Source organism: Leptidea sinapis, chromosome 31 (genome assembly GCF_905404315.1).
Source record: "Leptidea sinapis chromosome 31, ilLepSina1.1, whole genome shotgun sequence".
Classification (NCBI taxonomy): domain Eukaryota; kingdom Metazoa; phylum Arthropoda; class Insecta; order Lepidoptera; family Pieridae; genus Leptidea; species Leptidea sinapis.
Genome location: NC_066295.1, coordinates 7589862 through 7878219, shown reverse-complemented (window position 1 = coordinate 7878219; position 288358 = coordinate 7589862). Strand labels below are relative to the sequence as shown.

At 35.1% G+C, this 288358-nt stretch overlaps 1 protein-coding gene across 1 annotated transcript; it reads left to right on the top strand.

Annotated features, from left to right (window-relative positions):
- Positions 1–51660: 51660 nt before the first annotated feature.
- LOC126974057 (uncharacterized) lies at positions 51661–288022 on the top strand. Its single transcript, XM_050821441.1, has 20 exons — positions 51661–51689; positions 115755–115808; positions 128939–129035; positions 139139–139350; positions 140092–141480; positions 152568–152656; positions 163173–163359; positions 196193–196339; positions 221366–221624; positions 250422–250602; positions 271158–271302; positions 273596–273853; positions 274360–274489; positions 279515–279678; positions 281036–281267; positions 281615–281776; positions 283038–283189; positions 283730–283842; positions 284891–285073; positions 286526–288022. The coding sequence occupies exons 3-20, from the start codon at positions 129001–129003 to the stop codon at positions 287039–287041; spliced, it is 4554 nt and encodes a 1517-aa protein (XP_050677398.1). The 5' UTR covers positions 51661–51689; positions 115755–115808; positions 128939–129000; the 3' UTR covers positions 287042–288022.
- Positions 288023–288358: the final 336 nt, after the last annotated feature.

Genomic DNA, 288358 nt, shown 5'->3' with positions numbered 1-288358 from the left:
TGATAATTGCTTAAAACTAAACCAAATATTTTGAAAATTTAAATTAAAGATGTTCTGTTTTAAACACGTTCATTTGCTCAAGCTTTATAAGCGTAACTTATCTTTTGTAATGAATTTCACGAGAAACTTATTCCCAAAACACAAAATCACAATCAAAGACTACTAGACTACTACTGGCTAGCTTTTTTATTACGGCTACTATAAGATGATTGTGTGCGTCTCATATTGACACTCATTGGCATCTTTAAAATTTTTTAATATAGATGTAATATACTAAATATCTTCTAGTGTCTTTCTTAATTCATGTCTAGTACAATTATTTATACAAAGTTTTTCTATGCAACCCGGCATTTTAGTTTTGATTATTAGCAAAGATTAACAGAACATGTTGCACGTCAACGTCACACATTGTTTGAGACTGGCTCAAGCATGCCCACTTTGCGTAGTATTAGTTGCCGCATTTTACGGCCACGCCTGCGGTATCTAAATGGAGACCAATTCTTAATCTAAGTGATTTTGTTTTGATGTGATCGCTAGAAACTCAAACATCGACCCGTGCCTGAATTACGAATAAAGTTATCATTTTAATTTTGCTATAATTTACGTCCCAGGCACCTTATTTTTAAATGAACGATTATATGGGTTTACATAGAACCGTTCAGTAATTAATTAATTAGCTCCTATCAAACCGAACGGTTCACTGGTTTCCCGATTACTTTTGTAGCGTGAATGACTGACTAATTGCCTAGTAGTGAATCAAATGGAAGTGGAAAATAATCTTTATTGATTTCAGATTTATTCGAAACAAAATTATCATTTGATATTTTATCAATATCTATACATATTATAGTACAATAGTAACATATTGTTGTGTTCTGTAAACGATACCGAATCTAAAAAAGGACTTTATAATATTTTTGTCTGTTTCTTCATTTGTCTGAATGTATGTCCGGGCAAAACGCAAAAGGTACTGAATATATCTATCTATATATAATATATATAATGAAAATGGATCGTACCGATATTAAACTACCACCATTCGATGCGAAATTTATTCTAGAAAGTCTTAATGCCTGCTTTGTTTTTTATCGTATTTGTAATAAGATAAAAAAAAAATTCATTTCCTTTTAAAATTCACCCAGCGAAGCGGGCGGGAAGTGCAAATTTCTTTATAATTTGAATATTAACAAGAGGTTGAGATATTACATAGGGTTATCAAACGTATCCTGTTGGTTAGACATATTATATATTTTTTTGCTTTATAGCCTCCATGTGGAGAAGACGTCGCGGGCATTAGCTGATTATAACATAAAGACTGACAGCACACTACTGCATGTAATAGAACAGTTCTTTAACTTCATACCAGAGTTCCCGAATCGACTCACGCACACATACACACGAGTTACACGACCGCTAAGCAATCTTGGGTAGAAAAATCTATTAGTGCAATGCTGTGCGCCGCCTGGAGTGGTCGATGTCCACGTTAAATTAGCTACGCCGCGCCTTCCGCGTCGTCAATCTTTTTGGATGTACCAACCCTTAGGAGACCGCTAACTTAAGATACTCTTACATTACATGTATTGTGCCGGCAACGCATGTCTTAACCCCTGGGTGTCCTCGCATCAGCATCACGTGAAAGTCTTGCCCGTTTGCCTTCTCTTATATAAAAAAAAATATTATATATTTTAACATAAGTAATACTTACAAAGCAAATTCAAAAATATTAATAGTGAATTAAACTCCAGAAGAATGCAGCACACAACCGGGCTTACTTCTTAGGGCTGAACTTAACGGTGGCGCAACCAGTGGTGTCCGTAAGCTACCTAATTAGACACCATATAGATCAGACCACCATACCAGAGTCATAACGTGTCCGAGCTGGTTGCGCAACCAATTTGGTGGAAAAGGACGGACACAAAGTGAGTATTTTCCCATAGAGCTGTATATATTTTGTTGGTAGCGGTACAGGTTGGGCCACCATGGTGTCCCGGTGAAATGCAGCTCTTCTTGGCACATAATTATTGATTTGAACCTTTGTGGGAAGAAAAATTTGTGGGAGGCTCCTTTGCACAGGATGCCGGCTAGATTATGGGTACAACTGTTTACACATTATTGCTTCTTCACATTCGTAGCTAGTGAAATACTATATACTACTGGGCAAATGAGACGTAACATTGTAGTGCCGCTCAGAATTTTTGGGGTTTTTCAAGAATCCTGAGCGAGACTGCATTGTAAGGGCAGGGCATATTGATTACCATTAGCTGAACGTCCTGCTCGTCTCGTCTCACATTTTATTGAATGGAAAGTACTTCAGGTATGTGTAGAAATAAAAAAAAGTAAGGAAAATACAGTGTAGCTGAACATCACAAACTAATATTTAAATTATATTTAGCTCTTTCAAAGACGAGATACAAACTGGAATGAATTATAAATTATGTCTCAATTTCCGCTTAATAAAGCGAAGGAGAACGAAATATGAGTGTAGCATGTTGTATCGCCGGGTACATAATAAGCTTCATTTGCAACATTTTTGTACAAGTTACGCTGAAACAATTTCATCAAAAATGAACTCGACTTTATTAATCTGAATTTTCAATTTGTCTTCAAATTTCAATGAAGTATATATATATTTATAGACAAGAGTTGTCGCTTTTATATAGATATACTAGCTGACCCAGCAAACGTTGTATTGCCGATATTAAAATCGCGATACAAAAGTAACTGTTGATCGTAGATGGGTGAAAATTTGAAGTTGTATGTATTTTTTAATGCTGACTCATAATCAAACAAACTTAAGAAAAATGTCAAAAAAATTAAAGAAAAAAAACGTGTGGACCACACTTAACATTTAGGGGGGTGAAAAATAGATGTTGTCCGATTCTCAGACCTACCCAATATGCACTCAAAATTTCATGAGAATCGGTCAAGCCGTTTCGGAAGAGTTCAAAGTTTAACACCATGACACGAGAATTTTATATATTAGAGATACTTCTCAATTACTTCAAGTGAAGTTTATTGTAAAGCTTTATAACAATTCAGTGATAATAAATATATTGTACATATTATTGTATCGTCAGAAATCTAGAAATTGTAAAAGTTTTCAGTATGGTTGGAACTACTTAGTTAGTGCAGCACTGGGTCAGTCACAACCACAGCCGAGCTTCCACTCACTCCAACGTGACCACCGCGGAGATACATGCAATAAGACAAAAGTAGCTCCCCAACCTTCGCTTAAAATGTAGACCGCCAGTCTGACAAACAGTCATACATCAGGTTTTTTTTATGATAATAAGGGACGAGACGAGCAGGACGTTCAGCTGATGGTAATTGATACGCCCTGCCCATTACAATGCAATGCCGCTCAGGATTCTTGAAAAACCCATAAATTCTGAACGGCACCACAATTGCGCTCGTCACTTTGGGACATAAGATGTTAAGTCTAATTTGACCGGTAATTTCACTAGCTACGTCGCCCTTCAGACCAAAACACAGTAATGTGGTACCCATAATCTAGCCGGCATCCTGTGCAAAGGAGCCTCCCACTGGTCAATACTGTCATCGTAACTTCTAAAATATGTTTCAAAACTACATGCTATCATCATAAATATATTTTCAATGCTTTACCAACACACAGTAAGACGTACTTATCTCAGGCCACCACACTTATATTGTGAAAACTCAGGGCTTGAGAAGCAGTGCTTTCCTCATCTCTGGGTGAGTATTGTAGCTAGTGAAATACTTGGCAATTGAGACTTATCATCTTATGTCTCAAGGTGACGAGCGCAATTGTAGTGCCACTCAGAATTTTTGGACTTTTCAAGAATCCTGAGCGGCACTGCATTGTAATGGGTATGGCGTATCAATTATCTTCAGCTGAGCGTCCTGCTCGTCTCGTCCCTTATTTTCATAAAAAAAAAGACTTTAAATGCGCAATACGTGCTAATATCACGGCGATGCCGATTGAAGAGAGAGAACGCAGAGAACAATTTGGTACGCGATTTGGCGAATCATTGCGGTACTGACAACATAACAGAGAAAATCAGCAACGCATTTCAATTGTTTTTTTTAGCTAAATATATTCTGGAGTAATACACTGATGAACAAGAAGAAAGAGATGACCTAAGCACGTGAACAGGACGTTTTTAAAGCCACGGCTAAGATGTATTAAAATTTTCCCATTTCCATACATCTGGCGTATAAGTCATGGTTTATTAGGTGAGAAAATTACTTCTGGGTTGATCTATTCGTTCATTTAATAAAATGAGTGCTGTTCTATTAAAACAATCAATGTTATAGCGTCCGCTAGGCAAAGTGCTCAAAATACTTTTACTACTCAGGATTCTTGAAATACTCAAGATTCTGTTAGTCACAGAATTAAAAAAAGATTCATTTACCATCAGTAAATGGTAACAACAAATACATTGAACCTGCCGTTTTATAACATTTTCTATGGAGTCTATCGCTTTACTTCAGGTAGGTTTTGTTATTTTATCAGTAAATAACCTTCGGTGGGTCAAAACTCACTTGTCCGTTTCTTAAATAGCATCGATATTTTAATGAATGTTAAAGTTTCTAATGATTGTTACGATTTCTAAAATTATCTAAGGGTCATAGTTCTAACCAGTCCAACGAAATGTATAATATTGTGTTAAAATGCAACCAAAAATATTCTCTATAAAGAGAATTAAAAGGAATAATATTTCTGGTACTAGTATGAGAAAAATAGACACACTCAGCGACAAAAATCTTATATATTGAAGCACCTTCTAACCTTTATTTGATGCTGACTGTACTATTTTTCGGCCATGTCACGATTCACAAATCCAGATTTTTCCTGAAGTTTCATACTAGTTTGACGGGCATTCATTACTCCTAATAAGGTTAAGTCGCCCTCCTTGAGAAAGTTTTGTTCATTAGTATCGTTTGGGATTGGATTAATTGAACAGATTGGTCTCTTGTTGATTCAGCACTAACTACTACTTATAATTGTACATGTAAGGTAAAAAAGCATTTTATTTTAAGAGTTCAAAAAGCGATTAGATAGATTAAAATAAACTTTTTTTAAATTTGAACAGTAATAAAGTAATTTTCGCATTGCTACCAGACAACTAAAGGTGTTTGGTTCGGTTACAGCACTGACCTGTATAAATACCACTGGACAGGCTGTTCCATATGTTTGACAGCAAATTTTTTGTGTCTATTTGAAGCGCGACTCACGAGCGTCCAGAGAACTAATTTTGACGGTTAATATAAATGGCTGCGAGAGAAGCGTACAATATTATTACATTTTGAATTAATTTCAGTCGTTTTCCGTGTTAAAAAAGGCATAAAAGGCATTTATTTTCTCAAAATTGATTCCTTTAAAATTCTTTTTGATGTCATTTCTAATAACTACTAGATACTACTACCGCTTCGGAAACAAATGGCGCTCTGAGAGAGAAGAAGTGGCGCAAGAAACTCTACCAGCATTGTTTTTTTGCGCTCTTTTCAATAAAAATATACAATATTGTACAGTCATTTCAATCACTATAAAATAATCACAATCTAGTCCCAGGCTGTCCGATCATTTAGATATTCAGCAGTGGAATAATAGGATTTACGACAGAGCCATTATTTTGTAAAACATTTAAATTTGGTAACAGTGGCTGGGACTTTATTATAGAAGTTACCCTTAAAGTTACAAGCAATCCCTTATTTCTAGTGTTATAATAATGGAAATCACTATTAAGAGCAAAGAGCACTGTTATTTATACTTCAGGAATCAACGTAATTAAAAGTACACATTTTTTTTGTAAATAGTTTTCCTATCGATGTTTCTTTAGGTGAGGTTGTCATCACTAATTTCAGCACCGCCGACTCTAGCAACATGGCCAACAGCGCCAAAATGGCGAACATCAAACAGGCACAAAAGCACTTTGAAAGCCGCCAGTCCAGTGCTAAATAGAAGAGGTCAGTCATGGGTTACAGTATCCAATAATGCATAAAATGACGCATTTATTTTTTAAACGTCACTTAATATTTTGTTGAGGTATAGAATCACAAAAAACATTACTATCTCTATTGTTATAAGTTGAAAAGTTTCGGAGTTCAACAGTGAAAGTGGCTCAAAGCCATTTCAGTAATCTTAATGAGCTTTGAGACATGAAGCATCGACGTGGATTTGGGTAGTAGTTAAGTACCTGAATGATTTGTTGCTAGCCCAGTGAAGGAGTCAACGGTTTCATTCAATTTATAAATGGAATGGGCGACTAATTAATAGAATTATTCGAGTTGAAATGAAACAATATGTTCATTGAATTCGATTTATTTATCTTTTAATTTTAATAATTGTATTTGACTGTATGTAATAGTATTGACGATTCTTTGTTCAATTTTGGAGTTCAAAGAATAAAAAGAAAAATTGTATGTTCGAGAATTTTGTTAGCATTTATAAATAAAAAGCTAGAAACCATCCAAATGAGGCAAATATCCACAATAAAATAATAATCTTTTAATTAATATGAATCTTTAAACAAATAGACATTTATCATTATTACATTGGGGTGACATTTTAAAAGGGAGTGGGAATCTGGAAAATCCTTCAAATTACATTGATATTCATAAAGGGTATCGAATGCAATAATGACCACTAACAGTTATACTACAAAAATAATCCATGCTTATATTACTTATTGAATTTTTGAAAATTAAATTTGAGAACAAAATTTATGAACGATGCGGGATTCGAACGCTCGACCTCTCGCGTTACATGCCAGCACTCTCACTCTTGTTCAACTCTCAGGTTGTGGCTTCCTCTACGAGAGTTGAAGAAGACATATTAACATAGTCGCAACTATCGATGCTGATGTTGACATGATACATTCTTGTGATGCGCTTGGAGCCCTTTTTGATTTATCCATGGTCTTACAGTTTTTTTATAATTTTAATAATATATTTACACAGAAATAAAAAAATATATACTAGAACAATGAACCTAAAAGTTAACTTTAAAAAATATAATATAATTACTAAAATATATATTTAAAAGGACTCCCTTACCGGAGGAGGTTCTGAAGATACTGGCAGCGGGCTGAATAGCTAGATTAATTCTTTGTCCGAGGTAGCTGTCAGCCCTTCGGTCTCCTCTATGACCCCATGGGCACGAGCAAGGGTCTTGACAACGAATGGGAAAAATTCATATTTGGAGCCTAGAAATGCAGGGGCATTTCCATGCTTCAGCTTTTACAGCCGCTTCACAAGCCGCACCAGTCCACCATCTGTTGTTGGTTCCATGTAGATAGTAAGGGGCCAGCGTGTCTGAACACGTTGCATCCCATACCAGCACCCGGCCCATCTTCCAATGATAAAAAATATAACATTGGGAAGCGGGGTTCCACAGGGCTTGATTTTAGGACCTTTTCTATTCCTAACTTATGTAAATGATTTACTCACGATCATTAAAACCGAAAAATAACAGGTTCGTGCCATATTAACGAAAAGGACGAACATCGCAAACTTATGATTTTAATTTTGGTTTAATTAACATCCCACTCAGCTTATTTGAAATGAATCATTAATACGGCTTTACGTAGCAGCTATTTAATTAGTTCCCATCAAACTGAATGGTTCAACCTTTCATGAATGAATAGCCAACCTACGTATTAATCAAATGCCAATGGAATATTATCTTCATTGGCTTCAGCTTTATGAAGCTATGATAATATGTGACTTTTATTTTATAAAAATATGTTTTGTGTTTTATTTTAGGTTTTTTTGACAATTAGTGTTTTCTATCTTTACTATAAAGTTCGCGGTCTTAGGTTGAGATCTATAGAACGTAATCAGACTTTTTGTTATGTTTTTTTAAAGTGATAACCGTTATTTCTAGCATTAATACACAAATAAATTTTGAAGACAAAATTTTATGAACGATGCGGGACTCGAACCCACGACCTCTAGCGTTCCGTGCCAGTGTTCTGCTGACTGAACTGAGCTAACCGTTCAAGTGACGTATTGTCATAAAATTTTGTATGCTTTGTTCAACTCTCAGGATGTGGCTTCATCTACACTCTACAGGATCTACTTAACAGTTGATAACCTGCTCAACCCCAATATTTGCATATTAGGAAATTGACTTGAGATGTCGCTCTTGTAAATCTAAACAATTTGTTATGTTTTTTTTAATGTGATAACCCTCATTTCTAGGATTAATACAACGGGATATACTAGGATAAATATAGGCATAATACTAGGATTAATGCATCGTTAAGTATTATCGCATAAAATTTTGTTTTCAAAAATTAGACTTTACTTATGTAAAACTTAGCTGAGTGTGATGAAAGACGAACTTTTCTTTTGCATTGGGCTGTCTTAGCTTAAGCTCAGCATAATTTCAGCTTTCAAATGACGATAAAAACAAAATCTAAGATTATACTAGGCTTAAAAGCTCAGTCTTACGTGAGTAAAGTCTAAGTACGCACTATAGATCATAGATCAGATAAAGATAGATTGATCGACTTTTATGAAATACTATATTATGTATATTTGGTAGGTCCGAGAATCGGTCTTAATTTATTATTTTTAGGAACCCAAAAAATTTATTGCGATTCTAAACATAGATAGATTTACAAGAGCAACATCTCATGTCAATTTCCTAATTTGCAAATATTGGGGTTGAGCAGGTTATCAAATATGAAGTAGATGAAGCTACAACCTGAGACTTGAACAAAGCATATAAGATTTTATGAAGCAGGAAAAATCTATGCATACTCACCAGGATGCTAACTGGGCACTGTAGCCTAAACAAGCACCTCAGTGTGGTAGGAATAAAAAACGAAAGAAATTGCTGATTTTGCCTTGAGGCCGATGAAACGCCTCTTTATCTCCTCTGCAATTGTGGCCCACTAATGCTATGTAACACCATCCTTGGCGACTATACCCTACTCCCAGATGTTTTTTGTAATACTCGCGTCAAGAAGATGCTGCGATTCGTAAAGGCGGCAGGGTCTGACGATGAGCTATAAGTATGAGTGGGGAACACAATAGTTCAATTCTGGACGCGGTGTGACTAGGACGCATCAGTACTAGCCAAATAGCCACTATCTCCAGTGGGAGGCTCCTTTGCACAGGATGCCGGCTAGATTATGGATACCACAACGGCGCCTATTTCTGCCGTGAAGCAGTAATGTGTAAGCATTACTGTGTTTCGGTCTGAAGGGCGCCGAAGCTAGTGAAATTACTGGGCAAATGAGACTTAAGATCTTGTCTCAAGGTGACGAGCGCAGTTGTAGTGCCGCTCAGAATTTTTGGGGGTTTCAAGAATCCTGAGCGGCACTGCATTGTAATGGGCAGGGCGTATCAATTACCATCAGCTGAACGTCCTGCTCGTCTTGTCCCTTATTTTCATAAAAAAAATCTCCAAATAATAATAATAATAACCCTATCCATGATGCTCCTTTCTATGACCAATCAACACATGTCACATGTAATGGCGCCCAAATATCTAAACGTTCACAAAAGACCACAATATCTATGAGAATTTTCACACTTGTATGACAAGGTACATTCTACTATGTAATTACTTTTATAAAATATATCGTTTAATTTTAAGCCTTTGTTTTTTGTTTAATTAAAACCGAAAACACGAGTCTAGCATTTGACGCTCAATAATAACCGTATTTGTGATTGATTGCCCTGTCATTACTTCAATACTGAAGGTTGATAACAACAGTCCATTGTTTTGATGGTTATAGTCCGCATATATTGATGGATTGACACTTATAAATACAGCCTTAAGGCGAAGAGTAAGCAGAAAACACGAAAAATTGTGTTTTTAGACAAGTTTTGTGGTGAAAGTTTGGTACTTCTCTCAGAAAAGTTATTCTTATAGCTTGTACATTTTTGTGTAGGTTCATTTACTCAGATTAGTAGTGAATAACGAGGATTGTAAGTATATAATCTGTTTTCCACGCAAGAATTTTGAAAATATTGGCTTTGTTACAAAGATGGCGGGCCGGCAGCCGTGAACTCATATCGGTCAAGGTCGCTGGCATTTAGTGTCGCCTTAAGTGACTACTAACTGTTACCCCCGACGTTTTCCTTGTTAACATTACATTTAAAAAAGAACATAATATAAAAAAGGTGTAAAGGTATTGAAGGCCTAGGTTATTTTTTATGTTATTTCTTATATACTGGACACTTCTACCGCTTTGGAAACAAATAGGGCTCTGAGAGAGTCTGGAGAGGCTGTCTGATCACTTAGATATTCGGATGTGGAGTAGTAGGACTTACGACAGGGCCATTTAATAAAACATTTAATTTTATTTATAGATAATTCCTGAACTGTGGCTGGGACGTTGTTATAAAAGTGTATACATTTACCTTTAAATTCACTATGTATCTTATGAAGCCTACTAGAATTAGTCACAAGCAATCCCTTATTTTTGTGTTACAATAATGAAAATCACTATTAAGAGGAAAAAGGTGACAATTTTTGTAAACGTTTATTAAATTTTCATAAATGTGCTGACAATGAGCAGTCATAATATTTATTTCTTTAAATTTTTCTTTGAGTAACAGTCTATAACCAAGCTGATATATAGATTATTAGTTTAGCCTTATAATACCTATATCATTAATTCTTATATTACCACCACCCCTGAGACGCAGTCAAGAATATAAAATAATACTCACATAGCCTTCACTTTCTAATACTTAGACCGTCTTTACATTTTTTTTTTATGAAATAGGACAAACGAGCGTATTACCTTATACCACATTCTCTTGCAACACCAGAGGAATCACAAGAGCGTTGCCGGTCTTTAAGGAAGGTGTACGCGCTTTTTTTGAAGGTACCGTGTCGTATCGTCCCAAAAAAACCGCACAAAGAAGCTCATTCCACAGCTTTGTAGTACGAGGAAGAAAGCTCCTTGAAAACTGTGGAGGACCGCCGCACATCCAGATGTTGGGGATGATATCCTTACTTGTGGCGTGTCGTGCGAAGGTGGAATTCGGCGGCAGGAATCAGGTTAAACAGCTCTTCGGAACACTTCCCGTGATAAATGCGGTAGAAGACACACAATGAAGCGACGCACGTCTCTACGCAACGCCAAGTGATCCAGCCGTTCACAGAGCACTGGGTCCCCTACAATTCGAGCTGCTCTGCGTTGCATGCGGTCAAATGGATCGAGCTGATACTGGGGTGCGCAAGACCAGAGATGACAGCAATACTCCATGTATGGCCGGACCTGCGCTTTGTAGAGCGCTAGAATGTGGGCCGGCTTGAAGTATTGCCGTGCTCTTACATTCAGACCAATAGTCATAAAATAGGTGGGGAGGAATTATAATTTCAATACTTACAAAGAGAGCAGAAAACGAATATATGTCAACAGATAGCGCTCTCTTCGCAAGTGACATCCTTCAACAGTATATCACATACCATCAGATGTTTTCCCCTTCTTCAATAAAAATCAACGTAACGGTGCTTTGAGGGTTCTCTTTAGGGTTCCGTACCGGAAGCGTAACCAACAGACGCCCTTTTACTTAGTTTCCGCTTGTGTTACATCCTTCCGTTCGTCCGTTTGTCTGTCCGTAGGCTGTTTCACATAAACATAAATGACTTCTTTTGATTATCATCGAATCATTAAAAATTATATAGTATAATATATATACTATATAATATTAACCCTCTAGAATACTTCCGAGAAATACGTCGGAGAAAAACCGTCAAACACTAAAAATAAATTATATAGCAAAACAACGCGAACGTTTGCCGGATCAGCTAGTTATTAATAATACCAACAGTTATACTATAAAGCAAATGTCAAAATAATCAAAAACTAAATAACAATTTAAATAAACTTATGAAAATCAATGTTTAACAATAACTTAATACACAAACATGAAAAAAGGGTTTTAAATGTGGCCTGTGTATTCGTTAACTATATAATATGCATTTTTGAGTCAAATTGACTTAGCTTGACCTGTGGATCTATAACAGGAATATGCACAAAACAATATACGCGGGCTAAGTACAAAATTTCCTATTAAACCTATTCCTATTAACAAGAAGATTTAATCGTACCATAACCAACCAACATTAGTTGGATTTAATTCCCATTAGGGAAAGGTCATGATCAATTTGGTTACATATTTTGGCAACTTACTTTAACAAGTCGATAATTTAAGCAAAATAATTGTACTAACATAAGTTAGCTAGCTAAGATAATCGATTCGAAGACGTACTTAGATTATCCCTCTACTACCAAGTTAGGTTATTAGAAAATGTCATTTAAGTTATTTAACGATGAAAGTTTTTATGTCGATGCAGAAGGTAATATAGATTGTTCAATAACTTTATGAAACTAACACTTCCCATTAATGAGAGGTTTAAAAGCATATTAAGTTAATTACTTACTCAAATTGTATTACTGAATTATTTCTTTATTTTTGTGTGTGAGTCACCATGGAGCCCCCGTTCCGATATTCGACCGCCACACACCAAAGTGTTTTTTGGTTTTTGAATTCATATGTGCATTTTTTCAAGGCTTTATAAGATCGGAAAAGCTTAAACAGTTAAGTGACCTAGGTATTTTTTATATTATGGTAATTTATCTGCATAAAATTTCCTTTCCAATGATATATAAATTATGTCTATTGGTTCGGGACCAAAATGCCCTCATACTCATTTAGACTGTAAATCACAACGCACGAGCCGAGCATAGCGTGCCGCGGCAGCAGCCGGCGAGTAAGAGAATCGAGTCAGCCTTAGTAAGTCCCAAGAAATTTGTATCAAGTAACATTGTATCTACCGTCATTTGGTCGTAATTGGTTAAATGAATATTTTAGGAATGTTAGTTTAATTAATATATGAATTGTTGCAAGTAAAATATTTGCATAAACTGTATTAAAATTGTCAAATAATTACTTTACAAAGTAATGTGTTTGCAAAATGAGATGTTTGTAAAATGATCAGTGGTCATTATTTTTTTGTAAAACATTCGTAAGCCTAGTAGTTCCAATAATGCCTTATACAAATTCCTAATATATTCTGGATTTTCGTTAAATATTCTATGAACAGGATGTTCATAAAATACACGTTATGGCCAATCATTGATGACAAAATCGTGAAAAGTCCACGATTTAATGATCTGGTTAAAAGTCGCTCATTTCATGAAATGCGACCACTTCATGAAATTCTCGAGAATTTGATGATATGGGCAATTCTGTGGTATGACCACGATATTGATTGTCTCTTACATACTTCAATGTCATTCCATTTATAGGTTTGTTATCAATCCATTTCAATCAGGTTTATTCGAGAACGGTTACAATAAGAAGAATAAATAAATTCAACGCTATATTTATATTACAGTAAATGTTACTTTCATGTTACTCTCGAATTCACAACATTTATATCTATGACGGCGGAGCCTTTGCTATTTACTAAAGAAAAAATATCTGCCTTGCAAGAATACTCTGTTTTCCCTAAAGAGCTTAAACTGCAAATGTTTGTTTTAATTTCGTTTGAGATTCTGTTTAGATGTAATTTTATGTTAAAAGTATTTTTATGCACACCAGATTAGGCTTCTTTTTAAAAAAAATTAAAGTACTAACTGAACCGACAGACGTTGTTCTTATATTGATATATATGAATATTTCATAACACCAAGAATTCTTTCGTAAAATATGCTCCATGTTGTTACTTAAATTGTTTCTTATTCTGTTTAATTCTACTGTCTATCTAGACGTATAAACACTGACCTGTATAAATACCACTGGACAGGCTGTTCTATATGTTTGACATCAAATTTTTGTGCCTATTTGAAGCGCCACTCGCGAGCGTCCAGATAACTAATTTTGACGTATAATGCAAATGGCAGCGAGAGAAGCGAACAATACTCTGAATTATTTCGTTTTCCGTTTTATTTATACTTCAAGAATCAACGTCATTGTGTACTTTACACAATGTATAAATTTTTTGTAAATAGTTTCCCACCATCTATCGATGTTTTGCTGAGGTTGTCATCACTAGTTTTAGTACCGCAGACTCTCGCTATGGCCAACGGCGCCAAAATATATATCAAACAGGCACAAAAGCTTTTTGACAGCTGCCAGTCCAGTGGTATATAGTAGAGGTTAGTGCGTATAAATGATCTAATTTAATGGCTTTTATTTTAAAAACATGAAGCAGAGTTTCTGTTAACAGGATCATACAGCCACCACAAGTAGCGCCCGTTCAAGAGCATACATGACGCATGGAACAGCCATCGCCTAGTTCGAACATATTTTAGGGAACGCAACGACCCGCCCCGTGTCGCAACCACAAGCAAAGTTTAATTTTTGTGATAAACATTTTTAGCAAAATAATAAAACACACAGCTCTCAAGAGACGATGCTAAAAAGTTCGACATTATTAGTTTATCATCCGAAAGCTTATGAGAAAATCTAATAACTTATTTTATGATAAAAGTTATGTATTGGTAAAGAAGGAAATATTAATTTTAATAGCTTCATGACATTAAAACTTCTCAAGAATTTTCGCAATTTAAAAGTGAAGTTCGTTTATACTTTTGCTTAAGAGGATATTAGGATATTAAATTAGTTTAAAAAAAATGTATGTGTATAATTTTTACGCCCGAAAACTCCAATAATGTTGATTACATTATACATTTATTATACATACACGTGATATAGTTGTAAAAAAAATACCGAAAATATGATTTAAAATATGTCTCGCTCGAAAAGTATCGATTATAGAATAAAATAATGTACTTTGACTTCAAACACGTCGAGAAATGTTCTTTTATTTCTAAAATTTAAACAAAATATCGCTAATACGTGTTCAGTATTGTATGTAGGCTGGCGGACGAAGTCGCGGGGTATCAGCTATATATAAGTAATAGACAGTGAAATAAGTTAATATTGCACGATTAATATTAATTTAAACACATTGTTAATCTATGTTTAATTAAGCTTTTCGCAAAATTAGTTTGGATTGTTTACTTTGATGTGGCTTTACGTGGAGTTAATTAGGTAACTGCAAACTCTAGCGAACTGCATAGTTCACCGGTTGGTTATATTGCGACATTTATCAGAATAGATTACTGGAATAAGTGAGTAACGATATTATCTTGATTAACAATTAGAAGACATTATAATATCAGCTAACGTAACCATAAACTATGCGATTATAAGGCCTCATACACACTTGTCGTACACTGTTGTCTAATCCCACAATAAATATACTCCAAGTCATCGTCATATTTTGTCTATGAATGTACAGGTTCTACCAGTGGGAGACTCCTTTGCACTGGATGCCGGCTAGATTATAGGTACCACAACGGCGCCTATTTCTGCCGCGAAGCAGTAATGTGTAAACTTAACTATGTTTCGGTCTGAAGGGAGCCGTAGCTAGTGAAATTACTTGGCAAATGAGACTTAGCATCTTATGTCTCAATGTGACGAGCGCAACTGTAGTGCCACTCAGAATTTTTGGGCTTTTCAAGAATCCTGGGCGGCACTGCATTGTTATGGGCAGGGCGTATCAATTACTAGCATCTGAACGTCCTGCTCGGCTCGACCCGTATTTTCATAAAAAAAATCTTCGTCCTTCGTCCATCCCAGACAATGTAAAAAACAAATGTGATACGGAATTCAAAAGAATTATTAATAAGGGTTTGTGTGTTAAGGTCACTTTAACATAAATTGCTTTCTTAATACCACATATAGGGAATGGAGTGACCGCCCTCAGAGTATTAGATAATAAATTTAAATGTTCCATATTATTAAATTGTAACGATATTTTTATGAAAAAAAGAAAACCCCAATGAGCGCAGTAAACTCCGCCTGATCCTGATAGTTTTAGACGTTTAATAAGTGATTTTAAATATTTTTTGTCAAGCAGCCGCTTAAAGATCTATGTAGGCGAACAATACCAGTGCAAATGAGGCTTACTACTTTTTGGTTATATTGTATATTTCCTCTTAATAAATGTATAGTACATTACGATACAAGTGCGCAAAGTTAGTCGTTCCCGCACCAGCGAAGTGAGTGCAGGATGACCTACGTGCGCACGAGTATCGTATACTATTTTTCCTAGTAAGTTGCGCAAAGTTCGACCACTATAATTATTTACAAACATTCCCGCAGGCTCAGGCACATTCCCGCATGCTCAGCAACATTCCCACACGCTCTTTTCAACGTGAGGGGAAGTAGTACTTTTGCGAACGCAAATGCATGCGCAAAATCGAACTTTGCGCACAATAATAGAAAAAAAAAATGGTAAATCTTGCAGATTTCTTTGAGACAATACAATATATAACTTTAACATTACCAAATAAAAATCAAAAATCGAACTTCACAACATCAAGGAGAACTCTAACATACGTATCAAAGGCATCAAAATAAGTGACGCACAAAAGGGTAAATGCGCGTACCGTAAAAACAAAAGCAATGACAAGAGATACGCCACAAAAGAATTCAATCCCCTTTGTATCATATCTTTGACTAGATACTCCCTTGAGATTATTTGTATGACAACATTCACATGAATTATTTTTTCTAAAAGACTTGTATTCACCGGCTGTTTTATCTACGGTATGACCTTATGCGTAGGTAATTATGGTTGACAACCCTCTATAGCCCAATGGTTAGTGACCCTGCCTACTGCGCTACAGGTCCCGGGTTCGAATCACTGTAGGTAATCATTTATAATTGATGAATATTTTTTAGTTCAGTCATCATCAACTTATGGTGTTTATGAGATAAATATAAAATGTATTTTTTCTGGTAGGTAATTTTGTCATTCTTTACGACTGAGTAAAAAAATTTATTTACTGTTATGGACAGATTAAATTGTTATCATCAAATCAAATCAAAATCATCTACTGAAAGGATGCGACTTGCGAGGTCAGAATAGTTATTAGTTCAGTAAAAGATTTAATACTGTAATATCTGACATTTATTGATTCTATATTCCGAATTGTTTGGAATTGATACATTACAATTTATTAAATTAAACTTAACAAATTATTAGCAAGTTATTAGTTTTATCTTGCTGCATGCCAAAACTAACAACGCTCTTAACGAAGAAACGTTGGAATTCGAAAAATAAGTAGCCATAAACAATCTAGGATAAATTTCGCATCGAATGATGGTAGTTTCGTTTCGATACATCAGTGGTTAAGGCGTGATTGAGCCTCAAACAAAGACCATTTTCATCTATATATATATATATATAATGAAAATGGTCTTACTTTTTTATTGTATCTGTAATAAGATGAATAAAATTTAATTTATTTCCTTTTAAAATTCGCCCAGCGAAGCGGGCAGGAACGGCTAGTTATATTTATATAGGAGATAGATTTAATTAGCATGAATGCCATAAGATAATCTTTTGTCTTTCTTTCTGAAACTCAGCGGTAGCGCAATAGACTAAAATGGTCGAACACCTGCTCTTGACAAACAATTATCTTCTAGTTCAATTGATGCATAGCCATCGTGTCCTTCACATTTAATTCACATTCACTTTAATAATAAAATAGAATATCCTTGATACTTCCTTTAAAACAACTAAGAATTTGAACAATAATATAACTTTTAAGAAAGGATGCATCCATTCTTTAAATTAATGTAAGTTCTATTTGCGGAATACTTAATAATACCGAAATAATTGTTTAAGTTAGAATGATAAAGGGTTATTAATGATACATAGGTAAGAACAATGTGTAATTATGAATGATAAGTATAATTAAATTTTACTTAGCTTGGGCCTTTTAAAGTACTTTATTTATCGTGTGTGTATTTTTCGTGTTCACTTGCCATGTGCCAGTAACTTCAATATCTAGTAACAGCATGCTATTTGTGGGAGTCACACTGCCGTCTTACCTGGCCAAGCGTGGCTATGTTATACATAGGTTAGTGTTGAGAAAAGGTACTCAATACAGGTCCAATATCTACACTATAAAATGACGTGGGGCTCTAAGAGGCTATATCCAATCTACTAGAGTCCTTTGACACTCTTGCCAACTTTTGTGTTACCAGTTGTATTCTGAGGAGAGATCAGTGCTGTTTACACTTCCCTAAAAGGCTGAAAACGGAATCTGATGTTGCAATAGAGTATCAGCCGCGATATAACTGCCTATAACGTGACGCTTACACTCCTTTATTTCGTTTTGTAGGTATCTACTACCTCAGTATACAGAAAAAACCAGAAGGAGTGTTCAGTCAGCAGTGCATTGTGTCCAAAATAACTCTCCGCCCGCACCTAATACCCCGCTCACTGCATCAAGCGCTCCATACATTACCGATTATGTTAAATTATTTTTACAAGTTAAAACAATAACTGCATCTAGTTGTTAGCACGCGGGACGGTTTTTTGTTTATTCTGTATTCTAATAGTCTTTATTTAAGCTGACAAATCATGAAATCCCTCGACGTAATTCAATATATACAAATTTAGTAGCTTGACTTGGCATCGGGTCCTGCTATTGCAGATATATTTAAAAAATATGTAGGTATAAAATGAAAGTTCAAAGTATATAATGAAAATACACATTAAATCAGATCAGATAATGAAATATCGAGAGCAACAAAACACTGCAATGAAACACAATAATGTTTGATTGAACTTTGTACAATAGAGAGTATCCGATATGTTTTGAAAGCACTCAATACTATTGTTTGATGAAATGAAATAAATTCATGAATACACAATCAGGCATTTCAGTACAGACTAATATTGTAAATTAAACATTTGTGTTGCTTTTATCAAAACAACCTATGTTGTTGCATGATTTATTGATGCCGAATAGCCACTACAATTCGGCAAAATTAACAGTTCATTTATCTTTTGTTTCACGGCTAATGTTGTATTGAGTACCTACAATACATTAATACATTTCGATGACAACTTTATAAAATAACACGGACGAGTAAAAAAAGAAGGACTCCGCGCCGTGATATTAGCAAGTGAAGCACCGTTATGCTAGTGCGGTTTTTTTTTTATGGAATAGGAGGACAAACGAGCGTACGGGTCACCTGTTGTTGTTGCGGTTACGGGGGACACTAGTTACACAATTTTTTCTCCCTTGAATAATCATATATGGCCACAAATATTTATAAGGTATCGTTTTTCACCTTTTCATTTTTAAAATATTTTATTGAGACGCAAACTGATTTGTCACAGACGATGACAATTCTCATAATGGCCGCCTATTGGCCTGTAGTAGTGTAAGTGTGTGAGTGGGGCTATGTATTTACACGTTAATCGGCTTATTTTTGGTGCTAAACTGTTATGTAAGGTGACACGGGGTCTTTATTTTTTCACTAATCCGTGTAAATAAATACATTACATAAGTTCTGCCTTATTGGTATTTTAATTCTGATGATTATTGATTACCAATGCTCATAGACTCTTCATCATAACAAAAGAGTAGCTATTTAATGGCTATTTCTTCTTTAAGTCATTAAGATTTTAGCAAAATCACAGTTTGCTCAATTTGTAAATAATACAATCGTTAAAGGAAAAATCTGAATATTTGTATACTGCCCATTCCCGTTTTAAAAACGTTCAGTTATTTTTGCATTGTATTGTCGTGTCAATATACAAATTAAACTATTTTTGTCACATGATATTTTTTCATGGAAGAGGACAAACGAGCGTACGGGTCACCTGATCTTAGGTGATCACCGTCACCCACATTCTCTTGCAATACCAGAGGACTAACAGGAGCGATGTCGGCCTTTTAGATAGGTATACGCGATTTTTTCAAGGTACATGTTTTTATAATTAATTATAATTTGTACTCATTCTTATGAGGCCTAAAATATTTAAGTTATTGTAATTTTATATATTATGTTTATGCACGCTAACCTCAAAAACAGCTAAACCTATTGGAATGTGGTATTCACTGGTGTATTAAAGCAATCTCCACGTAATATTTTGTGTTTGTTTCATTGCAATGGGTTCACGAACAAAAAGTTCAGAAAAGTGAAAAAAAAAAAAAATTTCCAAAACAATAAAATAATTTGCACTAAAAAGTAAATGAATAATTGTATATTCATCTAAAACTTAATTATCAATATATTAATGAAGTTACAATTAATGTTATTTTTGGAATCGGTATCCTCCCACAGCGGTCCCGCTCTCACCTCAAGTCGCACGCGCGACTTGAAAATGCGACTCAATTAAGGCGAAGAGTAAGCAGAAAATACGCAAACATGGTGTTTTTAGACAAGTTTTGTGGTGAAAGTATAGCATTTCGAGCTATGAACACTTCTTAATCCTGTAACACATATTCTTAAGTCTTATTTGTAGGTTGCTAATGCTTACTGTTGGTTATAGTTAACACTGCCGAGCCTTTTTGAACTACCACATTTCTTTGAAGTTAAACAAGTTTTTTGGCATGGCATGATGCATTTTTTTTGGTACTTCTCTCAGAAAAGTTATTCTTATAGCTTGTACTTTTTTGTGTAGGTTCATTTATTCAGATTAGTAGTGAATAACGAGGATTGTAAGCATATAATCTGTTTTCCTCGCAAGAATTTCGAAAATATTGGCTTTGTAACATAGATGGCGGGCCGGCAGCCGCGAACTCATATCGCTCAAGGTCGCTGGCATTTAGTGTCGCCTTAAGTATGTATATAGTTACAAACCTGCCTTGGCTGACATTGACTCTGAAATCTATGCGGACGATGTCGCACCTCGAAAATAAATGATGGGTTTCATTTCGCACAATACTTTATCATTTTATACGCGAAAGGATAAAGAGATATGTAATGCCAAAGTACACGATGAACCTTTCATCATCCTCAAAATTCATTTATCTTCTGTACCTTCCACATAACAGATTTCAAGCACATTTATTCGAATGAGCGTGATTTTATATCAGATATTTTATTTATGACCTACGGTACGGTATTGTACTTTCATGTGGTAATGGGAGCTTTCATATTCTAATGTAAGATTACTTAGAATCCTGATTTTATGTCAACCGTCATGCGATGTTGGATCTGAATTTCAATAATTTAAATGTTTATTTCCAATCCCGTATAGAATAGAATATACTTATCTGTAACATTCATATACTTCACGGTCATATTATCTTTGGACCTCGCAGGAACGTGAAAACCCCTCCCGTTCCCCTTTCTCCTCCTATCGCTCGGCCTGTTGCGTCAGCACAGTTTGCAGTTTAATACCGTTGGGTACATGTCGTGATTTCACTGCTTTGTTTTTTATGTTTTCATTACAACGTTTTGACTTTTATTGTTAATATTTAATAGTCTACTAGTACTACTAGAGGGTAATTCAAATTGAAATTCAAATATTTTTATTCAAAATAGGATTTATAATCACTTATTGAACGTCAAAATCTAACACCCATTCAAAAAAGACTGCCTCAGACCTGAGAAGAATGGGCTAGAAATAATGCCGTTGTTTACTTACTTAATAATAATTATTAAATTTCAACTAACTACCGCTTGAGGGCGCCAGCAGTTTATTTCTATTTAAACTGTAAAGAAAAAAAATAGAAGAAATGAGAGGACTGCTGTTAGAAATACGAGAAGAACAAAAAACACAAAAAATAGCTGTCCAAGAATTAAGCGAAGAAATATTACAGAAAAATAGACTCTACAGTCAATGCAAAGCTTCAGGAAATGTCTGAAAAACAAATAGAATTAGAAGAATAAATACAAAAGCAAGAAAGAACTATAGATAACATGGAAAAAGGCTTAAGATAGAGAAACTTAGTATTTTTCGGAATAGAAGAAGGCGAAAGCTTTGAATTACAGAAAAAAGTACTAGATATTTATTATAAATGATGAATTTCAGGTCAGGTGTGAAGATATGGAGATACAGGATATATACAGAATTGGAAAAAAAAATGAAAACCCACGTCCTGTGGTGGTTACTCTGACTACATTTGGCAAGAAATTAACTATTCTGAGAGAGTCCAGAACTAACAAAACGACACATTATGTTAAAGAACACTAAACTCAAAATATACTTTCGAAAAGAAAAGAACTTCAAAAAATTGCTAATACAGAAAGAGAGAAGGGAAGAAAAGTAGTTATCAGATATGACAAACTGGTATACCTAGACGGGAAAATAGGTGAGATTTCTGTTCCGACACCTGTAAATAATCCAAGTTCATCTAGAAGCCTACAAGATAGTGGGAATACCATAAAACAAAAACGCAACATGTCCACCTCACCTGAATTTTCAAAAAATGATGAGTATGAAACAACCCTCCAGAAATAAACCCTCTAAAATATTTGTTACAACAAACCACACTTCAAATACTAAACAAGAAATTTACATATATACTTACAATGTGAGATCACTTAAAAAAGAAAATAGAATGTTACAGCTATAATATGCCCTTGAAAGGGTCAAATGGGACGTGATTGAACTGTCCGAAGTGCAGAGAAAAGGTTTAAAAATTGAAGAACTAAATTGGTGCATACTTTACCACTATGGAGAGACCGAAGGACACAGAGGTGTGGGCTTCTTAGTAAAAAAAGATCACAAATTAAATATAATTGGTTTCTATGGAATATCGAAAAGAGTCGCAGTTTTGAACATAAAATTTGAAGGTACCCAAATTTCAATCATACAAAGCTATGCCCCGATGGAGAAATCCAGTGAAATAGAGATAGATAAATTTTATGTAGATTTAGGTAGAGCGAAAGAAAAGTCAACGGAAAATATAATTATAATAGGAGATTTCAATGCGAAGATCGGTATTTCACCCGTACAAATAGGTTCAGTAATAGGAAGATACGGTTCAGGCGCCTCTAATGAACGTGGTGTAAAACTAAAACAATTCGCTATAGACCAAGAGTTGACAATACTAAATACAATATACAAAAAGAAAGAAAACCAAAGATGGACCTGGCTTTCGCCAGATGGATACACTAAGAATGAAATTGACTACATCCTGTCAAACAAAAAACACCACTTCACAAATATAGAGGTGCTAAGGAAACTAGCGTTCCCTTCTGACCATAGATTACTAAGAGGAACAATAATAATAAATGAAAGACGAAAAAACAGAAAGAAATATGTACAACTAAGACCAAATTTACAGTCAATAAGAGAGCAAAAAGATATAAGAATATTTTGCAAGAGAAACTTTACAAACATGAATCAACCGACAAAGAAAAAATAACAATACAACAACTCTATGATATCTTAGAAAAATCATTAACAGAAAGCATAATTGAATCACAAGTATCAAAACCGAAAGAAACCTTTACATTATTTGATAACATCAAGTCACTCATATCGAGAAGGCACAATAGAAGAAAAATAGAAGAAAAAATAGAGTTAAAATAATTATATAGAATAATACCAAGAATAATACAGGATGACTATGACAATTACAAGTTAAAACGATATGAGAAATGTATAGAGCAAACTAGCAGAATAAAAAGAATTCATAAAACATTGCATAATAATAAATCATGGATACCGAAATTGAAAACATTACAAGCAACTACAGAAGATAGAAAAGATCTAGTACAAATGGCCACTGATTTCTACAAACACCTATACAGACAAAAACAAGAAACAAACGAAACAATAGTTATCACAGGATATAAAAAACGTCAAACTGAAAACGAGAAACCACAATATTTTACTGGAAAAGAAATACAGTTATCCATTAGAGATCTAAAAAATAACAAAAGCCCCGGACCCGACTTAATTACAAACGAAGCGTTAAAATTAGGAGAAGAACAAATATTAGGACTAATAAATAGATTATTTAATGAAATACTAAGAGAGGAGACGGTTCCAGCTCAATGGAGTGAATCGGAAATAATTCTACTCTACAAGACAGGAGACCCTTCTTGTGTATCAAACTATAGACCAATAAGCTTAATGTCGAATCTCCTGAAAAGGATCGGTCCACAAATTGACATCAAACAACCAATAGAGCAGGCTGGCTTCAGACCAACATTCTCCACCATTGATCACATCCATGTGCTATGCCAGGTAGTAGAGAACTACAAAGAATTCAATATGCCTCTATACCTGTCCTTCATTGATTATAAAAAAGCTTTCGACTCTATCTCCCACAGCGCTATAGTTAAGGCACTTAAGTATCATGAAATCGACGACATATACATTAATATAATAATGAATATTTATAGTAAGTGCCGAAGTAGAATAAGGTTAGACAGAAAGGGACCACCGTACGCAATTCAAAGAGGAACCAGACAAGGAGACCCACTGTCGCCAAAAATATTCATAGCAGTACTTGAGCTTATAATTCACGATATAAACTGGAAAAGGGGAGGCATCTTCAGGCATATCAGAAATAAAAGGCTAACCCATTTAAGATTCGCAGACGACCTGGTTCTTCTAAGTAATACCGCTAGAGACCTACAAGACATGCTGACAGCACTACATTAGCACAGCGAGAAGGTCGGTCTCGAAATAAATTTTGACAAAACAAAAATCAGTACAAACCATACTAAACCTGCTCTCAGCGTCGAAGGCGAAGTAATAGAGGACGTTGAAGAGTACATATATTAAGGCAAACTGGTTTCGTTCAGAGAGATTGACTCGGAGGAAATAGACGAATGGCGCTGGCATGGAAACGATACTGGTCCCTGAAAAATCTTCTTAAATCTAAGCTACCTATTGTTCACAAACGGAGACTCATGGACTCTATCATTCTACCTACACTAACCTATGGTAGCCAGACCTGGTCTTTAACAGAAGCTAACGCAAAAAGACTGTCGGTATGCCAAAGAGCGATTGAGAGAAGTCTCCTAGGGATAAAACTTAAAGACAGGATCAGAAATGAAGAAATTCGGAAACGTACCAAAGTTAGAGATGCTATACAACATATCAGAAGACTAAAATGGAAGTGGGCCGGTCATGTAGCGAGACTTGAGGATGGGCGTTGGACGAAAGTGGTCACAGAGTGGAAGGGACCAGGAAGTGTAAAGCGCAAACTAGGTCGTCCGCTCAAACGCTGGTCAGATGACATACGCGAGACCGCAGGCAAACACTGACTCGGATTGGCACAAGATAGGCATAAATGGCACAACCTGGAGGAGGCCTTCACCCGCACGGGGGTTCCTATGAATGAAATCAAATAAATATTACCTTAACTAATAAATACTAACAAAAATTACTCTATTTAATTATAATTACTAATCCACTAAACAAAATGTTACTAGTTCATAAGAGCAAATAAAAAGGCTCTTTATTTTATTTTATTACTTACTTAAAACAGATTCATTCATTGATTTTTCATGATTATAATAATAGTAATCAGCATTACAATACAATACCTTTACATGAATTTATAGTAAGGAAAAAATAAGTCGTTGTTTATTTATTAATAATAATATCCTAGTGATGCTTGTTTTGCACACCGGAACAATGTGACGTCATCAACGTCAGATCTAGAGATAATATAATCAGGCAGAAATACTTATGTAAAAATACTAATGCGTCATACAATAGATCGGTTTAAAATATCAAATTAAAAAAAAATATTGTCTGCTGGAGTCCCCGATAATCCTCTAGGAACTTCCTGGCGTAGGTGCTAAATTGTGATTCCACTCGCCATTTGGTGAATGAATGCGTTACACTGAGTACTTTGATGCGATGCGAATATGCCGGTGATCACTGATGAATTATTAATGAATATGCGTGTGACTATCCGGTCGTCCAACGTGCCGGTGACAATTATTAATTTATTAAACGGCGCGAGAGTCAATTGACATTAGATTAGCCAATCAGATACTAATGCGTCTGTTGTCCATAGTTATCTCTCTATTCCCTACAGGAAACAATCTGCACTATAGTTTGCCGAAACAAAAATTACAACAATTGCGGCGCAAACAAAACCTTTATAACAAATAATAGAAAATATTTATTGCTACAATTCGTGATATTGGGTTTGCTTCCGGTGTGGGCGGATTCGCGTAATAAAATAAACGAAACACAATAATTTCTGGCCAAAAAATCCCTCGCACTTTACGTCCAGATGTAAAACAATACTTAGTATTCCATTAGGACCACTCTAGAAGGGTTTTATACTTGTGGATAAAAGGGAATGGTTATAGTCATGCAGCATTAGCAAAATTATTATATCAAAGAATGCTTCACGATATAATAATATAATATATTTATGAGAACCTATATTTTAAGCTAGTGACCCGCCTTCGCTTCGATTCGCTTTCTTATAAAATTTAGGGTATTTGAACCAACTTCAATTCAAATTCAAATTCAAGTATTTTTATTCAAAATTGGATTTAAAATCACTTATTGTGTCACTCAAAAACTACCACCCATTCTAAAGAGACCTGAGAAGAATGGGCCAAAGAAACTCAGCGGGCTTTTTTTTAACTATAAAATATGGATAACAATGTGATATCGTACAATAAACATTTATAATTAAAGAGACTGAGGGTGTTCGCTTTATTCCCAGTCCGTGGTGTCATTAAGAAAATCGTTTATGCTATAATAACCTTTCTCACAAAAATGTTTTTAACAATTCTTTTAAATTTCGTAACACATTTGTCTTGTACATTTTCTGGGATCATATTGTAGAAACATATACATCGCCCAACAAAAGACTTACTTACTCGACCCAGCTAATAATAGAGGAGGTTGTTGAATCATGTATATTTTTTGAATATCTGCTACCTTAGAACTTTGTCGTGTGTATACAGAACCGGGATTTTTTAATTTGGCAGATGTAGAACGCTTGTTTGAATTGTACATGTACCTTCAAAAAAATTGCGTATACCTTTCTAAAAGGCCGGCAACGCTCCTATGATTCCTCTGGTGTTGCAAGAGAATGTGGGTGGCGGTGATCAGTTAACACCAGGTGACCCGTACGCTCGTTTCTCCTACTCTTCCATAAAAAAATAGCATACTGATACTACAAGGACCATTAAATGGTTTTATTATTGCTAACGTGTATTGACACGAAACAAATATAACTGAATATTTTTACAACGGGAATGGACAGTTCATACCTAATATATACAGATTTTTCCGTTAACGATTATGTTACTTACCAATTTAGCAAGCTATAATTTTACTTAAGCCTTAATCATTTAAAGAAGTAATAGCCAATAAATACCAGCTACTCTTTTGTTATGATAAATAGTCTATGAGCAGTGGTACTCAATTACCATCAGAATTAAGATAAATACCACAAGGGAAGAACTTATCAAATATATTAGTTTCATAAATTAGTCATCGAAATCTATTGATGTGTTACACATATACAGACGCTCAATACCACATTAGCCGTAAAACAAAAGATAAATGAACTGTTAATTTTGCGAACTAGCCACTACAATTCGGCATCAATAAATCATACAACAACATAGGCTGTTTAGATAAAAGCAACACAGATGATTAATTTACAATATTAGTTTGTACTAAAATGCCTGATTGTGTATTCATGAATTTATTTTATCAAACAATAGTATTGAGTGCTTTCAAAACATATCGGATACTCTCTATTGTACAAAGTTCAATCAAACAATATTGTGTTTCATTGCAATGTTTTGTTGCTCTCGATATTTCATTATCTGATCTGATTTAATGTGTATTTGTTTAATCAATTTATTATTATTTGTTCAATCTGAATGTTCATTATATACCTACATATTTTTTAAATATATCTACAATAGCAGGATACGGTGCAAAGTCAAGCTACTAAATATAAATTTATTGAATTACTTCAAAGGATTTCATGGTTTGTCAGCTTAAATAAAGACTCTTAGAATACAGAACAAAAGAGAAATCGTTCTGGGTGCTTACAACTAGTTGTAGTTGTTGTTTTAAAATGCAAAAATAATTTAACACAATTGGTAATGTATGGAGCGTTTGAAGCAGTGAGCGGGGTATGAGGTGCGGGCGGGGAGTTATTTTAGACACAATACACTACTGGCTAAACACGCCATCTGGTTTGTTATGTATACTGACGTAGTACCTACTAATTAAATACAGGAAAATCGGTAATTTAATGAGAAATGGAGTTCGGTCACCTTATGGAGTGATTGCAACACCAGATTGCGTTTTCAGCCTTTTAGGGAAGTGTCAATAGCACTGATCTATCCCCAGAATACGACTGGTAATACAAGAGTTGGCAAGAGTGTCAGAGGACTCTAGTAGAGTTGGTAAACAAGGGTAAAATCTCTTAGAGGACCACGTCATTTTATGGTGCAGATATTGGACTGTGTTGAGTACCTAATCTCAACACTAACATATGCGTAACATATCTGTGCTTGGCTGTTTCACGCCGGATCTCCGTTTGTGATGTTGACGTAGGAAGGCAGTTTGAGTCTCCCACAAATAGTTTACTGTTACTAGATATTATTTACCAATACATGGCAATGAACACGAAAAATAAGTACGATTAAAGGCCCAATAACTAAGGTAGGTAAAATTTAAATACTAAAACAAATAGTTAATAATATTATTGAAGTAAATGTGAATTCAATATAAAGAACACGATATATGCAGTAATTGAACTAGAAGATAATCATTATTCACTAGGCTTTAAAAAAAAATCCAAAAAAATATGCACTAAAAATTATAAAAATAATTGCGTTCTTTTATACAAACTCATAAATAAATCTAATGCTAGGAATCACGTCGCGTGTGTGACTGAAGCACATCTCACCTATATATGTAGTTACAAACCTACTTTTTACTAGTTTTGGGAGTGTTTTTGAAGTCAGTTTTTTTTTGTTATTTTTAGATTTTTAGTGAATTTGAACTATACTAACTAATAATTTGCCTAAATTTGTGTAGATCTACTTAATTTTGCGATGCAGCAATGAACATAAGCGCATTGCAATATTATTACAGACTGTTTGAAATTCTGCCACAGATCGCACCCTTAATGTATGTGTTTAAGGAGTTCCATCGATCATCATATTTTACTACGACAATTACTTGACCATAACGACGTTACGGTGGGTGACTCAAATATCCGGATAGCATAAAAAAGATTCGGCGATCGTTGAACCTAAGAATTGAAGAGTTCCGTTACTTTTTCATGGATCCCATAAGCAGAACCTAACCAAAATATCATCAAACTACCTTTGAATTAAATCCTTTCCAATAAAAAACAGAATTATCGAAATCGGTTGACGCGATATTGAGTTATTCATAAATTGGTTGCGCACATACTTATAGACAATTTAAGACTTTTATGGTTTTTTCATGGCTGTCACTGTCAGATCTGAACCAAATTGCAATGGGACCACACGGGAAGCACCAGCTTTCAAGTATTTCAATAACTATCAAAATCGGTTCAACCAGTCGAAAGTTATGAGGTAACAAACAAAAACAAACATATCGACGAATTGAGAACCTCCTCCTTTTTTGAAGTCGGTTAAAAAGAGCGACTCTATTGTTTTCTGACTACGTCCTTTCATTTGTCCCATTCTGACAAGCGAGTCTTGTCTGGGGACTTGTCAATAATTGTACCATATTTAATGAAAAAACATTCATTTTTATTAAATTAATTACGCATTTTGCATATCAATCTTATATACCTAAAATAACCTTACCGATGATAAGTCACACCATCTTTTTTGTTGAGTCATTAATGCATTATTTAAGCACTTTTTATAGCACACTTTGACTTTTTGACTGACACACAGTTGACACACGACTAACGAGAAAAGTGTGCTTAGATTGTCTTCAAGCACACTTACCGTTCCGTTACCAGACTGCGAATGGTACTCGTATGTCCATATATATAGAACGTCATTGGATGCTTGGCTTAATACGAGTATCAGTTTAATTTCAGCTGTCAAATGATCAAAAAACGAAATCAAACATTATGCTAAGCTCACAGACGAATAAAAAAAGAAGGACTCCGCGCCATGATATTAAGAAGTGAAGCAACATTACGCTAGTGTGTGTGTAGTTAGGGGGGATACCAGATAACACAATTTCTTTCCCGTTATAAGTCATAGTATTATATAGCCACGTTACTTTTAACTCCGATTTTTTAATATCTGATATTCAGATAACAATCTTAATAAAAATAAAATCGTCATATAGAGTAAATAAATAAATTACATGAACAGTTACACCTGGAAAGTAAGGATTGCGGGTTTGATTCCTGTGCCCGTGTCTTGTTTGCAGTATCCTTGTTTTAACTGATATAAAAATGACGTACTAACGTTTCTTATTTTAGTATGAGTAGATTTTTAGAGAACAAACAACTACCTATGTGTTTTATAGTGATTTGGTTGCTAAGTAATTACACACCATATAGTACCACTTATATAAAGGGTAAAGGGTCTTAAGTTCAGTTCTCGGTACAGCGTCATCTTTCTAGAAAGACAAAATTACAATTCATACTTTTATGTCCGTGACAGATTCGGCCTGCCATCTTTCAGTCACTTTGTGTCTTCTAAGACACCACGTCTCTCCACAACGCCAAGTAATGGAAATTTTCACAGAGTACTGGATCCCCGACAATACGAGCAGCTCTGCTCAAAGATGGGAACAATACTCGTTATGTGGCCGGAACCGCACCTTATAAAGTACACAAATATGGGCCGGTTTGAAGTAGTGTGCCACACTACTCTTAAAAAAAATATTTGTAAAGATTAAAAAATAATTACTGGGCAAATGAGACTTGACATTTTATATTTCAAGAATCCTGAGCAGCACTGCATTTTAATGGGTAGGGCGTATCAATTACCATCAGCTGAACGCCCTGCTCGTCTCGACCCTTATTTTCACTAAAAAAAATGAATTGTCTACTTAGAACACCATTAAAATATGGATTACCCAATTTTTCGGGTAATGTCCCTGTTTATTTTCCGGTCACACTGGATGTTACAATCAAGCGTTTTGGAGGTTTTGTGTTCCAAACATCGAATCAATTTGTATTATGAAAAGAACAAGAAAAGTGTGTTTACTACTATTCTATCTTTGAAATGTAATTCCTTGACAATTTTTATGTTCCGTAGTTTTATGTGCTTTCCACGTTTTCACGACGCGCGACGGCATTTTTAAAATATTTTATTGAGACGCAAACTGATCTGTCACGGACCATGACAATTCTCATAATGGCGGCCTATCGGCTTGTATTAGTGTACGTGTGTGCGTGGGGCTATGTATTTACACGTTAATCGGCTTGTTTTGGTGCTACACTGATATGTAAGGTGACACGGAACCCTTATTTCATTACTAGTCCGTGGCTAAGCTTACACTCAGCGATGTTTAGTATAATCTGAGCAAAGTTTAAGTACGCTGTATATTTTTTTATTTTATTTTATTTATGGAATAGGAGGACAAACGAGCGTACGGGTCACCTGTTGTTAAGTGATCACCGCCACCCACAATCTCTTGCAACACCAGAGGAATCACAGGAGCGCTGCCGGCCTTTATGTAAGGTGTACGCGCTTTTTTTGAAGGTACCCATGTCGTATCGTCCCGGAAACACCGCACAAGGAAGCTCATTCCACAGCTTTGTAGTACGTGGAAGAAAGCTCCTTGAACCGCACTGTGGCGGACCGCCACACATCCAGATAGTGGGGATTATATCCTAACTTATGGCGTGTCGTGCGAAGGTCGATATATATCTCAGCCTTAGCATTATGAATGTTAAGGTAACTCAAAACTACGACAAGCCTATATTGTGTATATAATATACAAACATACATTATTATACAAACATACAAAAGTCACAATAGATATTTTATGGCAAAAACTTATTATAACTTATACGAAGTCGAAACCGAGTAACAATGCTTGTAAATTAATATGGTTCGTACTTCATACTAAGCGAAGAAACATGATAGAATGAGTTACGAGAAATAATAAAGCATAAATGAAGAGGGAGCGATGTATACTTGTGTAAGACATGAGAGTTTTGTAAATGTCGGTGACATTATCTTAATGGTTGTAATAGATTGTAACCAAGCTATTTATATTTACATTGTTCATTATTAATAATGATGTGTGATGTTTCTTGGTAAGGGAGTCTCATAGAATATGATGTGAGTTCAATATAATAAATATAAAATAACAGTGCCTTTATTTGTCTAAAATGGCTTTAAACAAAGTGATAGCCCTCACTTCTCGGATTAATACACAAGTAAAATTAGGTAATTTTCTTGAGATGATATGCAATTATTGGGGTTGAGCAGGCTATCAACTGTAAACTAGATCCTGTAGATGAAGCCACAACCTGACAGTTGAACAGAGCAAACAAGATTTTATAACGATACGTCACTCGAACGGTTAGCTCAGTTGGCAGATCACTAGCACGGAACGCCAGAGATTGTGGGTTCGAGTCCCGCACCGAGTATTGTGTATTCTTAGAATGACAGGCGCGCGGCATATGCAACTCTGTATACTTGTTTAATAAACCGTGTAACAGTCTTATATCTGACGCTCTCATGTAACGGTAAAATCTGACGCTAAGCTCGGATAGAGACCACGAGCTGTCAAAACGTCCTTATAAAATCTTTGCTTTGATAAACGTACGGTATGTGGTATCTACTATCTCTCTCCCTCTGAATTAGAAAGAGATAGGGAGAAGTTGATGTCTATTCGCACAGCGCATATTACTGTTGGACCAGGCGAACATAAGTTACGTAGATACTGATCTCTTTGATAAGTGGCGCATCTTACCAAGTCAATAAATAACTTATCAGCTTGGCTATTGCTAACGATACGTCACGGCAATTCAAAGACTTATAAATTAAATTCCCAAGTGATAAGGTTGACCAGACACCCGTTCACGAGCGTGACGCATGGACTAGCCATCGCTTTATCCGCCCCTTGACGTCGCTACAAGCAACATTTATGTAAGCATGGCAATCCACTGCCACAGCCACTGCAACTCGACCAAATACGACTAAATTGTAATAGGATTTTTCTGTAAAGTTTTATACAAACATTGAACTTGTTGAGTAAGAAATAAGTTTAGTATTTCACGTCCGAATCGATTTATGACTTCAATCGTTCCCATTTATACGAACCATTGTCTAGATTGGGCGGCATTGAAACAGTAAATTGTATTATTGTGATATCTGGAGTGCTTCGTATTGATGATATGATTCAATTTATATAATCTTGTACGCAGTATTATATAGAATATAGAGTATATACTAGTAAACGAGTAGTAATAGAGATTATATACATACTAGTGACCCACCCCGGCTTCGTACGGAGAGTAGAACATCAGCCTGTTGCATAGAGCATGGGAAGAGATTAAATTGAAACTAAAAATTTGATCGCAATATTGTGTTATGTCATTTATAAATATTATAAATAATATTGGACCTAGATGGGACCCCTAGGGATGCCTGATACATTTTTGTAACAATGAGATACGAAACCATTGATTACAACTGTAGAGTGTCTATCTTAAAGATAAGAGCAAAACCATTTCAAAATAAAACCGGAAAGTCCTACTTTCTTCAATTTTTCAATCAGTATTATATGATTAACGCGATCAAATGCTTTGCTGATATCTGTGTAGATCACGTCCACGGGAATCCGAATGTCTAGTGATTCAACCAAAATATTTGAGAAATGATACTAAATTAAAGACAGTGGAACGCGACTTTACAAACCCATGTTGTTCATTAGTTAAGGTTTGTTTTAGATACCATGTTAATTTAGAAGTTATCTTATATGAAGGACCTTACCAAAGTTTACTTTAAAGTACTTTACGTACCTCAGATTCGGTAAACAATAAAGGGCACATCGACATAGCTGGTGACACATTTGTGCTTAAACTAAAAGGGGTAGTAGTGTTTCGGTTTACATAAGTATTATTATTTGTTAATGTGTAAGCCTCCGCGAAGGTCATCAGATCACTCGGAAATTACATTATATTTATTTATTATTAACTTTTGACAGAACAAAGTCTGTCCAGGCAGCTAGTAAAAATAGAAAGTACGAAAATTATGAAGCAAAGGTAAATAGATAATATATTTAAATTGAAATGTATTTGATTTAAAGTGCTCTTTGACGCTCATGAACTTATTAACAAAGTAAATTTAATTAAATGGTTTAGAACAGGGAGTTAAAACAACAAAGGAATTATTTGCAGAAAGAGCGCAATGCAGGAATTTGAAATAGGATTTGATGCTTTGTTTACATTTTTAAACTGATTACTCAAATGCGTTTATTTGAGATTTGAACGTATTTTATTACACTATTTATTCGTTAAATTATTTGTATTTTAATTATATTATAATATATTTCAAGTATTTATTTCAACTTAAACTCGTTGGTTTTAATTTCAAAAAATGTAGTCTTATCCGTTTTTTAATGAGAAACTGCTTATAATAACATTAGAATACAAAAGTAAATTTCGCCATTATATACAAGACTATAATAGCTCAGATGGGACATTGGGTGATCCGGAAAGCAGAAGACTCCGGTTCGAAACCAGATGTCCTATTAGATTTTTTTATGCAATTTTTGTACCTTCATAAAAATCCGAGATAGGCTCGTCGTCCGGATATTATATTATTCAACGTAAAACTTATATGGATATTCCTAATTGTTATATCTAGAACCATATTTAAATTAAAATTTATTTATATTCAAAATATTTTTTTCAATCACTGCATATTGAGAGACAACAGTTGATATTTTAATTTTTCTTAAATTTTTCTCTTAATAAATTACATAGGACGTACACCTTATAAATAGTGCGAGTAACCAATTCTGCAGCACAAATATGGTATTCATATCGGCTATGAAGATAACCAACAAAAACGTGTTAGTTAATACTTGTAATATTTGCCTATCCTTCAATATTATATATATTGTGTAACTGTAATTTAGAATTAAGATTAGTACCATGAAATATAGCAGGTAACCTGGCTCTTCTTCATATTTTTGTTATAAGTGCTAAATCTAGAAAGTGTAAGTCAAATAAAAAGAGAACGGTCCAAGAATACACCCTTGTAAAATGGAAAGAAGTCCCAGACAACCTCCTTCCTACCAATCGACAATCTCAAAAATCGACTTTCTAAATTCGATTATTTCAATCAGAAAATCAAACGTAGTTCTTTTTGATAGTGGTAGTAATATGCCTTCCTGTCCAGAATTGAATTATGGCTTCGAATTTTTTCTTGATTAGCTCAACGCCTTCATCCGTAGTTGAACTTTCCTTCATCATATTATGAATGAATTTCACGAACTTCCTTCTCAGTGAAACTATTCAAATAGTCTGAAATGAGTTGGTCCAAAATGATTTTTTTATTCTAGCATATTGTCAGGCTTTCTCAATTACATATTAACAGAAGTGTTGCTACGCTTTTGCATCAAAATAAATAACTAAGAATTTTTCTACTTTTGTTCCAGTTTTCTGTTGAACTGATCTCAAAATATTTAATTGTTCTCAGAATTATTTTATTACATAGAACTCTTGTTTGAACGAATTACTAGCATGCGGCATTTTACTGACATGAGTATTCGGTAAAACATTGCATATTTCACATTCACAACCGAACCATTAATCAAATTTAACATCGAATGTGCGTTTATTCAATATGAATATTTCAACTATAGTTTATAATGTTGATTAATATTATTGACAAACCAATGCTTCTTTGCTCATAGTTTTTTTTTTATCAAAATACGGGACGAGACGAGCAGGACGTTCAGCTGATGGTAATTCATACACCCTGCCCATTACACTGCAGTGCCGCTCAGGATTCTTGAAAAGCCCAAAAAATCTTAGCGGCACTACAACTGCGCTCGTCACCTTGAGACATAAGATGTCAAAGTCAAAAAATATTTATTTACTGTAAAACTTTATAAGTTATTTAGTGCAAGTCAGGATGAAGTACAAAAGTTACAATAGCATTCAAATGAGTATAACAATATTCATTAACAAAATTTAGAACATTAATTCCAACTATCTTTATCATTCAAATAATCAGAATAATAGGCCTTAGACGTTAATTTATTTTTTACGATACATTAAAAATTTTTAATAGGTAATATTTTAATATCATTTGGGAGTTTATTATAAAATAAAACACAATCCACTTTTAAAGATATAGCAATTTTACGGAGCCTAGAAGAATGAATTGCGAGTCTATGTTTATGAGAGTATAGGAGGTTCTCGTAGATGTTAAGTCTCATTTGCCTAGTAATTTCACTAGCTACGGCGCCCTTCAGACCGAAACACAGTAAAGTTTACACGTTACTGCTTCACGGCAGTGCCGTTGTGGTACCCATAATCTAGCCGGCAACCATCCTGGGCAAAGGATCCTCTCACTTGTAACTCATAGGCTCATAGTTGATGGTCTATGTCCCCGTAGCTTACCAAACACATAGGTACACGCTGCAATATCATCTTAAACTTAGATTTAAATTCTAAGCTCCGATTTCACCATTGAAGCAGAACGCGATTAGATGACTTCAAACTAGGCTTACGCCTGTAAACGAGTTTACAGATTCAATTCCGATTTCACCATCGCAAACTAAGCGCAGTTAAAGCCTAAACGTGTTTAAAATGCTGACCGCCGAATATCGGAAGTTCAACATATTTGGTCGCGTTCAAGAGCTGTCACGGTCTTTATCGTCATAGAAACAAACATAGAAATTAAACAATGTTGATTTTGTTCATACTTAATAATGACAGTTTAGAAAACTATTTGATACATTCTATTGTTGAAATCAGTTTGAAGTGTCATTGGTAAAATCGGGCTTAAGCTGTAAATACATTTTGATTTTGTTCATACATATCTATGATAGTTTTGACAAGTAGTTGATTCATTCTATTGTATATGAAACGTAAGCTCAGTTTACGTTAACACGCTCAAAGGGTTTTGGTGAAATCGCTTTATTTGTTATCGAGATCAAGACTGTCATTTGAATTTGTTTACGTAAAACTGAGTTTTATTGAACTCAGTTTAAGTGGCATTGGTGAAACCGGAGCTTAAGCTATAAATACATGGTTGGATTTGGTACAGCCCAACCATCGGACGTGGTCCAATGCTGACCATTTTTGATGGTATGTCGCATGATCTGTCGCGCAATATTATGGTCCGAGTACGATTGTGGACCAATTGGTGCGAGGCGAGGGACCGTACGATGGTCCGGATCGTGAGTTTATACTGTTAGATTCTAAATCATATTGAGTTGGGTTCAAGGTTGAACATCTGTCTATGACGCGCTGCCCGCAAACAATGATTTACACACTTGTAGTAAAGTTTGTCAAAATAATATCCTCGTCTAACCAGCTGTTGATCTATCGTGTTTGTCTTCCGTATACATTAATAAGTTGTAGAACTAAGCTGTATGTGGCGTAGTAAATTGTTAATGTTAATGTAAATTTAGGGGAGTATTAAGCTACCACACCTGATAACCGAGGGTTCACTAATACTGTTGTGTTACGGCTTGAAGGATCCGAGTGGAGATATCATTCAAATTCAAATATTTTTATTCATAATCACTTATTGAACGTCAAAAACTACCACCCATTAAAAATAGACTGCCTCAGACCTGAAAAGAACAGGCGCAACAAACTCAGCAGTCAGCGGTTTTTTTGTATAAAAATATGGATTACATTACAATATCGTACAATAAACATTTATAATTAAAGAGCCTCAGGGTTCGCTTCATTCGCAGTCTGTGGTATCAGAAAATCGTTTATGTTATAGTAACCTTTCCCACACAAACGTTTTTTTACAATTCTTTTAAATTTGTTTTGTAGATTTTTCTGGGATCATATTGTAAAATCATATACATCGCACAATAAAAGACTTACCAACGCGACTTAACCGAGTAGTAGGTAGAACCGATTTTAGATATTAAAATTTAATTAATCACGTTAATTTTTTTATGAAATTAAGGGACGAGACGAGCTGGACGTTCAGTTGATAAGCCCTGCCCATTACAATGCAGTGCCGCTCAGGATTTTCGAAAAACCCAAAAATTCTGAGCGGCAATACAATAATTGTGCTCGTCACCTTGAGACTTAAGATGTTAAGTCTCATTTGCCCAGTAATTTCACTAGCTACGGCGCCCTTCAGACCGAAACGCAATACTGCTTCACGGCAGAAATAGGCGCCGTTGTGGTACCCATAACCAAGCGGGCATCCTGTGCAAAAGAGCCTCCCACTGGTAAATTGTTGTGCTTCAGTAAATATATGATTTACAAGACACATTAGATAGTTGAAGTATATATAATACAAAAGGTAGTCTTCCATCTCACATCAGTGTAAATTTTGCCAAAAGAAATAAAACCTCAGATAGTTAAGTTGTATCGCTAAAATCTACGAAAGCAAATTCGCGTGCGACAGATCCCATAATCCTAATATTATGTTAACATCTAAATTAACTTAAGATCACGGACTGAGCCTGAGGAGGTACGTTACTTACTCGGCTGATTTATAATGTCTTAAATACTTTTTTACAACTATATTTACAATTCTATGACTAAATAAAATTAAAACTATCATTACAGGGAAGCGTACCAAGAATACTGGCAGCATTTAGGCTGATCCGTTTTCCAGTAGCCTTATTAAGGCGCAAAGATAGTACTTTCTACATTCTCCCTTTTTACTGTTACCCTTAGTGTAGCCTCGTTTGTAGTAATTGTTTTTTATAAAGTTGAGTTTTGGTTAGCTAATATAATTTCATGCTCTTTTCTCTAAATTTCCTAAAGAATAACCATCAGACGTTATTACTCCGTTTCTATAATTATTGCGTAGTTCTAAACAGATTCAAATATCAAATGAGTAGATTTATTTTATGTCCAAATGGTATTATAAGTTTTTCTGAGTGTAATTTTCCGCTAAGATATGTCTGTCAATAAATCGTCACGTGTTTTGGCTCTACACGAGGTATCTTCAGTGTGAAAAGAGACTAAGTCATTGTTAGTACAGAAAGGTCTTATTAAAATCTTTTTATATATCAATGAGGATCGACCAAGCCATCTTAATTTTCAATTATTATAGATTTTTTTTTCTCTGAGTTAAATTATTATTATTATTAATTATTTTATTTTTACTTGTGATTATCTTAAATTTTTGTCTGTAATTTTATCTGTAATTTAATTAAAATGAAATCAAACTTAACTATGTAATGTAATTTAAGTTAATGTTGTTTGTAAATCTACGGGTGAAATGCCTAAGAATAAATGATTTATTATTAATTTTGTTTGAATTGCTGTTTTTTTTTCAAAATTAAACAGCACGCCTTTTACTTATACCACATAGTAGGGATTGATTCTAATGAATAAACTTATAATAGTATTATCCAGTATTCATGAAACTACATTAAGTAAGACAGAGTATTTTGTCGGCAGTGTGTGTTGAGCCTTAACTGCGCATCAGGCGGTCGCTTCGTATCACTAATTTATTGGCTGACCAACATAATCTTTAAGAATGATAATAACTTGTTAATGAAAAGGATACTATGACTTGAACTGTTGTTGTTCAATTGGTGTTTGTTACTCTAGCTAAAAGATTTTAATGTTATTGCCATCTTGGATTTCAAAAATGATACCAAATTCGTTCTCTACACCCTCGAGAACCTCGGATACGATATCCATATTATTGAAATCATAATTTTGTGCGGCGGCCATCTTGGGTTTCAAAACTTGCCCCAAATTCGTTCTCTACACCCTCGAGAACCTCAGATACAATATCCAAATTATTGAAATAATAATGTCGTGCGGCGGCCATTTTGGATTTCAAAAACTATCCCAAATTCGTTCTCTGCACCCTCGAGAACCTTAGATACGATAACCTTAATGTTGAATACATAATTTAGTTAGGCGGCCATCTTGGATTTCAAAAATGAACCTAAATTCGTTGTCTACACCCTCGAGAACCTCGGATACGATATCCATATTATTGAAATCTTAATTTTGTGCGGCGGCCATTTTGGATTTCAAAAGTTATCCCAAATTCGTTCTTTGTATCCTCGAGAACCTCAAATACGATATGCATAATGTTGAATTCATAATTTAGTGAGGCAGCCATCTTGGATTTCAAAAATTATCCCAAATTCGTTCTCTACACCCTCGAGAACCTCGGATAGGTTATCCATATAATTGAAATCATAATTTTTTGCGGCGGCCATCTTGGATTTCAAAAATTATCCCAAATTCGTTCTCTGCATCCTCGAGAACCTCGGATAGGTTATCCATATAGTTGAAATCATAATTTGGCGCGGCGGCCAAAGTAATAGTTTTATAAATAATAGCTGACAACGGCGCGGGCGCCTCTATTATCTCGCTTTTTTGTTTCATCGAGTTTTTGTAACTGGAATTATCATTTCACACACTTAGTAAATAAATTAAGTATACAGTGCATATTCATAATAAGCTATCTTCTAGGTTCTAGATTAAAAAAGATATCTGACAGCAACTGTATATAACTGTTTATATATTATTAATCGTATATTTTAATATTAATTGTTAAGTATTTGAATTTGTTGAAAAGGTTACCTACAAACGATGGCCAAAGAAAGCTAAAGAACGAAACTGAAAGAGTTTAGAATATACTTGCGTATATACTACACGACAGCCCCATAATGCGAGATTAATAATTTTGATTGATCAATATGTGCGTTAGCAAGTCTAATATTCAAAATACAAAGGCTAATTCCAGTCGTGGCTGACTATTTACGACTTCTCAATCAAAATCGGTTACAGTAACAATTATAGATTCGCTTACCTTTTCTATCTATCTGTTACAGATGTTCTTCTCTCTCGCGCGCTTCGTTTGTCTATACGCTAGTAAGTCGTATATTGATTATTGGATATTACAAAGTTAACTAATCAAAAAAAAATCTATTCTTTTTTGTTTTTAAATTTATGAGTTCTCTGGTACGTAGGCACTCTATATCTTTGGCATAAATTACATCTAGTATCTACGCCATGACAGAAATCTACAAAATGTAGATATATTAAATATACTTTAGTTAACACTTACTTACTGATATATTCTTGATAATGTAATGTATGTTCATATGCACATAAGTGAATTTGCCAGAAACTGTCATAACCATAATGTTAACACCAGGAACAGACATAAGCTTATAATGCCTACTACTCGACTAAGTCGAGTTAACAAGTCTTTTGTTTGGCGATGTATATGCTTTTACAACAGGATCCCAGAGAATGTTCAAAACAAAAGTATTACGTTATTCAAAAGAATTGTTAAAAAACGTTTGTGTGGTACAGGTTACTATAACATAAATGACTTTCTTAATGATACCACAGATTGTGAATGGAGTGACCGCCCTCAGGCTATTAAATAATAAGTTTAATTGTACAATGTTACTTTGTAAATGTTACTTTAATTGTAAAACATATTTTTGATGAAAAAAAAAGCCCGCTGAGTTTGTTGCGCCCATCCTTCTCAGGCCTGAGGCATTCATTTTGGAATGGGTGGTAGTTTTTTTTTGACTTTCAATAAGTAATTTCACATCCTATTTTGAATAAAAATATTTTAATTTGAATTTGAATATAATATTATTATATAAGTTTACCATCTTGTGTCTATTAAGTATAACTTATTTAGACAAATTAAATTTGAAAACAAAATTTATGAACGATGCGGGACTAGAATCCGCGACCGCTCGCGTTCCGTGCGAGCGCTTTTCCAACTGAGCCAGTTCTAGTGACGTCACGTTCATGAATCTTATATGTCTTGTTCAACTCTCAGGTTATTGCTTCATCTACAGGATCTACTTTACAGTTGATAACCTGCTCAACCCCAATAATTGCTTATCAGAAAATTTACTTGAGATGTCGCTCTTTGAAATCTAAATAATTTGTTAATTTTTTAAAGTGATAACCCTCACTTCTGGGATTAACTACAAAAATTAAATTTGAAAACAAAATAAGTTAGGTTTTAAGTTCTCATGTAAGCGAATAAAAAAAATGCACTTATGTAATTAGTTAAGAGTGGGGGGGCCAGGAGACTCATAGCACAGGTTTTACCGAGTTTAAACTCTGTCTCCCAACTGTAGTTTAACATTTTAAGAATAATTATTGCTGTACTATTGTAACTATACTAACTACATATTGGGAGAAATAAACTTATATGTGTGTATAATTTTAATTGTAATAATTATTTATGAGAATAAATATCTGGACCTCATATAAGCCTGTGGTCGTACCACAGTACGTAGGCGAGGCGTGCGAAAGAGAAAGGAGACCTTTAGCTAGCTTTCTTTGTCGTTACCCTTTAGCCTCATTTCTACAGTGTAATTGTTGATACGGACTCGCGTTTGTCATGTTCGGATTAAGTCGGCCCGAGTCGTCTAAATACAAATTCAAATATTTTTTTCTAAATAGGATTCAAAATCACTTATGGGACCTCTAGAACTACCACCCATTCGAAAAAGTATGCTTCAAACCTGAGAAGAACGGGCGCAACTCAACTAATGGAGAGTGAAAATTTATTGAAGTAGGCGTTACTTTGCGGAAATCCATAATTATATAAATGATTTAAGTTTTCTTTAGTGTTAATTCCGCCAATATTTGTTTTTAAAACAATTCGACACGTGTTTGGACTCTACAACTGTATAATGGAGTGTGATCAGGTAGACCAAAAGGTCATTGAGCCCGGTTTCTCGAAAGTACCTACGCGTCATTCACTATTGAAATGTGATGTGTTTGTGGCTTAGGAATAACTTTTCACGGAATATATTTATTTTAATCCAAATGTATGTTGGAAAACGTTAAGTGGTTCAACGCAAAACGTATTTTATTACCATGTATTGCCGCAATCAACTTCGCAATTGGTACAGAGTTAAAAGGCCAATTCCAGTCCGCTATGTTTAATGCTTACATTTTTTTTCATTAATAAACTGTTAAAAGAGATAATAATATAGTAAATATAATAACAAGAAATTATGATAATAAGAATAAGACTGGTTCCAGTAAGGCTGAGATCTATAAAGTGTACTTAGACTTTGCTCAGACTTTACTTACAAAAAACTTAACTGTGAGTATGTTCATAGGCACATAAGTGAATTTGCAAGAGACTGTGATAACCATAATGTTAACACCAGGAACAGACATAAACTTATAATGCTTACTACTCGGCTAAGTCGAGTTAGTAAGTCTATTGTGGGGCGATGTATATGCTTTTACAACAAGATCCCAGAAAATGTCCAAAACAAAAGTATTACGTTATTCAAAAGAATTGTTAAAAAACGTTTGCGTGGAAAAAGGTTACTATAACATAAATTACTTTCTCAATGATACCACAGATTGGGAATGGAGTGACCGCCCTTAGGCTATTAAATAATAAGTTTACTTGTACAATATTACTTTGTAAACATATTTTTTTGATGAAAAAAAAATGCCCGCTGATATTGTTGCGTCCATTCTTCTCAGGTCTGAGGCATTCATTGTAATGGGTGGTAGTTTTTGACTTACAATAAGGCATAAAAAGGAATTTATTTTCTCAAAATTGATTCCTTTAGAATTCTTTTTGATGTCATTTCTTATACTACTAGATACTACTACCGCTTCGGAAACAAATGGCGCTCTGAGAGAGAAGAAGCGGCGCAAGAAACTCTCCCAGCATTCTTTTTTTTTGCGCTCTTTTCAATAAAACTATACAATATTGTACAGTCATTTCTGTCGCTATAAAATAATCACAATCTAGTCCCAGGCTGTCCGATCATTTAGATATTCAGCAGTTGAGTAATAGGATTTACGACAGAGCCATTTTTTTATAAAACATTTAAATTTATTTATAGATAATGCCTGAACAGTGGCTGGGACTTTATTGTAGAAGATAGAAGACATTTACCCTTAAAGCTACTATGTATCTTATGAAGTGATGTCACATCCTATTATAATCCTAATAAAAATATTTGAGTTTGAATTTGAACTTCAGTCACATTTTCTCTGGACCTCGCTTGAACTCGAAACCCCTCCCGTTTCCCTTTCACTTCCTGTCTATGGCTGTCAAATGACGATAAAATCGAAATCAAAGATTAGGCTTAGCTTACTTACACTCAGCCAATTTTTTTGTCTAAGTACGCTCTATAGACAAATACAATTTGAAAACAAAATTTTTTGAACGATGCGGGACTAGAACCCACGACCTCTCGCGTTCTGTGCGAGTGCTCTGCCAACATTTTTGTTATTATTTTTTTCTATATTATCTCTTCTAACAATTTATTGTAGGATTATTCAGGTATGGCTCTACGTTGGCTATACCAGCTAACTTGATTATACCTTTGATTAATTACCAGTTTATAATAGATATCTTATATCTTTAAACGAGCAATTCTTGTATATATATATATATAATCTGAATCTCGGAAACGGCTCCAACGATTTTCATAAAATTAAGTATGCAGGGGATTTCGGGGGTGATAAATCGATCTAGCTAGGTTTCAATTTAAAAAAAAATGGTTTAAAAATACAAAGGTAAATTTCGCCACTATATACAAGACTATTATAGCTCAGATGGGACATTGGGTGATCCGGAAAGCAGAAGACCCCGGTTCGAATCCAGAAGTCCTATTAGTTTTTTTTTTTGTGCAAGTTTTGTACATTCTTAAAAATCCGAGCAAGGCTCGGTCGTCCGTATATTTTATTATAAAACGTAACCACTTGAATATATGTCTGTCTGTCAACACGAATCATTTGCCTAGTCCTAAATTTGTGACAGCTTTAGCTGTAACTATTTCTTGCAAGTAAAGAACTTTGACTTTTGACTTTGTAATTTGTTGAATGCATAATTGCCATAAAACAATACCTACTCACAAATGTATAGATTGATCCCACTCTAAATGGAGGCCGAAGTATATACCAGTAAGGTGTTTAGACGCACGACGATTAATATTAATAATGCTAGAATGCTATAAAATGTGAAAATAAAGTGTTTTACTTCTCATTATCGTACATGACTCTGTAAAAATAATGTAGTCAGGTAACCATGTAGTCGTTTGTTAGGAGATTTTTTCTACGCCCTGCCCATTGTAAATTCTGAGCGGCACTACAATTGCGCAAGTCAGGTTGAGGCATAAGATGTTAAGTCTTATTTGCCCAGTAATTTCTCTTCAGGCCAAAATACAATAATGCTTAAACATTTCGGCTTCACGGTAGACATAGTCACCGTTGTAGTACCCTTAATCTAACCGGCATCCTGTGCAAAGGAGCCTCCCACTCGATTACTCATTAACTAGTATTTGTTGTTTGTGCTTGAAATTACGACAGAAACTGCAGGAAAATATGGAAAAGCTTCTAAATAATCCTGTATTTGCCTCTTTAAGATATTGTGCATTTTTGTAAGCATTTATATTTTTAGAAGGGCATGGAATGGATAATACATATATTGGATAATATACAAAAAAATATTTTTCTATATTATAAATTCCTATTTTGCCAAATTTCCCATACTTTTGCGAAATGTAACTCAACTCATCGAACAAAAAAAAATCCATCTTATCTTCAACAAATTCCTACTAGTTTTACGCTATTTCTTCAAAATGCCCATAAATTTATCTTCACCGCAGAAATTTATGCGCAACTATTATTTACTTAGTGTATAATTATATGTATATACAAACGTTATTCACGTCTAAATAAAAAAAGTACAATGTTGTTGTGTTCAGGTTATATTTGTAATATGTGTTCATACACAAATATAAACTTAATATTTTATTCCATAGTTTATTCCAACTTACCAAATAAACTAAGTATGCGATAATCATTTAGTACCTAATTTACAAGAAAATAACTAATTGTTAAGCGCTGATAAATACACATATAAACATAATATACACATACAGATCCATTCTTATATTATTTACACGTTTACCAAATATAAAAAAATACATAAAATAATTACAAATTAATTCAGAATACGAACAAAAAAATTGTAATTTTAATTCGATAATTAAATTAATATTGTATATATTATTTTTTTGTAATATAATATAACAATAATAATATTTACACACTTTTACACAAATTATCATGCCCCAAACTAGGCATAACCCGTGTTATGGTCTGCAACTTGCTAGACGATATATTTACTTAAATCAATACAAATAAACATTCATTATATAAATGTGTGCACCTACCGAGATTCGAACCCGGGACTTCTAGCTTAGTATATAGGGTCACTAACCAGAGTCAACTTTATAATTATTAACATAGATCAAAGAAATACTTGTATTTCGTAATAATAATAATAATAAAAGAATAAAATGCATTATCATAACACAATAAATGCTTTTGTAACTATATGTACATATAATATTATGTTAGGGACATTCATTCACCAAAACTATTGATTATTTAAATAAGTCATAGATTATTTCGGAGTCCTGAGAATCACTTAAGGTTGATGTAGGTGGATCAGCAGAAATTTCTCTATGGTGAGAAATTTTCCGTCGTTTGAATTTAGGGTGCGTCCTTTGAGATCGTTTCTTTACCGCTTGAAGTACTTGAGCATCGGATTCGACTACTTGTCTACTTGGACCCGATCCGTCGTCATTATTAGCGAATTCTATCTGTGTAGCTTGTTCTAGCACCGACATTATTTTTATTTTTGTTGCCATTTTTTGTTTTAATGGTACTCTATTTAATGTGCTGACTAATGAAAGAAGGAAAAACTTGTCTTCATCGAAATCAGTGTTTGCTGGGTTGTCGGTTTGCGTTTGGTTGCTTTTTTTATAATCAAGCGGATCAATTGTAAAGCTCATTGTATCTTCGTCTTCAGAAGAGGTTGCTTTTTCTGGTTTTATTTCCATAAGGCATTTGACCGGTACTTCGGTTTGTGGGTCTTGGTTTTGAATTTCTGGAAGCGGTTGATTTGTTTCTTTTAAAATTACAACATTTCTTAGGAAATTGAGTTGTTGGAAGAAAATATATTCATTTTTGCGTGGTCCTATGTCCGATCCAAGCATCAAATTTTTTTGCCGATTCAACTCCCTCGTATAACAGCCTCGTACGCTTTTCCACTTTCTCTGCAAAGCGTCACCTGAAAATTAGATGTTGTATATACTAAAATATTTTTCTTAATATTTTAATAAATGCCAATCTTATCCTCTTACATTTAACGTGGTGCCCTTGTAATTTTACTTTAAAGCAAGTTTGTAGTAAAATTTTCTTTTCACACTATTTAATTAATTACCTAAATATAAGCATTTGCATAATACATACTTCAACTTGCGCAATTATATGTGTCGAATGCCTGAGGTACAGGGTACATGTACCCTGTACCCCAGGCATCGGTTCGAACCATGGTTCGATTGAGGAGTTCCGATGCCCACCTACAGACTTCACCACCAAATCAGTTCTATAGTACAGTTTATCATAAATTGGTTATAGTCGCTTAACTGTGTGGTCGACAGTTATATATTATTGAAAATTCCACAGGCCATTAATTGTGCTGTACATAATCAGTTCTATTTCACCATACAATACGAATTATAACTTCCTTAGTATTCTTTAATTACCGCAATGTTACACATTTAAATAAAATACATTTAAGAAAATTTATTCAAGTAGGCGTTACTTTGCGGAAATCCATAATTATGCAAATGATTTGAGTTTTCTTTAGTGTTAATTCCGCCAATATTTGTCTTTAAACAATTCAACACGTGTTTAGCCTCTACACGAGGCATCCTTAGGACGTGTTGTCTCGCTAAAATCTGGCACGAGACTCAATGCCAGCCTGAGTCTCGAAAAAAAACTCAAATCATATGTATAAAAATACATTTAATTTGTTCATTAAAAATTGTGTAATTGTAACTGTTTTCTTACATTCAATTTTTGCGTAAAAGTTACAATTTTCATTATTATTTTAATTAACCCGATGTTTCAAGACTTTTCATCAACAATAACATGAGTTTTAATCCTGTAACAGTGTTTCATTTAAATAAAAATTCCTTCCTTTTCTGAAGTCGGTTATACATATATAAATAAATATTAGCATTAATTAGGAGTTAAATTAAATGTTAACTAAGGGTAATACGATTCCTAAAAGGATGTAGTTAACTTGGGACCTGGCTCGAATGACATTTCTAGGAAGTACAGTCTACAAAATAAATCAACAAAAACCGTTCTAAATTAAATGGGCCAGTCAAAATTGAATTTAACCTCGCACTAAATTTTCGATCCAATTTTTTTTTGTTAGGCTTGGGGTCACCTTCTGAACAAAAAAATAAATAATGCTGCCGAATTCAGTAATTATTCGTTTTAGGACAAAAGTTATAATAATTATTATTATAGAAAATAAACATTTCGCATCTTTTAATACCTGTGAAGTTGCTAACGCTACTAACAGGACGACAGCGGGTAGGGAACGCGGAGAGAGAGAATGGTCGCTTCTCGACTCAGGTTAGGTTGAACGGCTTAGTACGAGTAATATAAATCCGGTCAAGCAGTGGGAGGCTCCTTTGCACAGGATGCCGGCTAGATTATAGGTACCACAACGGCGCCTATTTCTGCCGTGAAGCAGTAATGTGTAAAAATTAGTGTGTTTCGGTCTGAAGGGCGCCGTAGCTAGTGAAATTACTGAGTAAACGAGACTTGACATCTTATGTCTCAAGGTGACGAGCGCAGTTGTAGTGCCGCTCAGAATTTTTGGGTTTTTCAATAATCTTGAGCGGCACTGCATTGTAATTGGCAGGACGTATCAATTACCATCAGCTGAACGTCCTATTCGTCTCGTCCCTTATTATCATAAAAAAAAATTATAAGGTATCATTGACTCTTACATGAAGATTTTCCTACTATCGTACATGATACATGTAGCACTTAACACTATGTTATTTTTTAACAAATTTGTTCAAGGAACATTTTTTACGTTTGTCCTATTTGGATTTCGAGTAATATTATAATAATATTGGTATTAAAATAAATAGTACGGCTTCAGTCCAGTTACAAAGTCAATACTAAAGCCCTTACTTAGAAGGTGTAGTATGAATAGGGCTGGCAAATAAACACTAAAATAGGGTATCTACTGTACTCTATTTCATGTAGGTGTTCTTATAATCTAATAGGACACTATTTATTTATATTTTATTTGATTTAAAGAACGCTGGGAGAGTTTCTTGCGCCACTTCTTCTCTCTCAGAGCGCTATTTGTTTCCGAAACGGTAGTAGTGTCTAGTATATTAAAAATTACATCAATAAGAATTCTAAAGGAACCAATTTTAATAAAATAAATGCCTTTTATGCCTTTTTTATGCTTTTTATTTTTGTTATATAGTATATGACTGGAGTCTGGAGATGTATGGATGATACATATACATACAACATAACAAAAAAATGACTTTCTACTCACAAAAACTAATTATTATAGTGGCGTTTCTGCATGCACAATCAGTTACAACAAAATAAATAGTTAATGTTTTAAGAAAAAAAATAATAATTAAAAAAAATTATAACTTAATCTGTACACTGTTAAATAAAATGCGCCCGCTGAATTCAGAAATACTTTACATCTACCCAAAAAGTGACAACCCTAAGCATAAAAGAAATATTACACAAACGGTAATAATAAAAAAACTTACTCAATAGTTTTCGGTCAATATCCGTCATTACGTCTTTTTCTTTGAATATTTCAACAATTTCTTCCCAACATTTGGCTCTCAGGTTTCGATCCGAATAATCTGCGATAGCCGTATTCCACAAAGGCGGTCTGATTTTGATTTCCTCAATAAATCTTTCGGTGTCAAGATTCATGTTAAACTATTTTCAATTACGAAGCATAAATATTGAAAAAAGTTAGCAACGAATGACGCTAGACAACAACAATGTCTGATGGCGTCGCAACCAATGCTTCGTTATTGTGTCATGCGGTTCGTACTGGCAACGCCGCCATAATGTTTTGTTAATGGCGTCCTAACATACCAACGTTGTCAAGCGACGTTGCCAAACCGCAGGTACGTTCTATCGGCCGGCTGACAACAGGATCTGGTATTAATTGTACCGTTAAAAATATTTCTATATATATACTATGCGTTTGCGTATATTATATTGTGTCCCATTATAATTATACCTATGTTAAGTCAAGCCAATTACACGCTGCGAAGGTTCCGTATAAAAATTGATATGTTCAATTCTAATAGAGAATGTTTTAATATTAAACAAACCTTATACATATATTTTATATCTGTTTAATTTAATTGTGATATTCAACCACCTAGTTAGGACTGACCCTTCCAGGAACAGATCCTGTAGGACACTAAACTATGTAATTAGGACAAGTGAAATAATGTAAAAATCTATACTGCATCACAAAATTTACTACATTTAGATAGCGGGTCTGCGAAACGATGTTGTGTCCGGTGCCCTAGCGATGCTTGTTTAACAAATACCAGTTTCCACAGGTAGCCCACTAGATTATGGGTACCACAACGTCGCCTATTTCTACCGTGAAGCAAGTAATGTATAGACGTCGCTTCATTGTGTGTCTTCTACCGCATTTATCACGGGGAGTGGTCCGAAGAGCTGTTTAACCTGATTCCTGCCGCCGAATTCCACCTTCGCACGACGCGGTGATCACTTAACACCAAGTGACTCGTACGCTCGTTTGTCCTCCAATTCCATAAAAAAAACGTAACTGTGTTTCGGTCCGAAGAGCGCCGTAGATAGTTAAATTACTGGGCAAATGAGACTTAACATATTAAGTCTCAAGGTGACGAGCGCATTTGTAGTGCCGCTCAGAATTTTTCGGTTTCTCAAGAATCATGAGCGGCACTGTATTGTAATGGGTAGCGCGTATCAATTACCATCAGCTGAACGTCCTGCTCGTCTCGTCCCTTAATTTCATTAAAAAAAATAACGATAGCACGCAAGACATGCTCTAGGATAGCTGAAGATAGAAAAGAGTAGAAGAAGTTATAAACAATAGAGAAACAGATAGCGATAGATATTTAGTGTAAATATATAATTATGTAATTTCTACTATCTAAATAAAATTGAAATTGTAATGACTTTGTGTTAACTGTAACTGTAACCGTGTTAACTGTATATATATATCTTAATATATATAAATTACGTGACACATTGTTTGTCCGCGATGGACTCCTAAACTAATGAACGGATTTTAATTTTACTTCACGGAGTGCAGTTTGGTCCAACTTGAGAGATAGGATAGGTTTTATTTCGATTTGGGACCCATAATTATTTATATTTTCAATATTTGTTTTGTATGGACATATTTTCTATGAGAGAATTTAGTGACGCACGGTTTGACAGTTCCGCTGTGACACAATTTCATTATAACAACACGAACCATTTTTTACGAAATAATTCTTGAAGTTTTGAAATACTATTGGAAAATTCCTATAAAACAGTATTTCTTTTTATTATCTAAAGAACAATGTCTGTTGGGTCAGCTAGTATATATATATTTATATAAACAATGCAGTGCCACTCAGTATTCTTGAAAAACCCAAAAATTCTGAGCGGTACTACAATTGCCATAAGGTGTAGACACTTGAAATTTGGTAGAAATATTTTTTTCACTGCTTTTTTTTATTTTGAACAGAACAACGACTGTCGGGTCATCTAGTATATAGTATATCGGCTTCAACTAAGTAATCTTTATTAAGTAATTAAATTAAAAATAAAATTTATACCCATAGCAAACCTATAGTCATAAAATTATACAAAATATATTATACCTACTAGGTACTAAAACAGTTAGAGTGTGTTTTAAATTGAAATTATTGTTTCAGATTAAAAGGCTAAGACGACAATGATGTAAAAAACTTGGTAAGTTTTATATTTTCACATAAATCCTTGCAATTACAAAATTAAATGCTTCTCACTTAGAGAATTTATACATCTAGTTTGAGCCTGTATGTGCTAGGCTATGTGCTATGATAATAGGCCTCGATTATTACTTTAGTGTGCATGACAGCTACGTCTTACACTCCTGATACGTCACATTGTTATAGTGTGCGTGCGTTGCTGAAATTAGAAAATTATTATTTACAGTTCCCCGCTATTTTTTTCGACATGTTCACAGCCGTCACAATAATATATCTAGACGTATAAATTATAAATATACAGCGTTTACTCCGAAAGTATCGTAAGACTGCGGTGAGCTATCTAACAGCGTAACATTTACTTATTGATGGCCACTAAATACTGTAATTAATACTGCCTTCGATACAAGACATTAAGCACTCCAAAAACCATTCCAAAAAAACTTCAAAAATCATCATTACTTCGCGGGCGATGGGAACATGCTGCCAAAGTATCCCTATCTAGAATGATATTATAATAATATATAAAAACGAGGGTTCCGTACATATTATTATTAGTTACCTAATAATATGTACGGTACTTTCGGTAGATAAAAAAAGGAAAAGGTTTTTTTTTTAATTTTTGTCAAATATTTAAAACTATAACATCATTTTAATTGTTCTTTAAAATTAATTTAAAATCTGTTTAGGCTTGTGCCAATGAAGCCCTTTCATACGATACCCCATGATACATGACACGGTTAACGTAATTCAAAATTTTACTGCCGTTCCTTGCATAAACACTGTTTTTTTAATGATTTTTATTATATTTAGATATTTTATTTTAATAGCTTCAAGAAACTTTTACTATTACATATTCTTTTTTTTAAATTTATTATAGGCTTTGGACACAAGTCCTTTAAGCCAAATATGAAAAAAAAAATCATTTATTAATATAAAAAATATAATTAAAATACATAAATGAATCCCTATTTCCCTTGGACACGCCATCACGCGTGAACGGCTGGACCGATTAATTTTTTGTTGTGTTGGTTATTATCAGGAAGGTTCTTATGAAAGAAAAAAATTAGAAAACTGGGGGAAAATTCAAGAATAGTTCAACATCATATAAAATTACTTTCTAATCTAACCTTAGCGCTTTGGACAATATAAACTTTTTTAATGTAACCTTATATCGTTTGACATAGAATTGACAGAATGCGTGCTACAAAACATCGTTAAAGAGGGTGAAAAAAATTGTATAGATTTTTGTTATACATTATCGATGTTTGTTGGAGTAGGAAAAAAGTAAGCCGTCTGGGAGCTTTCAATAAAAACGCTGTCTAACCCTTTGAGATAGCCTGTACATCATTTTGTTCTATTGTCAATAGTTTTTGCAGCGCATGCAAAAATAGGTTTTCGATTTTACACCTTGTGTTACAAAATAACAATTTTATTACGGATCCCTAATTTTGAAAAAAAAAACATAGCCTATAGCCTTCCTCGATAAATGGACTACCCAACACTGAAAGAATCATTCAAATCGGACCAGTAGTACCAGAGATTAGCGCGTTCAAACAAACAAACAAACAAACAAACACTGCAGCTTTATAATATTAGTATAGATAGGTCTACAGAATAGCCCGCGATAGCATATGTATATGCATATGTGCATGAAGATATCTTCATGGCATCTTAATAACTTAACAACAGTAGTTGAAGGGTATGATCATTCAGATATACGTTTTTGTTTCATTTTTAACTAAATAAATTAGATTACACATTTTCCATGGCCGTAGACTACATTATTCCCGAATACATAATTTTTTTTTCTATTGACAGAACAGCGTCTGTCGGGTCAGCTAGTTATAAATATTTACAGTTTCTCTACACTGCTACAAATAAAATTATAAATTGGTTTATAAAAACTAGGGTTCTGCCATAAGTCTTTGATGTGGCGGGGTATTTTAATTTTATTCTCATAGTCGTGTCTATTTCACTCACTAAAATTATTCTTGATGCCACATCCTATTAATAATATTGAATAAAAATATTTGAATTTGAATTTGAATTTAAGGCTTATATCAGCTTCTTCATATTCAACATGGTTGCATTTCTTATTAGGACAAATATTTAACTTATTTAAATGTGTGGGTACTAATAGGTACATATTCTTTGGTTTCGATTTGATGAAGAGTTAAGTGGGTTTGTTCCAAAACCGAGATATCGGGATCAGGAATACGATCTACCTAATACATGACCATAACTTATTACTTTGACTACTTATATATTTATAATGTTTTAAATATTGATAACTGATAACTGAGAGAATTGAGAGTCCCTTTGATGATCACTTTGACATTTCACAGTAGCGCAAAGAAGCAATGGGCCGTTCGTCGTGCCATTCAATAGTTGAGATACGTTCAAATAGGATTTAATATATGTGTTTAAGCTGTTTAAATATAGGTAGCGTTATAATCGCTAGCCTTAATAGTTTTTTCTTTAAAGTCAAGCGACCATACTTTTTTATTGACATTTTACATAAAAATACAAATAGGTCTATATACGTGGTGACGTAAATAAATGTAAATGTGGTAACAAACATAACTCCACTCTCTTTTAAAGAAAATAGTTTTCATAACACATTTCAAAGTAATACTTTTTTTACTTCGTATCAAATCTCACTGACTTTATCTATCTTAGTATTCAAAAAAAGCACGAAAGAAAGGAAAACATATATTAATATAGCAGTACTAAGAAATACTTCATTTTGTATATCCATAAAGTAATGAGTACCTTCCTACCTAATATCTTTAATATATATTTTATATACTTATATGTTTATTTTACTCTGGTCAAACCTTCTTTTATGAGATTTGTAGCCTCAAACAGTCATCAAAGCCTTATTTTATTTAGATATAATTTTCAATTGAACCTTTTATTATAATTATATGACGAGGACAGAACCTCTGTATTGTTTTTAAAAGGTGTGACGTCAATACTGTTGACATCACAATTGCTATCTTGCTGAAGATCACTCATTGGTTCTCCCAAAGAAAACTACACGAGTAAGTATTTTATATCTTTCGTTTATTCAACGGGCAGCGTTACGACGTCCCAGAGAGGTCCGTACCGTACGACAGCCCGAGCATGACTAACTCAAGTGTCTTTTTTTTTTTTTTTTGCGCCCAAGCAAGGGAATGGGCTACCCTCCGGGATAACGACGGGAGGGAGGTGGTGAATGCTCATGCATACCAACGCAGCCTAAGTCTGTGTCTGTGTGTGTGTATTTATTATCTATTTATTTATAGGACTCGGTGCACGTGCACGTGTTTTCAATTCGTGTTGTTTTTTACAATAATTTCACGTCACAATGTAATTAGAGGATAAATTATGAACTAATTTTAACTAAAATTAGTTTTTATAATAGGTGTGTTGTAGTATTTGCGCCGATATATATTATTATTATATTATAATTAAGTATATAATTATTATTTTTAATCTATCCATTAAAAAGAAACAATCAAATATTTTCTCCTTCTAAAACAAGTTTAGAAGATAATAAAAGATAAAAGATTGCCTCAAGCAGATCACGATTCGCCAATCGAAATCTTTCCTAAGTTTCTGGCAAGTTTGACAACCTTTCATTAATCTTAACAAGATTTAGTAGCCCTTCTCGGATGATTTTGTTACATTTATCATTTTCGTTACGTTCAGACGAAGCGGACAGATTGATAAGTTTTTCATTATAATTCATTGGTCATTACAAACAGTATAGCAATGGACATACTTATCTTATAATGTATACTTATAGTTTTTTGTATATATATTGTAATACTTAAAAAAATGCTCGCATATATACCATTAGATTAAGAATTGGTCTCCGCTGCGTTCCAACCAAATACCAAGGTTAGGTTCCAACTACCTAAGAACAATTGCTTTTTTATTATGGCAACTATTAGATCCTTGTGTGCGTGGCATCTTGACACTCAATGGCATCTTTCAAATTTTGTAACATACGCTTCGTGTTATTTTACATTGAAATTAATAAAATACAAAATACTTACTGATGGTATGTGATCCCAGTGTCTTTCTTATTTCTTGTAGTATTCAATCACAAATAAAATTTGAAAAACAAAATTTATACAAATAAAATTTGTAAAACAAAATTTTATGAACGATGCGGGACTCGAACCCACGGCCTCCGGCGTTCCGTGGCGATGCTGTATCAAACTGAGCCAACCGTTCGAGTAGCGTATCGTTATAAAATCTTGCTTGCTTTGTTCAACTCTCAGGTTGTGGTTTCTCCTACTCTACTGTACTGTACTGATCTAATACACAAATAACATTTGTGTATTAATCCTAGAAGTGAGGGTTAACACTTTAAAAAAACATAACATATTGTTTAGATTTACAAGAGCGACATCTCAAGTCAATTTCCTAATATGCAAATATTGAACAAAGGAAACAAGATTTTATAGCGATACGCTACTCAAACGGTTGGCTCAGTTTGTTAGAGCACCAGCACGGAACACCGTAGATCGTTGGTTCGCAGTAATGTGTAAAAATTATTGTGTTTCGGTCAGTAGCTAGTGAAATTACTGGGAAAATGAGACTTAACATCTTATGTATCAAGGTGACGAGCGCAATTGTAGTAACACCCAGAATTTTTGTGGTTTTTCAAGAATCCTGAAGCCATAAACTGCACGAACGTACTTTACGGACTTTTCTGTAAACCTATATAAAATGCACAATTCCACCATATATTATTATGTTATATCTGAAAGGGTTTAGACAGGGTTTTCGTTGAATGCTCCCAGACGGCATTTTTTCCGACATCTCCAAAATATGTCGTTATTGTATTCAAAAATATATACAGAGTCTTAAGAAAACATATGCTTAAACCTCCCTCGAGAACTGAAAACTCGAGAAAGAAGAGTGAAGTCATATTAATCATTATAACAGATGGTAAACGTCCATAAGATCTCCATCTTTAGGAGAGACGGTCGGTCCTGCACTGCCCTCGTTGAACCTATTCCGGCGATCTTGACCAGATCATCGGTCCATATTGTGGGGAGGCATTTAAGTATTGATTTATTAATTAATAGAATTTAATTTAATAGTCATCGGCTATCCTGCCTAAAATTGGCAGACCGTATCAGTCGTCAAAGTGAGCTGGTCAAATCCGCAGGGCATTTGACCAGCTTTTTAAGAGCCACATATTACCCGCCGCGATGGCAAGCCTCCTGATGGAATGACTCTAGTGACTTTAAGTTGGTGCTTCGACTGCCAAAGACGACAAACGTCGCGTCGGCACACGTCGTCTAACCTCAATAGGGCTACTTTGAGCCCAAGCGCTGACAACTATTTCGGTCAACGGATCAGCCTAGCTATCCAACGCGGAAATGCTGCCAGTATTCTTGGTACGCTTCCCCGAAATGATAGTTTTAATTTAATGGAATCGTAGTATTAGTGAGAATAGAATTAAATACAAAATATATTTATTAGAATTATTTAGTTTTTTAATAATAGTTATATATTTACTTATTTACTATATAGACCAGGGTCGATAATTTTTGAAACAAAAAAAAATTACAGTAGGATGAAACTCATTGGTAAAGGACGAGAATATAAAAAAAATTAAGGGAAAAATAATTTACGGGCGATCTGTGGTCGGGAAGTGGAAAAGAGGGGGTATTTTAGGGTAAAAAACGGTTTATCTCGATTTCCGGCAAAACTACAAGTCCTATGGCAAAAAGTTAATTGGCAAAGTTGTGGGTAATAAAGAAATCTACAACTTTTGTAATTACACTTTTTTCACATAACTTTTGTTGGACTTAAATTTTCCGAACATTTACAATTGTAATTTATATTTTTTTACACCATCAGAAAGTAGATATTTCAACGAACAAAAAGCTCTCAAATTTTTTTCGAAAAAAGCTGATATTTTGACGTCAGAATTTTCAAAAAATAAATATTTTAAATGAAATAAATTACAGTGTATTTGGGACATAATAAGGTAAGTTTTCGCCAAATTTCGTAGAAAAAAGAAATGTTTTTGAAAAAGATATAAATGAAAAACCAAAAACTTGGTTTTTTGAATTTTTCACCAAAATTTTGAGGTTATGTGAAAAAAGTGTAATTACAAAAGTTGTAGATCTCTTTATTACCTACAACTATGCCAATTAACTTTTTGCCATAGGACTTGTAGTTTTGCCGGAAATCGAGATAAACCGTTTTTTACCCTAAAACACCCCCCTTTTCCACTTCCCGATCTCAGATCGCCCGTAATTTATTTTTCCCTTAATTTTTGTTATATTATCGTCATTTTCCAATGGGTTTCATCCTACTATTATTTTGTTTCACTTTTTATCATTTTCAAAGGCTTCGGCACTGGTCTTATAGGGAGTGACAATAACATAACATATTGCAACAACACTTGGTAAAAGTCATGCATGCTGCATCAGTTCGTAAAGGGGATTTGACATAGTGAGAAGAAATTTTAAGTATAAGTCAACAAATGATTAATTATTTTCAGTTGAGAACGTTACTATTGATACGTAATTGAAAGTATTACGTCATCATGAATATTCTTTCTGCGATCTCATAAAAATCCCAACCTAAATCCGTTTACCAATTCTAATGCAAAGCACTTAACCTTTTATTCTTACATTTCGAAAAAACTTGAACTTGGTCCTTGTTAAATTTGAATAAAACCTTTTATATCAAGATCTCTTCATAATATCGACATGATAGATACAATTTCCATTTCTGTACTTTGATAGCATTAGTACAAAATTTATATGTAAAACCTACGCACATATCACCATTGTTAAAAGTATTTTAAGCGAATTTTCTGTGTGCTTTTTTTAGCTTACGTCGAAGATGTAGAATCATGAAAATAGTGAAGATCTTAACCCTAGAACCCTTATCTATTTTGGACGTACACAAAGCCTTAATATACGTACCTCCTTATACGAAAGAAGCGAGGATAAAATAAGCCAGTAGAATTATTGCTTCAGATGTACTTTTGTTAAGGTTTACTAGTAGAGGCTTTCTTGCAGAGAATGCCTGCTTGGTCGGTATATTTTGGTGGTGGCCTTTTATATCGATAAACAGTAAAGTGGAAGCATTATTTTATTATTATTTTGTCCTATTCTTCCTCAGGTCATAAAACGAGTGAGGAAGTCCCAGGCCCAGGGGCGTCGTAAGAACGACGTTTATCAATAAGTAAAGGCATTTGCCAGTGGGCAGCTCCTTTGCCAGTATGCCGGCTAGATTGTGGTTTGGTGGATGTGGTGCTATAATAGCGTATAATCATGCCTGCATCTAGCCTATATAATAATTATAATAATAAAATATCATTTATTTTCAGGCATTTTACCCATAAATCTACAAAAAATCTTAACTTATATTATATTATACTTTGATTTTAATTAAATTACAGATAAAAAAGAAAAAATTAATATATTATGTCATAATAACAATTAAAAAAGAAAATAATTAAATTATAGAAATAAAAATTATAAAATTAATATAGTCTAATACAATTCAATGATGTTAAATTTAATTTCAGTTCTTACATTATTAAAAAATATATTTTATGTCAAATATATAATATAAATAAGTTGTCACAGGTCACAAATATCATATTTACAACAGACATACACAGAATTAATAGTTAAATTACAGCTTTTTCTAATGTGGGGTCCATAAAGGAAGCGGCTATTTTTCTTCACACGGCATAGAAATCGTCAACCCTATTCTCCACAAACTCTCTAGAAGCGTTATTGTACCTGCACACGTAGCGTATGGTTAGCTCGTTTTGTATAGTTTTTCCACAAGTAACTGGTATAGAACGACTGGCAATAAGCGCAAAATAAGGTTATTTTGACAGGTACGTATAAATTGTTGGAAACTTCACTGGTGAAAGTGTAAATTTTAAGATTTGTTAATATTTAAGTATCATAATACTGTTTGTTTCCTATACATGAACAAATAAATAAATAAAAATAAATAAATCATAATACCTTCATAAATAGTGAGATTATAATATTTACAACGTTTGCATATACTCGAAATATTTGAGCACGCTTTTGAAAACGTAACATTGTTGCGGTAATACGCTGTACTGTACAAAGGGATTGTAAAAAGTCAGATCAAGAGGGCTCTTTTGTTGTCACTGAAAAGATATAAAAATATATTTTGAGCTTAACTTGAATTCCTTTCTGACATTGCGACGTATCGGAACAAATCTATCTATACAAAGTAGAAACTGTTCATTGAATATTTCATTAAATTAATGCTTGCTGTGTATTGAATTACTTCTATATAGATTTAATTCAATTATTATATATTATATACAGTACGTAGAGATTATACTATGATTTAATATTTATTATTATTACAATTATTTATTTATTTTTATTGTATTGCACTATAAATTAAGACTACACCTAGCGAATATGCGGGCTAACATGTTACTTGTGGCGGCAATGGACCTCCTTTGTCTTTCAATGTCATCATCACCCTTCAAGTTATTTCTTATGATGTGCCCCAGGTGTTTAAATTGAGAAACAATTTTGAGCTGAGATCCTGCCAAAGTGATAACTGGGTTTGAAATGTGCGACCCGTCGTGCCTGAATACCATAATTTCCGTCTTATCTACGTTATACTTTAAACCATTAGTTGAGGCGTACTGTTCACAAATATTTATAAGTTTCCGTAAGCCCTTTATAGAGGGACTCATCAGGACCATGTCATCCGCGTAACTCAAGTTATTGACAGATTGATTGCACATATAACAGCCGACTTTGGACTTGCTGAGTTAATCTGTAAATCCATTCATATAAAGATTAAATAGCGTTGGCGATGTGAGACCACCCTGTCTAATGCCATACTCTAGCTTATATTCTTTGGAGATGCTGCTACCCCATTTAACCACATTAGTTTGGACTCCATACCATATATGTTATCCTTGCGCCTTGTTAATATTAATGCTAAACTTGAAATAGAAAATAAATAAAAACACTTTATTAGCAATAAAATAACACTCACACAAAAACACAACAATTTACAATAATAAAAATAACAGTGTGAGCGTGATTCCCTGCTAAAAGGAGCTGACTCAGTATATTGTTGTGTCAGTGCAGAAGACACCAACACAACACTGGTTTTCAGCAGTCCCTCGTGACATTTGGAGTAGACAGTTGCATTAGTCTTCCAATTGTAATGAATTTGTGTAGGTATCAAAGGGAATGAGTAAATATTATATTTTCTTGATTTTGTTGTTTTTCTTAATTTACAGTGTAATAAAATAAAAATAAATAAATAATTGTAATAATAATAAATATTAAATCATAGTATAATCTCTACGTACTGTATATAATATATAATAATTGAATTAAATCTATATAGAAGTAATTCAATACACAGCAAGCATTAATTTAATGAAATATTCAATGAACAGTTTCTACTTTGTATATATAGATTTGTTCCGATATGTCGCAATGTCAGAAAGGAATTCAAGTAAAGCTCAAAATATATTTTTATATCTTTTCAGTGACAACAAAAGAGCCCTCTTGATCTGACTTTTCACAATCCCTTTGTACAGTACAGCGTATTACCGCAACAATGTTATGTTTTCAAAAGCGTGCTCAAATATTTCGAGTATATGCAAACGTTGTAAATATTATAATCTCACTATTTAGGAAGTTATTATGTTATATTTAAATATTATCATCTCACTATTTATGAAGTAGTAATTATGCTAGTTATATTATTCAAACAGCTAGCTGGTGACCGACACGCTTCGTTTCTTCTAAACAAATGCATATATGCGAAACTAGTACGTCCCTCTGCGACAAGTGGCAGTGACGTGGCGTGAGCGTGTCGTTATGCACACACGGCTTCCTGATTGGTTATTAGATCTCGTGTCATGATTAGAGATCAGTTGATTGGCTACTGCGGTAGTAGCAACGACCGTTTTATAATTTATCATAGTTTAGTTTCGTTTGCCATTTGTTGATGTAACAACAATAATGAAACATGTCAAAATTTCATCTGTATATCTATTGTGATTTATGAGTTGTGGCCCGCTGGAAACGGGTGCCATCAAAAATATAACTTTAAAAAAACCAAGTCTGGCAACTCAGTTTTTCTACCATAAAAAGTTGTGAGATCCACAATTAAGTCAATTTATTTAGTCCGTATAGTCTTGAGTTATTACGTAATAAGCTAACCTAGAAACATCTTATAGTGACCATATGATTTTAAAAATCCATTATGTTTTAAATAAATAGATTAACTTGGCCTCCTTAAGAAAGACATAGCAAGATTTATGAACTTTATGTCAATCGAACGGTTGGCTCAGTGGAAGAGCGCGATCGGTTCATAAATTTATTTTTAATTAAACAATAACATTTTGAAACGATAATTTTGCGAACGATTCTTCTCATTATGATATAATATTGAAGGAGCAAATATTCATTAGTAAATGGGCTAATCCTTGAGGCTTGAGCGCAAAACAAAACAACCTGTTAATAAGCTTTACTTTGACGTTAAAAGCATCTATAGATTTTGTACCTGGCTTAAGAAAAGCTCATTTCATAATCACGTATACAGTAGGGGGAAATAATTAACATCAAGAGTGGGTGCTTCTAAATTTGTGACAATACTAATATATTAAAGTGAATATTAAGAAAAATTATCAGAGTATTTTTTTACGTTGCGACACCCAAATAAGACACCCTGACGTGAGATAGTCAACTAGAGTCTAGCCTCTTGTAACTCATATGTCTACTGAACCAATCTTCTTCTTCTTCTTCTTCGCGTGCCTCTCCGACTAGCGAAGGTTGGCGGTCAGCTTTGTAATTTCAATAGTTTGTCCTTCGCTAGGCGAAATAGTTCTGCCGCACTCGCGATGCCAGTCCACTCTCGGATGTTGCGCAGCCAAGACTTTTTTCTGCGACCTACGCCTCTTCTTCCGGCAACTTTTCCCATCATGATGAGTTGTAGGAGTTTGTACCTCTCGTGCCTAAGCACGTGCCCCAAATATGCGACTTTCCTCATCTTGATAGCTTGCATGAGTTCGCGTTTTTGATTGACGCGGCACAGAACTTCCACATTTGTGACCTTGTGGGTCCAACTTATGGCCAACATACGTCTATATGCCCACATTTCAAAAGCTTCTATACGTTTTCTGAGGTCTTCTTTTATAGTTCACGCCTCACATCTGTATAGAAGTATGGGCCAGATGTAACAGTGCAGTAAACGAGTGCGCAAGGAAATCTTAAGACCGCGGTTGCACAGTACTTTTTTAATTTTACTAAAGGTGCTTCGAGCCACTTCAATTCTGGTCTTAATTTCTTGGTCGCTATTCCAGTTGTCATTTAATAACGTACCTAGATATTTGTATTTGCGCACTCTTTCTAGTTTTTGGCCCGCTACTGTAATGTCAAAGTCATCAATTTCTTTATTAGTTATGACCATGAGTTTCGTCTTTGAGGTGTTCATCCTAAGACCAGCTCTTTCTCTTCACTCATTTACTGAACCAATAGGTGACGACAATTAAAATTTCAGCATGTATAATTTGCAAAATAAAAAAAGTACGTTTGTAAAAACCGATTTCAAAAATAAACTGTGCTACTTGTTGAAAGGTTTGAAGTCGGTGCCACACTAATAATAGTATTTTATTAATATTAAAGCCTCTTAATAAGAGGTTTAATAAATCTTTATTAAGTTATCTTATACTTTTAGTATAACGTACAATATTTTTCTTTATACATACTTAAAATAGCATGAGAAAGATTTTTTTTAAGAATTTTTGTTTTGTTACGATGCAAATGGGCAATAGGCTCACCTTATGGAATAAAAAGCCATACATGGACATCCGGAATTCCAGAAATAAAAAGAGATCCGTTGCCTTTGAGATAAGAATATGCTCTTGAAGGACTCTAACTCATATCGGTGTAGGCGAAGAGTTTCTCTAGAAACAGGCGATTGCAAAATGGGGGAAGGGGGTAAAGGGCTCCGTGAATGCAAGACACCGTGCGGTACAATTGTGTGCTATTTCACCTCGGAAGTTCCACCCATGTATCTTACACGGATCGAGCCCCTCTTATTACTTCACTATTACTATCACAGTTTATACTTTAATGCTGTTTTAAATACAAATAATGAATTATAGTAAAAAGGTGCTGTAAAAATAATAAAATAATGCGTAGCTATAGAGTCCTTTCTGTAATGATATAAAGTACACTGGAATTTCTTTAATTTTTGAAGTGAACACTTCTTTAGCGGCGTTGAGCGCTTTTCTTGGGATGCGTATAAAATGTTAAACTCGCGTCAGGACACGTGGCCTGATCGAAAATTTGAAAGACATTCGTTGAAATTATGATGAATTATTATAGTTCGGCTATTTCCGAAGGCACTAAATAAGTGCCGAAACACCGCGAGGTCGAGGTATCAAATCTCAGCCGTGAAATATTTTTACAGCCTATTTTGGATGAAAGTTGATATACTTTTTAATGTAAAATAATTGTAATAGTTCTGAAGTGTTAATTTTTTTATGTAATATGAATTGTCATTTTTATTTACGATAGCGCAATAAATGAATATTGTAAATAACCACATAAATGCTAGTACTCTAATACTGATAAATAAAGCAATTCGTTCGAAATATTCTTAACCATTTCAAAATATTCAAAATTGCACAAAGTTAATGTTCAAGTTTCCACTTCTGCCGACACTCCCGGAGTGAAACCCGTATTTTTTTAAAAGGACTATTCTCAAGTTTCAGCCGAATACAACAATATTATAGTATACTAGCTGACCCAGCAAACGTTGTATTGCCGATATTAAAATCGCGATACAAAAGTAACTGTTGATCGTAGATGGGTGAAAATTTTAAGTTGTATGTATTTTTTAATGCTGATAATCAAACAATTTCAAAAAAAATGCCAAAAAAATAATGACGTGTGGACCACCCTTAATATTTAGGGGGATGAAAAATAGATGTTGTCCGATTCTCAGACCTACCCAATATGCACTTAAAATTTCATGAGAATCAGTCAAGCCGTTTCGGAGGAGTTCAAAGTTTAACACCATGCCACGAGAATTTTATATATTAGACTAGCTGACCCGACAGACGTTGTTCTGTTCATAATAAAAAAAAAATAAATTTCGTAAATTCTTAGCTGACCTGACTCGGTGAAAAGAATATTCCTACCAAATTTCAAGTCTTTAGCTCTAATGGTTCCAGAGATATCGTGATGAGTGACGGTAAATATAATTGGTAAATTTATTAAATATACTACCTGATACCCCCCAACGTCGTTCGCGTACATATTTTTACATCTTGGGTTTCATAACTGGACTTTTAGTAGGGATCCCAATTTTTTTTGAAAATGTATGTACCCTATACCAGCCGGGGATAATGTAGCTTCCCCAACAGTGAAATAATTATTCAAATCGGTTCAGTAGTTGCGGAGCCTATTCAATACAAACAAACAAACAAACAATCAAATCTTTCCTCTTTATAATATTAGTACAAATTATATTCATCATTATTGAAAATCTTTTTCAATATTCTAAAACGATCCATGATATATATTGAGTACCCTCATATGTTTATGTCAATATTGCTGGAACCGCACTTAAACCCCTTGCTTTAGCACAAAGGGTAACTCTGTAAATTTGATTGGAAAACCATGTTTGAGCTTCATGAAAGTAAACTATAATGCTCGTAAATAGTATTTCTACTTAATTTTCCTTTACTTATAAAGTGAAATATGAAATGAAACGTTTGATGCTAAATTTTAGTTTAAAATACTAAATAATACTGGTTTGTTGTACTTAAAAAATATTAGTGAACTTTTTATGTAACAATAAATTAATTAAAAAAAATCTACTTCATAGATAAAGCTTGTTATGTTATTTATTATAATAACCATAAAAAACAGTAAAAGCTACGTCCTACAGTCGCGATTTGTATGACACTTTGTTTTAGTGTGCGTGCATTGCTCAAAATAGAGGCAAGTTCTAAACGCTATTTTTTTAGATGTTATCACAGCTGTCATAGTCTATCTAGACGTATAAATGATCTAAGACTAAGTAATGCATTGTTTTAAGAGGAACATGCTACAGACTAATTGATTTGGTAGCTGCTGCTTTTTAAAGATGTTTAAAAGGAGAACAAATTAAAACCGTAGTCATATTATTGCTACAGTTCGACTCGCTCTTAATACAAAAATCAAAATACAAATACAATAAAAAAAAATCCAATATGATAGATTAGTTTATTCTGTGCTTATTATCTTTTGTTCTGGCATTATTTAATTTAAAAACAAGTTACATATGTTTCAACTAGTAATTAAGTATTTTTTACCCTTCTAGGGAATTTATTCCTATTTAAAATACAAAATTCATTACAATTTTTATTAAAACACGTAAATAGAATTATAATATAACTATGTATTAATAAACAGTTTTAATTGACAGCATGATCAATAATAAAATAGTATCTGTGTCGGAAAATATCCAATCTAATAAGAGAGTAGAACACGAAAAGCCACTTAGAACATTAAATATGCGCGGACACTCAAATATTGCGAAATAATTTTAGAATTCGACAATTTCAGGTAAAGCTGTTTAAGTAACTTTTGTTTATTATTCAAGATTAACCTTAAACGCTCGGTGGCTTTTATCCAATTCGCTAACTTTAAAACTTTAAACGTAAACTCCGTAACTATAAAATAAACCTAGAAAATATCGGAAGGCTGAAGATAAGTTCAATATCAATAAATGGTACATACATAAATATGTAGAAGGTGTGAATTTCATGTACTATAATGGCAATAAAAAAAGAAACATATTAGCTATGTAGATATTTCTTATATTGTTTCGGCAAAACATAAAAAAATAAATTTGTAACCAAAATCTATGGACGATGCTGGAATCCGCGGCTCTCGGGTTACGTCCCAGCGTTCTACCAACTAAGCCAACCGTCCGAATGCCGCATCGTCTGTAAATTTTGGTTTTTGTATAAATTTTTATGTATTTGTTACTTTAGAACTGAAAAGTTGATACAGGTTTTGTAGGGAACAGAACAGCAGAAGTTGTAAAACCTATCACGGAAGCTTGATCTGTGATCATGTCCACTAAACACATAAAATTCTTTGTACATTGAGTCATGTCTGTCCTCACAGACGAACCACTTGACATTCTTTCAAACTCCTCAGAGAAGTTCAGAGTTGTGCAGAAAGTAGATAGATTAGTAGTACATTCTAAGATCAGTGATCAAAAGCACAATGACATCATGGCAATAATGGTGAAACAAAGTGGACGTGGGCAGGAATGGACATGAAACGATTCTTGAGCGTACACCACAAGGCGTGGCTGTCTATCGCAGCACTGGGTGATAACACCTACGGAGCTCGAGACGATAGGCTCAAGATCAGCAGCGGCAAAGAAGCCTCAATCCAATAATTATTATGATCTTCATAATTATTATTATGATGACACACAGTTTTTTTTTTTAAAGACTAAATTATGAATCCTTGATAAGCAGATATAAAAAATTCGACCAACAAATTTTTTAAATGAATAAACATGCATGTTTGTTTTATATACGAAGGGTTTGTTTTATAACACCAGGGGTCCAGAGATGTGTTGCCGGCCATTAGTTCAGGAATATACTATAAGATAAAAAACCCTATGTCGGAAAACCTGCAGCGAGTAATCGATTCCACAAAGTACTCACAGTATGTAATGGGCAAAAAGTTTCTTACAAAATGTAAGACATCAACATTATATGACAGGAATTTCGTATTTTGACGTAATGTCCGGTATTAGAAAGGGACTGGATCAACCCGAACAACTCCTCTAAGCACTCCCGTGATATATGCGGTAGAACATATAGAGATACTCCACATCTTTACGCAAAGCGAAAGAATCAAGCCGATCGCAGATTATTTTCCATGATTCGAGCCGCTCTTCGTTGCATGCGGTCAAATAGAAGAAGCTGGTACTGGTGAGCGCACGCTCAGAAGCGAGAACACCTTCTATAGTTGCAGGTAGTGCCATGAAGTGAAGTACTGTCTCGTCTTACTGTCCTTATACCAAGCATTTAGAGGTGCATTTGGCCGTCTCTTTCGAGTGACCAATTATGAACTGAACGCCGCTCGATATGGCAACGTCACTTGGCATCACAAGCTGTGATAGTTAAAGAAAAAGGGAGAGTTTTTAGCAGAGAACCTACAAACTTGTTTCGCGTTCATAAATACATGAGCAAGTTTGCTAATTATAATAGTCTATACAATTTGTAACAACAATGCAGTAGATATTACTTACACAGCTCACCCTGAGGCACAACTGAATACGAAACAACAGCCGTTAACAATGAAAACGATCTTCAACTTAATTCTTGCTAAATAGATACAACAAAAGCACCTCAATCTCATGTAGTATTCTTTTCTTATTAAGTATTGTAGTAAAATAATACTTTTCTTTGATTTTATTGGTGCCAGCAAGTAAATATACATTGTGTTTATTGAAAAATATAATTGTTACCATATCATGACACATTAAAACTATCTGTACACATTACATCTGAGGCGACCGTGCTGTAGATAGTAAAGTAAAGTTATTTATCATATTGATTCAAAAACTTTTCCAAATTTTACGGATTGTTCCATTTGTAATTAGCAAACTTTGAGGAAATTTTTTGAAATAGACTCACAACCTTTCAGCAAGTTTAGACCAGTGCTCCGAATAGCTCTCAAGTACTAAGCAAATGTGGCGAATGACAAACTTTGACTGTCGAACATTGGCCACTGTAGAAGTAACTTAGTATGAATATATATGAAATAAGTTGAAATTACTTCGTGAATATACGATGCTAATAAACAAATGTATTTAGCAGAGTTCTATGTTTGTGTAAAATTAAATTGATATGAACACAAAAGTTCAGCATCGGGCGTGCTATAGTTAGGACCTCTGACTCTCGAAACGGTATCCCAAGTTCATCACTAGACCATCCCGCGGTATCAGAGCTGCAAGCCTGCAATACAGTACAGACAAAAGTGCTCATCGAGCGGTATATTTGGACGATTTACTTCCAAAAAGAGTAAAAGTTCTGAGAAGGAAATATAACCATGCCTCCAGATTTTTTAAGCACCGAATCGCCCGTCCGAAATTGAAGAACGTCGACAATATCGGCGAGCAGCTTCCTACTCCAGTTACCCGACTGCAACACGCAAGTTCTGGTCGTTGTCAAAAGCTGCTCTTGATAACTTCAACACGCCGTCCCTGCTGCCGTTGCACATGAGGAATGCCACCCTAGCCCACATGGCAAAAGACAAAGCCGATTTTCTGTGCGCTCTTTTTGCCTCCAACTTGACTGTTGACGACAACGGAAAAACACCGCCGACCATCCCACGGTGTCAGACCTCTATGCCTGAAGTACAGTTCAGACAGAAAACTCTTCGGCGAGCTCTATTTTCGTTGGACGTTAGGAAGTCGAGGGGGCCGGATGGCATTTCTCCCATCATGCTTAGAAAGTGTACCCCTCAGTTAACACTGGTACTAACCCGTTTATTCCAGCACTCCTATTCAAAAAGCATAGTCCCGGACTCATGGAAATCAGCCCTTGTCATCCGATACAAAAAAAAGACACAATGAGGAACCAGCTAAATACAAAACTATTACTATAACCTCTTTGCTTTCCAAAATCATAGAATGTTGTTGTTAACCGCCTGCTCTTGGTATACCTAGAGGGTCACCAGTTGATCCACGACCGACAGTATGGCCTTCGCCGTGGTCGGTCGGCAGGCGATCATCTGGTATACCTAACACATAGATGGACGGCGGCTATCGAAAGCAAGGGGGAAGGCCTGGCAGTTAGCCTAGATATAGCGAAGGCCTTTGACCGTCTGGGATACAGTGCTCTATGAATGGGTAGATTGGCGTTGCGTAGAAGACGTGGCTTCATTATGTGTCTTTTACCGCATATATCACGGAGATTGTTACGAAGATCTGTTTCACCTGATTCCTACCTGTTAATTCCTGCTAATTAGAATATCAATTGCTGATTCCTGTTAATTAGAATATCATCCCCTTCATCTGGATGTGTGTCGTTTCTCCACAGTGCAGTTTTCTAGGAACTTTCTTCCACGTACTACCAAGCTGAGGGATGAGCTTCCTTGTGCGGTGTTTCTGGGACGGTACGACATGGGTACCTTCAAAAAGCAAGTACACCTTCTTTTAAGGAAGGTGTACGGCCGGCAACACTCCTGTGATACATGTGGTGTTGCAGGAGAATGTGGGCTTCTGTGATCAAATAACAACAGCCTCCCGTACGTTGGTTTGTCCTCCTCATCGATAATACGAATATAAATTCCAACATTTCCGGACATTTCAACATGTATCACTAAACTTAGGTGCATGTGCAATTTTAATCGAAGTTCTAGAAAAGTGAATCTCCGCAGCCCACTTGTGAAATGAAAAAGGAACCATCTATGAAGAGAGTACTTTGGAACTACTGAATAAAATAAAATTTAATATTATGATCCATATAAAAATTCATAACATAACAGAATTTAGCAAAATTATATACACTGCAACATCGTTTTTATAACAAGGATAGTCAAAATATATATCCGCAAACTTAGATTACAGATTGGTCTCCGCTGCGCTCCAGATAGACTAGATACCGTAGTCGCAAAGTGCGGCAACAAATACTACGTCCAAGTGGGCGTACTCGAGCCAGTCTTGAACAATGTGTGACGTTGACGTGCCACATGTTCTGTTAAACTTTGCTAATAATTGAATCTAAACTGCCGGGTTGGCCGTTGTAAAACCTTGTACAAATTATACTACAAGAAATAAGAAAGACACTGGGATCACATCATCAGTAAATATTTTTGTATTTTACTAATTTCAATGTAAAATAATCACGAAGCGTATGTTACAAAATTTAAAAGATGCTATTGAGTGTCAATTGCCACACACACAAGCATCTAATAGTTGCCGTAATAAAAAAGTTATTGTTCTTAGGTAGTGCGGTATCAGTTGGAGCGCAGCGGAGACCAATCATTAATCTAAGTCTGGAAACGTAAATATAATACTTCTGTTGGAGACTCTATATAATAAATCAATAATCTCTGCAAAACACTCATTAATAATCCAAGCCTCTATTAACGAAATCCGTTTAACGAAGGCCCTTTGTCGTAGTCAGTAAATAAGGTTTATTGGAAAATTTAATTATGACGTATAAATAAATATCTATTCATCACAATATTAATACATTTAATTAAGACACTTTTTAAGGGATTAAAATAGGTGTCATTTTAAATGTATTTTTATATTAGATTTTGCGTAAAAGTAAAATTTTTATTATTATTTTAGTTATCCTGATGTTTATCTTGACGTTAATCTTCAAGTTTTCACTTCTGCCGTCACTCCCGGAGTGCAATCCGTAGAAGAAGAGAATAGCTGAAAAATCGTAGTTTCTTGTAACTTTAATAACTTTATATTAAATGAATATATCACAATATTTTTTCTAGATACGGCAAGGGTCTAAGAAATAATACTAAGAAGACTTAATTGAAATCTATCCTAATCTATCTATATATATAAAAGTAGTATTTCCGTGATACCCGCACAAATTAAAACCTCTATCAATTTATTTATATAGGTACTTTCCGCACCTATGCATAAAAAAATTAAATCATACATTTCTTGTTCTATTTTTAAATTATTGTTATTTCAATGACTATTATAGCCTTTAAGAGGTATGAAGGAAGATAAACATTCGAGAATTAAAACAGAAAGTAAGAAATTCACCGACTCTTAGACTATTATAATATTACGTATAAGAAGTGTTATACGCAGCATAATGGTTCGTCTTTCTCACCACTGTTTGATATTCATAATAATAATAACAATGGGATGTTGTATTGCCTGTATATCAAGCTTGTTTTTATTTCATCCTCACGTCGTGGCAGAGGTCTACCTGTAAATGTTGAAACACAAGTCCATTACGACCGTTTGTCCTAAAATTTTAGATTCATTTTACCGTGGCTAGATTTATATTTTAGTAATAGAATACTCTGTTCCCTTTCCAATTGTTAGCATGGCATATTTAATTAAAATGATTGAAACAGGGAGTTAGAGCAGAAAGGAATTGTTTGCAGAAAGAGCGCAATACAGGCATTTAGTTAATTGAAATTTGAGCTTTGTTTATTCTGTGAGCTATTTATCAAATATTTAATTTCATAAGCAACGCGTTCATTAACATAATTCATTTGAATGATCGCTGTAGTCACTGTATTTCAATTGATTGTTGATACCAATCACATTCTTGTAACTAGAGTTAGTTGGTAGGCTTCATAAGGCACATAATAGCTTTTAGGGTAAATGTATACAGTTTTATAATAAAGTCCCAGCCACTGTTTAGGCATTATCTATAAATAAATTTAAATGTTTTATAAAAAAAATGGCTCTGTCGTAAATCCTATTACTCCTGACAGCCTGGGACTTGATTGTGATTACTTTATAGCAATAGAATTGACTGTACAATGTTGTATATTTTAATTGAAAAGAGAGCAAAAAAAGAATGCTGGGAGAGTTTCTTGCGCCGCTTCTTCTCTCTCAGAGCGCCATTTGTTTCCGAAGCGGTAGTAGTATCTAGTAGTTATTAGAAATGACATCAAAAAGAATTCTAAAGGAATCAATTTTGAGATAATAAATGCCTTTTATGCCTTTTCTACACACAATAAGGACAAATGATTCGCCTTACGCCATACATCCACATAGTGAGCATTATTACATATTTGTGACGTGTGGTGCAAAGGTGGGCTTCAGCGGCAGGAATCAGCCCAAACAGCCCTTTGGAACACTCCCAGTGATAAATCAAGTAGAAGACACAAAACCAAATCAAGCCGTTAACAGAGCACTATTATACCTTACAAAATGATAGAAAATCGAATCATCATCAGCCGGAATACATCCACTGCTGGACAAAGGACTCCACCAAAGATCTCCACGAACGATCGGTCCTGCGCTGCGCTCATCCATTGTATTCCGGCGATCTTAGGTTATAAAGTAAATCACATTTTTGGTGGCACCCTTGGAACTAATCCAAGTCCATTTGCGTTGTTCCGTCTTCATGAAAAAGGAGTTCATCATAAAGAGATCCTCCATCTCCATGAAGTCAACCAGCATCTGGCCTTAAGCGTTCCGATTTCCATAACCAAATTGCCCCACTCCCAACTCATCGCCGCTACGTTTGCCTAGTTTTGCGTTCTCTCTAAGTCTCCCATGAAAACGTCGAAGTGGGTTTTTGGTGTGTGGATGGCTTTTTTAGATGTCCTCGTCCTCATGGCCTCCACATCCTCGTCTGAGTGTGTCAAAGTCGTTATTGCACAGGACGCTGGCTAGATTATGGGTGCCATAACGGGGCCTATTTCTGCTGTGAGGCAGTAATGTGTAAGCAACATTGTATTTTGATCTGAAGAGCGCCGTAGCTAGTGAAATTACTGAGCAAATGAGACTTAACATCTTCATATCTCAAGGTGACGAGCGTTATTGTAGTGCCACTCGAATTTTTTGGTTTTTCCAGAATCCTGAGTGGCACTGCATTGTAATGGGCAGGGCGTATCAATTAGTGAGAGAAACAGAGCGTTTCAAAGGCTACCAGACTTTGACCTTAGATAAGTTATAAATAGCAGAGAGCGTCTTTAATACTTAAGAATTTACGAGTACTTAATCAAGCTATCAAAATCCAATAGGGACCTTTGATCGCTACACATTTCGGATTTTATTTGGCTATCCGTTAAATTAAATGAAATAATTGGACACTTAAAAGAAAAATCTAAATTTAAAACGTTGTTTATATTAAAGATCTTAACTTAAGAGCTGAATGCTTTTAATGTTTTCAATATCCTATAAGCATGTCTGAGAGTTTTAATAAAACAACATGTTTAGACAATTTGTTATGTTTTTAAAGTAATCACCTTCACTTCTAGGATTAAAACGCGTTCTTGAGAGTTGAACAAAGCATACAAGATTTTATGACGATACGTCACTCGAACGGTTTGCTCAGTTGGGAGGGCACTGGCATGGAACGCCAGAGATCATGGGTCCGAGTCCCGCATCGTCATAAAATTTTGTTTTAAAATTTTATTTGTGCAAATTGTTTTGCTTTGACAATAAAATTAAATCTATAAAGATTATATGCTTTCATATCAATTGATATGCTTTTATAATCAATTTCAACCTCTATTTTCTTTATATTGTATTAGAAATATTAGTAGTGGTATAAAAACATGATTATGTTACCCGACATATTTTGTCATGTTTGTTTCGGTTTCTGGTGAATCTTCTTACTAAGTACTCTGCTTTCCTTGGTTTTTATAAGTTTAAGCTTCTGTATAATATTATACTACTGAATAAAAAGCATAAAATAATTGAGTATTTTTATTCAATCTAATCCTAGTAACGATTATTGTAATTTTCCTATCGGTGTCCTCCGCTGCGGCCAATATCTCTCCTCTCGCCTCTTCACGTCCCGCGTGCGACTCAAGCACATCTCACCTATAACTATACAACGTGAAACTAAATGGGTATACTATGCTTTGAACCAGACATTCCTTAAGTCATCTGTAATGACTATGTGAAGTCAGAAATGAATTAGCATTATATTTTAATACAATATTTAAGGTTCTAAGTTTTCGCAAAAACTATGATACCCTCAACCCTAATCAGCTGTTTTTTTGAACTCTCTTTGACCTAAAACAGATGAAAAACGTAGATGTGACATAACTTCAGATAATAGTAAAATGCCTACTATTTATTGCAGCTGTGAAGCAATTTGTGTTCTCATTTTGCCATGAAGATAAATGTTATTTTGTATTTGCATTTGCTTTAGCTGACATTGAAAATACTTCTAAATTTGTATTTACTGTAGTTATGTATTACCCAATAAAGATAGTTAATTCGAATCTAATTATGAAACTATGTTATGTTAGTATTTACTCTGATTTCCGCGAATGTTACACATTTAAATAAAACACTTTTAAAAGATAAAAACTAGTGTTATTGTAACTGTGTTTTTACATTTTGTGTTTATTTAAATATGTTTGGTTGAAAAGATCGGCCTGTCTGCGTTAATACTCTTTGAACTGTGCTTTGAAACACGATATTTACTGCTCTGTGTGTGTGTAAATGTCTATTCTAAAGGCACCCTACACACTGCACCATTTTTAATTCAAGATTTGTTTATTATGTTGGAAATTAAATGAGTTCTTTCTACATTTTTGATATTACGTAAGCACTTCAATGTAGAATTATTTGAAGTTTTCTTCAAGTTACATTGAAAATAATTCCAAATTTGTAATTATAGATTATAGGTACCACAACGGCACCTTTTTCTGCCGTGAAGCAAAAATGTGTAAGCATTATTATGGTTTGGTCTGAATGGCACTGTAGCTGTTGTTATTACTGGGCAAATGAGACTTGACATTTTAATTCAAAAATGTTTTATCCAATAAAGATAATTCTAATAGACTCCTATAAAGAAATTGTTCTTCTCGGATTTTTTTTGTCAAATATGTATATCTTTGACCATCCTCGTATTAATAATAGGTACTCCATTCCCGGACCGGGTTTTCTACCCGGCCTGGGTATGGAATGGGGCAGTTATTGAGTTTTTCATAGGAGATTTCTCACTAGCAGCCCATAGTTCAGAAATGTAGATGCTCGCCCCCTATTACGTGGGAATTAAACATAGTGAAACGTGGGTGGAAAAAATACACCTCTAACCCTTCAGGAATACAGATGTGAAACTGTGTAATGTTATGTAATTTCTTATATTGTTTATTTGTTTCGCAATAACAGGAAGTAAAAAATGAATGAATAAATACATAGACATAAGCCACATTTCATGTAGTGTGCATACTCCTTAATCATAAATTATTGTTTATGACTCAATAGGTAGGTGACCTCATTCTGTTTATAAACAAAGTTAGGGTTGTCTAAGAAAAGAAATTGAAAAATAATATTTTTAGTTTCATAGGGAAGTTTTTTTCTTTTTTTTTTTAATTATTTGTTAAAACTTAAACATCACCATACTCTGACCCAAATAATTGGGTAATAACCCATTGAAGGGATGTTATACCAACCTTGGCTGACACCAACTAAAAAAATAGCAATAATCGTAATGAGGATTAGATTAATTAATTAGATTGTACAAAAATATGCAATTATTTTTATACCTTTTAGTGCATATTAGTGCGCAGAGAGGTGACTCAAATACCCGGATAGCATAAAAAAGTTCGGCCGAGTATCGTTAATTTTCTTCTAAGAATTGAAGAGTTCCGTTACTTTGTCACGGATTCCATACTCAAAACCTAATTAAACTCTTACCAAACTACCTTTGAAGTATATCCTTTCCAATAAAAAAAAGAATCATCGAAATCGGTTGGCGCGATATTGAGTAATTCGTAAACTTATAATCCACTTTGCTATACATATGTATAGCAAATTTAAGACTTTTGTGGTTTTCTCATGGATGCCATTGGTTGATCTGTACCAAATTACAATTGGACTACTCGGGAAGCAACAGCTTTCAATTAAAAAAAAATAGTTATCAAAATCGGTTCACCCAGTCGAAAGTTTTGAGGTAACAAACATAAAAAAAGAAACATTCCGACAAATTGAGAACCTCCTCCTTTTTTGAAGTCGGTTAAAAATAGTGACACTATGATGCTAATTTCCCTGGAGAGATTGTGATTCTAGACACTTTTTACTTATGTCATAAAACTATGTTTTAAAAACATTTGAGACAAGATTAAAGTGTTTTATAAGTATCGAATTAATTAGACGTGAATTTAAAAGAAGTTGAAAATAATGAAACTGCAAATAAATGCAAATTATTTTATACAATAATAAAAATAGGGTTAAAAACTTAATAAACAAGAAAAAAAAATATAAGCAGTCAAAATTATATATATATCAACACATATAGTAATTAGTACAGTTGTTTAAGATATATAGGTAACATATGGATGTAAAGAGCCTTGCTAAAAAAGAAACAACAGAAATAATTTTAGCCTCAAATATCTTCATCTTTTAATGGAACATAACATCTTTAGCTGGGATTAATTACAGAGAGTGTACTACACAAAGATATACAGTGGTGAAATCTAATTACACCTTGCAGTTTCTATCACGAAATTGCTAAGTAAATGAATGATAGGTTTCAGCAATCTGAATTATACAGCTCTTCAAGTAATTATTTCAATTTAAATTTATTGCAATTCCATAAATACATTCCTTCAATATAACATTTGGAGTAAATTATTGTACAAAGTAGTATTATGGATAACCAGTTTGGGTTTCACAATTTAGTCTGAACAACAGACCGTAGTAGGGAGACCCATATTTATATTCGAGTCATTAAGAAAATCATTCACATTACTGATTAACGGCAGATATAGGCGCCGTTGTGGTACCCATAATCTAGCCAGCTTCCTGTGCAAAGGAGCCTCCCACTGGTAACTAAGAAAGTCGTCTTCTAACTTCGTGAAGTCTTCAATTGAAAATCCCGACATTAATAACCTTTATCTGATTAAGCTAAGGCAGTTTGTCTGGCTTTTAATACTATTGAACTAACAAAACTAATATTTAATGGAACAAAAGTAAGATTGAATATCGAAATTGTCAATTCCTCTTTATCCAAATATTTTGAGTTTTCTTTAGTGTTAATTCCGCCAATATTTGTCATTAAACAATTCGACACGTGTTTCGCCTCCGCACGAGGCATGCTCAGGACATGTTGACTCGCCAAAATCCGGCACGGAGGCAAAACACGTGACGAATTGTTTAAAGACAAATATTGGCAGAATTAACACTAAAGAAAACTCAAAACATTTGGATAATTATGGATTTCCGCAAAGTAACGCCTACTCCAATAAATAATCTCTCTTTAGTTTCTATTTCGGAGTGGTTTCTGATTTCAAATAATTATTGTTTCAAGTCCTTAGGTCAGCTTTATTTTACTATTCCAAGTGTCTACCTAACAGCCGTTATTATTTTGACAACTGCCATAATTGACTTGGCAGAGGTTTTTAGAAATTACCTTATGAAATACTGTAGTGTTACATTTTTAGTAGTTGGTATTTGTAAGGTACTGATGACTATAGTAAGTTGACCCTGTACCACAGTTCACTATGACCTCACCTAGGTTCAAGGGGATTCCAGGATGGTTTAGATTCATAATTGAACTAACTCCTTAAATGCTGGACCGATTTTGATGATTTTTTTGTTTGTTTCAGTGAATTTGAGATTGGTTTAGACTCTCAATTCCGTCCATATAATTTAATTCTCCTGCTCATGTGTATGTTTGTGAACTCCTCCTAACGGCTGGACTGATTTTAGACGTGCGTACAGGACAACGCCTGTTGGGTCTACTAGTATTCCCATAAATAATGATGCGGAATTTATACGCCCTAATTCTATTACTAACCAACTCACGGAAATTAAAAAAATAATTGCATAACTTTATAAAGAATCAAATAGTATAATCATTTACCAAATGAATTAAATATAATCTATATTTAATTCATTTGGTAAAAATTACATTCTTTATTCCGACCCTGTGTCGAATTTCAAGGACCTTACAACCTGTTTAAGAAAAACTCTAATAAGCGAATTTTTAATGAAGTAGACGATATTAGGATATTAAGCGGAAATCCGGAGTGTAAATTTCAATCAATTCGACACTTGTTTCATCTCTGTACGAGGCATCCACAGGACATGTTGACTCATCTAGTTCTGGAACGAGACTACTGGTCTAATCGAGTTTAACTATGTGAAAGCATTAAAGCGCCCGCGCTTTGTGGCAGCTTAGCACCTCAGGAGTTAAACAAAAAATGTACTAAATAAATAATTTATTCATTATTTATTGAAAACAGTGATAAAATGTCAAAGTTGAAAGTGAATTTTGTTGTAAAATCACTTTATTATCGCAACCGCTGACAGCATGATATCCCGGTAACGACCTCTACAGCTTACAGCGACTCTGTAAATGACATTTGTGAACAGCGAAGTATGGATGGATTGTTAATTAGTATTGTGTTAGTTTTATGGAAAATGAGCTTTCTATTGAAGAGGAAACTTTTTTGAGTACGCTGAGCGCTTTTTTATCGAAAAAGGAGGACAAACTAGCGTACGGGTCACCTGGTGTAAATAGATCACCGCCGCCCACATTCTCTTGCAACACCAAAGGAACTACAGGAGCGTTGCCGGCCTTTACGCGCGGCCGGGTGTACGCGCCTTTTTTGAAGGTACCCATGTTGTATCGTTCCGGAAACACCGCACAAGGAAGCTCATTCCTCAGCTTTGTTGTACGTGGTTATTCGTGGGTTTTGAATGAGTATGAGCCGGTTCTTATTTTCGTCTCGTTTCGCGTCATGTGGAGGTGAAACACGTGTCTAATTGATTGACTACGACTCTTATCGGAATTTACACTCAGAAGGCTCATAATATTTGAATAATAATGGATTTCCGCTAAGTAACGCCTACTTCAATAGAAATTCGTTTATTAGAGTTTTTCTTAAACAGTTTCAAAGGTCCTAGAAAATCCACATAGAGTCGGTGATACAGTAATTTTTCCAAATAAATTAAATATAAACTCTTATAGTTATACGCTTTGTAATACAACGATAGCACCATTCAATCAGTAGAAGTAGAACATACTAGCGCATAGATGACCTGACAGCCCGATGCGGCACCAATTTTGATTTTTCAGTGTGTGCGGTAGCTAGTTGATTAATATTCAAATTACTAACTAGATAATAACAAGCGCGGCTGACTTTTTACGACTTGTCAATTAAAATTGCTGACAGTAACAAAAGATTCGCTCACCTTTTCTATCTTGCTGTATCTCCGTTAGAGATGTTCTTCTCTCTCGCACGCTTTGTTTGTATATACACTAGTTTATTAAAAATAATAATAATAGTACTTAATATAACATTGACTCACTTTTACACAAATTATCTTGCCCCAAACTAGGCATAGCCTGTACTATGGCTGCTATATTTAATACAATATACGTACTTAAACATACATAAATACATATAAACATCCATGACTCGAAACAATCATTCATATTCATCATATAAATGATTGCACCTACCGGGATTCGAACCCGGCACCTCTAGCTTAGTAGTCAGATTCACTGACCATTCGGCTTTAAATTTAAATTTAAATTCAAATTCAAATATTTTTATTCAAAATAGGATTTAAAATCACTCATTGAACGTCAAAATCTACCACACATTCAAAAGAGACTGCCTCAGACCTGAGAAGAATGGGCGCAAGAAACTCAGCGGGCTTTTTTTTTTTGATATAAAATATGGATTACAATGTAATATCTTACAATAAACATTTATAATTAAAGAGCCTGAGGGTGTTCGTTTTATTCCCAGTCCGTGGTGTCATTAAGAAAATCGTTTATGCTGTAATAACCTTTCCCACACAAAGGTTTTTTAACAATTCTTTTAAATTTCGTAACACATTTGTTTTGTACATTTTCTGGGATCATATTGTAGAAGCATATACATCGCCCAACAAAAGACTTGAATATAATATAAGGTCTTTAATTGTAAATCTTTGGCTTAACCGTATTCTAAGATCTGGAAAGCTTTCAAAATAGGATTTAAAATCACTTATTGAACGTCAAAATCTACCACACATTCAAAAGAGACTGCCTCAGACCTGAGAAGAATGGGCGCAAGAAACTCAGCGGGCTTTTTTTTTTGATATAAAATATGGATTACAATGTAATATCTTACAATAAACATTTATAATTAAAGAGCCTGAGGATGTTCGTTTTATTCCCAGTCCGTGGTATCATTAAGAAAATCGTTTATGCTGTAATAACCTTTCCCACACAAAGGTTTTTTAACAATTCTTTTAAATTTCGTAACACATTTGTTTTGTACATTTTCTGGGATCATATTGTAGAAGCATATACATCGCCCAACAAAAGACTTGAATATAATATAAGGTCTTTAATTGTAAATCTTTGGCTTAACCGTATTCTAAGATCTGGAAAGCTTTTATTTTTAATCTGTTATAATAAAAGAGACCTAACGTTTCATAAAAATATAATATAGAATATATTATATGAGAAACTCAAAGATTATCAAATATGTCTAAGAAGAGATCTACAAAAAATATTTCTTTGAACATTAAATATGCATAGCCTCTCCTATAATCTGAATCCATTTGCGAATTCAGAATTTTCACATTAGGACCTTCATTTTCTTTCATATTCTTAAGTACTCAAAAGAGAATAAGGCTTGGTGTGTAACATACATTGTAACGACTGATAGAGCCTTGCTCTTTATAAAACAAAGGGTTTTTAAGTGGTCTTTTAATATTTTTATTTATTAAACTTTATAGTTGAAAGTTTTTTACATTTAAGACTTCCAATCTAGCTTTATTTGATGATTAAAGTACTTCAAACACCAGCGTTTTCACAAATAAATTTGAAAATTACTATCACTAATATCTAAAAATATTTTTTTTATGATTATTTTACCTTGTATTCAATGAATTTATTGTTTTACTATAGAATAACAATCTCTCGATTTTTTGTTACTTATATTAATGTTTTTTTTTCTTAAAATAAATAATCATCCTTTTTGTAAGTATCGCAATTGTACGTGCTACATATTTACATATTCTTTGGCAATACAGTCACAGATATTTATTATTTACTAGCTGCGCCGACAGACGTTGTTCTGTAGATAATAAATAAAATACTGTTTTATAGGAAATTGCCAATAATATTTCAAAACATCAAGAATTATTTCGTAAAAATTCTCCCTATTGTTATAATGAAATTGTTTCACAGCAGAACTGTCAAACCGTACGTCATTAAATTCTCTGATAGAAATTATGTATCACATCACATCAAAGGAAAAACAAAATTTTTGTTGTTTTTATCTAATTGCGAGCATTTTCATATTTATTAAACTTTTAAGCCTTCGCTGGACTTCCACGAATAATTCAAGACCAAAATTAGCCAAATCGGTCCGGCCGTTTTCGAGTTTTAGCGAGACTAACGAACAGCAATCCATTTTTATACATATAGATTTTCCTAAGTTTATTTCCAAAGCTTTATCTTTCAAGTGTCAGTCAAAAATGTCAAATTGAGAGGAGGTCTCTCTCACAACCATAGATAGAAACGGTAATGAAATACAAGAGGAAAAGGACAATGCCAAAAAATATATTCTTGAAATAGAGAAAAATGGAGCTAACGGAAACAGTGCAGAACCTAATAATTATTTTCGAGTCTCATAAGTTATACATATTACATCAAAATATTAATGGACTTAGCAAAAATATTTTTATAGATGTACTTTGTTTTACGGAACATAATTTAATTGAACACGATTGTGAGCTGCTTAGGATATCAAATTTTCGCATTGCTTCTGCATATTTTCGTAATAATAGAAGCGGTGGGTCAGCCATACTTGTACGAAATTGGGTTAAATTTAAAGAGTTAACGGATATCACACGCTTAAGCCTACCAGGTGTTATAGAATGTAGTGGAGTCGACCTAATAGATCAAAGCACAATAGTAATATGTATTTATAGACCACCAAAACTCGATAAATTTACCTTAGACACATTTTTTGACAGTTTATACAACATACTTAATAAAAATTGCTTCAAAAAAAGGAAAATCATTATCTGTGGTGATATAAATATAGACGTGTTAATAAATAATAAAATTACGCAAACCCTTAATGAATTAGAACATAATAGTAATAATAATATAATAATATTGACACACTTTTTACACAAATTATCTTGCCCCAAGTTAAGCATATATAGCCTGTGTTATGGGTTACAAGACAACGATATATTTAATACAATATACTTACTTAAACATACATAAATTCATATAAACATACATATTAACATACATAAATAAATATAAACATCCATGACTCGGAAACAAACATCCATATTCATCATATAAATGCTTGCACCTACCGGGATTCGAACCCGGGACCTCTAGCTTAGTAGGTAGGATCGCTAACCACTCGGCTATACAGGTCGTCATGTAGTACATGGTTTTAATCTTAAATTAGCACTTAAACAGCCAACGCGCTTAGTAAGTGGCACTTGTATCGATAACTTTTTGACCAATATTCGGAGCTATAGCTGTTCTGTTGAAGAAATGGCTCTATCAGACCATACAGCACAAATTTTCAGCTTTACTGTTAAAAAATTTAGTCGGATAGAATACTGGTTTATTTTAAGAAGAGACATTAGCGAAGAAAACTTGAGTAAATTTAAGGAATACCTAAGTAGTATTACATTTTCGGATGTTTATGAAACATCTGAACCAAATGAAGCATACAATAGATTTTTCGCAATGTTCTCACTTCTTTACTATCTCTGCTTTCCTTACATTAAAATAAAAATACAGTAAATTAGAAAACCAGAGTGGATATCAAAAGGAATAAGACAATGTTGCAAAAGGAAACGAGAGTTACTATGGAAATATAGAAAAAAACCCAATAATAAAAATAAACAAAATTACAAAGTGTATGGAAAGCGTTTAAAAAATATCATCAAACTAACACAAAAATCCCAAAATGATTATAAAATAAGAAATTCGCATAACAAATCTAAGACTACATGGGAAATAATAAATGAAAACAGATTAAAACTCAATAATTACAAAATTGAACGTATTAAAAAAGGCAACGAAATAATAAGTGACCCCTTAGAGATTGCACAAGCTTTTAATGAACATTTCTTAGTCGTAAAATTTTGTCAACAACTAATGAAAGAGCAAACGCTAACTGGAACAAGCCGAATTCAATTTTTATGAAACCATCATCGCCTACTCAAATATTTTTGTAGAAATTGCGAATTTAAATTACATACAAGCAGTACGAGTTGACCTGGTAAGGAGACTCACTTATTAATTCAACTGAATATTTATAATACTCCACATAAACCTCATTTAGTGGACTTTATTTAGAACGTTAATTACAGAGTTGTTTCTCGCAAAGATTACTATTTCTGAAGCTTTTTATAGAGCTTTTATAAACCTTTAAGGTTCATTTACGTGAATGTAATACAAAGTATCCAATTATAAACGTGATTTAAGATGTAGTTTAAATTACCGTTGCGTCTTATAACAAACTAGCTGACCCGTGAGACCTTGTTCTGTTCATAATAAAAAAAAATCTTATGGGTGGAATTTCGGGCTTGGCGAAAGGAATAGTCCTACCAAATTTTAAGTCTACACCTTATGGTTCCAGAGATATCGTGATGAGTCAATATATATTTATATTTACCAGTGGGAGGTTTCCTTTGAACAGGAAGCCGGATAGATTATGGGTACCACAACGGCGCCTATTTCTGCCGTGAAGCAGTAATGTGTAAACATTACTGCGTTTCGGTTTAAAGGGCACCGTAGCTAGTGAAATTACTGGGCAAATGAGACTTAACATCTTATGTCTCAAGGTGACGAGCGCTATTGTAGTGCCGCTCAGAATTTTTGGGTTTTGCACAAATCATGAGCGGCACTGCATTAAAATGGGTAGGGCGTATCAATTACCATCAGCTGAACGTCCTGCTCACATTAACTTGCTGTGTGCAACTAGCGGAGAGTCGTATTTTTAGTAAGTCACGTGTCTTTAGGGTCAAACTTATGTGAAATATATTGTGCCTTGATACAAAATTCTGGAGTTTTTCTGCCAGTGTAGGATATTGTTTAATTTTTTTTTTAGTATTCATTTTATTATAATCTGTCTCCTTCGCTGGGACGTTCAATAATGTGTGCGTCCTGCTGGTATATATATTGGCTTGCTTGGAGAATGGCCTATGACAAACCCAATTTCCATAATTAAGCATCTGGTTGGCTAGTTAGTAGATCTTGAGGTATTTTGCGTTTCAGTCTTCTTGATACTTTCGTACTTTTCTTCATTAGGGCTTTTGCTAGTATGTTAGGGTGATTGTCTGTTCTAGTTTTGTGTGCCTTAGCGAATTTTGTTATCTCATCCTTGACTGTTATATTTATTTGACACAGATTTTGTACTAGTAAATGGGTCTCTATGAAAAGTTGGTGTTATGCGGATAAAATTATACGAATAGCGCGCACTAAATCACTTAACTAAATTGTTCTCATTTTATTATCCTCCGTTTCACGAAGTGTGGATTTATCAGAAGTACTTCCACTTTTGATAAATCGACACTGCATCTCAAGCTCTCGGAAATGTGTATGAAATCCAAGGTTATTGAAAAATGATCCGACGAAATGGCTTTTCGTTTCGGAGCTTATCTGAATCCGTTGATATCATATTTGCAATAAAATATTTTCCTTAAATATTTACACATCAGATAACGTAAATATTGTACAAGTCTTCATGATTTGATTTGGTTTCAAGATATAACAGACTTAAACAGTCCTATACTTTTATTTCTGTTTTATATACATAGTACAATAAATATATTATATTTAATAACTACATGTAATTTTTTTATGAAAATGAGACGAGCAGGACGTTAAGCTGGTGGTAATTGATACGCCCTGCCCATTACAATGCAGTGCCGCTCAGGATTCTCGAAAAACCCCATAAATTCAAGGGGCACTACAACTGCGCTCGTCACCTTGAAACATAAGATGTTAAGTCTCATTTGCCTAGTAATCACACTAGCTACGGTGCCCTTCAGACCATAACACAGTAATGCTTACACATTACTGCTTCACGGCAGAAATAGGCGCCGTTGTGGTACCCATAATCTAGCCGGCATACTGTGAAAAGGAGACTCCCACTGGTAACCCATAACATCCATCCCATTTAATAACTACATGTTATTATAATTAAGTACAAAGAAAACCCGACAAAGCCTTAGAATACTTATTTCTTTTTTTTAATACACTTTTATACAATCTTAACCCTAGAATACAGAATAAACCAGTATCCATCAACGCGTTTAATGGCGAGGCGATGCACACTACGCCGGAATGGCGTATTTTATACCTATAGCCCACCCGAGTACTATTTAAAACTAGTTACAAATGTCATTTTCAGTTTTTAAAGAATTACGCCGTTGTGTGTCACTTGTAAAAATTCCACCCGGCATGCGAAGAAATCGAATGGGATTAAATTTCATCTGTAACGTTTTATTAAAATATTGATTTTTTTTAATAAGATCTAAAAGCGGTAATCTATGTAGCGTCGGTAGGACTGATCCTGATATGAATGACTGAACACTCTTTCTGGTTTGTTCTGTATTCGGAATTCTAACCCCTAGTTACATATGATTATATATTCTAACGGCCGTTTTCAATTACCTATCTATCCTTAGTTTAACTTACTAGAGGTAGACAAAACCTTTTATGCTTACTAATATTTCAATAACCTATCGACATAAAGCATTGGACTATACCTATATTGGACATGACTATGGATAGGTAAGATCTTGTCATTAAACGGTGACAGCAATGTATCCGTAACTAGAGATACGTTTTTGAAAACGGCCGTAAATCTTCCTTGAATATAAGAATCTATCCGTTAGGCACACCTTAGACTAGCTTCGACTCGTGTTTAAATGTAAGCAATGTCTAAAAATTGTTGAACACTAAACAACAGAATGAAACAGATTTCTAATAGAACTTTTTTAAAACAAGTGTTTAACTCTTGTTTAAATTTTTGTAATAACACAGTTAGAATTTAGTATACCTATAGCCTCCTTGTTACAAAACAGTCGTAAACTGTCAAAGTTGAAGCCACCCCAAAAGCAGTGTGATATCTCAGTAACGAAATCTACAGATGACAACGACACTGTAAGTAAAACTTATGAACAGGGACTGTATACATGAAATTGTTATTTACTCTTTGTTATTTATATTTTTTAATTTTATTTTGTAAAACTTTACTGGCCTTACAAAAAAACTTGGTATAAATTTGTAGCTAAGCATAAACAAAGAATATGCAAAATGTTTACAATATCGTTGACAACACTGTCAATACACTGATAATTATGAAGTTTTCCTAATGACAAGCTGCCTTGCAAATAAACGCGGGAAACGTTATACGTCCGAATAAACCAATCGTAAGCAAAATGTCTATTTGTAAAAATTTTGCGTTTTCTTGGTTAATGACTAGTTATAACTTTATGCCAATTTTATTTGTACATGTTTCATGTCTATGTACGAATGTTACAATGATATGAAATAGCCTAACATCCCACCGCTTGATCTGCAGATATGTATGTATGTATGTAATATATTTATTCATAAAAGTTACAATTTCATTTAAACCATGCCCCGCAAAACTGCTAACAGTTTGACTGCAGGTACCTCGCTTTATAAACATAGCTTATAAATATTTAAATTAGGTTATATTAACACAATTAATTTACGTAAATGTTTACAACGTATTTAACAAGTGTTTTTGTAATAAACTTTTAAATTTAGCAAGTGTAGGCTCGCGTCTTATGTCTTCGGGTAAACTTTTGAGTAAGTATGGAACTCGTTTTTTTAACGTTCTATCTCCATAGTAATTTTGTAACATGGGTATTTCAAATTTACCTTTGGACAATGACCTTGTGTTGTGTTCTTTTGATAAAACTATTAACTATAAACTTAACTATTAACTATTTTAAATGAACGTTTAGGAAGTGTACAATGTACTAGCGATAGGCTGCCTATAAAATATTGGCCGCAAGTATCTGTAATTTATTTTAGTATAATCAATTTTGTGATGTAAATTGCACCTATATGTTTTTTAATAAATTGTAAGTAATTTTAAATGAAATTATTTACGGATTGAAAAACATATGGCTGCCAGCTCTTAGTCAGCCGCAACATACAGGTTGCCAGGTGTAAACAGGTACATTTTTGTTCATATAATGTAATCATCTGTTTTTTTTTATAATTTTAATACAAAATTTAAGTTTTATAGTTACTATTAACGATATACCATGGTTGTTAGTTAAAAATTGACCTCAAGCAGAGGTTGCCATATCAATAAACGATTCTCGCTCCAGTTAAGGGTGAGCAAGTATATGTTTTTAATTAATTTTACGAAATTTTAATGGAAATTATATAAATAATGAAAAAAAAGTAATTGCCAACACTCAGTGAACAGCAACGTTAGGGTTGTCAGGTGTAAACAGGTATATTATTGTTAATTATTTATAGTCATCTGAATTCTTTTAAGTTTTATACTTACTTATTTATTAAGAATAAACCCAAATACGTACAATTCGATATATAATAATAATATAATAATAATTGTGACACACTTTTTACACAAATAATCTTGCCCCAAGTTAAGCATATACAGCCTGTGTTATGGGTTACAAGACAACGATATATTTAATACAATATACTTACTTAAACATACATAAATTCATATAAACATACATAAATACATTTAAACTCCAAATATATAGCTTTCTTTTTCTCTTAAATATCACGGCCATCTGTTATTACCGTGACTTGCTGCGATAAAATAAACCAAATGAAAGTATTCGTGATTCCAATACTTCGTCCGTGTATTAGATGTGTACAACAATAGCCTTTTCATCGAATATTTTCCTGGAGAGTTTCAAAAGAAATGTGCTTCGATTAATCCGATGAGGCATTTTTATACATTACCTACGATTTTTGAAAATAAACTTCTTTTGGCGCGTGAGGGAAAAATTGGACGTAATTCTAGAAAAGCGTTCCAAACCACAATCATGTTGAATTTGAGTTAGGAACTCAAAAGTAGTCATGTGATTCATATTAATGGACTGACAAAAAATGGCAGCCCTACTGTCTCTCTTTAACTGACATCATGACTTAGTAGCCCAACCCACAAGTATGGAATACGCTAATATTTATTAAACTTTAAACATGAATTCCTTAAAATGTGGTGTTTCTGGCTTGGAACGTTTTTCGGGAACTACGTCCAATTATTACAGTTAATTTTTACGATGCGCGCGCACACCGTCACGCAAATTCGACACCCTGACGTTAGCTGGTCATCTAGACCATTTGTATCATACTTCAGCTATCAAGCCTATAATTATATCTATTGAACCACAATCAATGGTCGATAATAAAATAAATTTCAAGTTTTAAAATAAAAGAATAAAATTCTATCTAATTGTATAAAAATAATTTAATGATATTTAATCACACGATATTAAATAAATTATGCGGTATAAAAATATCTTCATTGGTTGTGTTTAATACCGTCTTTATTACAATATTGCTTTATTCTACAATCTTTAAATAGTACGAGGAATCATTTTTTTAAGAATATTTGTTTAGTAAAAAATAGTCCGGTACGATAATTTTTTCGACCAATTTCCCTGCCACGTAATCACAGACACACGGACGACCTGAAAATATTATTTTTAATTGTTGTTAAACAGAATAATTTTTATTGAAATATATTTTATTAAAGATGTCACTCGTCGAATCCAACTCGGATGGGCAGTGTTCAGTAAGCTCTGCATAATCTTCTCGTCCCAAATACCGCAGTGTCTGAAGACGAAGGCTTTCAACCAGTGTATGTTGTCAATGAGGACTTACGGTACGCAGACGTGGTCAGTGGCAGAAAGCTCATGGTTGCTCAAAGGGCAATGGAGAGGGCTATGCTCGGAGTTTCCCTGCAAAATCGAATCAGAAATGTGGACATCCGTAAACTGAAGTGGCAGTGGGCAGGGCACATAGTTGAACAGACAGGTGGCCGTTGGGGCAGTAAAGTCCTCGAATGGCAACCACGTACTGGAAGACGCAGTGTTGGTAGGCCCCCCACAAGATGAACCAATGATCTGGTCAAGATCGCTGGAATCGGTTGGATGAGGGCAGCACAGTACCGAAAGTCGTGGAAATCTTTGGGGGAGGTCTTTGTCCAGCAGTGGACGTCTTCCGGCTGATGATGATGATGATATTTTGTTTACCATACAAAGTATAAATTGAATTGATAAAAGTGCACTCTATTAACCTGTAAGTGTAATATAAATAAATAAAAATCAATTTCAGTTTCGAGAAAACTACTTTTTTGATTGTCGAGAATAGAGCATTACCTCAACGCTTCGTTTATGAGACGTTCAATTAATAATTCCTACAATAATCGATTTAGTTTTTATTTAACTTTAACCACAAACACCGAAGTAATGTCAGAAATAATTTCTCTAATCTTGTAGAGGTTTAGTCAGTCATAAAATGTTAGCGGTCCGTTGTAGCGTGGTGTTTTATGTTCTCTTGTCTGCATCTAATGGGATTAACTTGTTGGTTTTAGCATGAATTATCTGCGCCTCGTCGATGAAGAGGTTTTTTTTCCATTTATGTAACACGTTTTGTGCTATATGCAGTAGTGCCACACTAGTAAAACAGTTCTATAACTTCATACTAGAGCGCCCGAATCGACGCACGCACACATACACACGATTTACAGGACCGCTAAGTAATCTTGGGAAGACCAAACTATTGAGTGTCACGCCTTATGACCTCGAGCTTGATTGCTGTCTGAGTTAAATTAGCTGTGCCGCACCGTCCGCGTCATCAATTTTTTTGTATGTACCAACCCTACCGCTCCACTCAGACGTAGGTATAAATTTCAAGGAGACCGCTGAGTTACACTACTGTTCTATTACTGTATTGTGGTAGTGTTCTCACTTTTGATCTCGTGTATCATAGTTTCATTTACCGGCATAGTTCATGTGTTTTTTCTGTCACAATATGTAACTTACTTAACTGCTTAGTACTTTGGTCACATAATGCGTAATATTAAATAGGGCCTGCTTCAACTCATCATGCAAGAGAAAATCCAGGGAAAAACCCGGAAGAAGGCTTCGTGGCTTAAGAATTTCCAGACATGGTTCAACCTTAGCACAGGATCCCTGTTCCGAGCTCCTGTGTCAAAGATAAAAATAGCACGAATGATAGCCGACCTCCGGTAGGAGATGGCACCTCAGGAAGAATATGTAACTGTGATCACCTGTCATCAAATGACCCATTCGCTTGTTTGACTACATTTCCTATAAAATTCCAATATTTTAAGTGGTTTCTGGTTCTTAAAAGACCTTTCAACTTTTATCAATCAGACTGGCAGCCCTGCTGTGCAATACGAGTCTGTACGCCTACATCATGTTAATGCTAATGAAGTCAACTAATGAGTTACGTTACAACCCTAAACAACATTAGCTACGTACTTAACAACCGTGTAACTCTTCTCTTTGCCCTAACCTTACAACTTATACCGTTGGAGCATGAAGTTATAGGGAGGTATAATGTCTTTTTATGATATTAAGGGATAAGACGAGCAGGACGTTCAGTGGTAAGTGATACACCCTGCCCATTACAATGCAGTGCCGTCGAATTGACATTTTGTATTATTAGGATGAGATGGGATTAAGTTAAATTTAATGTAATAAATATAAATTTAAGTAGCACTGACTTTAACATAGACTGCGGAATTTATTTTATTATTGTATTACTTGGCATAGTTAAAGTTAAAGTTGACAGGTGAAATGTCAAGTCAATATCGAATATATATTTGAAACCTTTGACAGATCGCTATTTAGCTATTTAACATTAACAATAGCTTTAACCTATTCATTTTTTAACTTATTCAATATTAAATAGTTCAACTTAGGTTAGTTTAGGTTATCGCTTCTGTCGGGCGTGACGAGAAGCACACGTTCTGATTTTAATAAAAATCCACTTTCTTCTTTTACCCTAAGAAAATCATGAGTACTATAAAAAGATCATAGAGAGATCGTAGATACACTATCTATTTTCTACATGAAATTATTCTGAGGATTCTAGTTATAGCCGTTAACTTGAGTAATTAAAACCTTATCTGTGCATATACATATGTCAAGCAGAAATAGCCAATATCTAAAGCAGCAATAGCTAACAATATCATCCAGCAATAGCTAACAATATCATCCAGCAATAGCTAACAATATCATCCAGAAATATCTAACAATGTCAACCAGCAATAGCTAACAATCTCAACCAGCAATAGCTAACAATGTCAACCAGAAATAGCTTACATCTAAACCAGCAATAGCTAACAATATCATCCAGCAATAGGTAACAATGTCAACCAGCAATAGCTAACAATCTCACCCAGCAATAGCTAACAATCTCAACTAGCAATAGCTAACAATGTCATCCAGCAATAGCTATCTCACCCATGGCATAAAACAACATATTAAGTTATAAATTGATCAACAAAAAAAACTCTTATAACATTTAACAGAAAACAATAAAGAAAAAGCAATCATTTCCCATATCAAATAATCAAGTTACGATCAATTGATTTAATATCCGTTCTGTGAAATTGTTAGCATCGGCTTCCCGAGGGTAGCGATCTGTTACATTCATTCGACAGCGACATTTCTATAAAGAACACGATACAAGCAGATTTTTGGAGTAAAAACAATAACAAAGCTGTGGAATGAGCTTCCTTGTGTGGTGTTTCCGGGACGATACGACATGGGTACCTTGAAAAAAAGCGCGTACACCTTCCTTAAAGGCCGGCAACGCTCATGTGATTCCTCTGGTGTTGCAAGAGAATGTGGGCGATGGTGATCACTTAACACCAGGTGACCCGTACGCTCGTTTGTCCACCTATTCCATAAAAAAAAACTTTTACAACACTTTGGGCTCTTTTAGTACGGGGGAAAAGCAGTAAACAGGCGTGATCGTTACGCCAAAGAGATACATAAGAGGTCGGAAAAGTGCAATATGATTATCACCCTGCGTTAGTCAAGATTCGGTGGGCCTGTTAGTACACATATTTGACAGTGTCAAAATTGTTAACAACTCAAAAATAGAAGTTTTCGCTTCTGATATCCAGACTTACAATATGCACGCTCTCTTCTTCCTTGGTACCCTTTCAAGTCAAATCCGGGACCTGATCAAGCCTAGGTTAACCTTGCCCTCAATTCTTCATAAATTTGTGCACTCTTCTATGGCACAACGGAAGACCAGTGGTGGTTTTTCAAACCAACATGCTGAGTTGGGATCATTTCTGTATCGTATCGTGTTCAGTGCTCTTCTTTGCAAAAGCAACAAACAAAAGTTTGTTTAATGTTAGTTTTTTTCATAAGTTTATTTAAAGTCTTTTGTATGTATGTTTACCTTAACGTTTATCTTTATTATTTCATCATTCTTATGATGAAACCTCTGCAAAATTCTCACAATTTTAAGTCAATTTTCCAATTTAACAAATACGGTACTGTTAAATAGATTCTATAAGATTCTAAGCCACGAGTAATTAATCTGTGTTATTAATAAACGCGAAGTAAAGTTATTCCAAATTTAAAACTTTTTATCTTTATCTTACCTTTGTCAAAACAGAATTACATGTTGAATAATAAGACATTATTGGTATTTTTACAAAAAAGTTAAATATGTGTTGAACACTTGTTTTAAAAAGTCCTATTACAAATCCATATCGTTCCGTTGTTTAGCGTCTACCTTTTTTTTTTGTTTTTTTTTTTATGTAAATAAGGGACGAGACGAGGAGGAAGTTCAGCTGATGGTGATTGATACGACCTGCCCATGCAAGCAGTGCCGCTCAGAATTATTGAAAAAAAAATTCTAAACGGCACTACAACTACGCTCGTCACCTTAAGACATAAGATGTTACGTCTCATTTGCCCAGTAAATTCACTAGCTACGGCGCCCTTCAGGCAGAAACACAGTAATGCTTACACATTACTGCTTCACGGCAGGCGCCGTTGTGGTAATAGCCGGCCATAATCTAGCCGGCATTCTGTGCAAAGAGCCTCTCACAGGTAAAAATCTTTAGACGCCGCTTAAATAGACTTTTTTAAACAAAACACGTGTTTAAGCCATATTTATATTATTTTTTGTAATAGCACCGTATATGTTTTAGCACTTGAATTTATTACCGCGTGCATTTACGAACAAAATTAAGTAGTGGGAAGGTAATAAAGAAGTTCAAAACTTAGTCAATAAAGCTTTAATGGAAGCCAACTTCTCAACGATCTAGGTCTTGAAACAATCCCAATGATGTTCAGCTTGGAATCTCGACTATTTCCTGATTTCATTATGTTCTTCTAAAATACTTTGTGAAATCGCTGTCATTTCATTTTATATCTTACTAGCGGGCCGTAATATATTTTACAATAAATTATCAAAAAGTGTATCTGAATTATCAATAAATATATTTAAATTTTTATTAAACGCAGACTCATGTCGAAGGCTTATAACAGTATTGATGATAACGTAAACGGTATTACAATGTTGAATTGAATGGTATTATTATAGTTGTTATTTTTACACGCTTTATATTAGCTTCACTTGTATGTTTGTAACCGACTTCTTTGGGCGCTATTTTGACCCACTTTAAACGGCTAGATTTCGTTCAAACTTTGTAGATTTATCGAGGACCTATGACATTACACTAATTTGATAAAATTATTCAATTTTTCAATTGCAAAATATGATTTTTGTTAATTTATGTAAGTTTTAAATAAATAAATCACTAATAAGCGCCATCTAGTAATTTATTTTAAACTACAAAGGAAACGCGCGACATGTCAAGACAGTTCCACAAAATTAAAGTATCTAATTCGTTTAGAAGCGAATAGATGGTGGTGAATTTATATTTCCATTATAAATTATTAATGCGTGATTTAACTGAGCTAATTATTATAAGAGCTAGTTCGGGGATCTCGGGCTAGCTGAATTAAGTGATCATTAAAATATAACTAAAATACTTTTATTCGCAAATATTAAAATCCCTTCATTCAATTTAAAAAAATTAACTAAAAAATGAAAAATAAATAATAGTTTAAAAAAAAACTAAAGAACACGCTTTATATAAAATTCAACTAAAAAATAGAAAATAAATTTAAATTGAAAATAGTGTAAAAAAATATTATATATTTCATTATAAAAAATCGTGGAGTGCTTTTTAAGATATTATTAAAGTAATAATTCTTCTAAATCCCACGCTTCTTATAATGAAATATATATATATTTTTTTTAAACTTTTTTTAAACTATTATTTATTTTTATTTTTTAGTTATTTTTTATATGGATTTTACCTTTCAGCCGTTCAGCCTTGTGTTGTTTTACTGGATTGCATTATTTTTAAAGTATGTATGTGTAAACTTTTGTTAAAGTATTTTTGACATTAACAGACGCTGTTCTGTCAATAGAAAAAAAAATGTATCTTATTATTCGGGATTAATTAGAGTACCAAAATTTTTAAAACCTAAAGTTTTGACTGAGCAACGAATCATTCGTCTTAGCTTGTTAAATTAACTTGTTAAGTTAACATAATAATTTGATCAGACAGGGGAAACCTCCATCAATGCATTTTAATAACTGACTTGAAAATAATCCTACTGTAACTGTGCAATACTAGCTTATGCTTGCGACTTCGTCCGCGTAGATAAATAGTTTTAGAAATAATAACATTGGAATTGAAGATTACCTCATGTCCTATTCCAGTTCCGGCTACCGTTTTCGCTCCCGTTCCCAACATATTATATTAATCTTATTTCGAGAAAGATTCCTATGGCAAACTAACCGAGCCTGGTGACGGACAGACAGATAGACAGACAGACAGACAGATAGGCAGACGGACGGACAGCGAAGTCTGAGTAATAGCAGCCCGTTTTTACCCTTTGGGTACGGCACCCTAAAAAAATTGACGGGGGCACTCCATACCTACATGTAACAAAATGTCAAAAAAATCTATTTAAACCCCTTTTTTTATAGCTCAAAAAAAGAGTTGTGTGATAGTGCTTTCGTCCCAAACTATAATTTTGCAATCGCGCAACACTTGTGCTGCGTTGCTTTGTTTTGGGATATTGCACAATGCAGTGTCAGTATGATTAAGATTTAATAAGTCTGTAAGAAAGAAAGTAATTCAAGAGGCAGCCTGAAAGCTGTGTGAGCAGTTTTGCCTCCCTCCAGTAGTGTGGCAACGATTCCTCATGACGCGACAGCCAAAGCAATACCCCGATTATTTCTTACTTTTGCTAATATTATATTTATAAGAGAAGTTTTTCCAGTGCCACCAGGAGCATCTAAGAAAAAAATGTCCCCAATCTCTCTTTCAATGCTGGCTAGAATTTGTTGATAAACATTTGTCTGTTCGTCTGTCAATAATTCCTCGTGATGCGATACTACCTCTCCCAGGGCGCAAGGGTCAGAATTTGTCTCTCGTAGATATTCGCAATTATCCAGGTTTACTGCTGATCTTTTTGGTTTAGGTAAACCGAATTGATCCAAATGTTTTCCAGATTGTGCTAAAACTACATCTTCAACCAATATCAAGCATCTGTTAAACACCTCATTCATGAATAACTTCGCACCATTTTGCAATTCTCTTTCAAGTTGCCGTTAAATGTCGTCCGAAAAACTGTCCCTATATTTTTCCCAAAGGCTTAAGGGATCAGTAAGTTAACAAAAACCTATCATTATTGTGAACATTTCGCGCAGTTTGAAAGGAGAATCGCACAATGCAGGTTTTTCTAAAGTTGTGTCCCAATATTTATCGTCCTCTAGGAGTCCATGGGTGTTACTCGCTAATTGAAATGTTGAATGGAGGATAACGTTTTTAAATATTCCGAGGATGTCGGCCCTTTAACCTCATGTAGTAAAAAGCGTAGGTGGTAGCACTCGGTGTTATTTGGATGTATCGTATAGACCCTACCGAGAAAAACGGCTAAAAAAACACGTTTGTTTTATGGAAGCCACCTTCAATATTTATTTTATTCTGTTTTTAGTATTTATTGTTAAAGCAGCAAAAGGATCTGTGAAAAATTCAACTTTCTAACTATCATGGTTCACGAGCCTGGCGACGGACAGTCAGATAGATAGACAGACAGATTGGCAGACGGACGGACAGCGGAGTCTTAGTAATACTGTCCCGTTTTTGCCCTTTGGGAACGGAACCCTAACAAAAATTGAGGAGGGCACTCCATACCATACATGTAACCAAATGTCAAAAAAATCTATTTAACCCCCTATTTTTAAAGCTCAAAAAAAGAGTTTCCCCATACACACTTTTCACCCCTATTTAGCTTCTGCCTGCAACTCCGTTCACGTGGGTCTCGTTTAAATATTGTAGTGGCTTACAAACCTGGCTTAAAAAACACCCCCCATTTCATCCCCTTAGGGGATGATTTCCGGGATAAAAACTATCCTATTTCCTTCCCCGGGTCTCAAACTATCTCTATACCAAATTTCATGTAAACCTGTTCATACAAACTTGCACCCCTTTTTAACCCCTTTAGAGGTGAATTTTTTCAAAACGCTGAAAGTCATTTTCTTGTATTGTACTAAGGAGTCCATACGCAAAGTTTCAAGTCTCTTACTTATAATGTTACTCCATCCCCATAAAAACTTTGCACCCCTTTTTAACCCCTTTAGAGGTGAATTTTTTCAAAACGCTGAAAGTAATTTTCTTGTATTGTAACAAGGAGTCCATACGCAAAGTTTCAAGTCTCTTACTTAAAATTTTACTCCATTCCCATACAAACTTTCAACCCCCTTTTCGCCTCTTTAGGGGTGAAGATTTTCAAAATGCTGAAGTTCATTTACTTGTATTATAATAAGGAGTCCATACGCAAAGTTTCAAGTCTCTTACTTATAATTTTACTCCATCCCCATACAAACTTTGCACCCCTTTTAACCCCTTTAGGGGTAATTTTTTTTAAAATGCTGAAATCAATTTTCTTGTGTTGTAATAAGGAGTTCATACGCAAAGTTTCAAGTCACTTACTTAAAATTTTACTCCATCCCCATACAAACTTTCAACCCCCATTTCACCCCTTTAAGGGTGGAATGGAATGAAATGGAAGGAAAAATCCCTTCATCGTGGATACTTGCCTTATGTAAACTAGCTGTTGTGAAAGAATCAGCTTTCTAGGTTCAACGGTTGTGGCTGGGACGATGTTCTGTTCACAATAAAAAAAACTCTTGTGGATGGAATTTTGGAAAATCTGTTCTTAGCTGACCTCTACTCATTGAAAACAGCTTTAGCTCTAGCTTCTTTGGCTCTAGTGGTTCCAGAGATATCGTGATGAGTTCCAGAGACTATATACGTGGAAATCTCTTATATGTATATAGATTGAACATGGGAAATGGATTGTTTTGATTCAGACCACAAACTTTCAAGGATTGGCCTTAAGATTTGAATGGTCAGGGCGAATGCGAGACGGATCGGAAATTAAAGATTTGCGGGCTAACTCGACATGCAAAATGTTCATTAAGTAGTTGCTGCAGATCTGAAGAATTGCTATTATTTTTGCTGCATTGATCTCTTGACATCGATGAAGTTATTTGTCCATGTTTACCATGTAGTATAATTGTAAAAATTTAAGCTGTGCATTTTCGAGAGGTTGCAGTGATCCAATACGATGGTGAATCTGTCCTTATATCTACAATATCAGAAGCAAAACCTGTATTACTGATTTATAAACACTTTTTTTTAGAATTAGCATACACAATACATAGAAATAAGTATAGTAGGTATGTTATTCTTCTACTGTATTGTGTGTAAGTATGTAAATAAATAAATACCTTGAATGTCGGATTAAATCCTAGTTCTTAGATGTCTGCCCCAAATGAGGTTGTCTGGAAACAAACATTGTATTTTTGAGTGTTTTCTAGAAAATGGCAGCACAATTCTTGCGTTTCTCCGCAAACAACGTCCATCGGCCCAATGTGAAAGCTAGTATGCAAGCAGTACTACAGTACAGTATAAGTACTGCAGTCGTATCGAAACGCTGCTCGATTCAAATCAGTTCTTCATAAATTTCTTCTTGTGCGTCGAAAATTATCTATAAGTTGTTGATCTCTGAGGTTTTACTGGACGATTTCGTATTGCCAGCCGATCCGTTTTACGGGCTGCTACGCTTTGCTCTTGTGATTCATAGCACGACGTCGATCCACAGTAACGCGGTTCTTTTCTTCAGTCCTTTCATTCGCAATGTTTCAAATCCTAGTTGCATTACGTCTTTGTCAGGAATAATTTGATCGTCTTAGTCGTGACATTGTTAATGATAGTATCGGCACAATAAGCTAATATTCACTCGCACACTCGAAACAAACACACCAACCAGTCAACTTGAATAACATTACGTGCACTGTCAGTTGTATTTTATTACTCATGTAGCGTGAAACTAACAAAAAACTTCATTGAATTCTTTCTATTCTCAAGATGTCATCAAAATGTCAATCCATACAAAATCTATCAGAAAATAATTCTTTTTTATATTAATAGTTTTTCGTGATTTTTTCGACATTTTATTACTTATTATCCTATTTCGGACTAAGAGAAAGCCAAAAAAACAACCAACAGAAAAATTGGTCTAGCCGTTCTTGAGTTATAAATGGTGTAACTAACATGACTTTGTTTTTATATATAGATTATCTCTTCGCAGAACTCTTTTACAGGTATTTTTTAGGTATCTACAAACATATCTATATATTGTTAACAATTTGTTATGTTTTAAAATGATAACCCTTAGTTCTGGGATTAATTACACAAATAAAACTGAAATTAAAATTTTATGAACAATGCGGGACTCGAACCCGCGACCTCATGCGTTCCGTGCGAGCGCTCTTTCCAACTGAGCCAAATATATTGTTTCATATCGGTGTGTCATGCGTAGGTAATTAATTATTTTTACAGTTCAGAGTAAGGGAAACCTAGGCTTTGTTTAACAAGTAAAGTGGCTAATTGTCAAAGGCTAGATAAAGTAATGGGCACATAGAAGTTCACCGCTTTATTTATTCACCAGATGACGTCATACGCAGGTCGATTTTGCATTATATCGTTCCTTAAATTAGCTTAATAGGTTTTTTATGCAAATTTTTATTTCATTTTTTACAATTTTCAATTGGTGTATCTTTAAATAGCAGTTACACGTGTGCCAGTAAGCATTTTTACATTGTGAAACGGAAATGATGTCCTTATTCGATAGATGAGTCTCAAATTACCATTCGTAAATTTACTTCTACATTATGAAACTACTTAAGAGATTAAAAACTAGCTTCGGCTTATTTACTATCAATGTAAGAAAATAATATAATATCCTGGCTTGGTTATCATGCATGACATTATATTTTATAATTAATAGTAATAATATATGCCAAAGCTATTTGGAACATAGCTGTAGTAGGGTACCATCTCATGCAGATTTTAATTGTGTGTACGGTTTCGTCTACGCCGACGTCATTTTATTAATACCCGTGGGTTTAAGATGATCCTATTATATTTAATCACCCGGGCTTGTACAGGAAAATTTACAATAAAGTGGGTGTCAAGATCTGTAGATAATATAAATTTTACCTAAAATTTTTTGTTTTTTCGACACTGCGGAATTATGTACACATGATCCTGCAAAGGGTGTGGTGGGCTACTCAAGCCCTCTAAGACCTCAAAAAAGTACGTCATCAACTAATTTATCAATAGCACAAAGCTCAGTAGTTTTCATTGCTAAGGAACTCCTTTGTATTTTTTTAATAAATAAATTAATTTAACTTCCTGTTTGCAGAAGTTACCATATGGCAATGGCATGAGACCACAATGTAGTACGCTGTTATGAAGTTAGCACACAAGACATTAATTTAATAAAGTCACTAACATAGCCCAAATGATTGCCAAACTGATGTGGTCAGGGCACATAGTTTGACTTACAGAAGACTGGTAGGCCGCAAAGTCTTGGCTACCATGTACCGAAAGACATAGTGTTGGTAGGCCCCTCACAAGATGTAGCGACAATCTGGTCAAGATCGCCGGAATACATTGGACGAGGGCCGCACAGGACCCATCGTCGTGGCGATCTTTGGCGGAGACCTTTATCCAGCAGTGGACGTTTTCCGGCTGATGATGATGATGATGATAATGATGCAATGAATGTTTTAAGGAACTACAGCTTGGACATAGCCCATGAGATCATCATTTTCTGCATTACCAATATCGGACTTGCACTGTACATGCGTAGATACAGATTAGGATCTATGCTCAGCCAAAGTGTAGACGGGTAACCCTACGTAGAAAGGTGGACGAGATCTATATATATATCCCATACGAAACAGATATCCATGTATGTGACCTAATCTTCCACTCACTTTTGTCCCCGTGGTATTGAGACATCTGCATCACCATAAGGAACAACAAGGCTTGCTCAAGGTGGTAGTCGGCGTTTAAGTTGAGATGGATTCCTCTGATGTTTAAGTTTTTTTAATAACAATAAAGGACGAGACAAGAGAGACGTTCAGCTGATGGTAATTGATACGCCCTGCCCATTACAATGAAGTGCCTCTCAGCATTTTAGAAAAACGCCAAGATTCAGAGTAGCTCTACAATTACAACCTTAATACGTAAGCAATACATAAGCTGTTAAGTATTTGCCCAGTAATTTCACTAGCTACGGCACCCTTCAGACCGAAACACAGTAACGCTTACATATCACTGCTTCACTGCAGAAAAAGGCACACACACGTGGTTGTGGTTCACATAATCTAGTCGGCACCCTGTGCAAAGGAGCCTCCCACTGGTAAATTTAAACCTTTATTTACTTACATCTATTCATTTAGGTGTTAAGTGATAAATTGTATTTATTAGAATTTGCTAATATTTCACTATTTTAAATAAAAATATTAGTTTGTATTGTTTGTTATGATTATTTTTGATATAAGGATTGCCTTTAGCGGTAGAGCCTCCTTCATTTATTACCACGCGTTCCTATCACTTGCAATTCTTGTCCACATCTTTCCTGCTGTTTCTACTACGTCATCGCTCCATCGCTTATTAGGCCTGCCTCGATTTCGTTTCTTATTCATAGGGTACCAGTTCATTACTACTTTGGCCTATCTTTCGTCTTTTGTTCTTTGTATATGTCCAGCCCATTTCCATTTTAAACGTAGATCAGATAAGGCATATATTTTGCTTCGGTTTTCTTCATCTATTATGTCCCATTCAATATTTTCTATACACTTTGTTGTGGCAATTATATTTGTTGTTTAGATTGTCGTTATTTTTAGTTTATTTTTTTTATGGAATAGGAGGACAAACGAGCGTACGGGTCACCTGTTGTTAAGTGATCACCGCCAACCACAATCTTTTGCAACACCAGAGGAATCACAGGAGCATTGCCAGCCTTTAAGGAAGGTGTACGCGCTTTTTGTGAAGGTCCCATGTCGTATCGTCCCGGAAACACCGCACAAGGAAGTTCATTGCACAGCTTTGTAGTACGTGGAAGAAAGCTCCTTGAAAACCGCACTGTGGAGGACCACCACACATCCAGATGGTGGGGATGATATCCTAACTTGTGGCGTGTCGTGCGAAGGTGGAATTCGGTGGCAGGAATCAGGAAGACACACAATCGCGGTAGAGACGTCTCTAAGCAACGCCAAGTGATTCAGCCGTTCACAGAGCACTGGTTCCCTGACAGTTCGAGCTGCTCTGCGTTTCACGCGGTCAAATAGATCGAGCTGATACTGGGGTGCGCCAGACCAGAGATGACAGCAATACTCCATGTGTGGCCGGACCTGCGCTTTGTAAAGTGCTAGAATGTGGGCCGGCTTGAAGTATTGCCGTGCTCTATTAATGACGCCCAGTTTCTTTGAAGCCAATTTGGCTTAGCCCTCCAGATGGCCACGAAATTGGCAATCGCTTGAGATTTCGAGACCCAGTATTCCGATACTAGGCGAGGCTTTAAGGGAAGTGTTGTCGAAGAGCGGTGATAAGACAAATGGGTTTTTTTAGTGGTAAACGCGCAAACTTGAGTCTTCTGGGGGTTAAATTGGACAAGGTTCAATTTACCCCAATGTTGGAGGTGTGCAACATATCATTGATATGCAGAAGAAACAGCGAAGGAGATAGCACGCAACCTTGGGGCACTCGAGCATTCACGGGCTTCGGGTTCGAGCATTGTCCGTCGACAACGACCTGTATGCTGCGCCCAGTGAGGAAGCTGGACGTCCACTTGCACAAGCTCTCGTGAAGCCCCTAATGATTCAAGTTTTGAGAGGAGCGCCTTGTGCCATACACGATCAAAGGCCTTCGCTATATCCAGGCTTACTGTCAGGCCTTCCCCCTTGCTTTCAATAGCCGCAGCCCATCTATGTGTTAGGTATACCAGAAGATCAGCTGCTGACCGACCATGGCGAAAGCCGTATTGTCGGTCGTTGATCAACTGGTGACCCTCTAGGTATAGAGCTGACGGCTAATTATGCTCTCTATGATTTTGGAGATTACTTTTGTAAAGATTGGGAATGCCTTTCTTGTTCAATAGTTTTGTATTATGTAATGTTTCAATAGTTCTCATTAATTGTGGAACATGTTACCGTGGAGTAATTACGTGGATTGTCCTCAGCGGTATTGTGCCCGCTCCAAAATTGGCTCGTGTAAAAATAAAATAACTCCGGTTCCATAAGAAAATATATTTTTCAAAAGAGAATCAAGTTTACATAGGTGATTGCTTATAGAAGATAGGTAGTAACTTCGATCAAATATATATGTACAATCGACTTCATTGATTCATGTTCCACTTTGTTGATAATGCCTGCTTCCTTGATTTATCAAAAGCATTTCGTATTTCGTATAATTCTTTTAAAATCATAGAAACAGGTTAATGTCTAATAAAATGATAACAGTTACTGAGGAATTAATGTATGTTCAAGCGAATATCGACCTACTTGTTTAAATGACTGTAGGAAAATGACATTAAGGTTGGTCACGACTCACTTTTGTCGACAGTATTTATAACATACAAAGAGGGGTAAATACACACACACGCTTTATAGATCGGGTCCCCCGTTTCCTGATCACATTCTAAGCCGGAATTAATCAATTGATGCTCAACATCAAATGATAAGCGATACACATACCAATAGCAATAATTATGCACACATGCTCTAAAATTAACGTCAAAGTTGGTATAAAGTGCGGATTTATATATCTTCTAGTATCGTTCCTATCGAATTCATAAACTGCCAATAACAATAGGGGTTAAAGTATTAAATTGCCATTTGCCAAAAATTAGGATTGCCTTCACTTCGGGGATTTTTTACAAAAAAATAGTTATGCCAAAAACGTATTATTATACATAGTTCGAGGTTGGTATTTTTAGAAGGTATATATGATATTATGCAAATTCCAATAATCCCGAACACAGACTATAACATAGTATAAAACACTTAAAAACCAACATAAAACACTATCCAGAACTTATTTGCGCCAAAACGTAGCAATTTCTAAATTCTGTAGGTTATAATATAAATCATTGGCCAAATACTAGGATATTTTTACTTTCGTTTGCTCAATAAATAATACTAAATTTACACAAATTACCTTTGTGTTCACATTAAAATTTTAAGATTTCTATTTAATATTATGATATTGGTAGAATTTAGTTTTTAAATGTTTTTTTTAATACAGCCTTAAAATGTAGTTTTAAATTTTGATGTAGTGGTAACTTGTAATCGAATTAACTCCTATTCATATTATTACTATATTGAAGTGTGCAAAGTTAAAAAATAATATGTAATTTAACGAAAGTATAGAAAAGTTAATTGTAACACCGCGCTGCAAGCGAGTTGAACAACGAACTTCTGCTCATGGCAAGCTATTATAATGTTATCTTTAAGTTATTTTACTGCTTTAAGCTGTCGTGCTTTCTACGTTAAGATTAATAATCTGTGAAATAAAACAAGTTCTTGTTGCTCATCTCATTTCTGTCAATTTCTAAATATAACTTTTGTTTTAATCAAGCTAAGCTACAAAAACAATCTAATATCACTTTCTGCAGATTTTTCTGCCACAAGTTAGGATATCATCCTCACCATCTGGATGTGAGGCGGTCCTCCACAGTGCGGTTTACAAGGAGCTTTCTTCCACGTACTACAAAGCTGTGGAATGAACTTCCTTGTGCGGTGTTTCCGGGACGATACGACATGGGTACCTTCAAAAAAAGCGCGTACACCTTCCTTAAAGGCCGGCTACGCTCCTGTGATTCCTCTGGTATTGCAAGAGAATATGGGCGGCGGTGATCACTTAACAACAGGTGACCCGTACGCTCGTTTGTCCTCCTATTCCATAAAAAAAAAAAAACATTCGCAAACTTTTTCGCAATTTCGCAGACTTCCATGAGTCCGGGACTACGCATTTTGAATATGAATGCCGGAATAAACGCGTTAGCACCGGTGTCAACTCAGGGATACACGTTCTAAGCACGATGGGAGAAATGCCAACTCGTCCAAGGAAAACAGAACTCGCCGAACAGTTTTCAGTCTGAACTGTACTTCAGGTATATAATAGAGCTCTGTCGTCAAGAGTCGAGTTGGAGGCAAAACGAGTACACTGAAGATTAGCCTTCTCTTTTGCCGTATGTGCCAGGGTGTCATTCCTCATTCCATGCAGCGACGGCAGGGACAGATGGTTGAAATTACCAAGAGCAGCTTTCGAGACTGATCAGAACTTGCGTGTTTCAGTCAGGTAACTAGAAAGCTGTATAAATAATAATTTGAATATAACATCCAAATAAATGTGACAGTATTCTTGATAATTGAAAAGAGATTATAATTATCTTTTTCAGTGTATGTTATATATAATTTAAAAGAAATCAATGGTTAAAATAATCCATACTTTTAACTTTTCATCAATTCTTACAACTGTAAATACTTTTACCGTGGCCAACATCTTGTTATACGGAGTTCTTTTGCTCGTCAATTGCAAACAAAATTTGTTTGTATACTGTAACGAAAACTTAGCTGCAAACACAAAAAACTTCACATTTATCCTATATTATCTCTTAGTAGCACCTTAACTTGCACCCATTCAAAGGCGTGCCATTAAATTGATCGTAGGATTCTTCGGTAATCCTAGAAACGTTTTACCTTCAAACCTCAATCGGGGATTTATGCTTAAGTGCACAATATAACTGAACAAGGGATGGGATTATTTAGTATGTGTATTTAGGGGCAGTGTCGAGTGCAGGGATTAAGACTAAGTACTTGATGCCCAGAGCAAATTCCGCCTGTGGGGAAATCCACTAGTAGACTAGTATCAATTTTGAATTATTTTTACGTAATTATAACTACGAAATAAATTGTTACATATATACAGAAAAGAAGAATAAAATACATATAATATAATATTGCAACAACACTTTGCAAACCTAATAAAGCTACATCTGTTCGTAAAGATGCTTTTACATGGGGAGAAGAACTGATATGAAACTCCTAGCCCATCTTTTAAATCATATATTAAAATAATGTTTAACCCACTGAATATAATAAATACTATTAATTTTAAGGTGGCCTGCGTAAAACCAGTCAAGAACCATCCATTATTATCTTCTATATAATCTCCTATACTATAATATCCTATAATATACTAAGCTTCTTTTTTTATTAAAATAAGGGACGAGACGAGTAGGACATTCAGCTGATGGTAATAAACGCCCTACCTTATACAATGCAGTGCCGCTCAGGATTCTTGAAAATCCCACTAATTCTGAGCGGCACTACAATAATTGCGCTTGTCACGTTGAGACATAAGGTGTTAAGTCTTATTTGCCCAGTAATTTCACAAGCTACGGCGACCTTTAGACCGAAACACAGTAATGTTTCCACATTACTGCTTCACGGCAGAAATATGCACCGTTGTGGTACTTACTTTAAAGCAGCCCTCAACCCTAGAGAAGAAAGAAATACCTGAAGTAGGTATTACAAATAAGGTATAGTGAATTAATTCGCGCAGTACTTTATGTAGATTTTCGGCCAGCTTCAACGGCCTCACATATGCTGGCAAATATTATTTCGATACTGTTTATGCCACAGACGTGATGTCCTCAGCTATTGCTTTATTTGCTTATAAACTAATTCTGGATTAACTGGTTAGGGATCCAAAGTATTTATTGAAATGATTGGACGATTAATTAGCATCATTCTTATCTCAAATATGCGTAGTACCTTAAGTTATTTATTGTTTTTTTTTTGCTTTTTTTAATATATTTAATGAATGATGTAGACCTATATAGAGCATAATATGTGATATTCAATGCTTTCGACGTTTAAGAATTGTAAACTGTTTAGGCGCGTTGATTTAGGGTTTTTTAGTAGTGGATATACTTGAAGGTTCTTGTCATAAAACACTGACTACGTTACCGACACCAGGTTGCGTCATTAACATGGTAACGTCCATAGTTTTGTGTAGGATATAATCAAATTTATGTATTTATCAACAATACTTTAATTAATATAATTATATTATGTAAATTAACTAGATATTATTTAAGTTAAGTTGCTCTAATTTTAAAGTGAATTTTATTAATAAAAATACTATATAAATATTGGGGTGCCGATAAATTGTGAAAACCAATAATATTTAATAACCATTGAAATTATATTATAAAATTCAATTATAATAACAATTTCATTGTGTTAACTTACGCTGCCACTTCGTACGTTCAAATGTTAAAAATTCCAACGTTTATTTTTGTATGCAGTATGCAAGTTTGTTAAAAATCATTCTGTATAAAAACAAAGTCAAGCAAATGATTAGTCTTAAAGACGGACGTGTGATTTCATGTCCTTGTAAATGTTTGTTTCAATCGACATTTCAAATAATTTGTCGATTTACGACCGTCACGTAGGAGATTAAATCCCTCGGGAGCTACTTCAATTAGAACTTTAACTGTGTGTGGTAAGTCCACACTGCACTCTTCCCTGTAATTAAGAGGATACATTTAGCTAGAGAGTTGGAGATATTTTTATGAGAACTGTGACGAGAGAAGGAAAACAATTACGTCATGGCTATGACAATGCGGTACCTCTCAGGATTCTTGTAAAAACTTAAAAATCTGGAAACTAGAAATAGAGTGTAGGAAATAGAAATTACAGGTTAAGCAAATCACACACTACACAGATAAGGTAAAATTTGTATCTGAGCATATATCTTTCAATATCACTCTTTATACGAGTATAATTTGTATGAACATTATCTCATCTCATATCTTATTAACACATACAGCGCAGATAATAATAAATAAATAAATTCTATATTGCCATACAAAACATTACAAATATAAAATGAATAATTAGGCTCCGCGATGAAACAAAAGGTAAAAGGAAAAGGTTCAGGTTCACCTGACATAGAGTCATGGATCTATGTTTCCATGCAGCGCTGTTTTCAACCATCCCCTCCTCCCTGAGGTGTTGAGTGGGAGTGGATGTATTGTGGCTCCCCGATTACCTACTTTACTTTTTTTTTGTAAAATGTAAAAAAAAGTGTTTTATTACCCTTTCACGTGCATGTAAGTGTGTGTGTGTTTTTATGTGTGTGCGTGAGTGTGGGCGTGTGTTTATGTCCGCACACAGAAAAACTCTTTTTGAGCAAGGTATTTCCAGTTGATGTGCTTCAATTTCTCCGCCGCAAGTTTCATTTTTAATAGAGCAAAACGGTATTTTTATAGCACCGGTACTCATTTGTAATATTGCAGTTCAGTTCATAATTTATATTTTATCGTAAATTATCTGTGGGCACCGACATATATCGAAAGATGCGAGATTGCGAGATTATTTATCTGCGTATACAAATAAATCTGCAGATAATATTATCTATTGTATCGGCAGATACCTGTCGACAAATTTTACCTGCATGTAAATAGAGGATGGATGCGTAGGGGCAGGGTCTGCGGTGAGACTGCGGTAAAACGCGAACTTATTATTAATCCTTACCAAAAACAAGTCTACTGAGTCTGAAGGATTCCGAGTGAATGTATCTACTCGTATATTATCGTATCTGTTAGGTGTGTGATGCTTACAAATAATTAAATTTTTATACGCAGATAAAATATGACCCTATCTGCGTATTGTGTGATAAATTTTCTAATAAATGAAAATATAACCTTGATATTAAATTACTTATGCCAAAGTTAGTTTGCCAAAACATATTTTTCACAGAGCTGTCTAAGAATCTACGGGCACTATGTAAGCTATTTACTTCGTGTACAGATAATGGATTAGGAACACAAAATAAACACCAACCTTTAAAAGCAAGCCGGGTTTCATAAAGAAACGAAGAATAGAATACATACACCACTACTACAGATAACTAATATGCTATCCAGAGTTTTATATTCACATTTATTAATTATGCGAAATCGTTCGATTCTATTTTTGAAAAGAGCACATGGACCTTAAGCACCAAAAATCACAATCTTAGGAGCAATGCAATCAGTATAACCAATAGATTATGGGCATCAATATGGCGCCTATTTCTGCAGTGAAGCAGTAATGTATAAACATTACTGTGTTTCGGTCGGAAGGGCGCCGTAGCTAGTGAAATTACTGGGCAAATAAGACTTAACACCTTATGTCTCAAGGTGACGAGCGCAATTGTAGTGCCTCTCAGAATTTTTGAAAGAAAGATGGGGCGTAGCAATTACCATCAGCTGAGCGTTGTGCTCGTCTCGCCCCTTATTTTCATAAAAAAAAATAAGCTTTCAGCTTGACCGAATAAGATAAAGTTCAAGGTGCAAGAGCACATTAACTCATTTAGCCAAAAAGATCAACATCAAAAACATAGTAAATTAATACTAGCAGTTATAAATACGTGATATAGAGAAAATTTGGTAAAATACAAAATAAAATAACCAAGGTCAACGGGCTCGGGTTACAATAAAATTTATTGCTTTTGAAGTGTTTCGGCTTGTTTATAAAAACGAACGTCAATGCTGGGGATTATGCATGTATAGCAGTCATAATACGATAGAATCAATAAATTTAATTTCAATATTGTTATTAAAACAAATATAGACACACTGGAATCACTCAAATTAGGAGTGGTTGCGATATTGAAATATTTTGTAAATTACTCAATATAATTGTTAGAGTTGGAATGTTCATGAATCTGATATTTGATTTCGAGTATTTGTTCGTGTAAACAATATTGATGTATTAAACTTTAAGATTTGATTTATTTTTGGTATATTTTTAATTTTTTAATACTGATCTTAAACATCTGTCATTTATTTGAATTCCGATTGGATTTCTTCTTATTATTAATGCAAAACTTCGTATACATTAGTATAGACAAAATTAATGAAATGACATTTACAACTATATATACATTTGGTTGGTCTGTTTTTGTGCTTAGAGAAGGTGAAGGTGCTAAGAGTTAGAGAAGGTACCACTGTTAGAGAAACCTGATGATTTCTGTAAAAATAAAACCTTCCGGCATCCAACTCTTACGAAAATATTTTCTTTATTTATCTACACTTACAAAGTTGCGTAGGTGCCATATACCTACGCACGATATTATACAGAATGTAATCGTTTTAAAGGGTTGTTTTAGCTTAGTACTAATATTGAAGGAAACTGTTTAACTGAACAAAGTAATATTATCTAGTAATCTATCTTTTAATTGAATTATATTCATTTCTTAGTAACTGCATAATTTTGTATTCAAAGCAGATTTTCGATGTGACCTATCTACTAATCTCATACTAAATGTATCATACATAGGGAGTGTATTATATCAAAATTTTGGATAGTAGACCAAGCCTTTGAAAATAGTAAAAAAAATTTTTAACAAAAAAAAATCCGACTTCAACACTATTCCAAAACAATAGACATATTATGCCCTAAAAAGTATAAAAATAATTGCGTATTAATTAATAACGCAAATTTGAAATTTGTTCTCAGTTTTATTTGTGTAATAATAATAATGAATTATCACTTTTAAAACATTACAAAATTGTGTAATTCTGTATATATAGCTCTCTTTTAAAAAGTTATGGATGTCATTTCACTTTCGATATCAGTTTAAAGTATTTTGATATTTGTAATAGTGACGGAATAATCCCTGGTCACGCTTAACGATACACCCTGTATACGATGTAGCTATACACAAGAATGTAAACAAACTTGCGCGTTATACAGGAAGGACAAGTAAACATAATTGTGAAGTAAATAATGTGAGTTGAGTTAGAAGTCCCGTCAACTTCTATAAATGATTAAAGTTTTTATTAGATCGCATTTCCCTAGCTCTGGATGTAATTTCCGCGGGTAATGAGAAAAGACGCGCTTCCTGTAACTGCCACTGCCACTTTTCCACTAATATAAAAAATGTCATGACAAACTAAAGTTTGTTATAGTTATAATACGATACTTTTTGTATCACCGTGCACAATTTTGTGATAAAACTTTACAGTGCTTTTACTTTTTTTTTGTTGTGGCTTACGAGGACAAACGTAACCCGTAATCACCTGGTGTTAAGTGATCACCGCCGTCTACATTTTCTTGCAACACCAGAGGAATCACAAGAACGTTGCAGACTTAAATAACAATAAAACTTATAATTACTTAATGTTTAGACCTTTAAAAAGGTCTCTTTAAGGTATCCATGTCGTATCGTCCTGGAAACACCGCACAAGGAAGCATCTGTATCTGTTTAAAATCAATGTTCTAATAAGCATTAATGTATTACAAGAGTTGATCCTGCAGATAAACTGTCCAAACAGTTTTTAGGGACTATGTTAGCTTTTAAGATTCTTTCTGTAAATGATTAATAGTATAAATAAATAAAAAATAAATCTTCCATAGCTTGGTAGCACTTGGAAGAAAGTCTCTTAAATCAGCACTGAGGAGGATCGCCACACATCCAGATGGTAGAGGTGATATCTTAGCTACGTGATCTAGCCGTTGAATCAAGAATCCTAAGCGGCACTACATTGTTATAGGCAGGGCGTATTACTTACGAACGTCTTCTCGCTTGAACGCTTTTCCTCATGAAAAAATCTTTGATTGGTGGCTACTTTGAAACGTTTACCGAAATTACTGCTCACTCTTGTGTCTCCAGTAGACCTTTTTTGACGCATTTTTAGCAAAACCAGACTGTGAAATTAATTTCACGGCTTAATTCTAATTCGATACACTCATGACCAAGATCTATAGACCATAGGAAGCCGGCTAAATGATGGGTACGACAATGGCACCTATTTCTTCCGTGAAGCAGTAATGTATAAACATTACTGTGTTTCGGTCTGAAGAGCGCCGTAGCTAGTGAAATTACTGGGCAAATGAGACTTGACATCTTATTTCTCAAGGTGACGAGCATTTTTGGGTTTTTCAAGAATCTTGAGAGGCACTGCATTGTAATGGGTAGGGCGTATCAATTACCATCACCTGATCGTCCTGCTCGTGTCGTCCCTTATTTTCATAAAAAAAAGATATAACAGAATGTACTTATACATAGCTATTGTTAAAAAAACTTTGTATGGTAAAAGTTACTATAACATAAATGAAATACTTGATGATAAAACAGATTGGGGATAGAACGGCCGCCCTCAGGCTATTAAATAATAAATTTCATTGTACGATAATACATTGTTTTGATATTTTATGAAAAAAAAAACAGAAGCCCGCTGAGTTTCTAGCGGCCGTACTTCTCCGGTCTGAGGCATACTAGAACGAATCGCTCGCATGTTTATTTATTTATTTAGAAATACCAACATTTGTTTACATTGATGCGTTATATATTTATAATACAGACTAAATATAATGTGCTTAATGTAACAAACAATTACAGGTATCTACCACATGCTTTAATAATTTTCACAACGTAAATATTAGTTTAAGAGGAAAAAAAAATATACGCTAACAAGTAATAATGGTTAAATGATTTGGTTTTAAATTATTATTATTTAAGATTATTATATATATATTGTAAAACTAAGAAACATAATTATTATAACTACATTTTATTCACGAAACTTACATACAAATAATTTACGAACTGTATGGACAGAAGTCGTGAAATTAATATCGATGTAATCGCTATATATGTTTACCATCTTGCACAGCCTAGGAATAGGAGAGTTCGCTCCAAACATACATCTTCGAACCGGTGGAACTAGCGGAATAATTTGCTTCCGGGGATATCTACTAGGGACACGAAAATTAATTTTATTCAAAAGCTGAGGACAGTCAATCTTGTCATTTAAAAGTTTTAATACAAATATAAGATGTTCTACGAAAATAAAACCATCACGAAAGTAGTATAGAAGTATCAGTATTAACCTTAGAAATGTTTCTTTAGTTGAATTGTTGCTATATTTAACAACACAATCTAATACAGAACACGACATCATTATATTTTTAATTAATATAAGTTAAAACATAGAACAATAACGATAAAAATACTAAAATTAAAACGCGGTCCAATTTGGCAGGAGACTAATGGATACTAAATTGTTTCATAACGGTTTCATGGTCCTCATCTATTCCGTCTTTTCCTCACACCTAGGTTTTTACGTAAGGATAGTTATCTCAATTTCACACAGGGTTCGTTCAGGGACATTGAGTGATCCGGAAAGCAGAAGACCCCGGTTCGAATCCAGGTTTCCTATTCGTTTATTTTGTTCAAGTGTTGTAGCTTCTTAAAAATCGGAGCAAGGCTCGGTCGTCCAGGTACTGTTATGTTACAGCAGCAACAGTTACGGACCTACACAAATCTGCTAAAAATGTCAACTGTCGTACTATTGCGGCTTATGAGATACAAACAGACTAACCGATCGGTTAAGTAGTTTTTGCAGTATAACCGATAAACGAGCTCTCTATTTACTATTGGAGTTTACTCCTTAAGAATCGATTTTCATATAAGGTGCCCGGTATGAAAAAAATATGGAGAGTAAAACCTACTCATCAAATGGGATAGTAACGTTTTTGGTGTGCATCATTTCTCGTGCACCTTTCACTTTTCAATTGGCGTGACAGTCTAGACCATAGTTTCTCAACCTTGTTTTGCTCACCGCCCACTTTGAGAATATGTTTTTTTCTAGAGTATTTTCGTGTATTTTTTTGCCTTTATAGACTATATTTTTTAATCTACCCACGCCACATCTGCGCCATCTCAATGCCCCCTAATATTCTCTAGGTCTTCTACTGCTCCCCCGAAAGTCTCAAACGCCTACGGGGGGGCGTTATCGCCCATGTTGAGAACCTATGATCGAGACGCTCGGTACCTATATTAGTTGTATTGCAGTGATACGGATAGCAAAAATTATTTTTCTTTTCTTGTATTTTGAAGCTTTATTATATTATTGAAATTGATTTAGTATTATCCTTTCATAAAGTTAAGTGAAAATTTCGTTAAATTATGGAAGAAAGTGGTGTAAATAATAGTGGCGGAAAATCTGATAAGCACGTGGGTACTAAGTAAGTTACAATTCATACATTAATATGACATGTATTGTATATATAAACATGAGTGCTTTGTATTTAATAAATATTGAATTATCAATATAGTTCTTACAAATTTAATGAGCTATGCACCTAATTAAATATTTAATTTAATATGGAGCGTATTAAATAGACAATTTTTAACCTAACCTATTACTTAATCTTTTTAATATCTATATTTGTTTATTAATTCGCTTTTATAGCTTCTGCTGTATGTCTGTTTGTAACCGACTCCTTTGGACTTTATTTTGTTTAGAAGCTGTTCAAAGACAATCGTTCTTGAGGAGTAAACTCCAGTCGTGCGTCGGAGCTGACACACACACTTTTTTTTATAGATTTAAAGTAGTTAACATAAATAGTCTACAGTTGTATTCTTAAATTGTTGGTTGTAACAGTTGCAATTTACTGCGCTATTATTCTCGACCGTTAACAGCGCAACAGGCGGTCGCCCCGTTTTATGTTTGGTCTACATTATAATATAAATACCACTATAAATGTTAAAACCTACCCTTAATGGATTATTGTGAAAGATATTTCAGCAAAGAACGCTTTAATTAGCGTGCCTAACTTTAACTTTACCTACAACTTTACTTCAGTTATATTCACAGAATTATGCCGTACGGTATTTTACTGTGGGGTCATGCTACTGATATTGATATAGTGTTTGCTCTGCAAATGAGAGCTGTTCGTGTAATTTATCAGCTTGGTTATATACAGTCTCTCACAGAAAAATTTAAAGAAATAAATATTGTGACTGTTCATTGTCAGTACATTTATGAAAATTTAATGTACGTTCACAAAAATCGTCACCTTTTTGCTCTTAATAGTGATTCATGATTATAACACTAGCAATAAGGGATTGCCTGTAACTTATTCTAGTAGGCTTTATAAGATACATAATAGCTTTAAGGGTACACTTTTATAATAAAGTCCCAACCACTGTTCAGGGATTATCTATAAATAAATTTAAATGTCTTATAATCAAATGGCTCTGTCGTAAATCCTACTACAACACAGCTGAATATCTAAGTGATCCGACAGCCTGGGACTAGATTGTGATTATTTTATAGCAATAGCAATGACAGCACAATATTGTGTATTTCATTAAAAAGAGCGCAAAAAAAGAATCCTGGAGAGTTTCTTACGCCGCTTCTTCTCTCTCAGAGCGCCATTTATTTCCGAAGTGGTAGTAGTATCTAATATATTAGAAATTACATCAAAAATAATTCAAAAGGAATAAATTTTGAGAAAATAAATTCCTTTTATGCCATTTTAACTGAAATTAATATCTACCATCCCACCTAAAGCACAGGATATGCCTTGTCTTAGGCAAGTTGAATTATGTAAAAGTATGGCAATATTATGATTATTATTTTAATTATTCATTTAACAAATAACATATAAATATCAATATTCTTGTACATACATAAACTCATTCGAGTTCTACCGTGTACAAAAGATCGTCGGGATATATAATATTTTATAAATTATAAGTGGAATACTTATTATAAAAGAAAAAGGAAACAACTTAAAACTACATACAAATATTAATTTTATATATTTAAAAAGAAAACAAAACAAAAGCACGAGCATTTAGGTGATCATACATTGACATTATGAACAACATTGATATGACGCGCAGAATGTCAAACTTTCAGCCCTTGTAGTGTAATATACCTACTATTAAGTTTTATCGTATTGTTAGGGGAAAGACGCATCAACTACCATCGGTCATCGCCCCTTTTTATTATAATAAATGTAATCTAAACGCTTCTTAAAACCTTTTTTTATTTGTTTCAGATGTGTCCCTGGTCCTTCGAGCCGGAGATCTCGTTGATATCTTTTAGGCAAAATGTGAGTAAATTCTTTTATATTATGACTCGGTGTCTGCAATCTTAATTCATATACTTGATGGTTCGCTAAAGGCCGCTTTTAGACGAATATTATTTTCCTTAAATGTTGATATGGATGTATTGTTTGATTTTTGCTCAATTTTTGCCGTATTTATTTTAGGATTTTCTAAGATTAAACAGAATTTCATCTAAACTCTAAATACAGGCTGTTAAGGACAAGTAACCCCTTATGTGAATACTTAAAAATGTAAATTATCATAAAATGTTGCCTTTATAAAGAGTCATAAATTTAGTATTAGTACAAGTATACTACTTTCAAGTTATCATCGAAATGAACTGTATTTAACGAGATACCATTAAGTTTCCATTTTAGTTGGAAATTTTGGGTTTCGGCAATTTGCATGATATCGTTGTCTTTGGTGATATCAATCACCACCAAGAAGACTATCGGTCTGGAACATAGAAATGTAAATAAAAATGACATAGCCGCGTAAACATTCGAGTAGGTGTCTTATAGACCACCAGTATGTAATTGGTTACCAAAGAGCGCATAAACATTGTGTATCTCAATATGTCTAACCGAGGAAAATCTTCTACAACCTGCAACTATGCAAACTAAAATATGATATTTACTCGGTAAGTAACTAGTAAACTGCTGCTTTTTCAAATTAAATGATAAATACAGTTTCTTACTTTCTTTCTATTTTCACACCATTGCGTCTCAAGTTCCTCTATATCTGGAGCGTTAGAAGCGTACGTAGCAATGTAATGTTTATTTACACAAGCCACGGTCGTTACGCTAGAAATTAACACATTATATTTCTACGTTCTGATTTAGATTCCTATGGTCTGGAACCAGTAATACTATTGTAAGAATGTGTAGGAACCGATGATTACCATAGTCGTCCTGATACAAATATATATAACATGACAAATTCAAATTCAAATATTTTTATTCAAAATAGAATGTGACATCACTTATTGAAAGTCAAAAACTTCCACCCATTCCAAGATTAATGCCTCAGACCTGAGAAGAACGGGCGCAACAAACTCAGCGGGCTTTTTTTTTCATCGAAAAAATATGTTTACAAAGTAAAATTGTACAATTAAACTTATTATTTAGTAGACTGAGGGCGGTCACTCCATTCCCAATCTGTGGTATCATTAAGAAAGTCATTTATGTTATTTATTTATTTATTTATTTATTTATTTATTTATTTATTTATTTATTTATTTATTTATTTATTTATTTATTTATTTATTTATTTATTTATTTATTTATTTATTTATTTATTTATTTATTTATTTATTTATTTATTTATTTATTTATTTATTTATTTATTTATTTATTTATTTATTTATTTATTTATTTATTTATTTATTTATTTATTTATTTATTTATTTATTTATTTATTTATTTATTTATTTACAAGTAGGTACAATAACAGATAACAAGATAAAACTATCATCTAATAACAAGTACAGCATATTTTTATGATCCTGAGATCCAATTAAAATTGTACACATCATTCACCAAATACAGTAAAAAAAAATTAAAAATTAATAAGTGGACACAATAGTAATTACAGTATAACGAAATTTAGTTAAACATTAAATTATTTTATATAAACTAGAAAGTTTTATAAAGAGTATTTTTAAAAATGTTTACATTTGCAAAGAATATATCAAAATCAGCACACACTTCGTTAAATTCTCTACAAATTCTCATAATCGGGTTGTTATGCGATACATTATTATTTGAGGAATTGATCGAAAATAAACATGGAATACGCACAGATCGTGTTGGAACTTTAAAGTTTATCAAACTTAATAGATGACTATCCATAAAACCATTCGCAATGTTATGTAAGACGCACATATCAGATACCCATCTCCGTTTATCAAGATTATGCAAGTTAAATTTACGTAAGCGCTCAGAGTATTCGGGAATTTTACGTCTAACACCCAACCTGCTACAGAGAACTCTTACAAACCGCTGCTGAATTGACTCTATTCTATCACGGTGAACATTATAAATTGGAGACCAAATCACTGAGCAATACTCCAGGATACTTCTCACTAAACCTTTGTATAATAATATCCAGGAGTTTTCCTGTTTAAATGGTCTGGCGATTCTTATAACAAAGCTAAACATCCTATTTGCCTTTGAACAAATATCATCGTAATGGCTTTTGAAGGATAAATCCGAGTCAAAGATGACGCCCAAGTCCCTTATCACATTCACACGATCTAGAACATTACCGTCGATAACATAATCATGAACAAATGGATTTTTCTTGCGAGTAAATGTAATCAGTTGACACTTTTTTATATTCAGCATCATGCGGTTACTTTTACACCACTGCCAAATAGTCTCGATGTCCCTTTGCAGCAATGAGCAGTCTTCTGGACCGTTTATTTTACGAAATATTTTTATATCATCGGCGTACGCCAGACACTCACATCGAATATTGGATAATAAGTCATTTATAAATGCCAAAAAAAGCAAAGGACCTAGATTTGAGCCTTGAGGCACACCAGAGCTAGCAAGAAATGGAACTGACTCGAAGCCACTCAACGCAACTAGTTGCGTACGATTTGATAAATAAGATGTGAGCCATCTGTGAAGATTACCATGAATAGGTGATGTAGCTTACATAAAAGCACTGAATGGATTATAGTAGCTTTTACCACACAAACGTTTTTTTAACAATTCTTTTGAAAAACGTAATACTTTTGTTTTGAACATTTTCGGGGATCTTGTTGTAAGAGCATATACATCGCCCTACAAAAGACTGACTAACTCGACTTAGCCGAGTAGTAAGCATTATAACTTTATGTCTGTTCCTGGTATTAACATTATCAACTGCCGTGGTATAACTAAAATGCCGTTATCCCACATAAGGAAGATTTTTACTTTATGAGTCCAAACTAATGAGAGAAAAAATCTCTATCCATCTGTATTTGCGGGATTTCTATAACTTTATTAGTTTTTGAAATAGTTATGCTAAAAATGCCGTTAAATTAGACTATTTTCATAAATTTACTAAGAATGCCGTTAAGTAACTTTGTGAGTCTACACAGCCGCTAATGTTCTATATCTCATATTTTTCTTAAAAAATTTTCGTTAGGTTTTTTCTCTAGATTGCGGCTAACCATTTTTCGTACACTTTAAAGATGTAAAAGTAAAGTTATATTTTTTTTCATATAACTGTTTAACTATGTTAACTAATAATGTCGTTAACTGAAAAAGCTAGACATCAATGTCTTTAACGCCGCTTAACGGCTTTAAAGGTTAATATGTGATGATTTTATATTTGAAGTTTTCGTATTGTTACAAGCCAGTAATGGTATTCCCAAAATCAAATTAGAAATATTTGCCTGTAACAGTTACACTAAAACGCAGTTATCCTACATCAGTACACAACAATGCCGCTATCTGCTCTCGCGGGGGGAGGGCATGTAATAATAATCGCGTACGAAATGCGATGTCACAGGTCGTTCGGGGAAAATTTTGAGCCGTATAACGGCGCAAGCGCTTGTTGGAGAAGGACGCGTGATTCCATAATAATTGTTCCCGTCAATTCCGACGCGATGGTTGATCACGATATAAGGTATGCCAATTTTTATTTCTTTTTACTTAACATTATATTTTATAAGATTAATGTATGTAACAAATTTGTTGATTAAGAATATTTTTAGTTTGTTATATGCACGCACTGTCATTAAACTCATATTTACATTTTTACGTACAAATATAACTATTTGTTAGGACCTACCAATTGATATATTTTTTTAATTGTTACAGCAATTCTGCTTTTTCCCAGAGAGCGAAAAAATTTTTACATTTGGTTAAGTAATGCCTATGAGTCCTTATGAAATGCCATCAAACAATCACTTTGAGAATCAAAATTTTAATGAACCCGAGCCTGGACTTAACAATGTTGACAGTATTTATGCCAGACCATACTCAATGACCTGCAGCGTTTTTGACACTTTTTGTGAGACCGCAACGACATACAACTCCCATCATTTGTTGAGTTTAAACACAAATAGTTTAATACGAGTTTTTTGCAATGAAAATACAGTCCGCCCAACAGTTACACAACATCTCGTCAACACACCTATCGAAATTGATTTAACATGCAATGAATTAATGCCCGTGGACACATCTCCGCTTGAACATGGTATATTAAACAAGTCAATTGATTTTGATTCAGACGACTCCGTTCGTGATAAAGATTACTGTCCATCTGATTCTAGTAATGAAATACCCGATAGTCCAATGCCTTTTGTGTCTCAAAGGTTAACAAAAAAAAAATTTTTTCACAAAAAGGATACATCACATGACGCGACTATACAGAGAGTTACAGAGTGTACAGTTTGTTCGGATTGGGATAAACATCACCAAAGATACAAAAAGGCACGGGAGCTGTATAAAGCACATAAAGAGGAACCACAAAATAGTGCACAAGTGTACTATAGCGCAGATCTCGAAAAAGTTATAATGTTACCCAGGTGAGAGACGTTTAAAGCTGCAATTTTCTGTCAGCGCCTTACAGCTTACAATCAGACCTTTGCTCCACTTGGCAAGATCACCACCGAATCAAAGCCTCTCACGGTTATCTGGCATGATGGCATTGCAGGCAGAAAACAAGAAGACATTATGTCCGCATTTTATCATTTTCTTTTGAGAAATAGGGATGTTACTAAAGTACATCTCCGGCTTGATAATTGCAGGGCGCAAAACAAAAATTGGCTATTATACTCCATGTTCATACATTTGGTTAACAGGGACGCCATTTCTACGGAAAAGATTACACTATTTTATTTTGAACCAGGGTATACTTTCATGAGTAGTGATCAAGTACACCATCAGGTAAAGTTGGCGATGAAGAAAAAAGGAAATTTTACGATTTTTCTGATTTTGAAGAGTGTGTAGCTTCTATTAATAAGTCAAAAGTAATTGTAAAGTCTATGTCACCAGAAAACTTTTTGAATATTCCAAGTTATGTGTCAGACGGAAGAATCCAAACATCTAACCCGAGGGCTTATCTCATGTACAAGAATAATTTTGATGATGAATATACACCACTCCGTTTCATGAACGATAAAAATCCAAATATAATGACATTAGAATACAGGACTGAACCAAAATGTATAGAACCTAAAAGAAAAGCTGATATACTTGACAAATTATCTAACATAATACCCCCTCACAAACTGTTATTTTGGAAAAACTTACCGACAAAGGAAAATATAACTTCAAGTACAAGTTCTGACAGAATTAAAAAATAGTCGTAATGGAAGTTTATTGAGACTGATTAATTTATGTCACGTGTTTTCTTAGTTATAAGTTTTGGAATATATTTCATATGATTTACTTATTGAATTGATTTTTTAATAAAGAAACTCAAATTTATGTTATTTAGTAATTAATTTTCTCAGATCTCATTTCAATTATTGTAACATTTAAGTTTTTAGTTAGGTATTTTTTATTTAAACACGACTTTTAAATATATTTGTAAGTGATAAAATATGTTGAAATTTAAAGTACAAATAATTGATGTGATTTAAGGACATGAAGCTGTTAATCTAGTTTTAAGTGAATATCAACAAAGTTACTGAATTAATAACAAAGTGAATAACAACAAAGTTACATATACACATGCTTAAAAATATTAAATTTTTGATTTTGATACAAAAGCTGTTTTTTACTGTTACACTTCACTTAATTTTGTAAGATTTGTTGCACTATCTACTTTTATATTACTTCGCTATAATACCGTTAAGTTATAAGCTTAGGCGCATTTTAGCAAGAATTTTCTTATAAAATATATAATTGTTTTTAGTTTTCTAGACTTAACGGCCCTTAATCGTACTAAAGTGTCACATAAAGCTGTTTTGAAAAGTATCATTGATAATCTAAAACGACGTTATGTACCTTAACGACGTTTTAATTAATCGGTAAGGTGATTTATTTTAGCGTTATGATAGGCAATATTTTTTTATGTAAAAGAAACACTAAAACGCCGTTACGCTATATGCAACGGCATTTTAGTTATCGTTCTAGAAGCTTTTGATATCACGGGAGATAGACTGAAACGCAAATAACGTTTTTTTCATATAAAAAAAATAAATTTACAAAATCACAGAATCATCATTTGGAAGTACTTCATTTGATAATTTTTTGATACCTTTACGACTCAATAAGGTGTAGCCATTAATTAGTAGCAACGTTTTAGGTTTTAAACCGCGTTTTTGACTCGTTATTCGATGAATTGTTTGGATAGATAACGGCAATTTAGATATATCACGGCAATAATGGTTATGACAACTTCTAGCAAATTCACTTATGTGCCTATGAACATACATTATATTATCAAGAATATATTGAGAAGCAACAGTCAAGATGTTAATTTCTTTGAATTTTGCTCTCAATGATTCTTTAGCACAAATATTGTATTAATATCGGCAGCGTTGCCCCATAGCAATATATCATAGAACATAATACTATGGAAATAACTAAAGTATATTAGTCGCACCGTATCTATGTCAGTTAAGTGTCTAATCTTTTTAACCGCGTATGCTGCAGAATTCTGTTCGCCAATCCTTCAATATGGGGGTGCCAATGTAATTTGGAATCTAGAGTTATGCCAAGAAATAAAGCAGATTCCACCGGTTCTATCACCTCTTCGTTTAACAAAACACTAAATTCAAAAAGCATTTTAAATTTTAATTCAATTTATATTAGATCATCTTATATACACACACTTGTATAAACAATGCTATAAATATATGGCTCAAATAAGCAAATCTCGTTTCAATTATTGTTTGCTTGTGGCCTAAGCAAACACAAAACAAGCTGCAATTTCCTGATAGGGACCATTATAACAATAATAATATCTTAAATTCTGGCTTTGAAATATACATTAAAATCCTCTCAAAGTTTTTGTGGCCAATAATAATTTTAAGTGTTTCTAGAAAAAGATGGGCTGTTTATGAGACTATTTATAATAAGCAATTAATTATTTAATAGACTGATGCTCCTTTGCACAGGAAGCCGGCTAGATTATAGGTACTACAACGGCGCCTATTTCTGCCGTGAAGCAGTAATGTGTAAACATTGACAAATGAGACTTAACATCTTATGTCTCAAGGTGACCAGCGCAATTGTAATGCAGCTCAGAATTTTTGTGTTTTTCAAGAATCCAGAACGGCACTGCATTGTAATGGGCAGGGTGTGTCAATTGCCATCAGCTGAACTTCTTGCTCGTCTCGTCCCTTATTTTCATAAAAAAAAGGTATGAATCGTAAATCATTTGCAAAGCTTTCAACGCAGCTCATTAATATCTAACTTATAAATCCTTGTAGTTGAAACGAATAGATCGCTCTAGTACCTTGTACAGAATTAAAATTGCTATAATATTCAAGAGAGTTTTGAAAAGTGCAACTGGCAACTATGATGTTTGCAAAATCTCTCTCAAAGGCGTGCACTTGTGGCAACTTCGTTGCTTAAAGTGGCTCCGGGCATAAAGCAGTTGAAGAGTTGAGTAACAAGCTCACTGGAATATTATTAGGAATTATATGAAACGTCTATATTTTGCGGAAACGATTTGAGTCCCAACTCTTGTAACTATGAAGTTTCTTCAGCTCAAACTTCACAGATCTAGCTTGTATATTCTAACATTAATAATAATAATATAGCCTTTTATTCAGATCTCTTAGTACAAGGAATTTTTAAAGTTATGTAAAGGACTAGCATTAAAATCTTAAACTTAATAGATATGTATAAATTTAAACTAATATTTGTTGCTTGGTTATCTTTCCTAGATCTGTTTGCCAGTCGGCAAAGGCCTCCTCCAACCTTTTTCGTTCTTTTCTTTCTTGAGCCACTCTGTTCCATGTGATTTCTGCCACTTGTCTAACATCATCGTCTTTTTTTTTATGGAATAGGAGGACAAATGAGCGTACGGGTCACCTGGTGTTAAGTGATCACCGCCGCCCACATTCTCTTGCAACACCAGAGGAATCACAAGAGCGTTGCCGGCCTTTAAGGAATGTAAGGTTGTATCGTCCCGGAAACACCGCACAAGGAAGCTCATTCCACAGCTTAGTAGTACGAGGAAGAAAGCTCCTTGAAAACCGCACTGTGGAGGACCGCCACACATCCAGATGGTGGGAATAATTTGTGGCGTGTCGTGCGAAGATTTCGGCGGCAGGAATCAGGTTAAACAACTCTTCGGAACACTCCCCGTGATAAATGCGGTAGAAGACACACAATGAAGCAACGTCTCTACGCAACGCCAAGTGATCCAGCTGTTCACAGAGCACTGGGTCCCCAACAATTCGAGCTGCTCTGCGTTGCACGCGGTCACATGCATCGAGCCCCAGTATCTACTGGGGTGCGCCAGACCAGAGATGACAGCAATACTCCATGTGTGGCCGGAACTGCGCTTTGTAGAGTGCTAGAATGTAGTAGGGCCGGCTTGAAGTATTGCCGTGCTCTATTAATGACCGCCAGCTTCTTCGAAGCCAATTTGGCTTTGCCCTCCAGATGGCCACGGAATTGGCAATTGCTCGAGATTTCGAGACCCAGTATTCCGATACTAGGCGAGGCTGTAAGGGAAGTGTGCTTGAAGAGCGGTGATACGGCAAATGGGGTTTTTTGAGTGGTAAACGTGCAAACTTGAGTCTTCTGGGGATTAAATTGGACAAGGTTCAATTTACCCCATTCCGCGACCTTCTCGAGAGAGGACTCGTTAGAAGACACAAGTTTCTCCCGCCACTGGTCAACGATTTCCCGAGAGAGACCTGCATGGCCTGTGTATACGACATCACCAGTGCTGTCGTCTGCATAGCAATGTATGTTGGAGGTGTCAAACATATCATTGATATGTTTGACACTATTATCATACTCTATTTTCAGCAACGCATGAACGCTAGCACAAAGTGACATACATATCGCGAGTGTTCTTTGTAGCTTGTCATGTAGACTAAAGTAATAAACCTGGCCTGTTATCATGCGTTGTTAAAACAGCAAGAGGCTGTCTAGACGTATAAAGGACTGTTAATGTTATTATGTTGTTATACTACGTTGAAGGAAACGTGTTTAAGTTTACTAAGTTTTAGTCGCTGGAAGACTATACCCTATAAGCGCTTTCCAGCGCTGCAGCAAACTTTACTTCTAATTTTGTAGTACGTAGTACTTACTTAATCTATCTAATCTGTGCTAGTACATATTACCACATTGTTTAGTCTCCTTGAGATATAAGATCTTAAGTCTCATTTGAACAGTAATTTACAGAACTAGCTATGGCGTCCTTCAGACCAAAACACATTAATGTTTACACATTACTGCTGCGCGGCAGAAATAGGCACCGTTGTGGTTGAAAAGACCGCAAAAAAAGAATTCTGGGAGAGTTTCTTGCGCCGCTTCTTCTCTCTCAGAGTGCCATTTGTTTCCGAAGCGGTAGTAGTATCTAGTTTATTAGAAATGACATCAAAAACAATTCTAAAGGAATCAATTTTGAGAAAAATAAATACCTAATGCCTACCCATAATCTAGCCGGCTTCCTGTGCAATGGAACATCCCACTGGTAATTTAGCGTAGAGTTACAATGGCGAAATTAATTAGTCATCGGATGGGTACAACAATTACTTTACCGTAATCATAAAAAAATTACAAAAATACATTTTTCACCTAGATAAATCAATTTTCCTTAACATTATCTTAAAAATATCATAGGATAACTGTTAGTAATCTCGTAGCCGCGCGCCAGCGTAGGCACTGATACGACGCGTAGCCAATCGGAACTCGTAGGCGAGTTACGCACACGTTAGATTGATTAAATTTAAGTTTTTTAAATATCGAAGTCGTTTGTTAAGAATTTAAAAATTTCAGTTATTTACTTTATAGTTTTGTTTTTTTTATGATTACGGTTAAGTAGTTCTTCTATTCGTATGCCATGCTCTATAGAAACTGTATGATCGCCGCACGCTTTTGCAAATAAAAATCTGAGTGAATTAAAACCCACAACCAATTTCCTTAATTTTAATTTTTTTTTGTTGTTGTCTACTTATTTCTTGGATAGATACTGTCATAAATCACGAAGAATTCTATTCGTCCTGCCTGTATTTTAGCTTCAGTTTTCGGATTTTAAGCCGCGCGATTTCACAGTGCGCGTTAGTTAAAGAGATACTAATATAGGTATAACAAAGAGGCGGCAACAGGAACGAAATCGGATAAAATAGAATCTTCTTAAATGTTTTATTATATTAATGACATTTTAATTAGATGACAGCTGTTTCATTAATTTATAATTCACTAGCTGCCCCGGCGAACATTTTTCCCCCTTAGACGCAATAAATTAGCAGATTTTGGATTTAATTAATTTCAATATTTTAATAGGATAATAAACATAAAGTAATAAAAAAAATCAAGTTCGTTAATGATTCTTTATTGGCTGTGTATTTTGGTGCTTGGGTTGCACTTTTCAGTGAAGCACCTTCTGATAGACGACATATACCGTTTTATTATCATGCGCAAAAGCAAATAACGCAGATGGTCTACCATCCCGTGAACATGCCACTTATAATTAATTGAACATGGGAAATGGATTCTTGATTCAGACCACAAACTTTCAAGGATTGGGCTTAAGATTTGAATGGTCAGGGCGAATGCGAGACGGATCGGAAAGGAAAGATTTGCGGGCTAACTCGACATGCAAAATGTTCATGGTAAGGGTCTATATTACAACTACTTTTGTCTTTTTAAAGCGGAAACTGTGTCAAGACTATAAAGCGTAATTTCCTTCCGAAAAATAATCGCAAATGAGTTGCGCTTAGAATGTCCAACATGAAATGTTTTTAAGTTTCTCTATTTCTATTATTGCCTATTTTTGCCGTGAAGCAGTAATGTGTAAGCGTTATTGTCTTTCAGTCTGAAAGGCGCCGTATCTAGTGCAACTGGGCAAATGAGACTTAATCTCAAGGTAACGAGCGAAATTATTATAATGCCGCTCAGAAATTATGCGTTTTTCAATCATCCTGAGCGGCACTGCATTGAAATGGTCAGGGCGTATCAATTATCACCAGTTGAACGTCCTGCTCGTCTCGTACCTTATTATCTTAAAAAATGACCGCTCTATATTAACTTCGGCTATCGCACTAGAAGATATCAGATTTGCAATTACATAAAAGAGCCATCTACTGTAATTAATGTAAATCTCTTACGCCGAACAGCGCCAGCTAGTCAGTCCTGTTTCGAAGCTTAAGCAATTAGAACGCTGTAGTGACATCTAGCGGGTATTTTATGCATCAGTAACATTCATGTTTAGTCATGGGTAAGCCTTGGTTGTGAAATATACGTTACGCGTTTACGCTTGATGTCGCTGCTTTCTATAAATCTTTTTAAATTTTCTAAAACAGGAGCGTAGTATTTAAATAAACTTATTTTTTTCTGAACCATTGGAATGCAAAAACACACAATATTTCCACAAGCGTGCACTAAGCAATAAAAATATAGACAAAATTATATTTTGGCCTCGCTTACACTACTAGAATTTGTATAAATTATTTTATTGAAAAATGTTTAAATTTACATTTCACTATTGTTTAATGAAGACGTGCTTATTATTTGCCATAAAAATAAATTTAAACCTACTAGGACTATACTTCTATTGTTAATTAAAACATTACAACCTTAGATTAAGGATTGGTCTCCGCTGCGCTCCAACTAGATAACGTACTAACTAAGAGCAATAGATTTTTTACGGGTACTATTAGATGCTTCTGTGCGTGGCATCTTGACAGTCAATAGCATCTTTTAAATTTTGTAACATACGCTTCGTGTTATTTTACATTGAAATTAATAATATACAAAATACTTACTGATGATATGTGATCCCAGTGTCTTACTTATTTCTTGTAGTATTATTACGCAGCGCAGCATTTTAGATTCCGTTGTTAGCAAAGTTTAACAGAACATGTGGCACGTCAACGTCACACATTGTTCGAGACTGGCTCGAGTAAGCCCACTTGGGCGAAGTATAGTTGCCGCATTTTGCGATTTCACCTGAATACCCAGATTTCTGAGCGGCACTACAACTGCGCTTGTCACCTTGAAATATATATTGTCAAGTCTCATTTGCCCAGTAATTTCACTAGTTACGGCGCCCTTCAGACCGAAACACAGTAATGCTTACATAATTACTGCTTCACGGCAGAAATAGGCGCCGTTTTGGTACCCATAATCAAGCCGGAAACCGGTGCAAAGGAGCCTAAGAAAAGAAAACGAACGTTAAAGGAACGTAAGAAAAGTCTGAGAAAAATCTAACTACGCTCTATAGACCCCATTTTTATCCTATTTTTATTTTATTTTATTCTTTTCGGCCAACTCCTACTAATACCTTAAAGGCCGGCAACGCTCCTGTGATTCTTCTGGTGTTGCTAGAGATTGTGGGCGGCGGTGGTCACTTAACACCAGGTGACCCGTACGCTCGTTTGTCCCCCTTTTCCATAAAAAAAATACTTACAGCTAGGTTATTAACAAGTAGCTAAGTATATAATTAAGTACTGAAGGCTAATTACAAATTTTCACTTATAGTTATATTAATAAGATTAAAAATTAAAATAAAGGAATTAAGTTAAAGTCGTCAGGAAAGTAACACTTAAAATAAATAAAGTTAATCACACGTATGTTATTTAATAATTTATTATAATGTAAGAAAGGTATTACTTAGCTTGGTTATTTACGCACGTTTAAAAAATGTATAATTTAAAAGTTTCTTAAGGCCATGTACTTGGCGTATTAAAAATGTCTTAGATTGGGTATTATAATAATTAGTAAATTGCTTTCATGATGAAGCCACAACCTGAGAGTTGAACAAAGCATACAAGATTTTATAGCGATACGACACTCGAACGGTTAGCTCAGTTGGTTAGAGCACCGGCACGGAACGCCGGAGGTCGTGGGTTCGAGTCCCGCATCGTTCATAAAGTTTTGTTGTTTTTCAAATTTTATTTGTGTATTAATCCTAGAATAAGAGGGTTATCACTTGTTTAAATTGCTTTGCTTTAAGTGTACATAGCCTTAGCAGATAATTGTTAACAAGACTCCTATTGTTTCAGATATTATTGATGTGATATTGTGTGTCGGTACCTGAGCTAGTCCCCATGACCCGGCTTTCGACATGCAATCCCCTTCGCCTCGTCTACGTCACTACAGGTCCCCCATGTTAGCTCCTAGCATGCTAGTTCTACAGCTGTTATGTAACTTTGTTGCGGATCTTTGGCATGTAAGCTCCGTTTAGGGTCAATTCTTTTAGAGAATGAAATCATTACTATTTCATATCATTATTAATTATTTTCCTCTTATTCATTTTACGTTAAAATACAAGCCCGGATAAGTTTAATGCTACTGATAATTGAAATAAGGATGATAATAAATAGGAGTGGTAGTGCCATGTTCGGTCCTCACGGACACAACAGAATCGAGCCGGCACGCCCGGAGACATACCACTCACCTCACTTGAAACCAGCGTGAAATAGCGGCTATGCCGCTGTGTTTCGTCCGGTGAGTGGGGTATCCGGAGGCCTACACCCCCCCTCCCAAATACAAATGACAGCACGGACTAAAAATAGACTACTCCAGGACGGTACCAGGCTATGCAGCCCTGGAGAATCCGTCCTCGGGCGTCCACAATTAGGGCCTTTACCTAATAGTGGTTGCTCAGGCTGCCCCTTATATTCTGGAGGCTCAAACCACCCTCCTCCACACTCGCTGTGGACTTTTGCAACATCAGGGGGCTTCGCTCAAATTTAAATGCCGTCCACTTTCACCTGGAGACAGCGAAGCCGGCCCTGCTCTTTTTAACCGAGACACAGATATCCTCCCGGCTGATTCATCTTACCTTTCATACCCGGGGTATAATTTGGACCACTCCTTTATACCACGGGCTGGCGTGTGCGTTTACGTCAGGGAGGATGTCTGTTCTCGACGCCTCAGTTTTCTTGAAGGACAGGACCTATCCATCATCTGGCTGCGTGTAGACTGCGATGACTCATATAAAAAAAATATTAATAAGTTAAAATAAGTATTTATATTGTATACGGCATACACGGGCCATGCAGGTCTCTTTCTCTTGAGAAGGTCGCGGGATGGGGTAATTTGGATCTTGTCCAATTTAACCCCCAGAGCGCGTTTATGACTACTTCAACAAAACCTCCCTTTAAGCCTCGCGGTCATCCAGATGTTAAAGCCAAATTAAATTAATTTAATTAAAGCATGGTAATACTTAACGCCAGTCCATATTTTAGCGCTATTCAAAGCGCAGAACCTGATTCCTGCCGCCGAATTCCACCTTCGCACAACACGCCACAAATTAGGATATCTTCTCCACCATCTGGATGTGTCGCGCTCCTCCAGTGTGCTTTTTAAGGGAATTTATTGCATGTATAACAAAGCTTGGAAATGAGCTGCCTTGTGCGGTGTTTCCTGGACAATACGACATTTGAAGCTACCCAAAAAAGGTACAAGGTGTACGCGTATTTTGAAATCGTTGAGCGAAGAGCGTTGCTGGCTCTTTAAAAACTCGCTCCTGTGAATCCTCTGCTGTTGCAAGAGAATATGAGCGCCGATGAAAACTTAACATCAGGTGGCGTACGTTCGTTGCGAATCCATGGCCCATTTATTCAAAGAGATTTTGGCAACTGTCCTAATTACCACCTTTGATCTCTTTATGGGAACAAATCCAGCATAGACTCTTGGAACAATTTTGAAAATATTCCACCAACTATCTTTTGTTCTTTTACTGTACTAAACATTGTTCTATTTTATGGCTACTTCATTAGATTTTTGGACTCATACAAAAGAAAAGCCTTGGATAACGAAATTACATAGCAGCTTTACTCTGAACATCTGATCATGGCTTCGATTTAAATTAAATAACAATTTTAATATTAATTAAATTATTTTTTTCAAAGGCTACATATTTACACTTTATAATTGTTATTATTTTATCGAAGTCCTGGCTCAGTGACCCCATTCAGAAGCTTTTCTGCACCTAGCATGTCGTTACAAAAACGCTTACCACTCTGTTTAATAATGTAGTTTAAGAATAGTACTTAAAACCTCATATATTTTATAAAGCAGTTATTTCAATGTTACTCATCTTTTATGCTGGTTTGGTTGTTCACAGGGAATAACAGGTATAGTATCACTTCTTCTTCTCTATAATATAAACTACCCGTGCTGTATATGTTAGTACCAAGAAAAAATTGACAGTTGTAGAGATTGCCGATAGAAGTGAAAACTTAGAACTTTTAGTATAAAAATTTGGAATTTCATAATGTTTAAAAACAATTAAATTATTAATTTATCTTAATTAACTTATTTTTAATGATATATTAATCAAAGAAAATCACTATTTCAATAATGCAGTATAACTATACAACTTTTCACGAAATCCATTCAATTTCACTTAAAAGATATGCACAGCACTAATTTAGCACAATACGGCAGCTGTATAGCTACAGATACACTGCTTTAAGCATCTCGGTCACGTGAACTCACGAGATTTCACCGATCCAAAAAGTGTTTAACTATATTGATATTTATTATTTTAATTATTTATTTATCGCGTGTGCCTCGGTTTTCCCCTACCACAAAGTGCCTAACGTGGCTAAAGATCACTCACTTCAAAAAATATCTTACAAAATATATTCTTGATACCATATTCAAATATGACTGAAGTAGAACTTCATTGAACAAATGATTTCAAACCGATTGAACATAATATTCAATGTTGGAATTTCGCAAAATGTTTCCTGTGATATTCGTATTATAGTGTTGGACCGTTTTCATATGTACAGTCATTGTCATATTTCATAAAATATTATTACCTTTTTTACGTTTTGTCAAATCACATATCGGACAGCCTGGGACTAACTAGATTATGATTATTTTATAGCAATAATAATGACAGTATAATATTGTATATTTTATTAAAAAGATCGCAGAGCGCCATTCGTTTCCGAAGCGGTAGTAGTATTAGAAATCACATCAAAAAGAATTCTAAAGGAATCAATTTTGAGAAAATAAATGCCTTTTATACCTTTTCATTTTAATCGTAATTATTTGAGACAAAAAAGAGCTCTTTCTCATTTCTATAGATAACTGTTACTGAAACCGCAATTTCGTCAGCATTTACCAGTGTATCCATATTTGTTAATTTTTTGTTTAAAATGAAAAAAAATATATATATTATGGACTCATTTATTTCTATCAAGAAACCTACTATAGTATTTACAGTTCCTTTACTTAAGACTTAACGCTAGCACGACTTTATTGTACAATTTTTCCACACGTTTTTTTAATATTATAATATTAAACACAGAAAAATGGGACTTACGTACTTAATAATAGAACACTAAAAACTAGATCAAATCTAAAATATATATGGGCCATACTGAAAGTTTCTGCACTGGCCATTTGTTATAGAATTATTTAAAAAATAATTGCAATATTTGAAAATAGAACACACCCAGAGTATGTTCCATTCCAGTTGTTGTGATTGTCATTGTGGTATCGTTTTGAAGATTGTGTGGCGATAGTGCCAACTAAAACTCGACAAACTTTAACTCGAGCCTTTGCTGTAAATCACGTACATTATGAATTTTCAGGCCATGATTTGTAGATTTCATTGTAGCTTAAGTCAACAAGAAAGTTGCCAGATACAATTGGCATTGGCGATGTAGCTCCATCTCATAGGTCTAAGTCCTCCTGGTTCTGTGAATTTAGAAGTGGGCATGATCATCTCTGTGACGATTTTTATAAAAGTCGTATGTGAAAAGAAATATGATAACTGACACAAAAAACTTTGAATTGTACCATTTATGGACAATGCAGGTTTCGAACCTCGAGCCACAACTTGAGAGTTGAACAAGACTTACCAAGATTTACGGTCGATGCGTCACTCGGACGGTTGGCTCAGTTGGGAAGAGCACTCGAATGGACCTCGAGAAGCGTAGGTTCGAGTCTGGTATCGTCTATAAGTTTTGGTATAAATTATATTTGTAAATTTGTACTATTTAGGTATTGGTATGTCAATAGAAGCTTAAATAGAGTTTTAGAAGTCCTCGTTCATATCGACAACACATCAGCTCATTCCGTAAAGTAAAGAATGAGTATTTGAACGCCTCAAATATAGAACTGATGATGGACCCACCATATATTCCAAATGTGATGTTTGCTTTAACTCCAAAATTAAAGATAAGCTAAGAGATAGAGATATAAGAGAGACAAGGCTTGGAGAGGCGGCGAATCCAAGTGTCCATTGAGACATTCCTCCGGAAGACACAACAACTGTAATTTACATTGGTTCCAGTGAATGCAAATGTGTATAAGTAGTGAAGGAATATACTTTGAAAAACATCAAATATATAATAAGATAAACATAATATGCGGCATTAATATAAAAGAAGAGGTTAGTTAAGTAAAAAAGCTATTGTGTTTTATGTAATCATAATAAGCCCTGTACTTTCCCCGGGGCGTAAAAAGAATAGGGGAGTCCCAGGCCCATGGGTATCGTAAGAGGCGACTAAGGGCTTTTTAGAAGTGGGAGAGTCACGCTACCGTCTTTTGACGTCAGCACAATCGGGCCAGACTCGTCCGGGTTAATTACCACACTCGCACAGAATACCGGCGTGAAGTAGCGGCCTAGTGCCGCTATGTTTCGCATAGGTTAGTGTCGAGGACCGGTGGCCATTTCCCCCCCCCCCCCTCTCCACCCGAATATGACAGCGGATCTACAAATGATTTTACCCCAGGAGGGTACCGGCTCTACAAGAGTCGGAGAATCCCTCCCCGAGCACTCTAGCTCGGGCCGCCCTTCGTATTCTGGGGAGGGCACAGAACCGCGCGATCGCTACGTTGCTACGCGCGGGAGCTACCTTGGCGATCTGAGCATAATTTTGCATTGGCGTATGGTTTGTCACAATTGGTTGAGTCGCCAACGTAGCTCCCGGATGTGGATAGCCACATGCCGTCCTTATTGGATCTTCTGCTGACTACACATCCCGATGGTTACCAAGTCTTTGTTGACGCCCCTCTCGGAACGTCCGACCATTGCCTGGTCAGGAGTGTAGTGCCTATCCGACGCCAACGTCGCAGACCACCAGCGACCCGCCGCGTTTGGCACTACAAGTTAGCAGATTGGGATAAGATGCGTCCCTTTTTTGCATCCTACCCTTAGGGCAGGGTTTGTTTCCCTTCGGATGATCCTACTGCAGGGCATGGATTTTTTTATACCAAGCTCTGTAGTACCGATCGGAGGCAGATCACAGTCCTGGTTCTATGCGTTAGTCAAAGCAGCATCTGACCTTAAAAAAAGTGACGTATCGAACTTGGGTTGCGGCGCTGGGCACAAAGGATCCGAACTGCAACGTTCTTAAGAGGAAATATAACCGTGCCTCCAGATTTTTTAAGCGGCAAATCGCCCGTGCGAAGTCTAAGCACGTCGTCAAAATCGGCGAACAGCTTTCCACTTACCCGATCGGAACACGCAAGTTCTGGTCGTTGTCGAAAGCTGCTCTTGGTAACTTCAACCAGCCGTCCATGCCGCCGTTGCACATGAGGAATGACACCCTGGCCCATACGGCAAAAGAGAAAGCCGAGCTCCTGTGCGCTCTTTTCGCCTCCAACTCGACTCTTGACGACAACGGAAAAACACCGCCGACCATCCCGCGGTGTCAGAGCTCTATGCCTGAAGTACAGTTCATACAGAAAACTGTTAGCCGAGCTCTGTTTTCGTTGGACGTCAGGAAGTCGAGCGGGCCGGATGGTATTTCTCCAATCGTGCTTAGAACGTGTGCCCCTGAGTTGACGCCGGTGCTAACGTGTTTATTCCAGCACTCTTATTCAAAAGGCGTAGTCCCTGACTCATGGAAGTCAGCCCTTGTCCATCCGATCCAAAAAAAAGGAGACAGTTCGGATCCGGCAAACTGCAGGCCTATTGCTATTAGCTCCCTGCTCTCCAAAATCATGGAGAGCATAATTAGCCGTCAGCTCTTGGTATACATAGAGGGTCACCAGTTGATCAACGACCGACAATACGGGTTTCGCCATGGTCGGTCGGCAGGTGATCTTCTGGTATACCAAACACAAAGATGGGCTGCGGCTATTGAAAGCAAGGGTGAAGGCCTGGCAGTTAGCCTGGATATAGCGAAGGCCTTTGGTCGTGTATGGCACAAGGCGCTCTTCTCAAAACTTCCATCATTTGGGCTTCCCGAGAGCTTGTGCAAGTGAACCTCCAGCTTCCTCACTGGGCGCAGCATACAGGTCGTTGTCGACGGATATTGCTCGAACCCGAAGCCCGTGAATGCTGTAGTGCCCCAAGGCTGTGTGCTGTCTCCCACGCTGTTTCTTCTGCATATCAATGATATGTTGGACACCTCCAACATGCATTGCTATGCAGACGACAGCACTGGTGATGTGGTATACACGGGCCATGCAGGTCTCTCTCGCGAAAACGTTGACTAGTGCCGGGAGAAACTTGTGTCTTCTATCGAGTCCTCTCTCGAGAAGGTCGCGGAATGGGGTAAATTGAACCTTGTCCAAACCCCCAGAAGACTTAAGTTTGCGCGTTTACCACTAAAAACTCACTCACTTCCCTTAAGGCCTCGCCTAGTATCGGAATACTGGGTCTCGAAATCTCGAGCGATAGCCAATTTCGTGGTCATCTGGCGGGCAAAGCCAAATTGGCTTCAAATAAACTGGGCGTCATTAATAGAGCACACATGGAGTATTGCTGTCATCTCTGGTCTGGCGCACCCCAGTATCAGCTCGAACCATTTGACCGCGTGCAACCCAGTGCTCTGTGAACGGCTGGATCACTTGGCGTTGCGTAGAGACGTCGACTTCATTGTGTGTCTTCATTTATCATCACGGGGAGTGTTCCGAAGAGCTGTTTAACCTGATTCCTGCTGCCGAATTCCACCTTCGCACGATACGCCACAAGTTAGGTTATCATCCTCACCATCTGGATGTGTGGCGGTCCTCCACAGTGCGTTATTCAAGGAGCTTTCTTCCACGTACTACAAAGCTGTGGAATGAACTTCCTTGTGCGGTGTTTCCGGGACGATACGACATGGGTACCTTCAAAAAAAGCGGGTACACCTTCCTTAAAGGCCGGCAGCGCTCCTGTGATTCCTCTGGTGTTGCAACAGATTGTGGGCGGCGGTGGTTCGAACCTATACCAATACTTGCGGGCACCAGAACTTAAATCAAGCGGCTTAGACAGCGCAGCCAAACGAACTTGAATGCAGTAGTTGAAATTAACGATTAATTTTTTTCGTGCAATGTGCAATAGATGGGCGATGTAATAAAAGCTTAACTTTAAGAAAGTTTAGTTAAGTAAAAAGCCTCTGGCCCATACTTATATACGAATGTGAGGCATGGACCATTAAAAAATACCTCAGGAAACGTATAGAAGCTTTTGAAATGCACATGGACGTATGTTGGCCATTAGTTCGACTGACAAGATCACGAATGTGGAAGTTCTGCGCCGCGTCTTTCAAAAACGCGAACTCATGCAAACCATCAAGATGAGGAAAGTCGCATATTTGGGGCACGTGCTTAGGCACAAGAGGTACGAACGTCTACAACTCATCATGATGGGAAAAAGCCGCCGCAAGAAGAGGTATAGGTCGCAGAAACAAGTCTTGGTTGAGCAAGATCTGAGAGCGGACAGGAATCGCGAGTGCGGCAGAACTATTTCACCTCGCGAAAACACAAAGTTAAGATTACAAAGCTGACTGCTAACCTTCGCTAGTAGGAGAGGCACACGAAGAAGAACTAAAAATCATCAGATACATTATAATATACTCATAACATAATATTTAATATTAAAACCAATATACAAATTGCAATATTGTAATTCAATATGTCGATGATCATACAATGGAGGAACTAGTCACTGGGGCGAACAGTATGATAGGCTTATCAATACGTCATCATTGTGCTGTCTGACAACGTAATAATACAGCTTTGTTATCAATCAGAATATTGTCTATCGGTAACATTATACCCTCTGTATAGGACAGATTCATTGAGGCTACTCTTTGTATTAATAATAGAACCCTTTTAGGGTATATAGGATATATAGGGAGACTCAAATACATTATGTGTAGGAAAGTAATAACATAACTCACAGTATATTATAACAGTAGTACTAAGCATTTTTAAATATCTCATAGCGTTTTCTCAATCTGTAACTTTTATTAGACAACGTCTATTCAATCGATATAACATGAAAAATAAAATATAAAAATATATTAAAAAAATATGAAACCCTAATTTCGAAACGAAACGACAACAAATTACGACCTTTGAAGTCCAGAACAGAGTTGTATCGAAACAGCATCTTTTGCATTGGACCAACAATTTACAATGATAAGTTACCTGACAATATTAAGCGCGAAAATATATTCTACTTCAAAAAGTCACTCAAATCTTACTTAATAAAAAAGCATACTACTCATTAAAAGATTTTCTTGACGATAAAATAGTAAATAATAATAAATAACTTTGACTGAACTCAATATCATTATGTAGCATAAATTACTATTCAAAAATATAACTTTAGAGGGTTAAGACAGTGTTTAGACAATACATAATATAACAGTGAATTATCTTTTTTTTATAATTAAAATATAATTTTGCTTTCTTCCTTCTTATACCTAATTAAGGTTAAAGAAAATATATCTACGTCTCAAAGTTTTAATCGATGGATTTATGATTTACTTATGAGATTCTAGCATAATTTGTGCGAGGATATTATATATAGGAGGAAATTTTTGAACGTGAGGAGATTCTTGAAACCAAAAGGTTTAATCAAATAATGTCGCTAATAGCTGTACCTAATACATAAAAATACTACATTTTTTTCGTTACTTATTACGTTTTTTTATTTTAAATAATAAAAAAAAAATTAAAATTAATTAAAAATGACAAAATGTTTATATATTTAGAAGACTTAAAAATAACCTAGAGAAAGTCCGCTGCCATATGTATAAGGTTTTAGTTCAGGCCATTTACTTGAACAAAAATAAATTAATAAATTTTGAGTAATCTCAATGTGATATAATTTCAATGTAAAATAAAACGTATATACAAAAGCCAGTGCAAATTAAGTCCAGCAATATATCATCATGAGATACAATAAGTTGTACAAACGAAAAGTCCATCACAAAACTTGTAACATTTACGTAACCTAGAATGTTTAAGAGTCATAGAAAGATAATAAAATAATTTTACAGTAGAACCACGTTATTCATTGTTATTCTGACGTTTTAGATAAAATATCTAATAATCATTTTCAAATTCAAATTCAAATATTTTTATTCAAAATAGGATTTAAAATCACTTATTGAACGTAAAAAACTACCACCCATTCAAAAGAGACTGCCTCAGACCTGAGAAGAATGGGCGCAAGAAACTCAGCGGGCTTTTTTTTTTAATATCAAATATGGATTACAATGTTATATTGTACAATAAACATTTATAATTAAAGAGCCTGAGGGTGTTCGCTTTATTCCCAGTCCATGGTGTCATTAAGAAAATCGTTTATGCTATAATAACCTTTCCCACACAAACGTTTTTTAACAATTCTTTTAAATTTCGTTTACACATTTGTTTTTTACATTTTCTGGAATCATATTGTAGAAGCATATACATCGCCCAACAAAAGACTTACTAACTCGCCCCAACCGAGTAGTAGGCATAACAAGTTTATGTTTGTTCCTCGTGTTAACATTATGAATGTCACAGTTTCTAGAAAATTCTTCAATGTGCTTATGAATATACAGAACATTATAACTTTATATAATTCCATTCATTTAAATCATTGAACAATTAATAATTTATATAAGTAGTAAAAAAATGTGGGAATTGACATAAAAAGTCAATGATTATATTCATGCGGTTTTCATGTTCTATCAATGAGAACGAAAATATCTGACGGAGAGTCAAAATATTAAATAAATAATATGTCTACTACAGACTCCATTTGGATGGATAGTTTATGGTTGTATTAGATATGGGCGTCACGCATGGGAGCGGTTATTGCTAATATCTTGTCGCCAGTTCAGTTATCTAACTGGTGATGTGAAAACAAGAGTGATATTTATTATTTAACGCTTATATATTCATTTATAAAATACCACCGACAATGTATCCCTACAGATATTTCAAAAATAATAAATCGTAAGTTTAATAACCGAATCTATTGTTTATTTGTGAGTATGTTTTAATAATACGATATTTATTATCAGGACTATGACAGCAATATGCTTCGTCTGCAACCTACCAATCCTGTCGCACCAAGTTGGGTTGGTGTGGGCTGGTGGAAACGGATGGGACGAGCTGACAAGGTCTACTCTCGAAGAGACCACCCTGAGGCAGAGACTTGGCAGTCGAAGAGATTCAGCCGCTCAAGTCTCTTGCTTATCGCCACCAGAACCAGATGCCTCGGAGCAACCAAGAGGTATTTAATGTTTTATTACGTCTTTATTTTTATATTACTCAATAAATTCCCACGGGACAACGAAAGACTATTTGTGACCACCATGGCCCTTAATTATGTAATAATGAGTGAGTGCGTTTTGTACGTTTCTGGCGTTTGAACCTACTTGAAGCTGATAATGAATTGAAGAAAATAGAAAATCGATTCTCGATAGAATGCACATAGTAATGATAATTGATAGGCTGGGTGATCACCTAACATTAAGTGACTCATCCGCTTATGACTATCGTAGAAAAATAACCACCACTTTAAATTGTATGTACTTCTTGGGATTGTTACATCATCAATATTAAATATATTTTTATGTGTGTGTTTTTTTTCATTTATTTATTGCACCAATTAAGAATAAACTTATACATATAAAATAATAAAGCCGAAAATACAAGTTGAGTGCTACTTCAATTATAGACGAAAATAATATTCATAACTTAAAAGAAAATAAAAATAAAGTTTAAAAGAGTAAAATAGTTTAAAAAAATTATTCACAACTATGTAATACAGTCACTCACAATTAAATTGAAATGATATTTTTCCAGTCATAAATAATATTTACGAAATAATAGACGCACTGCGATTTGATGTTTACTTGCAGTCACTTTTCACTTTCATATTTTACTTATTTTATCATAATACCATCCTCTCTAGCTACATATTGCCTATTGTCTATATATCTAATACTATGTCTGTTTCTCTTCATTGTAGGTGGGCCTCGTCGACGGCGATCATCTCTTGCTCAGCTTACCGACATTCTTCGGGAGTGGGGAGGTGGAAGCAGTGCTCCTAGACGTCAAAGGACTCCACTATCAAGACGGGAAACATTAGCTGATCTCGCTCGCTCTCTGCCATGGGCAAGGCATGAGCCACCACCACGGCGCCGCCGAGACTCATCCGCAGACTCAGGAATTAAGTCCATGGCATCTAAGCGTCGTGATTCAAAAGCGCAACCTGAATTCCGAACAGATTTTCCTACTTTAGATAGAAAAGACTCAGTAATAACACCAACAAAAGACCGTCGCATAAAAAGACGTAGTTCTGGCGATGAGAAAGAACGCAGAGATTCTATTGAAGGGCATCGCCACAGACGTGATTCTGTTGTTGTCATGCCACCAAGAATTGTCGCAACTCACAAGAAAAGAAGACCTTCACCACCCATACAAGCGCCCCCGTCGTTTGTTGATGCATCTTCTGATCCAGGTCCGTCTACTCATCCCCCTTCAGTTACTGTTGTCACCGTCCATGAACCAAGTCGTTCTGACGGAGAATGTCAGCCTATGACAATGCCAACTATTATAACTTCGGCAGTCACACCCTCGCCAACATCTCCTACTCCACCAAATGGCGGCACTGCGACAACGCAATCATCTCCAACTCCAGGAATAAATCAAATAAGTCAGGCAACTCAAGGAACACAAGCAGTCCAACCTGTAGGTAAAACAGCGCCTAGCTTAGGAGGGCGAAGGGATTCCACCACTCAATGTGGTCGTACAAGACGAGATTCTAGAGCTACAGCGAGTCCTGAAAGACGGTTGGGTAGGCTACAGAGACAGGCTACCGCTTTTGATGATCCTATTGGCCCACCCGGCACTAGAAGACCATCATTAGAGCCGGATGATGCAGGGCGTGCGCGGCGCGATTCTCTAAGTCCTGATTCCGCAGCACGTACACGACGAGAAAGAAACCAATTAAGCCCTGATCGTGCTGGAGGTGGTGAGTTAAGTCCATCGGCCGCTAGACGTCGAAATCGTCTACGTAGACAAGCATCATGTGCACGAATGGGAAGAGCCCGCAGTCCAGAATCTAGCTCTTGCTCGAGCCGAGATCCAAGTCCATGTGCCAGGCCTCCAGAGAGGACTATCTTCAGGCGTCAATCAACAACAGAAGAGATATTAATTGCGCGTGGTTTCCGTCGTCAGTCCACAACTGAAGAAATGATACGTTGTCGTAACTTTAGACGTCAAAGTTCTCAAAGTGACGACGCTTGCATGCGGGCTCGGGGGAGGCGAGACTCTTCGACTCAGATACTAGATGGAACCATTGGCACCATGACAGTCGAAACAACCAGCACTTTCTTCGATTCCAGTACACAAACTGGTAAGTTAAAATCAATTTATTTTTATAGTCAGGAAATAGTGTCAAAATAAGAAACGGACATTTTGTACTTATTCTCTGAAATTATTTCCACTGGAGAATAAATAACTATTAAACAAAAATCCAATACATTTTAATTAAATAAATAATTTTGTTTGATAAAATTAAAAATGATAAACTCACAGTTTTAATAAAATTCTTATAATTTCTTGATTTCTTAATTTATATCGAATATATTCTCTAAATGTTATTTGTATATTTAAACCACATAAATTAAATGCAAACAGATGGCTGAAATCGGAATTGTAGTACATTTCCCCCTGTATGGGTGAAATGTGCCGAATCCTAAATTCTTTTTGTTTTCTTTTTTCTTTATGAAAATAAGGGACGAGGCGAGCAGGACGTTCACGCCCTACCCATTACAATGCGGTGCAGCTCAGGATTCTTGAAAAACCCAAAAATTCTGAGCAACACCACAATTGCGCTCGTCACCCTGAGACATAAGATGTTAAGTCTCATTTGCCCAGTAATTTCACTAGCTACGGCGCCCTCCAGACCAAAACACAGTAATGTTTACACATTACTGCTTCACGGCAGAAATAGGCGCCGTTGTGGTACCCATAATCTAGCCGGCTTCCTGTGCAAAGGAGACTCCCACTGGTAAAAATGAACAAAAGGAATCAAAAATACCAAATCAGCATTTTTTAACATTAATTGCAAATATTACTATATAAATATTGAGGCATCATAATAAAACTCGCTTTTACTTAAAAATACTTCAGCTAAATAATTGTCACATAATATTTTCTATACACACGACATCTGTTGCTTAGGTCTGAAACTTTTGTCTATTACAGACACTGCGACACGATTCAACGAAAGGTTGTTATAAAAGTACTGCTTTCTGGTGTTGATTAATTTGAAAAAAGGTTAATAATTCCATACACTTAGATAATTATAATATTGTCAAATTTAAATATTGGTTTTTCACTACTTACCATTTTAACAGTATATAAGAATGATATTTAAATATTTAACCCTTCTAATATATCATTAAACATTTAATCGGACTTATTTGTAATACATTGAACATTTATAAGAATTAAATTTTGTATTATTGCATAACTTAAAGTACTGGAATACTATGCTTAAAGGATTGTAAGTTTCTGAATGCTCCGAGATTACAAAGACCACATGCTTTTACCCGCCCTGTTTTTCACGTCCAATCATAGCTTCCACAAACATCTCTCTCGCACTTGCCGAGCTTTTAACGCGAGGGCAGAAAAGTTCTCTGATTCCAGTGGCGCCATCAGTGAAAGCTCTGCGCTTTAGCGGGCAAGTACACTTCGATGTTGTACAATCTCTCAGAAATGAAAATATAATTGTTGTAGTGTTAAAAAAAGGTTTCTATGCCAAATATTTTGAAAGGTTTAAATGAGATTTTATTTGGGAGGGATGATGTGGTAATTTTCTGAAGCGGACTCATTCTTACCTGTCATCTGTTGCCTTACCCTGCCATGTTTACTAAAATGAAAGTGACGTGTATACATCCAACAACCTTACGTTGAATAGTCGTATCCGAGAGTCCGTGTAACCAGGCCTATCTAAGACAACGAATATGTTAATAATATGTAATCGAAAGGAACCAATTTAATTGCTGAAATAAACAAGTAATCAGTGCTTTTGTTATCACAAATGTATATAACATGTGATATCTCACATTGAATAGTGTAACAGTGTAAATAATTACATTGTGTTGAGTGAAGTTAATGTAACTATACTGTAAATTTTACATTTATAGAACATAATACCAATTATTTGTAATTTATAGAGTAGTTTTTGCGAACTTTACAATTTTATTCTGTAAAAGTAGAGTGCTTAGATGTAACTTCGTGTTTTTACTGGCGCAAACGGAATGGTGAGTGGATAAATCTTTACAGTTAAATGAGAATAAAAGAACATGAACATATTTTATTGAAATTTGAAATAATTTTATTACAATGTTACATTTAAAATAGATTCGTATTCAGGTAAATATTTCATTAATTTGATACTAAATTTTTACATTTATTTCAATATATTAATAGTGCAATATTTATTTTATTAGTTTAAGGTATATGCTCCGTATCATTTAGAAGTATTAACTGGAAATTGTTTTAGTTTCGAATTAAAATTACAGCTAACAATTGTCTTTAATTCTACATAATCAAAGGTTATATCGTTATTGAAAAAAAATATTTCAAATTGGTCAAGGTTAGCCACCCTTTAACATAATTATTCCATTTTAGTCACTAAAGCAACAATTGAAATCTTTTTAGCTTTTATTGGTAAGAGGAAAAAAAATCATTTACTAATCACAAGACTTCCAACCGCGTCAAAGACTCTACAAGTGGGAGTTTCGATAAAGCAATCATTCTACTCGAAACAATTATCATATTTATGGCAATTTTTTATGGAACGAATGATATAATAAGTGATCCATCTTATGTTATAGGTAACAGTCCCATGATAGCAAGTATATGACACCAAAGACCTTGCCAAAAACCAAAAATTAAAAAAAAAGTGTGTGTGTACTTATGTATGCACGCAAGAAGTTATACTTCTTTGGCCTAACAAATCAAAAATCCTTAAAATTATTGATTCCTCTTGCGTTTACGTTTGTAGAAAGAGCAATATCATAAAAATCTTGTAAATATGGCCTTGAAAATTAATTATTTAATAACGAATACGGCTGTATGGGCTTGAACCCATTGCCTATCCTAATAATGGACGAAGAAACACAAAAAAAAATACGAATGTCGCAAACGTCAGAAAATTTTAGGAACCAACTTCACCCTGTTACGTTTGTGTTACACTGAAGCGTGTGCATGTTAAAATTTCACTCTCATATTTTTTTCATAACGCGCCTAAAGAAGTATAACTTCAATTTTTTATTTTTATTCACGTAAACTTATAAAAGCATTTGTAAACAGTCATTAAATGTTTATCCAATTGCTATTAAACTTCCCAGTATCATTTGCCCAAAATGCCAAAAATCAGCGCTTTTTTTTATGGAAGAGGAGGACAAACGGGTATGGGTCACCTGGTGTTAAGTGATCACCGCCGCCCACATTCTCTTGCAATACCAGAGGAATCACAAGAGCGTTGCCGGCCTATAAGGAAGGTGTATGCGCTTTTTTTGAAGGTACCCATGTCGTATCGTGAAACACCGCACAAGGAAGCTCATTCCACAGCTTTATAGTACGAGGGAGAAAGGTCCTTGAAACCGCACTGTGGAGGACCGCCACACATCCAGATGGTGGGGATGATATCCTAACTTGTGGCGTGTCGTGCGAAGGTGGAATTCGGCGGCAGGAATCAGGTTAAACAGCTCTTCGGAACACTCCCCGTGATAAATGCGGTAGAAGACACACAATGAAGCGACGTCTCTACGCAACGCCAAGTGATCCAGCCGGTGAACTTTTCCACTTTTCTAAAAGGCCGGAAACGCTCCGATAATTCTTCTGGTGTTGCAAAAAAATGTGGGCGGCGGTGATCACTTAACACCAGGTGACCCATACCCGTTTGTCCTCCTCTTCCACATAAAAAACATAGAACAAAAATAATTTTTAATTCGTACTAATCTTCGTCAAGCTTTGATGAAGTTTTATTTTCTGTCGTGTTGTCTTAGGCTCCCAGCGTTTTCTTTTAAGATCATTAATAAAACGGAGACATGTCAACGGACAGACGTCGAAAGAAATTGAGGTTGACTGTTAACCTCTATTTTGAGCAATGCACGCAACATACAAATCGCGAGTGTAAGACATAGCTTGTCACGCACACTAAAGTAATAAACCTGGCCTGTTTTCATTGGCTGTCTAGCAGCAAGAGACTCGGTCTAGACGTATAATTAATTATCTAAGATATTCTTGTTTGATATTTTATCAGAGTCACGTGGTTATCGTTGTGTGATTCTGTCTCACAAATAGCCACTCTTTTTAAGATAATAAATGTGCAAACAAACTATCATAATACTGGGCAAATGAGACTTAACAATTGTCTCAAGGTGCCGAGCGCAGTTGTAGTGCCACTCAGAATTTTTGGATCCTTCAAGAATCCTGAGCGGCACAGGATTGTAATGGGCAGGGCGTAACAATTACCATCAGTTGAACGTCTTGCTCGTCTCATCCCTATTTGTCTTAAAAAAACATTCTTCTAGATCCATTTTATTTAGACAATGGGTGATTTATATTCATCAATATTGTTATGTATTCAACATTGTAGCATTATTAAAAATTAATAGCAGTATCTCATTGGACGTATACAGGTGTGCGCTATAAAGAAAGAAATAAAAACATCCATTACCTGCCCAATTTAGTACCGATGGGATCATTTACTACAATCCATCTTTCGTTTTATATTTCAATAAAATGTTCACTGTCCATATTCATGTTTTGATATCATTCTCGTTTATAAAGAATCATAAACAGTAATAGCTTTAAGTTTACTTACATAACTCACCATCTAGATTGTGTTTACACATTATAAGTAAGTAGTCTTTTATAAAAAAATACCTGACCCTCACTTCTAGGATTAATTACACAATTTAAATATGAAAAAAAAAATATTGATTTTTGCTTTGTTACGCCTTACAAGTACACACACACTTTTTTTTATTTGTTGGTTTGTTGGCAAGGTCTTTAGTGTCATATACTTGCTATTATAGGACTGTTACCTCTTAACATAAGGTGGATCACGTGCTTTTTCCATCATTTGTTCCATAAAGAATCGCCATAAGTATGATAATGATAATTTTTCCGAGTAGAATGATTGTTTTATCAAAACTACCACTTGTAGAGTCAAAGACGCGGTTGGAAGTCTAGTGATTAGTAAATGATTCTTTTTCCCTCTTACCAATAAAAGCTAAAAAGATTTCAACGGATGATTAAGCGACTAAAATGGAATAATTTTATTTTTTTTAAATGATACCTAACTTCTAATACAAATTTGAAAACAAAATTTTGAAAGTTGAACAAGACATACAAGATTTATCAGCGATACGCTAATCGAACGGTTGGATCAGAGTAAAGTGCACTCGCATGGAACGCGAGAGGTCGCGGGTTCGAATTCTGCATCGTTCATAAATTTTGTTTTCAAGTATCTGTGTAGGGCTTAGAGTCATCTTTCTGACTTGGCTCAACCCGAGAGTTGAACATACATACCAAGAAAAACTAACTTAAAATAAACTGATCAAAAATATTTTCTTTTTACATATCCATCAGCTTTGTGGACTCAGTTTGGCGTAGGCCTCCTCCAACTGTCTTCAACAGTCATTGAGATCTATCCAGCGCAACCAATGACGTTCTATACATTAAGACAAATTACTTCATATAAAAACAAAGCCGAATTATGGAACATGCCACAAATTATTCTAAGTTTCGACTGCTTTAACTATACATTGCCGTATTTACTCCAATTGCTTAAAATATTCTTGGTCAATTAGCAGCAATGTAAAACGTCTATTCAGTTTAGGTTAGTCGGACAGTTGACACACACCTAAGGAGAAAAGTGTGCTTACACTGACTTTAAGCACAGTTTTGCCCCGACGTCACGATAATTGACCATAGGCAGAGGTGTCCAAACTTTTGAATTGGGTCTTTTTTTTTTCACTTTTTTTAAATGTGGTTATTTCTTAACAATCAATATTTAGAAGACCTCACTACCTGAAGCCAATATACGCCTTAAGATATGGTACAGATTTTTTTTAACATCCTGTCTTTATATATAGAACGTCATTGATCGCAACTCACGATCAACGACCAACATGGCCCCAAGATCAACCGTATCTTTTACACGATATCCATATTGTTGACCTCATAATTTTGCGCGGCGGCCATCTTGGATTAAAAATGATCCCAAAATTGTTCTCTGCAACCTCGAAAACCTCGGATACGATACCCATAATTGTTGTAGTCATAATTTTGTGCGGTGGCCATCTTCGTTTTCAAAAATGATCACAAAATCGTTCTCTGCACCCTCGAGAACCTCGGACACGATATCCATATTGCTGAAAATATAATTGTGTGTGGCAGCCACCTTGGATTGCAAAAATGATCACAGAATTGTTCTCTGCACCCTCGAGAACCTCGGACACGATATCCATATTGCTGAAATCATAATTTTGTGCGGCGGCCATCTTGGATTTCAAAAATGATCCCAAAATCATTCTCTGCACCCTCGAAATCTCGGACACGATATCCATATTGTTGAAATCATAATTTTGTGCGGCGGCCATCTTGCACATAGAATTTATTTACTTACGGCCGTTCACAATATTCAGTATACGAGTATCTCCGGATGTGGCCTATCAAAAATCGTAACCATCGATGACTTTTCTGTCCCAATAAACTTATCGACGGTAACTCACCTTATCCGTACACGCTGTCTGTCAATGGGATAACGCAGAGCTTACCAGCGATAGAAGTTTGTATGAAATTGTAATTCACGCGTCCAATATAAGGTGATAAGAATGACTTATCGGGTATATTGGGACAGCCTCAGATTATTGGCAGCTAATTACTGACAGTAGAAGGTAGTAATTTATCTCTGTCTGTATATAGTATATTGGGAACGGCCATTAGAGCTTTATTTCCTTACATTTAAGTATTTCCTTAGAAATTGATATTTAACAATATGTGTTAATGTTTCATTGTTTTAAAAAAGGTATTTTGTTATTGTTGTTATTATTGTTATATTTCGATATAAGGGCCGACTCTAGCGGTAAAAGCCTCCTCCATTAATTTCCACTCGTTCCTATCTCTTGCAATTCTTGTTCTTTCTACTTCTTCGCACGATAGCACGTGTCTACGTCCATATCTGCTGGTTAATGCTTCTCTCAATATGTCGATGACTTTATTTCTTTTGTTATATTTTTAATTTTGTCCCAAAAGTATTTTTAAACTATGCGCTGATGTCAGCTCTATATGTATAAACGGATAAAGTCTTTTTAAATGTTATGAACTATCTAGAACAAAGAAATAGTGTTTTATTAGTGACCGATCGTTCGCGAAGCGAGCGGGTCTGAAGTCAAACATTTATAATTTATCTGATTCTTTAGAATGCTAAGGTTTACTGAAGGGTTCGAAGGTTTTTTCATTAAGCTTCAAATTTTTGTCAGTATGTCTTTCTATTTCTTTATTATACTCATACGGTACCTCAAAATTCCCGACAGAATTATTGCACATATAGGTTGAGCTTCGATACATTGTATAGTTAAAGCAAACAAATCCTGTATTTCTTAACAACTAAATTGATTTAAAACTATTAATACATGTGGCCATTTGATTTGTATTCACATGTTTTCATTCAAAACCGGATTTTAAAATCCATTATTGAAAGATAATTTTTAATAATCTTTCATCATGCCGGATATCAGACGGTCCAAAGCCCAAATCAATATTGTTTCAGGTCTTCAATACTCAACTTTTCACCATATAATTTTTGGTACTGTTAATTTAAATTGATATGGAAAAGCGTGGCCTTCTGGCACAGGTGATCCTCACTTAATAGAAAGTCACATCCACTATTATGTATGTACCATTTTTGTTACTGAAATAAATATTTTTTTCATTTTTTCAATTCGAATAGTTTGCTACTAGATAAATTTAATTTTATTACAAGCCGATCGAGCTTGAACTTCTTAATTTAAGTAATGGAATAAAATTCAAATATTTAAATTCAATTTATGAAAATACTCCATGTATGACGTGTATAAATCTATCCCAAATCAAATTGTAACAGTCCAGCAATTTGATGCAAACATTATTAATACACCAATATATTTTGCTCTGTATATTACAACTCTACAGAAGACCAAAACAAAAAGAAAATGAGCATAGAACGTGTTTGTTTAATTTGTGGAACGGTACGTCTTTTAATAAAACATGGAGGCGGTTTGAAGAGCTTATCTTAGCAACTTTATATTAAAAAACTTAGCTTTCAGCCGTCTGAAAGTGTGAAACGTGCGACACATTATATGGATTTAAAACCTTAAAGGCTCTGACTTGGCGCTTCTCCCACTGGGACTAATACGCCCTTTGGAAGCGCGCCAAAAATTGCTTTCACTTTTCAGTAGGTAAGCAATTTGGCACAGAGGTCTTGTTATTAAGACTGTGCATTTATTTAAAGCCTTTTTTAATGAATATCAAAACTTTATTATTTAAATATTACTTTGTACTTTTTATCCGACCATAATAATTCTTGGATACAGACAATTGATAAATTGCCTGCTCAAGATAGAACTTCCATTTAAATAAAACACTTTTTAATGATTAAAATGCGTGTAATTTTTACTGTGTTTTTACATTAGATTTTTGCGTAAAAGTTACAGTTAATAAATACCACCTCTGAGGCAATAAATAGCTCTAAACTTCATAATGACAACTATGACAAATAATATATTTGACTCATTTCATCTGCAGTCCCCCTGAAAGCGAAATCTGGAAAGGTCTTGAAACGTTGGGTTAAGTAAAATAAATGTAAGTTATACGCAAAAATCTAATGATCTAAAAACACAGATACAATTACACGCGTTTAAATCTTTTGAAAGTGTTTTTTTTAATGTCTAACACTCGCGTTAATCAAAGAAAATACTAAAGAACTTCCAGTTGCTTCCATTTCGTTCCTGGACGTCCACTTCAACAGGAGCACATCCCGCTCAACGAAATATCTCAAGCCATATGGATAACGTCCCTTCGGTTTCCCCATTTTTTGTTACATTGTGTTTGCATTTGAAAATTATTAAGTACGTAATTTAAATAATAGTATTTTATTAATCTTATTCAAGCTCTATAAAATATTTCTTGACTTGAAAAAATAATCATGTACCTATCTGAATTAAGTCTTATTAAGTAATAACCAAAATTAAAAAACAGGGTAACAGGTGGAAAGACAAAGATTTCGAAACTGCCCAGCCCTAATTAATCTTAAGTCACTTTTTTATAATATATTTTCTTTGACACACACATAAAATATTGCATAGGTATAAAATATTTAAAAAAAAAACAGAACAATTATAACTAATACAAACCATAGCACATATTTAACAAAAAATAAATAAAATTTGAAAAACAACAAAATTTTATAAACGATGCGGGACTCGAACCCACGACCTCGCTTCGCTCTTGTAAATCATTGTTTAAATCTAAGCAAGAGCGACATCTCATGCCAATTTCCTAATATGCAAATATTGGGGTTGAGCAGATTATCAACTGTAAAGTAGATCCTGTAGATGAAGCCACAACCTGAGAGTTGAACAAAGCATACAAGATTTTATAACGAGACGTCACTCGAACGGTTGGCTCAGTTGGTTAAAGCACCGGCACGGAACGCCGGAGGTCGTGGGTTCGAGTCCCGCAACGATCATAAAATTTTGTTGTTTTTCAAATTTTATTTCTGTATTAATCCTAGGAGTGAGGGTTATCACTTTAAAACCATAACAAATTGAATAAATAAATAACGTTTCCAAAATATAAAGCAACTGTGTGTCAAAAGGGATGTTACTCAGGTTACCAATGTGACAATTAGTCACAGCACTGATTTTTCAGTAAGAAATTCACTATGAAAGAAATTCATTAATTCGTATTAGACATAACGAGATAGAACAAAACTAATTAACACGGGGAGTGTTCCAAGCAGCTGCTTCACTTGATTCCTTCCGCCGAATTCCACCTTCGCACGACACGCCACAAATTAGGATATCATCCCCACCATCTGGATATGTGGCAGTCCTCCACAGTGCGGCTTTCAAGGAGCTTTCTTCCACGTACTACAAGCTGTGAAATCCTTGTGCGGTGTTTTCGGGGCGATACGACATGGGTAACTTCAAAAAAAGCACGTACACCTTCCTTGAAGGCCTGCTACTCCCCTGTGATTAAGCTGGTGTTGCAAGCAAAGCAAGAGAATGTCTGCGGCAGTTATACATATCACCAGGTGTACGCTCGTTTGTCCTCCTTCTTCCATAAAAAAAATAACTGATAAAAAAAATAAAGACTATCTCAAGTGGATATGGACAGGTCACATGATGCGAGGCAACATGGAGAAGTTGGAGAAGTGAAGCAAAGAATAATACCCCAGGGTTGGTAAAAAACGAAGAAAGAGGCCGGCAGCTCACAGCCGGTTCGAATTGGAGACGAGTTGCCTTCGTTAATCCAATAAAAACTGATGTAGGCTTTTGACAAGAGGTAATCTTCAATCAGAGATATTCTGTTATGAAGAGCTCATCATAAAAGGCTAATTTATTTATTTAGATAATTGATTTGTCTAGAAAGAACCTCTTGCTGCTAGACAACGGATGAAAAAAGGCCGGGTTTATTACTTTAGTGTTCATTTGAAGCTACGTCTTACACTCGCGATTTGTATGGCACTTTGTGTTAGTCATAGTACATTGCTCAAATAGAGGTTATCTGTCAACCTCAATTGTTTTTGCCGTAATAGACCAACTAGGTGTATAATTTATTTAAGTAAATTTATTTATTTAAATTCATAATACTCTCGATATGACCCTTATTCAATAGACTCCTGTTGTGATAGCCACTTCGGTTGACATTCCATCCACATCCCTAGTATTCATTTGCGCGGTTTCCAACATCTTTTATCCATCATTTCTACAGCATCAAATTATTGCGTAATTAACAATATGATATGACAAATCAGCAATGTTTATAATAATTCGAAATATCACATTTTTTTGCAGACAAACACTTAGGTACATAAAACCAGCGGGCACTATTGGATCGAGTTCCATAACCCACGGGTGATTTCTGTATGGTTGATACACGGCTTTTAAGAGTAGCCTAACATTTTTGATATCTTAAAACACCGGATGATTTTTGACAAGCATAAGCTTGGGATCCAGTACTCACAGTAGATCACACTCAAATTTTTGGTGAAAAACTTGATGTTAAATGATCACCAAAGGAATCACAGGAGCGTTGCCGGACTTTTAGAAAATTATAAAACTTGTGTTAAATCCTATAAAGCTATCTGTGTCAAATTTCATTGCAATCGATTTAATTATTGTTGAAATATTAAATCTTACGTAATTTTCACAGAGCCTTCGCCATTGTATGACAACAATCATTATCACGAGGAATGTCTACGTTGCAACTCTTGTGGGTTGAACCTCACCGGACCAAATCAGGTAATTATGGCACTTATTAACACCATGCTTAGGAATCATTTAGCTTGCAGATATGGCTACAGTTAATAACAGACAGGCGAAAAATGTTCACTTGATGTTAGGAGCTCATACCTGCGAATTACTTTCGACTTTTGTTTAATATACAAATTTAAGTAAAACCAAAATTTTTTAACTATGCGGGACTCCGTCTGAGCGCTCTTACCAACTGAGCCAACCGTCCGAGTTTTATATTTAAATTTCGGCATGTCTTGTTCAACTCTCAGGTTGTGGCTCCTTCTACAGGATATACTTTACAGTTGATAACCATACCTAGTACCAGTGGGAGGCTCCTTTGCACAGGAAGCTGGCTAGATTATGGGTGCCACAACGGCGCCTATTTCTGCCGTGAAGCAGTAATGTGTAAACATTACTGTGTTTTGGTCTGAAGTGAAATAACTGGGCAAATGAGTCTTAACATCTTATGCCTCAAGGTGACGAGCGAAATTGTAGTGCCGCTCAGAATGTATAGGTTTTTCAAGAATCCTAAGTGGCACTGCATTGCAATGGGTAGGGCGTATCAATTACCATCAACGTGAACGTCATGCTCGTCTCGTCCCTTATTTTCATAAAAAAAAATAACCTGCCCAACCGCAATATTTGCATATTAGGAAATTGTATTGACTTGAGATGTCGCTCTGACTGATTCGACGAAACCGAAACCGCTTAATCGAATCCATATTGCCCATACTCGAGTATTGTGAGTGGTATATTTTATACCCTCTGAAATATTTTGTTCATGGAAATAAAGTGCCCTATAAGCAAAAGATCATCAAGCAAAATCATCTGCCCATAACAGTAGTAATATTATTTCTAATTAGGTACAATAACAGATAACAGGATAAAACTATAATATAATTGTTAGATGTACAGGACACTTAATGTGATCCTGAGATCCAATTAAAATTGTTCACAGCATTCAACAAATACAGTGAGAAAAGAAAAGAGGACACAATAGAAGTTATATAATAAGATCTACGCTCAGTAAACTAGCTAATTTTATAAAGAGTAATTTTAAACAAATGTATATTTCTAAGGGAAATATCAATAGTAGCACACACTTCATTAAAGTCTCGACAAATTCTACTAAAAGGGGCTGTTATGCAATACTTTATTATTTGAAAAATCCATCGAAAATGGACATGGAATGGGCACAGATCGTGTTAGCAGTTTAGAGTTTATCAAACGCAATAGATGACTATCGATATTCACAATATTATTTAAGACACACATATCAGATACTAATCTTCGCTTTTCGAGATATAATCTGAGTGATAACGCATCTCGGAAAGACCTAAGCTGTGGTGTAACGCATCTTGCTCACATGACGGCTCGTAAGGCTGTGGAGTGAGCCTACGGCCTTAAGGAATCAAGTGAAGCTAGGTTACCTCTCTCGCACAAGAATGCCATAGTTTTAATTCAGAATTGGAAGCATTCTTAATTTATTACAAACATAATGCAATTTTCTGTACAAAAGTAACAAAACTATGTCATGTTAAATAGTATTGGTAAACATTTAATAATTTTTCATACAAGTTTTATTTGTGATTAGCATGGCTTCAACTGTAAGAGTTAAGGGTACTTTGGTGATTTTATTCTCAATATCTATTCATGATAGAAATGTAAAGAAAAAATGAAATTTCTTCTCATATTCTGTAGACCTAATATAATTATTTTTTGTACAAAAAAATAAGCTTTATGCAAACTGTTAATAAATAGTTTCAATTATGCGCTATTTTGGGGATTTCTCGGGATTTTCTTGACTTACGGCGCGGCGTGCTACCATACGGTTAAGAAATTGTACGAGAGAACAGCTACGTACCACTCAGTTGCGGTTTTTTCGGATCAATTATGTTTCTTTTTAAATAAAATTAATTTATTTGAATTTCATTCCATCACTTAAATTAGGAAATTCAGACTCGATCGGATTATAATTAAATTAAATTTATCCAGTAGACTAAACTATTCAAATTATATCTTGAAAACTGTTAACAGTATTCAAGACCTAAAACAATATTGGCTTGGACTTTGGTCCGTCTGTTATCCAGCATGATGAAGGATTATTATAAATTATCTTTTAATTAACTAGTTACCGCTTTACTTCAGTCCAGTCTCAACAAATAAAACACTAAAGTTTCAAAGTATATTATGATATGCTAAGCTTTTAGTTTTTTCATTATTTTATTAATGAATTTTACTTGTGAAGTTTCGTCTTACAAGATTTGACACTCTCACTTTAAATTTTGATTTATTTGTAACTTGTACATATGTTGGTAGCCGAGCTCTGTTGAAGTTATGTACAGGGTTAAGGATTTTACTTCGTTAGTAAAAAAGTAGAAAGAAAGAGCGAAGACGACGTATGAGAAAATTCAGTAAAGCTTGCTTTACCGAAGACCTAGGTTCTAGGCTAGAAGGGCCCCCAAAAACCCCATGTAGCGAATTGTATCAAATAGTTAGAGGTATTGAAAAAGACATTTCCGGCTTAAAAACAATAAACTTGGTCTAAAGTTGTACCTAAGAATAAACAAAGAATATGCAAAATGTTAACTATATCGCTGACAACACTGGCAATACAATGATAATTCTGAAGTTTTCGGAAAATCACAAGGGAAACGTTATACGTCCGAATAAACCAATACTAAAAAAATGTCTATTTTGTAAACATTTTGCATATTCTTGGTTTATTCTCAGGCGTAACTTTATACCAAGTTTATTTGTAAGGCCGTTTAATTTTATATAGCTGTGTAAAGGTTTACAAATTAAAGAGTACAAGTTGTAAAGGAATAAGCTGATGAAATAGCAAGACTTTTTATAAGTTTGCCACACCGTCATAAAAAGCTTTGTATAACAGAACATTCACTAATCAACTCAACGTTTAAATGATAATAAATCAACGCTTCACATAATAGAGATGAATTGTAGAGTGAAACAGCACGAGGTTTGCCCTTGATCGGAATTAATCAGGAAAATAACAAAGGAAGCCCATACGGAGCTATTATCGTGAAAGGGAGTCAATCAGACGCTCGAGTGATAAGCCTTCTAAACAATATCATTTACTTCCAATGCCCTGCGGATTTAATGGTTTCCCATTTTGTGTTTTAATGTAATTAAATACAGTCTTCATCAATGGTCAATCTTTTCTGGTAAAGACAAACGAATACTGAATTTAGGCTCGGTCATGCTCGTTTAAATAACATTTTGTCGTTTTTTAAAATTTCTTACTAGTGGGAGGCTCCATTGGACAAGATGCCGGCTAGATTAGGGGTACCACAACGGCGCCTATTTATGCCGTGAAGTAGTAATGTGTAAAAATAACTAGTTTTCGGTCTAAAGAGCGTCGTAGCTAGTGAAATTACTGGGCAAATGAGATTTTATATCTTATGTTTCAAGGTGACGAACGCAATTGTAGAGTTTTTGAGCTTTTCAAGAATCCTGGGCAGCATTAAATTGTAATGGACAGGGCGTATCAATTACCAACAGCAGAACGTTTGCTAGCCTCGTCACGTATTTTCATTTAAGAAAAAAATTCGGCTTGTGGTGGTGCCGTTATGCGAGTCATTCCCTTCTTTCTATAAGAGGGGGCAATCGGGAAACATTATGGGAAGTCGTGAGGAAACCGCCCATGGATATCCGCAACACCAAGGCTCAGGAGATGCGTTGCCGGCCTTTAAGCTTCTCTCAAAAGGCGTGGTTGTAGTATATTGGAAGTCAGCACAACGCGGTTGAAATTTCGAATTCATGACGTAACATCCGGTATATCTCCTCTGAGCACTACCGTGATAATTGCGGTTAGAGTCAGAGAGAGCTACATCTTTACGAACTCCAAAGAATCAAGCTGATCGGAGATAACTTGATCCTTGATGATTCGAGCCGCTCTTCAATGTCGCATACACTCAAATGGAAGAAACTACCGCTGTCTAAAATATGGTGAAGGGAAGCGACGGCTGGTCGATGCGTCATGCTCCTGAAAGGGCGCTGCTATTGGTGGCTGTACGATCCTATCACAGAGAACTCTGCTTTAGTTTCCAAAATAAAGACTTTTTATAATATATTTTTGAAAATAATTCACATACTTATAAGATTTAGATTGAGTCTCCATTGATGCATTAACGGTACTCATTATCGAATACTGCAGATAAAATATAATAATGTATTTCATGCACATTTCTGAATTCTAAACTTAGTCACGTAAATTGAAATGATCGAGTATTTTTTGCATCACTTTTCTCCCTTTATTTAAATATTCTTTCTACTTTTGAAAACGTAACTCGAACTTAATAAAAAATAAAACTGTGATGTCGAGAGCTGTATTACACTGATGAAAAATATACAAAAACAAACATAAAACTCGAACTGTATACACCACAGTTTGCATTCAATATCATATTTACAAAATTCCACGTATATTTTCGCAAAAACATAAAATATTTCCCGTATTATATCGAATTCTGAATGCGTGGACTGATTAAAATCGTCCATGTTATTGAAACATTGCGAAACATATTGGAAACAAGAACGCGTTATCAGATATTTATTGTGATATTTCATATTTATTTATGTATAGAAGACAACTCACACATTAAAATCTCTTTATCCATAATTCGTTTGGGGAAATGCTTCTTCAAATGGATCCAATTTAGCGTTCTTATATATTTTGTTATAATCAAAATTCTGTGTCTGAAGATATACTCTATTACCTGGGTGAACTGATGGGTGAGTGAGATGTGGTGCTGGAGGAAAATGCTGGGAATTTCATGGACTGAGTTTCGCACCAATGTCTCCATTCTCCAAGAACTTGGCATAAAACAACGCCTTTCGGTGTTAATACAAAGTCGCATTCTTAAGATCTTCGGACACGTCTCCCGGCGCGAGACTGAGCCATTGACCGCCTTGTCGTGCAGGGCAAAGTGGAGGGCACCAGAGGGCGAGGAAAGTCGCCCATGCGATGGACCAAAAAATTAAGTCTGCTGAGGGCTGTCCATCGAACGAGTGTACCAGACTGTCGGCAAGCAGGGAAAAGTAGTGAATGCTCGTGGGGCGAATGACATCTGCCTCAAAAGATGTCACTTCGTGATGACCATGACCGCTCTGCCAAGAGTGTAACGAAGAAAAAGAATCTGGCTCGACGGTTCTACTGGGTGTTTGTAAAGGGTTTTCTACCCATATTGAAGTACAATAAACAACTAAGCTTCCATTCGCCTATTCAAAGATCGTCGAAAATTGCCGGGCAGCGTTGTATATACGTATTCATTAATTTATATAGATAACATTAAAACATTCATTCAAATTAGCACTTTATTTCGTAACAGTAATGTTCATTTACCTGAAATATGACACTCTGTCGTTTTTAAGCTTAGATATTATGCGTGCCATTGTATTTAAAGCGCGGTCGAAACACAACTGAATGAAAACTCTACCTAATGGACGCGTAGGCAGAGTTTTGCTTACGATCATTTTCGAGGGTTATTGTGAGTCTAGATATTTATAGTACGACAGTGGCTTCCCATTAAAACGTTTTGTCCAAAACACTGAACAAATAGAAAAGTAAAATAAATGTTCTTGAAATACGACGGCTATGAAAACTCGGCATAACGCGTTTTCACGGGGTAAAATTGTATTATTTACCAAAAATCCTCGTTGTGTGCATTTCTTCAAAATCTTAGAGCTATTTCCGATATTAGGTTATTATATATTTAGAGATATATGATATAATATATTACTGTTATATTAACAAGAATTGATCATGGCATTTTAAAAGTCGATTACGGAAAATTTTTGGCATTGTAATTTTTCAATGATGACAGAAGTTATATATATCTTTTTACGAAATAATTCTTGATTTTTTGAAATATTATTGGCGAATTTCTATAAAATTGGCATTGGAAATAAAGATTGACATTTTGAAGTCAATTGAAAAAATCAATCTGAATTCCAAATGATCTTGTAGAGATTGGTTATTGAATTCCACGTTAATAGTATTAGAGTCTTCGTGATCACTGCAATATCAGAAGAATTTTTATGAATATTACCGATCTTTAATCTTTAAACGAAAATCCACAACTTAAAAAAAAGATAATTTTTTAAGATTCAAGTCGTTTATTACAATATACATTAATTAAAAACCATAACTCGAAAACTAACATTTAAATTCGTCAGATTCATTTATATACACAATAAACTTTATTCAAATAGGCTTAAACTAAGCGCTTTCGAATCTTCATTATAAATAATTAATTTAAATTACTTAACAGTCACAGAAACGAACTTGCTATTCCACTTCAGGGTTCTGGGAGTTCTAAATTCTCGAGGCTGAAGCGCTACAGTATTGAGGAACTAGCAGCAAGTTTCATACACAATGTAAAAATATAGTCATATTCAGTCAGCAAATTGAATAATTGTTGAAAGACAGATTTCCAAGACACAGAATACAGAAAGAAAAAAATCTTAATTTACCATATTATGTTCGGAAAAAGTAGAGCTCGTGAGAAGAACATCATACAAACACATAGAATGGGATTCAAATCCACACAGGGCTTGAAGCTAATAAATTCCAGTTTAAAAGCTTTCAAGGTCAAAAAAACTAGGCCAAAAGGTCGTCGTATCGTAAAAATTTGGTAAGGAGCATCCATTGGAAAACGGCGGGAGTAATTTGATAAATATGAGTTACATGGTTGGTCTAGCGTGGTGTCCAATAACGATCCACTGTCGTGTCCATTCGAGCAAAAGTATATTTCAACAGTCTAGACAGTTGCCCGTTGTTAGGTGTACCATTTTTTTTGATGTAACAATTCGAAGGCTATCCGCTAAAAAAGTAATAGTTTTTTTACTTACGCGAGTGTTATTTAAATAAGATGCTTTTTATAACATTAAAACGCGTGTTTATTGTATAAATGTTAGTATTGTAACCGTTCTGTTTACATAAGGTATTCGCGTAAGAGTTTAAAAAAATGTAATTTATTTATTTAGCCCAACGTCTTGAAATTGTGCTCCTGCAAAGGTCACTAAACGTCGCCTAAACGGTATTTAAATTGCTTAAGCGGTTACTGAGAATAGCGTGCATAAACGTATAAACAAACCGATAGGCTACAAAAAATTCTGAAACTATTTTATGGCGTCGGGTAATCTAGAATTTTCTTTCGAAAAACCATTTATTGTACAGAGATGGCATGCCAATTAGTGTATTGACATATTCTGAATTGAGTATGTGTTAACAATCACTGTCACTGTCATGACATAGACAGTGATATTAATCGTGTGACGTTTAGTGCTATATAATGAATGCACAGTACAGCGGAAGGGCAGTTTCAATCGGCTATCGGTTGTGAGCGGACGTCACCGGATGTAGTGCTACATAGTACAGATAAGTTGTTTCACTCGTGACCAAACGTGGAACATTATACCAATGATTTTATTATATTTGACGGGGCAAGGCGGGTTCAATCCTAGTGAGTTTCGATTTTTCTGGGAGTTAAATAAAGCATCAAGTATAATATAGTCTTATAAACACACTATCAGCAACGAACGTTACAATCATAATGGTAGGTACACTCCACAAAGCCTTATGATAGCATAATAAGAACGTGGTGTTCCGGGCATGCCCGTGCGACACAACCGCCTCGCTCGATAGTTCATCCCTCACTGCCTAGCGAAACTCACAAAGAAATAAGCGATTCACTCGTTTGTATGAAACGTGCAGTCATAGATAGATTGACAGATAACGGCTATAATCTTGTAAATAACGGAGATAGCCGAGATCCACTACGTTTTAAGCAACTGTTCGCTTTTAAATTTAGCTTGATTATACTTCGGCATCAATCGCCATACTGTAATTACTACTATTAAAAAGTTATGTCACATCACTCTAGTGACCCGTATACTAATTATCAATTTTTACTTAGGCAGTCCCGCCTCGTATTATGTAGTATTTACATCCTCTTTGACTGCCAGCTCGACGCTCGACCCGGCGCCCGCAATTGCACCGCACGCCGATTAAACCCGAGTCAAGTCGAGTACCGAAACACCTTCGTACTTGCTCGTGGCTCGACGTTCGTGACTAAGACGTTATATCTTATACCTATATACGAGCAATTCTTGTATATATATTCTGAATCTCGGAAACGGCTCCAACGATTTTAATGAAATTTAGTGTACAAATATTTTCGGGGGCGAAAAATCGATCTAGCTAGGTTTCAATTTTAAAAAATTATTACAATGACATTGGAATATAAAGGTAAATTTCAACACTTAATATAGTGGCTAGTTGTATACAAGACTATAGCTCAGATGGGACATTGGCTGATCTCGGAAGCAGAAGACCCCGGTTCGAATCCAGATGTACTATGAGTTTTTTTTTGTTCAATTTTGTACATTCTTTAACATCCGAGCAAGGCTCGGTCGTCCAGATATTTTTAGATTATACCTTAATACTATAAGTGATAATGATTGTTTGTGACAGAAGAATACAAAGGAAGTTAGGCACAAAATCGATAGTTGGAATTTTTCATTTAGTCGACAATAAAGTTTGTTTCAGTATGCAAACAGAGGAAAGCTTCGAGACAATTATAAGTTAACGAGGAATATTTTACTCAAATAAAGTTAAAAACTTCTGTAACTGGAGCTTTGTCTTGTTAGAAAGATGATCAAGGAAGAAGCGGTTTTATTAACTCAACTATAGATTTTGTAATTTTATTCACTTTAAATTTTTTATGGAAGAACTAGAGTGTGTCTAATTTCAGAGAGATATGTTGTACATACGAATTGATATATAACGGCGCTTATTCTGCAGTGAAGCAGTAATGTATAAGCATTTCTATGTTTCGGTCTGAAGGGCGCCATAGCTAGTGAAATTACTGGGCAGTTGTAATGCCGCTCAGAATTTTTGGGGTATTCAAGAATCCTGAGCGGCACTGCATTGTTATGGGCAGGGCGTATCAATGACCATCAGCTGAAGGACGTTCAGCTCTTTTCATCCCTTATTGTCGAAAAAAAATACAAATTTATAAAAAGGAGTACCTACTATGTATTTTTCTGATAATAAATAAAATACTTATTTAATATTTCACATAACCACGAAATGGATTTATCATATAATATGTAATACACAGCTATTATGGTTTATAATCATAAAAGTACATTCAAAAAATAAAGTAGATATTTAATAATAAATAATAATTATTATTATTATTAATAATTAATAATTATTCCATTTGACCGCATGCAACGTAGAGCAGCTCGAATTGTCGGGGACTCAGTGCTCTGTGAACGGCTGGATCACTTGGCGTTGCGTTGAGACGTCGCTTCATTGTGTGTCTTGTACCGCATTTATCACGGGGAGTGTTCCAAAGACCTGTTTAACCTGATTCCTGCCGCCGAATTTCACCTTCGCACGACACGCCACAAGTTAGGATATCATCCCCACCATCTGGATGTGTGGCGGTCCTCCACAGTGCGGTTTTCAAGAAGCTTTCTCCCTCATACTACAAAGCTGTGGAAATGAGCTTCCTTGTGCGGGTACCTTCAAAAAAAGCGCGTACACCTTCCTTGAAGGCCGGCAACGCTCTTGTGATTCCTCGGGTGTTGCAAGAGAATGTGGGCGGCGGTGATCACTTAACACCAGGTGACCCGTACGCTCGTTTGTCCTCCTATTCCATAAAAAAAAAGTAAATAATTGAAATTTCGACATTTTCAAACAAACAATTTATACGTTGAGGAAACAAAAATTTAATCACTCTTACGTGGGCTCTATACACCTACGAGTTGTGACGGCTACGGCGCGACGTAGCGTCAGTGCCTACGCTAGCTCCACGGCTACGAGATTTTTTACAGCATGTTCCAAAATAATTTTATAAAATAGTTTATTTACGTGAATTATGTATTTTTATTTTTGAATGATTACAGTTAGGTACTTGTAACCGTGTTATTATTTAATGTCTCCATTGAAGCTCCACATTGTAAACACTGCTTAGATATGATTATAATGATCATTAACTTTTCAATTCGCTGGGCCAGAGCTCGGGTTGCTTACAGTGAGGTGACCTCAATGTATTGGGAGTTACATAAAAAGGTTTTTTTTATGAAAATAAGGGACGAGACGAGCAAAACGTTCAGCTGATGATAATTGATATGCCCTGCCCATTACAATGCAGTGCCGCTCAGGATTCTTGAAAAAACCAAAACTCTGAGTGGCACTACCATTGCGATCGTCACCTTGAGACATAGGATGTTAAGCCTCGTTTGCCTAGTGACTGCACTAGCTACGGCGCCCTTCAGACTGAAACACGGTAATGTTAACACATGACTGCTTCACCCATAATCAAGTCCGCATTCTGTGCAAAGGAGCCTCCCACTGGTAAAACTAAAATCTCTAAATAGAGAAAATGTATACTCTTCAAACATAGTATGATATAATGTACATGTCTAACATAATATAATGATAAAATGTACCAGTGTAACATAAATGACTGATGTAATTGTGTTTTAGAAACGCGCTCGCCGCTTCAAGAACCAGATCCTGTGCGATTTGCACTTTGCTGACGTCGCGCTCATGGAGTGCAGTGACTTCATGCAACAACTACGCAGCTTCAAGCCTCAGTCACTGGGATGCGCAGTCGCCAGGCGCAAGTCCTCAACCACTCTCATCTTCCCACTGCCGCCTCAGGCCTGTTCAGGTAATGTTGCTTAACAAGTTATTAATAGAGCATTAATCCAGGAATAAATTAATTCATGCTTTATGCTGACGGCTACGGCGCAGCACGGCGTAGAATAGGTGTTAGTGCCTACGCTACCTCACGGCTACGAGATTACTCAAAGGATATTCCGAAATGATTTTTCATAAAATTGACAATTTTCCATAAAATTGTTTATTTAGGTGAATTATGTATTTTTATATATGAATTTATTTTTTTATGATTACAGTTAGATAGTTCTACCCGTGTTGTTAAATAATTCAGGAATAATTTTATTCATGCTTTATGTAAAGTATCCGACAATTATTTGGAGGTATAATTGAAATATTATATTTCTAGCATATATTAGCGACAAAAACTTACTGTACTCCGAGTTAACACCCTCATATAAATAACCCAATGTGGTATGTATGTATGTATACATAGCATATATGACTCCCCACTGCTGAGGCATTGGATAGGTTTGCAGCTAGGTGCAACTTATTGTGAAAATAACTAACCTTACTAACATAATTTTTTAGAAAAATTGTAACTAGCATACAATTACTAACACTACTACTAACATTACTAACTTAGTCTAAGAATAATTGTTACTAACTTAATAACTAATACTTATGGATGTAGTGTCCGAAATAAATGTTTATTATTATTATTAACAACAACTAAAAAATAATTTTATTGATGATTTATAAATAGTGTCCATCACTTAGTGGGAATAATAATTAAAATATTATGTTTTTTACGAATGACTAGCTGTGCCCCGAGGTTACACCTTTATATAAATAAAGTACCCAATGTTATGTACTGTGTACCTACATAATGACTTAATTGATCGTTTATGAATATTGCCCTATAACCATCGTTAATTTGTTGTGTACAAAATTTCATTATAATCTGTTTCCCTGATACCTTATATATAATTTTTACAAGTATTACTTATTTAATTATATACGATATCATTTGATGCCTGCACTGAACGATATATACAGCTCATGTATTCAAATTGTTACAAAATACAATTAATTTCATCGCAGCTAAATATTGGTGCAATAAGACAACGCTGGTAAATATATTTCTTATTCATTAGAAAACTAATTCATATGTCATGGTTAAATTACACACAAATGTTATTTTAAAAATATCCTGATTAAACCTCACTAAGGGTCTTGCAGGTATTTCGGACAACAGTTAAGTATTTTTCATATAAAAACCTAGTGAATCAAACCTAAAGAAAATTTATTGAATAGTCTCTTGCCAGAGTTTGGCAAGTCAACATCTCCTGAGGGTTGCCTCGTATAGAGGCAAAACACGTTTCGAATAACTTATTGACAAATATCGGCTGAATTATTAACACTAAAGAAAACTCAAAATATTTGGACAAACCTAAAGTTACCGACATAGCCCAATGGTTGCGAAACTAAAATGGCAGTCGACAGGGCACATAGCTCGACGGACAGATGGCCGTAGGGGCAATAAAGTCCTCGAATGGCGATCACGTACCGGAAGATGTAGTGTTGGTAGGCCCCCCACAAGATTTACCGAAGATCTGGTCAAGATCGCCCGAATAGTTTGCATGAAGGCAGCGTAGGACCGATCGTCATGGCGAAGGTCTTTGTCCTGCAGAGGAAGCTGCGGTCTTCCGGCTGAAATTATGATGATGAAAAACCTACTGTACGAGTAGGTGCACGCCTCACGCTAAAATGCATCATCTGTTAGCAACAGTGACAATACAATCAAAGCCGAAACGCATAGTAATACACGCATTCATATATTATATATAAAGTTTCAAAATTTGTGAGACAAGGGAATTCTTATCGTATTGTAAATTTAAAGTGACCTGGAATGAACTATAAGTTGACAGTCAAATTTCGTTAGATGGCACTTAAAAACCTATTTGTCACAAAAGGCTTGAAGGCTAATTACATTTCAAGATTACGAAACTTCATAAAGAGTTGGTATAAAATATTATCTACTTTAAGAAGCCTTTCGCACTTGATTATAAAATGCTCACCTAAGCTACTGTAGCAAACTTGATTCGCTGGGAGTTTCTCTAAATTTTGGCTTAATTGACAGGTTACAACTCCTCAAGAAAATTGTCTGCACTTTCGTAATACGAAATATCTGGCAATAACTTTCTTTGGTTTAAATGAGATTGTAATTTAATTCTTAATTTAGTAACTTGAGCTGATTGAATTTTGAATATGTTTATTTCTACTTTTTTTTAATTTGAATAGAAAACTATCTATATAGATATACTTAAATATATTCAAACTGTTATTTCCTCAAGGTTTGGATTGTGAATTTAATTGGACACATTTCTGAATTAAACACTATTAAATTGATGATAATTTTTTTAAATTGAATCGTGACCCACCTTCATGTCATTTTCCTACAGTCATAATAAACAAGAAGGTCGAAATTCGCGTGAACATACATTTCCTAAGTACCTGTTATCATTATATTAGACACATTTAGATTTTATTTGACAGTAAACCATTTTTCATTGTTTTTATGATTTTAAAAGAAATATCAGCAAAATGGGTCATAATCTTGTACCGACAATTCACTACGTTAAAGTGAATTTCGAGCAAATGAGACAAGCTCTTTGCTTAGCTAGCTTAGTTGACTATGACAGCTGTGAAAACATCAAAAAAATCGAGTTTAGAAACAACCTCTATTTTGAGCAATTCACGCACAAAGTGTCCTACAAATCGCGAGTGTAAGATGTACGCATATTCCTGGCCTGTTTTTAACGGTTGTCTAACATCAGGAGAATAGTCTCTACATAGGTAAACGTATAAATTATTACACCAAAAGACAAGCAAACAATGCTCTTGTTCAAGCGACCAAATTAACCAAGTCATTTGATCTTAATCCACCTTTATATGTCAAAATTTATATTTTAGGAAGCCGTTTTTTTTATTTATTTATTACATATTACCGATACATAAACTAGGTCAACTTAGCATCTAAAAACCACAAAGGTTGAAAACTAATGCTAATAACTACTTAATAATAGGTCACAACTTAAGCTATAAATTACATTAACAACAGTAAAATATTTGTACGACTTAAAAACGAATAAATATTACTTATAAATATAACTTAGCAGGTTCAAATTCTCTTAGCTGCTATATTTTTTTAATAGATGACTTGATATTTTTGACAACATTATCCAATATACATAATATTATGCACAAATAAGCCAATACTGAGTAGTAACATAAATTAGTAAGAATACTAAATAAAATTTGGTATTCCGACGTGTCACGATCTGCGAGGCCAATGTTGTGATCCTTAAACAAAAATTATTGAGATAGATTCTCTAAACTCAATTCACTCCGCACAGAATGAAGTAAAAATTAAGCTGTTAAGGGGTTTCCTTATTTCATTTTGACGTACCGAGCCTTTAAGCGTTACGATTTGGCGCTTTCAATGTAAATGCAAAATTTAATTGAACACAGTTGAATGAAAGGGACTTAGTACGGTCCGGCTTTTAAATCATCTAAAGCTGTCATGCACAGAATGGGAGAAATTTCGAAAAGGAAATCCAGTTTAAATGTGAAACAAATGCATAAAAGCTTATTTTTTATGTCAATGAATAAAAAAACGAAGATAGGGTTCGGTGTAGCGACAGTGGTCCAAAAGGTAGAACCTTTACTTGTAGACTTACCACCTTATTCACGCTTATCGAAGGTATTTATTTATTTATTTATTAAAAAAAAGCTTAACAACAGGATATACAATTAATATTATGACTACTTATAATGTAAAATTTCTTATATTGAATACTTATATATCTAACTTATAGGTATGAACAGCGTTGCCTTCATTTATTATTGTAAGTTAAGTAATACCACTGCAATATGTATGTTTACTATTGCTAAAACTATAATTTTATACAGGTTTAAATCCATATTTGTTAAAACGTGTTTTAAGCCTTTCGAACGTTCCATAAAATTCCTTATTCATGATCGTTTGATAAACATACGATAACTAATTATACGTCTTCATAGTGCGCAATGCCATTTCGTACGAAAAACATGGTATTTAATTGATTTAACATACAATTTTACAAATATTAATATAAAAAATAGAGTCCCGGTGGCGTTGGTTCACGACAATTCCGCTGGTGGTAAGGGCGACAGACCGTGGATATTCCCCATGATGGGTGCCGTTCCCAAAACAGCTGCTTTCTGTAACTGACCCCTTAATCCTTATTAAGTGAGAGCCTCATGAGATGATGGTCGAGGCTGTTTGCATACATTTTTGAATACATTAGCAGCACTTGGTGATGATGTGTGTATATCACAGCATTTGTGTAGATTAATGTTTGTCCAGCCTGTTTTTAAAGGAGTTCACCGATGGTGCACTTACACTGTTTGTGGAAGTCTATTCCATGTTTCCTCTACTCGATTTGCCAGAAAGTGATGTCTGGGATTGCTTGTACTCAGATTGATTAACATCTTGACTGTTGCTTCTCAATATATTCTTGATAATGCAATGTATGTTTATAGGCACATAAGTGAATATGCTAGAAACTGTCATAACCATAATTTTAACACCAGGAACAGACATAAACTTATTAATGCCTACTATTCAGCTAAGTTGAGTTAGTAAGTCTTTTGTGGGGCGATGTATATGCTTTTACAACGAGATCCCAGAATATTTTCAAAACAAAAGTATAACGTTATTCGAAAGAATTGTTAAAAAACGTTTGTGTGGTTACTATAACATAAATGACTTTCTTAATGATACCACAGATCGGGAATGGAGCGACCGCCGTCAGGCTATTAATTCATAAGTTTCCTTGTACAATATTACTTTGTAAACATATTTTTTCGATGAAAAAAAAAGACCGCTGAGTTTGTTGCGCCCATTCTTCTCAGGTCTGAGGCATTCATGTCACATCCTATTTTGAATAAAAATATTTGAATTTGCCTGATAGTTTTGACGTTCGTTAGAGTTTGAGTTCCCTGCAATGCTTGTTTTGGTTCATAATAAGGATGCGGCTTATCCTAGGGGCCTCATAATACCCATTACAATAATAATATTGTAATTCTACGGTATAATAAGCCCTCTGTCACATTTACATAATCAGCTTAATTAATTTTGACATGCACACAGCGGGCTTGCATATCTGTTCCTGTCACTTGTCAGCAAATAAACAGTGTCTGTCAGATGAAAATGGAGGAAACGTGTTCTACAATTAGCACGAGAGCTGTGCTACGTATCCAGCTATTTTGAGTTGATTTATTTTGAGTGAATTTAAGTATAGATATAAATAAAGCTATATCGTAAAATATATAATAATAATGGCTTATTTTTTTTCTTTGAATTAGTATGATATAAACATTATGTTCCTCTAGTTTAGATCTCTTTCAACCGGCATCAAAAACAGGAGACATTTTATTTGTGATATAAATTTTACATCTTTATAACGGGACGTTTTCACGAACCCACCACACTCACCCTGATGTAGGACTTTCGAATGGTTTGAAACTAGTCGGTACCTTACCGTTAGTAAAGCCGTTTTAAATAAATAAAGTACATAATAATAAAATATATCAACAAAATGTACCGTTGCGATTTCAGCAAAATTCTGTACAATCAGATCTGAATATAACTTTGTATCAGGTTAAACAACAATGCTATATTTATTTAATAAAATAGGTTATTTTTAAGCAATTTCAGAACGCAATTATATTCAATTAGCACATAAAAGATTTTCTTGATATTGGGTGACAGTTTTTATATTTTTAAGCGCCATATTTCGAGAACGTGAGTTCTAAATGTGTCATCTGAAGAGAAAATCGAAGAAACTATTGAAAAGAAAATGGCACTTGTAGAGTCTGCCGATAGAAGTGAAAACTTAGGACTTTAAGTATTAATATTTGAAAATTTCAATATATATTTAAAACTTATTTTCAATAATATATTAATCGAACAAAAACACAATATCACCTTTACACAGTATATAGACACTGAACATTTTACAAAATTTCTATTTCACGAGCACAAAGCACTAATGTTGCACAATACATCAGCTGTAACAGATATACTGCTATAAGCATTTCGGTGACGCGAACTCACGAGATTTCACACATCCAAAAAGTGTCTAACTATATATATTTATTTTTATTTATATTTTTTAAATTATTTATTTATAGCGTGCGCCAGTCGTGAGCATGTCGGTGACGTGAACCTATAATATTTATCCCTGCCAAGATGTATGTGCCCAACGCGGCAAAAATCGAACAAGTTTTTGCAAAATCAATTTCAGTTTATACCCAATATTGCCAAAACACTTATTGATACACTTGATATTATGAAATGATATAAAAAAAATTTTTTATTAGTTTTCTACTGACTACTATGCAACTAAAATGCTCACGTCATACCTTTACTTATTTACGGTATGTGTTGGTGATGCTTCTACTGTACTCCATAACTCTTGTGTTTTTACTTATTAACTTACACATTTTACGTTTCTTGATATACTCGTGTCATTTATTGTTTGATGTTTGAGTTTTTTTGTTGCATCACCTTTTTTTTTTTATTTATATGAGAGGGGGCAAACGAGCAAGAGGCTCACGGGATGGGGAGAGGTGAGGCAACCGCCCATGGACATGGGCGGTTGCAATGGAATTTCTCAATCATAGCAGTTTACATAAAAATTAAAAGTAGCCAGCCAGGTCTAAAAGTTATTAACTTTCGGCGGAATTTAAATTAGCTTGGATTACGAAAAATGTTCACGTAAAAACATATATTTTTTTTATATGAGAGGGGGCGAACGGGCAAGAGGCTCACGGGATGGGGAGAGGTGAGGCAACCGCCCATGGACATCCGCAACAACAGGTGTGTCAAGAAATGCGTTGCCGGCCTTTAAGGTGGGAGTATGCTTTTTTCTTGAAGGTGCCTAAGTCGTATCTGTTCGGGAAGACCGCTGCCGGTAGTTGATTCCACAAAGTGGCTGTACGAGGCAAGAAATTTCGAAGAAAATGCGCGGTTGTGGAATGCCAGACGTCTACGTGATGCGGATGGTACTTTGCACGTAATGTCCGATGGTGGAATTCGGCCGCTGGAATCAACCCAAACAGCTTCTCTGAGCACTCCCCGTGATAAATGCGGTAAAAGATGCAGAGAGAACCCACATCTCTACGCAATGCTAGAGAATCAAGCCGATCGGAGATGACTTGATCGTCGATGATTCGAGCCGCTCTTCGTTGTATGCGGTCAAATAGAAGAAGCTGCTACTGGGGAGCACCCGCCCAGAGGTGAGAACAGTACTCCATGTGAGGCCGAATTTGCGCCTTATAAAGTTGCAGGCGGTGGCTTTTAGTGAAGTACTGTCTCGCCTTACTGAGTACACCAAGCTTTTTAGAGGCCAGTTTGGCCTTCTCTTCCAACTGACCACGGAACTGAAAGTCGCTCGATATATCGACGCCAAGTATGTCAATACATGCTGTGGCAGTTAGAGGAGTGATCTCGAATCGAGGGGATACGACAAAGGGAGACTTTTTAGTGGTGAACTCACAAACTTGTGTCTTCTTGGGGTTGAATTGGACTAAATTTTGTCGGCCCCATTCCGAGACTTTGCAAAGCATAGTCTCGATTTCAGACACCAGTTTGATCCGGTTCTGTTCGACGCTATCCCGGGACATGTTGGCACGGCCGGTGTAGGAAGCATACCCCGTGCTGTCGTCCGCATAGCAATGAATATTGCTGATTTGCAGCATATCATTGATATGCAGAAGAAACAGCGTAGGGGATAGCACACGGCCTTGCGGGACACCAGAGTTTATGGGTTTTAAGTCGGATGCACCGTTGATAACAACCTTGATTCTCCGATCAGCCAAAAAGCTAGTGACCCATTTGCACAACTTCTCGGGAAGCCCATAGGATGGCAGTTTCGCTATAAGCGCTTTATGCCACACCCGATCAAAGGCCTTCGCTATGTCCAAACTCACCGCCAACGCCGACTCAACCGCTTGCGCCCATTTATGGGTGAGGTACGCAAGAAGATCACCAGCTGAGCGACCCTGACGGAAACCGTACTGGCAGTCGCTGATCAGCTGGTGCCCCTCTAGGTATCCCAAGAGCTGGCGGTTGATGATCGACTCCATTACTTTGGAGAAAATGGAGGTAATGGCAATGGGGCTGTAGTTGGACGGATCTGAGCGTACACCTTTCTTAGGGTTCGGGTGCACTAAAGCCGCCTTTCATAATTTCGGGACTACGCCTGATTAGTAGGAGAGCCGGAAAAGACGAGAAAGGCCCGGCGCCAGTTCCGGAGCACATGTCCGCAGCACTATCGGGGGAATGCCATCGGGCCGCTCGATTTGTGAATGTCCAAGGTGAGAAGCGCCTTAAGCACGGCACCATGCCGGATTTTTACCTCCGGCATATATGAATCACACCGCGGAATATGCGGTGGTGGTGCACCTTGGTCATCCAGAGTCGAGTTGGACGCGAAGAGGGAGTCCAGGAGATCAGCTTTCTCTTTCGCGTCATGGGCCAGCGAGTCATCATCCCTGTGCTGTGGCGGAATGGCTGGCTGGCAGAAGTTTCCTTGGACAGCCTTGGCGAGCGACCAGAACGCACGAGTTCCTGAGGGAAGGCGTGCAAGTCTCTCGCCAATTCTGCCAATGTGCTTCGACTTCGCGTCAGCAATAACTCTTTTGAAGGACCTGGAGGCATGATTGAAGTGTTTTTTAAGTTCGCTGGAATTCAAATCTTTAGATACCACCGCATTGACCCAAGCCTGATAGCACTCCTGCTTTCGGCGAGAGGCCATTTTGCAGGAGTGGTCAAACCATGGTTTGGACCTGCCACCGATAGGGACAGAGGAGGATGGAATGAATAGTTCCATACTTTGCAGTACCACATCAGCAACAGCGTCAGCAGCGGCATCTGGATCTCCCAGGGAAAAACAGATCTGCTTCCACGGGTAGGATGCAAAAAAGCACCGCATCTCGTCCCACTCTGCTGACCTATAGTACCACACGCGGCGACAGCCTAAGAAGCGGGGCCGTGTTAGGCGCATGATCGGCACGGTGCTCCGGATCAGGCAGTGGTCCGACGATCCCAGAGGAGGGTCAACGGAAACTAGGTAGCCGTCCGGATGTGAGGTCATCAGAAGGTCCAACAGTGAAGGTGTATGATCTTGCACATCTGGGATTCGCGTTGGCGCAATAACCAGTTGCGTCAGACCATATGCTAAGGCGAAGTCGTGAACAGATCTCCCTGCATGATCGGTGGTACGTGAGCCTAGCCATTCGGCGTGGTGGGCGTTAAAATCGCCAAGAAACACGATGTGTTCGAGGAGCCGGTCAGTCTCTGCGTTACCGCTATGGGACCTATACAGGCATGCGTAGATTCGCGGATGTTCATCGCAGTCTACACGCAGCCAGATGATGGATAGGTCCTGTCCTTCAAGAAAACTCAGGCGTCAAGAACAGACATCCTCCCTGACGTAAACGCACACGCCAGCCCGTGGTATAAAGGAGTGTTCCAAATTATATCCCGGGTAGGAAAGGTAAGATGAATCAGCCACGGAGGATATCTGTGTCTCGGTTAAAAAGAGCAGGGCCGGCTTCGCCGTCTCCAGGTGAAAGTGGACGACATTAAAATTTGAGCGAAGCCCCCTGATGTTGCAAAAGTCCACAGCGAGTGTGGAGGAGGGTGGTTTGAGCCTCCTGCTCTGTTTGCCCCGAGTCAGCGCAGGGCTGCATAGCCTGGTACCGTCCTGGAGTAGTCTCGTTTTAGTCTGTGCTGCCATTTGTATTTGGGAGGGGGGAGTAGGCCTCCGGATACTCCACTCACCGGACGAAACACAGCGGCATAGCCGCTATTTCACGCGGGTTTCGAGTTTCACAACTAACATATTATATTGTAATTTAATTGTTAATGTTGATTTAAGAGAGTGGCAATCTTGCATCTTCTTCTCATTAAAGCACAACAATTTCCATGTGGTAGTAAATGAAGTAAGAAAAGAAAACTTTTGATATTCATGAATAAAGTGATTTTCATTTGATTTGATAAATTATGCTATAACGCAAGTTGTTATATTGTTATCAATCTACTTTGAATACTTCACGTAAAACCACGTGTCTTGGTGGCCAATTAATACCAACGTCACACCTCAGAAATCAATGATAACACTAAGGTAATACAGCAACAGAAAATTCAGGCGACGCGGTGATGATTATTGAGTAGTGACGTCACTCTTGTTTCAGTTAACATGGCCCATCATTCGTAATTCATAATATAATAATAATATTGCCACTTTTACACAAATTATCTTGCCCCAAATTAAGCATATAGCCTGTGTTATGGGTTGCACGACAACAATATATTCAATACAATATACTTACTTAAACATACATAAATACATATAAACATCCTACATTATACATTTTCTGACTTTATTATAAATTAATATTATAAATTCTTATACATATCAAAACGTAAGACTTAAATGATGATGATAAAGCCCAAATGATTGCAAAACTAAAGTGGCAGTTGGCATGCTACATAGCTCGAGGGACAGATGGTCGCTGAGGCAGTATGTTCCTCGAATGGCGACCACGTACCGGAAGACGAAGTGTTGATAGGCCCCCCACAAGATGGATTGACGATCTGTTTAAGATCGCCGGAATACGTTAGATGAGGGCAGCGCAGATCGTCGAGGATGACTTCCGGCTGATGATGATCATGTAAAACTTATAATTCTATAATACTGACATAATTCTCAGTCTTTCTGTATATTATATAAAATTCCAACAAAATATATTAAAATTAATTCCGTGCCGCAGAACCGTAGGATAGGCTTTCGTAACTGCAAACATTATACTTCAAAGCTTTATTCTCAGCGAGGATACAAGTTTACGTTGACTATATTAAATTTTGTGAGATTTACCGTGAATCCTTTACATTGAACGGCAATTTCCGCAACGATTTTATATTGAGTATATATTAAGTTACTTATTTGTGTTAAATTAAAGTCATAAAGGATACCAGTGGGAGGTTCCATTGCACAGGATGCCGGCTAGATTATGGGTACTACAACGGCACCTATTTCTGCCGTGCAGCAGTAATGTGTAAGAATTATTGTGTTTCAGTCTGAAGGGCGCCGTAGCTAGTAAAATTACTGGGCAAATGAGACTTAACAACTGATGTCTCAAGGTGACTAGCACAGTTGTAGTGCCGCTCAGAATTTTTGGTTCTTTCAAGAATCCTGAACGGCACTGCATTGTAATTAATGGGTGGGGTGAATCAATTACCATCAGCTGAACGTCCGGCTCCTCTCGTCCCTTATTTTCATAAAAAAATCATAAAGGATGTAAACGTAACAAAACTATGTATTGTTATAAACATGTCGCAGGTATATTGTCAAAGCCGTGATATTACAATTTCACTAGTGATAGGATAATTACACGGTTGATTGTCAATTGATAGTGTACCCGTGACATTACAATGACACTAAACCAGGCCGTTAACTTGTAAGAAATGAAGTCGATTGACAATCTACCCTTTAATTATAATATCACGGCTTTGACAATATACCTACGACATCTAAATTATCATATATTACATGTGATATTAAGTTGTGTTTTGTTCTATGAGAATGTCAAAGGTCAACGCGAAATTTTGTGTTTTCAGTGGGTTACATTGGACATGGTTCAATTTACCCCATACCGCGACCTTCTCAAGAGAGGACTATGTATGTAGACTTTTCAAACCAGTCAAATATAAGCTAAGCTTATATTTACAAAAATATTGATTCAAGAATCCCTATGGACTTCAAAACGGACTGATTTTAATAAACTTTTCTGGCAATTATCAGCCCAGTAAATGATCCTTTGAAATAATCCCGTGACAGGAATAACATAAGATCTAATTTAGTTTTATTTTTTTGCCAATGACAATAATATAGTATAAGAATGAGACACATTAAAGACGTGAATAATTAGGTATTTTATATTATGATGAAATGAAACCAAAAATGATTAATGCAATATCTACAAATGTATACATTGAGTTGTTGTCTATCGGCCGTTTCCAATAACCTATCTATCCTTAGTTTAACTTACGGATTCATTGCTGTCACCGTTTAATGACAAGATCTTATCTATCCATATGTCCAATATAGTTATAGTCCAATGTTATCTGTGAATAGGTTATTGAAATGTAAGTAAGCGTAAAAGGATAGATTTGTCTACCTGTAGTAAGTTAAAGTAAGGATAGATAGATTAATGAAAACGGTCGTATATCAACGAAACTGGTTGGTATTTAAATTGTACTATTGGGAGAAAGCCCCCATTGAGATTGATAATTAGATCATTAGTTTGACCCAATTCTCTTCGCTAATGGACAATGGAAGGTCGCTTGCGAGTAAACACGTTTGATTTTATTTTTATTTCAAATTAAACAACGGTATTGAATAACAAATATATCAAACAGTTTGAATAACAACGCAACTAATTGTTACTACTGAGATTAAATTATTCCTTAAAATGATCGATATTGTTACTGGTAATTAAATTTTTGTGGTATTCATATTCCTTTTTCTTTTTCGTTACATATATAGTAAAGGCATTATTCATGTTATAGTGTATTTACCTGAAATACCAGTTTACGAGTGGAAGGCTTCTTTGCACACGATACCAGATAGATTGGTATAACCGATATTTTCTGCAGTGAAGTACAAATGTTATGTAAACAAGACTTAGATAATTTATACATCTAGATAGAGCCTTGCCGTCTTGGTGTAAGTGGGAGGCTCCTTTACCTATTACCGGTGGGAGGCTCCTTTGCACAGGATGCCGGCTAGATTATGGGTACCACAACGGCGCCTATTTCTGCCGTGAAGCAGTAACTTGTAATTATTACTGTGTTTCGGTCTGAAGGGCGCCGTAGTTAGTGAAATTACTGGGCCAATGAGACTTAACATCTTATGTGATGACGAGCGCAGTTGTAGTGCCACTCAGAATTTTTGGGATTTTTTATGAATCCTGAGCGGCACGGCGCATCATTTACCGATTAAAAAAGATTGAATACATGCCAGGTATATTACTTTAGTGTACAAGCTACGTCTCACACTAGCGATACGCCAGTCAACTTGTTTAACTATGATTTTGTTGCTGATAATAGAGGCTAACAGTTTGCCGCTTTTTTTTTGGACGTGTTCACAGCTGTCGCAATCTATCTAGACGTATAAATTATCTAATTACGCAAACATTATTGTGTTTTGGTTTGAAGGGCGTAGTTAGTGACGTCACTGGGTGATTTGACGTCTTATGTCAAAGTGGCAAACGCAATTGCAATGCCGGACAGAAAATAGGGTTGTGTCACTTTTTCTCATTGAAAAGTACAAATTGAAAATTGTACTTATTAGCAGTAATTTTCAAGTGGTTTATTATTTCTTGATACGAAAACGAAAAACATTACCTCTTATTAGAAAATTAGTTAATGTAACAAACAAAATAAGTTAATATAAACAAATATATACGTTTAATATGGATCCCAAATACGGAAGAACTTGGTGGTCCAATTGATTTTACATTCCAATTTTTATTTGCGTAAACTTACAAAAAGCATTTGGTAATGGTTATAAAATTTTCACAAGTGCGCAAAAGCGTCAAAAAGTAAATTACTTAAGTAATTAAAAATACGTCAGTGGATGCTACAGGGTTATAGATAGATAGATTAGATTAGATTAGATCTATAGATTCTAACAGAATTTCCCAAAAATGACTTATTTACCTTGGTGGTTCTAAAACTGGGTATATGTTTTTAAGTTTATGTCTGGCATCAAAGTTATGCTGTTCACACTTTTTAACATATTTATGCATATTTTTCCTAGTGTACATAATATTTTGATAAACGATAACGAGAAACCTCTACCTTAGAGTGTCAGGGTTCTCTTAATCTAACCATTTGGAGCCACAACCTGAGAACAAGACATACCAAGATTTACAAACCATGCGTCTCTCGAACGGTTGGCTCAGTTAGTAAGAGAGCTCGGACGGAATCCGAGAGGTCACGGGTTCGAGACCCGCATCGTTCATAAATTTTAGTTACAAATTTAATTTATAAAATTAATCCCAGAAGTAAAGGATAACTCTTTAAAATAGAAAATTGTTTAGATTTGAAAGAGCGACCCCTAAAGTCATTTTCCTAATATGCAATTATTGGGGTTGAGCAGGTTATCAACTGTAAAGTACTGTAGATGGAGCCACAAACTGAAAGTTGAACAGGACATACCAAGATTAACGAACCATGCGTCACTCGTACGGTTGGCTCAGTTGGTAAGAGCGATCGGACGGAACCCGAGAGTTAGCGGGTTCGTGTCCCGTAACATTAACCGTTAAAATTAAATTTGTAAAATGAGGTAAAATGTCCGATTTCCGATTTTTAGAGTATTCGTTATAATTGTATGTGTACTGGACCTAGATATAAAATATTTTAAAATTAATGAATGTAATTAACGAGCACAGAACTTTGAAGTTATTACCAACCCTGACGGCTCAGTACACGCTCTACATCAACAGTGATTTTCAAGTGCAACAAAATTACATAAAAATAAAGAAAACAATGGAGCTTCTAATTTATTATATATAAAAAGTTTTGGAATGCATTTTAGAATATAATTTATAATTCAAGTTTTTGGTGAAAATTTAAATTTTTAAATATTACGAATTTCTTAGTTAGATCGTTTCTCTTAAAAAATTGTGTTGTCTATCTGATGCGTATTGGTCGGCAGCTGTTACGAACTTTTAAATAATATACTAAAATTACCAAAATCGAATATTATACAAGTCCGCTTTACGTGGAATGCCCACCAGATTTCTTTTTAATTTTTTTGTCCTTAAAAAAACCCTTGTAATATTTAAAGGCTCATATATGCAGTGTTAAGTTTTATTAAACGTTCGCTCTAGGTATCTCTATCTTCTTTCCAAACTCTAGATAGTTATAGAAATAAATGGACATAGCGTAGGGCGGATATTGACTACGACTGGCTGCACTTCGTAGCATTGTAGGTACCGTAGCACTCCGACGCTACGTTTCTCCGGCGTCGTCATTCAATTATTACTACGGTTATATTATTATTATTACAGTAGAAAAAATGTTTGCCTTTAGCCAGGTTTTTGTGAGATTTTGAGAACTATAATAAAAGTTTAATAAGCTTAAATATCAATCAACTAAGAAGCATTCTACATGTAATTATTACTTTAAATAATATTTACTCAACTAACATTACAATAAAATTGAAATTTTAATTGTAGCGCCTTACAAACTTATGTTTTGTATATCATAACCATTGTAAAATACTCTATTGATTCAAAAGAGTAGCCGTTGAGTTCCTTGTATGTTCTTCTCACGAGCTCGATTTAGGAACATATGAAAAATTCAGTCATTTAAAAGAAATATTTGTAGTGACGATTCAAAAGCGCTTAGTTTAAGCCTAATTGAATGAAGTTTATTTGACCTTGACTTTATTTAAGTTACATTTTATGTGATCTACCTCTTTCCGAAAATATCTATTCTTTTCTCACGACAGTAAACACCTGGGGGAGATATTAAACACTATGCACATGTTTATTTAAACTGAACTGATCAGCTAATCTCACTTGTGTCTGCATAAATAGTTAAAAATACTTCTCCAATTTATATAAATACGTAAACAATACATTGAAAAACATTGTATACCAATTATATGTTAAGCCGTAATCCTCTTTAACAAGCGATTACCAAATTTTAAATTGATTAATTATGTTACTAAAAACAACATCGGATTTTGTGAAGTTCCGATGTTGTTTAACTGTTTAACAACTTTATAGTCTATTTTATAGTATATTTTATTAGTCGGTGATTGGTATTGTTTATTCTTATATTCATTATTTGTGGTATTTCATTTAATTATATATTTGTTATGCAACGATTTATCATTTCATTGAGATGCTATTAATTCTAATTTATTTATTTAGATTATTATCTTCTTTTCTTTCTTTGAGTCTCATCTTCAAAGCACCTCAAAGTAGGAAGGTATAGCAACAAAAGCTGATACGTCTGAAATATGCATCTCTTGGTGATGTATACATCTCAGTTTCCCTTTTGGGTGGAGAAGATGGAAGATTGAACAGGTGACAAGAGAGCTGGCACATACCAGTTATTACCAGTAGGAGGCTCCTTCGCACAGGGTTGCCGGCTAGATTATGGGTACCACAACGGCGCCTATTTCCGCCGTGAAGCGGTAATGTGTAAACATTACTGTGTTTCGGTCTGAAGGGCGCCGTATCTAATGAAATTACTGGGCAAATGATACTGAACATTTTATGTCTCAATGCGACGAGCGCAGTTATACTGACGTTCATAATTTTTGAATTTTTCCGGAATCCTTTCAGAATCTTGAATGGCACTGCATTGTAAACGTTCGAACGTTCTGCTCGTCTCGTCCCTTTTTTTATGGCATAGGAGGACAAACGAGCGTACGGGTCACTTGGTGTTAAGTGATCACGCCACCCACAATCTCTTGCAACACCAGAGGAATCACAGGAGCGTTGCCGGCCTTTAAGGAATGAGTATGCGCTTTTTTGAAGGTTCACATTATTATTATTGTCATAAAGAAAATCCTATGTAACAGAATAATATTGGTTCAAACAGGTGACGTTACCGTGTTGATGTGGAAGACATCCGATGGTTAATGGTCACCGCGGCCCATATTCTTATATAAGACCAGAGTCTTATTCTTACCAAAGCGGTCTTTTTGAGCGTCTAATAAACGTACATATAAATCTTTTATTTTGACATAGATACTGTTTATAATTCATGATAAGGTAATTTGGCTATAAGTTTATTTTTTGTTATTCATAAAATTATTATATTCTGAACAGTAGTACTAGATTTCCTATCAAAATAAAACTATATTTAACTTCTACCACCTATAAAAACTCGTTATATTTTTTTATTTATCCGACACATTAGATTTCAAAGTGAAGCGTTCTTTTTAGACCGTTTCAGATGGGAATATGACTCAAAGCCGCGTCACCAACATGCTTATATAAATATAGATGTATAAGTATATGTATGGTATGTTGATATGCTTTAAATGCTATAAATAGTCACAAACGGAATAGCCACCATGTTACTGAAGTACACAAAAAAAATCAAGACAATAAGGCCGCGGCGGAGGGACACAGATTCCAAAACAAACAATAATTGTGACTACATTTTAATGTCATTGAATTTTAGATAGTTTAATGTTTTTCATTGAATTTTAGGTAGGAGAACTCTTAAACGAAAATTATTATTAAGTTGAAGTTGAATTATTTTATTACTTTTTAGTGCATATTGTAATGTTTTGGAGTAGTTTTTTTGACATTTTTTTTACGTTAATGTACAAAATGTATAGCAAATTTGTTGAATTTGTTGTTATATTTAGATATTCGCTTAAATATATAACAGATTTTTAATTTTGAAGCAAATCAACAAAATATAAACACCGTGTTATGAATGACCTGGTCAAGGATTCATAGATCTAAAACTCAAACAAATCGACGCAGGTAGAAATCGTTAAGCTTGTATAGGTTAAGGGACGGGGTGGAAAGTGGCAAATATATTAGAGTTTGGGAAAGGGCGACACAAATACATTTTGGGGTCGACAGGTTGAATAAGTTTTTACCTATAATGTAGGTTATATTCATCTTATCGAATTGGATCCGGGAACAATTCGGCGACCTTTGAAAAGGACTTCTGTTGAGTAGAATTATTAACAATGGAAGTAATTATTAAACTCAATATGAAAATATTAAAAGAGATAGCTGTATTACCGGTAAGTTGTGGACAAGTTTTCGAGTTGCCGGTTAAATGGGCGGGATATGTATTATATTATTATAGTAACATAGGTACTTGTCTCCGGTGAGTGATTTTATTTTTACTTCAAGGAATGGTAAAGGTACACCCATACAGTCAAAGCGGAAAATGTGAATATGACAGAATATACCTAGCAGCATCTTGGCAAATTATATAAACAAGTATTTAACTTCCCGCTAAGAAAAATAAAAAGATTCCAAAATTCGGAAAATTGTTAGTTTTACCCCGTTTTTCGAAAATCGAGTTTTCAATAGATCTCGACGTTTTAAGTGCCTAGGAAGCTTCCCTGACTATTCCCACGATGGTCTCCGTATGTCTGAATGTGTGTATGTGTGTGTGGATGTATGTAAACCTCTTATAACTTTTGAATGGCTCGACCGATTTCATCGCGGTTGGTGCCATTCGAAAGGGCTTAACCAAACTTAGATTTTGAATATAATTTGGACCAATTCCAACCGATTTTATTCATGTGTTTTTTTTTGAATAACTTTTAAACGGCTTTACCAGCCGATTCCAAAAAATAATCAGCTCTTAACATCAAATGCTACGTCGATCTGGCCATAGTGGCGTGGTACCAGGCTTGTCAAAATCGACTAATTCGTTCGTGAGTTATTGACGAAAGAAAACCGAAAAAAGTATTTTTTGGAACTACTTCAAAATTCCGAGTTCAATCAATAGAAACTCAAAGATTTAGGTAGTGCAATTTTGAGTGCTTTAAGCTTACATACTCATCGTCAGGCTACTTGCCTTAGTTTTTTTCACTTAGTACACACATTTTATAAGAAGAAGGTTCCGTTATATGATGTTGATTTTTCCCACCCCCAACAAATAATACGCTACCGACTAAGGTTTATTTTTAATAAGAGGTTTGATGGAACGTTCTTTCGTTGCCTGAACGGAATTAGAGTGTCTTATTTACTAAATATAATATACGAAGCATGTTATTTGAATTGTGATATAAAAGATACCCTGAATGTAATAGAATTTTGCCTCGTAGTCTTGTAGGTTTCACAGTAATTACTTATTAAGTTATGTATATTTTAATCTTTGAACGTGATTTACGCCCGTTTCGACATGTATAATAGATAAAAAAAATGAAAATCAAATATATATTTATTTACATTACTTAAAACAGACATTAACATAATTTGGGCTAGGGTATACTGCATTTAATTTTTTTATGTAGATACACATAATTCTTATATGAAATAATTAAAAAGATAAACGAACTTAATCTTTGTTTACATTACAACTTACAACAACAACTTAGTACACACTTAAAAAAATCGATAGAAACGCGCGATATGTTATGAAATCGACAACTACACGTACTTTTGTAGCTAATTTTAACAATAAAAAATAAATAAAATAAATTAAGCTTGAAAAACAAACGAAAACTAAGGAAAAGAAAATAATTTCTGTGCGTTACAGTTATCTACGTGTCTACTCTATGTATCCGTTAAAGCGTATTTTTAAATCATATTTTTTTTCTTAATTATAAAGGGATTATTTGAGTGATCGAACGCAACTGAGAGAAATAAAATCAAAAAAAGCTATCTTATTCAGTCTATAATCTTCAGTAACCAGTCATATATACAGATTAGATGATTCAAGATTGACGAAAAGAATTACGGAATGGATACCATGGGAAGGCTCTAGACAAAGAGGGAGATAAAAGAGATAAGAAGAGACAGAGATAGAGCGTATTGATAAGGTTTTGGGAAGGCCTTAGCCGTAGAGGCAACTACTACTTAATCTATTTAGTATAGGTATTTAAGTACTATAATAATAATAATAATAAAGCCTTTATTACAGTTAACAAAACAAAAATTTACTTACTAGCTATTAGACATACTATAAAACATTTTAATTAATTAATTTATCTTACATAACTATATTATTAACCTTATTATTAGCAGTAACTTTTAAACAGTCTGTGTCCTCTTTCTGTTAACTGTTTGTCCTTCGACAAAGGTCTTCCATTCTTTCTGGTTCCTTGTTATTCTATTCCATAGTGGTCCTCCTATCTGTTTCAGTTCATTCTCCCATCGTATGAACTGTCTTCCTCTATTCCTCTTATCTCCTCTGGGGTACCATTCACTTATTGATCTAGTCCATTTTGGTGTTTCATCCCTCATAAAGTGGCCTACCCATCTCCATTTCAAAGTGCGTATTGTTTTCTCTATGCTTTTGAACTTAGTTTTTCCTTTGATATGATCCAATCGCACTTTGTCTCGGCGCTTTACCCCGACTACACTTCGTTCTATTGAGTTTTGGCAAACTTTTAACTTACTTACTTGTTTTTGGGTAAGGGCCCAGGTCTGACAACCATAGGTAAGGCAAGGCAGTATGCAAGAGTTGAATACTTTTCTCTTGTCTTTTATAGAGATTTCCATGTTCTTCATCACTTCTTTTAATGACCAATACTTCTTCCAAGTGTTTGTAACCCTTCTGTTGATTTCTTTTTCTGTTGACTCCTTAGTAACTATCACTTGTCCGAGATAAACATACTCTACTACATATTCTATGGGTTCATTATTTACTGTTATTATAATTTTGTCAGAATTGGTCATTATTTTCGTTTTTTCGGTGTTCATAGAGAGTCCAACTCTCATGCTTTCTTCTGCTAACTGCTGAAGCATAACCTCTAAGTTTTTACCATTTTCAGAGAAAAGTATCAAGTCGTCAGCGAAGCGTAGATGATTTAGGTACTCTCCATTTATGCTTATGCCATATTCCTCCCAATTCATCTTACGAAATATCATTTCCAATACGGATGAAAATAATTTTGGCGAGATTGGATCTCCTTGACGGACGCCTCTTTCTATGGCAAACTCTGAACTGGTCGAGTCTTATAATAGCTTTACTCTCGGCATATACTTTTTTCAGGATGCGAATGAATTTCTGATGTACACCTTGTTGCTCAAGTGCGCACCATATAGCATTGTGGTCCAATGTATCAAATGCTTTGTTGTAATCTACAAAGCCTATGTAATATTTCTTTTTATATTCCGAGTATTTTTGCAGGACTTGCTTGACAACATGGATATGGTCTCAAGTTGAAAAACTCCTAAATCCTGCCTGTTCTTTCGGTTGGTTAAATTCTTATATATTTGTGCACCTAGAAAGCAAGATTTTGGAAAATATTTTATATATGTTTGACATAAGACTTATCGGTCTGTAATTTGCAATGTCTTTTTTATCACCCTTTTTGTGTATTAATATTATAGTTGATTTGGTCCAGTCTGCCGGGATAACTTTTGAATCTAGGATATCATTATATAGCTCTGTTAGTCTTGGTGCTGATTCTTCTATTGTGACCTTTAATAATTTTTAATAATTCTTCTTTTTGGGTTTTTATGGCTTAATTTTATTTAAGTACTAATTAATATTAAAGTTATAGATAATTTAATATCTAAGTGAAATTTTTTGTAAAAATTTTAAAGTAGCAGAAAAAAGGCATTCTTTTTTTTATTTTATCTATTTATTTTAACCATTTTGTTGGTCATGTTGTCTTTCGACATAGGCCTCCCCCAGTTTCTTCCACGTATCTCTATCTCATTCCTAATTCTAGAGTACCACTTCATTACCTCTACGTAGAATAAATACTCGTAAATTCTCTCTACAAAACAGCTATACAAATACCAAAAATCAATTATACATTTCGCCCCGTTCTCCGATTATGTAAGTATCGCACGAAACGCAAATGTGGGCATGACAAGATATAAAATTAAAATCCGTAAAAGCGTTATATTTGCCGAGAGCCAAAATACACAGCGAAATATTAATTAAAATCTTCCACGCCGTACGATAAAGCACGTACTACATATAAACCCACGGTTCAGCCTACATTTATACTTAGTTCATACATTCCGAAACAATTTTACTTTTTGAACTAATGCAATCTTTATTATTTGTTATTATATTTTGTGCGATAAAGTAAGTTTACCTGTTTATACTTAACGACTTACGGCCCTTTTCATTGACCTATCTATCCTTAATTTAACTTACTAAAGGTAGACAAATCTTTCCTTATGCATACTTACATTTCAATAACCTATCGACAGATAGCATTGGACTATAACTAATAATATAACTATATTGGACTATTATTAATTTAATGGAATATTATTAATTATTTACACTATTTTCATGAAAAAAAGGGACAAGACGAGCAGGACAGCTATAATGCAATGCCGCTCAGGATTCTTGAAAAACCCAAAAATTCTGTTCGGCACTACAATTGTGCTCGTCACCTTGAGACATAAGATGTTAAGTCTCATTTTCCCAGAAATTTACTAGCTACGGCGCCCTTCAGACCGAAACACAGTAATGCTTACACATTACTACTTCACGGCACAAATAGGCACCGTTGTGGTACCCATAATCTAGCCGGCATCCTGTGCAAAGGAGCCTCCCACTAGTAAAAACTGTTTCAGCTATCAGTGACTTCTCGGTACCAGATATAATTACCTAGATAGTCAAATAAAATTTTCAAAATCAGATAAAATAAAATAAAAGTTTAACTTCTTAAAATGTGTGTGTAAGTGTGTGTGTGGTTGTGATAGGCTGTGATAGTGTATGATATGTTATTATGGTTTGTATATATTTATTAATTATATTTGTATAATAATCAAATCCACTTGAGTATATCAAGGTCACATTTTTTTTGCGTTTGCAAAAATCATTCATGACTTAAGGTCACGTGCAAATCGTCAGTCTTTTTTTTAACTTATAGAAATTTAATAGGTTATTTTCAAGACAGAATTTTAAATTTCGACTTGATTCAATTATTATAATTAAAAACAAACATGATTTACAAATTATTCTAAATTAGCACGCGCTATTTATATTTATTTAAAAATTGAGCCCATTGATCAAATCCTGTTTGATTAATTTTGTTTTTGTACACAGACTTAGTTTACCTCGCTTCGAAGCGGTACTACGAGCGATTGCGGCATCCAAGTATTTTGTTAACAACGATTTCATCTTAGGCTTCTATTCCTCAGCAACCACAATAGGTACAAATCCCCATAATATATCGTTTTGATAAGAAACGCTGAAATTCGTTGTGTTTGGGGTTCTAGGGCGAAACGCTATTCAGGTTCAAACATTTTCCATAGAGTAACATTGAAGTTTATTTACTAGAACGTACCATCAATGGCCAGTTTAATAAATTGGTTTGCTTACATTGTATGTCACGTGATTATTTTTTTAACAAAAAATAAGCTTTTGAAATGAATTTTATTTACAAGAAACATTGTACTTAAGATGTTAACATAATATTATTGATAATACAATATGTTTCGTCAATTGACATGCACAATATATTATAGAGTTGTCTAAGTACCAACACACTACTGTTATACTGAAACATGTCGGATTTCACCATGCTATCATTAATATTTATGAAATTATAATTTTAAGATATTATAATACAAGACGTAAATAATTTAATAATTCGTTTAGCACCTATGTATAATGTTAACAAATTTAATGTCATAAAAGTACATAAATTACATATATTATTATCAAATAGACTATTCATAATAATAATTCATTTTGTATTGAAAAATTCATTTAAACTATAGAAGCACTTATTTATTAACCACTGACGCAGTTTTCTTTTAAAAACTTTGAAAGGTAAATCTTTCAACTCATTAGGCAATTTATTATATATTTCATAGACATGCTGTAACGATTTCTTCTAAAAGATGAACTTTTTTGAACTAATCGGAGTATTTTTTCTAAGTTTTAACTACCAGGCTTGCATACACAGGCAGGAGCCACGCGAGCAACGACGGCTGTCACTAGTAATCAATATAAATCGTCACGAAGAAAAGGATTCACAACTTGGTCACTCAGAACACTCTAAGTATGAATGCCAAGCATAATTATTAAAGTTTGGTGTTCTACCTTACAGTGATCTGTGTGATCCACAACTCCGACCAAAAGAAGAAGCGAAGAAGCGAAGAAGTGAAGAAGAGAAGAAGAGAAGAAGATAAGAAGACGTGTAATACAGCAGACGATTGAAATAAAGTGAAAACCAACCGAATGTATAATATGATGAACTGGGCTTTTGATAATTGCTATTTTGTCCTTATTTCCAAAGAACAGAAATATATATATTCGTTAATACAAATAAATTAAGTGTCTATTATAGTAAATAAAATTGAAGTGTTTGTTAATTTGTCTATATATGAATGATACATGGTAATAATACCAGAACACCAATTTTTATATTTGTCTTTTCGCCTGTCTGTTTGTTCCGGGTAATCTTCAAAACCACTGGACCGATTTTCATCTATATTTTGATTGTCAGATAGCTCATGTTATAAGGAGTGAGGATTCTATTTTTATTTTTAAATATGAAATAGCTGTCCACGTTACGAAATTATAAATCATATACTTAGTCTTTGATTATAAAACATACAAAACAGGAATTATTTTAAAGCCCAGTGTACTTTTATTTATTTGTAATATAAAACTGTTATATGTACTATTTAATTGCATTAATATAACTTCCAAATCAATAGTTCTTTTTACCCTGATAATACTATATTTGAACATTGTTTTAAATCTGAAACCCCTCAAATATTTATGTGTGTAATTGCTATAATTCAATATATATTTATGAAAGAATTAATATTTTTAGCTTAGATGATTTATATGTCTAGTCACATCGAAATTCAAATTTAAATAATTTTATTCAAAACAGGATGTAACATCACTAAATGAAAGGCAAAAACTACCACCCATTCCAAAACGAATGGGTCGCTCCATTCCAAATCTGTGGTATCATTAAGAAAGTCATTTATGTTATAGTAACCTTTACCACACAAACGTTTTTTACAATTTTTCTGAATAACTATAAGCTTATGTCTGGTCCTAGTGTTAACATGATGGTTATGACAGTTTCTAGCAAATTCACTTATTAATTCAGCAACGAACTGTTATCCTCTATTTTCAGCACCAAACGCGTAGTTAAGCAAGGTGACTGGAGTATCGCAAGTGTAAGACGTAACTATTATGCACACTAAAGTTACAAACCTGGCCTGTTGTCATGCGTCATGCTATATAGACTCTAGACATAAAAACTAAGTAAGATTATTAGTTTTAAATACTTGTTTATACATTATAACTTTAAATGTTAAGTCGCATAAACGTCGTATAAACGAAGAAGTGGTTCTCAATTCAATTGTATGCTTTTCACCTCAAAATCTCCACCGTTTTTCACACCATATTTATTTATTTGGATCATCAACATTACATATATAAACGTTTATATAAACTTATGCTAGGTACAATTCTGAAATATGTAACAATTAAAGATGAACACATCATTTAATGGTAACAGTGTGGTTTATACAGACAAAAATGTCTAAGTACGAAATTTATATAAGTTAGGGATATAATTTATATGGTTTTATAATGAAGAAGACATAGGTACATACTACTTGGAAATGAACGTCAGAGTTTAAGCTTGGTGTGCGATTTTTATAATTTTTTTTGAATTATCATTGAAAATATCGATTTCTGAAAATTTTGAATTAACGTCAATGTATAATCTACAAAGCCTGGCGATGGGGGCGTTGAGTCCAGTGTTTGTTCTGCAGTAAGGAATATACCAGTGGGAGGCTCCTTTGCACAGGAAGCCGGCTAGATTATGGGTACCACAACGGCGCCTATTTCTGCCGTGAAGCAGTAATGTGTAAACATTACTGTGTTTCGGTCTGAAGGGCGCCGTAGCTAGTGAAATTACTGGGCAAACTAGACTTGACATCTTACGTCTCAAGGTGACGAGCGTAATTGTAGTCCCACTCAAATTTTTTGGGTTTATCATGAATCCTGAGCGGCACTGGATTGTAATGGGTAGGGCGTATCAAAACTAAACGTCCTGCTCATCTCGTCCCTTATGTTCATAAAAAAATAATATGAAACATCTTGGATATCGTCTGTCTCGGGTATTTATTTGGTTATGTATACATATACTACATGCAAAATACTGGTATTTGTAAACGTTTATATGTATTTATTTGATTTTCCTTAACGCCTTGCGTAATAAGTAACTAAACAGTATTGAAAAATATTACATCGAACACCGACTTCATATATGTAACAAGATTACTTAGGTTAAAAGAGTGAAAAAAATATATATATTTATCGTACTGGAAACACCGTTCAAGAAATCTCTTTCCAGAATTTAGTTGAGACAGAAGTTCCTCGAAAATTGCACTGTAGAGGAACGCAGTTAATATCCGAGTTTGTAATTTGACAAGAAAAGATTTCAGTAGCTAGAATCAGGTCAAACAGCTATCCGGAACGCGACTTGTGATAAATGCGATAATAGACATACAATCGATTGACTTCTATATGTAACGCGTAGTAATCGAGCCATGCACTGGACTCTTGACAATTCGAGCAGTTCTGCATTGTACGCGGTCAAACTGTTCAGGTCCATACTGTGGTGCACCAGATCAGAGATATTTTTTTTTTTTTTTTTCTTTATTAGGGTAAACAAACAAATTATTATGGTAAAGTGAAACATTTAATTTTACTTACTAAAGTACATTATATGGTAATACTAAATGTGCCAACAGCACCGTTAATCACAGATTAATAATAACACGCAATTGTTAATGATAAACATTTACAAGGTTAAAATTTAATAGAATGAAAAAAGTGCAATAAACTTAAACTTTTGAACAATATAAAAGGTATTAGTTGATTTCAATACTTGTACTATTTAGCTTTTAACAAAATATCAATATGATTAAAATTTACATTATAAGCTTCACCAATTCGATATACGAGGGCGTCACTGAAAATTTCGGGAATCAAGGAAGTGCCACAACAATACGATTTAAAAATGTATTTATTGCTTTTCGAAGTATTCTCCGCGAAATTTGACACATTTTTCCATATAATGGAAGCAAAATTGAAGCAACCATTCCATTCGGAAGTTAGGGTCTCCAAAATGGCCGTTTTGGTATGGCGTCCACAGCTTCTTCAGGTGATGAAAATCTCTGTCCACGCAATTTATTCTTTATTTTAGGGAAAGTATAGAAATCATTAGGGCTTAGGTCGGGGCTGTACGACGGATGGTCTAATAATTAAGTGCGCGGTGTGAGAACTCGCATTGTCGTGATGCGGCGGTTGCAGTTCTCTTTACGGAGTTCAGAAACGACCTCTGGCAAACAAATGCTAGCATACCATTCTGCATTAACTGTTCTTTGTTCCTCAAGAGGAATAGTCGCAACATGGCCGGTTTTGGAGACAAACGTGGCCACAATTTTTTTTTCAACACTCCGTGAACGAACAATTTTTTTTGGCTTTAACTCATTTTCGAACACCCAAACTCGTGACTGGTTTTTTGTTTCGGGTTCGTATGCGTATATCCAGGATTCATCACCTGATACGATGTTGTATACAGCATTTGAGGATCCTGCGTGGAATCTTTCGAGAGTTCTGACGCACCAAGTTATGCGAGCCGCTATTTGCTCTTCACAGAGCAAATGCGGTATCCATCGGGAAAACAACTTTTTTACATTGTTCATGGAAGATTATTTGTATTTGACTCATGCCGTAATGTCTAAAATTGCCTGAGTTTCGCGGTATGTCACATGCCGATCTTCCTCAATCAGCTTACGCACAGCATCAACGTTTTCTTTGGTGACTGCAGTTTTTGGACGACCTTGACGGGGATCATCACTGAGCCTGAAAGACACGTCCACGTTGAAATTCAGCAAACCAGCGATAAATTGTGGTTTTGGATGGGGCTTCATCACCAAATGCAGAAAGTTAAACCACTTCCAAAGTCATAATAAATCATCGAAAAAACCGAGAATCTTTTTTTAACTAAATAAATGGTATTCGATTTTTAAAACCAAGCAGATTTCAATTAAAAATATTTTAATATGTCTGGAACTGTGGAAATATTCCATTCCCGATACTTTTAATGCAGCCTATGTAACGGCAAGCGTTTGCCTGCGTTTGTACGACATAATGTGGTGGCAAAAAGTTGATGAGCTCTACGATAGTTAGAACTCATACGAACTTTGTACATTATCTTATTTGTAAGTGCCATACATTCGTATTTGTGATGACATATATCATAAAGCATCATTACGTCAGGTTGTAAGCACCTGTCCTTAAGTTCTAATAAATTATTAACCTTTAAAAAGCGGTCGTACTTAGTAGAGATGAATGAAATATGTGACTGGACTTGCGCTTTGTAGAGCTCTAGAATGTAGCTTAGAAGTATTAGCCTTGTGCCATTTATGACCCCCATTTCTTAGAAGCCCATTTGGTTTTATCATGCAGATCATCACTTCATTGATAATCACTGGAATTTTCAAGACCCAGTATTCTGATACAAGGTAAGGCATTAAGGATTCAGGGGACTATTTCTACTATCATTCTACTATTTGAGTCTTCTAGGACATTGGAAATTGACCATATTTCTTTTTTCCTGTTGCGCAAACGTCACAGTTTTTTTTTTTAAAAGTAAAAACTTCTTTAGCATAGTTGTGATTAGAAAGTCGATGAAACGAAAAATTGACAGTAAAAAGAGACAGACACATAAACTCATAAGATTTAACGTGGAAGAGAATGAGATAACAAGCATTATACAGTGTTTCTTATGTTCGTGATACGAGGGCCGGTGGAGTTGCAATTTACCATAATTCTAATGACGGAACCCCTGTCTACTCCACAAGTGGAACTCAATACACAACAACCGGAATCATCATCAGATCATCTTTCTAAAGTGGGAGATATATGTACCTGTCAAACCAAACTAGATAAAAGTATTTTAGTATTATTTGTAGCTATCTACGTCATTCATTTCATTTTAACAGAATTCATTCACAAAAATTTTATACAATACACACTAGATGACTAGAAGCATCACGAATACTTGAAAAAGATTACGATAAAATTCCGATGATTCTAAGTCGAAATTTTAATGCAAATCTAGCATCAGTTCATCAATAGTTGACGCATTAATCAAAAGATATATTGACCATATTAGGACCAAAGTATTTATTTCATATTTTAGTTACCTTAAGATTCTCGTATCATTTATCGAAAATGTAAGCTATGAGTCTGAATAAATCTATGTAATATATATGAATAAAATGTAAAATAATTATCTATTTTATCTAAAACTTTGTATCACTATAATCATTACTAAAACCTACAATTATACTCTTTCCGAAATTTTACATTCGTGTCTTCTACCACGTGTTTTTTTTTATTGTTTCATAGGAAATAATTTCTCTTCTTCTTAAAAGCTTCTAAATCTTCTTGGAAACTTATTTGATCTCCGCGTAGACTAATTTGCGGGTATAATACATATGATAAATCGCCATACTGATATAAGAACACACATGAAATTATCGTTCAGTTTAACGTTACGTTTAGTGATGACCGAAGTAAATGTAAATCTTAATATTTAATACGTTCATGTGTTGTAAAAGTTGAATCCAAAGTTAACATTGAGCTAAAATAAGTATACACTAACAGTGAATCACAGAATATAGTGTTACAAAAGTGATGTGATGTCATGTCGTATGTTATATGACACGGTAACAATTTGTGTCATTCGAATATATGCAAGCTACATTTCATGTACCTCGGTGAATATGATTTGTTTGTTAATAAAGAATATTGATAGTATTAACACACTTTTACATAAAAGGCATAAAGGCATAAAAGGCATTTATTTTCTCAAAATTGATTCCTTTAGAATTCTTTTTGATGTCATTTCTTATACTACTAGATACTACTACCGCTTCGGAAACAAATGGCGCTCTGAGAAAGAAGAAGCGGCGCAAGAAACTCTCCCAGCATTCTTTTCTTTGCGCTCTTTTCAATAAAAATATACAATATTGTACAGTCGCTATAAAATAATCACAATCTAATCCCAGGCTGTCCGATCATTTAGATAATAAATCGATCATAAATTATCTTGCCCAAACTTAAAGATATATAAATACTTATAAACATCCTGGACTCGGAAATAAATATTTATATTTGTCATATATGTGTTTGCATCTACCGGGATTTGAACCCGGGACCTCTAGCTAAGTAGGCTGTGTTACTAACTACTAACCTATATGGGTTGTTTAATCCGTAAACATTATGTATAATATTAACATTTTTTTTTTCCAAAAATGTAAAGAATGCGCATAAAACCTATTTTTAATTTTCGATTAGTTAAATGTTAGCTTTTTATATTTTCTTCAATGAATGTCATTTACTTTCGGGGACTCTCGCATAGAAAAAAAATAAGTACGGTCCGATAGTTGACGACGACTGTGCCTTTAATATTATCGTAATGTTATATTCCCGCGTGAGATTGAGGAACATTGTGATACACTAGAAGAAACTCTCGATACCATATTATGAACTACAAGAGCGTGGTTCCTTTGAGCAGGATGTCAGCTAGATTATGCGTACTACGACGGCGCCTATTGCTGCCGTGAAGCAGTAATATGTAAATATTACTGTGTTTTGGTATGAAGGGCGGCATAGCTAGTGAAATTTCTGGGAAAATGAGACTTAACTTCTTAAGTCTCAAGGTGACGAGCGCAATTGTAGTGCCGCTCAGGTATTTTGGGTTTTTCAAGAATTCTGAGCGGCACTGCATTGTAATGGGCAGGGCGTATAAATTACCATCAGCTAAGCGTCCTACTCATCTCGTTCCTTATCTTCTTTAAAAAAAATACAATACGATGAAATTTTCGAGTAGAATTCCCTGTGTCATGCCAGCAAATGCCATCACTCCATCCAGAGCATAGCCTTACAATATACTTACGCTAAGACAAAAAAAACGTGTGAGAGAGGAGAATATCTCTACGAGAGATACAACAACAAACTGTAACCAATTTTGATTGACAAGTCGTAAACAGTACCATTCTCGACATCAGCTCCATAGTATTTTGAATATTACATACTCATGTTGCCTATTTGCAATTATTTTTTATCCATTTATAAATGTAAGGCTGTCTATCTGTGTCTCATTGGCTATATTGATTTAATAAATTAAAGGATACACTTTTCTTATTAAAATGATCAACATCATTAGATAGAAGTCATTTATTTTCTCAAAATTGATTCCTTTCGAATTATTTTTGATGTCATTTCTAATATACTAGATACTACTACCGCTTCGGAAACAAATGGCGCTCTGAGAGAACGGAAGCGGCGCAAGAAAGTCTCCTAGCATTTTTGCGCTCTTTTTAATCAAATATACAATATTGTATTGTCATTGATATTGCTATAAAATAATCATAATCTAGTCCCAGGCTGTCTGATCACTTATATATTTAGCTGTGGAGTAGTAGGATTTACGACTGAGCAATTTTTTAATAAAACATTTAAATTTATTTATAGATAATGCCTGAACAGTGGCTGGGACTTTATTATAAAAGCGTATACATTTACCCTTAAAGCTATTATGTATCTTATGAAGCCTACTAGAATTAGTTACAAGCAAAAAGTGACGATTATTGTGAGCATATATTAAATTTTTATAAATGTACTAATTGATGAACAGTCATAATATTTATTTCTTTAAATTTTTATTTGAGATACTGTCTATAACCAAGCTGATATATAAAATTAATTAAATATATATATAAATAAAATGATAGTGGTTTTCATTTGTCCGCGCATCACGGACACTACAGGACAGATTGCAATTATATTTTCTAGGTCTTATTCCTTAGACACTTGGAAAATTATTGCGATAAACTGATTTAATACCAGAGGGAGGCTCCTTTGCACAGGATGCCGGCTAGATTGTGGATACCACAACGGCACCTATTTCGGCCGTGAAGCAGTAATGTGTAAGCATTACTGTGTTTCGGTCTGAAGGGCGTAGCTAGTGAAATTACTGGCCAAATGAGACTGAACATCTTATGTCTCAAGGTGACGAGCGCAGTTGTAGTGCCATTCAGAATTTTTTGGGTTTTTCAAGAATCCTGGGTGGCACTGCATTGTAATGGGCAGTGCGTATCAATTACCATCAGCTGAACATCTTGCTCGTCTTGTCCCTTATTTGCATTAAAAAAAATGTTGTTAAAGTTTTCAGAAACAATGGTTTTTACCAACGAGGCTTACAAAAAATTTCTAGAGTATAGAAATTTCAGGGCTAAAATTGGTTCATTCATGTTCTACTATGACTAATTTATGGGGTAAGTTTCATTGAACTGATAAATATATAATATCCTTGCTGTCTTCTTAGTATTTAAGTGAAAGCCGTGATTTTTCTATCAGTTATTCTGGCTTAACAGGTCAGCTATGTGTACTCGACCTAAAACAAAGATAAATATTTTATTTGTAGCGGGGAACTCACAAGGGACGGTCGGCACGTAATGGGAAATGGCGCGGATATCAGATTTCTCGCCGTAACTATAACTCTACTTCATCATAGGAGTATACGCCGTTTAACTTATACAATTTTTTACATTTGCGTTGAACATTTTATTTCGTTTGCTTTTAATTCTATTATTCGGAATAAGCCTCGCGCATTGGATTTCCAGTGGGAGGCTCTTTTACACAGGACACTTAATTAGTTTAGTAAGACAAGATAAAATCTTACAAAAATAAAATTTTAGAATCAAAGTTTTATGAACGATGCGGGCCTCGAACCCGCGACCTCTTGCGTTCCGTGCGAGATCTCTCCCAACTGAGCCAACATTTGACTGACGTATCGTTTATAATCTTCTCTGCTTTTTTCCACTCCCATATTTTTGCTCGCACGGAACGCGAAAGATCGCGGGTTCGAGTCCCAGATCGTTCGTAAAATTTTGTTTTCAAATTTTATTTGTGTAATTATCCCAAAAGTGAGGGTTATCATTTTAAAACCATAACAAATTGTTAAGATAACATCTTTATTATTGTTTATTAATTGCAAAATATTTGAACACAGATGAGTTCTGCGAGGAGTATCCACACAGCCTGATCCCAACACCGGGATACTGGATCGAGTGTTCACGACAGAAGATCGCAACTGACACCATCTGGGATGAGTCTGAGTCGGAACACGACAGTGGACCGGATCGGGATAACGAAAATGGTATGTATTGCTTCAAATTCACTTTAACGTACAAACTGGGTTGTTCGAGTTTTTTTTTTATTAAAACATTTTTTTTTTATTTTTTAGTTTTAAAAAGCAATTTTCATTAATAATTTAATACTCTGTAGTCTGTATTCTTAATACACACGTGAAAGTTTACGATTCCTTTAAAATATTGTAAGACACGTCATGTTTATTAAATTTTTATTTAGCAAAATAACGGAGAAAAACAATTATTCTTCAAAATTAATTTTGAGAGCTTTTGACAATGCTTAAATAATAATTAATATCTTGATTACATATTATAAAGGTGAACTAGAAGTATATTCAGATAACAACCGAACTTAGTAGATTCAGTAATTCAAACTACTTAAATATTTTTATGATGATTTAAAAGGGCTTAGATTAAGCCTAATTGAATAAAGATTATTTAACTTTAACTTTGGACAGTTCCAAGATTATTAAAGAATCATCGAGAGCAAAACTTAAAAAAATTAACATCTTGACTGTTGCCTCTCAATATATTCATGATAATGTTATGCATATACATAGGCACATAAGTGAATTTGCTAGAAACGGTTATGACCATAATATTAACAACAGGAACAAACATAAACTTATAATGCCTACTACTCGGCTAAGTCGAGTTAGTAAGTCTTTTGTTTGGCGATGTATACGCTTTTACAATAAGATCCCATAAAATGTTCAAATGTATTACGAAATTCAAAAGAATTGATAAAATACGTTTGTGTGTCGTTACTTTAACATAAATGGCTTTCTTAATGATACCACAGATTGGGAACAGAGTGACCGCCCCAAGGCTATTGAATAATACATTTTATTGTACGATTTACATTGTTACCAGATTTCTATAAAAAAAAGGAAGCCCGCTGACTTTCTTGCGCTGGTCTTCTCAGGTCTGAGGCATACTTTTTAGAAGTTTCCTTTCAACAAAGTGATACGAGGGTGGCACTGAAAATTTCGGGAATCAAGGAAGTGACACAACATTACTTATCAAAAATGTATTTATTGCTTTTCGAAGTATTCTCCGCGATATTTGACACATTATTCCATACGATGGAACCAATCATTGAAGCAACCATTCCATTCGGAAGTTGGGGTCTCCAAAATGGCCGTTTTTTAGTCGTACAGCTTCTTCAGGTGATGAAAATCTCTGACCACGCAATTTATTCTTTATTTTAGGGAAAGTATAGAAATCCTTAGGGCTTAGGTCGGGGCTGTACGGTGGATTGTCTAAGAATTCTATGTTTTCTTGCTCTAAAAACTCTTTTGTTCTGTGCGCGGTGTAACAACTCGCATTGTCGTGATGGAGGATGATGCGGCGGTTGCAGTTCTCTTTACGGAGTTCAGAAACGACCTGTGGCAAACAAATGCTAGCGTACCAATCTGCATTAACCGTTCTTTGTCCCTCAAGAGGAATAGTCGCAACATAGCCGGTTTTGGAGAAAAACGTGGCCACCATTTTTTTGCAAATCTCCGTGAACGAAAAATTTTTATTGGCTTTAACTCATTTTCGAACACCCAAACTCGTGATTGGTTTTTTGTTTCGGGTTCGTACGCGTATATCCAAGATTCGTCACCTGATACGATCCTGCGTGGAATCTTTCGAGAGTTCTGACGCACCAAGTAAAGTTTGCTCTTCACAGAGCAAATGCGGTATCCATCGGGAAAACAACTTTTTTACACCTAATTGTTCATGCAAGATTATTTGTACTTGACTCTTGCCAATGTCAAAAGTTGCCTGAATGTCGCGGTATGTCACATGACGATCTTCCTCAATCACCTTACGCACAGCATCGACGTTTTCTTTGGTGACTGCAGTTTTTGGACGACCTTGACGGGGATCATCATTCAAAAAATTTCAAACCAGCGATAAATTGTGGTTTTGGATGGGGCTTCATCACCAAATGCAGAAATCATCCGGTCAACACACTGTTTTTGTGTTAAACCACTTCCAAAGTCATAATAAATCATCGCTCTAGAATTTTCTCGAGTCAATTCCATTTTCTCAACGACTAAACAAGTTTGACAAGACCTTTGACAAGACCGAGAATCTTTTTTTAAATAAATAAATGGTATTCGATTTTTAAAACCAAGGAGTTTTCAATTAAAAAGATTTTAATATGACTGGAACACTGGAAATATTCCATTCCCGATACTTTTAGTGCAGCCTATGTATTATATCCTATTTTAAATAAAATATTTGAATTTGTATTGTAATTAATGTGACCATATTATAAGCATTATTATAGTTGCAAGAGCTACAGAGGTTTTTAGTTAGATTATTAACCATATGTATATGAGATTGAAATTATCTACCTACATGTACTGAGTAAACGCAGCAAAACTGATTGGGTTTTCATTAAATTTGATGGTTTATATAGTCTTAATATCTTTCACGGGTTTTTGAATAATATTGCAATAACGATACCTGTCTAGATATCCCGGTCGACGTTATTTGGCGGAAAATGGATCACTTTAGAGGTGATTGATGAAGGTCCCTGGAGGTACATAATTCGTCAAGACAATGTTCGGAAGAATATCAAAACTCATGCTATTTTTGCACGACTCGCGACAATTTATGGTAAAACAAGTTATCATACTTTATGTGTATTTTTGCCGAGTAAGATATCATAAATAGAAAGATATTGTAAAAGCAAAATTGTTGAAGTATTTAAATTGTAAAAAATAACTGCAGTAGATATTTATACTGGTGGTGTTTCTTTTAAACCAACGAAACAAAGGTACATAATATAATGAAATCGTAATAAAGTATAAACTCTATATTTTTATAGAATATTTGCCGTGTGTTATATAAACAATGAAAATGCTATTTCAACTATGGGCCTTATGAGAAAGCTCATGGTCGCTCAGAGGGCAATAGAGAGGGCTCGGAGTTTCCCTGCGAGATCGAATGAGAAATGAGGAGATCTGTAGGAAAACCAAAGTTCAGTTTAAAGAACTTTAATTTCTCATTAAGACTGTCGTCACTTACATGAGAACATAAAATCAGTGAGTGAGAGGCGAATTTGCTCATTGCTGCTTTCCGGTTTTTTAAGGCGGTGGTCCAAGTTACCGACAATACCCAAATGATTGCGAAACTGAAGTGGCAGTGGGCAGGGCACATAGTTCGACGGACAGATGGCCGTTGGGGCAGTAAATTCCTCGAATGGCGACCGGCGTAGCGGAAGATGCAGCGCTGGTAGGCCCCCCACAAGATTGACCGAAGATCGCCGGAATACGTTGAATGAGGGCAGCACAGGACCGATCGTCGTGGAAATTTTTTTGAGGAGGCCTTTGTCCAGCAGTGTACGTCTTCCGGTTGATGATCATGATACAAACAATACCAAAGTCTAAAAAGTAGTTTCTAGTGTTTTTTTTCTATAACAAGACGTAAAATATACAGAATAGATATATTTAATCGCGTCGATGGCACAAAAGGTTGAACCGTTGACTCTCACCATAGAGCCCCAGGTTCAATCCTTGTCCGCCACGTACCAGAATGTTTTAGGTTGTTGAATTCATATGTACATTTATTCAACACTTCATAAAATTGGTAACATTCTTGTGATTCCTCTGGTGTTAGACACAAGAGAGTATGGACTGCGGTGACCACTTAAGAGTGACCTCCTCTTCCATAAAAGAAAAAAAAATGCATGCATATTAACAAGAGGTCAAGACAATATATTCTTCTCTTCTCTGTCGATACGCTCTTGACAGACCGGTCGTCATTGTCAAGAACTTTAAATAATGACAGATATAATGCACCTCACACTTTCTCGCCATCTCTCTCTCTCGTATTCGAGTATACTCATGCACGGGGTCATCGACAGCAAACTTGTTCTGATCAGTCCATCGAATAGGTGACCTTCCACGCGGTCTTTTGCCTTCTACTTTACACTGGACAACAAGACGTTATATGGACTGGCTGCTTCGTCGCGATACGTGTCCAAGGAAGGCCTATATGCGGTGAGATAAAAATCGTAACTATCGTTGACTTTTCTGTCCCAATAAACTTATCGACGGTAACTCAGCTTATCCGTACACGCTGTCTGTCAATGGGACGACGTATAGCTTACCAGCGATAGAAGTTTGTATGGAAATTGCAATTCACGCGTCCCAATATAAAGCGATAAGAATGACTTATCGGGTATATTGGGACAGCTTCAGATTATTGGCAGCTAATTACTGACAAAAGCAGGTAGTAATTTGTCTCTATCTGTAGATAGTATATTGGGAACGGCCGTAACACAGTATCGGTATCGGTCATTGATTATTTAAAAATGGAATATGTGACATAATTCAAAAGTCGATATAATTGATATAAATGACCACAGCGTAAAATCACTAAATAATACAGCCATATTTTTATTTACCTAAACTACACACGCTATTTTTATATTTACAACAAAACCATTAGCTTGATTTATGATTGTTTTGACTTCTCAATTATTAATCGTTTGATTGAAATTATTTGACACAAGTCTTAAGTATTTTCCATCAACAACAAAAACTATCCAATCACAATAATCAATGTCGGCCTAGTTTGTTCTTATTAACAATATTTTTATATTAACAACTTTTCATGGGCTTATTTAAGCCTATTTGAATACAAAAGAATTGACCAAAACCAAACGACTTCAAAAAAATATTCCTAAACCTGTATTTATGTAATTACAAACCTACCTTGGCTGACAACGACTACTGTTAATTTTTTTTAATTTTAGTTAAGTCAAGTACAGTCAGCATCAAAAAGAGAACGTCACCCATTGTATTAAAATACATGGCAACACCCATCTATACCATAATAAACGTCGGTTCACCGAAATTAAACCAAATAGTCGAACGATACGTCACTCGAACAGTTGGCTCAGTGGAAGACCGCAGAGACGGAACCTGATAGGTCGCGGGTTCGAGTCCCGCAAATTTTGTTTATAAATCTAATTTAATTAATCTCTGAAGTGAGAGATATCAATTTAAAAATGCTGAATGCATTGGCCCTCCCCTACAAATATACGGGCAGAGAGGGATGAGTTTTTTTCCTTTTTCTCTTGTGCCGTATGGTGTCAATGAAAAAGTCCTCCAAAAATTTCTCGTTTGCAAAATCATGAGCACTAATTAGTAAAATTGTAGTCAGTAGAAGATTTAAATATCCATTAAGGTATCTACATATTTTAACAAAAAAAAAACTTAACTATAAACGGCACTGAGCGATATGCAACCTTAGTCTCGGCGCTAACAACGAGATCCACTTATCCAATTAAGTATTTTTGCTTTCTTTCGTTCTTTATATTGTGAACGTTACCTGGCACCTTAAAACACGTTTTTTTTGTAATGCAATGATGCTTAGATAATTTAAACGTCTATGGTTTTTCTGCTGGTCTGCTAGTCAGTCTGGCCATAAATACTGTTAAAATTAAAAATAAACAAAATATTACATTTGAATTTCAAATCTGTCATTTCATTTTTATATGATTGTTCATTAAGTTTTCTCATTTTGGCGCCCATACATTGTACAATATTATAATGGAGTGGGGTGATAAAGAGAACCGAATCGCTGTGATTGCAATACACAAAGTAGGTATAGAGCCAAATGGAATTTTTAAAACTCTCCATACGCTTGGTATTAGTAAAATACTTGTATACCGGGCTATTAATAGATATAACGAGACCTCCTCTGTTTGTGACAGAAAAAGATCTGTCCGTCCACGTAGTGTTTGTACGAAAAAGGTAGGCAAAGCAGTAAGGGAAAGAATTCGCTAAATTTGTTAAATTTTAATCAGTAGAGTATTTAAATATCCATTTAGGTATGTACGTATTTTAACACAAAAAATCTTAACTATAAACGGCACTGAGCGATATGCAACCTTAGTCTCGGCGCTAACAACGAGATCCACTTATCCAATTAAGTATTTTTGCTTTATTTCGTTCTTTATATTGTGAACGTTACCTGGCACCTTAATACACGTTTTTATTGTAATGCAATGATGCTTAGTTAATTTAAACGTCTAGATAGAGTTTCTTGTTGTTAGACAACCGATGTAAACAGGCCACGAATATTAGTTTAGTGTGCGTGACAAGCTATATCTTACACTCACGATTTGTATGACGCTTTGTGTAAGTGTGCGTGAATTGCTCAAAATAGAGTTTATTTTAACTTTAGCTTTATTTCTAAGCATAATTTTTTTCGACGTTTTCACAGCTGTCTTTTTGTATCTAGACGTATGAATAATCTAAGCAGTGATAATTAACTTAAATACACTACCGTAAAACTTTACGTTACTTTGTTGTTTCTTAAATTTTCAAATATTGTCAATATCTATGACTAAATAAATATATTTTATTATGATCTACAATTGTTAAATGATCCTGTAAAGTCGTAGGTAAAAATCTCTGCAATCGTGAAAATTTAAATTGGATATTATCGTATCGATTTCCTAACCGGAGTTGATAATTAAAATCCGTGAATTTTAATAGGAGGCCGCGAAATAAAATTTTACGACAAATTACCATTCAACGTTTCGAAATATTACATTTGGAGACTGGAGTCCGCTTTAACGAGGGAGCTTTTACGGAACTTTTTCAATTTCGATAAATTTTCAAAGGCCATAATTTACATTTCGATGTACTGAGCGTCAGGACGACATTCAAACATTTTTATCCCTATTTTTAATGACTTTCGTTGAGTTAAATTGTTTGTTATTAAAAATTGAGATGATTTGTCGAGCTTGTTTTAGGCACCAAGTTTATAATCTTCACCATCTTAATAGGCATAAGAGGCATTTATTTTCTGAAAATTGATACCTTTAGAATTATTTTCATGTCATTTCTAATATACTAGACACTACTACCACTTCGGAAACAAATGGCGCTCTGAGAGGGAATAAGCGGCGCAAGAAACTCTCCCAGTAATCTTTTTTTTTGCGCTCTTTTTAATCAAATATAAGATATTGTACTGTCATTGCTATTGCTGTAAAATAATCATAATCTAGTCCCAGGCTGTCGAATCACTTAGATATTCAGCTGTGGAGTAAGTAGTAGGATTTTATAATAAAGGATTTAAATTTATTTATAGATAATGCCTGAACAGTGGCTGGGACTTTATTATAGAAGTGTATACATTTACCCTTAAAGCTATTATGTATCTTATGAAGCCTACTAGAATTAGTTATAAGCAATTCCTAATATTGCTAGTGTTATAATAATGAACATCACTACTAAGAGCAAAAAGGTGACAGGAGCTCAAACTAGGTAGAACCTGTACTATGAATCTCATGACTCTTAAATAATTATATCATTGCATTTTAGTGTCTATATTACTGAGCACAGAACACGTAAAAAACTGTTCTGTGATTTTGAGCAATTCACACACCCTACTAGATCGGTTTAAAGAACTTTAATTTCTCATTAAGACTGTCGTCACTTACATGAGAACATAAATCAGTGAGTGAGAGGCGAATTTATTTGTGAGAGGTGAAATTATATCTACTACCTCATTAAGGATTACTTAGAATCCAGATTCTTTGTAATTCATCAGTCTATTCCGAATCTGTATTTTAATTTATCCATAACTAGCTGACCCGAAAGACGTTGTTCTGTTCATAATAAAAAAAAACTCTTGCGGATGGAATTTTGGAAAATCCGTTCTTAGCTGACCTCTACTCGGTGAAAAGAATATTCCTCCAAATTTCAAGTCTTTAGCTCTAGTGGTTCCAGAGATATCGTGATGAGTGTAGTCACTCATCACGATTTTGGTAGGAATATTCTTTTCACCGAGTAGAGGTCAGCTAAGCACGGATTTTCCAAAATTCCATCTATATATTCCATCTATATTCAATCTATATATATATAAGAGATTTCCACGTATATAGTCACTCATCACGATATCTCTGGAACCACTAGGAATATTCTTTTCACCGAGTCGAGGTCAGCTAAGAACAGATTTTCCAAAATTCCATCTATATTCAATCTATATATTGAACTTCGGAAATGGATTGTCTTGATTCATACCACAAACTTGTCTCGTCTTGTCTTAACTCGTCATGCAAAATGTTCATTAAGTAGTCGCTGCAGATCTGAAGAATTGCTATTATCATTACTGCATTGACCTCTTGACATCGATCAAGTTATTTGTCCATGTTGCCCATGAAGTATAATTGTAAAAATTTAAGCTGTGCATCTTCGAGAGGTTGCAGTGATCCAATACGATGGTGAAGCTGTCCTTATATCTACAATATCAAAAGCAAAACCCGTATTACTGATTTATAAACACTTTTTTTAGAATTAGCATACACAATACACAGGAATAAGTATAGTACGTATGTTATTCTTTTACTGTATTGTGTGTAAGTATGTAAATAAATAAATACCTTGAATGTCGGATTAAATCCTCGTTCTTAGATGTCTGCCCCAAATAAGGTCATTTGGAAACAAACATTGAATTTTTGAGTGTTTTCTAGAACATGTCAGCACAATTCTTGCGTTTCTCCGCAGAATACTCGCAAACAACGTCCATCGGCCCAATGCGAAAGCTAGTATGCAAGCAGTACTACAGTACAGTATAAGTACTGCAATCGTATCGAAACGCTGCTCGATTCAAATCAGTACTTCATAAACTTCTTCTTGTGCGTCGAAAATTATCTATAAGTTGTTGATCTCTGAGATTTTACTGGACGATTTCATATTGCCAGCCGATCCGTTTTACGGGCTGCTACGCTTTGCTCTTGTGATTCATAGCACGAAGACGATCCATAGTAACGCGGTTCTTTTCACCTGCAATTTCTTGTTTTTCTTCAGTCCTTTCATTCGCAATATTTCGAATCCTAGTTGCATTACGTCTTTGTCGGGAATAATTTGATCGTCTTGGTCGTGACATTGTTAATGATAATATCGGCACAATAAGCTAATAGAAACTCGAAACAAACACACCAACCGGTCAACTTGAATAACATGACGTGCACTGTCAGTTGTATTTTATTACTCATGTAGCGTGAAACTAACAAAAAACTTTATTGAATTCTTTCTATTCTCGAGATGTTATCAAAATGTCAATCCATACAAAATGTATCAGAAGATAATTTTTTTTATAATAATATTTTTTCGTAATTTTTTTGATATTTTATGACTTATTATATCCTATGTCCGTCTCCTGGCTCTAAGCTACCTCCTCACCAATTTTCAGCCATATCGGTAAAGCCGTTCTTGAGTTATAATTAGTGTAACTAACACGACTTTCTTATATATATATATATATATATATATATATATATATATTTCATAGATAATTTATACATCTAGATGGAGCCTCTGGCTGCGAGACAACCGATGAAAACAAGCCACGTGTGTTACTTAGCGTGCGTGACAAGCTACGTCTTACACTCGCGATTTTCATGTCTCTTTGTGTTAGTGTGCATGCATTGCTCAAACTATAGGTAAACCATCAACCTCAATTTTTTGTCTGTGTCTGTCACAGTCTATCTAGAGTCTAGATGTATAAATTATCTAAGTTTTTTTATATATATCGCATCATGTTTTATGGAATCTAAATTGAAGGTTATAGAAAATGTTACTATCACGTAGATGACTTTCATAATGATACCGAAGATTGGGAACGGAGCGATAGCCGTCAGGTTTTTTAAATTATAAATTTTATTCTATCGAAATTTTATTTAAAAAAAAGGCCGCTGAGTTTCTTGCGCCTGTTCAACTCAGGTCTGAACCATCATTTCCTAATGAGTAATAATTTTTGACTATCAATAATTTTTTCAATAAGTGATTTCATATCCTATTTTGGATAAAAATATTTGAATTTGTGTTTGCTGGACAAAGGCCTCCTCTAAAGATCTCGACGACGATCGGTCCTGCGCTGCCCTCATCCAACCTATTCCGGCGATCTGACCAGATCGTCGGTCCATCTTGTGGGGGGCCTACTGACACTGCGTCTTCCGGTACGTGGTCGCCATTCGAGGACTTTAATACCCCAACGGCCATCTGAGCACGTAGTATATAGATTCGTCATGTCAGTCTGTCCGTCCGTATGTCACAGTCACTTTTTTCCTAAACTATAAGAACTATACTGTTAAGTCGATGTACTCTGTGAACCGCATTAAGATTTTTACACAGAAATTGAACAAAAAAAAACAATAAATTTTGGGGGTACATAAAACTGAAACTCATTTTTTTTTTCATCAAACAAATATCCATATTTGAATGAGATCTAGTTAGTAGTATTTTTTAATACGTCATAATTAATATATTTAAAAAAAGTACACTATTATAAAAACATCGATCAAAGTTACAACGAACTACAAGAACTTTTATATTATGTTATTTGCTGCTACGGAACCCTTCATTGGTGAGTCCGACTCGCACTTGGCCGCTTTTTTCACCTTGGGTTACATTATTGGAGTTTTAGTAAGGATCCCTAATTTTATGAAAATATAATATAGCTTATGTCACCCGAGGATAGTGTAGCTTCCCAACAGTAATATAATTATTCAAATCGGTTCGGTAGTTTCGGAGCCTATTCAATGAAAACAAACAAATAATCAAATCTTTCTTCTTTAAAATATTAAGTATAGATATATTTTGTTTAAATAAAATGTTTTGTTTAGTTTTGTTTGCTAAACGACATACCGGTTGAATGTTATATTTACATTAACACATGTGTATGAACTAGTCTCCTTAGTTAGATTTAATTAAATACACCATACTTACAAGTAGTTTTACGACTGCTTCGGCTAATAATACATCACGATAAGTTAAACGCTTTTATGTCTCTTTTTTATGGAAGAGGAGGACAAACGAGCGTACGGGTCACCTGATGTTAAGTGATCACCGCCGCCCACATTCTTTTGCAACACCAGAGAAATCACAGGAGCTTTGCCAGCATTTAAGGAAGGTGAACGAGGTTTTTTCGAAGGTGCCCATGTCGTATCATTCCAGAAATACCACACAAGGAAGCTTATTCTACAGCTTGGTTGTACGTGGAAGAAAGTTACTTGAAAACCGCACTGTGAGGAACGCCACACATCCAGATGGTTGGGATGATATTCTTTTTTGTGGCGTGTCGTGAGAAGGTGAAATTCGGCGGCAGGAATCAGCTCAAACAGCTCTTCGGAACACTCCCCGTGATAGATGCGGTACTAAAAACACACACCTCAAGTCTTTTTCATTAGTATTTCTATAAACCACCACCACCAGTGGGACACCTTGGCACAGGAAGTCGGCTAAATTATGGGTATCACAACGGCGCCCATTTCTGCCGTGAAGCAGAAATGTGTAAACATTACTGTGTTTCGGTCAAATGTGTAAAAATTACTGGGCAAATGAGACTTAACATCTTATATCTCAAGGTGACAAGCGCAATGGTAGTGCCGCTCAGAATATTTGGGTTTTTCAAAAATCCATCAATCCATACCATCAGCTGAGGGTCCTGCTCGTGTCGTTCCTTATTTTCATAAAAAAAATGTAATTAAACTAACATCAAATATGCCCCATGGTCTTTAGAGGATGTAAAACATAAAAAAACAACCTCGATAAAATTAAGATGATGTTGTCTCAAAGACAAGATTCTATATTATCAAAATCAATCTATTAGCAAAGTAATATTAAAACGCACCAAAGTATAAACTACGAAAGACCTAAGTGAGTACATTATAACTATGATGCACTTCACAAACTTGTTTCGACAGACTTGATGGACTTTGTCAAAGCTTGTTTAGCAACTTTGTCTGTGATTTTCGCAAAATTTTATTTAAATTGGGTCCTTGGATGTTGCTTATTAAAATATATGTTTAAACAGAACAGTACTATAACTTCATACTAGATCCACTGTTGAAACAGAACAGTACTATAACATTTACCAGTGGGAGGCATCCTTTGCACATCATGGCCGCTAGATTGTAGGCCTATTTGTAGCATGAAGCAGTATGTGTAAGCATTACCGTGTTTCGGTCTGAAGGTTGCCGTAGCTAGTGAAATTACTGGGCAAATCAGACTTGACATCTTATGTCTCGAGGTGACGAGCGCAGTTGTAGTCCCGGTAAGAATTTTTGTGTATTTCAAGAATCCTGAGCGGCACTGCATTGTAAGGGGTACGGCGTATCAATAACCATCAGCTGAACGTAGTGCTCGTCTTGTCCTGAATTTTCATAAAAAAAAAACAGTTCTTTAACTCCATACTAGAGCACTCGAACATACACACACACGACTGTGGCTAGGGTCCCATATCAATCATTGACGTTAAAAGTCACAAGATGGAGTGGGGACAACTCAGGTAACAGATACCGAGTTAGACCCAACATGAGGTGGAGTGATGACCTTCTTACAGTGGCAGGTAAAAAGTGGTTGAAGAAAGCAAGATATAGTTTTAGAAGCAGATAGAGGAGGCATATACCCGGATGGGATCAAGATTAGTTTCAATGTATAATTTTGTAAGTTACTAACGTACTATTTCATGTAGTAGTCAATCTGACATTTAAAGTTTCATATATAGGATCACCTTATCACCTAGACACAGTAGACATGTGTCTACTGTGACCTAGACTAAGTTACAAAAACTGAGAACGTTATATATTTTTAAATTTAGAATTTTTTTCGACGGCACCTTCCCGTGGCACTCAGGCAACGGCCACGTGCAATGGTGGGAACGATAAATATTCGCCTGCACATATTCAACAACTCCAAGCTTAAAATTTGTAATCTATAGTTTTTAATAAACATGCTTTTTATTATTATTTATAAACCTAGAGCTAACAGGATCCACTTGAGTGTGTGATCTGGTAGGAGCAGTCAGCTCTGGCGGCAATCATCTTTACGTGCTGTTAATGCTTACACGTAGGCCCTGCAATATGAAGACCGTTTTTTTGCGCATGATGGCATGAAAACCATCCACAGATATATCAGCAAACATTCCAGAACAACTACAACGTCACGGCAGCCGTAACAGTCTCATAAAGGCATTATCATACGTGACACGTAGAGCGCTATAGGCCCGGCGCGAATACGACTTCCACAAGTCGCTCAAGTAAAAAGACTGGCAGAATGCTTTGAACTACAACAATATTTGTGCTTCGTACAAACCTGTGAACGAGCATATTGCATCGACAGCGCTCCACGCTCTCGCTCTATGTAAATATTTTAGTTGATTTAAATTAATTTGAAAACTTTCTCCGCCCTAATAACGAAGTGTCGATAGCGATGCGATGTTGAAAATGTGGTATTAGTTCTTTAAAAGCAAATGTAGAAGTAGTTAAGTAATGTTAATTAAGTAAGAATGAATGAAAGTTATAAGAAGTTTCAATCTTATCTTATATTCATTTAGATAAAATTAACGGCACTTATGAAAGTAATGTTTATAATTTTTTACAAACAGAAGGGAGGCTTTGGGAATGTTGAGTTTTAGTGAGTTAAAGTGGTAAGTAAAGGGTGGACGCGATAGAATTTTCAAATTTTAATATTAAATAAAAAAGTTCTGTGAACTTTTATAATAATGATATTATTTTAAAATAATATACAAGCATGCGGACTTTTTTAAATAATTTAAATTAAATTTTTTCCGAAACATTAATTCCAACATAACACCATATTTCTGAACACTTTCTGGCATGTTTGCTGCGAAATTCTTGTAATTTTATTGCGAATACTCTTTCAGGAGCTCTAAATTTCTCGATTTATTGACGTAAACTTTTGACTTGAGGAACCTTCATAAAAAGAAGTCCATCGGCGTCAGGTCTGGTGAACTGGGAGCCAGGGGATGTCACCAAATCCACTTACGATTTTTTCGGAGAAAATGTGCCTCAGTATGTTCATTGCTAAACCAGAAGTGTGTGGTGTGAAAGTGATTCGTTTACCCAAACAGTCCTTTCCAATTGTGGTCCCCAAAAATTTTCCAGCATAAACGACTAATTTTGAAAATTCACTGTTATTGTTTGATGACTCATGTCCGCAAAAAAAGGCCCAATAATTCCTTTGGCACTTATTCCACACCAAACAGTAGAAATACTACGCTATGATATTTAAAAAAATTACACAAATAAGAAACTCATAACTTATTATCTTTGTTTTTTCTACCAGCTACTGAATTCGCTACAAATTAAAGAATAATATTGCTACAACCAAACTAATTAGTCGTTTTTGGAATATGTTCTAAGGATCAGTTTTAATTACAGTTTATTAAATAAAGCTAAATTATCTTTACAAATACATTTTCTGAAAGGCAATGCCACATAATTCTTAACAGTAATCGAGGTGGTTTTGTAATCTAGAATCCAGTTCCACTTGGGAAAATATATGTATATAAATAATTTCTTCTGCTACTACATTTTGATTTTATGATATTTTATGTGTAAAAAGTAATAAAAAATAGTATTTTATATAGTTAAAGCGTGTATTATTTTACCAGTTGGAGGCTCCTTTGCACAGGGTGGCAGCTAGATTATGGGTACCATAACGGCGCCTATTTCTGACAATAAACAGTAATGTGTAAACATTATTGTGTTTCGGTCTGAAGGGTGCCATAGCTCAAACAAAACTAAAACTAAGCCATAGCTAAAACAAGACAAGTTGTTAAAACAAGATGTTAAGTCTCATTTGCCCAGTAATATCACTATATTACTGGGCAAATGAGACTTAACATCTTATGTCTCAAGGTGACGAGCGCAATTGTAGTGCCGCTCAGAATTTTTGGGTTTTTCAACAATCCTGAGCGGCACTACAATGTAAAGGACAGGGCGTTAGAATTACCATTAACTGAACGTTTTGATCGTCTCGTCCCTTATTCAAATAAAATTTGAAAACAAAATTTTATGAACGATGCGGGACTAGAACCCACGACCTCTCGTGTTCCGTGCGAGTGCTCTCCCAACTGAGCTAGCTAACCGTTTGAGGCGTATCGTCATAAAATCTTGTATGCTTTGTTCAACTCTAAGGTTGTAGCTTCGTATTTGCATATAAGAAAATTGACTTGAGATGTCGCTCCTGTAAATCTTAACAATATGTTGTTTTTAAAGTGATAACCCACCCTTCTTAATCCACAAATAAAATTTGAAAATATTTTTTTTCCGTTTCGTCCCTTATTGTCATAAAAAAATTGATATCTGTATACAAGAATTCCAGGTATGATTATGTATACAGCGGCCAACGAAGCTTGAATTATTGAACAAACAAAGGTTAATTTCGTCTCTCATTCGGCTCACGTTTTCAATTTATCGGGCGCACTCATTATCTCCGTAAAGGAAGCCATTTGGCGCCCGACATCATGTCTCTTCTTATCTCAGACATTGAATGCGCTTCTTTTAAGGATCCACCGTACTACATCGCTGACCTGTACAATTACACCGATTTATAACTGACAGGCTTTTGTGTATTTATAACGCTATTTAAATGACGCCTAATATTTTTGAGTTATGTCCCTCTTCATAGCCGTAATTATTCGTAAAAATCGGGTTGATTTTCGGGTGTTTTTTTCAGGCTGCTTAGTATAAATCCCTGCTTCTTATATACAAAATTCTCTTGTCCCGGTGTTTATCACCAAACTCCTCCGAAACGGCTAAACCAATTTGTTTGAAAATTTATGTGTATATCGGGTAGGTCTGAGAGTTTTCATACACCTTAATTATAAGGGTCATCCACACCTAAATATATTTTTTAGTTTTTTTGTTTTATTTTGATTCAGATTTAAAAATCCATACCTCAAATTTTCCTATTTTTGTATCGCGATTTTTATATTTTTCTGTTCCATCCACAGATCTGCAAAATGGCAATAAAGAATATAATAATTATTGTAGTATGATACATTTTATGTCCGATATAAGTATTTGGAAGACCTGAGAATCAGTTGTCATCTATTTTTTATGCTCCTTAAATTATGATTATTGATTTTATTACTTTAGATGGCAGTACGTTTGCTGGGACAGATAGTATTATTATAAATGTGGATCTAAGTTTTATATTACGCTTTTACGCCTGTGCTACTGAACCGATTTTAATTAATTTTGGTACAGCGATAGATTAGAGCTTGGGAAAGGACATTTTATCCCGGCAAAATCTATGTTTCCCGCGGGATATGTGAGAAAACGAAATTCACGTCAATGAGCTATAGCAGTCTTCCTCGAAATAAGATTCATATAATATGCTGGGAAAGGGAGCGAAAACGGGAACCGGAACTGGGAATACGACATGAGATAATCTTCAATTCCAAACTTGCTTATTATTTTTAAAAACATCAGCTAGTATTACGTATAAAAAACCAATTTAATAATTAGATCTGATTAATAAAACTTATTTCTAGAGGCGTATAGTCGATAATAAGGCGATAATAAACCCTGGTATGTCATGCTCACCAGACAAGGTCTACATCTGATGGTAAATATGAAGTACCTAGAGTTAGTAATTATAACGGAGATAGAACATTAAAAATGAGAATCCTATGTATATTAAATAGTTTACCAGCACATATAAGACACGAACCTAATAAAATAAAGTTTAAAAATATGTTAAAACAATATTATATTGCCAATCTGGACACATTATATATCAACATTAAAATAATAAGAGTCCTTAGTAATGTTAAATAATATTGTGTAAAAATTTTAACCTCCACGTTTGTAAATAAAACTCCATAACTTTACATCTATTTAAGTTACTAAATGTTATAATTAAGATAGCTGAGATTCCACAGACAAACCATCAAGATGGTTTTGTGGGACCATTATTTTATTTAGTCATTGTAATGTCAAAGCTGTTATAAATAAATAAATAAAAAAATATATATAGGCGATAATAAGGTAAATTTCTGTATCTAATCTAAATAGCTTGTATAGTTAGCCGTAGCTAAATTAGTTCAAATTTCCTACTAATTGCATGCAGTGTTTGCCTTAGTATGATTTTAGATTAACCTATATGACACATTCAAATCAAATCAAATCAAATCAAAATCACTTTATTCATGTAGGTCACGGAAATAACACTTATGAATGTGAAAAAAAAATTCTTATTGAATATACTGCTACTTCGTAAAGGGTTGAGCTAATGAGAAGAAGTAGCAAGAACCTCATTGCAAACTTTCTTATATTCTTGTATAGCCTTAGTTATAATGTAAAAATTGCTAGCGAACCGAAAGTGAATAAGTAATAAATAAATTGAAGTATTTGACATCAGCAATGAAAGAAATCCTAAGCCAGTGAAACATTTCATACATAAAAACTCAATTATTAAGTATAAAACGTTGTAAATCCAAACACTCCATTTGCATGCAAAGTAAATTGTAAGTGTACGCAGCATTTATGTACAATATTCAAAGCAAGACGGTATATTTTCGACGTTTTCTCACTTACATGTCGTAAACAGCAATCCCAGAGCATTGAATATTCATTTCTCATCTCAGTGAATGTCTAATCTGGTAGAGGAACTTTTTCGTTTTCGTTATATCCAAAAAATTTGATGCATTAATAGTTTACCTCAAGATTTTTGAAACGAAATCAAATCAAATTAATTTATTGCGTCGAATACAGTATACATTATAGATCTTAAATTTATAATATGTAGTATCTTCTATTCGGCTTATTTAAATTAGAATGCAAAAAGTACTTAAAATTAAAAAAAAAAATCCTTAACACTATAAAATTGTTTGTCGGTTAACCATTTAAACAGGAGTCAAGTAAATCGTTTCTGTGGTATTTTTTTTATTTCTAGAGATGAAACAATTTTATATACATTGCGTAGCTACCAGGTATAATGTTGTTCTGGGACAATGGCAATAAACCAGTCTATCCGGATTTCATCCTTAGTGCTTTGATTTACTCGTAATTTTATTGATTTTTTAAAGTATTCGGTATAAGTTTATAACAAGGCTGTTAATTTTTTATCAATTCTGGTTCGCTCTTCTTCAAATAAAGCTGAAATGAATTAAGGCGACACTAAATGCCAGTGACCTTGAGCGATATGAGTTCACGGCTGCCGGCCCGCCATCTATTTAACAAAGGCAATATTTTCAAAATTCTTGCATGGAAAACGTAACATTTTAACAGGTTCTAACAGTTTTTATGCTTAAAATCCTCTTTATTCATAATTAATTTGAATAAATGCACCTACACAAAAAAAAATACAAACTTTTTGAATAACTTTTCTGAGAGTAGCCCTAAAAAAATGCGTCATGCCATGCCAAAAAACTTGTTTAACTGCAAGTAAAAGTGGTAGTTCAAAAAGGCTGTGGAGTGTTAACTATAACCAACAGCAAGCATTAGCAACCTACAAATAAGACTTAAGGATATGTGTAACAGGATTAAGTAGTGTTCATAGCTCGAAATGCTATACTTTCACCACAAAACTTGTCTAAAACACCATGTTGGCGTGTTTTCTGCTAACCCTTTGTCTTAAGTACCTATGTCGTCAAATAATTATCAGTTGTAAGATATTTCAAATGATAGCTATTATTAATTTTATTTATCTTATAACAATTACAGCATACACAAAGCTAGTTCAACTTTACATGTAAAAAAGCGGCCAAGTGTGAGTCGGACTCGCCCATGACGAGTTCCGTAGCAGCAAGTAACATAATATAAAATTTCTTGTAGTTCGTTGTAACGACTTATGACGTATTAAAAAAAGATCTCGTTCAAACCAATTTTCGGTGGAAGTTTGCATGGTAATTTACATCATATATTTTTTTAGTTTTATCATTCTCTTATTTTAGATGTTACAGAGGACATTTTACCACTTTGGAAGTGTCTCTCGCGCAAACTATTCAGTTTAGAAAAAAATGATATTAGAAACGACCCCACACGTATGGATTTGATAAAAAAAAAATTGGACGTTCAAATGTAAGTATCGGGAACCTCCAAAATTGTTTTATTTATTTATTATTTTTGTTGTTTTATTATTCTATTTTTGTGTGAAAATCTTAATGCGGATTACAGAATACATCTACTTAGCAAGTTTCAAAAAAAATGGCTGTAAAATACGGACGGACAGACAGACGGACAGACAGAAATGACGAAGGACGACGATAGGTTCAAATTAAAAAAAAAAAACTTTATTTATTTAAAAACTGATAAACAGTAATATATTGTCAGACTTTAAAAAGAATAACAATTTAATAGGTACATTAACTTGTGTTATATAAGCTGCTATAGTTTTTAAACAAGAATATCTTAAAATTCTTTAATCTAATGTTATTGTTTAGAGTTCATAAATTTAGTCGCTCAGCTCATTTAGCTAGCGAGGTATGAGGTAGTTCAAATTCAAATTCAAATTCAAATTCAAATATTTTTATTCAAAATAGGATGTGACATCACTTATTGAAAGTAAAAAAACTACCACCCATTCCAAAATGAATGCCTCAGACCTGAGAAAAATGGGCGCAACAAACTCAGCGGGCTTTTTTTGTTTTAGTAAGTAATTTCAAGTGTCAATCTTAAGCAAACACATGAAATTGATACAGAAAGATTAAAATTATATCATTTATACTATTACTGTTATCACAGGTGCGAGTCCCAATGATAAATATAGCAGAACACAACAGTCCTAATTTACTCAGAAATGACAAAGGAAAAACGTCACTCGGCTGCTTCATGATAATTTTGTAAGCGAGGAAATGTCATTTTTAATAATTTAACTTGACACCCCGTCCTTTACACGCAACGAGAAAATCTTAAGATTTATTTTATAACCGTTACTGTTATTTTAGTCACATATCACGTTCTTTATGTACGTTAATATTATAATTTAACATATAAATCCGTGGGCTCTTACGATTTTTTTTTTAATTTCAGTCTGTGCTTGTTAGGCTTCTTTAGGCGCATAATGAAAAAATAATGAGAGTGAAATTTTAAGAGCACCACTCTAACAAAAAAGTAACAGGTTGAAGTTGGTTCCTAAAATTTTCTGACGTTTGCGATATTCGTTTTTTTTTTTTGTTTCTTCGTCCATTATTAGGATAGACAAAGGGTTCAAGCCCGTACAGCCGTATTATTTAATAATTAATTGACAAAGCTATTGTTGCAACATTTTTACAATATATTTCTTTCTACAAACGTAGAATAGCACCAGGAATAATTAAATTTAAGTATTTTTGCTTTGTTAGGCCAAATAACTTCTTGCGTACATACATAAGTACACTCACACTTTTTTATACTTAATACCTTTTATACTTGACCAATGTTGAACTGAATATTATTAATTATTGTTATCTTAAATGAGATACTAGCTGACCCGACAGATGTTGTTTTGTATGTAATAAATAAAATACTAGTTTTTTTTTATGAATTTGTCAAAAATATTTCATAACATCAAGAATTATTTCGTAAAATATGCTCCCTGTTGATATAATGAAATTGTTTCACAGTAGAAAGTAAAGTCAACCCGTGCGTTATTAAATTCTCTCATACAAAATATGTTCATACAAAACAAATATTGGAAATAAAAATAATTTTGGGTCCCAGATCTAAATAAAAACTATCCTTGCTCTCTCATTCAAAATATTTTCACACAAAACAAATATTGGAAATAAAATAATTATGGGTCCCAAATTGAAATCTATCGCTCAAGAATTAACTAAACTACACTCCATGAGGTAATAATCCCCATTAAAATCCATCCATTAGTCTGCACTCCAACTCATAAAGAGTTCACTGGAAACAAACATCAGGACACTGGGTTTAAATATATTAAAATTAGAACAGTTATGTGTGTTATGTACAATGATTTTAATAGAGCTATTATTGAATTTGTTGAAGAGTCTTGTTAAAATAAGCAGCTTTGCAGCGGTGGTGTTGAACAAAATATAATTGATTAACTTTAAGAAGAGTAGTTATAGCCCTACTGGGTTATTGACTATCATAACATGTATAGGCGATCGCCGTCATATTAATTCAAGGAAAGCGATTCCCAAGATAGGTATGAACAGCGGGTTTTAATTCTATTTATAATATTAGAACCTTATCCCAAGCTTAATCTATTGATATTACCAGTGGGAGGCTCCTTTGCACAGGATGCCGGCTAGATTATGGGTACCACAACGTCGCATTTTTGTGCCGTGAAGCAGTAATGTGTAAGCAAGTCTCGTCCCTTATTGTCATAAAAAAAATATTAAGATCCAATCTATACTTAAATTGCTGATCAAAGGTTATAAAAGTATGCGTGAAGAGTTGTGTTCTTTTAAATCAAAATAAAAAATGTATTCTAATCTAAATTTATTTGGTTAAAAAAATACTATGTATAATATAAAATTCTGAAGGTTGAACCCATAAATTGTTGGAGTTTATTGAATCTGCTTACGGCTACAGGTAATTCCCAAATCCATAATGTATGCAAATTGAATCAAGCCAAGCGAAAAGAGGATAGTTTCCACAGATAAGGTTCTCATTACTTTAACATGAATATCATTCAGCACAAAATGCTGGATAAAATTCTTCTAACAACAGATTTTATTCTTTTTAAATGAGCCTTATTTTTGCGCCTAAGCTACAAGAACAAATTTTTGTTAAAAAATATATATTTAATATTTAGTACGATAAACTAACTGCATTGAAACTACATCTAACTAATTGGTGAAATTTCTTTTGATTTCGTTGGTTTTTCGTTTTTTAGGATTCTGTACCTCAAAAAGAAAAACTGGGACCTCTTTATGATAACTTCGGTCTTTCAGTCTGTCAAGATCCTTTACCTTGGGAATTCGTGGAGGTATCGAGTTGAAATTAAAACGATATACACAAGTATAATATAAAGTTTTATGAAAGATGAAAAAGAATCTCTTTTTTATGAGTATATGTTAGTACGTTATAATATGTACTGGACCCCCGATGGGTGAGTCTAACTAGCACTTGTCCGGAATTTTTTATTTGCTGGGATTGCTTTTTAGGACAAGGCCAAAGTAATAAACATATTGTCATCGGTGCTTGATACAAATCAAATGTAATATTTTGATTGGTAAAATCAAATCAAAACCATTTTCACGTTTACGATTATGACACACGGACTAACCATCTCCTCCGACGACCATATTTTAGGGAAGGGAATGACCCTTCCCACGTCAACACTACAAGCAGTAACATTTAAATGTTAAGTTCACTTAAGTGAGCATGACAAAGCCTGTCACGAGAACTCAACCAAATAACAAAAAAGAATGTTCATCTATATATTATGCAAAACTTACAATTTGAGTTTGGTTAAATTTGCATAATATAACAAACTTACCTGTAAAATATCAGAATTTAAGAATAACAACACGTTTATTCACTTCTTCACATTGCTTACTTCCAAGTAAGGCCATTTCAAATTTTGCTTTAGATAGTGCATGCAAGTTTCGCAGATATCACCAGGTGACTCTAGCATTAATAGTAAAGTTATTTCAATGATCATTGTTCTTATCAGAGAACGTGTTTTTTTTTTTCAAAAGTGTCAACCTTTAGTTCACTCTCGAGCGTTAGTGCTTTTTCATTAATTTATAAATATTAAATACTAATTGTTTATTAAGAGTAGGTATTACAGCTGATAAGAAGCTCAAAATTGTGTAGTTTGTGCTAGAGTACCTTCTAATTTATATTTATTTCTATGGTAAGGACCATACTAAACGATCCTTAATGTCCTTCAACCCCTCTATATCTCGATTACGAACACTAAGTAACCCAATAAAAAAGAAAAGAAAAACAATATTAATGTGTCCTTCCGAACGAATCACAATGTCAGTCGAATATGTAATGGCAAAGATCGATTAAATAATTCCGAAAAATCCGGCGTTTATAAACTAAGTTGTGACACTTGTAACGGGGTATATATAGGTCAAACAGGTCGAAATTTCGAAATTAGATTAAAGGAACATATTGCCGCATTTACGAATAATCATCCCGAAAAATCAAACTTCGCGAAACATTTAATTGATACAGGTCACTCACTCGGAAACAATAATAATTTTAATATTTTGCATACATGTGAAAAAGGATTTCGCTTAAATGTGTTAGAGCAATTAGAAATAATAAAACACAAAAATAACAATATGTTTACATTGTTGAATGAACAAACAAATTTAGTCCCATCACCTTTGTTACGTGTCTCTTCCGGGGGTAACACGTCACAACAGCCGACCAATCACAGCGCGTCATTTCATGGGGCGAGGGTATAAAAGAGCGGCTTCCGGCTCATTTGATTCAGTCTCGTGCCAGATTTTGGCGAGACAACACGTCCTGAGGATGCCTCGTGTAGAGGCGAAACACGTGTCGAATTGTTTTAAAGACAAATATTGGCGGAATTAACACTAAAGAAAACTTAAATAATTTGTATACTAAGTAACCCGGTTACATTATCTCTGGACCTACGACGTCGACGATGTCACATCGTCGTTTTGTTACGGTTTGCAAAACAAGCATCACTAGGATATTATGTATATATATAAAAATGAATAACTGTTCGTTAGTCTCGCTAAAACTCGAGAACGGCTGGACCCATTTGGCTAATTTGGGTCTTGAATTATTTGTAGAAGTCCAGAGAAGGTTTAAAAGGTAAATAAATAGGAAAATGCTGCAAAATTAAATAAAAACAACAAATTTGTCTTTCCTTTGATGTGTCCATACATAATTTCTATGAGAGAATTAACTAACGCACGGTTTGACAGTTCTGCTGTGAAACATTACGACAGCAGGGTGCATATTTTACGAAGTAATTTTTGATGTTATGATATATTATTGACAAATTCATATAAAAACATTATTTTATTTATTATAATATACAGAGCATACAGAATAACGTCTGTCGGGTCAGCTAGTTTATTAATAAATAAACAACTTATTTTTTAAGTATAATAGATTGATGTAAAGGTGTTGTGTTGTGATTATTATTATAACAATTATAAAAAATCGATGAAGGAATCAGGGTTACGTAAAAAAGTATTTTTTTTGCTGGCTGTACTATTATAGCGACACAGAACAACAGAACTATTTACAACAATTATAGTCAAGCATGAAAATATCTCACATGTACCTAACGGTAATGAATTTTTGGATTTGTCAAGAATCCTTCATTGTAATATTACCAGTGGGAGCCTCCTTTGCACCGGATGCCGGCTAGATTATAGGTACCACAACGGCGCCTATTTCTGCCGTGAAGTAGTAATGTGTAAGCATTACTGTGTTTCGGTCTGAAGGGCGCCGTAGCTAGTGAAATTACTGGGCAAATGAGACTTAACATCTTATGTCTCAAGGTGACGAGCGCAGTTAAGTAGGTAGTGCCGCTCAGAATTTTTGGGGTTTTTCAAACATCCTGAGCGGCACTGCATTGTAATTACCATCAGCTGAACGTCCTGCTCGTCTCGTCCCTTATTTTCATAAAATAAAATAAATAAATAAATATTGTAATAGGCAGGGCGTATTGATTACCATCAGCTCAACGTCCTGCTCGTCTCGTCCCTTATTTTCATTAAAAAAAAACTGTTGTTTTAGAACCGGTTGCAACTAAACAAACACTTTATATCACGGTAAGCTTGCCACAATACAACAGTAAATGATAACCGTACAAATTAAAAAAAAATCACTGTGTTAGCCGTTCACGTCACAAGTACAACGTGTAAGTGAAGATGTTGTTTTAATAAATATTTATTTAAATATTGTTTTGATAAGTACAGACACTATATTTTTATAAAATAATATATTATATTAAATGTATGTAATGTTATATTAAATACTCAGATTAAAAATTGGTCTCCGCTGCGCTCCAACTAGATACAATACAGATAAACGTATATTATTAGATGCTTGTGTGCGTGGCATCTTGACACTCAATGGCGTCTTTCAAATTTTGTAACATACGTTTCGTGTTATTTTACATTGAAATTATTAAAATACAAAATACTTACTGATGATAATATTTGATCCCAGTGTTTTTCTTATTTCTTGCAACCTGGCATTTGAGTTCAATTATTAGCAAAAGTTTAACTGAACATGTGGCACGTCAACGTCACACATTGTTCGAGACAGGCTCGAGAGAATAAAAATACATCTTAATCATTTCCCACAGACCGCCACAGATCTGGCTCTCTGGACGAGGCAGCGGAAGACAGCAGTGAAAATGGCGGGAGCACACCAAAGAAGAAATCCGCCATAGAGGAACAATGGGAGAGGTCTGGCGGCTTCGAGCTGACGTCTGTGGAACAAGAAACATATGAAAAGTACTTTTATGGAACTGAACATTGGAACTACTTTACTAATGATGAGGACCTCGGACCAGTTATATTGTCTATCAAACAGGAGACGCTCAACGGTAGAGATCAGTTCAGGTATGTTTTAAATTATCTTGCGATTTAAGCTTTCGTTCTTTCTTCCAAATACTACAAAGCTGTGGAATGAGCGTGGTATTTCCGGGACGATACGATATGGGTACCTTCAAAAAAAGCGCGTACGCCTTCCTTAAAAGCCGGTAACGCTCCTGTCCATTCCTCTGGTGTTGCAAGAGAATGTAGGTGGCGGTGATCACTTGACACTAGGTGACCCGTACGCTCGTTTGTCCTTCTTTTTCCATAAAAAAAGCGGCTTATCTTTATAAATATCAGGATGCTTTTGAGATTTGTACCTCTTGATTTCAAAATTGTTATCTTTTGTCTCTTTTTTATGGAAGAGTAGGACTAACGAGCGGAAGTGGGCTGGACACGTAGTGAGGCTGAAGGACGAGAGATGGACCAACAGGGTAACAACGGGGAAGGGTCCAATTGGCAAACGTTCCAAAGGCAGACCCCACACGAGATGGGCAGACGAGTTGATAAAATTATGTGGTACCTGCTGGTCGCACATAGCTCAATATAGAGACACATGGTATTCTTTAGAGGAGGCCTTCATTGAAGACTTGAAGAAAATTTATATTATTATTCTCCAGACCTAAACAAATACGTGTAAATAACATCATAAACATTCTTTTAATTGTTTTTTCTTTTGTAAACTATGTATGTATTTTTATTTTTTTTGCATGACTTAAAAGGCTTATTATTATTATTTAGGACTAACGAGCATACAGGTCACCTGATGTTAAGTGATCACCGCCGCCCATTTGAAGGTACCCGTGTCGTATCGTCCTGGAAACACCGCACATGGAAGCTCATTACATAATTATTTACTTACCTTCTTTATTTAGTAAGGAATACCAAGGGTAACAAACTAAAAACCCTATTACTAAGGCTGAGATACATAGAGCGTACATAGACTTTGCTTAGACTTTACTTAAGTAAAACTTAGCTGAGTGTAAGCTTAACATAATCTTTGATATTGTTTTTATAGTCAATGCGATATTGATGAAATAAAAAATTCTGGCTATTCTTTGTTTTTTTTTTTGGTTTATATATAGAAAAAAAAATAGCGGTGCACTGTCAGCCTGCACACTAAAACCGACCACATGACGACCCATATAGCCGAATGGTTAGTGACCCTGACTACTAAGCTAGAGGTCCCGGGTTCGAATCCCGGTGGGTGCAATCATTTATATGATGAATATGAATGTTTGTTTCCGAGTCATGGATGTTTATATGTATTTATGTATGTTTAAGTAAGTATATTGTATTAAATATATCGTTGTCATGTACCCAAAGTACCCTAGTTTGGGGCAAGATAATTTGTGTAAGAGTGTGTCAATAAAAAAAAGTGACATACAATTTGCGAGTGTAAGACGTAGCTTGTCACGCACACTAAAGTAATAAATCTGGCGTTGTCGTGCGTTCCCTGACAGCAAGAGGCTCTATCTAGAAGTATAAATTATCTATGGTAAAAAGTAGATTTAGGAATGGGTTTGACAATTTTTTTACGTTGCCTTTTCTGAAAATGTTCAAAATGCGATAGGTTATTATGTTGACTTAGGATGAGTAAAGCACACTAAAGTAATAAAGCTGGCCTGTTGTAATGCGTCATGCTAGACGTATAAATTATCTAAGATTAAATAAAATCTCGATAAATTATCGCGCGCCATATATTTTCGACGATCTTTGCATTCGAGGTTTGTTTTGAGGTCGTTTGAAAATCATTTAGTCCGGGTGCCATTTTAAATAAATTTGTTTCTTAATAATCTTCGGGGTATCTCAAGTTCGTATCGCGACTGAGGAATTCATCTCATCTCTGCTGAAAGGCGCACAGGGAATTTAATCAAACGTTATATTTAATTAAACATTCGATTTGTGAATTCACGGTGGAATATTTTATACATGCGATCGTATTCAAAGGGTTTTATGTACAAATTTAAATGTAACAAGTCATTTGATGTAAGTCAGCCTTTCAAATAAAGAAATTCCATTGATATGGTTATCTGCTTCCGTAATTAGACCCCGTAATTTTTACTTGTTTTTTTTTTGACTTCTTGGTTTCGAGTTATTGACGTACAAAGAACTATACTCCTAATCGCCTATTAAAAGGTCGTCAAAAAATTTCCGAACGGCGTTGTATATACGTATACCTTAACTTATACAGTGTTCGAAGTAAATCCATCGAACAGCATTATATTACAAATATTGCTAAGTAGATAAAATTAATTGTAATAAAACCATGTGTTGCCTTTAGTAAGGCAGTACGCGGGTGACCATTGATCGGGCCGGTCCTAGTTACCATTAACCATTATAGGACCGGCCCGAGTAACCATTATTATTTATTATCAATGCATAGTAGAGCTGCAGTACACGAGTAACCATTGATCGGTCCGGTCCTAGTTACCATTAACCATTTGCCTATAACCATTACAGGTCTGGTCCGAGTAACCATTTTAACCAATTAATAGTAGAGATCCGCGTACTCACAAATAGAACTATTAATTATAGTTATTTACCAAGTGTCATAGATTAATTTAGTATGTAAAGTAAATAAATACTTTTACCATAAAACCAAATTATATATCTACCCCTAAGTGCACCCCTTTTCATACAGAAAACAATAAATCATTCATTCAAATTAACACCTAATTTCGTGGCATTTTAAAATTATTATTTGGTCAGTTCATTCACTGAACACTTTCTCATTGCGTGGAGTTGTATTCAAAGCGCGGATGAAACACAACTGAACAAGAACAATGCCTAATAGACGCGTAGGCAGAGTTTTGTTTTAGACAATCTTTGAGCGTGATTGTTTATTGTACGTCAATGTTTCCAGTATATTTCGGATGGTAGGAAACTATTCAAGATTCTAAATGAATCTATATTATAAACAAATTGTTGTTTCTTAAAGTGATAACCCTTATTTCTGGGATTAATTTCACAAATTAAATTTGAAAACAAAATTTATGAACTATGCGGGACTCCAACCCGAGTTCCGTACAAGCGCTTTTCCACTGAGCCAACCGTTGGAGTGACGTCTCGTTGATAAATCTTGTATGTAATGTATATCTTGTATATGTACAGGATCTTTACAGTTGATTACCTGCTGAGCCCTAATATTTACATATTAGGAAATTGACTTGAGATGTAGCTTTTTAAAATCTAAGCAAGTTGTTATTTTTTAAATTAATTTTTAAATTTCCTATCATTATGATTATTTACTATCGCAAAATTGTTTATAAAGCTATAATGAAATTATTTTCCCTGTCTGCTTCCACTTTCTTAATATTATTAAGTTTTGTAGCCGTCTAGATGAGAAATAAAAACCAATATTCGTTTTTATGAGTTCTACTCGTACGATGTTGGTTTAATAGAACTTCGAACGTGAAATATTGGGTTTGATACATTTTGTGTTTTTCAATAAACCACCGTTCACAAAATTCAGCGATCTGAAGTGAGGATACTCAGTACTCGTATGCTAGCAAATTTTAATATAACTGTTCAACTGATGTCGAACGCATAATATTTAATTCCATACATTCTGTAGTTTAGATAAACGACATTTATTTTTTCAAAATTGATTCCTTTAGAATTCTTTTTGATGTCATTTCTTATACTACTAGATACTACTACCGCTTCGGAAACAAATGGCGCTCTGAGAGAGAATAAGCGGCGCAAGAAACTCTCCTAGCATTCTTTTTTTGCGCTCTTTTTTATAATCATATACAATATTGTACTGTCATTGCTATTGCTATAAAATAATCATAATCTAGTCCCAGGCTGTTCGACCACTTAGAAATTCAGCTGGGTAGTAATAGGATTAACGACAGAGCCATTTTTTAATAAAACATTTAAATTTATTTATAGATAATGCCTGAACAGTGGCTGAGACTTTATTATAAAAGTGTATACATTTATCATTAAAGCTATTATGTAGCTTATGAAGCATAATAATAAGTTACAAGAAATCCCTTATTTATAGTGTTATAATAATGAAAATCTCTGTTAAGAGCTAAAAGGTGACGATTTTTGATAAATCACCGTTAGCAGATTTCAGTGACCTGAACTGAGGATACTCAGTACTCGTATGGTGGCTAGTTTTCATTATATAGAACTGTTCGACTGATGTCGAATGCGAAAGGTTGGGTTATCTACTTTCTGTATTTTTCATTAAACCACCATTTAGTCCCATCACCTTTGTTGCGTATCTCTTCCGGGGGTAATACGTCACAACAGCCGACCAATCACAGCGAGTCATTTCATGGGATGAGGGTATAAAACAGCGACTTCCGGCTCACTTGATTCAATCTCGCGTCAGATTTTGGCGAGACAACACGTCCTGAGGATGCCTCGTGTAGAGGCAAAACACGTGTCGAATTGTTTAAAGACGGAATTAACACTAAAGAAAACTCAAATCCATTCACAAATTGGCCTGTCCTCGAAAGAGAATGCTCAGTACTAGTAGTAGGAGTACATCATAACATGGCATTTTTATTAAATAGCTCTGCTAGACAGATGTCGAACATGTCATGTTTTACAAATTGAATTTAAAACAAAATGATGATTTTATTTTATTATGAACAATGCACAACTCGAACCCGCGACCCTTCGCGTTCCGTGCGCTCTTTCATATTGAGCCAACCGTTCGAGATACGTGTCGTTGATAAAGTCTTGTATGCATTGTTCAACTATCAGGTTGTGGCCCCATCTACAGGATCTAGTTCACAGTTGATAACCCCAATATTTGTATATTAGGAAATTGACATGAGATGTCGTTATTTGAATTCTAATCAATTTGTTATTTTTTAAAGTGAAAACCCTCACTTCTAGGATTTATTTTTATATTTAATTCGTGTAATTAGTACCAGAAGTGAGGGTTATCACTTTGAAAAATAACAAAATGTCATGTTTAGGGTTTATTCAGAAGATATATATAATATGAGAAAACGTACGTAAATGTAAATTTCTCGACGACCCGAGAAGCCTCGATAATTCTCGAGACCCGAGAAATTGAAAAGCTCGAGAAATTATGAACTCTAGTCATGTTACGTTTAACACAGAAATCTTAGGAACCCAACGTATCGGTTCGGTTCCTTAGATTTTGGTTGGGTTCCTTAGATTTCTGTGTTTTTCAACCAACCATCGCCTATTCATATGAGTTACTAAGAATACATAATTGTCGAACTATCATGAACAGGAGCAAAAGATATAAACTAATCAAATATTTTGTATTATTTTGTCTGTCGTGAAGTAGTAATCTGTAAGCATTACTACTGTATTTCGGTCTGAAGGGCGTGTTAGCTAGTAAAATTACTGGGCAAATGAGACTTAACATCTTATGTCTCAAGGTGACGAGGGCAGTTGCAGTATCGCTCAGAATTGTTGGGATTTGTCAAGAATCCTGAGTGGCACTGAATTGTAATGGGCAGGGCGTAGCAATTACCATCAGCTGAACGTCCTGCTCGCCTCGTCCCTTATTTTCATTAAAAAAAATAACTATCACAATATGACCTCTACAATAGTCAATAAGTATATTCAAATTTTATCTATTCAATATTCTTAACAATAATATTCAATATTCATTGTTCGCAAAGCTATAATAAAATTATTCACGTCGGCTGCTTTCACCTTCATAAAATTAGGTTTTATAACCATTATGATGAGCAATGAGAAACAATATTCGTTTTATGAGTCAGCTATGATGTCGAATTTTCATTTAATAGAACTGCTAGACAGATGTTGTGTACGATAACATGCTGGGTTCCATTCTTTATGCTTTTTCGTGTGGTAGAATTTTTAAATTTAAAAAAATTTACGAACCTTTAAGTGTTTGTAAATTTAAGTAAAAATGCTCAGTGCTCATACATAAATTGTACTCTACGGTAACCAAAACTTGAAAGAGCTATTATGCTCATCCAAAGATACTCATAGACAGAAATGTTTAAATGATTACTTTGAAAAGAAAATAGCCTGCTTTACAGTGCCATGATAAATATATGCTAAGAAATAATATCAAGTGGGATTTTTATAAATGATCATTGAGAGCAAAATTTAAAGAAATTAACATCTTCAACACTGTTGCTTCTCAATATATTCATGATAATATAAGTGAATTTGCTAGAAACTGTCATAACCATAATGTTTACACCAGGAACAGACATAAGCTAATAATGCCTACTACTCGGCTATGTCGAGTTAGTAAGTCTTTTGTGGGGCGATGTATAGGCTTTTACAACAAGATCCCAGAAAATGTTCAAAACAAAAGTATTACGTTATTCAAAAGAATTGTTAAAAAACGTTTGTGTGGTAAAGGTTACTATAACATAAATGACTTTCTTAAAGATACCACAGATTGGGAATGGATTAACCGCCCTCTGGCTATTAAATAATAAGTTTAATTGTACAATTTTACTTTGTAAACATATTTCTTTCTATGAAAAATAAAAGCCCGCTGAGTTTGTTGCGCCCGTTCTTCTCAGGTCTGAGTTTAATGTGATGCCACATCCTATTTTGAATAAAAATATTTGAATGTGAATTTGAATAACGCAAACTAATAATTCACAAACAAGTTAACATCTAAATAATTAGTTTTTAAATGAAATAGATCAATTTGTTAAGCGTCTAAGAATAAATTTCAAATAACGCAATAATTAACAGTCATCGGGCAGAGTAACGCCCTAACCCGTTAACGAAGTGTGTTGATGCCTTTTTTTCGAGAGGATGAAGATACATTTACGTATTGAAGGCCCCGAAACAGGGCCCATATGTCGGACTCGAGGACACGCTCACCGACTAAAAACCTCCTCTAAGCTATTAGCCCTGAAGGCTTTGTGGGCCGTGCAGGCCGTAAAGACGACGCAACAACAGTTGCAGGGCGTCTCCTAAGGAGACTCGAACCTCGGACCGGCTGTGTGCTTGTGGGAAGGAGAGAGGATGAAGATGCAGATGAAATGATGATGAAAGATGAAAAATAAGAACACTGTATGTATTGTGTACTGTATGTATGTATGTTGGAATGTTTGTATGTATGTAAGTGTAAATGTTTGTGTGCATGTATGTAGACCGTCAGTCAGTCCGTGTGCGAGTGTGAGTGGAGTGAAACGATTACAGGACCAAGTGGACGACGATGTGTCGACGCCAGGGAGACATCGCCTTTTATAGCCTTCCTCCTGACCACCTGTCACTGTCAACAATATAAACATATATAATAATTCTGTACGTATGTTTGCCACTAATCCCTCCACAAGCCTGTAGACCTGGTTATATTATGAAAGTTTGTCTACGTATTGATCGATCAAGGGTTCATGAATGATTTTAGGCAATAATTGGAGCAAACAGCAGTTGGTAACGATTGATTTTCAGAAATTCGATTTTGTTTTGGCGGTAAAGTTTAGTAATTATTCTTTCATTTTTCACATTATATTTACAATTACCCTGAATATTAGTCCTTTTTTTTGGTAATTACTCAAGGTGTTCTTGATAACACGCAAGCCTTTTAACCTTGCTTGTGATGAAGGTTTACTGTATACGATACTGAAAAACCGTTACCCGAACCTATCTACATTTACTATATATACCCTAACTCATTCGTTGAAGTATTTGTAACTGGACATTTTGCTACGGATCTCTAAAAAGGGTTGCAGATAATAAAAGTGTGTCTACCTGTGCTATGTATATTAAGTAAAACTTAATTAAACGCTTAGATCGTCATAAGGTGCCGCTTGTTTTATACGATACACAAAATATATTCAATTTGACTGGAACAAGACTGAAACTATAGCGTTTAGTTTCCGGTTTCAATATCAAGGTATGTATGCTATTTTCTTTCACAAAATCGTCTTCCATTAGAGTGAATTAATTAATTTCAGAAAATTCAACTTTATAAATTCATCGATAAAATTAAAACTTCAATATTATATAAATAATACTTAATAACCTCAGTCAGTCACCGTGAATATGTTTAAAACGATACAGTTATCGAATTAAGAAAATTTATTAAATTTGTCATTATTTTCGGAAATCCACAATTATCTATTTATGTTATGAATTACCTTAAGTTAACTTAGTTAAGTGTTAATTCCTCTAATATTTATTTAGCACGCCGGCACGGCTTACTTACGGCTCTACGCTAGGCCTCCTTATGAGATGTTCACTCGCCTTACTGTGGAACGAGAGTCACTCACTCGCGTGAAACACGTGTCGAAATGGTTAAAGCAGTGTTTTACGTTGCCGATATAACCGGTCTTTCAGATGGGCTGGGAGTTTTTTATCAATTCTTCTCCCTATGTCAAAACCCTTTACGAAGTGATGTAGTTTCATGGCGTTTACCAAGTGTTGTTGCATACCATAAATATATTTCTATTTCTACGATGGTTACCCAACTTTACATTTGTGTAATTTACACAGGGATCTCAATTAAAAATACAAAACAGGTCCATGATACTCAATAAAAATAATAACTTTTTTTTTATGGAATAGGAGGACAAGCGAGCGTACGGGTCACCTGTTGTTAAGTGATCACCGCCGCCACTTTGAAGGTACCCATGTCATATCGTCCCGGAAACACCGCACAGGGAAGTTCATTCCACAGCTTTGTAGTACGTGGAAGAAAGCTCCTTGAATACCGCACTGTGGAGGACCGCCACACATCCAGATGGTGAGCATGATAACCTAACTTGTTGCGTGTCGTGCGAAGGTGGAATTCGGCGGCAGGAATCAGGTTAAACAGCTCTTCAGAACACTCTCCGTGATAAATGCGGTAGAAGACACACAATGAAGCGACGTCTCTACGCAACGCCAAGTGATCCAGCCGTTCACAGAGCACTGGGTCCCCGACAATTCAAGCTGCTCTGCGTTGCACGTGGTCAAATGGATCGAGCTGATACTGGGGTGCGCCAGACCAGAGATGACAGCAATACTCCATCTGTAGCCAGACCTGCGCTTTGTAGAGCGCTAGTATGTGGGCCAGCTTGAAGTATTGCCGTGCTCTATTAATGACGCCCAGTTTCTTTGAAGCCAATTTGGCTTTGCCCTCCAGATGACCACGAAATTGGCAATCGCTCGAGATTTCGAGACCCAGTATTCCGATACTAGGCGAGGCTTTAAGGGAAGTGTTGTCGAAGAGCGGTGATACGACAAATGGGGTTTTTTTAGTGGTAAACGCGCAAACTTGAGTCTTCTGGGGGTTAAATTGGACAAAGTTCAATTTACTCCATTCCCCGACCTTTTCAAGAGAGGACTCGATAGAAGACACAAGTTTCTCCCGGCACTGGTCGACAATTTCCCGACCTGCATGGCCCATGTATACGGCATCACCAGTGCTGTCGTCTGCATTGCAATAAATGTTGGCGGTGTCCAACATATCATTGATATGCAGAAGAAACAGCGTGGGAGATAGCACACAACCTGGGGGCACTCCAGCATTCACGGGCTTCGGGTTCGAGCAATATCCGTCGACAACGACCTGTATGCTGCGCCCAGTGAGGAAGCTGGAGGTCCACTTGCACAAGCTCTCGGGAAGCCCAAATGATCGAAGTTTTGAGAGGAGCGCCTTGTGCCATACACGATCAAAGGCCTTCGCTATATCCAGGCTAACTGCCAGGCCTTCTCCCTTGCTTTCAATAGCCACAGCCCATCTATGTGTTAGGTATACCAGAAGATCACCTGCCGACCGACCATGCCGAAATCCGTATTGTCGGTCGTTGATCAACTGGTGACCCTCTAGGTATACCAAGAGCTGACGGCTAAGTATGCTCTCCATGATTTTGGAGAGCAGGGAGGTAATAGCAATAGGCCTGTAGTTTGCCGGATCCGAACTGTCTCCTTTTTTTTTGGATCGGATGGACAAGGGCTGACTTCCATGAGTCAGGGACTACGCCTTTTGAATAAGAGTGACGGAATAAACGCGTTAGCACCGGCGTCAACTCAGGGGCACACGTTCTAAGCACGATTGAAGAAATGCCATCCGGCCCGCTTTACTTCCTGACGTCCAACGAAAACAGAGCTCGCCTAACAATTTTCTGTCTGAACTGTACTTCAGGTATAGAGCTCTGACACCGCGGGATGGTCGGTGGTGTTTTTCCGTTGTCGTCAAAAGTCGAGTTGGAGGCGAAAAGAGCGCACAAGAGATCGGCTTTCTCTTTTGCCGTATGGGCCAGGGTGTCATTCCTCATTTTGCAACGGCGGCATGGACGGCTGGCTGAAGTTACCAAGAGCAGCTTTTGACAACGACCAGAACTTGAATGTTCCGGTCGGGTAACTGGAAAGCTGCTCGCCGATTTTGACGACGTGTTTTGACTTTGCACGGGCGATTTGCCGCTTAAAAAATCTGGAGGCACGGTTGTATTTCCTCTTAAGAACTATGCAGTTCGGATCCTTTGTGCCCAGCGCCTTAACCCAAGTTTGATACGCTTGTTTTTTGCAGTCAGATGCTGCTTTAACTGACGCATCGAACCAGGGCTGTGATCTGCCACCGATCGGTACTACAGAGCTTGGTATAAAAATATCCATGCCCTGTAGTATCACATCGGCTACTGCAACGGCGCAGGCACTAGGATCATCCGAAGGGAAACACACCCTGCTCCAAGGGTAGGATGCAAAAAATTAACGCATCCTATCCCAATCTGCTGACTTGTAGTGCCAAACGCGGCGGGTCGCTGGTGGTCTGCGACGTTGGCGTCGGATAGGCACTACACTCCTAACCAGGCAATGGTCGGACGTTCCGAGAGGGGCGTCGACAAAGACCTGGTAACCATCGGGATGCGTAGTCAGCAGAAGATCCAATAAGGACGGCATGTGGCACATCCGAGAGCCGCGTTGGCGACTCAACCAATTGGGACAGACCATACGCCAATGCAAAATTATGCACAGATCGCCCTGCGTAGTCTGTGGTACGTGATCCAAGCCATTCGGTATTGTCGCCCGTTGAAATCACCCAAGACTACGATTTCAGCGGATTGCTTTGCAATTACGTCGTCGATTGCCGCTTGAACGCAGCCCATGAGATGATCGGTTTCTGCGTTACCATTATGGGACCTGTAGACACACGCATAGATGCGGACGCGGTCCTCTAAATCTACGCGAAGCCAGAGAGTGGCCGCTACTTCACGCCGGTATTCTGTGCGAGTGTGGTAATTAACCCGGACGAGTCTGGCCCGATTGTGCTGACGTCAAAAGACGGCAGCGTGACTCTCCCACTTTTAAAATGTCCCTAGTCGCCTCTTACGATACCCATGGGCCTGGGACTCCCCTATTCTTTTTACGCCCCGGGGAAAGTACAGGCAAAAAAAGTACTATAACATATGAAAATTTGTTTACATTATGAAATAAGTTTTGATCTTTTAATTTTTATAACAAGTTTTTATAATTTAATTATTCATTGTCTATTTCTGTTATTACAAGTGGCCAGTTCTAGTAATATTTAAGATCTTCGGTGTCGTCTATGTTTTAATTGAAGCTGTATTTATCGTTTTTAATTAGCATTAAAGTACCGTAGAACTCAACATTTTTAATATCACGTGATCACAATAAATCGCTAGCGCCTGTCACTGAATGCTACGTTAAATTTCCATTACCATAATGTAATGGACGCAAGGTGTTAACTTCACTTTTACACCCCTCGCTCAATTTCCTTCTTTTCACTCTGAAATTTTGTTCATTTCCGACCACTGACTATTCTGTCTGTTGAGTATATAGAGTTTTGAAAATTGAGAGGCAACGCAGAGCCCTCGCAAGTTTTAACCGCGCGTTTTATCAGGCTATTATTTTCTTGCTCATGTTTTATGTGCTGGTAAAATAGGACTTAATATTATGATGCTAATGTGGCTATACTTAGTCTGGCCATAAGCACAGTTACAATTAAAAATAAACAAATTATTACATTTGAATTTGGAATCTGTCATTTTTACATGATTGTTAATTGAATTTTCTCATTTTGGCGCCAACACAATGTACAATATATTGCGATATTAAAATGGAGTGAATTTCAAATTTTACAATTAAGCAACATTTTAACAAACAAAATGACCGTATTTATGGTCAAAGCTCTAAGGAAGCTTCCTAATTAGTTGACAGAGTGCAACGTATGCACTATCCAACTTCTGTGGTCGTCTGGTGGGGTATTAGCTATGATATATACCAGAATATTCTTGACAAGGTACTGAAGCGGGGGCTTCAAGGGTAACAACACCATGTTTAATAACCAAGAATGATTCTTCTAGCAAGACTCGGTGCCGGGCGGTCGGCCGCGTAGACTAGCTAAATGCAGACCCCTTTTAACCAAATCATATGATCGTGCTGCTCATCAGGCTATAATTTCTGATATTCCTTCATCCATCCCCAATGGGTCTGCACTATCCGAACAAACCAATTTCTCTTCATCTGCCCAGGATGACAACCTGTTGGAGGTGCTTCTGTCCATCATTCTATCTCTAATAACTAAAAACAATCATAGCTTACCGTCCAACGTTGCCCATAAACTTTCTCAAATCTTTTCCCTAGGTAAAAACCATGGTCCCAGTGTTCATTCTGCAATGGAACACCAGAAGCCTACGTCCTAAGAAACCCAGTCTCTTACACCTTTTAAATAAATATCTTCCTTCTGCTATCGCCATCTCTGAGACATGTCCCTGGATCACAATTCAGGGTACCCGACTATGTATGCCTTAGAGATGATCGAGATCAGAAAGTGTTGGTGCGGGTTGTGCCTTATTAATAAGACGCACCCTTCCCTTTTCCTTAATTACCCTTCCTAGTCCTCATCCAAGTATAAATATTGTTGCAGCAAAGGTTATGAACATCTCCCTAGTCTCAGCCTATATCCCTCACCCTCAGTCAACTATGATTGCAGACATTTTCCTTTCAAATTTCATCTATTCCCACTCCTATCATTATTATGGGAGATGTTAATGCACATCACACTTCATGGGGCTCAAGCCACACAGATCATTTTGCTCTCTCTCTATTGGACATATTTGATAAACGATGGCTCTCCAAACTGCAGGCCCGCCCGCCCTTCCCCTTCTCAAAATCCTAAAAGTGCAGTTGACCTTACCTTAATATGTTCTCTATGTCTGGCTCTTCTCCTTTCTTGGAATATCTTACAAAATTCTCTTGGTTTCTTATAATATATATATAGATGCAAATTGGCTTTATTACTCTTCTTGTTTGGATAAAAAAATTGTAGAGTTTCCTGTCAGTAACCATGTTAACGTAGTAGATAACTATATGAAATTAACAAATGCTATAATTACTTGTGCTGTCAATAATTTCCCTTTGAAGAAACCTATTTTAAATAAAATTTCAACTCCTTGGTGGCATGCTGAGTGCACAGCTGCTACCAAAGAAAGGAAGCTAGCGGAAAAAAATTCCAACAGAATCATGTCTCTTTTTAACTTTAAATACTATAAAAAGTTCCTGCTAAAGCTACATATTTATTTAAAAAAAAGAAAAAACAAGGATGGATTAACTTTTGCCAGAATTTGTCTCCAAGCACTCCATCCTCAATGGTTTGGAAACAAATTAAAAAATTTAGAGGTTCATTTTGTGCTCAAGAGGATGATTTAAGTGTGGATTCATCTTTATGGCTTGAACACTTTTCAGATAGAATGTCCCCCCCTTCAGTTCCAAATATGGACTATTTTCCATCCCCTCCAAGCCCTCTTTCCTCAACTCATAGTTTAGAGTCCCCTTTCTCTTTCTCTGATCTCCTTCTCGCCTTAGACGATCTAGTTGATTCTGCTCCTGGCGACGATGGAATCCCCTATTCTTTCAGCAAAAACTCATCAACTACATCCAAGGAATATTACATAGATATAATAAATAACATTTTTGATTCTGGTATAATTCTACCCTGGAAAAATCAGGTAATTATTCCAATACTTAAACCTGGTCAGAATCCATCTGAAGCCACAAGCTATAGACCAATAGCCCTCTCTTCCACTCTGCAAAAGTTTCTGAAATCACAATAAAACACACACTTGAATGGTTTGTTGAAAACAATAATCTCCTTTCCAACTCTCAATATGGTTTCAGAAAGGGTAAGAGTTGCCTAGCTGGCTCAGGCATCCTGACATTGGACATACAGACAACTGACATTGGAATAGCACTCCTCAGTAAAGAACACCTTTTGGGAGTTTTCCTTGACATAGAATCTGCATATGATAACGTATCACTTCCTCTACTCAGGAGTAAACTCAACCAGCTGAGTATCCACGTGAAGTTATCTCCTTTCATATGTAACATGTTAATGGAAAGAACAATCACTATCAAAGGTCCATCCTCTTACCTCCCTCCTAAGTCAGTTTGGAAAGGCTTACCCCAAGGCACAGTCCTTAGTCCCCTTCTTTAAGTAAAGAAGTTTTATTTAGAAATAAAAGACCTTTTCCTCCTATTAAAATTAAAATGTTAAGTTTCTGGGGGTTTGGTTAGATCAAAAATTATCAGGCTCAAAGCATTTTTGTTATGTCTCACAGAAATGTGCGAAGAACATTAATATCCTGCGCTCTTTATCTGGTGTCTGGTGGGAAGTTTACCCCTACAGCCAAAAATTATTGTATAATGCAATCAATCGCAGCCACATGGATTACGGCACTATGTTCCTGATCCCAGGAAATAAAGCAGGTCTGAATAAATTCGTCAAAATTCATGCTAAATGCTTACGTATAATATTAGGAGCCATGAAATCTAGCCCCATTAATACCACGCAAGTAGAGTGTGTGGAGCCTCCCCTTTCACTTTGCCGCCAATCTTTTGCCAACATTTTTTTTCTCAAAATAACTGAATGTTGTGGACATCCCTTGCTTCAAATTAGACGAACTAGTTGCTTTGTACAATAATAATAGTTTCCTGAAGACAAGAGACCTTGCATTCTTCACAGTTACACATTATTTTCTCACCTCTCTAACTCCCTCTTTCAATATTCTTAATTGCCTCTATTTACGATGCCTTTTAATGCACTCACTTTCTTACCATCTGTAATTTTAAACTTAGGTATAGATAAGTTTTCCATAGAAGCTAATAGAACTTTTTCTCAGATAATGTACTCTGATTTTCAAAATTGGCATAAAATCTACACTGATGCTTCAAAAACAGATATGAGAACCGTTGGTGCTGCAGCATTGATACCTTTAACAAGAATTATACTCAGTTACAGCTGCCCATCTATCACTTCTGTTTTCACCGGGGAATCAATTGCCATACTTGAAGCCAATTTTATTTGTTTAGTCTCATGGCATGAACAATTCTATTATTCTTTCAGCCTCTAAAAGTTGCCTTCAATCAATACTATCAAATCCATTTAGGTCAAAAAGTCAATTTCCAACTATACTTAAAATAAGAGAATCAATGACAATGCTACGACCTCAATATTAACATTGTTTTAGCGTGGATTCCAGGTCATTCAGGCATCCTTCGAGGTCAGCTACTGAAACAGGTTCCCTCGAATATTCTAAAATTTTCTCCCGTGACTTGCGCACCATCCTGAAACCCAAAATGAATGAGAGTTGGTCCAACTTATGGCAAGTTTCCAAAAACTTTAAAGGAATTTAAAATTCCCAACAAGTCAGTGATATCAACTATTTGTCGTTTCGTTTTAATCATGCTTATACTCCAGTATTTTTAGCTCAACTAAGAATTAGGGACAATTCCCCCTTAGACCACATTGGTCTAGATGAGGGAAACATGGATCATTTATTCTTCAATTGCCCTTTAACACAACCTTCTGTACAATTTTATACCTCCTGAAGTTCCCCGCCCAACTTCCTTTAAATGTCTCCTCTCCCTAGTTTTCACTACTTTGTATATATTTTGTGTAAATATATTAAAATAAATAAGATTAACTTGTAAATATCAGTAAGTACTTATATTAAATAATTTAAGTAATTATATTTGTGTATGTCTTTTATAGTCCTAACAGCATGTATATTTGTTTCAGGTATAAGGAAATAAAACTTGTTTCAATCTTTAGCACCGATCACTACCATTAAAATTGGTAAACAAATACTCTAAGCTTGGTGGTCTACCTAAACGTGACATAGGCAAACTTGTGGTATACCTTCCATAATAGAAAGAATATAATAGAATAAAACGATAAGTGACAACTCTTGCGCGTGATCAAATATGTTGAACCCAAAATTCGGCGGTCAGCATTTAAACAACGGTTTTTATAAGCACTACATACTTAGTCTTGTGTGTTCGCCAATGAGTGTTCGCGGACGAAATCGCGCGTATTAGCTAGTTATAAATATAAATTGGATGGAGGAAGAAATCTGTTAGTAAAGTAAAAATTACAGATTTACAAAATGTTTTTTTATGGATTTTAAATTTATCTAGCTATTTGCTTATGATTTATCTTAATGTTTGTTGTGTATAAGATTGCGCATGTAACTGAAGTTCTATAAAAGGCATAAAACGCATTTATTTTCACAAAATTGGTTTCTTTAGAATTCTTTTTGATGTCATTTCTAATAACTACTAGATACAACTACCGTTTCGGAAACAATGGCGCTCTGAAAGAGAAGAAGCGGCGCAAGAAACTCTCCCAGCATTCTTTTTTTGCGCTATTTTCAATAAAAATATACAATATTGTACAATCATTTCTATCGCTATAAAATAATCAAAATCTAGTCCCAGGCTGTCCGATCATTTAGATATACATATAGAAAAATCACGTCGTATAAAAACCAGCCCGAAATATGGAACATGCCACAAATTTACATTATACTATAGACTGTTATATATATACATTGGCGCATTTACTCCAGTTATTAAAAATATTCTTGGTCAATAAGCAGCAATGTAAAACTTTTATTCAGTGTTGGTTATGTGTGTTGAATTTAAAACCCGATTCGGACAGTGACAGTTGACTGCACTGATTAATGATCTGCGTAGTGAGTGTTTCTCAGTTTGTTGTTTCTTCAATTATCGCACCTAGGGAGATAAGAAGGTCATTCTCACTCGCAGAATATTGACAATCGCGGGTGGTAATGTCCTACTTATCTCACGTGGTGCGTATATGATTTTTTTTCTCACCTGGAAGCTCGCTTTTAGTTCGTGGTACTAGGGACATAAGTCGTCTTGCTTGGAGAGAATCGGCCACTTTTGTCCCTCGTACCAGGGACCAAAAGCACAGTAGACTATGTACCTGTACGGAAACTACCTACAAACGTTCGGAATGATACACTCACACAAACATGCGCATCGACGGGGCCCCTAAGCGGTTTTCGCGGTCCAAACGAATCGAGTGCCACGTTATTATTTGTTTCCGCGATCTTTTTTAATTTCAAAATTCAACTCGGCTCCATCAAAACTCCAGTTTTCGTTTTTTAAACTATAAAGTAGCATAGTATATAAGAATGATTTATTGTTATATTATTATTAGAATTAGTAGGTATTCGAATTATAAGTCCGTGAGATCGATCATAATAAAATCGTGAACATAATTCACAATTTACACTAAGATGGCGGCTGCAATATTTATTATCATGTTTTTTATGAGTGTGGTTTAATGGTTTTCTTGGGTTTTTTTATATTTATTTATTTTGGACAAAAACACTAACCTACTGTTTGTCATGGTTTTCGTAAGTGTTGAAACCAATACCAGCTAGTGCTGTCAGAATGAAAATTCAAGATGGCGGCTGCAAAAAATTATCAAAGTTTGTCATCACGCGTGTCGTTTTCATTGTTTTTGAGGGTGCTGAAATAGATAGTGATGTCAGAATGTAAATCCAAGATGGTGACTGAGGGTGCTGAAATAGATAGTGATGTCAGAATGTAAATCCAAGATGGTGACTGCATGCAATTCACAAATTTACAACATCCGCCATCTTGGATTTCAAAATAGATGTCATATTGAATGAATGAATGAATGAATGAAAACTTTATTAATAACAAACACAAACCACACAGAATAATACAACTAAAAAAGACTTAGAGGTAAAAAAATAATAATTAAAAACTTATACTTAGCATAAAAATATACAAATGATAAAAAAAAAATGAAACAAACGTATGCATAATATTATAGTGATTATCTTAATTTAAAAGTACTGTGTAGCAGTCATTGTTATCAAAAGGAACTGACTCAGCGTCATGCTGCATTGGAATAATACCAACACAGCGCTGATTTTCAGCAGCCCCCAGGTGACCCATTGAGTAACTATTAATGTTAAAAAATAAATTTAGTTTTATTAAATGTTCCATCATATTATTTTTAAAGATGATAATTTGAAATTAGCTTCTACTTGTTCAGAATATTACATAAATATACATACATACATAAATATTAAAATAACAGCAATTTTAGAAATATTTGCAGAAACAAACTAAAACTTCGATCCCATTATGTATTATTAATAAGATAAATCTTATAATGTAGGACTTATGCACATAATTTGTAAGCAGATACTTAATAATTTAAATAGACGTAAGGATGAGATTTTTAACTTTTTTCTGGAAAGTTCCAACAGTCTTCAGATTGCGAAACGGTGGTGGTATATCATTCCAGCACTTGGTGGCACTGTACCTAAAACTTCCTCTAAAAGAGGCGGAATGATGGAGTGGGACTGACAGGACATTGAATGCGAACCTTGTTTCAAAATTTAACTGGCTGCGCTGACCTAGCCATTCCAATTTACTATATAAATTCGTTAATGACACTCACGAAAGCAATAATTGCCCTGTCTAGACATGTTCGTGGGATGACTGCAGGGAAGAGTTTCTTAAGACTGTGGTAGAAGTAAAACTTCAACGGACACAGTTTAAAAATACATATTTCAAAGTTTCCCCTCAATTGACTTGTTCCGCTATTAAAGTCCTTGAGTATGACAATACAAAAACTTCTCGAAATTGAACATTAATTTCGGTTGAGGTATTCGTCGAGTCTTCATACGTGTTTCATCTTAATGTTACTTATTATCGACCCTTTCAAAGTTCAATGTGCTTTATTTTTTGTTTCCTAATACAATATGTTTAAGTATTTCCTTGTAAGCCTTGACTTTGATAATTCTTACTGTTTTCTCTGTCATAATATGTGAAAGTACTATAGCTAAATAATGGCGTTAGATAATATTAATATTGACACACTTTTACACAAATTATCTTGCCCCAAACTAGGTACCTACTTATAGTCTGTAATAAGGTTGCATGACAATGATATCTTTGATATACATACTTAAGCATACATATATACATATAAACATCAATTTTTTTATGACAATAAGGGACGAGACGAGCAGGACATTCAGCTGATGGTATTTGATACGCTCTGCCCATTACAATTCAGTGCCGCTCGGGATTCTCGAAAATCCACAAAAATTTTGAGCGGCACTACAAATGGACGTAAATCCAGAAAAACGTTCCAAACCATAATCATGTCGAAATTGAGTTTAGAAGTTAAGAACACAAAACTGGTCACGTGATTCATATTAACGGACTGACAACAAATGGCAGCCCTACTGTCACTCTTTAAATGACATCATGACTTAGTAGCCCAGCTCACATGTATGGAATACACTAATATTTATAAAACTATAAAATGTATGTGGCTTGGAAGGTTTTTTTGGAACTACGTCCAATTGCGCTCGTCTTTTTGAGACATAAGATGTTAAGTTTCATTTGCCCAGTAATTTCACTAGCTAAGGCGCCCTTTTGAACGAAACACAATAATGCTTACACAGTACTGCTTCACGTGATAAATAGGCGCCATTGTGGTACCCATAATCTAGTCCGCATCCTGTGCAAAGGAGGCTCCCACTGGTAAAACGGACCATTACTCGGAAACTAACATCTTAATATTTAAAAACTATTTTTGGTTTTTTTAAAGCGTCCACGCGAACGACGTCCCGGGCAGCAGCTAGTTAAGAAATAATTCTAAATAGTTGCGTTACGGAAACTTTACAAAGTCAACGTCAAAATCAACAAAGGATTATTATAAATTGAAGAATAAAAAACCAATGATTGACGTGCAATAACTCACTTTTGTACGTTAATGAAAACAATACATGTATTATACTTGTATGACGACAAACGGGTCGTAAGGAAGTACTGATGACGCCACGTTAAAACTCGTCTTATAGAAATCTTGATAAGATTCCTGACATATTGTCGTTCAAAGGTATTTTCATTACTCTCTGTCAAGGAAAAACATAAAATGGAGAGAGCACGATGAAATTTCATTAAAAATACTTTATCTACAAGCGCATATATTAAGAAAGGTACATTCTCTTTGATGAACAAGCTAGTCTTAGATACTTTCTTAATATTTTTAAAAAACCCATACATTTTTTTTTAAATGTGAAGGTTAGGTTTTTCACTTCTAACGTGCAGCCTGATTTTTTAAAGTGAAACTTTTATTACATCGTCTCAAACTTTTTCGTCTGTGTGTTGCATTAGCGTGACGGTTGGTTGTCGCCTATAGTTCGCAGCAGCTGACCGTGTAGTGTATAGACTATTACTCACATCATTCCAATTTGCCAAGTATTAAATTAAGATTTATAAAGTGATTTTTATACCCTTAATGGAATATTATTCCAAAAATTATTAGTTAAATGTCTATAATGCAAAAAAAAGTTTCACTTTTACCGTGGTTTCATAAAACCACACAATCCTTTTCATTAATATTATTTATTTTATTTTATGTTATATGTGTCTCCAGCTGGCAATAACTTCTTACCAATTTGTAAGGTTACGATTCTAATTTTATTTATTATCTGTGGTACGAATGCGCTATGAATATATTTTGGATATTTATTTATCATTATTGCATTTTATATATTATTTGGAAGGTTATGTTAGGGGTTTCAGTATGAAATTCCTGTTTTATACTGAATATTACAAATATTTTTTGTAAGTCAAAATATATTTATTTAACGAAGTATTTACTTTCGTTAGGTACTGAGTGGGGATACATTTCTAATATCACACTAAATGACTACTTACTTAAATTAGGGGTTAAAGTATAAAACTCCTATTTTATTTCTAGTCAAAATATATTTATTTAAAGAAGTATTTACTTTCATAAAGAATTAAGTGGCTGTATATTTAATCTACCACCGCACTAGATGACTACTTACTTAAATTAGGGGTTAAAGTATAAAACTCCTATTTTATTTCTAGCCAAAATATATTTATTTAAAGAAGTATTTACTTTCATAAAGAATTAAGTGGGTGTACATTTAATCTACAACCGCACTAGATGACTACTTACTTAAATTAGGGGTTAAAGTATAAAATTACTATTTTGCACTGAAAAATACAAACACTTTTTTCGTAAGTCAAAATATATTTATTGAACGAACTATTGAACTTTGGTTTGTAGATATACATTCCTGCCATCGCATTAGATGACTACTTATTTATATTAGGGATAAGATATACAAGTTACTGCTTTATACAGAAATATACAAACATTTGTTTAAAGGTAAAATTCATTTAATGAAGTACTTATTTATGCCTTTGCGATAGACCTCTGAGGATCAAAAAACTCTGCAAAGTCACTTTGTATTTGATGAAATACAATTCACTTATAAAAAATATTGAACTTTCCAGTACAAAATGACTATTTCATACTTTAAACCCTAACTCATCATGTAGCTTTTGAGTATGTTGCCTTCACAGAGTAAAATATACAAACATTTCAATTAACTCTATTAACTCTTTTGGTACCATTGTAAACAAGTGCTCTAGTAATCAAACTAAAACCAGTGGACAAATAGTGCTCTAATTTGTTTCTTGTTTGTCCACTACAAATTAAATTTGGAAGAGGAGAGAACTGCGGTCAATACAATTTGTTCTTAATTAGATGTTGGTTAGATTTCAGTTTTATACACTCGCAACATTTGTAACTCGATAAATCCAGTATTTCATCATAATGATGCGATTTTGTTTTTTATTGATTTGCCTTATATATTAAGTTCCCTGCGCCGGCTCATTGTATGAATCCCATATAATGAAAATGTCACTGACTAAAATATTTGTATTACAAATCAATGACGTTCATGTATAGAACGTCATTTTTGCTAATATTTTGGTATTTTCTAACAGCCGTTTTTAATAACCTATCTATCCTTAGTTTAACTAACTATAGGTCTATAAATCTATCCTTTTACGCTTACTTGCATTTCAATAACCTATCGACAGATAGCATTGGACTATAACTAATAATATTAGTATATTGGACATAACTATGGATAGATAAGATCTTCACATTAAACGGTGATAGCAATTTATCCGTAACTAGAGATACGTTATTGAAAACGGCTGTTAACCAAAACAATATAGGTTCCTGATCTTATTCGGTAAGTAATCTGACTTGGGGAGTAACCTGCTGGTGAATGCGTGACGAGAGCGTTACGAAAAGTGGCGATGCGAATGGACGTTAAGTTTTGTTAACAACCTTTTTTTTTCACGAATATTTTTTTTGGAAATATTATTTTTTAAACAAAATTTTATTGAAATATTTTTTGGAAAATATTTACGAGAAACTTAGAAATATTTGTTTTTAAACTTTGTCTGTTGAAGTTTCACTCCTACTATATTGTGTCTCAGCTCACATTTCAATTATTTCGTAATTTCATCTCGTTCTTGAACAATTTTACAAATTAATATTTAGATTTACTTCACTCGTGTGGTCTAAAGCACACGCGTATTATATTGATTTTGTAATACTTGACTGAATCTTCAGAAATACTATTATTAAATGAGGTTATTTTATGTACAATTTTAAGTGCCCTTGTAGTTATAATGATAAACGGCGCTTACGTATGTTACTCTAACACTTATGCGCACCTGCTGTCCCTATTTTTTATGACAATATGGGACAAGACGAGTAGGACGTTCAGATGATGGTAATTAATACGAGCTGCCCATTACAATGCAGTGCCACTCAGGATTCTTGAAAAATCCAAAAAGTCTGAGCGTCACTACAATTGCGCTCGTCTCCTTGGGACATAAGATGTTAAGTCTCATTTTCCCAGTAATTTCACTAGCTACGGCGCCCTTCAGACCGAAACACATTAATGCTTACACATGACTGCTTCATGGCAGCAAAAGGCACCTTTATGTTACACATAATCTAGCCGGCTTCCTGTGCAAAGGAGCCTCCCACTGGTACTTCTACTTAGTATTCGAGTGAAAGAGATAACTCAATTTCAATCTATTTTGAATCTCTCTTAAGTTGAAATCTGACACATCTCACGTCAATTCCCTGTTCGTTACTAGACGAAGACTGGAACAATACCGCGTTCAAATGATATCTTTAGAACAATAGCATTCGTAACATACAGGTGATGGATACAACATAACTTATAAATTAAGTAACAAAAAGCATATACTCCGTAGCTGCATAGACTTTCATACAAAAACCAACCCTATTTGCATTACAAATACAGCACAATATCCATAAGTAAGTCTGCAAGTATAACAGAGCTCGAGAAACTGTGCATAAGATAGGTTGAACACAATTGAATCGCGCCATCTTTGACGCTGTAATAATTTGTCTCTATAACGATCGATCAAAAGTAATTGAAAGTTAAATTAATTAAGGTATCATAATCTATGCAATGTTCATGTTACTATTGTTAAAGTATATCCAATACTTACGTATGTTAAAGGTTAAATGTACTGCCAATAATATATTTGATAGTAATTACGACCCACTATCACAGATTACTGAATATATTATATTATAAGATACATAATAGCTTTAAGGGTATACAATTCTATAATAAAGCTATCCCAGCCACTGTTCAGCCATTATCTATAAATAAATTTAAATGTTTTATAAAAAAATGGCTCTGTCGTAAATCCTATTACTCCTGACAGCCTGGGACTTGATTGTGATTACTTTATAGCGATAGAAATGACTGTACAATATTGTATATTTTTATTGAAAAGGGCGCAAAAAAAGAATGCTGGGAGAGTTTCTTGCGCCGCTTCTTCTCTCTCAGTGCGCCATTTGTTTTCGAAGCGGTAGTAGTATCTAGAAGTTATTAGAAATGACATCAAAAAGATTTCTAAAGGAATCAATTTTGAGAAAATATATGCCTATTATGCCTTTATGCCTTTATTTGCATGCCTCATAAGTGGAGCGCTTGAGGTATTGTTATATTCTCGACATGTCAATGTCTCTAAGCAATGCCAAGTGATCCAGCCCTTCACAGAGTACTGGGTCTCTTCAATTCGACAATTCGAGCTGCTCTGCGTTGCATGCGGTCAAATGGGTCGGGCTGATACTGGGGTGCGCCAGACCAGATATGACAGCAACACTCCATATGTACTTTGTACAGTGCTAGAATGTGGGCTGGCTTGAAGTATTGTCGTGCTCTATTTTATTTTTTATATGCGAGGGGGCAAACGGGCAAGAGGTGAGGCAACCGCCCATGGACATCCGCAACATCAGGTGTGTCAAGAAATGCGTTGCCGGCCTTTAAGGTGGGAGTATGCTTTTTTCTTGAAGTTCCCTAAGTCGTATCTGTTCGGGAAAACCGCACCCATTAATTGATTCCACATAGTGGCTGTGCGAGGCAAGAATTTTTTAACGAAACGCGCGGTGGTTGAATTCGGCCGCTGGAATCAACCCGAACAGCTCCTCTAAGCACTCCCCGTGATAAATGCGGTAGAAGATGCAGAGAGAACCCACATCTCTACGCAATGCCAAAGAATCAAGCCGATCGGAGATGGATTGTTCGTCGATGATTCGAACCGCTCTTTGTTGTATGCGGTCAAATGGAAGAAGCTGGTACTGGGGAGCACCCGCTCAGAGGTGAGAACAGTACTCCATTTGAGACCGAATTTGCGCCTTATAAAGTTGCAGGCGGTGGCTTTTAGTGAAGTACTGTCTCGCCTTACTGAGTACACCAAGCTTTTTAGAGGCCAGTTTGGCATTCTCTTCCAAGTGACCACGGAACTGAACGTCGCTCAATATATCGACGCCAAGTATGCCAATACAGGCTGTGGCAGTTAGAGGAGTTATCTCGAATCGAGGGGATACGAAAAAAGGGAGACTTTTTAGTGGTGAACGCACAAACTTGTTTCTTCTTGGGGTTGAATTGGACTAAATTTTGTCGGCCCCATTCCAAGACTTTGCAAAGCATTGTCTCGATTTCAGACACAAGTTTGTTCTCGTTGACGCTATCCCGGGACATGTTGGCACGGCTGGTGTTTGGCTTGGGATTGGAGCAATAACCGTCGATAACGACCAGTGAGGAAGCTGGAGGTGCACTTGTATAAGCTCTCGGGAAGCCTAACTGATGGAAGTTTTGAGAGAAGCGCCTTGTGCCATACACGATCTCTGCCAGGCCTTCCCCCCTGCTTTCGATAGCCGCCGCCCATCTATGTGCTAGGTATACCAGAAGATCACTAGCCGTTCGACCATGGCGAAAGCCGTGATGTCGGTCGTTGATCAACTGGTGACCCTCTAGGTATACCTAGAGAGGTGGTTAATTATGGTCTCCATGATTTTGGAGAGCAGGGGGGTAATAGGCAATAGCTATAGGCATGTAGTTTGCCGGATCCGAACTGTCTCTTTTTTTTTGGATCGGATGGACAAGGGCTGACATCCATGAGTCTGGGACTACGCCTTTTGTATATGAGTGCCGGAATAAGCGCGTTAGCACCGGCGTCAACTTTGCAGTTTGGATCCTTTGAGCCCAATGCCGCAACCCAAGTTCGATATATCTCAAAGGGCTTAGAGAGCGTTTTCGTTCAAAGCTCCTAGACGGCTTATTTTTTCCGACATCAACAAATTTCGTTAATATATACAAAAATGTATACAAAAACTTAATTTATGTACCTCGAGAATCATTGGTGTACAGCGTCAAGATAGATGCAGTAGTTTTTGAGTTTATCACAGACAGACAGACGCGGCGGAGGATTTGTTTTATAATATGTATATACACATAATTAAAGTAATAACCTAAACTTTTCTCGAGTTCAACTATTTCAATATTAAATAGTTGAACTTATTACTTCTGTCTTCTTCATTTCTTGTTGCTATAACCCAGTAAAGAACCTGAAACCCATATTATGTGGATATATCCCATAAATAAAATTATATTAAGGTAGAATTTTCCCTCTTTTATTTAATAATATATAATGTCGGTTGAGTTCGTCTCACTTGTCAATTTTGAACAGTGATGGATTATAAGAGGTAGCGTTGCTTTGTTGTCGGAATATCCCTCCCTATGGAATTTATTCCATTTTAAGCTTTATATAGAGACAAACTATGTTATGGGAGACTTTTGCATTTTAATATATCGAATACAATGTATTATGTATTTATTATATTTGCGTTGCTGTGGTATTCATAGGTTATTTTTACTTGCAATCTTGCAAGTAAGAAATAAAGTAATTTTGTCGCCTGATGAAGCTAAGATTTAGCAAAGAATTTCAGGTTTCCCTTTTTTCATTATCAGACAGGCCCCGCGAATATCCGCGTAGGAGAGCACTGTCACAAAACAAGTAATATAACAGTAGCGTAACTCAGCGGTCTCCTTGAAAATTATACTAACGTCTGGGCAGAGCGCTAGGGTTGGCACATGCAAAAGATTGACGACGTCTACGACGCGGTGCAGCTTATTTAACACGGACAGCGACAAGTCTCGGTGGCGTACTGCGTGGCACTCAATATTTTTGTCTTCCCAAGATTGCTTAGCGGCCGTATAAATCATGTGTATGTGTGCGTATGTTGATTCGGACGCTCTAGTATGAAGTTGTCGACGCCAGATTTCCTATCGTCGACTGGATTAAATTGAATTTTATTATTATATCGAGCCATACATGTAAACCCATTAAATAACTCAAACATTACTTCGTTTATCTACTCTGTCAACCATACTTCATCCTTCATCTAACTGTCAAAAATACAACCTTCTAAATTCATTCATTCTATTCTACTTCAACTACTTGCACACGACACCTGAACTACACAAGAAACTATAATTCTAATCCTGTTAAGACAGACGAAATAAACATCTTCGATAATCAAAGAAAGAAAGATATCAATCTTTCTTTTGTTCATCGCGAACAGAAGTTAAAGTCCTGTTCTATTACTGTGCTACCATTGACTCTCACAGTGCCCCCGGTTTGATCCCACCACGTATCAATTTGTTTTTGGTTCCCAAATTGCAATTAGCTATTTCTATGTATCTTATTTTATTTATTTATTTAATTTAATTGCGTTACATGCGACTTAGTTACTAAACAAAATTGTAGTACTAAATAATTATCACATGCATCTCGTAATAAGGCATAGCAATGAACGACAGAGGGGCAGACATTCAAATATATTTTTCCTCTAGGTATTCATTAATAGAATAGTAACATTTTCCAAAAGTAACTTTTTCAAAGATCTTATGAATTTTTTAATATTGGTTTCGGCTTTTAAGTGTTCTGGTAACTTATTATAAATTTTACTAATATTTGGTAGGGACCGGAACTGTGTTATGTTAATTTAGAGTTAGTTTGCATAAGATTATTTTTATAGTGAGGTGTGTTGTGCCGGGGCACGTCTATGATTTTAGTGTATAGATTTGGGTGTTTTCTTACAAACTTACATATTTCGAATATATATGTGCACGGTATTGTAAGAATATTTAGTTTTTGAAAATGAGGTTTGCAGCTTTCTCTTTGTTTAATATTTGCAAGCACACGAATACATTTTTTCTGTAAAATAAAGAGTTCGTGTGCATCTACACGAACGAATCACGAATCTTAAAGAACGCGTGGACGTAGAAACTCTAGTTGCCAGTTTAAATCATCAATAACTTCCAGTTTATGACTAAATCTGTTTCAAATTGCCTCAAATAGAAGTAGAATCATAATGGAGGTATAACCTACATCAATATTTTTTTACCACTAAAGTAACAGGCATTTTCCTTGAAATTTGTATTGAAAACATTTTGACATTGTTTTCTTTTATTATATTTTGGTTTGAGTTTGAGAGGCTTGTTAGCAATAAATAAAATAATTGCTTCAACTAGCATCTGTCAAAATTTTAGTTGTTGATTCAAATTGCTGGTTACTTCAATCGGAAATGGAAATTGATGAAAAATACTAAGTCTGTTTTCATTAGCAAGCTGAACTCAAAACCGACGATTACTACGAAAAGTTTGTTGATTGCATCAGCATCGTTGACGTTATAAAAGTACAAAAAGTGCTGCAGCTTTAATATTGTCATGCTGACTGTATACCGAGGTATGAAAAGTAACAAACGTGACAACCATAAACTGAGCCTTTTTGCTGTAATTCCTAAACAGTTAATAATTTCTTCAACTAAATTGATAGCTTCTTGAACTAAATTGATAGTTTATTATGTTCAATTGATTATTTCTTCAACTAAATTAATAGTTTCATCAACAAATTTAATAATTTATTCAATTAAATTGAAAGTCTTTAACTAAATTGACGATTTCTTTAACTAAATTGATGATTTCTTCAACTAAATTGAAGGTTTCTTAAACTAAATTAATAGTTTCTTCAACAAATTTGATAATTTCTTCAATCAAATTGATAATTTCTTCAACTAAATTGATGATTTCTTTAACTAAATTGATGATTTCTTCAACCAAATTGATAGTTTCTTAAACTAAATTAAAAGTTTCTTCGACAAATTTGATAATTTCTTCAATTAAATTGATTAATTCCTAAAACTAAATTGATGATTTCTTTAACTAAATTGATGATTTCTTCAACTAAATTGATAGTTTCTTAAACTAAATTAATAGTTTTTTCAACAAATTTGATAATTTCTTCAACGTAGACTGATTCGACATCAATTACAAGTCCGTTATCATCCCACAGGATTCTGGTACGAGCTATAAGTTATACGGTGCATGGGCTGATCCCCGCATCCTGCGTGTTTGCTGATCGGTACAACCGTGAAGAAGTGGTGCGTTCGCTCGGTAAGGAAGTCAACATCAACCCTCCTCTAATGCTGGGTCAGCTGCCTGATACACCTGAAGAGCTGTTAAAACTAGATCAGGTAAGTGCTAATATGCTGCTTTAATATTACATATACTTTAATAGTGTAAACGGGGTAAAGTACTAATTTTGTTCCCCTTGTGCGCTCTGACTTAAAAATACTTTATCTTCTTTACCCTGCGCTTTTTGCTCCATATCAAAAGTGCCCAAAGCCCGACAGAAGTTTAAAAAAAAAAACATTAAATTTGTTTCACCATTAGCAGAGAAATCGGGTTATCTAATTATACTTATCGAAGTATTTATAAAAAATACTATAGAATCAAAAACCTTCCCTGGTTTTGTGAATTCACTTAAATATACCAATTCGCTAAGTGATTTCCCTATTTCAACCGCAGATTTAACACAAAATTGTATTTTGCTTGTAATATCATAAAAAACGTATAAATCTGACAAGTAACAGACAGGAATAATAAAATAAAACTATCGTAGGAATATTGAAACAGTCTTAAAATACAAGAGCGAACTTCATAATATTCAACGTCAGAGTGCTGTCAATAACAACATTGGACAGGTTTTCGCTCAGTAGAGATTCATGCAATATTGAACAGACGTTAACACTACTTTTTCGCTTTTATGTCAATATTTCAATGTTTCCCTGTTAAGTGATGCTTAAAGTTGACGGTTGAGGCTGAATAAAATAAGAAATGGTTTTATTTGTGTACATTTTTTTATGAAAATAAGGGACGAGACAAGCAGGACGTTCAGCTGATGGTAATTGATACGCCCTGCCAATTAAAATGCAGTGCCGCTCAGGTATCTTGAAAAACCCCAAAACTTCTGAATGGCACTACAAGTGCGCTCGCCACCGTGTGTAAGCATTACTGTCTTTCGGTCTGAAGGGCGCCGTAGCTAATGAAATTACTGGGCAAATGAGACTTAACATCTTATGTCTCAAGGTGACGAGCGCAATTGTAGTGCCACTCAGAATTTTTGGGATTTTCAAGAATTCTGGGCGGCACTGCATTGTAATGGGCAGGGCGTATCAATTATCATCAGCTGAACGTTCTGCTCGTCTCGTCCCTTATTTTCATAAAAAAAAATTTTGGGCACTTCACTATATAACCTACCATCAGGTGACCCTCGTGCTGAAAAACCTATCTCTTGAAAAATTAAGCAGCAATCGGTTTGATGTATGCCTGACGTCACTCAGCGGCTTGCAGCTAAGTTGGACCGCAGCGGAGACCAATCCTTAATCTAAGTCCACATCATATACATAAATCCAGTTTGAGTCAACAAGATCCCCAAATATCATATATAAAATCCATAAAAATTAAAGTTATTTATCGTCATTTTCATTTTTCCTCTCCCAAAAGTGCGTGTTTTTTCAACCAGTGTGTGCTGCCAGTGATGAATACAATATGCAGACGTGGCCGCTAACTATGGGTCTTAAGAGAATCAAAGTTACCGACATAGTCCAAATGATTGCGAAACTGAAGTGGCAGTGGACAGGGCACATAGTTCGACGGACAGATGACCGTGGGGCAGTAAAGTATTCAAATGGCGACCACGTACCGGAAGACACAGTGTTGGTAGGCCCCCCACTAGATGGATCGACGATCTGGTTAAGATCGCCGGATTACGTTGGATGAGGGCAGCGCAGGTCCGATCGTCGTGGAAATCTTTGGGGGAGGACTTTGTCCACCATTGGACGTCTTCCGGCTGATGATGATAATGATGCTGATGGTGAAAAGTGTTTCGAGTCTACTGAAGCTTTAACTTTAGAAAAAAAAGACGAGACATAGACATTCTTATTTGAGTTATATAAAGGTACACAAAGCAACCTTTTTATTAACTCTTATAAGTTCAACGTAGAACATATTTACGATACTTAAGTCTTGTGTCCAATTACTCGCGTGAGTTATTTTTGCGAAATATTCTGTTATTTCTTGAAGAACGAGACAAGTTCTTGTTGGACATCTCATATTTGTAGAATAATTGATATTGTGAAGTTAGTTTTGGAATATGAATCTAAAATATTAGTATTAATAATAGTACCTTCTAAGAAATCGTCTACTTTATTTAACATCCGATGCAAATAGAGAAGTATTATAAATAGACGCGTGTATTCAGTGTATGTAACAAGTTTCTCCTAAATCTGATGGATTGAAATCAGAAAACCATTCTGAATATATTTAAAATGAACACACTGAAGAACTAGTTAGAATGTTTTTGAAAAAGATTTGTTTTTTTGTTTTTTTTTAGATCAAAAAAGAAAAATAGTTTATTCTGCGATCTCAGCTACCAAATTCAAATACCAAAGTCCGACGAAGTTCATCTAAACCTGTAATTTTAAGTAGGTATATTCAGAATTATCTGATTGGTACCAGCCAGTTTTCGGATCTTAATGTCTTTCTTGCTGTTTCGGTGTATTTTAAAATTTGGGGGGGCAAACTTTTAAGTGCCTCACTCGATTGGAAGTCAAAATCAACGGTCATGAGCGTTTCGAACAATGCTGTAAATAGACAATCAACAACAAACAATATATAAGTAAACATGTTGTTTATGTATGTCATAAATCTTATTTTGTGAGACATAAGGTCCAGATTTCCTTAAAAATATTAAATGTCTATTTTCTCATAAATTTCATGTTTTTACTTTGATATGCACAGTTGTTTTCAATTTGACATATACGTAAAAAAACAATAAAATGTGTAAGAAATAGGAGACATTCAAAGAGAAAAAGAATATTCCTGCCAAACCTCGCCTTCTGATGCCATATTGTAGAACAGCGCTTCATCAAAATAACGCAAATGTTATGTGTATTAGGGTATATAACCACCTTCCAAAGAATATTAGAGAGATGCCTAAAACATTAATGCATAAAAAATTAAAATTATGGCTAATAGATAAATGCTTTTATAGTTTAAAAGAATTCTTTAGCCAAAAATAATGGTATTTAAATATAATTTTTGAGAGGTACCTACAAACTAATGTTTATTTTATATTATATTATAGAATTAAAGCTATGTAATGTGTATTAATGACGTATAAATTCAAAAATTCCACATTTTGCAATCAAATATTTGTATGCCGATATATTGGCGAATTGTGTTGTACACCAATTAATTGTTAACAACTATGTTACCACATCGTTCATTTTTAATTTTGTACTCATTTAAAAATTATATTTATATAATCTAATATATTCATTGAATTTATTTTTGCCAAGCTTTAATGCCTTTCAAAACTAGCAGCGTCGTATATGATGAGTTTCCAAATATTCTTAAGCATTTTAACCTTTCCTAAGTAAACCTAAATGATTTTACATTTAAGCCTATTAAGAGAATGCACAACAGTAATATCTGGCGAAAAACTCCACTACTAAAAAGTGTTTACTCAACTAAAAATTATTAGCTACAGGTTGTATCTGTTAAGTATGTTAGAGTTGATAATTACACCATAAGTGCATTAAGTACTACTGTTACACAGGAGCAACGTGCAGTTCTAATTATTTCCAGTTTCTGGACTGTAGTGCAATAAAATGGAATGTCATTATTTTATTTCTTTAACATACTATACATATAAATAAAATTGGAGTGTCTGTTTGTAATATTGAAATAACCGTTTTTTACTACATGTAAGTATATGAATATGTATAGAATGCACCAAAATAAAATTTTTTACAATTTTTTTCTGTCTGTTTGTTCCGACTAATCTTTGAAATGGCTGGACCTATTTTGACGGGACTTTTATTGGCAGGTAGCTGATGTAATAAGGAGTAACTCAGGCTACGTTTATTTTAGAAAAAAATCTTTTATTTTAGAATAATAAAGTAATGTTGCAATGTCCAAGAAACGGTGTAACTCTAAAAATAATGTATATGGCAAAAAAGCGTTTGCCGGGTTAGCTAGTGTATATAATAAAATAAGTGGTGACCCGGCCAATGTTGTTTTACCATATACATAAAGTACCCCATTGCATGAATTGTTATATTATGATGTAATGAAATGTCATTGTCTGCATTTATTGTTTTGTGAATATATTAGTTTTTCTAAGTAAAAATAAATATAGGTTCCGGATAAGTAATTACCATAAATTATATACTAAAACCTTTTCCAAAACACGGTGCTTCTTATGGCGAAAGAACTGGAGGAACTATTTTCCCAGATATAATCTTTTGTTTTCGGAGAGGATTTCTAAATCCAAATATTTCATTCACAACTTTGATCGCCTTCTTAGTAAGAATACTACGTGTACGGCCAGTTCTTTTTCTGTTAAGCAAACATTCGACTACCAAATATTAAGCAGATAAAGAGTTTCGAAATTTGCTTCATACGTACTATATATAAAGCTGTCACAGCGATTGGGTTCTCTTTATGATCAAACTCCATTTTAACATCACAAGAATATTCAACAGAGTTGGCGCGAAAATGAGAAAATACATTGAATATTCATAGAAGAATGACGTATTCCAAATTCAAACCTTCCATTATTGTTTTTAAATGGTATTTATGGCTTAAGTAAGTAATTTTGATTGTTATGAATAAACTCAAAAGTACTCCACTGATTTTAAAAATTATTTCTGTATACAGGTTCCAAATAAAAGTTGTATCAATGTTTATGGCTAGACTACACTACACATATTGAATCCCAAAGGGATAACAAACTAATTGTCACCTACCTTCACCAAAAATAATCAATAAAAAATACTTCTCGTTTTTTTTCTATGTCACATTTTCTCCCAGATCACTCTACTGCAAGCCGGCTTTAAAATCTAAAATTCAAAAATTATCAATAATTTCTACGCAGATTTTCCGAAAGGATTTCCATTTGTCCATAATCCCAGAAAGCTTGCTACTGTTTGTCCATTGCTAGATAAATAATATTAAGCAGCACAAATTCAAATTCAAATTCAAATATTTTTATTCAAAATAGGATGTGAAATCACTTATTGAAAGTCAAAAAAACTACCACCCATTCCAAAGTGAATGCCTCAGGCCTGAGAAGAATGGGCGCAACGAACTCAGCGGGCTTTTTTTTTTCATCAAAAATATGTTTTACAATTAAAGTAACATTTACAAAGTAACATTGTACAATTAAACTTATTATTTAATAGCCTGAGGGCGGTCGCTCCATTCCCAATCTGTGGTATCATTAAGAAAGTCATTTATGTTATAGTAACCTTTACCACACAAACGTTTTTTAACAATTCTTTTGAATAACGTATACGTAACCTTTGTTTTGAACATTTTCTGGGATCTTGTTGTAAAAGCATATACATCGCCCCACAAAAGACTTACTAACTCGACTTAGCCGAGTAGTAGGCATCATCAGTTTATGTCTGTTCCTGGTGTTAACATTATGGTTATGACAGTTTCTGGCAAATTCACTTATGTGCCTATGAACATACATTACAGGGATAACACATTGAAATATGTAAATATATGCGGCCAGAGCTTGATGATAACCAAAGTCCCGAGTCAGGGCATAACACTGTTCTGTTACTTAACAGCTGCAGTTTATATTACTACAAGCCACGTAAAAAACCACGTTGCAAAAAAATTCAAATCGGCTAAGTGAGGTGACATTATGGAAAATATTACACATCTTGTCTCAACAAACTAACTAAACATTATAGATTTAAATGTAGTATTTAACAGGTAAATTCTGATCCAAATGCTTATTTTCAATGTTTGAATTGTTAAATTAATAGTATATAATGTTTCTTACCACGCTATGTAACTTGCATTACCAAGTATAAAAAAAATTGCGGTTGTAGACACTTCCGATAGAAGTGAATACTTTGAACTTTTAGTATTAAAATTTGAAATTTCGCAATGTTTAAAAATAATTAAATTATTTATTTCTAAATCTTATTTTTAATAATATATTAATCAAACAGGATGACTAATTCAATAATGCACAGTATATACACATTGCACTTTTCACAAAATCCATATAATTTTACTTATAAGATAATATACACAGTACTTATATTGCACAAAACGTGAGCTGTTTAGCTATAAGAATTTCCGTGACACGAACTCACGAGATTTTACCCATCCAAGAAGTGTCTAACTATATATATTTATTAATTTTTTAGTATTTATTAATCGCGTGCGCCAGTCATGAGCATGTCGGTGAGGCGAACTCATAAGATTTTGCCCAACAAAAAAGTGCCCAACGCGTCTAAAGAAGATTTCACTTCAAACATGCAAACTCAAAACGTATTTTAATCAATGCATGCAATCTAGCTTCACATTCGTACCCAGTCAATCGTATTCATGAAATTCAGAAGTAAATTCAAAATGTAAAGGGCGGATAGAGCAGCTCTTAACAAAGTTCCGACTTGCACACCTCTGACGGGCCTTAATGAAAACTGACAGCTCACTGGATCGAACAAACTAACTTCAAAGAATAGATTTTTCACATAATCTAAAATGTGCTCTACGTAGCAATATTTGTGATATATTTTTGTTTGTAAGTGGGCTACAAGAAGGGTTATTTATTTATTTATTTGGAGAGGGTTCCTATGTAGTACACCGCGACCAAGATTGAACTATTGTGTTCTCTCTCCTGCAGAATTTCAAAAATCACTTTGAACTAATATATATTTTACAAGGTTTATGTTTGGTTCATGCAATAGTAGACCGAAATCGCAGAGGCGTTTCGTCGGCCTCAAAGCAAAATATGCAAGATTTTTCGTCACTAATTCTGAACTATTTACATTTTCGTGCTTATCAGACGACTGTGCCCAGTCAGTATTCTGACCAATCTGCACAGGTTTGACCTGTTCAGTGATTAAGTCTTTTTCGCGGGTCTGCTGTTGAATGCCTTGGTCAGCGCTTTAGAATGGCTCAAACGTAATAATTTGCTCGAGCATTTAAATGCTTCTTATTGATACTGGTTGACACTCTTAGGTAGTCCCCATATAGGTTCCGGATCTTATTGCAATACCCTGGCTTCATCTGAGAATCTCGTTTCTTGAGGCCTAGTTTCTATACTGTAGTTCTTGGCTAATAATAAGGAGTCTTGATCTTGAGCCAACAGACCTGCTTGACTGACAGAGTTACGAATATGATACCTTTGGTATAAGCGAGTAGTTTGATCAATATTGTACTCGTTCAGTCATAGGACTGACGAATAATATTAGGCGTTGTAAATAAATGATGTAATGATTTCATAAAATTTATTATTAACTAGCTGACCCGGCAGACATCATACTATCTTAATCGATAAATAAAAGACCTAAACTTTTGTTTCAAACCTTTTAAACATTCCCTGGACTTCCACAAATAATTCAAGACCAAAATTTGCCAAATCCGCCGTTCCCGAGTTTTAGCGAGACTAACGAACAGCAATTCATTTTTATATATATAGATATATTTATTAAAATGATCAAGTTAAAGCGAGTCACGTGATTCTTAAATGAAATTTAATCTTTTAAAGGTTTGTTTCAAAATTTTATTGTAACGTTTAGCCTTTCCTTAACACGTGAGATCCTATAATAATCCTACTAATATCTTCTCTTTCTTGGCGTGCGTCCGTGCAGAATGCGATATCGCTATGCCAACTTAATGGCTAACAGGCTTTAAACATTTTATTGAGATGAAACCTTTAGTTGCGAATGCAACGGGCAACTACTAGTATAATATAAATCAGTATTTCTTGTATAATATTTTATTCATTTTACTATATTACTTTATATCATGACTAGCTACCCGGACAGACTTCGTTCTGTCAAAAGTTAATAGTAAATACTAAATAAATTAATGTATTTTCGAGTGATGCCGCTATTTAAATCTCATCAATAAACGACTTTTATAAACTGATTCTAATGCTTCGCCGGCCGGAGCCACCGCAACCGCTATGACCCTGTACTTTAAATCAGTAATATCTTCGAAAATATTTATTTGAATTACAATTGCTATAATGGGGCGTTCTTGCTCCATAATATTAAATAAATATAAAGCCGAAGAAAGACCGATCTTTCTTTAACTCATGATCTGTGTTTTTTTTCGATTGTTTCTCATTTGCATTCAAATTATATTCTTAATCTTTAAGGCTATATAACAATGAGGTCTTATATGCCAATAGGATCTCGTCACAATATTATGGATATCTCCATCACGAGTTTAGTATCATAAAACATGTCAGAAAATGACAGTCTTACGGCCGTTCCCATTATACTATCTGAAGATAGAGATAAATTACTACCTTCTACTGTCAGTAATTAGCTTTCAATAATCTGAAGCTGTCCCAATATACCCGATAAGTCATTCTTGTCGCCTTATATTGGGATGCGTAAATTGCAATTCTATCGCTGGTAAGCTATAACGTCGTCCCATTGACAGACAGCGTATACGGATAAGGTGAGTTCCCGTCGATAAGTTTATTGGGACAGAAAAGTCAATGATGGTTACGATTTTTATCTCAAGTAAGAGATAGACCGAATATTGGGAATGGCCGTTAAATGTTCAAGTTGTAAATTTGGATGAATTTACCGAAATAGCGCTATAAAACATAATTCCTAGCAGACGATGTCGGAGGCAGATACTAGTAATAGTATAACAAAACATACCAATATTTCATCAGTTACGCAGATAATTAGAGCTTGCTATGAACCAGAATGATGAATCTGTAACAATTCCCATTAATAATAGTTTGTAGTATTCATGCGAGAGGCAACTTAATCATAATTACATTCCAAAACATATTCCATTAACTAATACAAGTATTTTGTGTACGAGTTGATTCAGTCCCAACTCGATATGTTTGTAACTTTCGGAATTAGTTGGTTGAAACTAATGTCAGACGGCAGACTTGTGTTCATTACCTCTATGCGACTCGGCTGAAAGGTCATGCGATCCCAGGATAGTTAAACTTTATTGATGCAGAGACAACATAGTTACTCTAGCCATAAATACTGTTTCTATTAAAAAAATACAACAATAGAACTTTTGAATTTCGAACCTGTCATTCTCATATGAATATTTATTGCGTTCTCTCATTTTCGCGCCAATGTGTGTTAAATATTCTTGTGATATTAAAACGTAGTGCGACTATTAAAAGAAACGAATTAACTGTCTGAGAATTACAAAAATGATTATTGATTTATTAATTTATATTTTATTATTATTTCATTAATTCAAAATTATTTTAACAATTGACATTTGGCAAATGAGACTTAACATCTTTTGCCTCAAGGAGACGAGTGCAGTTGTAGTGTCGGTGAGAACTTTAAGGTTTTTCAAGAATACTGAGAGGCACCGTATTGTAATTGGTAGAGCGTATCAATTACCATCAGCTGAACGTCCTGCTCGTGTCGTTCCTTATTTTCGTTAAAAAAAATAAGGTTTCGAAAATTGTTGCAACTTTGCAATCTGATGTTACAGCTTTTAAATTAAACTCAGACATTTTATAGGTCACCCTTCCGACTTCATCGTTTATTATATTCCAAGTCGTTTTTATTGAGTTAGAACTATTAATTATTTTATTTTGTTTATACCTTGACTTGGTAATATTACATCCTTCTTTTAAAAATTTAGAAAACCACTGAACATATCGTTGAACTCAAAAAATTACAGTTAAATTGTCGCTCCGCATATATATCCACGTTGCCCATAATTATTTTGAGGACTGACTTAGGAGTGTAAATAGAATTTTGTGAAATAATAGAACTTATTTAGAATTAATTATGCATTTCATTAGGATTTAATGTATTTTGTTAAAATGGAATGTCCTTACAAAGGGTGGCCCCAAAAGTTATTTTATGTTTAATTATGTGAGGCATAAAAGGCATTTATTTTCTCAAAATTGATTCCTTTATAATTCTTTTTGATTTACATTTAACATTACACATATACACTTTTAACATTTACAATTAAATTTTTATTTTGAACTAATTCAAATAAGATTATTTTTTCTCTTTTACATCGCTAATTCGCTAAGCTAGAAAATATTATGAAAAAATTAACAAAATAAATACATTATAATCTGTATTAATCAATACACAAATAAAACACGTAAATAATGCCTTTGGGGCATGAGAATGTTGATTATATTTTAATATGAAGAATAAATATTTTTTTCAGTTCTTAAAGCGTTTTGAAGAGAACAATCATAGTCTCACATCACTGTTGTTAACGAATGATGTCTTAATCTCAATTGTGAACTGTACTCTCGAAATTGTTGATGAGTACGTCTACTTCGGACAAATAATCCCGTTATAGTTATAGGTCCAATTTTGAGAAAGAGGTCACTTGTCGAATCTAAGTTAGATGGGCAGGGTTCGGCAAGCTCCGTAAAATGTTCTCCTAATTACCACAGTGTCTCAAGACGAAGCTTTCCAGTGTGTGTTGCCAGAGATGACATACGGAACGCAGACGTGGTCGCTTTCATGGGCCTTATGCGGAAGCTCATGGTCGCTCAGAGGGCAATGGAGAGGATTATGCTCGGAGCTTCCCTGCGAGATCGAATCAGAAATAAGGAGATCCGTAGGAGAACCAAACTCACTGACGTAGCCCAGATGGTTGCAAAACTGAAGTGGCAGTGGGCATGGCACATAGCTCCACGGACAGTTGGGGCAGTAAAGTCCTCGAATGGCAACCACGTACCGGAACACGTAGTGTAGGTAGGCCCCCGATAAAATGGATGATGGCCCAACAGGATGCACCGACGTTTTGGTCAAAATCCATCCGGAAAACGTTGGATGAGGGCAGGACAGGACCGACTGTGATGGTGATCTGTGGGTTTGCCTTTTTCAAGTAGTAGATGTCTTCCGGCTGAAATGAAAAAAGATGTCTTAAACTGTTTAGTGAGCCGTACACTTTCCTAAGAGCCGCTCTTGTGATTCCTCTGCTGGTTACAGAAGAGTTTGGGCAGTGGTGATCCCTTATCAACACTTCGACCAACACCTTGTTTTCGTAAAAGACTTAGTTTTGTAGCAATATTACAATTTTTTGGTTAGACGCGGTCGAAAAGGTTGAAGTCCAGTATTACGTCCATGGAGCAACTACCTCGCCATCGATAGGGATAAATTCAAAATTTAATTTAACTATTTTATCATAACGATCACCATTGGTTACTAGATGCAATAAAATGAGGCAAATAATATGAAGCAAATTCGGTCTTATGAAGTAAACAGTCCGCCGCTAGCAATGAAGAGATTTGTATCGCATTTAAAGAAAACGGTTTAAAATGCTAATAAATACGTATAACATATTAAATTTTAAACCTATACTCTTTGTGTGTAGTAATATTACAATTATGGGAAAGACATGTATATATTATACATGTGTCGTTCACATAGTTTATTTTGGCCTCAGTTAGCATCTATCACGGGGAGTATTCCGAAGAGGTGTTTGACATGATTCCACCTTCGCACTACATTCCACAAATAAGAATATCATCCTACCATCTGGATGTGTGGCCTCCACAGTGCGGTTTTCAAGGAACTTTCATCCACGTTCTACCAAGCTGTGGAATGAGCTTCCTTGCAATGTTTCCGGGACGATACGACATGAGTATCTTCAAAAAAAGCGCGTACACTTCCTTAAAGGCTGGTAATACTCCTGTGATTGTGTGACCCATACGGTCCTTTGCCCCCTCTGCCATAAAAAAAAATAGATTGTTTGACAACTGCGACTAACACTCCGTTTTGTTCTTTTAATTAGTCAAGCTAAATAATAAACTTGTTAGTATAGTATTAACTATTAACGTATCGATAATATGAACACCGGCAACATGTCAACACATTACTGAATAAGGGTCGGCAAATTGATAATTACAACCGACCGGCATTGGTAACGAAGTAACAGAGTAAACATAAAACTGACATTGTCTGCACACGCAAATAGTAGCACATAGTCTGTTTTATTAGCTGGACGAGCAGTAAAATGTTCACCTTCAGACGAGACATACTAAACAAAGCATAAACTATACATGGTCATGTGTCTTTTATTTTAACTGTATCATAATATTTTTGTAAAATGTTTAAGAGCATTGGATTGAGCATAAGGACATTAAACGATAACTGTTGTATTTTTTTATGGAAAAGAAAGACAAACGAGCGTACGGGTCACCTGGTGTTAAGTGATCACCGCCGCCCATATTCTCTTATAACACCATAGAAATCACAGGAGCGTTGCCGGCCTTAAAGGAAGGTGTACGCGCTTTTTTTGAAGATATCTATGTCGTATCGTCCCGGAAACACCGCACAAGGAAGCTCATTCCACATTTTTGTAGTACGTGGAAGAAAGCTCCTGTAGATGAAGGCACAACGTGAGAGTTGAACAAAGCATATAAAATTTATCAGCGATACATCACTCGAACGGTTGGCTCAGTTGGAAAGAGCGCTCGCACTGAACGTTAGAGGTCGCGGGTTCAAGTCCCACATCCTTCATAAAATAGTGTTTTCAATTTTAATTTGAATATTTGTACTATCAAAAAATGACTAAAACGGCTTAAAATCAGACGTCATAAGTGAAAAAATCATCAATCCGAGGTTAATAATATGAAAAACAACAATTTTTAAAGTAGGTACATTAAGAATATATAATATTACAAATGTTGACCCGGCAAACGTTATTATGCCGTAGAAATAAAGCCCGCTAATAGTATGAACTGTCATATTAAACTCGTATATAATGAAATGCAATCGACTGATTATCACCAGTGTGAGGCTCCTTTGCACAGGATGCCGGCTGGATTATGGGTACCACAACGGCGCCTATTTCTACCGTGAAGCAGTAATGTGTAAGCATTACTGTGTTTTGGTCTGAAGGACGCCGTAGCTAGTGAAATTACTGGGCAAATGAGACCTAACATCTTTTGTCTCAAGGTGACGAGCGCAGTTGTAGTGCCGCTCAGAATTTTTGGGGTTTTTCAAGAATCCTGAGCGGCACTGCATTGTAATGGGCAGGGCGTATCAATTACTATCAGCTGGACGTCCTGCTCGTCTTGTCCCTTATTTTCATAAAAAAAAAATGTGTATTGCTAATATTTAGGCATTTCTAAGTGAAAAAATATAAGTTCCGGATAAGTAATCACCAATAAATGCGGTGCATCTTATGGTATTAATATTATTCTGATCGGTTCTGTAGTTTTCGCCGTACCTATAGGTAACATAAGGTAAAAATGGCTCTCCACTTATTGGTAGTTATAGATATTGTGTATTAGTTACTTTGATAGTTTTCTCTCTCTGTCCTCTGGCTGAATGTGTCTGATTCATTGCCACTCATAAAATATAGTGACAATGCACCTTAATATGTTTTTACTTAAAAAATAAAACAGTAACTAAGTACTGGCTGACCCTTCTACCTGGTATCGGGGGTAACACATAATCAATGTATTTTAGACGTACTACATTTTTTTTTTATTAAGAAAACCAGCAGCATATTACAGAATAGATAAATAACTAGTAATATTTTACAATAATAATGCCAATAACAGGTTTCCCTTATATTATATTAAATTACGGTTTCCGAAAAATTTCAACATGGTGCGATACCTCCTAAACAAAAATGAGATTTATTTTGAGATTATATAGGTCGTTTCATTACATAAAAAATAACTATTACTAAATATATACATAATAGGTAATACATAAATATGTATACTATATGTGGTAAAATAAATAAACATATTAATATAATAGTCAAAACAAAATAAGGGCCACCACGCTTTTACAGTATTCTCATGAATGCTTAAGGTTTAAAGGTTGATCAATGATTCAATTGGAAAATTGATACACACATCCTGAACATGACCACACATCCCTAAGTATTACTTTACTCTTTGCGGCCACATTATCTCAGGACCTCGGTGGAAGGTAATGCCCCCTCCCGTTCCCCTTTCACCCCTTCGCGCTCGTCCTGTTGTGTCAGTACGGTTTGCATATTCATTACCGTTAGATACATGTGATATATTCGTGCCATCACTGCTTTGTTGTTTAAGTTACATTTTGACTTTTGTTGTTAATAGTTCTGTAGCTTATGTTGTTCTGTATCGCTATAATAGTTCTGTTAGAAAAATAAATACTTATTGTACTACCTACCTATATATTTTGATTGATTTTTCATCGTTATTATGATAATAATTATCATCACAACAAAACACCTTTACATCAATCAGTAATACAGAAATGGTATATCGAGTTGATTTATTCAAATTCAAATATTTTTATTCACAATAGGATGTGACAAAACTTATTGAAAGTTAAAAACTACCACGCATTCCAAAACGAATGCCTTAGACCTGAGAAGAGTGGGCGCAACAAAGTCCGTTTTTTTCATCAATAAATATGTTTACAAAGAAATATTGTACAGTTAAACTTATTATTCAAAAGCCTGAAGGCAGTCGTTCCATTCGTAATCTGTATCATTAATAAAGTATTTATGTTATTGTAACCTTTACCACACAAACGTTTTTTAACAATTCTTTTGAATATCGTAATTCTTTTGTTTTGAACATTTTCTGGGATCTTGTTGTAAAAGCATAAACATCGCCCCACAAAAAACTTGCTAACTCGACTTAGCCGAGTAGTAGGCATAATGATAATAACATCCTATTGATGCTTGTTTTGCACACCGTACCAAAGCGGCGATGTGACGTCATCGAAGTAGGTCCAGAGATAATCTAACCGAGTACGGTAGTAACAGACACAAGTTTTCATGAACGTTATACGAGCATCTAGTAATACCTACTTTAGTACTTACAAAGTATATTGTATATAAATACGAAACGGCCTCATTTAATGACTGGCAGCGTTTTATAGACAAGGGTTATGTCTCATTATCGACGCTGAAAGCGTTAGATCTAATGACCTGACAGTATTTACACAGTATATATTATTTTTCCATTCTATTCACGTGAATTTTTATGAAATTATAATGAAATTTAATTAATTTATTTGTATGAATCTTGGTAACACAGTTCCAATTGGTAGATGCAAAGAACAATTCGCCAATATGACGGCATACAAATATTTGATTGTCAATATTGTAAATAATCTATCTATATATATATATAAATGAATTGCTGTTCGTTAATCTCGCTAAAACTCGAGAACGGCCGGACCGATTTGGCTAATTTTGGTCTTGAATTATTTGTAGAGAAGAGAAGGTTTAAAAGGTGAATAAATAGGAAAACTTTCAGAATTAAAAAAAAATATAACTATTTTGTTTCTCCTTTGATGTGTATTGAATGAATAGTTTAAAATGAATAACTAATTAGAATCTTTTCATCTGTCTCACGTTCTGAGGAGGTAAAAAACTAACTTAATTTTAGCTACCTACAGTTAGTATATAACCTATAGTTGTTAACTATGATGGCAATACAACGTTTGCTGGGTCAGCTAGTATAATATAAAATAAACATTAGTTTGTAGGTACCTCTCAAATAATAACTTTTAAATACTATTATTTTTGGCTAAAGAATTCTTTTGAAACAATAGATTAAAAAGAAGGCATAGGCACCAACTAGATATGCAATTAATATTATGTCTTTTTTATTTTAGTACTTATATATCTAGCTTAGGTATGCACAGCGTTGCCTCAATCTATTATTGTAAGTTTATGAGTTTAGATAAATCCAAATTAAAAGGGTTTATTTATTTATTTATTCATAAAGGCTTACAATTAATTAATAAATATAATCTATTCACTTATGCACTGAGAATTGAACGAATAGGTAGGCACAACATTACTATACAAAATACATGTAGTATTTTTAAATCTCAAATCTACAATTTTCGAAGAGCAATATAGAAAAAGTTATACTTCTTAAAATTACCAAATGTATTAAAATTTATATCTTTATAACGATTACTAATGAATTTACTATTATATAATTTTGAAACAATTTGTGTTGTTGAATATCAGTCATAATTATTTCTGCAAAACAAAACATAACGTACTGACAGATATGTATAAATACGACAATGGTAAGCTAGTAGACATTATCCAATCATGGACAGAAGAAATGAATAGAATAGAAACACTTTATTAGCAATAAAAAAACACAACTATTTACAATATTAATTAAAACCTTAAAATACTAAATTAAATACTATAACAAGATTATAATAAATTAAAATAAAGTTATAAAAATAACAGTGTGAGCGTGATTCGCTGCTAAAAGGAGCTGACTCAGTATATTGTTGTGTCAGTGCAGAAGATACCAACACAACACTGGTTTTCAGCAGCCCCTCGTGACATTTGGAGTAGACAGTTGTATTAGTCTTGGACAGACAAATGGACAGTTTTATTGATATAATATTTGTTATATACATCGAAAACCATCAACACGTCTCAATAGGGCTACTGGAAAATTGCTATTAATTTGCTGATAATTTTATAATTTAATAATGATTAGTATAATATTCTATGTACATATTGCTTAATGTGGCTAAAGCATACCGGAGTTACATACCGCTATATGACCCCAATACATAACACAGCATCCATTTTAAAGATGGAATGTCTTATGTGCCTGTTAATTCACCGGCATATACGCCATTGAAACCGGACCACAGGAGAACATATGCAATGCTAGATGAAGGCAAAAAACGGTGTGGTGGCAGTACTGCCAAGAACAAATAGTGCCCATGTTCTGTATCGTCTATGTATATAAAGTACAAACTAGTTGCCTATAGTAAAAGCTCACATCGATAACTGCCTACAAAGTGAGTATTGTTACTGATTATTTTAATGGAAGAGGAGAACAAGCCATCAATACACACGGCTCACTGATCACCGCAGTATATTATGATCACCGCCACCCATAGTAAAAGGGCTCCTGTTTCATCAAGTAAACCACTTACCAAAGTCCAGTTAGTCCAAACAGCCTAGCTTTTTCCAGAAGGTCAGAACATTCCTGGTGTGTTCGCGGACTTCTTTGAGCGTATTTGCTAAGGTTTTTACCGTTAGTGAGAGACCGTTTCCTCCTCAGCCAGACATCCGCTCCCCTTAGGACTGTCCGTTACGCTGATTGTGAAAAGGTGATGTGTGACCCATTAAGATGCCCACCAGGATTCGGTGCCAGGTGCCTGTTTAGGCTGATAATTCGATGTCTCTGTTTGGGCGATAGTGCAGGTATCGCTTCTTTCGATTGTGTACAGCTTCTTTTGATTCAACAGCTGCGTTATTTCTCAAGGAATCGCTGTGTCCTTTGATCCATTGCAGATTTACTCAGTTATTCGAGGCAACTTGTACCAGGATTTAATGACACTCGTCAGCGCGACCCGTATTCCTTTATGACACCAGTGAGACAAGAGCATTGCCGACCTCATAAAACTTTGATTAAACTTGGGTACATATAAATTCATAAACTGACAACATATTGGTGCGTGATGCCAGAATTAAATTGAACACATTTCATTTTACTGTATTCCGCGAACTTCTCAATAGAAAACTCGAAGCTTGTGCTTCACTTGCATATATTTTCGAGAAACCCAAATTGTGAAAGGAACGCCTTGACCCGTATATGATCGAAGGACTTCTCTACGTCTAGAATAACTGCTAGGCCTTAGGTCAGAAGGAATCTATCGATCACGACGAATGGAAAGGATTGGACGAAACACATCAGCAAACGCGATATTTTACTTTAGTTTCTGGCTAGTAGACATTGGGTGGAATACTTTGTGGCATTTCTATTTTTACATACTCTTTTGTAAGACCAGATGAATCACAAGAGCGTTGCCGACCTTATAAAGCTTTAGGTTTTAAGGCAATGCTTATTTAATTCAAGTGCTAATGAAGCCTTATTGAGTCCTGTAAGTATACTTTTATCTGAATTGAGAAAAAAATATAGAATGATTAATGTAAAACCTTTCGAAAAGGCAATTTAAAACCCAATTTCGATTTATTCCAAAAATTATTGAGAGTATTTAATTCTCCACCCTTTCTTGAGAGGCACTCGACGGAAGAGTAGATTTCAATGCTGCAAAACGATTTTGTGTTTGATTTCCCTATCCTTCATGTTGTAACTGAATAACTTAATTTTAAATGCCAGCAAATTAATTTCGTCTTAATTAATATTGGGAAACTACTTTGTTTATTCAAATCCCTTGGCCCTACACTAAGCCAGATTAAATTGCTCTTCAATACTAATTATTGAATATTAATTGATTGTTGTATTAAGTAATTCTGCTTTATAAACACTTATCAATAAACTAGAGGCAATATACAATTAAATTAATATGCCTTTTTTAAAAATCAAATATATCAAATAAATTTATTCAATTAGGCTTAAACTAAGCGCTTTTGTGGCACTATAAATTTTACTTTTAAATTACTGAATCTACTATATTTTCGGGAAAAGTAAAGCTCGTGAGAAGAACCTACAAGAAACTCTACGGCCACGCTTTTCAATCGATTAGCGTATTTTACAATGGCTGTAATACATAATAGTTTAGTATATAAAAAGGCATAAAGGCATGAAAGGCATTTATTTTCTCAAAATTGATTCCTTTATAATTCGTTTCGATGTCATTTCTAATATACTAGATACTGCTACCGCTTCGGAAACAAATGGCGCTCTGAGAGAGAAGAAGCGGCGCAAGAAACTCTATAAGGTGCTGCGTCCAATATCTGACTCTTGTTTAAATAATATCAAATATTTCATAAAAAGAAATATAACTGAATAAATATAAATTATTACATATAAGATGGATAAACCTTTAGAGCTTGAATTCATTGTTTAGGGATAAAAATAATATAAATGGGGTTTAGGGGATGAAAGCTTATTATCTCCCCATAACAGTAACAATTTAATTTGATATTTAACATATCTCAAAACAAGCTGAGGCGACGCATACTGCAATCGATCCTGAGAACATCGAACGGCGCCCGTTAATTATCGTCTATGACTCAATATTAGGTTACCCGCGAGTTTTCTTGTCATTCCAATAATAATGAAAAATGAATTTACATCATTAACATCGAATTTTTATATGAAGCCCTAAAGGAATCCATAACTAGGCTTGCTTATTTTTTAACCGACTTCAAAAAGGAGGAGGTTATCAATTCGATCGGTATTTTTTTTTATGTTTGTACACCGACAGATACGCGTGGCCAGACAACCTAAATAAATAGAGTAAGTAAGCTGTTTATAATATTAAGTTTTATTTTGTTTAGGGCTTGGCACTGACTTAAAACCTATCAATAGGTAGCACTTATCAACAATAGTATTTTATTGATATTAAAGGTAAAGGATTGCATAAAAGGTGTATAATTTAACAGACTATAAAAGTAAGACTATTTAATTTTAAAACTTTATCTGTGTAAAATACGACAATCCGTCAAAATGCGGTCAGCCGTAAAAATTGTCTGTAGCAGTCGATTTAAAAATTCTTTTTTGTATTATATATATTTGTATTATTATATATATCTATAATGTTTTAGTAACTATTCTGTTACTAATTAATAACTTTGAAGTATGTTTTAGTTATAAAAAATTACTACATTCATTAGTAATAATCGAAATGTAATCTGTAGGTAAATCTAAAAAAATCATAAAAAATGGATGATCCTTCTTTATACGAAACTTGTTTAAATTATGCAGTATCTATTGTTTATGTTATCTAACAAAGCGCTAGCTTGTCTAAATTTGGCGAACCCAGTTTTCCCGCTATCATATTCAGGATACTGTTTGAGCTCGAACGCTGCCTTGCCAGGATGAAGTGCTTTTCCTTATGATGGCATTAACCATCATCATAGAAAAACAAAACCGCACCCTCGGCGTGTCAGCCTTTTGAGTGTAGTTGGTCCACAGGCGTGTAGAAGGTTTGACAGTAGGCTTTAACAGCATAATTTTTGCTTCCTTGCTACATCGGGCGCTTACAGCTAAGGCTCTTTCTTCTCGTTCTATGTCCACCTGGTCCCTAAGGCCCTCCGTAGCATAGTGACCGAGATATTTGAATTGGGTGACTCGTCTGAGTAGAGTCCCATTGAGTGCGATACTGGGCTCATATTGCACTTAAAATTCTTCATTTTTATAATATTATGTGTTTGAAAATATTAGCCCATTTAAAAGGCACATTTATTTTATGAAGTCTTAGTTAGGGTCAACCAAATAATTTAACTCGGCCCAAAAACTTAAATTATTGCTTTATTGTATAAGAGCTTAATGAAAGGGCTTTCATAATTTGCTCAACTTGTACACAAGTTGCAAAGTACTTCAATGTTGTTATGATCGAGCCGGAGAAGGAAATTTAATTGATTTATAATTAAATCAAATTTGGTGGACTGTATCCAAATATTTTGACAAATTTTAGGAGCAATTTACGTTTGAAGTTGGATAATGGAGGTACAATAATTATTGTTTAAATCACGTTTTGGTAATTATGATTTATTTTGATATGGCATTAATGCATTTTACTTGATTTTGTTGCATTGATTTTAAACTTTGATTCCTTTTATATTATTCTTACTTCTGTAAAATCAAACGTTTTTGAGTCACTATGTGGCCTACCACATATAAGAAGTCTGTATTCCCTATAAATCGAGCACGAATGCGAAAGAATACGAACTTGTTCGGTTTTTATATATTTTGTTATAATTTTTAAATTTGATAATTTTATCAATTGAAGTATCTAATTATGATTAAATTTTTCAGGTATTCATAAAATCAGAATTGAAAGTTGGAGTTATTTACGTTAAGGAAAATCAATACACGGAAGAAGAAATACTGGACAATAATGAGAACTCTCCCTTATTCGATGAGTTTTTGCAGGTTTTAGGGGAAAAAGTACGGCTCAAAGGTTAGTGTTTGTCAACTTTTACGTTTATAAGACTACCCTATTAAGGTTTGGATTCCGTGCCCACGAGCAAGGCTAAGCGTATGCTGATACGCAGACGACGCAGGTCCAAGCAGCGCAGGGCGGAGCATATTTTATAACAGAATATGCACATACATACTAAGAGCTACCAACGTTACGGCGCAAACATGTACGGCGTAGACATGCCTCTGTCCTGCTCTGCGTCTCGTTGTACCGCCAACACAGATGCGATGCGAGCACGTTTTTGCCGCTAATTCACCTTTGTGCAAATGTTTTTTCCAGCTAAATAATTAATTTAAAAAATAATTAGATCAGTTCATTAAATTGAATAAGTGCGTTGTGCATCTTGTTTGTATTGTACTAATTATCCAGACTATTAAAAAGACAGGCTAGATATCGCTGTCTTGTCTTGCTGCGTCGCATCATACGCTCGTGGCCTATGTGTGTCTCGCCTGCCCTGCCCTGCTAAATCTGTACTGTCCTGAAATGCGTTACCTGCGTCTTAGCATACGCTTAGCCGAACTATGTTGTTTATATCTATATTATAGATATAACACAGTATAGTATATAGTTTTTTTGTATGTATATGAAACTTAAACGGGTTCATATCTGGGGTGGGCGAAGGCTAGCTGTTATAAAGTCCGGAGCATTAACTTGTAGCCAATCGAAGGTAGCTTTGTGACCAGGTGCGCTGTTGCTGGAAATTTCAAAGTACGTTTTTAAAAGAACGTATTGCTAAGGCCAGATTTTATCTCGACCGACGGTACCCGTATGCACTGACCACGGTGTATTTAGTGCACGTGTACAATAGCAAAGAAAAATGAATCCATATTTAACCTCCTTAAAATGTGCGTACTACTTACGTAAACGATTACGTAATTGAAATCGTTATTTTTAAATTATAAATTATAAAGCGTCAAATTGAAGGTGAAATTTACACAATATATTCGAAGTGAACACAATTTATTTAAGATTTTTGATTACAATGTTACGAATGCGCGTACGGTTAGTCGGTCGGCGTCGCATCGAAGGTACTAATTTAACGCCATAAAGCGCATCAGCGGCACTCAGCGGACCGATGATTCAGTAATATCAGTCATTCGTAGTCAGCCCGACTACGTAGTGATGATGTACGCGCGTAGCAATTGCACAGTGGTGGACTGAACGCGATTATATGTTTTCATTGTTTGTTATTTCTTTTGTGTCAATTTTGCGTATTTTGTAACTTTTTATATTGGTAAATTTTATTTCTTTAGTGTTCAATGTTATATTTTCTATGTTTAAGTTATTTGTGTAGGTTTTCAGTTTTAAATATGTGCTTCTCACAGGAGTAAGTATCTAAAAATAAACAATTTGTTATGTTTTTAAAGTGATAACCCTCACTGGGATTAATTACACAAATAAGAGTGACGTATCGTTGATAAAATCTTGTATGCTTTGTTCAACTCTCGGGTTATGAATTGGCTCAGTTGGAAAGAGCGTTCGCACAGAACGCGAGATGTCGCGGGTTTGAGTCCCGTATCGATCATAAAATTTTGTTTTCAGTTTTATTTGTGTATCTAAAAATATTCAAACGTTTCTAAACCACAACGTGAGTTGTCTAGTAATGGGCTACGCAGAAAACCAACGCTGTAACACTTTTTAGAGTATACGCGGAGCGGTGCCCATTTTCGCATCATTCTTGATTGTACCTATTATATAATTTCATAAATACTACATACTTTAAGCAATATTGCTATGTTTTATTTTTAGGTGTTGATGAAACTTTGTAAATTTATACGCTTAAATTCCTTTGTTTAACTTTATTTTGATAATTTTTTTATTTGTGTGATGAGAAACAAAAATATGTCTTTGATATAGCTATGCTTGACCGACGTTAGGGCAAACCGTCGGTCGAGCACTAAGGTCTTAGAAGTTTCAACTTGGCAGAAGTATCAGCAGTGACAGGCTCCTTTGCACAGGATGCCGGCTAGATTATCGGTACCACTACACAGTTATGCTTACACAGTAATGTGTAAGCATAACTGTGTTTCGGTCTGAAGGGCGCCGTAGCTGTAATTACTGGGCATATGAAACTTAACATCGTTTGTCGAAGGGTGACGAGCGCAATTGTAGTGCCGCTCAGAGTTTTTGGGTTTTTCAAGAATCCTGAGCGGCACTGCAGTGTAATGGGCAGGGTGTATCAATTTCATATCATCAGTTGAATTTGTATTGGCATAAAAAAAATCTCTTAGTCAATTTAACCGAAAAGAAAAATAAAGTATTTTCTTTACAGGTTTCGATAAATACAAAGGGGGTCTCGACACTGTCCATGATTTGACCGGTCTATATTCCGTGTACACGAACTGGAGAAGTATTGAAATAATGTTCCACGTGTCGACCCTACTGCCCTACGAGAGACACGACCCACAGAAGTTGCAGAGGAAGCGACATATCGGCAACGATATCGTCTGTGTCGTGTTCCTAGAAGCAGACAACACGGCGTTCTCGCCCGCGTGTATAAAAAGCCATTTTCTGCATACGTTTATATTGGGTAACTTGTAATTTATCTTTATCTACACCCATGCTTTAACTTCTCTATTAAAGATTCTAACGTCTTTTTTTTTATGGAATAGTACGACAAACGAGCGTACGGGTCGCCTGGTGTTAAGTGATCACCGCCGCCCACATTCTCTTGCAACACCAGAGAAATCACAAGAGCGTTGCCGGCCTTTAAGGAAGGTGTACGCGCTTTTTTTGAAGGTACCCATGTCGTATTGTCCCGGAAACACCGCACAAGGAAGCTCATTCCATAGCTTTGTAGTACGAGGGAGAAAGCTCCTTGAAAACCGCACTGTGGAGGACCGCCACACATCCAAATGGTGGGGATGAAATCCTAACTTGTGGCGTGTCGTGCGAAGGTGGAATTCGGCGGCAGGAATCAGGTTAAACAGCTTTCGGAACACTCCCCGTGATAAATGCGGTAGAAGACACACAACACTGCTCGTCTCGTCCCTTATTTTCATAAAATAAAAAATAAATCGCTGTGCTTACTTACAGTACGAGTATCGGCGAAGATTAAACGGCGGCCGACCAGGTACGAAGTGTCAGTGGTCACGCGAGACGAGGTCGGGGCCTACAAGCCCTACCTGTGGGAGCAGAGTGTGTTTGACAAGGGCCCAATGTTCCGGTGAGTATTTAACTATCTTCTTTTACTACAAGCGGACACTATAATCATTTTTATATTTAACTAGCCGTTCACGCGCGCTTCGCTGGGCGAATTTTAAAAGGAAATAAAATCAATTGTATTCATCTTATTATAAATACAATAAAAATAAGTAGCCATAAACCATCTAGGATAAATTTCGCATCGAATGGTGGTAGTATATACATATAGAAAGAAGATAGACTAGCTTCTAATCAATTTATAATAAAAGTGATTTTCAAAAAATAAATAGTGCACTTTACTACTTAGCAATAATAATAGTTATCTTCATTTTAGTTATCACATTTCTATTTTTGCTTTTTTGTTTCTTTTCTTATTACTTCTAGATAGTATACAGGTAGAAAGTAACCATAATCTGGCATCGAGGGAAAAATCCTCTTATGATGAGCCAGTAAAAAAAATCATTGTGCTACACATAGTAATACTCGAGTACCAACTGTTATGTTGAAATATTTTTCTGAATTGTACCTAGAGTTTTAAATTTTATTGTAGGTTTTAATGTTGTCGTATAGCTACTGTAATAAAATGGATACTGTAATGCTACTGTAATGTTATCAAGCGACTCCCCATGATAAATGTGATAGAATCGACGTCTCTACGCAACGCCAAGTGATCCAGCCGTTCACAGAGCACTGGGTCCCCGACAATTCGAGCTACTCTGCGTTGAATACGGTAAAATGGATCGAGCTGATACTGGGGTGCGCCAGACCAGAGAAGACAACTATACTCCATGTGTGGCGGGACCTGCGCTTTGTAGAGCGCTAGAATGTGAGCCGGCTGGAAGTATTGCCGTGCTACATCAATGACGCCCAGCTTCTTCGAAGCCAATTTGGCTTTGCCTTCCAGATGGCCACGGAATTTGCAATCGCTCGAGATGAGACCCAGTATTCCGATACTAGGCGAGGCATTTAGGGAAGTGTTGTCGAAGAGCGGTGATATGACAAATGGGGTATTTTTAGTGGTAAACGCGCAAGTTTGAGTCTTCGGGGGGTTAAATTGGACAAGGTTCAATTTACCTTATTCCGCGACCTTCTCAAGAGAGGACTCGATAGAAGACACAAGTTTCTCCCGGCACTGGTCGACGATTTCACGAGAGAGACCTGCATGGCCCGTGTATACGGCATCACCAGTGCTGTCGTCTGCATAGCAATGTATGTTGGAGATTTCCAATATATCAGTGATATGCAGAAGAAACAGCGTGGGTGATAGCACACAGCCTTGGCGCACTCCAGCGTTCACGTGCTTCGGGTTCGAGCAATAACCGTCGACAACGACCTGTATGCTGCGCCCAGTGAGGAAGCTGGAAGTCCACTTGCATAAGTTCTCGGGATGCACAAATAATGGAAGTTTTAAGAGGAGCGCCATGTATCATACACGATCAAAGACCTTCGCTATATCCAGGCTAACTATCAGGCCTTCCCCCTTGCTTTCGATAGCCGCCTCCCATCTTTGTGTTAGGTATACCAGATGATCGCCTGCCGACCGACCATGACGAAAGCCGTACTGTCAGTCGTTAATCTCTAAGTGAACCTCTTAGTATACCAAGAGCTGGTGGTTAATCATGCTCTCCATGATTTTGGAGAGAGAGATATTCTAATTTTTGACGTGTCGTGTGTAATTTCTCTTTGAATGTTAAATCTGTTCATTTCAAATGTTTGTTGATATTTTTATAGTCCTAGTCAGTATATAATTCCAAAGTTAACGATATGTTTCCGATTCACTAGATAAGTTAAAAAAACATTTGTATTTTTGCTGATTCATAGTTGATATAGGTTGCCATATTATTTTTCATATATATTTGAAATTTGTTTTCCATTATTGGCCAACTTATTATAAATTTAAAATGTACGTCTGGTGATGCGAGAAACAAACGGTGGCTGAATATGAACGAGTTGGAAACCAGGCAACATTGAAAATGTGGTTAATCATCCGCAGGCACACTTCCGGTTACAGACATTATTTATTTATAAATCACTATGGTCGTCATACCTGTAAATTTTATATATCCCAGTACTACTTAATTAAATTTTTGGGGTTGTTCTTGTCATCGACCTGTTAAAAGTATCATCTGTTAAAAGAGTCGCCAAAGAGGTAATATTTAGCACTATCATTAAAACAAAAATAAAAGTGGGAGGCTCCTATGCACAGGATGCCGGCTAGGTTATGGGTACCACAACAGCGCCTATTTCTGCCGTGAAGAAGTAATGTGTAAGCATTATTGTGTTTCAGAAGGGCGCCGTATCATTTACATTTGCAAACTGTCATTTTCTTGTTCGTTCGTTCAAATCTATCTGCCCTCTCCTTTTTCTTTGAACTTACAATTTGTTTTTTAGAAACTGTTTTTTATATATTGTTTCAAAATTATGTTACTATTACCACATATACATATTAAGTAATTAGTAATTATGCCAAATATATATATATACTAGCTGTAAATATAAAAACTGTTTATAGGAATTAAAATATGCTGCCTATGGTTATAATGAAATTGTTTCACAGCAGAACTGTCAAACCGTGTGTCAATAATTATGTCCATACAAAACAAATATTGGAAATAAAAATAATTATGGGTCCCAAATCGACTTAAAAACTATCCTATCTCTTAAGTTGGACTAAACTGCACTCCATGAAGTAATCCCCATTTAAATCCATTCATTAGTTTAGGAGTCCATCGCGGACAAACAACGTGACACGTAATTTATATATATATATATACTAGCTGCCCCGACAGACGTTGTTCTGTAGATAGTAAAAAAACAACTGTTTTATATTTCAAAACATCAAAAATTATTTCGTAAATATGCTCCCTGTTGTTAGAATGAAATTGTTTCACAGCGGAACTGTCAAACCGTGCGTCACTAAATTCTCTCATAGAAAATATTATGTCCATACAAAACAAATATTGAAAATAAAAATATTTATGGGTCCCAAATCGAAATAAAACTACCCTATCTCTCAAGTTGGACCAAACTGCACTCCATGAAGTAATCACCATTAAAATCCGTTCATTAGCGTAGGAGTCCATTGAGGACAAACATTGTGACACGAGATTTATATATATTAAGATATATACTAGCTGACTCGACAGACGTTGTTCTGTAAATAATAAATAAAATACAATTTTTTATGAATTGTCAATAATATTTCAAAACATCAAGAAATATTTCGTAAAATATGGTCCTTGTTGTTATAGTGGAATTGTTTCACAGCAGAACTGTCAAACCGTGCGTCAATAAATTTTCTCATAGAAAATATGTCCATGCAAAACAAATATTGGAAATAAAAATAATTATTGGTCCCAAATCGAAATAAAAACTATCCTATCTCTCAAGTTGGACTAAACTGCACTCCATGAAGTAATCCTCAATTAAAACCGAACAACGTGTCACGTAATTTATATATATTAATAAATGTATGTATATATACAATACATATATTGTTTATTTAAACGTTAAAAAAAAGTTTAATAGTCAATACTGATTTATCGAATATTTACCACGGGAATTTCTCGGTCGTACACCGGCAGCGCGCTCTATTTAATCACTGGTAACTACGTCATAATACTGAAATCAACCCGTAATTCATTGATGTGGCTTTCCAAAAGTGCGAGATTTTAATGAAACTTTTAGCTGGCACGGCTACTTTGTGAATCAGTCAGCAGCTCCTATATTTCCGAACAGATACGACGAAACCTTCAAGCTAAAAACTGTAATACAGAATAATTGTAAAAAAAAACTAACTCCATCGTTCACGCTCACATACCCCATTCTTTTCCCGGCACTGCTTCACTCTGTCATATAGTGTTTTATGGGTATCACTTTTTTAAGCTCTTTCCAATCATTATAGACATCTTCTATTCTGTTTTGATTTGACGAGTTTAGACCGACAAAGTATTATTTTTTTAATATACATAACAACCCTTTTGGTTGAGTTGAGAGAGTTTATGTGGTTATTATAACACAAATTATTTTTTTAATGATTCCATAGACTGGTAATGGAGTGAACACCCTTAGGCTATTAAATTGAAAATGTTATTATTACCATATTTTAGTTAAAAAAAGCCCGCTGAGTTTCTTCTCAGGTCTGAGGCATACAATTTCGAATTGATAGTAGTTTTTGACGTTCAATAAGTGGTTTTAAATCCTATTTTGAATGAAAATATTTAAATTTGAATCCAAAGATTACTAATAGTAATAATAATTAAAATGTTTATTTGTTTCAAAAAGTGTACAGAAATTATAACTAATAACAATATGGACATCAAAGAACCTAAATGGTGTATAGTCAGCACTATGTTGGGAATTTATTTCTTTATTTACTTCTCAATACTGGTATTCTCTAGACACCGAAACAGACTCCGAGGATTAAATATTTATTCATTAAAATAGATATCCAATCCCCCAAGACTACTGATACCATAAACATTGGCAATGAAAATAATAAAAATATATATATATAAATTAAATCTGGTAGTAATACGAAGTTTAAGCACTTGGTTGAAATCCATGAATTATGTGGAAATGGAAAAGCTATTTAACTACACGGAGTTAATTTTAGGTATACCTTCTTGATAGTACAATAAGTAGTGTTTTACGAAAAGTAACAATGACACACACCACACACACGCACACCTAAACTAACACACACACACATACTCACACATACACACACACACACACAAACACAAACACACAGATATCCTGTTTGTATAATATTTTTCTTTTGTTACATTATATTTTTAGACTTAATTTGTGATCCCTAGTGTTTGGTACTGTTAATTTTAATTGATATGGAAGAGCGTGGCCTTCTGGCACAGGTGTGTCTCACTTAGAAGAAGGTCACATCCACTATTATGTTTGTACCATTTTTGTTACTGAAATAAATATGTTTAATTTTTTTTTTTTCAATTTTCAATACACTTATCTATTTAAGGAACATAATAATAACACATAACAGTATAAAGTACAGTGTCGATATAAATAATTGCAGAGAATGGCTGTTGACAAAGATCGTGAATGGTGAACGGGCGTCGTACTCAGCGCCAAAGTTCGCCAGAATGCAGGAGCGAACCCGCAGTCAGATGTTAGAAGACATCGTGGCCAACTTGCAGAACCACGCCGAGACTGGACAGATACCGAAACCTTATAGAAGAGGTATACTTATATTAGTTTCAATTGGAATGTACACTCATGTTTTTCTATGGGAGAGCTGCAACTTTGAATTTCAAAATTAGACAGCTTTTGCAATAATACTCCAATTTTAGATTATTTTAAAATGCTCTCCATGACATTTTTTTAATGAAAATATGGGACGAGACGAACACGACGGCAGCTGATAGTAATTGATGCGCCCTGTCCATTACAATGCAGTGCCGCTCAGGATTCTTGAAAAAACCCAAAAATTCTGAGCAGCACTACAACTGCGCTCGTCACCTTGAGACAAGGTTAAGTCTCATTTGCCCAGTAATTTCACTAGCTACGGTGCCCTTCAGACCGAAACACAGTAATGCTTTCACATTACTGCTTCACGGCAGAAATAGGCGCCGTTGTGGTACCCATAATTAGCCGGCATCCTGTGCAAAGGAGCCTCCCACTGGTAACATGATAAAACTATTGACACACTTCTACATGAACATCACATTATGCCCCAAACTATGAATTACCAGTAATATGGTTTGCAAAACAACGATATATTTAAAACAATACATACATAAATACTTATAAACATCCATGACTCAGAAACAAACATCCAGATTCACCACATAAATTTTTGCACCTACCGGGATTCGAAGCCGGGACCTCTAGTAGTATAGTTCATAATATGTATGATATTATTTAATTTCGAGCAAATGACTGCCGCGACACTGCGAAAGGTGAAATTTAAGGCAACATCTATGAGATGGACTGAATTTAATATGCAGCTTTGAAGCAATTTGTAGCGATGATAATAGAAATGACGCATCAATGTGACTCTATAGACAAAATGCATAAATGAGTCCCTTAATTGGGTCCATTGTGCGTGCACGACTGGTCAGCTCCTTCTAGAAGATCAGAACCTTCGTAAGCTGTTCGCAGACGTACTTTCGAGGGTTTTTCTTCTTTAGCCACTCTTGCGCATTCTAGAACTACATGAGTGACCATTTCATCTTCTGTCAGTCATTCTTTGCACTATCCGTAATGTTGATTGTGAAATGGCACTTCTTTAGCTCCGCTATCCATCTCTATGCCTTCTTGCAACATGTGAGAAATAAAAAGACTTACAGCTTAGATAATTTATACGTCTGGAAAGAACCTCTTGCTGCTAGACAATCTATGAAAACAAGCCAGGTTTATTACCCTAGTGTGCGTGACAAGCTACGTTTTACACTCGTGATTTGTATGTTTTATTCGACATTTTTACACCTGTCATAGTCAATCTAGACGTATAAATGATCTAAATGCAAGACTTACAGCGTTTTAAAACGATACATTAATTTGATGAATAAATGCAGCCGGTTATTTCCAATTCTAGGTTCATGGCGACCAATTGGCCACATGCGACCATCCTCCCCACTGCTAGATTCTGTGAGGGACCAATTCGAAGACTATGACCAGCTCGCTAAGGACTTCACCAGGGTGTTCCTCAACAACGAGCTGAACATAGCGCAGAACGCGCAGTTGTTCGACGTCGTGTTCCTTGTGGGGTCGTCCAAGCAGAAGACCAGGTTTATTGGTGTAAGAGCAATACTGGGCGTGAGGAGTAGGTGAGACCATACAAATGTTACGTACTCTTTTTCATAACTTACCAATCACGGAACATATTAGATGGCTTAGTCTCTCAAAGTTGTTCTTTTGCCATTCTGAGCAGAGCATTTTCAGAGATCACGATTTTAAGATTTATATGTGACAGATTTCAGTTAGTTTGGCTTTTGAATGTTTTGACGAATAAAAAACACAAGCCAGTTACAATTTAGCATTCAATTTGAAAAATTGATATTTTCAATTTATTTGTTAAAGTTATATTTATTTTATATTCCATGTATTATTCACCCGTTGGTAAATAATAACTTCCGAGACAAAGACAGGTGAAAGCATTTAATGGTATTTGCAGAGTGTTTCAAGAGATGCTGTACGGTATCCAGAGCGGGTTCGGTTCCCCGCAGGTACCAGTGGCTGAGCTGTTAGCTCGACCAGCGCCTACGCTGATGTCACCCACACCCGGCAAGCAGAAAAGCAGCAACTTCTTACAAGTGCCCGACATTGAGTCACCAAGGTATGTGAAAATAATTAATAAGATATCCACACGATGAAGTAATACACTAAATGTAAAATTAATTAATGTGAACTTTGGTTTTTAATACCCAAAAACAACTCCAATAACGAATATTAAGTTTGTTCAAAATAATATTATTGTGGTGTGGTTTCACTCTCCATTTGAGCTTGTGCATTCCACCCATTTTGTGTATTACTTCCATAAAATGAGGGGCATTGTAGAAGGTTAGTACCTTCTATAGTGCTCCCACAATGTTATCATGCCCTATGCTTCTCGGGGCGTATGAGGTGACTAAGGGCTTTTGGGCGAAGTGGGAGGGTCACGCTAACGTCTTATGACGTCGGCACAGTCAGGCCAGAGTAGTCCGGGTTAATTACCATATTCGCACAAAATACCGGCGTGAGGTAGAAGGCCTAGTGCCCTTATCTTTCATATAGGTTAGTTTCACTCCACCAGATTATGGCAGCGGTCCTTAAAGAGATTTTACCCCAGGAAGGTGCTGGGTCTACCAAAGTCGGAGAATCCGTTCCCGAGCATTGTCAGGCCGCCTGTCGTATTCTGGAGAGGTCGCGCATATCCGAGGACAAACAAGGCAGCAACACCACGGCACCCCGCTCCACGGTTAATGTGGACTTTTAGCTTTTTTTGTGGTAACATCAGGGGAGTCCACTCCAATTTATACGCCGTCTAGCACCACCTAGAGACGACGCAGCCGGCCTAGTGTTTCCTTACGGACACGCAGATATCTCGACATAGCGTTACATCATATTTAACGTACCCCAGATACAAAATTGAGCGTAATTTTTTGCCTCATTCCGAGGTTTGTGTGTAAGTTAGTAAGATATATAGATATTTACTCCACAAGCATATTGTTGAAAGCTTATGTCTTGTCCAATAACTTATAATGACTATAATTGAAAGTGTTACATACAAACAACTCATTTTGGAACTAAACACATTCATCCACTAATCATTCCTACAAATACTGATGCATAAACATACATGGTACATATTCCAGAAAACCATATTTTATATTTTGGTGCACATAATCTGTGGCTACAACTGTTAGGCAGATAACTTTTATAAAAAGAAATTGTGAGCAAAATGTCGGAATCTGGTCCTTGATTCTGAATCAAATAAGCGTAGTCGTAGACAGGGATAAATGTGCAAAAATATAATAAATATACTTGATTGGTGCCAATATTTGATACAAATAAGATATTTGATTGTACTGAATGCTATACATTTCTGCTTCTTGTAGACCTAAAAGCGTACCCAGCTCACCGATGGTGAAACGAGCGTTTTCCCGCCTGGGCACCATCACAGCTGGTTGGGGTCGCTCCATACGGAAGCAGCACTCACAGCTCAATGCGGACGATAAAAAGAAATGGACCAGCTCCCAGGATTGTTCAAGTAAGTTCATTAAAATTAAAAAATTCTTTATAATTCACACTTATACAATTTTTTATTATTAATCAGCACATCAGAAAAATTGAGCGTAGTTGTATTGTGGCAAGAAACATTATACTCAGTTCAATAGCCTATCTATATTTACAGTTAGTTCGGAACTTTACAAAATGGTGTTTGTAACGATATTTATAATATATACAACACACAATAGCTTTAGGAAAAAATTACATTTGTTTTAGTTTTGTAGATATCTGGTAAAGTATTTAGAAGCCAGCCACGCAAAAATGTATAATTAGAAAAAAATAAACACGATTTTTGTCCATTTCTTTGTCGATGATGTTTGGATTGAACGATTTGATAAACATGTACCATCAAATTATATATGTGTCAAGGAAGAGAAAAAATATTTCTACAATTCATGATGAGCTGCAGATAAAGCCAAATAAAATACATGTGTTTTTCTGTTACATGGAACCGGACCTTAAATTATCCTGATAATTATAAATGTTTCTGTTATTATTAACGTCAGCCGTTTTTTCTCAGATAAAGAAAGCAAAGAAAAGGAGAAAGAAAAGAACGCAGCCCTAGCAGTACCAAGACTGTCCGTGTGTGCTGACGCTCAGAAAGTGGACCGAGCCAAACTGGCACAGACTGAGGTAATAACATAAAATAAAACATACGAGTACCTAAAAATATATAACTCTGGTTTATTCTCCTACCATAAACAATATATATTATTAGTGCGTGCATAACAAAGAGAATTTAAACACTACGTTCAGTGCATAGCACAACTAAATAGCATCGAAGACTAGGTTGCCCAACCGTAATATTTTGTGGCAAAAGTAAAACGGAACACATTTTTCGGTTGTTCTGTGGTACATTGTTTATCATATTTAATGACTAACAGGAAAATTTATAATATCTATTTACAAACGAAATTTCTCATTTGCAAAAAACACGGGCACCTAGGTAATAACCTGTTTCACTGGCATCTTCAGATTATTTCGTAAATCTATGTAGCTTGTATCATCATAATACATTAAAGAAAAAAGTAGTTTCTGTCAAAATCATCATTACATTTCGATGGAATTAATGAAAAATAATCCCCGAGTCTATATACTTAATGCGTATATGTTCATTAAATAAACAAGCAGGCTAAAACTTTAGTTTTTTTAACATAAAAATAATAAGTAAAAGTCTAACATCGAGTGTTGCCCCCTCTTGCTAAAATGACAGCTTGTATTCGTCCGGGCATGCTATCGATGCTATTCTGCGCAGCAATTTCATTCCTTAGCTCCCTTATGTTCTGCGGGGCAGGCCGCACCGATGTCACTCTTCTTTTTAGAACATCCCAAATGTGCTCTATGGGATTGAGGTCAGGACATTGAGCTGGCCAATCCAAACGACGAATCTCTACCTCTTGAATATACGCTTCCACATCGCGATAGTTGTGAGCGCGAGCGTTATCGCCCATTCCGTTCGTCCGTCGTGTATGTTATTAACTGGTGTAATACGACTAGTGTATGTCATTAACTGGTGTAATACGACTCGTGTATGTCATTAACTGGTGTAATACAACTCGTGTATGTCATTAATTATTAATTACATCTGATTCGTGACTAATCATTATAGTGATCTATTGATCTTTTTTATTGGTGTTTTGTTCCAACGAGTTTCCTTTAATATATTTTTGTCTTCTTTCAGTTTTCTATCATAGAGTTCGATCCAGATACGTTCAGGATACTATTGGACTACCTTCACACGGGCAGCTGTCCACTCACGTGCGCATCCATCCCCGGTCTCATCTGCGCTGCCGAACATTACGACCTACCTGAGCTGCTGCAGGCTTGCTTCCATCACGCCAAGCAGTTCCTCAGGATAGAAGTTGTGAGTCATATTATTAAATATTCTTTGCATTCATTTATACTATACAAGTGCTGACCCGGCAAACGTTGTTTTGTCATTTACATTTAGTACTCCGCGCCCGCTCATTATATGAATTGTCAAATGTAATGAAATGTACGTAATTGTCTGAATTATTTGTATTGTAAACATATAAAGGTAATTCTTTGTAAAAAAAAATATAGCTTCGGAATAAGTAATCACCAAAAAACTATACTATAACAAAACCTTCTCCGATACTCGCTGCATCTTATGGTAGAAGAATTATTCCGATAGGTTTCAATAGTATTCAAAAATGGCTCTCTATTTTTTAGTATAGATTAGAGTGAGGAATTGAAAGTGGTTCCTTGGTAAATAAGAAGAACCAGCCGCTTTCAGCAATAGCACAGGTTAGGAGGTGTATTGTAAACCTTTCAAATCAGGGTCTATATTCTTGAAGGTGCCTCGATAATACTGCAGCCGCAACTGGAACTGCAAAGGCGTATACGCACCTAAAAGACCAGCGACGCTTCTGTGATTCCTATTGTATTGCAAGCAAGTGATCCAAGGGGACCTCTACGCTTGTCAGCCCTCCTTTTTCTTAATAAAAGAATTCAGGAAGAAACAGTGAGAGCCAAGGTCTCTGGCTTAACGCGAATTCCAGACATCTAAATAGTGGAATTGATACTCCCTGTAATATACAGGTAGGTAGGTCAATTTGTCTGAGAACCGCGTTGTGGTTGAACGCAAAACATCCAATTGATGTTGAAGATAGTATTCCATTTGGTAGAGTGTAGTGGCATGCTAACTGCCCGAAATCAGCTGGCATAGCCCATCAAAACAATCCGCGATAAATGCGGTCACAGGGAGCGTTGCATTACATCACAAGCCATAAACTGAAATATTATCCTCACCACCTGAGGTTCCTCCACAGTGAGGTTCTCAAACGAAACTTTCTTTCGTGTAAAACCAAACTGATATAAAATGCCGATCAGGTCGATAAGACAAAAGGTACCTTTAAATTAAAACGTATTGCTAGACTATAGTAAAGGCATAAAGGCATTTATTTTCTCAAAATTCATTCCTTTAGAATTCTTTTTGATGTAATTTCTAATATACTAGATAGTACTACCGCTTCGAAAACAAAGTATAGGACTTAGATTATTAATGAGAATTCAATTTTTACGAAACTGAACACCACTGATATCAATAAACAAAAGATATTAATTAGGCACAGTGTTTATTATATGTATATTTTTACTAAAAAGGGTGTAAAAAAAGAATACTGTGCGAGTTTGCCATTTATTTCTCTAAAGGAATCAATTTTGAGAAAATAAATGCCTTTTATGTTATGTCTTAGCAAATACGGTAATATAATCAAGACTTTGTTACTATGGAAATTATTAATGAGCATAAAAAACTGTTACTTTTTGAATATTAATATGATTTATTTAACAGGTGTGTACCATGCTCATTTCACTGGAGAATTACTACTGGCGATACACATCGGGCACAGAACTTATAAATATGATTATGACGTACACAGAACAGCGAGCGTATGCATTGTTTCAAACTCCAGAATTTCTTACTATATCCGAATCAATGGTGCAACTGATAATGTCTAGAAATCTCGAAGTGCCGGAAGTTAGGAAATTCGAAGCGATGCTCATGTGGGCCCGAAACAAAGTTAAATCGAACTCTGCAAACAAGACTGAAATGAAAAATGATTTTAAATGCACTATGGACAGACTAGCCCGAGATCTCAAACTATACAGGATTTCGCCGCAGGAACTTATAAAGGTTGTTCTCCCAACGAAGGCTATCAAGAACGAACGAATTCTAGAGACCTTGATGTACCAAGCTAATTCTGGCATGTACAGGATTCAAGAAGACTATATTGAAGCTTGCCAACAGCGGATTCAGAAACAAGATTCGAGATTTTCCGAATTTGAAAGCTTCGATTACGGTATTTAAACTTGTGCTGTGAGGATATCAGTGTATTAGTTAGTTTAGGAACTGAATGGTGTGGGATGTTTCGTGTGGTATGTTGACGCCTTCTATAAAGTATTATTGTTGTAGTTGTACCTTAAGGGTGCGAGAAATATTTGTACACTTCTCGAGTACCTTTCCTTGTTGTTGTTCATTGATACCTATATATTTTATACATCTAGCTAGACGTGTTCAGTATATTCGTCTCTATTTTTGGTACCAGAAATTTGAGAAAATGTGTTATCGGACGTACAAAATACATTGTTTATAACACGAGTTGTTACAGAATGTTGCCATAATATACAAGTTAATAGTCCTCTAATGGATCATCGACTGGGGAATTTTATCCTTACCCTTGGAACTGTCCGCCCTTATCTTTACTAAAATTGGAATGATTTTGCTCAGTGTACAGTGTTCACAATTAAATATTGTACTTATTACATGTGTGTTGTTCCCTTGCATTATTCGTCCAAGTTCCACGCTATGGCATCGGCATCATTTTATCCTACAGTTACCAAACTATAATAAAGAAATACGGTCTACTAGATTAATCGACTTTAAACTTCATGGGAATAAAATTATTCTGAATTACACCTAGTTTGTGTGTATAAATATTTATAAAATAATTATTGTCACTATAACAAAATAATGAAATTATAACTCAAAAGAGAACCGACTACCTTTAAGGTGTTTGACACTGTCGTTATTTCAAATTGTTATTCAAGCCAAAAAATATGGACACGCGGGATTCAACTCTATTCACAACCGCGCAATCTATGATTAATTTGTACACAAAAAATAGGGTAATTGGCAACCTGCTAATTTATCTAGTGAAGAATTAGGGCCATTTTGGAACTGCTCCTCAGCATAAGCTAACACAAATCAAGAATTCGGAGCCAAGTTTTGTAGTGTGGATCTAGGACGTTTATTTGTTCCCCAGAGTGATCCAGCTATAATTAGAATTAAAAAGCGACTGATGCTTATAAGTATAATGGAATTCTAAATGTAATATAACTAATTATTATAGCTCTATATTGTGTAAAATTGAAACTCAAATGCAAAAATCTACAAAAAAAAATCGTTTATGTTAATGTACGTAGTGTCAAGAGTATTGTAGAATAATATCTGATCTTGACTTTGTAAATCTCATACTTCTTTCTTTCTTCTCTAATTTAAGTTATCCAAACATTCGTGAAACATTATCAACTATATAATTTTTGTACCGGTTTACCTCAAGTTCAGTCGGTGTAGGTACCGACATGTTTCGGACCAATCGAAGGTACTTCGGCAATAAACAAGGCA

Coding starts and splice junctions, on each gene's coding strand:
- LOC126974057 (XM_050821441.1), top strand. CDS start 129,001: ATGCAATCCCCTTCGCCTCGTCTACGTCACTACAG. Junction 141,481..152,567: donor CGATTCCAGTACACAAACTG/GTAAGTTAAAAT, acceptor TAATTTTCACAG/AGCCTTCGCCATTGTATGAC. Junction 281,268..281,614: donor ATACTGGGCGTGAGGAGTAG/GTGAGACCATAC, acceptor TGGTATTTGCAG/AGTGTTTCAAGAGATGCTGT.